General features: G+C 38.3%; 4 protein-coding genes across 4 annotated transcripts; 2 read left to right on the forward strand and 2 right to left on the reverse strand.

Moving 5' to 3' along the window:
• Positions 1 to 22,842: 22,842 nt before the first annotated feature.
• IQUB (IQ motif and ubiquitin domain containing) lies at positions 22,843 to 154,855 on the reverse strand. Its single transcript, XM_082846796.1, has 13 exons — positions 154,757 to 154,855; positions 149,543 to 149,967; positions 147,124 to 147,258; positions 143,814 to 143,975; positions 143,552 to 143,724; positions 143,182 to 143,337; positions 127,731 to 127,941; positions 111,799 to 111,974; positions 103,533 to 103,703; positions 100,994 to 101,170; positions 91,300 to 91,548; positions 90,412 to 90,597; positions 22,843 to 22,960 (listed from the first exon to the last, which is right to left on the reverse strand). Exons 2-13 carry the CDS (start codon positions 149,961 to 149,963, stop codon positions 22,952 to 22,954), a joined length of 2,226 nt encoding a protein of 741 aa, XP_082702922.1. The 5' UTR covers positions 149,964 to 149,967; positions 154,757 to 154,855; the 3' UTR covers positions 22,843 to 22,951.
• Positions 154,856 to 161,875: 7,020 nt separating this feature from the next.
• On the reverse strand, positions 161,876 to 175,878 carry NDUFA5 (NADH:ubiquinone oxidoreductase subunit A5). The gene is made up of 5 exons (XM_082846797.1): positions 175,782 to 175,878; positions 175,430 to 175,474; positions 171,181 to 171,297; positions 165,952 to 166,017; positions 161,876 to 162,835 (listed from the first exon to the last, which is right to left on the reverse strand). The coding sequence occupies exons 1-5, from the start codon at positions 175,800 to 175,802 to the stop codon at positions 162,734 to 162,736; spliced, it is 351 nt and encodes a 116-aa protein (XP_082702923.1). The 5' UTR covers positions 175,803 to 175,878; the 3' UTR covers positions 161,876 to 162,733.
• A 25,391-nt stretch (positions 175,879 to 201,269) lies between these two features.
• Positions 201,270 to 221,520, forward strand: ASB15 (ankyrin repeat and SOCS box containing 15; the record flags this gene model as incomplete). Its single annotated transcript, XM_082846144.1, has 9 exons — positions 201,270 to 201,376; positions 202,950 to 203,002; positions 203,089 to 203,220; positions 204,356 to 204,514; positions 210,483 to 210,728; positions 212,419 to 212,590; positions 214,172 to 214,742; positions 215,249 to 215,402; positions 221,348 to 221,520. The coding sequence occupies 9 exons, from the start codon at positions 201,270 to 201,272 to the stop codon at positions 221,518 to 221,520; spliced, it is 1,767 nt and encodes a 588-aa protein (XP_082702270.1).
• Positions 221,521 to 237,264: 15,744 nt separating this feature from the next.
• LMOD2 (leiomodin 2) lies at positions 237,265 to 243,979 on the forward strand (the record flags this gene model as incomplete). Its single annotated transcript, XM_082846234.1, has 2 exons — positions 237,265 to 237,537; positions 242,600 to 243,979. 2 exons carry the CDS (start codon positions 237,265 to 237,267, stop codon positions 243,977 to 243,979), a joined length of 1,653 nt encoding a protein of 550 aa, XP_082702360.1.
• Positions 243,980 to 249,498: the final 5,519 nt, after the last annotated feature.

Consider the following 249,498-nt stretch of genomic DNA (forward strand, 5'->3'; position numbering starts at 1 on the left):
CTGGATACATCAACCAGTCAAATGATGCAGGCTGACCTCAGGGCAAGGGTGTGGCCTTGGGCAGGGTGGTTCTCTTTGGTGAAGGGCATCTCCCAGAGAGGGACTCAACTGAGAGCCATTAAATGATAAATCTCTCAAGCCCCATTCCTGGAAGGGGAACCTGGGAAACACAATACAGCATCTACTATGGGTTCTTAATTAAACCAAAATCTAGAACAAGCAAAAGTTAAAAGGATGTCATTAAAGATGAAATCCAAACAAACGAAAATGCATCTGTATTTGTCTCTCTGTTGTCTTTGAAATAAATAGCAGACAGCAATAGTCTGAAAGTGAAATAACCTAGTGATTTTATTCATAAATATTTTACACTTGTTATCAAAGACAAGCCATTGAGGAGGCGTGTAAACTCCACATTCATCTGTCTGAATGAAGGATATCAGAGTTCAGGCAACTGCTTTCTAAAGAGTACCTTCACTGCTTTCATGTTCCTTGTGCGAGTTTTACTGAGAGGCTTAGTAAAATAATTGTATTGAAGTCAAAGGAACTAAAAAGCAGACATCATCTTCCAGTCCTGCATATCACTATTTTAAGAGCTGAGTAAATGTTCATTTTATCAGAACAGTCACTGTATAGTCAAAAAGGAATGATGGTATTTGACTTTAGCAATGACTGCAAGTATCCATTAATATATTTAATGAAAGGAATTAATGTTCTTCAGTAGAAGAACTATCACGTTAATAGCCTTATTGAATTAGTTTAAGAACATGATCTCTAAAACTGTCAAATTCCAAATTTTTTAAGACATAATTTAAAGGATCAATAAAGACAATTTTTATAATGTTATATTTATACACAATTCCAACTTTCTCAGTTTCAGCCAAATTGGAAGTTTTTATTGCCATCTTGAAATTCTAAAGAATATATCCTCTTAGTCCTTAAATTACCTTCAGCTGTGTGTGTGTGTGTGTGTGTGTGTGCGCGCGCGCGCGCACGCACACAGGTATTCTTAGAAGTCAAGTTGTACAGGCTATGTGTTTGAGGTCATTACATTCTTAGAGAGAATGGAGAAAAAATATTTCTATATGAGAACATCAAATAAGAAATTAAGGAGCAATGTGAAGAATGGGAAAATCTCTTACTAACTGTGACTCCTTTAACCGGCCTAAGAATGCTGATTTTTCACACCCAGTCTAATTTAAAAATAAAATTTGATGATTGGAGGACTAGAAAACCATCTGATTTTCTTGGGTTCTCAAAGTCTATAAGTCACAAAAGAACCCACATAAAATTAGCAGGTATATATGTATAGTGTGATTCAAGGAATATCTCAAAGCCATACCTGATTTTAGATGTCCTTCCCCGAATGAGCTCCCAAAGTTTTACCTTTTAATCTGTCCAGAAGTCCCCTCTATTGGAGGAACTAATGGGAATGCTGTCATCATTAAGCATGATACTTGGAAGGAAGCCCAGGCATTAGGGTAATTTTTATGCACTTAGTATCCTGCTTAGTATTTGATACTTAGACATTTTTTGTTGTTGTTAACACCGAGCAATTTGGCAAATTATCTATTGGAGAGCACTGAGGAGATAATAGAGCCAAGTGGGTACTGTTCAGTTAGGAAGGAAGGACTATGAAAAGACTGGCGGGGAGGGTGGTGGGCATTTGATGGAGAAAGCGTGAGTAAACATTGCCAGGAGATGAGAAGCACATAAAGACATACTTCATGGATTTCACAGTTCTCCCTGATGCCAACGCTATTAACTGGCCTCCTCTTTTCTACTGTTCTCTCCAGTGATAACTTTCTCTGACCTACACTGTGGGGTCCTTGAACCTTTTCTATCCTCTTATACCTCTTATATTTGAGAATGTTAACATGCTTCCAGTTCCTTTCTCTTCTTAGCACTGAAGACTTATTTATTCCCAAGCACAAACAAGGACCACAGGAAGAAGTAAAAGTTAAAATGTTGCCACTTATAAGCAAAGTATTTGCTACTTATGTTTCACTATCAGTGGAATAAGAAACAATATCAAGAGCAAAGAAGTAGCTTATTGTCTTCTGTTTTCAAGCTAAGTATGTATTCTTTCCTCATTCATTCCTAACATGGATCATTACGGACAAACCGATATGATTATACCTTGTAACTACTGCCACTTTTGTAGTACAATATTCTGTTGAACAGTTCTCTGATGATTCCAATAATTGCTCTTCTCATATTAAGATCCTCTGGTTCTAAATATTTGATAAACCCTGAGTCAAAGCTTTTATAACTTTTGGTGAAGAAATGGGAAAACATTTTCTGATGAACCAGTCTAAATGCTCAAAGATAGATTTTTAAGTCATAATGGCCTTCATAATTGTATTTTTGAAATGAAATCCATAATAAGTATCTCAGTTGTGGTACAGATGAGTTTCTGCTGTAGTTATAGTCTTCTTTTATGTGAGGGTTATTAATTTGTGAGCTGGTTATACAGAAGCGAATCTGAGCATTGATCTGACTAGATACATTTTATTTAAAATATTTCATGTGTATCATGTATAGTGATGGAATTAAAATTCTGGAAAAACAGTCTGTGTGTGTGTGTGTGTGTGTGTGTAAACTGATATATGTATGGGGAGAAACCTATTCATGTAAATACTGTAAAATAAGAAATTTTAATGAACATACCTCAGAAATTTGAATACTTATCTATAGACAGCAGCTAAACACAAATTTCTAACATGATTTTTCAAAGCCCATTACTGTTTAAATCCTAAAAATAAAAATGCACGTGGTCACATAGTACTGCTTCTTTTTAGGCTCTGGGTATTTGAGTAGAAAAGGCTACTATCTAAAGTTCTAAGAGCTAAACGTCACAGGCACAATAGAACTTTAAATGTTCTGAGATTTAATGTGAGCAGTTTTCTTGCTCTTTTGCCTAGCTGGTAAATCATTTACTCCAGTAGGCAAAATTTTTCCTTAAAAAATGCTTCTTTTAGAAAAAATACCTCAAAATAGAGTTGAAATAAAAGTACCGTGTACTTGCTCTGGATACAAACCTACCAAAATAGAAATGAGTGGTTGGCTTTTTAACTAAAAACCCAGTGGGAAAACAGGAGGAAGGAATTTTAAGTAAGAAAAATGTATCTAAAACTCCCTTCTACTAAGTAGAAGGAAAACTACAAGTTATTGGATAAAGAGAGTTTACACTTTGGCATTAGTGGAAGTAGAGAAGTATACATTCTGTTCCCCAAACACCTGGAGGGCAAAATATCTATTCTGGAGTTGAATATCTACACCTATTCATTCCCTGCCCCCAAGCTCCAGCAACAGAACAGTCCTACTGGGATCTGACAGTCCTGAGTGCAAGTTACAAGCATTCCAACAATACCTGTGTGTACTTCCTATACAGAACGGAGAGGAAAATAATTTTCAGAACCAAAATCGTAAGCGGAGAGAAGTGTTACATAAAAGAGGAAGCCAAACCTCTACCACAACTAGATGTTTCTCTTTGCGTCTCAAAGGAAAAGTTAGTCTATTTTCCTTGTCACCCTGTTAATTCATAGACTTGACATCACTCTGAATTTCATGTCACATGTGTTTACTCCTGCACAGACACACCTATATATCATGATATTTCCTTGGTTTGTGGACGCAGCACTCCAGTCTCTGCCTCTATCTTTCCGTGTCCCACAGCGATGCCTGCTGATGGGAGAGGCTGGCTTGGGACTGGATTCTGTCTCCAGCAGATGCCTTGGCTGTGGTAGTATCGTCAGACCTCACGACTTTACCAGCAGTCATCACCACGAGGACCACTTCGTAAGAGTTCCCTCCCCTCAGTGTCTGTGCTGGAGTTGGTCACTACGTCTCGCTTTAAGCCATCAGCCAGCATCATTATGTTTGGTGTTCATTGTGCAAACCCTCCAAACTCTTCAAATAAGAAGAGCTGTCTAATCCACAGATTCAACCAGGACACTTCTGAGCACTGACCCTCAAGTGCCATCCAAGGAGATTTTTAAAAGCTGTCACTGTTAGGATTGAAGTTTTAAATTTTGAAATGTGATGGAGACTTTATTGCCATATAACACGATTCTCAGGATTTCAACATTTACATCTGCAGAATACCCCATTTTATGCAATATTTTAATTCCTAATAAAACAAGAAATAATCCATTAATACAAAATGTAATGTGTACAACTACCCATGCCATTGATGACAAGAAAAGAGAAAAATAGACTGAAGTGTTCCCAAAATTGAAGAGGAAAGAAAGAAAAAGAAAAACAATAGGAAAATTCATTATCTTAGTTATTACAGCAAAATTATACTGGTAACTTCGAAAGATGTAAACAACACCAGAAATCATCCTTTCAGCAGAGACGTGAGTCATGAGTTTTCATCATTGATATGCTTGTCCAAAGCGGTAATTTAGAACTACTGCTACCAGCTCCGGCTGTATCCAGAATGCTAATTATGAATTAAGTGGTGAGCAGATGCTTGGAAATAAAAGTTTGCCCTGGGCTGCCAGGAGCCTAAGGACAAAGCTAACAGTCCCTATAAACCATTAGTTTAAAAATGGAATCGTCAATACAATTTTCTAAGCATCAATGACCGTGACATAAAAATATGGATTATTTTAAGAAAAGAAGCTGTCTCGATACATAATCCTTTTTGCTTTTCTTTCTGTGGATCTGTGCCTACTCTGAATATCTTAAAGCAGCAACTCAAGATTAATTCACAAGAAAAAGAGAAATAGGCTAGTGAAAACTGTATTTATTAGCTCACAGCAAGGACTATGTGCTTAAAATGGGATTTATTCTTTCTGATTGCTATGGAATGGACACTTAATTTTCTCCCTAAAATGAAATGAAACTTTTAGAAGATGTATGGCTGCTGAGAGAGCAGTTTCTCACATGCCAAGCTATGTTAGCAAAGTTAGGAATAAATCATCAAAGAAATCTGACTAGTACTACAGAGTTCACGCAAAATAATATTTTACTTTCTACCCACATGAAGCATCTGTAGGACAACTAGTGTTACTGAGTTCGCTGCATTCTATAAAATAATACCCTTGAATCACAGACAGTTAGTATTCTTCCTCTTTTCTTGGTGCTTACATTAGTCCTTTTGTACCTTCTCTTCTTTTCATCCTCTCTCCCTTGCTACTTCTCCAACAATACCTTCCTTATTCTGACACCGGAAGGTTTGCTCAGCTATCCTCACGCCCTCAGTTTTCTCCCCTCCTCATTTCCCCTCTTTCACTGGTATTACTGCTGCTTCCTTAGAAGCCCCTGTAGATGACAATGACCGTAATCACAGACGTGTCCTCCATCTTTCCAGACTGTTGTCACAGCATGTATCAAATGGTATTGTTCGTTTAGAATGAGAACAATGACTGATATTCTTTTTACAAATAGGCTTAGATTTCTACCCTTTTTGCCTGAATGTATATCGAGATTTTTAACCAAAGAAATTGAAGAAGTTTTGACTAACATAACGTAAAAGTTTTGGGTTGAAGGGCTGCCTTTGCTATTTTATGGCTTCTAATAAATATTTCACCATTGGTTGAGAAAAGAGATTCCTGGCCAATGGAATACACTATGAGTCCCTTTTATATTAAAAAACAACAACAGCAACTCAGTCAAGTAGGGTAAAATCCCATTATGACATAAGGAAAAAAGGTAGTAATAGCTGTTACTTGTCGAGGGCTTATATTACGTGTCAGAAACTTTGCTTTTGCTATTTAACACACACACAACCCTGTGACGTTGCTCTCCATTGTGCTATCTCTGTTCCAGCAATGAGCATACTCAGTCTCTGAGAAGTTACATTTGTCAAGTTCTACTCAGCCTCTCACAGCCTCAACATCTATTCCATTTTATTTGCTCCCCATGACTTAATGATATATCAGACTAATTTGAGAGACATGATTTTATTATGATAGAATAAAATCTATTATATAGGCAAATGCTTTATACCAGACTTTTACTATATTTTAATTTCTTTCCTATAATTCTTACTAGTAAATGGCTCTGGATCTGAGATCTTAAATCATAAGACTGGAATCTACACTTTTTTCCCTTTGTGCTGCTTAAAACTCTCTCTCTGCGCAAAGCTTACACATTTCAGGGAAAGCCAAACTTATCACCTTAGTACCAGGTTCTGCCACAAAGCTTTTGCTAACTCATGTTCTGTTTAATCCAAGGGGCAGGGAAATAGATTTTTCCTTAGTCATCAGAGTGGCAATTCTGATGGTGAGGAGGATGCTGTTGAGGGAAAAGCACAGCTGAGTGCCAGACAGCTTGCTCTTTGGAAGGAAAATGGCACACATTTTCACTCCGGGAATTCAGCTTGTCATGGGATAGTCATGACAATGAAATCAAGTTAATTATCTCTTCTTTCTATAAAAATGTGCTCTGGACATACTAGTTAAACATTAGGACTTGGAGGAATCAATTTTCTAAATGGCTACCTCTAAGAATTATTGCAGAGGGGGAAGAGTATATAGAAATTATTCGGAGGTGAAGTTGTATTAACAGAAACAGGGCCCTTGTGCTCACATGATGTATAGATCGCTTGAAGGAAAGGGTGTGTTGATTCTTCATACTCATTGTCTACAAGGCACAGAGAGTTGGTGATGATTGAGAGAGTTAAAGTCAATCAAGAGAGGCATGAAAGTGTTGTTTTCCTCAGTAGAACCCCAAACCCCTTAACACCACAGACCTTGTCTTATTAACCTTAGCATTGCCAGAGTCCAGCACAGAACCTAAGTAGTTGCTCAATTTGTGTTGATTGAACTGAAACAAAGTGAAAATCAAGTGAGATAATTAGAGTAAATGCATCTCTAATGAGAAATTTTATATATGGTATTATAATATTTAATACATAATTCTTATTATAACATATGCATTTAGTTAATTTTTACAACCATAAAATATGTACTATTTTATCCCCCATTTTATAGATGGGAAGACTGAGGCAAGGAGAGTTTCATGAACTTTCCCAAAGTCACATAGCTAGTAATGGGTTCACCTGGGATTTGACCCCAGGGTTCTCTTGCCCCAGAGTCCACATTCCTAAACATTTGGCAATACTTGCCCCTGATAAAGTCTCATAAGAGAATGTTTTCCTCAGGCCCTGTGTACTTGGTCATGCATGCAGTTGTTATATTTCTTACTATGCTGTGAACTCTTGAACTCTTCTAGGAAGGGTCCGAGGGCTACTCACCTTTGAATCTGGTCTTGCAGACCCTTGAACATACTGGTCTGTTTAGAGTTGAATAAATATATCAAAACAAAATCCTCACCTCAGAGGAAAAGATAACTGTAGTGGGAAACCTCAGAGGTAGCACAGTGATTATGCTTGAGTTCTGGATTCTCATTCACTCAAATATTTCATGACTAAGATCCCCTAAGAAAGGAAAAGTGGGGCAGTACCCAAACCAGGACCTAGACCAAACCAAGGAACCCTGAGCTCTTTGGGGAAAACCTGAAGCACACGGAAGGAAAGCACAGTTGTCTCAGAGTCAGGCTTAACCTGGCAACACTCCAAGCAGTTTGTTTGGAGACAAGAACAGTAACAGCTGGCTCAGAAATGTCTGCCAAGTGGTAACATACAGGCGGAATCTCTTCCTGTTGGGGCCTTTCAGCGTCTTCCGTGGGCAAATTGATTATTAGTTTACCAGATTAGTTAGCTGGCACCTGTGGAATAACATACGGAGTGGGGAAGTGTTAGTGGGCGAGTGAAGGACAAAATGTAAATGGCACACAAATAATGGCCTTCAGGTCCCAAAGAGCCCAATGGTGGGAGGCGGCCTCAGGGCTAAGCAGGCCTCTGATGATGGGGAGCCTGAAGAGACACCTGGCCATTATTTGTATTCGTAAGTGTGGGTTATAAAGGTGTTTTTGGTAATACACATAAGGGATAAAATACTTAACTAGGTGTAGGAAGACCTGACTTTTCTACAAATGGTGTAACATTGAGCAAGTGGCTACATTTCTTTGTGTCTCGGTTTCCTCATCTGTAAAATAGGATTAAATGATTCCTATGACTCCTTCCAGCTCTAACATGCTGGAGAATCTACTGCGAGTCATCAGGGCCAAAGTCAGCTTTAATCACTCAGCACTCAAAAAAACAAAACAACAAAAAAGAAGGAAAGGAAGGGAGGAAGGAGGAAAGAAGGAAAGAAAGAAAGAATTGGCCAAGAGTGTCTGTGTCTGAGAAGGCGGAAGGCCTAACCCAGCCCTCCCCCTGTACTGTCCACTACTCCCTTTGCCCTTCATGAAGTCCCCTGTTTCAACATCTTCAAAAGCTACCCAGAGCCATAAGCAAACAAAAATATACAATTAAATTCAAAATTAGTGAAAATCTTTTCAAAGGAGGAATTGAAAAAGGATATGAACGGTTACACTCATTTTAGAAATCCCTTCAACTATTAAAAATAAAACGTTGCAAAATCAAAAATAGCTCTGAATTGTACAACATTCCGCCATGCTGAGGTTCAGCACTGTATGAAATATGCAGACGCAGTGAATAACTATCTTCTGGGCTCTCTAAGGGTCCAAAGTTTTCGAAATTCAAGTCCATCTTTTCCTCTAAGAAACTGATAAATCTGAGATGAAAACAAGTTACCTACACAGAAGGACTCTCGAATCATACTCTATTTATTTACACATCTGTATTGTTCCTACAACATATGGTTTGAACAAAGACATCAAAAAGTGAAGTGAGCATCAGGTCTTTGGCAGAGCTGCCATAGAGCGAGCTCAGTTTCCAGGTCTGGGATGTTCTCAGAGAAGCATCCACTCCCAAGGCTGCTCAAGCACAGGCACTCCTGTTTTAAAAACACATCTACGGATCTCCACTTTCCCTTTCCCTTAAGGATAAATCAAATTCATGTTCTACACACCAGGTTAAAAAAAAAAGACCCTCCCCGTTCCAGTGGTCCTTCCTTTCAAGAATACTGTCTTGCATGGCTATTCCCATACTATCTGGAACGATAGATGGCAAGGCCCACCAGACATAATGACAGGAATGAGTGGTTTGTCTTCAGGCGCGTCCTGTCGCACATTTCTGATGCCTCTGATCTTCCTCATCGGAGTGACCCAATCTCAGACTCTCTGTTCCCTCCCTCCGCCTCCCAGTTGTTCAAAGCACCCTGGTTTGGTCTCGTCTTGCTCTCTCCCCGTCCCTGCTGCTGGGAGGATGTGGCACTGAAAGGGCTACTTGGCAGTTCACTCCAGCAGACTTCTAGGGTATTAACACTGGAGCACAGAAGTTTCATTAGAGGACCTCCAAATGTCAATATCTTTGCTAGATATCCTGTTTATGCACTGACCCCCCTCCCCCATTGTATCTTTTCTCCATTCTTCTCTGTCTTACTCTGGGTCCCAGGAGCTACCCTGGGCTCCCTAAAACAACTGCAGTCTGGTGGGCAGGTACTAGGAGGATGTGCGTGAGCGGAAGGCAAAGGTTAGGGTATCATCCCCGCACCAAATTCTCTCCCTACTCAGCAAGAGTCTCTAGCAGTGTATGTAACTCCCCACACTTCAGTTTCTGCTGTGAGGGCTTTGTTCCACTGGCCTGTATTTCCCTCCATTGTCCTTTCAGTCCTGGGGATACAATGTCTTCCTACCGATGCTGGTTGCTAGGTGACTCATCATCCCTCATTTGTTCATTTACAGACTGTAAGTAGTTCCTCCATTAATGTCTCTTCATCTGAATCATCTAGAGTGAATCTGCTTTCCTGCCAGGATAGTATCCATAGGTGTTTTCTTTGGAACACTTTGGTTTCTCCAGAGAAGGAATCTGTAATATTTATCCAGGGGATAGGGGAAGCATATACCTGACTCTGAATGCTCATACAGTAAGGAGCACTGGGGTAGGCATTCCATTTTCCATATTGTCTTTATTGCCTCTTTATCATTTATCATTTTATTACAGTAGCTCTTCCTTGTCTGCTGTTATCCCTGGTGTTTTTGAGATTTACCCCCTTCAAAGGAAGTTTCTGGGACTTCCCTGGCAGCACAGTGGTTAAGAATCCACCTGCCAATGCAGGGGACATGGGTTCGAGCCCTGGTCCAGGAAGATCCCACATGCCACGGAGCATCTAAGCCCGTGCGCCCCAACTACTAAGCCTGCACTCTAGAGCCCGCAAGCCACAACTGCTGAGCCCGTGTGCCACAACTACAGAAGACCGCACGCCTAGAGCCCGTGCTCTGCAACAAGAGAAGCTACTGCAATGAGAAGCCCGCGCACTGCAATGAAGAGTAGCCCTCGTTCGCCACAACTAGAGAAAGCCTGCATGCAGCAATGAAGACCAAATGCAGCCATAAATGAATAAATAAATTTATTTTTTAAAAAAAGGAAATTTCCAGTTTCTTGGTGGGGTTGGGATACAGGGGATGGAAGAAAGGATCATTAGGTCTGATTGCCTTTCAGAGATTTTTGACCAATTCTTGTTTTTTCAGCCCCTTGTCTCATCCCAGTCTTGTTGCAGCAATAGGTGCCTTTAAGTTCTGAATTTTTCCCAAGTTCCATGGTATGAACTAATCTGCCTCTTATTGGTATATGTATTCAATGCTATAAATTTCCCTCTAAGCACTGCTTTCTCTGCATCCCCAAATTCTGATGAGTTGTATGTTCATTTTCATTTAGTTCAAAATATTTTTAAACTTCTCTTGAGAGTTCTTCTTTGATCCATGTGTTGTTCAGAAGCGTGTTGTTTGACTGCCAAGCATTTTGAGAGTTTCCAGCTATTTTCTGTTTTCGATGTCTAGTTTAATTCCATTATGAGCTGTATGATTTCTATTCTTTTAAATTTGTTAAGGTATGTTTTATGGCACAGGATGTGGTCTGTCTTGGTGAATGTTACACGTGAGCTCGAGAAGAATGAGTATTCTGCTGCTGTTAGACAAAGTGCTCTATAGGATGTCCATTATATCCAGTTTATTGATGGTATTGTTGAGTGTAGCTATGTCCCAACTGATGTTCTGCCTGCTGGATCTGTCCATTTCTGATGGAGTGTTGAAGTCTCCAAGTAGAACAGTGGGTTAATCTACTTCTCCTTGCAGTTCTATCAGTTTTTACCTCATGTATTTTGAGGTTGTGTTGTCCTATCCATGTACATTATAGATAGTCATGTCTTCTGGGGGCAGAGGGGAAAAACAAAAAGGTCAAATAGGGACTTTTATGAAGTTTACCAAGTGTTTTGTGTTATAAAACCTCTCTTTCGTGTCCTCCAAAAATCTTCCAAACAACAATATAAAACTTGCTTTTTTTCACTTATGATTTCTGGCTTGGATAGGCTTTAAGGGAAAAGGGCTGAATCCCATTATGAGTTAATGCCACACATGGAGACAAGCAGCATTTGAGTTCTGTTGCTCTTTATTTCCTTCCTTTATTTCTTTTTCTTCCCTTTCTTCCATTTGACAGCTACTAACTATGGACTTAGGTACTATACTAGCAGCTATGGATTATAAATCTGTGCTTTCAGTATATTTACAATACAGTTGAAGACACTGAGGATAGCACTGACATTATGGAAAAGTGAGGAAAGTGTGTGAAGTGTGCAGCAGAGGAACAGAGAGAGTGCTTGGTGTAGAGATGAACACAGTCTCCGTCCACAAAGGGCCCACATTCTAGACAAGGGAGGGTAGAATATAGGATCAATAGAAGCATACAGCAGGAGACAATGGTCCAGACAGTGTAAAGGCAAGTGCAGGGACAGCAAACCTGAAGCTGGGTGACACATTCTGGGGTACCCATTCGGTATGGGTGCAGGCAAGTGTACAAGTGGGAAACTGTGCAAGGTGAGCCTAAGAGCAAACTGGAGGAACTAGTGTGGTTTGAACTTCATTCTGAAAACTGTGGAGAGATATTCAAGAATTTTAGGATGAGGGGTGGGATATAAACAGATTTAGATTATTAGAAGACCACTTGGCAGCACCATAGAGGATAATGAAGTGGGGCAAGATGGGAGGCAGGGAGAGCAGGAGAGAAGCGACTGCAGTGCAGTCATCATAACCACTATCCACGCTGATGAGGCTCTAAGAGTGGCAGGGGATCCAGCGATGAAGCAGAGAGGAGGGAGGATGTTGCAGTGGGTGGTTAAAATCTATAGAATCTGGTAATGGGTTGTCGGTGTGGGGGAGAAAGCAGAAGTGAGGCTGGAGATTTCGGAAGGGGTGTGAGGAAACCACTGGATCCCTCACTGAACATCCTGGGAAACCACCTACTGCACTGCTCAGTGTCCCACATGAGAGTAAGAGCAAATGCCATCAAGTGTGTTGTCTTGCAATCGCATATAAAATGCAGCTGAATAGGCAAATCTGTAGAGACTGAAAGTAGAATCCTGGTTGCAAGGGACTGGGAGGGAGGGGGAGAGGGAAATGAGGAGTGATTGCTAATGAATAATAGGGCTTCTTTTGTGGGTGATGAAAATGTTCTGGAATTCAATAGTGATGATGGTTCCACAACCTTGTGAATATATTAAATGCCACTAAATTGTAAACTTTAAAAAAGTTAATTTTATGGTGCATCAGTTATAGCTTAATTTAAGTCTCAGGGCCCAGATGCCACCAACTAGACCATGTCGGGCATCTCTTTTTTCCTAAAACCTTAGGACCAGTGCACTATCCTCTGAGCTGGGCTCAGCTCATCTCACTGGAGACCTTCTGTCTTCACCAGTAGAAACTCTGGGTAAGATAGTGGCCTTAATCATATATCCGGAGAAAACTCTCTAATTCAAAAAGACACATGCACCCTAATGTTCATAGCAGCACTATTTACAATAGCCAAGATGGGGAAGCAACCTATATGTGTGTGTCAGACAGAGAAAGACAAATATCATATGATATCACTTATATGTGGAATCTAAAGTATGATATGAATGAACTAATTTACAAAAGAGAAACAAGCTAACTCACAGACATAGAAAACAAACTTATGGCTACTAAAGAGGGAAGGGAGGAGGGATAAATTAGGAGTTTGAAACTAGCAGATACAAACTACTATATATAAAAAATATATATATATATAAAAAATATAAAATAGATATATTTTATGTATCTATTATATATATAAATATATGTAAATATATATAAAATAGATAATAAATAAATATATATAAATATTTATATAAATATATAAATAAATATATATAAATATATATAAAATAGATAAACAACAAGATCCTACTGTATAGCACAGGGAACTATATTCAATGTCTTGTAATAAACGATAATGGAAAAGAATCTGAAAAAATATATTGATATAGATACAGATATATAGATCTATAACTGAATCACTTTTCTGTACACCAGAAACTAACACAACTTTGTAAATCAACTATACTTCAATTTAAAATTAATCAATCAATTAATTAATTAGTTACTTTTTAAAAAGACAGTGGTCATCTACAGCTTCTCTTATCCTTAGAGGGGTAGCCTATTATCCATGGACAAAAATAGGGGGAACAGGGACAGAAGACAATCATTCCAACCAGCCCAGATAAAAAGTGTCTGCAGGGCTTCCCTGGTGGCGCAGTGGTTGGGAGTCCGCCTGCCGATGCAGGGGACACATGCCGCGGAGTGGCTGGGCCCGTGAGCCATGGCCGCTGAGCCTGTGCGTCCGGAGCCTGTGCTCCACAACGGGAGAGGCCACAGCAGTGAGAGGCCCGCGTACCGCAAAAAAAGAAAAGTGTCTGCAGATTCTAGCTGACAAGAGGCCATTTTCTGTAGGACACCGAAACTTAGTTTGTCAAAGAAATAAATGCACACACAAACAAACACCAAACATATATCTATCAAGGAACTGCAATCTTCATTGTTTAAAACCTAATCAACTTCTCAATTAGGTTAGAAAGTAATAATGGTATATTAAAATTTCATTTTAGTAAGATTGGAATGGGTTTCCTCTCCAAAAACTAAATACCACATGCCTTGGGCTAGCATGACACAGTGAAAGATCATGGGCTTCAAAGTCAATAAGATATGAGGCTCACCACTGGTAGCTTGTGGTCTTGGACAAGTTGTTTGGAACACCATAAGCCTCTGTTTCTTTAACTCTAAATTGAAGATAATACCTACCTCAAAAGTTTAAATGCCGTAAAACGTGCAAAGTGTCTACTGGCACTTGGCAAGATGTTTTCAATGAACATTATTCCATTCCCTGTTACGACAAAGAGGGTATAGTTCTCTGGGTTTTTTTCCTCTCTCTCTCACCTTCTCTCTCTCTCTCTCTCCCTCCCCCAGCCCATCTTTTCTCCCTCCCTTTCCCTCTCTTTTACATTCCTTTAAAAATCTGGATTGTCTGACTCTTGCACCAAAAAGGAGATATCAAAATCTAAGATTCTATGAGATTCTTTGAAGGTCTTTTTTAAAAAAGGAGAAAATACCATATTTTAATGTTTACTTGTTTCTATGAGTCGTATAAACCTAAAAAGAGGAAGATTCTGGTGGCTCAGTGTTTTTCCATTTCTCATGCATAATAATGTAGCTGATAAGTCTCTCTGGCCCTTTCATCATTACTTTCATCCAAGCCATGTTCAGTTAGGATATTATTTGCATGTTGGCAAGATGATTACTTTAATATGCAGTCATTAAAAAAAAAAAAAACCCAGACAGAAAAATAGAACACCTTTTTTTTTTTTTTTTTTTTTTTTTGCGGTACGCGGGCCTCTCACTGTTGTGGCCTCTCCCGTTGCGGAGCACAGGCTCCGGATGCGCAGGCTCAGCAGCCATGGCTCACGGGCCCAGCCACTCCACGGCACGTGGGATCCTCCTGGCCCGGGGCACGAACCCGCGTCCCCTGCATCAGCAGGCGGACTCTCAACCACTGTGCCACCAGGGAAGCCCTAGAACACCTTCTAATAACTGATGCATTAAATGGGGAACAGTTTTCTTTCATGAGAATATAGTACTTGACCTTCTGCAGAGACAAGTTCATTGAACCTAATTTTGAGAAACCGATTACATTTTTTCTAGCCAGAGATGGTTTGATTTGACTGAAGTCTGGTTAGGATGCAAAGAGGCTATTAAATGATTTTTAGCATTTTTTCCAAAGAGCGATCCATTCATTGCTTGTGAATATTCATCCCTCAACCCTCCTACTCTATTAGGCTCAAACCAGCGCTGTAAGATTATGATGTTTTTATTGATATAATTAATAATAAATGTTACTCGTTAACTTGGTTATCGCCAAATTGGACATTTAACAAATGTACTCCGGGCCTTACCCTAGTGAATTTAAGATAAATATGAGGCAACATACGACCTGAAAAGAGGAAATCAAGAGTGTTACTGTGGAAAGAAAAAAAAGTGGAGAAAGTGCTTTACCAAGTTTTGGAAAAGCTAAAAACAATGATTTTTAAAACTAATTCTCTTTAGGTTTCTCTGAACAACATGCTCAAATAATTTAAGACATCTGCTCAATATATAACGTCAATTGAAATGTTAAAAGATAGTTTAAAGTACCAGAAGCAAGAAGAACCCTACAAAAAGCAATAATATGCAAAATGCAGAGACTGGATTATGAAAAAACAAAAACCTACCACTTTACTTCACTCCTCATTCTACAACCAAGAATCCAGCTCCTGTATAATCAGAAAATCTAAGGAGTAACAGCAATGAAATATTTCTGCCCTACTGTAATGCTGCAAATTGGAACCTTGAAAATTGTACTCAGATGTGTACCAACGGATCTCAATTGCAAAACAGCATAAGGAACGAGATTTGCAAATGTAGTCTAAGGACCTAGAATAATATTTTAAATCAGGCTGCATTAACTTGGAATTTGTCCATGAGTTGACGTTTACCTTCACATTATTTGAAAGAAAAATCAGAATGTAGACAGAACTTTTATTTTATTTAAAAAAAAAAATAACAGCACCCATCGATAGCTCAGCTAGTAGCGCCAAAGACTGTAGACGTGATTTTTGAAAAAACAGATGCTTTTCCAGCTTTCCAGCTCTAAACAATAAATTCTACTGTGCTAATCCCTGCCCCACATGAACAGGTGGGGTGGGGATGGCAGGCAGGTGAGAAGCAGTAAAAGAGGTGGACACAAGTGTCAACTTGGCCAGACATAATCACTAGTAGGTAGAGAGGAGACTGGGTTCCACGAGGCCAGGGAAATTACTGTCTTATCCCATTTTACAGATCAGAAACTGAAGCTGAGAGGTTACTTGTGCAAAATCCCACAGCTGGGAATCAGTTCTAAGGGAGTTTTGCCCCTAAAGCCCCCACTTTTCCTATTCCACCATCTTCAGAGAGATAACAAAAGATTCTCGTAAAGTGGTTGATCAACAAAACACTTCTATGATTAGCCTTCCTCCAGCTGGAAGACTGACAGCAGGCCAGGTGGCTCAAGGTTCCCCACCCCCTATTCTTTTCGGTGCCCCTCTACCGAGGAGGCTGTGCTTTTTCCTTTTTCCTCGGTGCCCTTTGGATACACCAATGTGAATGGAGGTCTCAACAGCTAGAAATGAAAATGCCCCATCTTCCCTCACATGTCAAGGTCACCTGTAAGCATCACTGTTAGGCACTGTGCGAGGGTTCAGAGAAATAGGGTACCATTCTTGTTAACAAGCTGCTTCCAGGCTGATTAGAAGACAAGGCAGGATCATCCTTGCTTTTATCCCCCCAGAATAAACATAATGAGAATTTCAAGCAACTAGGGAGGAAAGTCAAAAGAGATATTTTTGGTCCACGACTTTCAGAGGTCCTACAATATTAAACCACGTGGGTAGGAGGCAAACTCCCAAATGCATGAGGACATGTGGATCTATGTAGGTATGAAAACATAATTCCTTTTCTGTGTCTCCTTTCTTGTTTTCAGTACTTTCACATCCAATGTCCTATTGCTCACCTGGTGTGTCCAACTGCCTAAGCCCTACCTCGACTGTGTAGGATAAGTTTATGCTCAAGTTTAAGATAAGTTAAACTTGTAAGATGTTTATGCGTAGATAAGTTATGCTTATCTTTTACTTTCATTCCTTTCTTTCAAAACTCACCAGTCCTATTTCCCCATTCTCAGTACTCTGCTCTCTCCTGGGAAAATTCAAACTTACCTGTGGGCTCCCCCAGACAAATATTATGTGTTTACAGTTACATACAGGGAGTTGCTTTTGCTGGCAGTATTAGCCATCAAGTTAGGCTATGCAGATATTTTCAAAAAGATCACAAAAGTCACTTCCAAAGGAGTGTTTATTTTATATTCTTGCTCAGACCATATCTAAGGACAATGGTTCCTAAACCAAACTATCTTAGGAAGTTTCTTTATCAATTTTATTTCACTTAAAAAAATGAAAACAATTAATCTTCTTAATGAGGCACCTACCTTGACCTTTGTTCAAGTTCTTTTTTTAAGTCAAAAAAAAAAAAAAAAGACCTGAGCTACCTTGCTTAAATTAGTTAAAAACAATTCATTTTAGACACTTCAAATGTTTCAATATTTTGTGTATGACCCAATCTGCTTAATTAAAAAGAAATTTACTTTGGCTGTATCTTCAAATTTTCACTGCATTTTACAATTACTGACCCTTAATAAATATTGAAAGCTGAGACCTCAATGTCTTTGAGGTCGCAGTATACCTGCACACATATAAAACAGACAAAGAGTCTTGTAGAAAAATCCTATCTTGAAGAAAATGTGAAAAAAATGGAAGACTAAACTAAGGTTGCCACTTAAATTGCGTACATCAAAATATGAAAGTAAAGCATTTTGAAATATAATTAACTTGAGAGAATTATGATCTTGGAAAATACTACATCTTTTAAGAGAAAGTACAATACTATAAGGGCTAAAACTTGATTCTAAATATAAAAATTTAATAGTAAAAATTTACCAGTGTGTTTCCATCACTGTCTAAGGGACTGGATAATTTTCCTTTAAAACTGAAGTCTTATAATGGAGATACGTGATAGTACTTCTCAGTTTTAATGATTATTTTAATTGTCCCAGGAGATTGTGTGACTCCCAACTCTATAGCACTATCGTTACTGAGAGGCCTTCTAGTATTGATTTTATTTTGTAAATAAATTTACCCATAGGAAACACAATTTACTGACCAGATCCATGGAATTCTAGTCTACTTCTCATTATTTTTGTTATAAATTAATAAACTGAAATTATTGTATATAAATAAAATCCTTCAGCATGACTCAATCTTCCAGATCTTACTTACCCATGACTAAAATGTGAAAATTGGGTTTCAGTATCTGCAAATTGCAGGATATGTGATCACCCCATCTCTAAGCAGACACTCTTTGAGACTCAGGCTCTGGAAAGCGTCTCTCTCTTTCACTTGGCACTTGCCTCATGACCACAGCAAATGTTATTTTTTAAGTTTAAGCATCATTACTTTCACCATTTTTGCATGCATGTTTAGGACTCATTTCTATTACCTTGTTCTCACTTTTGGAAAAATAAATCGCTCACAATATTTACACTGATGTCTTAAGAAAGCAAATTTGTAGTCCAGTAAATTTTAATAATCTGTGCCAGGCATCACTGTAGAAGGGGATAGTGCCCTGAAACCAATCAGTAAATGAAAGAGACTAACTCCCAAAACATTATGGGGCTTCCATTTCTGGACCGATAAGGACTGTCTGTGGGATAAAGAGATAACTGTTGCACTACTAACATTAGGGCATTTGGGGCGAAAAAGCTCAGGCTGAGGCTCTTGGGCAGGCAGAACATGCTTATTTCATAACCCACTTACTCACAACTACCAAAACCTATGGCCAGTTGCCTTTTTAAAAACTGTAGAAAATTGGAGGCAGATGATACTTTAATGGTGATTAAGACAAATGCTTAATATTTCTGAAGATAAAAAGGTTTGCGAGAAGTTTCGGGATTTGCCTGCCATCACACTGTCTCCCAGGAGTAAACTGGGAGCATCCCTGTCGATTTAGAGCTTTCTATGGCCCCATCCTTCTTTCCATTTTAACTTGCACTGATGTACACAACTCATGCCCTTTAATCCTCTGTGGTTTCATCACTTAGAAGCAATATATTGAGCAGAGGTAAATAATTATTTTATGTAGGTCTAATTAAGTTCAAACTGACTAGCGTTGGCCCCAGACTTTCTGCATTCCTCGGAGTCAGTCTAATATGAGCAGTTGAATCTACTCAGTTCGACGTGTATTTGGGGGGTATATGCACCTGCTCAGGGTAGGAGAGAAGGAACTACCACTCTGCTGAGCAGAACGTTTCGGCTGCTAAAAGAAAGTGGACCGGAACTAAGCCATCCCAGCTTGCAGGATAAAGGAAACACCCACAGCAAAGATAGTTGGAAATCAGGTTGACATGTACTCTGTCTTTACTTTTAGGTTAAAGAAAAAAGTCTCTGAAGAATTGCTATACTGTGGTAAGTGGAACATGTATTTCTTCATTTTAAACAGTCCCAAATGGTATGTAAAGAATCTTTTTCCACAATAGATAAACATTAAATGAAGAATAACTCTTATCTAGTATATAAGTATATAGTATCCCACCATATGTGAAAATAACTTATGAGGTGTAATAGTTTTCCAAATGTTTCTTTTAATATCTTTTAAATAATTAGCTATAGGTTATATTTTAAATGGCATCACGGAAATTTAGTTTTATTTGGGAGATAGGTTTGTCTACTATTTCTCCTTCCGCAGATCCAATTTAATTAACCCGTTCTCTTCCTCAAAAATACATCACAGAAGTATGAGAGAGATCAGATGGCTCAGGGCAATTTGCCTGTGGGGACAACTCAATGCCTAGGACCTGTGGAGTGTGTCATTAGGATCAACTAGTATGAAGGACAATGCCTTTACCTCAAGTTAAACTAATGTCTCAGGTTAAATGATGCTAGGCAACCTTGAAGTCACTACTAAGATTTCAGGGCTCTTCCTGGAATTAATGCATAACTTTTCTTCATATTCATTCACTCACAAAACATTTATCGATCAACTGTAAGCCAAGTGTTGTGCTAGGTGTTAAGAATACCAAGTCAAATGCAACAGGAGTCCTGCCCTTGAAGAGCTCATAGGCTGGTTCCAGGGTTCTTATTTAGCCCAACACAACAGTGTTATTTAAAGCTGGTTTCCGTTCTGATTGACCGACACCTATGTTCTACCGGTGTTTACATATTTTGAATATTCTCTACCACCTTGCTGTCTGTAACTGTAAATTTTAGGAGCATGGAAGAACTCAAAAACATGCCACTGAGTGAGATTTAACAGAGGTGCATACAAGGCCCAGTGCGAGAATCCAGCAAGGAGTGGTGAAAGTCACATGATGGCATTTGAGAAGTCTTCACAGAGAAGATGATATTAGAGCTGTAAATAATGAAGTTTGGGAGTGAGGGGAGGAATAGGGGAAGGGACTGAAGGGGTCAGAAAAGTCTGGGCATTACTGGAACTACCAGAGCATACTCTTTTTTACTGAATGATATTTGGAAGCAGCTCAAGTACTAATACCACATGACACATAATTAAATATAGCGATTTCATTTAGTTGTTAAAAAGACTACCTTGGGCTTCCCTGGTGGTGCAGTGGCTGAGAGTCCACCTGCCGATGCAGGGGACGCAGGTTCGTGCCCCGGTCTGGGAAGATTCCACATGCCGCGGAGCGGCTGGGCCCGTGAGCCATGGCTGCTGAGCCTGCGCGTCCGGAGCCTGTGCTCTGCAACGGGAGAGGCCACAACAGTGAGAGGCCCGCGTACCGCAAAAAAAAAAAAAAAAAAAAAAAAAAGACTACCTTTCACAGTTTCCCCAAATATTCAAGGACATCTGGGATCATTGTTTTAAAATAAATAAATAAGGTAAGAAAGCAGTAAATAACTGGAGAAGAGGAAAGACTGAAGCTCCAGAAATTGGTAAAGAGCTTCTTAGAAGGGCCTTCCTCTAATCTCCCCTTTCCTGGTCGCTGGCCTTCACTAGTCATTTAGCTCTGGCCGAGGATGCTCGGGAGGAACTGTGGAGATGTCTTTTGGCTGCATGCCAGCCTCTGAACTGCGCATGATAAAAACACTAAAGTACAATAATAATGGTAAATTATTCTGTCTTGTTCCAAATGATTTTAAACTGTTTTGGAGAGCTTTCAAATGCTTTTGAATTAAGAAAATAATTGCAATCCTAAATTTCAGGAACATGACAAAACTTATAATATCCTATTAATTTAAAGTTGAGGCACCTTTCATTCTTAATACATGTTATTTTACAAGTCCTTGCATATTTCAAGGTCTAAATAGATTTTTAAAAATGTTCTTAGAGCCTTAACTTCTTTATTTTAACAGAAATAACATAGACTCTTACTTAAATGTATAAACTTAATATATATTCAAATATCCAATAACAGAGAATGTTTCATATTAGCTTGTTAGTTAAATTACATTTTGTGAGTAAACAAATTTAGAGCTTATGAATGAAGCCAGATGGAGAACCAAAAGTATCAGTGTTTGCCATATTTTGACTGCAGACAGTGACTGAGGAATTTTAGCTATGCACCATGCCTCAACCCTGACCTCCAGAGGCCGTTCTAAGAATGACAGAAGGTTTCTAACATTTAAACCTTGACGGAACTTTGTTAAAGCTATCAAATTTGTCCACGTGCTTCAGTGAATCCGTCTCAGAGCACAGCAAACAAATGAGGAAATTATCCTGTCTTAATCCAGAGAACTATTCCAAACTATTACTTTAATTTCCAAAGCAATCCTTAATATTTTCCAACTGGCTGGAATTTCTAACCCATTCAAGTGTTACAAATAACTTTATTCACTCTCCCTTCCATTCTTTATGAAGAACGATAACTCACCAATATTCTCCTTACTTTCTATTATCAGCTAAATGAAGATTACCAGCAAAACGGTTCTCGGTTTCCCTGAATGATCCTTTAATCTTTTCCTACAAGGCTCATTTTCTAATCTCAACTTTTTTTTTTTTTTTTTTGTGGTACACGGGCCTCTCACTGTTGTGGCCTCTCTCATTGTGGAGCACAGGCTCCGGACGCGCAGGCTCAGCGGCCATGGCTCACAGGCCCAGCCACTCCGCAGCATGTGGGATCTTCCCGGACTGGGGCACGAACCCGTGTCCCCTGCATCGGCAGGCGGACTCAACCACTGTGCCACCGGGGAAGCCCTCTACTTATTTTTATGAGTCTACTCTAAGACTTTTATTAGCTACCCAGTTAACATTAAACGTCATACGTTAATGATGAAAGAGATGAATTTATTTATAATACTTTAGGGAAATTTCATATTTCCTTACACATAAGCTACCAAAAGACCATCCTGGAAAATTGCAGTTAATTAAATGAATTAGCTACTAATGAGATTTAAACAAACAAACAAAGCTACTGATGCAATTTAAATAACTTGAAGAAATGTTACTTAAAGCTCACTAATAATCATTACACCCTCAAAGTGTTACTTTGACATACAAATATGAACAAGATGGTGTCAGATGCTACCCAAGATCGTGTTTTCCAGGAGTTGGCTACTAAAGCTTATGCTGGGCACACGTGGCCCATATTTGAAGAATAGAGAACTTACAACCAACAGGATCAATGCTTCTCGAAAGACTTGATGATAAGACACCATTTTGGCAGAATCCCACATAACTACCACCACACCTCCACCACTACCCACCAAATTTCCACTTTCCCATTCCCAAGACATATAGAATCCCACAACCATGAACATGATCAGATTTGAGGACTTGCAGAGGGCAGGGTGGTATTATTATGACATATCACTTTGCTGAGAATGATACTGTGATTTATAAGAAATATATGTAGAACCAAAACTGAAGTGGAGTCACTTATGTTGGGGACAAAAAGGAGCTGGCGACACAGGTGCATTAAAGAAAAGCAAAGGTTAACCTTACCTAATATCAGTTGGGAGATTTTACAGCTCTTCTCAGAAATCAGCAGAGGACACCAGCAATCTGCCAAGGTCAAAAGTCAGTTCACACCACCTCTGGACTTTTTTGTTCCCCTAAGTCAGCTACCCTGATTCAAAAAGAAAGAAGACCATCATGCAACCGGTCAGCTGAAAAAGACAAATAATTTCCGCATTTACCCCATAAAAACCCTTTAGCCTATAAACAGCTGGGAACTCACTGCTCCCATAGCCTTGAGTTTCCCAGCTTGTCGGTCAAAACCCTTGCCATAAACTCATCTTTGGCTTTGTTTTACTTGGTGTGCAGAGTTTGGTTTTTCACATATATATCTGGCCATTCAGATGACCAAAATATATTTCTCATATGTATTTTGTCTTCCTCCATGGTTCCTGGCTCACAGCTCCCCAAACCTTTGGAATTTCCTGAGTGAGTGACAAGAACAATGGCAGCATCTTTTGTTATAATATTTGGTCTCTTGTCCTCAGTTTCTGGAAGCACTTTAGAGTCATAAAGGTGAAATGGGTGTCTTGTTATATATAACAAGCCCTCTATCACTACTGGATTTATGTTAGGGAGATGATTTTGGGATAGCACATAAGGATGGGGGCTGGTTGCCAGGGGAACCAAATATTCTTTCAAGGAGCAGTATTAGGCCTGGCTTAATTGAGAACCACTGATTTGATACTATTTTAAATTTCCGAAGTTAGTCCCACTTTCTTATATCTCCTCTACCAATTCCTCTACCAAGGAAATAAAACCAAACAAATTTATTTAAATATAGTCAAGCCAAAGATGACAAAGAATATTTTCTAAGCAGGGAAAGAAATTGAAATAAATGATTGACCAAATCATCAAAAAATTTATTTTTTTCAAAGGTGTTGCTAAACTCAAGCAGTCCCTCTAGTGCCTGGAGTTGGGGGCACCACTAAAGGGACGGCAAGGCTCAGAATTCCTTAAGAAGTCAATTCTGAAGGTGATGAACAAGAACAGAGTAAGAAACTTTTGCTTAAGAAGTCAAATGTGCACTCAAAGTATTTCCTGTGTCCTTGTCAGTGTGTTTTCTTAGAATTCACTGTGTTCACACCAGAATGAAAAGAGAGGATGGCATCCAAAACCCACACAAATCAGCTTCCCAGCCCAAGGTGGGCTCGAGTCGCAGCCCCCAGCAATGGGCGTGGATGTGAAGTTGGAGAAGAGCTCTTCCTGGCATATCAAGTCCTCTCTTTCTTTGGAAGAAAATAGCACACTTTGGCCATAATAGGAGAGATTGACAAACCTATTTTAAAGGATGTTTACTGAAGTGTTCCTATTGTATTAAAGCTATGCCTTTTAGTATAATAAAAGGAGTAAAATTTTTAATCTCCTCCTAAACGCCTTCTCAAAAATAACTCGAGAGATAAGAAAAGTTTTGTTAACTTCTTCTGCACCAGTAGAGGAGATTACTCTCTTGTCTCTTCCCACAAGAGACATCAGGGTCTTAAGGGTATGATTCACTGTGAGATTAATTTCCCATCTCTTCGGTTACAGTTTGCATCTCCCAACTGGGAGGAACGTTTCGATTTTTGGTAAACATTTTTAAAAAATCAGTTCATGTTTTGCCAAGTTTGTATGGATTACCCAATTAGTACTCAATATAATCATTATCTGGAAGCTGCTTTTGGGATAATCATCAATTAAATAGTTATTTTATTTTAATGAAGAGAGAAAAAACATTTTCCTAAGGAAGAATGTTTTTAAATTAATTGATGTGTTCTCCAAGTTGTAAGACGTTAGCATTCACATCTTGCCTCTGCTTTACAGCTAGACATCTCTTTTATCGTTAAGAGAAGGAAATTATGACTAGCACTCAACAGTAGGAATATCACCTGGAAAAAATGAGTCTTTATCTCATTAAGGCTTTCAGAATGACTTCTGAGATGATGATAAATTATTTTACATTCCAGGAAAAGGAGAGACAACTGTAACTATAGTTACCAAGCGTATCAGGGGCCCCTGCTTTCCAGAATAGCCTCCAGACTAAGTATTTATTCAAGTGAGTTGTCATGTAAACACACTGAGAGGCAGGAGGTTAGAGAAGGCTTTAAATGCACCTGTCACAAACATTTTAATATGCAACATTTCTTATCTTCACTTTTTTTTCCATAAAATACTATGTACTTTAGAAACGTTTTTTAAGAGATAGCCTCCCTTGAGTTGCCTAGGACAAAAACCATTAGATGGTCTTTGTTCTGGTACAACAGGTATTTATTTTCTAGACTTCACATGTCCAGGATGTAATGCTCATAGATGGCCTTGACTTGCTTAATACTTTTAACTGGAAAGAAGGAATTTCCTGTTGTTTTAGAAGACAGGAAGTAGAATGTCCAGCTCCCCTTGCCTCTAGAAAACACTCTCTGTACTTACTTCATGGGGATATAAAATTCCAGTGCTCTAGGTAACTTCTGAAATTAGAGATGTCTTTTCCCTGGGGCTGTGCTATAGGCTGTATTATTTATTCTACATATTGATACTCAATATATATTTGGCTTCTTCAGAGCATATAAGAACACAGGATCTAAAATCAGGTACCTGGATCTGAACACTAGATACTTCACTTACTAGATATATGAACATGACCAAGTTACTTAATCTCTTCAAACTCTATTTCCCCATCTGTAAAAAGGAGAAAATAGTAGTGTCTTCCTCTTAGGTCGGTTTTGAAGATTAAATGAGGTAACTCTCCAAGGCTTAGAATCTTCCAAGATTTCTCTACCAGTGTTAAGAAAAGAGAGGATAATCTTTCTCATTCTTCCAAGAGAATCAACAGGAAACTATTCTTTAAACACACACACACACACCTCTCCAAAGGAGAGGAGTGAAATTCAGAGTCAATATAATACCGAAGAAACTATTTCCCTAAAAAAAAAAAAAAAGTACAAAGTCCCTAAGCTACAAAGAAAATAGCCTGGGCTTCCCTGGTGGCGCAGTGGTTGAGAGTCCACCTGCTGATGCAGGGGACACGGGTTCGTGCCCCGGTCCGGGAAGATCCCACATGTCGCGGAGCGGCTGGGCCCGTGAGCCATGGCTGCTGAGCCTGCACGTCCGGAGCCTGTGCTCCGCAACAGGAGAGGCAACAACAGTGAGAGGCCTACGTACCGCAAAAAAAAAAAGGAATAGCCTGATATTACTATGCACAGTGGCATGAGTTTACTTTTGTTCATCTATTTGAGATATCTGGATTAAAGTCCTAACCTCAGGCTTTTCATCCTGGTAGGGTTTTAACTCCGTTTAGAGAACTTCAGTTATCCCTAGTGCCTTAACCAGAGTTGATGGGAACCAAGGAATATGCCTAGGGCTGCCCATGATCCTCTTCCAGGAGCCAATAGAAGTCTTAGTATAAAGGAAGAGTCTTGATTTTCTAGCCAAATTAGAATTATCTTACTGTTATTAGATGTAATAAATTTCAGTTCTTTTTAGATTTTCTAGGTATAAATAATAGCACTGTACATTATGATAATGCAGATGCTTCTTATCTAATATTTATTCATGACACATTCTTAGAGGGAGCAATTTTATATGTATACTTTAATTACTAATGTTGTTAAAAAATAAAGGTTCAAATATTGGTCAAAAATATTTTTGGGGGGGCTTCCCTGGTGGCACAGTGGTTAAGAATTCGCCTGCCAATGAAGGGGGACACGGGTTCCATCCCTGGTCTGGGAAGATCCCACATGCCGCGGAGCAACTAAACCCGTGCGCCACAACTACTGAGCCTGCACTCTAGAGCTCGTGAGCCACAACTACTGAAGCCTGTGGGCCACAGCTACTGAGCCTGCACTCTAGAGCCCATGTTCCGCAACAAAAGAAGCCACCACAATGCGAAGCGCCCCCCCACAGCTCACCACAACTAGAGAAAGCCTGCACGCAGCAACAAAGACCCAACATAACCAAAAATAAATAAATAAAATAAATTTTTTTTGAAAATGACCATTAGTGTAATAGAAATGGAATGTAGATTTCAAATCACAAAAAAAAGAGTAATAAAATAATTTTATTCAATCAAGCAAAAGTCAGGGCAAAAAAAAACAAGAAGAAGAATATAATGAAGACAGCATAGTAGGAATTAAATAAGACTTCCGCTTCTGGACTTGACAGAACGAGTGGTACAAGTATCGTTCCCTCTCACACTGTAAACAACTATTAAACTGGACAAAATATATGAGGTAACCATTGTCAGGGACTGAACAATAGGCAGCACAGGACTGTGATTCTCCGAGGAGGAAAACACACATGGTGAGCCTCATGATAGCCCTGGATTCTGCTTAGAGGTCACTTTTCTACCTTGGCTCAAGGAGGTGGACTCTAAGAGGAGTGACGGGCATTGAGGAGGCAGAGATTGAAGTTGCAAGTTGCTGAAGGGGTTGGCACTTAGAGAGAAGCTTCCAGAGCTCTACTGGTGGAGGACAGGCGGAAGTCTGCATAGAGATTGAAGGTGGGTCATTGGGCTAGGCTGAATATGCACAAGATCAGACTTCGGGAAACTTAGCAGAGATCGTCTGCTAAGTTTGGGGCTAACTTTTGGTTCAGCAAATTCTGAAAAGGCATTTTCCAAGTGGTTAACATTCATCTGAAGTTGAGCACAGGGGAGTTATTATTAAAAATTATCTTCATCCAACCTCATCAGAAAATGTAAATAAACATAGACGCTACTAGATGGAGAAACTAAATGAGAATGCAGTTAAATTGGCAAAATAACCCAGAGTGCACAACAATCAGGTCCAAGTGTAATATTACATGTGAAGAGCTTCAGTGAGTTTCTTTAAACTTGTTTCAAGATTCACCTCCTAGTAAGTCATATTCAAATTATAGATCTCAAGTTTAGATATCTGTAGCTAATCAATATCCTAGCACATTTGCGACTCATTTCTCATTTGCGTGGGTCAGTTCTGTTCTTAATTTTGCTGGACTATCAGAGCAAGAAAAACCAGAGACCAATACTTATGAGCCCTGGTTTCCTCACATGTAAACTATTGGCAGATATCTGTGGGATCCAAACACAAAAGCTACTGCATAAATACTTTTTGATTATTTAGACTTATACTGCCAAAGGGGGCTACAAATTGCATACAGACCATAGTTTTATTATATTTTCCTAATTAACTCATTCAACAAATTGTTTTTTAGTATTAATATATGGCAGGTATTGTTGGGCACAGGAATTAAACAGTGAATAAACCTAACAAAAATCTTAGCCTTATGGAGCTTATAGATAATCGTAGTGTAAATAAGTAAACATGACCTAGAGGATTGAGTTGGCTTATTTTCTTTTTTTCCTGGCTGATATTTTTAGGAGTAAGTTACCCTGGTTATTTTTTTCATGCTTTGGCTTTATTCCTTATCTTAACAATTTAGGCTGCTTATTTAAAAAAATTACATTTGATTTATTCATAATAGCCAAGTATCAATAAATAGTTTTAAACATGTATAATATACTTAAAAATTTGTACATACTGAGAATTTATTCTGAATTTAACTCAAAATGGATAAAAGTATCTCACCTGTTCATCACAGTTTTATTAGAGCAGGTTTTATTTTTTTGATTTTGTTTATACATATATTTAAATTTTTCTACAATGATTGTATGGTGCTTTCTGTTAGAAAAAGACATTATTTTTAAGTCTTTAAATATAGTTCCTTATACTGTCTATAAAAAATTAGGTCATGAATAAATAAACATAAAACTTGCTTTTAAAAAAAATAATTTTTGAACCTAGAAGTCTACTATAACCTAAGCAAATAACTATATTTATATATTTATATTTATAACTTTGCTTAGCTATAACCTAAGCAAATTCTGAAATTTGTTGAGGCCTCTTTGGCTGAAAAATTAGGACATTTCTTAAAGCAACAGACTGGAGAAAAACATTTTTGTGAAATATACCCTGGATAAACAAGGTTTAACTTAGTCTTTTCTGATGTGCGCTGCAATATATTTTTATATGAAGGAACACTAATCTGTATAAAACAAGTTTTCTGTTGCATAAATAGAAATGCCATTACATCAGTGACAACTGTCCTGAGTTTTAAGAATTGCCCTGGGGGCTTCCCTGGTGGTGCAGTGGTTAAGAATCTGCCTGCCAATGCGGAGGACACGGGTTCATGCCCTGATCCGGGAGGATCCCACATGCCGTGGAGCGGCTGGGCCCGTGCGCCACAACTACTGAGCCTGTGCTCCGCAACAAGAGAGGCCACTGCAGTGAGAAGCCCACGCACCGCAACGAAGAGTGGCCCCTGCTCGCCACAACTAGAGAAAGCCCGTGTGTACCAATGAAGACCCAGTGCAGCCCAAAATAAATAAATAAAATAAATAAATTAAAAAAAAAAAAAAAGAATTGCCCTGAATGAATAGTGAAATCCTCCACTGTTAACACTCTCCTGAAAGGGACTGCTAAGGAATTTTTCTTTTTTGGGGGGGGCTGCACTGGGTCTTCGTTGCTGCTGTGTGCGGGCTTTCTCTAGTTGCGGCAGTGGGGGTTACTCTTCATTGCGGTGAGCAGGCTCCTCATTGTGGTGGCTTCTCCTGTTGCAGAGCACGGGCTCTAGGCGTGAGGGCCTCAGCAGTTGCAGCGTGCAGGCACAGCAGTTCTGGTTCACAGGTTCCAGAGCGCAGGCTCAGTAGTTGTGGCGCATGGGCTTAGTTGCTCCACACCATGAGGGATCTCCCAGACCAGGGCTCAAACCCATGTCCCCTGCATTGACAGGTGGACTCTTAACCTGGAATATTACTCAGCCATAAAAAAGAATGAAATAATGCCATTTGTAGCAGTATGGATGGACCTAGAGATGATCATACTAAGCGAAGTCAGAAAGAGAAAGACAAATACCATATGATATCACTTATATGTGGAATCTAAAATATGACACAAATGAACATATCTACAAAACAGAAACAGACTCACAGACATAGAGAACAGACTTGTGGTTGCCAAGGGGGAGAGGGGTGGGGAAGGGAAGGATTAGGAGTTGGAGATTAGCAGATGCAAACTAGTCAAAAATACTGAATCACTATGCTGTACACCTGAAACTAATATTGTAAATCAACTATACTTCAATTTAAAAAAATCAAACATAGAGTGTGTTCTCCATGGATTTTGTGTTCAAAAAATATTTTCTGAACACCTATATGTCTGGGCACTGTGGTTGGCGCTTGGAATTTGAAAGGAAATAAGATAGACAAGATCCTTGTCCTCTGGGAGATAGATTAAGAATAAATTATGTACATATTTTGATAAGTGTTTTAGAGGAGATAAATGGAAAGCTGAGCAAGATGGATAATTTAGGCCAAAACTCTCCTCTGGTATAAAGAAACATCAACATAACATTTCACCAAGGAGTACAAGTCAAGGTGGACTTGCACTTCCAATGTGTCATCGTGGTGCTAGTGTAGGGTGAATCGTGCCCCTTCCCCAAAACTGGTATGTTGATGTCCCAATCCCAGTATCTGTGAATGTGACTTTATTTGGAAGTGGTGTCTTTGCAGATGTGATGAAGTTAAAATGTGGAAATAATGGACTAACATGGGTCCTAATCCAACGACGAGTATTCTTCTTAGAAAAGGAAAAATTGGACAAAAACACACACAGAGGAGAAAGTCATGTCAAAATGGAGGCAGAGATGGGAGTTATGTACCCACAAGGCAAGGAACACCAAGGATTGCTGGCAACCACCAGAAGCAGAGAGGAGTGTGGAACATACACTCTCTAAGAGCCTCCAGAAGAAACCAACCAAGGTGACACTTTGACTTTGGACTTCTGGCTTCCTCAACTATGAGAGAATACATTTTGTTTGAAGCCACCCTGCTTGTAGTACTTTATTATGGCAGGACCAGGAAACCAAAATAGGTGCCAATGGCTTTATACAAGGGATGACCACATAGGATGTTTTCTCGATTGTACTGTGCAGAATATCATTTTCAAAAGAGAGAACAAAAAATCAACAAAAAGGAAAGATTGATTTATATTGGGAAGACCAAAACTAGCTAAGAGTCCCTTCAGTTCTTGAAATTCTCTGATTCTTAAACCAGAAAAATTGTGTAGTCGAGCAATTATCCACTCAATTAGTCCTCACGAGATCAACTTACTAACACAGGAACCCACTGAAATGGGGCATGCTAGCCTCGCAGTCTGAGTTGGGATGGCTTCACTTGTGCTCCTTGGTGAAATATTATATTGATGTTTCTTTATACCAAAGGTGAGTTTTGGCCTAAGTTATCCATCCTGCCTATCAAAATCAACAAAACCACACGTGTTGCGTAAACATGACTTTAGTGTTCATATAATTGTGTTTTTTCAGAGTTTAAATACTTAAAATCCTTTAAACCAGGGAAACCTTCGTTTCTCTTCTGGGATACATATATTTCCAGTGTAAATTTTTTAAACAAAGAAAAATAGCATAAATCTTTTCAAAAACTATAATTTAAACTTGAACCAAATAAAAGCGATTTGGTATCTTCTTGGAGAGACATGCTCCTACGAAGCAGAAAAGGAAAAATAGAAATAGTTTTAAAACAAAGAACTTGATTTGTTTAAGACAAACATAAAGCAAAACAGAAAAGGTAGTGCCCCCAACCAAACACCACAGAAAATGTCAGCATAACAGAAAATGTCAAAAGAGAAAAAAATCTAACCTTTTTTAAATCCCATTCATTTCCCACAGACTTTAAGAATCTTTCCTTTTTAAATAAAAATTTTCTTCCTTTTTCTTATTGCAGGAAAGGATATAAATCAATCTGGCACTGCCCTATAAAACTCAGACTTATACTAAACAGAAGCAACAAAAGTGTGAACTGATCTTCCCTTTCCTGGTGCTGCCTTTCCTTCAAGGGCCTTAGCGCATCAATAACAGAGACCACTTAACAGTCCAAGGTCATGCAATAGAGAACAGAATGAGCCTTAAGTTTAAGTCCACCCTTCCCTTTGCCCAGGGCGATAGAGCAGTGTGGAAGGGCTGCCATTTGTACAGCCCCAGGGGTGCCCTTCCTATCACATAATCTAGTTTGCAGTCTATCAGCAGAACGGTTCAGAGCTAAGCTCTCCAGGGAATAGGTGGGAGCCTGTGTGGCTTCATTACTTATTAACCATGTACCTTGGCAAGTTTTAATAGTTAACCTCCTAAGCCTCAAATTCCTCATCTATTGAACAAGATAATAATATTCCCTCTTTCATAGGGTTGTCAAAGGGCATAAAATAATGCAAATACCTGGCATTATAAGAAGGAACTCAACAAATCACTTATGTATTGTTAATATATATAAGCTTAGGAGATGGAAAGTGAGAAAAGGTTAAACCTCCCTTCTGGGTCTCTCCTCTACAAGTATGTTCATATATTTGTTCCCACCCCACTTCCTGACATTCTCATCTATTTTGTCCTCACAACACTTAATTAAACAGCTAAAACAAAACAAAAGAACCCAAAAAACACAGCTAAAGCTCCAGTTATGAAAGTGATATATGCCCTTGATAGAAGACAGCTGTTGCCTAAGCTACTTATGCTGATAGAGATTCAGCTTCCAATTTCCAACAAGCCTTAAGAGGCATTCAAGCTTCTGCATTGATGTTCTATCAGTGGCCTGGAGAAGCGACCAACACGAGTGAGGAGAGAGTGAGTTAAAGACACACGTAAGCTGGAGGCTTCATGTATGCTCACCAATAGATAAACATTTGGGGAGTTAGTAACCATTTGAGTGTCCTGTCTGCCAAGACTGTGGTGATTTTTGACCAAAGAACCAAAAGTCTCAGGCAGTCTGCTGGTCCCTCAACCACTAAGCCTAAAGATGTGCACTGAATTGCAGCTACGTTAAATGTATCTCTTTACCCATGAACCAACACAAAAGAAGCAGGCTGATTCTGGGTACCTCCCTTAAATGCCAGCTGGTGTGTCAACAAGCTTGGAATGGAGCTGTTGAGCCAAGTATCAGTTTTCCTCAACAAATAGTCCTCTGGATATGTGCTCCATTAGATCTATGTGAAGGGATCAACTATGAAAGAGTTTGCTACATCACCATGTTATCAGTGTCGTCAGCATCATTGCTAATTACTTGAGTGCCCCCAAAAGTAGAGTTTGAGACAAAGACTTGGGTAATTTTTGTTTGGGAGGTGATGCCAGGGAGGCAGAGTAAGCAGTAAGGAGAGTAAGACAGAGCAGGGAAAAAACCTGGTAAAATAGGTATTGTACAGCTGGTTATTGCTGTGAGCAACTGGGATTTAACCTCATTGGGAACCCTTGGCAAACCACCTAGAACGCACCACAGGATTCGTATTTAAAATCACAGCCCAGCTGACATCACCAAGAGACAGATGGAGATGGGAGAGTGGGGAGATGGAGAGCAAGTTCTCCTGTGAAGTCAGATTATCAAAGGGAATGAGCTGGGCGGAGAGGAGGTGGTAGCCTCAAAAGCAGTGCTTGAAATTGAGATTATAGACAGTTTCACTGTAGTTCTTATGTTAGCTCCCTTATTGTAGGAGAGCTTCTTCTCTCCTGGTGAGAAAAGGAAGCTCAGAGTAACTACTGCCCCTCTCTGTGCCTTAACTCACTCTACCCCTGAGCAGGTGAATGGTTTATATGAATGTAAATTTGGAGGAATAACCCATGCTTCACTCAGCTCCACCCTTTTTCCTTTTGGAAGTACCTCCTTCCAGAGAGTACCAGCTCTCCCGTGCCCTCATACTGTAAGGATGCAGGGCTACCTCTGTCATGGGAGGGAGGGGAAGAAGAAAGGCCCGCTCCTGCCCAGTGCTGCTAGGGACAACATGCTTCCTAATTCTTGGGTTCAAAATTGGAAGTTCACTTGGCTTACGAACCTAAAATTCCCATGGAAGATGGGAAAGGGAATTGCTGCTGAGAATTTGAAACCCCAAGCTGATCCTACTCTAGGATATATGCCTCTTCCAGGTGGTAGAATCTTCAGCTTAAAAAAAAAAATTGGGGGGCTTCCCTGGTGGCGCAGTGGTTGAGAGTCTGCCTGCCGATGCAGGGGACACGGGTTCGTGCCCCAGTCCGGGAAGATCCCACATGCGGCGGAGCAGCTGGGCCCGTGAGCCATGGCCGCTGAGCCTGCGTGTCCAGAGCCTGTGCTCCGCAGCAGGAGAGGCCACAAGAGTGAGAGGCCCGCGTACCGCAAAAAAAAAAAAAAAAAAAAAAAATTTTTTTTTTTTGATTAAGAAGAACAAGTCTAAGAGTCACGTGTGAAGCTAGAACCCAAATAGGAAAGAGCCTTCTTCTCATAGAGGCTAATCTAAAGGGATAAACAGGACTGTTTTGAAGCCAAGAGTGGAAGAGGGTGTGCTATCAAAATAATCATAAACTCATCACTTAGGATCTAGTATGCTTGCAGGGAATACTAAAAAGAACATGGTTTTGGAGTAAAACAAAGCCATTTGCTTGTAAGCTTCTTTAAACTTTATTTTCTCATCTATAAAATGGGGCACTAACACCAAACTTGCCAGGATATTATGAAGATTAGAAATGTGTGTGTAAATGTATGACAGCATCTTACGTTTACAAGGTAATCACATAATAAATGGAATCTAGAAGAAGATGTCTCATTATAAAATGAGAAAAGTGATAGAGATGGACTGAAAATGACTGTGCCATGATTTAAACCTATGCCAAGAAAAGGAAGTACAGGAAACTTGCCTCAGTTGGATATAGTTTGCTTTCCCCAATTATTCATAACATAAGGAGGTTTAGTTCTATCCTAGAGACACGAGCCAGCCTCACATGGGCAATGTGGGGAAAGTGGGCCTCCTGAAAGAGAGGAAGCTGGTGACTGTGGACCTCAACAGATGTCTCAAGGAGTTAACCTGAGTCCTCAGGTTATAGCAGATCTGAGAATATACCTAGCATCAGTTTAAAATCTAAATATGACAAAATACGAACTCTGTCTAAACATTTCATTTTTGTTTTCTGAATCCTTATTAACAGATACCCCTAACTTAGACTCCACTGAAAAAATATTCACGAGCCTATAAACGTCTTTTGAAATGTACTCCGCTAAATCAAAATATGTTTAAGCAAATCTATTCCAATCTTTGGTAATTCCCACATACTAATATTTCTCTATTTTAAATAATTTAAATTAGAAATTTCACTAACATACTGAGATTAAATGTTAATCAATATGGTAACCGTGTGTAAAATGAATTTTGTCATAAAAACAAAAATATTTATTCGTTCACTAAATATTGACTGCATGCCGAATAAGTGTAACTGATCTTGGCACCAAAGATACAGCATGCATGCCCTTCTTTTGGTTTCTCCTTGATGCTACAAAGATTCAGCTGCAAACCAATTTGTTCAACTGTAATTCAAAAATGGTGAATCAGGGCTTCCCTTGTGGCGCAGTGGTTGAGAGTCCGCCTGCCGATGCAGGGGACACGGGTTCATGCCCCGGTCCGGGAAGATCCCACATGCGGCGGAGCAGCTGGGCCCGTGAGCCATGGCCGCTGAGCCTGCGCGTCCGGAGCCTGTGCTCCGCAACGGGAGATGCCACAACAGTGAGAGGCCCGCGTACCGCAAAAAAAAAAAAAAAAAAAAAAAATGGTGAATCAATCAAAGGGTGATTGGAGAATTGTGGCAGGTTTTGGAGTCCCATCAAGGAGACAGTCTGGTGTAACAAACAAAGGATGGACTCTCCTTCAGAGACTTAGACCCTAACTAACAGTTCCACATTTTAGGTTTTTTGGTAAGTTACGTACTGACTCTGTACCTCAGTCTTGGTCTGAAAGATGGATAGAATAAGCATCAGAGAAAATTTGTACAAAAAATAATTTTAACTAGATTGCAAAAGCAACCAATTATGAAAAAATTAACTAGTGAATGTGTTCGTCTCATGCCTTAAAGAAGACTTACGCTATGAAGATAATTGATTTAATTCACATTATCCGCATCTGCCGTTTAACACTTCAAAAGGCTTCTTCCTACTTTTGATGTTTTCTTGCCAAAGCATGTTTTTTTTCCAACCCTACTGCTATTATCTGGATGGCAGACATTTCTTTCCTACCAAACTAGAGAGAAAAATTCACTAGATTCATTTAGTTTTTCTCTAGGTATCTCTAAAAGTTACTAAAGTAAACTTTATCTCCACATTTATTTTAATTAATCCCTATTCAAGGATTTTCTCTGAGAACACAACCACAGCTTTTCCCAAGGATACCATCATTGACTGTCTGTCAGTTACAAAGCAAACCCTTTCGAGTTTGCTCAGGCTGCACACTTATATAACCATTTCATTCCAAGGATCACTGAGACCTTTGCTGGCATACACACCACTAAGCAAACACAACGTATGGAAATTCAGATTGACCCAAAAGATAAATGGAGAATATTTTTCTTTACAAAAGGAATTGCTATAGGCTTTGTTCTGCCTATGCTGATGCATATCATCAAACACATTTTAAAAACATTATTAAATGCTACCTGTAAGTCCACTCTGTCAGGTGCAGTGGAGAATGACTGACTGCCCCCAAGGAATTTACAATTAGAGCGGGGTAGAGCTATGTAAAAAACTAACTGTATCTCAAAAACTTTAAATCAATTAGAAATAAGGGTTCAACCAACATATTGTAAATGTGGAAAAAAGAGAATAATACATTCTGATTGAAATATTACTGAAGATTTAGTAATTATCATATCATAAGCATTAACATATCAGAAACATTCTGATAAACTGGTGCAACAGACTGTCTTGGTGGCCTGCTCGTATCTCCTACCATCCCTTTTACTGGTTTGGTTGATGTACCCAAACCCTAGTCGCTGTAGGGTGCTTCAGCTAACAGTTCACACCGCCAATCCTCCGTGGAGGCGTGCCTGTGGATGACTGAAGCTACCTTTTCTTGTTTGTTTTATTTTATTTTAACATCTTTATTGGAGTATAATTGCTTTACAATGGTGTGTTAGTTCCTGCTTTATAACAAAGTGAATATACATATACATATACACATATCCCCATATCTCCTCCCTCTTGCGACTCCCTCCCACCCTCCCTATCCCACCCCTCTAGGTGGTCACAAAACACCAAGCTGATCTCCCTGTACTATGTGGTTGCTTCCCACTAGCAATCTATTTTACATTTCATAGTGTAAAGATGTCCATGCCACTGTCTCACTTCGTCCCAGCTTACCCTTCCCCCTCCTCGTGTCCTCAAGTCCATTCTCTACATCTGCATCATTATTCCTGTCCTGCCCCTAGGTTCTTCAGAACCACTTTTTTTTTTTTTTTTAGATTCTATATATATGTGTTACCATACGGTATTTGTTTTTCTCTTTCTGACTTACTTCACTCTGTATGACAGTCTCTAGGTCCATCCACCTCACTACAAGTAACTCAATTTTGTTTCTTTATATGGCTCAGTAATATTCCATTGTATATATGTGCCGCATCTGCTTTATCCATTCATCTGTTGATGGACACTTAGGTTGCTTCCATGTATTGTAAACAGAGCTGCAATGAACATTGCGGTACATGACTTTTTTTGAATTATGGTTTTCTCAGGGCATATGCCTAGTAGTGGGATTTCTGGGTCGTATGGTAGTTCTATTTGTAGTTTGTTAAGGAACCTCCATACTGTTCTCCATAGTGGCTGTATCAATTTACACTCCCACCAACAGTGCAAGAGGGTTCCCTTTTCTCCACACCCTCTCCAGCATTTACTGTTTGTAGATTTTTTGACAATGGCCATTCTGACTGGTGTAAGGTGATACCTCATTGTGGTTTTGATTTGCATTTCTCTAATGACTAGTGATGTTGAACATCTTTTCATGTGTTTGTTGGCAATCTGTATATCTTCTTTGGAGAAATGTCTACTTAGGTCTTCTGACCATTTTTGGATTGGGTTGTTTGTTCTTTTGATATTGAGCTGCATGAGCTGCTTCTATATTTTGGAGATTAATCCTTTATCAGTTGCTTTGTTTGCAAATATTTTCTCCCACTCTGAAGGTTGTCTTTTCGTCTTGTTTATGGTTTCCATTGCTGTGCAAAAGCTTTTAAGCTTCATTAGGTCCCATTTGTTTGTTTTTATCTCCAGTACTCTAGGAGGTGGGCCAAAAAGGATCTTGCTGTGATTTATGTCATAGAGTGTTCTGCCTATGTTTTCTTCTAAGAGTTTTAGAGTGTCTGGCCTTACATTTAGGTCTTTAATCCATTTGGAGTTTATTTTTGTGTATGGTGTTAGGGAGTATTCTAATTTCATTCTTTTACATGTAGCTGTCCAGTTTCCCAGCACCACTTATTGAAGAGGCTGTCTTTTCTCCATTGTATATTCTTGCTTCCTTTATCAAAGATAAGGTGACCATATGTGTGTGGGTTTATCTCTGGGCTGTCTATCCTGTTCCATTCATCTATATTTCTGTTTTTGTGACAGTACCATACTGTCTTGATTACTGTAGTTTTTTAGTATAGTCTGAAGTCCAGAAGCCTGATTTCTCCAGCTCCATTTTTCTTTCTCAAGATTGCTTTGGCTATTCGGGGTCTTTTGTGTTTCCATATAAATTGTGATATTTTTGTTCTAGTTCTGTGAAAAATGCCATTGTTACTTTGATAGGGATTGCACTGAACCTGTAGATTGCTTGGGTAGTATAGTCATTTTCACAATGTTGATTCTTCTGATTCAAGAACATGGTGTATCTCTCCATCTGTTTGTAACATCTTTAATTTCTTTCATCAGTGTCTTATAGTTTCCTGCATGCAGGTCTTTTGTCTCCTTAGGTAGGTTTATTCCTAGGTATTTTATTCTTTTTGTTGCAATGGTAAATGGGAGTGTTTCTTTAATTTCTCTTTCAGATTCTTCATCATTAGTGTATAGGAATGCCAGAGATTTCTGTGTATTACTTTTGTATCCTGCTACTTTACCAAATTCATTGATTAGCTCTAGAAGTTTTCTGGTAGCATCTTTAGGATTCTCTATGTATAGTATCATGTCATCTGCAAACAGTGACAGTATTACTTCTTCGTATCTGATTTGGATTCCTTTTATTTCTTTTTCTTCTCTGATTGCTGTAGCTAAAACTTCCAAAACTATGTTGAATAATAGTGGTGAGAGTGGACAATCTTGTTTTGTTCCGGATCTTAGAGGAAATGGTTTCAGTTTTTCATCACTGAGAATGATGTTGGCTGTGGGTTTATCATATATGGCCTTTATTATGTTAAGGTAAGTTCTCTCTATGACTACTTTCTGGAGGGTTTTTATCATAAATGGGTGTTGAATTTTGTCAAAAGCTTTCTCTGTGTCTATTGAGATGATCATATGTTTTTTCTCCTTCAATTTGTTAATATGGTTTATCACATTGATTGATTTGCATATATTGAAGAATCCTTGCATCCCTGGGATAAATCCCACTTGATCATGTTGTATGATCCTTTTAACGTGCTGCTGGATTCTGTTTGCTAGTATTTTGTTGAGGATTTTTGCATCTATGTTCATCAGTGATATTGGCCTGTAGTTTTCATTTCTGTGACATCTTTGTCTTGTTTTGGTATCAGGGTGATGGTGGCCTCAGAGAATGAGTTTGGGAGTGTTCCTCCCTCTGCTATATTTTGGAAGATTTTGAAAAGGATAGGTGTTAGCTCTTCTCTAAATGTTTGACAGAATTCGCCTCTGAAGCCATCTGGTCCTGGGTTTTTGTTTGTTGGAAGATTCTTAATCACAGTCTCAACTGAAGCTATCTTGACGCCATTTGCCCCATTGCCAATGGCCAATTATTGACTAGACAGGAGTCTAAAAGCCTCTCTTCCTGTCTCAAGGTGGGACAGTGCTTGTGGTGCAATTTACATTCCAGCATTCCCCACTGTATCATGATGACGACTCTTCCTACAACTACCAGGGATTGGATTCTTCCACAGCTTCTTCCCCTCTATATTGTTTCCACCCCTCAGATTTTACCCTGAAGCAGCTACAAACCCTGAGCTTTATCAGCTGGAACCAGGAAAGTATGCCTGGGAAAGATGCTAAGGGTGCTGGACCAAGGCTGGCAAAATGTAAGACTGGATAAAGCAGAGTTTATCAATATGGGGGCCTCTCCACATTAGACAGATTTTAATGTCCTGGTAAGAGCCCCAGTCCTAAAGCACTGCGAGGAAGGCTCTTAGACACTTGGGAAAGTGTTAGCTCCCATTAAATGGGTAGCAATACCAGAACTGTCCTGGCAGAGTATGAAAAAGGATCAAAGGCTCAGAGGAGTGGGCTTGCTAGAATGGGTCTATTATATAAGTCCTCAAACTCCTAGTGGACTGTGTTTTTTGGAATTCTCAGAGGACTCTCCTTACTTGGCGGACTAGCTACTGGTCTCAGCCTCAAGGAACAGACCCTGAGGGCAGCAAGCCTTGTCCTGTAGGGTGGATCTCTCCAGAGTGTATTTTAAAGGGACCCCTGTTGAGTGTGGCCAAATGGACAGAGTCTGAATTCACAGATCAAGTTTCCTTTAAAAAATAAAAATATATGGGAAATAAGCAGAAAAAAATAGAAGGGAACTTAAATCCTTCCAAGAAATTCAGTGAGATTGGAAAAATGATTCTGAATTAATCAGAAATGCTCTCTCCTCCTTAGAGAAAGGCAGGAACAATGGACATTGATCAATTCCAAGGTTTTGTGTCAGGGCCAAGTCAGGACCTGCATCACCCACTCCTTTCACTGTTCAGCCTAGCATCTTGGAGTGGGAGATTAGGGACTTGCCATGTAAACATGAGACTCTGGAAGCAGCACAGAGCAAAACCTCTACATGCCCGTGAAAGCTCTTTCCCATCAGGAAGGAAAACACTGTAGATGGTACTGAGTGTACCATAACAAGAGCAATTACAGCGAGAGAGATTACAGCCTCAAGGATCAGTGCTTCTGTTATTCTGCCACAGAAGGAGCATTTGGAGTCATTGACACATGGTGTGCTGGGAAGGAACATAATGTTAGCCCCAGAGATAGGTGCTCCATAGCCATGAAAAGTATGGCCCTCCTCCTAGCAACATCTATCACCTTTGCTGTGCCCAAAGTGTTGTTACTGTAGCTTTTTTCAGAATATATTTTAGGCTTTCATTTTAGACAAGATATCACATGCACATCGCCATCGACCCCATTACAGCATTTGCTGAGACATATGGGAAGAAGAGTGAGGAGCAGGCTAGCACTGGAAAAAGTGAGAAAAGAGCAGAGCCAGGATTGGTTCTCATTGTTAACCCAGAGTTTACCCAGAATGGAATCCTAGAAGCAAGAATGTTTGCAAAACAGAAGATATGTTAGTTGTTTTTATAACATAAATCTCTTGAAATAAACTCTGTCCAAAAGCTGTCACACCTGTGTTTGAAGATCATATAAATCAGTACAACATATACAAAATAAGGTGCTCAGTGTTTGCACACACTGGCAGCTCCACTCCAAGCACCATGCATGATCTGTATGTCTTTGGTTACCGTTAAATCTTACATGTTAATAATTTCTATCTGAAATCAGCTGGGCACTGGAAAAAAAAAAGCAATCTGCTTTGATTTAACCTGTATTGTTCCTAGGTTTGCTTATTATAGCAAAGCAGCCACAAGACAGCACCACAATCCTTTGTGATCTTATGCCAACCATCTAGCCTCTTTGAGGTATAAATCTGTCATCTGAAAGTCTCTTCTTGGAGTTTCTAACTATAGACTTGCTGACTTTTGGACCCGAGATTCATGTGTAAGTTATTTGCAAGGTCATGAGAAACCTATGTCAACAAATTGAATTCAACTGGTCTACTGCAGGTTGGGTTCTCCAGAATCAGGGCTGAGGTAAGAGATTGAGGGAGTTGTTTATTAGGGATGAACGCCTGGAAAGGGAAGGAAGTGGGAGTAGGATGGGGCAGAGGGAGAAAATGAATAGTGATGCATGACAAAGCCTCAGCCAACCCAGCGAGGTTATATGGAGTGAGTATTGTCATTCAGGGTATCCGAATGGGGCAGGTATAGCCAGGCTGTTACACCTGCTTCATGACCTCAGGTGCTGTGGCTTCCTACAGCTGAGCAGAACCCAAGTGGCTAAAAATTAGAGGTTGTCTGTTTAGCACACTCTCTGCAGTGGGTCAGCAAGTTCTTTCTTTTTTTAAAAAAATAAATTTATTTACTTTATTTATGTCTTTTTGGCTGCGTTGGGTCTTCGTTGCTGCACGCGGGCTTTCTCTAGTTGCGATGAGTGGGTGCTACTCTTCATTGTGGTGCGCGGGCTTCTTACTGCAGTGGCTTCCCTTGTTGTGGAGCATGGGCTCTAGGCGCACGGGCTTCAGTAGTTGCAACATGCAGGCTCAGTAGTTGCAGCATGCAGGCTCTAGAGCACAGGCTCAGTAGTTGTGGTGCACAGGCTTAGTTGCTCCACGGCATGTGGGATCTTCCCAGACCAGGGCTCGAACCCATGTCCCCTACATTGGCAGGCAGATTCTTAACCACTGTGCCACCAGGGAAGCCCAGCAATTCTTTCTTGAAGAGGGATCTAGACGCTGCATTTCCGTGTCTGCCATATAGTTTCAAATTGATGGTGTCCTCTGGGTCCTAGCAGTAGAAAATACTTTCTGGGAAGAATTTTTCCTGATTCATGCCTCTTAGATTAAGTTCATCAAAGTATAAGTTCAAAATAATAAAGTATCAAACATGTAAGCAAATAAGCCAGTGTGAGAGAGAATCAGAAAAAAATAATAAAACATTTAGACACCACACAAGACTTGAATACTGACTATAAAATGTTAGCTTAAAATGAATTTTTAAAGTAAAGATATATTGAAAGTATGATTAAGAAACAAAAGGCCATCAGACTGACTGGGTAACTTCATATAATTCTATGGAACAAAATTTGAAATTCTAGTAGAAATTATTGATCTTCTAGGAAAATTAATTTGGCAGAATTGGCCCAATTGAGATTAAAAAGTCCAAATAGGCCATTTACCATAAAAGTATTAAGAAAATTATAAAATAACTTTCGGGCTAAAATGTACCAGGTCCAACTGGTTTCACAAGAGAATTTACTGGATTTTTCAAGATCAAGTAATCCTAAAGCTATTTAAACTATTCTAAACCCTAGAATAAAAGGAGAACTTAAAAATTGTTTTTATGAAGTAGATTAACATTTATGTCAAAATATATTAAAATTGCACAAAAATTGTAGACATCTCCTTTTAGAAAATTGGCATAAAAATCTTAAATGATTAGCGAGGACACTTGCAAAACACATTAAAAAACAATACATCATGACTAACTAGAGTTTATTACAGAAATCTAAGGTGATTCAGTGTTGGGACTCTGGTAATATATTCATCACATTAAAAGAAGTAAGGAGAAAAATCGTGATTTTTAATGAAAATTTGACAAAATTCAAACTCCATTTTAAAAACCCAATTAAATAGACAACTTACTGAATGGGAGAATATACTTGCAAATCATATATCTGATAAGGGGTTAATATCAAAAATATATAAACAACTCATACAACTCAGTAGCAAAAAAATCCCAAACAATTTGATTAAAGAAATAGAGAATATGAATAGACATTTTTCCAAAGAAGACATACAGATGGCCAACAGGTACATGAAAAGAGGCTCAACATCACTCATCATCAGAGAAATGCAAATTAAAACCACAATGAGATATCACCTCACACCTGTTAGAATAGCTATTATCAAAAAGACAAGAAAAACTAGTGTTGGCGAGAATGTGGAGAAAAAGGAATCCTCATGCACTGTTGGACTGTAAATTGGTGTAATCACTATAGAAAACATTATTCAGGTTCCTCAAAAAACTAAAAATAGAACTACCATATGACCCGGAAATTCCACTTTTGGATATTTATCTGAAAGAAACAAAAACGCTATTTCAAAAAGATATATGCACCCCTATGTTCATTGCCGCATTATTTTATAACAGCCAAGACATGGAAGCAACCTCAATGTCCATCGATAGATGAATGGATAAAGATGTGGTATATATCTATAGAATGGAATGTTATTCATCCATAAAAAAGAAGAAAATTTCGCCATTTGTGACATGGATAGACCCTGAGGGCACTACGCTATGTGAAATAAGTCGGAGAAAACAAATACCATATGATTTCACTTATATGTGGAATCTAAAACCAACAACAACAACCCAAACCTTGAAATCATAGAGAGAACAGAATGCTGGTTACCGGAGGCATGGGGTAAAACGTGGGAGAAATGGGTGACAGTGTTCAAAAGGTACAAACTTCCAGTTATAAGATAAATACTAGGAATGTAATGTACAACATGATGACTATAGTTAACACTGCTGTATGATACACAGGAAAGTTGTTAAGAGAAATCCTGAGTCCTCATCACAAGGAGAATATTTTTCCTTTATTTTTTTCTCCTTTCTTTTCTATTTATTGTTTCTATAAGAGAAGATGGATGTTAGCTGAATCTATTGTGGTAATCATTTCACAATATATGTAAATCAAGCCATCATGCTGAACTCCTTGAACTTATAAATTTTCCAGCCTAATACAAACCTGCTGTTGTCTTCCTACTTAGAAATGTAATTTGTTAACATAATTGCTTAACCTTGAATTTAGAGGATATAGACGATTCAGACACTAGGAGAAAATCTCTCAGCATTTCAGCAGACTTTTCTACCCTTTTGAAGTAAATCCTTCTTATTACCTCTTTTTGAATTTCATAAAATCTATCATCCTTGCTTTGAGCTTTGGCAGGTGGGAAACCTCCCTGCAACTGTGTGCAGTAGACTCCTGACAGTAAGTGAAGTGAGCTTGAATAAGCATGGAAGATCATGACTAACCAATCCAATAGCAGGTTGCTCTCTTACAAGAGAGAGAATTGTTAGAATTCACAGAAACTTGAAAATAGCAAAAGGCATTTCAGGCACTTAGTCCCAGTCCTCCTTCCTGCGCCCTTACAAGTCTATAAATTCCACTCCATTAATAAATCCAGGTTCTAACTAATAAGAACCTGCTGTATAAGAAAATAAATAAAATAAAATTCAAAAAAAAAAAAGGAAAAAGGAAGGAAGCAAGTATGTCATCAAGTTTTTTCAAGATTCAGTGACATTAAATGAATAGCGACCTTCTCCGTGATGAAAGGATCCAGGAAAAGGAGTATGTTTGTGAATAAAGGTGATGAATTTGCAAAAAAAAAAAAAAATAATAATAAATCCAGGTTCTTAGGTTTGAATCTTTAAGCTCATCTTTGACTCCTCCCCTTGCTCTCTCCACAACAGGTAGATCAACTGGTCTTACTGGCTCACGCTGTCTCCTAAACCCATCCCTCCATTTCTGTTTAGCACTGCTCTAATCCCATTCTGAGCCGATACTCCCCCTCTTCTCCCAAATATCCCATAAATTATAGCTGGTTGAAGATAAGAAGAAAAGTTGCAATGATGATCACCTTTTCCATCAAATCAGATGTTGACTCATCTGCAAAGTTCACAGTACACACCCTCCAGAGAATGACGTAAAGGAAACTGGGCACGCCAACTTTTTCTTTCAATCTTAAAATCTTGGTTGACGTTGGCAATCCTGGCTCCCCGGCTTTTTGGAAAGTGTCCCTGTTTTTGGCACTAAATTCAACCTTTTCATATTTACACCAAATTACTTACTGGTTATGTCCTCCCAGTGGGTATATGTTACCTATTTGGATTATTTACTTTTAAAAGAAAGGAAGAGAGAAAAAGAAAAGAATAAAAAAGTGAAAAGAAAAACCCAAGCGGGTAGAACCCAGAGTCAGCGGGTCACATTTAAAGCCCCCTCAACTCAGGCCGCACACTAAATACTGCTTTCATTATGTTCAAGTCCAAAGTCCTTTTCATTACACTCAAGGCTTTTACCGCTTCCCTCTCTCTTAATCCTGTATCCCATTACATATAAAATCACTTGGCCTGGAAGAATGCCTGCTTCACTAAGTCCTGCTTTATTATTTCCACAGCAATAAGAGAATTAGCTTTTGCACGTTGCCAAAGTAACTGAGTATTTCCCAAAGAACCCAAAAACTCCTTGAGTTCTATATCAACCCACTCACTCCCAGCCAGTGGTTTTATTATCAGAATTGCACTCATTAAAGAGGTGGTGGGACTTCCCTGGTGATGCAGTGGTTAAGAATCCGCCTGCCAATGCAGGGGACACGGGTTCGAGCCCTGGTCCAGGAAGATTCCCACATGCCGAGGAGCAGCTAAGCCCATGCACCACAACTACTGAGCCTGCACTCTAGAGCCCACGAGCCATGACTACTGGGCCCGCGTGCCACAACTACTGAAGCCCGCGTGCCACAACTACTGAAGCCCGCACGCCACAACTACTGAAGCCCACGCGCCTACAGCCCATGCTCCGCAACAAGAGAAGCCACCACAATGAGAGAAGCCCACACACCGCAACGAAGAGTAGCCCCCGCTTGCCGCAACTAGAGAAAGCCCACACGCAGCAACGAAGACCCAACGCAGCCAGATAGATTAATTAATTAATTTAAAAAAAAAAAAAGAGGTGGTGGGTCACTTCAGACTCTGTGGACATGGAGCTGGCTGAGTAGTCACTCACCCAGAAGTAGAACATTTATATAGGGAAAGTCTGCATGACATTTTGTGCCCTTCTAATAGGCAACAGATAACAGTAAAGCAGGAAAAGTCAAAGTTACCATGACTCTTTCTTAGGCCCCGACTTTCTGTATTGATCATGAAGACACACTTCAGAGTATTTATCCATATTTTATTAGCGTTGTGGCTCATAGCTTTTGTTGTATTTTAAATTAGCTTCAATTCAACAAGTATATTTTTGGACATGTGATTCTAACTCAGAACCATGCTGGGTTCTGTGGGGTAATGGAAGATTGTGTCCCTTTATAAGTTAAAAAAAAAAAAACCTGAAGAAAGCAGGAATGTTGTTTACCTTGAAAATGCATCATTTTGAATAATACTGGATAGAAGTATATACCTAGAAACTAAACTAAGGAGAAAAATGTGACTTCCAGGCTAGGTTTTGGTACCTATCTGAGAATGCAGAAATGTGTTTTACTCCTTTTCTTATCAGTCAGTATCCAGTGAAGAAAACAGAAACTGCTAGAGGTATTTCCAACAAAAAGCGCTTTAATTCAGGGAACTGGTGTTTTGGGAGGTCTGGCTGAGCAAAACAGATAGGGTGTTACCCAAAGACCAGGAAGCAGCTACTGCTGAGGGGCCAGAACCAGGACCCTAGACTCATCACGGACCCTGCTGGAGATTTGGCCACTGCAGTGGAGAAGGACATGTCCTTGCTACCTTTACCTGGGTCCCCCATGCTAACTCTGTGGGGCAGCTGTCACTGAGGCTGCTGGACCCAAGGCCACCACTGAGGAATGTGAAGTTGCCTGCCACTCCCAGAGACCGGAGGAGAAGAGTGCCTGCCTTCCTACTGCCTTCTCATTTTGCTTCCATTCCTCCTATTGGCAACACCTATCTGAAACCCAACCCCCAAAGGAGTCTAAGAAAATGGCTCCAGTCTTTCTGGAAACAGAAGAATGCATGGAAAAGAGGGGCTGTGATTGAGTGCTGGCAGACACTACCTGGTACACTTAGAGATTTTAAGAAGAAAATAACGAGGTAGAAATGATACCATTAAAATAGGCTTGTATCTTTACAGTTCTGGGTTAATACCAGTTTTAAAAAATGCCCATTAAAAGAACTGTACATAGTTTCAAGAAAAAAAGTTTTTCTTAGAGAATAATACATAATAAAACAGGCTATTAACTCTAGCTAGCTTTTAAACTCTGCTTACTAGAAAAATAAAGAAAAGCCAAGTTCATGTGGAATACCATTAAGCCAATCTTCAAAGTTAAAGAGATTTTCTAATGTGAAACTTTACTTCGCAGTGAAACAAGAAGCTGACACACAACATCATTCATTCATCCACTCAAGAGTCTGAGATGGACGACATGCATTGTTCTAATTTCTGTGGGTAGTGCACGAGAACACCCGTGGCTTTATCTGCACCTGCACAATTGAGATAGTCTGCCAATAAATAATTACAGCATACTGTAACAGATGTATGTACAAAATACAATGGAGGCATAGTGATGGAGTGAGAGAGAACATTAGAGGGCAGAAGAAGTAGTATATGCAAAGCTACAGATGCACGGAGAAATTCTGATGCATTTGGGAAGCGCTATTGAACCGTTTCACAGTATCAATTTCACCTTGTTACTTTTCGATATCTCAAACCCTCCAGTGGCCTCCTTCACACCAAAAAGAATCCCAAAGTCTTTACAAGGCCCTGTGTGATTCGCCCCCTGGCTACCACTTGGGCTTCAGCTCCTCCCACACTGGCTTTCTTGCTGTTCCCTCTGCCCAGAATTCTCCACCTCCAGGTCTCTGCCTGGCTCTGCCTTTGCCTCAATTGGCTTGCTGCTCCAATACACCTCATGAAAGAGCCTTTCCTGACCTCTGTTACTAATAGAGCTTCTCTCTTCTAACCTTGATTAACTTTTCTTAATGGCATTTATCTCTAGCTGACATGATATATTTATACTTGTATATTAAATACAGTCAGGGCCAACTATACTAGTTATTTTATGTAAGAGACTTAAGCATCTGCAGATTTTGGTATCCATGGGGGTCCTAGAACAATTCCCTGATGGATGCTAAAGGACGACTGTACTTATACACACTTATATACTTGTACATTATGTACATATAGATTGGCATTATATATCACTTATACATTATTTGTCTCCTCCCCCCCACACACATGGGGACAAGGACGTTGCTTTATTCACTGCTGTGCTGTACGTCAGCACCTAGAACAGCCAAGTACATACATGGTAGATAATCAATAATCACTTGCAAAATGAACTAATACATAACTGAATGAACAAATGAATCGACGGGTAGGAAAAAGGGTGAAGACCTGGACAGATCACCCTGGTGGGAAAACAGAACGTAGTATGAGGGACTCAGGCCTTGTATTTGATTGAGGTCAAAGAAGTGCCATCAAGGTGGGTGAATACATGGGAAAGGGAGCCCCATCAGTTTCTTCAGGTTCCGAATTTTGCCTAGCATTGGCCCTTTGGCAAATCATTGTGGCTTTTCTATTCAATAGGAAATGCTTTTGCTATACTTAGGAGACTTTCGAGGGGGAAACTCTGCATAGTCTCACTTCAAACTTTAGCCTAAAAAAAACCAAAACAAAACGGGGGAGTTATTTGCTTCTAAGCACGGTAGCCAGAATAAATTATGGAAAGATAAAAATATCACAGAACTCTGGTTGAATGACTAACTTGTAATAAATCCCCTGCCCAGCCTCCCTTCCCAATCCCTGTCTCCCACAATAATTGCAGGGAAATCTCTTGGAGATACATGTAGTGAAAAGTGATCAGTTCCAAAGAAAAAAATGGAGTGGGGAGTGAGGGGTGGGTGGTGGCGGGAGATTAAAATGAGAATGATGACATGGCAAGTAAAATTAACACCCGAAAGGGAAAAGAGCTTGAAATCCAAGTCAGCCTGGCAAACAGCACCACTCAAACAGCTGCTCCCCAGCTATACTGAGAGGGTTGGAGAGCGCTCTGCCTTTCTCTTTCCCAAGGAACCTCTCCCAGTTGACACCCTATGTATCGCTCCTCCCAAGTCCACCCCAGACACGCTCTCATTCTCTTCCACTGTCTCCCTGACCTCGGATCTGGGCTTGTTTTCCTTGGTGCCTTGCCAAGAAAAAGATGTAAATTCCACATAAATGTCAAGCAAGGCCCTGAAGCCCCTCCTTGACCTAAAAAGTTGGTTTTCCTCGCTGCTTAGTTAACTGGAGCACAAGCACAGAGATTTTCTAAATTTATTCAAACTGTAAGACACTGAACCACTGAACAGAGGACATCAGGGAATCTAGATTGGGAAGAAGGATACCTCCTGCTGCCCCAGTAGGGCTTTGTAAGTCGGTTAAAACACAATACAAACAGCATTATAATGACGTAAAGTATTTATATAGATGAGCACAGATAAAAGTGAAATTAAAACACCATTAATGAACTTCACCATGTTCTGTTCTGTTTTGTTTTGCTGCACTTTAAAGCTTTTGAGAAGGAAAAAGCATGTTGATGAGGATGAAGAAAGTTTACTAGAATAGATGCGTAATTAACAATTTTTCTGGTTTAGTGAAAGTTCTCTTCAATTCTCTGCCTTTTGCCAGATGAACAGGGGCACAGAAAGCCAGGGAATTACTGCTATAGCAGACTTGCCAGATTTAACACAACAAAAATATAGCAAATAAACATTCAAATTGAACTGAACATTCTGTGTTTTACCTGGCAACTCTGCCCTGTAAGGCTCTTGTCTTATTCTGTGTCACGATTAAATGCATGGCTTGGAGACCTACAGCTCTGTTATCTTAGTAAACAGTTTAACCTCATTAAGTCTTTGCTTCTTCAAATGCAGAATGAGTTAATAATAGAACGTACCTCATAGAATTGTTTTGAGAATTAAATAATTCAGTCCATGTAATACCACACAGAATGGTGTTTCACACATAGAAGATACTCAATTAACTTTTATTATTATTATCATTATTAAGGGATGGTGAATTTTTAATCAATTAATGCAATTAATTTATAGAGGATTATTTACAAGAAAAATTCAAGCAGGTTTCCATATTTTGATTTTGTTTTATTGTGTTTTTAACTTTAGGAATTGCTCTTGAAAGTAAGAACAAAGGGTATATAAAATTATTACATAAATATTTTAAAAATATATAGAACTACATTTCAGTTCTATATTGGGAGGTATGGGAAAGGAAAAGGAATAGGGGAAGATGGAAGAAAGAAAGACAAAGACAGGCCAATATGCTTGGTTTGGACTGCATGTTACCTTAAAATGTTTTAAGTTATTTTCCAACACTTAAAGACTGGGAGAGTTCACATAAATATACACAGTTCTGGCTCCTCTGCACAAATTCGAACTTCAGGCCCTCCAAGCCTTGAGTAGCAGTTGCCCTTATTAGATGGGGCATACGCATTCCAGTTCAGCCCCTACCATCTACCAGACTTTGAGGCTTACTGTCAGTCACCATGATTCAATGTACTTGCACTGTTTTCATTCTTAGACCTGGTCAGCTTCACTCATTCATGTCACCTGCCTGGCACAGTAGGGGGGTCCAGGTGTGGCTGCACTAAACCTCCAAAATAATCTCTAACAGCAACCCCAAGCTACCCAAGTAAACAAAACATCTAAGTAAATAACTGGTGAGCTTGGTGAGCTAAAATGACTTAAGACAAATCACCTAGACCCACAGACTTCGAACGTCTTTGCTCAAATACCTCCTAAAGGAACTTTGAAACCTTTGTACCTCTTGTACATTTTTACGTTGAAATCTAAAAAATTCTGTCTTATGGTTTAACAGTTGAAATGATATAATTTCTAGCATAATGTAAGTACTAAGTTTTAAATAAAACTCATATCATTCCTTTAAAGGCACCTGATGGACTCTAAATATGATTGTATATATTCAGCATTTTATACTGAAATTTTAGACTTTAAGAAAAGACTCAAAGATAGTACCGAGAGCTCTCTGTGCCCTTCCCCCAACTTCTCCTAATGTTCATATCTTACATAAGTGTGATATAATTATCAAAACTAAAAAATTAACATTGCTAAAAAAACTATTAACCAATACTAATAATGACAGACTTATTTGGATTGCCCCAGTTTTCCCACTAGTATCTCTTTTCCATTCTAGGGTTCTATCCAGGGTACCACATTGTATTTAATTGTCATGTCCCCTTAGCTCCTCCAATCTGTGACAGTTCCTTGGTCTTTCCTTATCTTTCAGCATCTTGATACTTTTGGGGAGTACTGGTCAGGTATTTTATAAAATGTTCCTCATGGCACTTCCCTGGTGGCACAGTAGTTAAGAATCCACCTGCCAATGCAGGGGACACAGGTTTGAGCCCTGGTCCAGGAAGATCCCACATGCCGTGGAGCAACTAAGCTCGTCTGCCACAACTACTGAGCCTGCTCTCTAGAGCCTGTGAGCCACAACTACTGAGTCCACGAGCCACAACTACTGAAGCCCGTGCGCCTAGAGCCCGTGCTCCGCAACAAGAGAAGCCACCGCAATGAAAAGCCTGCACACCACGAAGAAGAGTAGCCCCTGCTCGCCGCAACTAGAGAAAGCCCACGCACAGCAACAAACACCCAACACAGCCAAAAATAGATAAAATTAAATCTTTAAAAAAATAATAATAAAATAAAATGTCCCTCAATTTGGGTTGGTCTGATGTTTTCTCATGGTAAGACAGAGGTCATGGATTTGTGGGAGAATTCCACAGAGATGATGTGCCCTTCTCATTGCATCACATGAGGGGCTATATGATATCAATATGTCTTTATTATTGGTGATGGTACCCTTCATCATTTGGTTAAGGTGGTATTTGTCGGCTGTCAGCTTAAAGTTCCTAGACTTCAACTGTAATTAATAAATATATACTTTGAGGTAGACACTTTGAGACTACTTAAATAGCCTATTTCACTTGTTGAGTATCCATGGACAGGTCTTGCCCACAATTACTCTAGTGTTCTAAAGTGATTTTCTATTTCCCTTATCCCTTCTTCGTTTATTAACTGGAATTCGTTTGTAATGAATACTTACCCCTCCTCCCCCATTTATTTATTTAGTTATTTATATTAGCATGGACTCATGGATATTTATCTTATTCTTTAGGTTATTAGTCAAGAGTTCTCCAGAGAGACAGAATGAACAGGACATGTATATACATATATACAGGTTGTGTGTGTGTGTGTGTGTGTGTGTGTGTGTGTGTGTGTGTGTGTATACATGAAGAGAAAGTGAGAGAGGGGTTTTAAGAATGAACTCACACTAATGTGGAAGTGCAACTCTAAAATATACAGGGGAGGCCGACAGGCTGGAGACCCAGGGAAGAGTTGTAGTCCGAATCCTAAGGCAGTCAGCTTGCATAATTCCTTCTTGCTCAGGGGAAGTCAGTTTTTGTTCTATATTCAGGATTTCAACTGATTGGATGAAGCCCATCCACATTATGGAAAGTAATCTGCTTAATCTCATCTAAAGAACACCTTAACAGAAACGTCCAGAATAATGTTTGACCAAATATCTGGGCACCATGGTGGAGTCAAGTTGACACATAAAATTAACCATCTCAGGTTATAATCCAAATGACCATTATTTATTTTATTTCTCAAATTTTTCCAACATTACCTATTAGGAGTTCCTTCAGGTTGACTCCTATGTTCTCTTGACAAGCTTCTACCCTTTTGTACTTTTATACTTTCTGGAACTATGACATATTTCAGGCTCATCTTGTATTTTACTGGTCCCAGCCCTGGAACCAACCACTTCTCCAAGGAACGTTGTTCTTTTTATGGAGAAAGATATTTAGAAACAAAGATCTAGGCACTGAGTGTGCCCACTGCTACTGGGGTATCAAAGCTTGTAGGACCTCTCAGTGGACAGAGCTAAGAAATGTGTGTATGTACATTTATCTACACATATGCACAAATACATATTTATTTCTGTATCTATCTCTTTGCATATTTTAAAACATGAGTTTACATTGATACCTCTGAATCTAATTTAGTGCCACAGGGTTCAGTTCTAGCCTTCTCCCTTCCCTTATTTGTAATGTCTTTTTCCAACAGTGAGAAACCCTTTCTGACATTATGTACAACACATTAACTTGTTTGTTCCATTCTAGCTTATATATAGTTTCAGTATTGTTAGCCCATGCTGCTGCAGGAAACACATTTACCAACCAGTGTTCAGTGACTATGTTTAGTAATTTTGTCTTTAGTCTTACATTATCCAGTCAAAACTCTGCTTTTCAAAGTTACTTAAGTCAGTTCCTTTCATTCCCACCCCCTTCAGTGCAGTTATGCCATTCCTTTGAACTACGGTTAAAATCATTTGTCACAGTCTATCTTTCATCTTTAGTTCCTTCCACATCATAGTCAATCTCTTCTTTTTATTTACATACAGTAGAATTCTCTCTTCGTGGTGGACACTTCTGTGAGCTTTTACATAGTCATATAATACCATGATAAATGATCTTAACACTTTGCTGTTTATTAATCTTTTTTCTATGCCTATCTGTGTCAAAATTAACATTATAGTATTACTTCCATCCTATCTGGGAAAGAGTATGCCACTAGAATAAAAAGCCTAGTTTTACAGATCATGGCCACTGTTTAGACTTCATCTACTTCATATTGTCTTCCCAAGGATCAAACGAGATCATCATATAACTTTGTTTAGTAGGAGATAATTGGCTTCAAGCTTTTGTATTACCGTCCATTTCTTTCTCTTGTAGAAATATAGTTTTGGCTCTTGTGGATATTAAAATGTATAAATTCATCTTTAAAAATAAAGTGAAATAAAAATAAGCGATCTTTCATTATCCAAGCTTATTATAGGATCTCGTGATCCATATGCTGATTCTAAAGATACTTTTCAAAAGCCATATCCATACATAAATTTACACTGGCAACAGTCCTTTCTTCCTGCTGTAGTGCTTTAAAATTCAAATGCAAAGAGACCATCCTGAAATTTTCTTGCCTTGTGAGCGATATGCTCCATGAAGGCCTAAATTTATCTCCAGCCCACATAGATCCAGTCTTCACAGAGTTTGCTGCTATGAATTTTAATAGCTGGAGTGAAGAATAGTAAAATAGAGGTCTGAGAGATTACTTGTGCTGAAAAAACTCAGCCGCACATCAGTTTAGATATCCTTTCTGAACATTTAGTTTCAAAGAAGGAGACTTACAGAGGAACCGATTACAGACTTGGACTCAAGAAGAAATAGGAGGCATGAGTCAATACACCTACAGAGGGTAGCTTGTGTTTTGTCCCCTGAAATCAGGAATGGCCTTGAGGAAAACTGGCTTGTGGCACCTCCCAGACAGTAAAGCTGGAGTTAAAGGAAATGAGGTGAAAAAAGATTTTTGTAGTGTGTCCCTAAATAAAGAATTTCAAAATTTATGATATCTGGGGACATGAAGAAATATTGGGTAAAGAAGTTAACTGTGATATTTCTAGGTATCAAATGAGAGATTGTTATTTTTAAAATGGTAAAAATGGTTCTCCATCTTTGTTTGCAGTGGAACAGAGGACATAGGCCTGGTCTGTGACATGAAAAAGATTGGTTAGGTAATAGGAATTTCCCAGCAGGGAGGACTTTCAGACTGTGGAATGGTTAACAAGTGAAAGTGCTGGGTTTCATTAGCGAAACCATTTTGGAATCCATATTCGCTCTTACATTTGTTACTTCCTTTTTGGGGAGGGTGATAGGAAAATGCACTTGATCACTAGCCTATTTCCAGTGTTCTTCCCAGTAACTAACTCATTCCCCAGTTAAGGGACAGGTAACAAGAGTTCACCCCCATTGATTATGGAAAGAACAAGACTCACCATGGAAATAGAAAGCTAAGCAGACATAGATGGTGAATGTTATTGGAAAGAAATCTGAAATGAAAGGGGAAAATCGTGAGATGAGAAGTAGTGTCTGGGAGTGAGCAGTGGGCAGAAGAGAGAGAGACACTAGAAGCAGGGACTTGGGCAGGGCAGAGGGAGGGGTGGAGCCAGATGACCACTCTACTTCTCTCCAGGATGAGACTTAGAAAGATGAGAGGAAGAATCTTTAGGGCCATCTAGGTCCAGACATGTTTATGAAATGGATAAAGTTTTGCTAGCACAGTTCACCTCCCAGTCCCTCTCTCATTCGAACATTTCCAGACCCTTGTGCCCTGTCCCTGGTCAGCCAGTCCCTCTAGCACCCTAGCATGCCCATTTAATCCTTTCTCTTCTCTATCCTCTAAAACTCAGAAATTGAGGGAGGTCTGCATTCATATGGATCTCTTCTTTTTCTTTTCCTTAAATATGCCCACAAAAGCAAGCTCTATCATTATTTTCTCATTTTCTAACTCCTGAGGATTTTATTTCTTCCCCTTCTGTCATCCTCCCTCAACGTCCCCGCATTGTGTTTCAAGTTTCCTAGATCTTGAAGGTGTCTTGTGAGGATGCAATAATACATGTAAACAGTAGGTTGTTCAAGTGCCTCCAGATACTCCAGGATTCTACCCCAGAAATTCTGACTCACTAAGTCTAAAAAAGAACTGGGCTCCGGATTTTTTTAAAGCTCCCTTGGTGATTTCAATGGACTCTCTACTTAGGAACAACTGGATTAATAGATATGTCAAAGAGAAGGTAGATCTCACCCTAACATTCACATCAAAATGCAAAACAGTTATCTTGACCAAGTACTCTTCAAAGTACTAAGCATTATATCTATTTTCTGTTAGTTGATGCATCTTCTTCATCCTTGTGAGTATGTGTGTGTGCATATGTGTGTGTATAATCTCCTTCTCTCTACAGATAGATAGACTCATATTTGCATCTTTCCTCTTTCTAGTTTCGTCTTCTTTAATCCCTTTTTCTCCTTTTTTCTTTTTCTCCTACTTCCTCTGACCGTACTATAGATTTACACGCTCGAAGTTAGGCCAGGGATGCCCCCAGAACTTTTGCAACAGGGGAGCTAAAACCCAGCAATAGTGTGAGAAAGGAAGGCAAAGTTAGCAATTTTCAACCTAAAAAATGAGTGGCCCTGGGGCAAGGAGGGCACAACAAGACTTTTAAGGGATGTAAAGGCACCCATAGTTTTAAAGGAATTAATTTCTCAACATTCATTTGCACTCTTTCTTAACATCAGGTAAACTCTATTTTCCATCTCCTTTTTCACAATATCCCATTGGCTACCATAAGTCATACCCCTGGCCATTAGGAATCTCACTATGGTACATTGTTCCAAGGGGTGACAACTTCCAAGGTGACAAACTAAGGAGCCATTGCAAATACTATCTTGGGGAACCTCATTTAATGAGTAATCAAAGTAGATCAAACCTATCTTAATAAAAGCTTCCTGTCTTCCTGTGTCTTATATCAATTTGATGATAGTAAGAAGAAACTGGGTATTTGTTAAGATGATTTAAAATCAAATATATTGTAGAACGTGGTCATTGAGAGTGATGATTTTCCTTTTACAACTTTAACCTCTCCATCCTTAAACCATTATCAAAGAATTAGTTACTAAAGAAGGTACAAGCAAAGCAAATCAACAATATGAAAGAAAATATAAAGGCTGAAAATGGATTTTTTTTTTACTTAAGTGTGAGCATTGTGTTTCCATTTTTCTCAGTAGTCATCCACAGAATGAGTGATTAAGTGGAATAAAAAGTACCCATAAACAACCAAAGAAGAACGAGAAGTACCACATCATTCTAATTACAACAAATAAGACCTGAAGATGCAAAGTTAATGTGATATCACTTAAACTTGGGGAAATTAAAGCATACAATAAAGTAATACAATTAAGAACCTATTTTCAGAGATTGGTTCAAGATGGTAGAGTAGAAGGACGTGCGCTCACTCCCTCCTGCGAGAGCACCGGAATCACAACAAACTGCTGAACAAACATTGACAGGAAGACACTAGAACTCACCAAAAAAGATACCCCACATCCAAAGACAAAGGAGAAGCCACAATGAGATGGTAGGAGGGGTGCAATCACAATAAAATCAAGTCCCATAACTGCTGGGTGGGTGACACAGACTGGAGAACACTTATACCACAGAAGTCCACCGACTGGAGTGAAAGTTCTGAGCCCCACATCAGGCTTCCCAACCTGGGGGTCCGGCAACAGGAGGAAGAATTCCCAGAGAATCAGACTTTGAAGGCCACCGGGATTTGACTGCAGGATTTCGACAGGACTGGGGGAAACAGAGACTCCACTCTTGGAGGGCACACACAAAGTAGTGTGCACATCAGGACACAGGGGGAAGGAGCAGTGACCCCAAAGGAGACTGAACCAGACCTACCTACTGCTGTTGGGAGGGTCTCCAGCAGAGGCGTGAGGTAGATGTGGCTCACGGCGGGGATGGGGACCCTGGCAGCAGAAGTTCTGGGAAGTACTCCTTGGCATGAGCCCTCCCATAGTCCACCATTAGCCCCACCAAAGAGCCTGTAATCTCCAGTGCTGGGTCGCCTCAGGCCGAACAGCCAACAGGGAGGGAACTCAGCCCCACCCATCAGCTGACAAGAGGATTAAAGTTTTACTGAGCTCTGCCCACCAGAACAACACCAGTTCTACCCACCACCAGTTCCTCCAATCAGGAAGCTTGCACAAGCCTCTTAGATAGCCTCATCCACCAGAGGGCAGACAGCAGAAGCAAGAAGAACTACAGTCCTGCAGCCTGTGGAAAGCAAACCACATTCACAGAAAGAAAGACGAAATGAAAAGGCAGAGGGCTATGTACCAGATGAAGGAACAAGACAAAACCCCAGAAAAACAACTAAAGGAAGTGGGGATAGGCAACCTACCAGAAAAATAATTCAGAATAATGATAGTGAAGATGATCCAGGACCTCAGAAAAAGAATGGAGGCAAAGATCAAGAAGATGCAAGAAACGTTTAACAAAGACCTAGAAGAATTAAAGAACAAACAAACAGAGATGAACAATACAATAACTGAAGTGAAAAATATACTAGAAGGAATCAATAGCAGAATAACTGAGGCAGAGAACAGATAAGTGACCTGGAAGACAGAATGGTGGAAATCACTGCCGTGGAACAGAATAAAAAGAAAAGAATGAAAAGAAATGAAGACAGCCTAAGAGACCTCTGGAACAATATTAAATGCACCAACATTTGCATTATAGGAGTACCAGAAGGAGAAGAGTGACAGAAAGGACCTGAGAAAATATTTGAAGAGATTTTGTCGAAAACTTCTGGAACATGGGAAAGGAAATAGCCACCCAAGTCCAGGAAGTGCAGAGAGTCCCAGACAGGATAAACCCAAGGAGAAACATGCCAAGACACATAGTAATCAAACTGACAAGAATTAAAGACAAAGAAAACTTGTTAAAAGCAACAATGGAAGAACAACAAATAACATACAGGGGAACTCCCATAAGGTTAACAGATGATTTTTCAGCAGAAACTCTACAAGCCAGAAGGGAGCGATACTTAAAGTGATGAAAGGGAAGAACCTACAACCAAGATTACTCTACCCAGCAAGGATCTCATTCAGATATGACAGAGAAATCAAAAGCTTTACAGACAAGCAAAAGCTAAGAGAATTCAGCACCACCAAACTTCTCTAAGTGGGAAACACAAGAGAAGAAAAGGACCTACAAAACAAACCCAAAACAATTAAGAAAATGGTAATAGGAACATACATATCGATAATTACCTTAAATGTGAATGGATTAAATGCTCCAACCAAAAGACACAGGCTCACTGAATGGATACTAAAACAAGACCCATATATATGCTGTCTACAAGAGACCCACTTCAGACCTAGGGACACATACAGACTGAAAATGAGGGGTGGGAAAAAGATATTCCATGCAAATGGAAATCAAAAGAAAGCTGGAGTAGCAATACTCATAACAGATAAAATAGACTTTAAAATAAAGGATGTTACAAGAGACAAGGAGGGACACTACATAATGATCAAGGGTTCAATCCAAGAAGAAGACATAACAATTATAAATATATATGTACCCAACATAGGAGCACCTCAGTACATAAGGCAAATGCTAACAGCTGTGAAAGAGGAGATCGAGAGTAACACAATAATACTGGGGGACTTTAACACCTCACTTACACCAGATTATCCAGACAGAAAATTAATAAGGAAACACAAGCTTTAAATGACACAATAGATCAGACAGATTTAATTGATATTTATATGACATTAATCTGAACACATCAGATTACACTTTCTTCTCAAATGCACACAGAACATTCTCCAGGATAGACCATATCTTGGGTCACAAATCAAGCCTCAGTAAATTTAAGAAAATTGAAATCATATCAAGCATCTTTTCCAACCACAATGCTATGAGATTAGAAATAAATTATAGGGGAAAAAAACGTAAAAACCACAAACACATGGAAGCTAAACAGTACATTACTAAATACCCAAGAGATCACTGAAGAAATCAATGAGGAAATCAAAAAATACCTAGGGACAAATGACAATGGAAACACGACGATGCAAAACCTATGGGATGCAGCAAAAGCAGTTCTAAGAAGGAAGTTTATAGCAATACAATCCTACCTCAAGAAATAAGAAAAATCACAAATAAACAATCTAAACTTACACCTAAAGGAACTAGAGAAAGAAGAACAAACAAAACTCAAAGTTAGTAGAAGGAAAGAAATCATAAAGATCAGAGCAGAAATAAATGAAATAGAAACAAAGAAAACAATAGCAAAGATCAATAAAACTAAAAGCTGCTTCTTTGAGTAGATAAATAAATTTGACAAACCTTTAGTCAGACTCATCAAGAAAAGGAGAGAGAGGATCAAATCAATAAAATTAAAAATGAAAAAGAAGTGACAATGGACACCACAGAAATACAAAGCATCATAAAAACTACTACAAGCAACTCCATGCCAATAAAATGGACAACCTGGAAGAAATGGACAAATTCTTAGAGAGGTTAACCTTCCAAGACTGAACCAGGAAGAAATAAAAAATACGAAAAGACCAATCACAAGTAATGAAATTGAAACTGTGATTAAAAATCTTACAACAAACAAAAGTTCAGGACCAGGTGGCTTCACAGGTGAATTCTATCAAACATTTAGAGAAGAGCTAACACCCATCCTTCTCAAACTCTTCCAAAAAATTGCAGAGGAAGGAATACTCCCAAACTCATTCTATGAGGTCACCCTCACCCTGATACCAAAACCAGACAAAGATACCACAAAAAAAGAAAATTAGAGACCAATAGCACTGATGAATATAGTTGTAAAAATCCTCAACAAAATACTAGCAAACAGAATCCAACAACACATTAAAAGGATCACACACCATGATCAAGTGGGATTTATCCCAGGGATGCAAAGATTCTTCAATATATGCAAATCAATCAATGTGATACACCATATTAACAAACTGAAGAATAAAAACCGTATGATCATCTCAATAGATGCAGAAAAAGCTTTTGAAAAAATTCAACACCCATTTATAAAAACTCTTTATAACTCTGGGTAAAAACTCTCCAGAAAGTGGGCATAGAAAGAACTTACCTCAACATAATAAAGGCAATATATGACAAACCCACAGCAAACATCATTCTCAATGGTGAAAAACTGAAAGCATTTCCTCTAAGATCAGGAACAAGACAAGGATGTCCACTCTTACCACTATTATTCAACATAGCTTTGTAAGTCCGAGCCACAGCAATCAGAGAAGAAAAAGAAATAAAAGGAATACAAATTGGAAAAGAAGAAGTAAAACCATCACTGTTTGCAGGTGACATGAAACTATACATAGATAATCCTAAAGATGCCAGCAGAAAACTACTAGTGCTAATCAATGAATTTGGTAAAGTTGCAGGATGCAAAATTAATGCTCAGAAGTCTCTTTCATTCCTACACACTAATAACAAAAGATCAGAAAGAGAAACTAAGGAAACAATCCCATTCTCCACTGCAACAAAAAGAATAAAATACCTAGAAATAAACCTACCTAAGGAGGTAAAAGACCTTTACTCAGAAAACTATAAGACATTGATGAAAGAAATCAAGGATGACACAGACAGATGGAGTGATATACCACGTTCTTGGACTGGAAGAATCAATATTGTGAAAATGACTATACTACCCAAAACAATCTACGGATTCAATGCAATCCCTATCAAATTACCAATGGCATTTTTTACAGAACTAGAACAAAATATCTTAAAATTTGTATGGACACACAGAAGACCCCAAATAGCCAGAACAATCTTGAGGGAAAAAAGCAGAGCTGGAGGAATCAGACTCCCTGACTTCAGACTGTACTAAAAAGCTACAGTAATCAAGACAATATGGCACTGGCACAAAAACAGAAATATAGATCAATGGAACAGGATAGAAAGCCCAGAGGTAAAGCCACGCACCTATGGTCAACTAATCTATGACAAGGGAGGCAAGGATATACAATGGAGAAAAGACAGTCTCTTCAATAAGTGGTGCTGGGAAAACTGGACAGCTACATGTAAAAGAATGAAATTAGAACACTCCGTAACACCACACACAAAAATAAACTCAAAATGGATTAGAGACCTAAATGTAAGCCCGGACACCATGAAACTCTTAGAGGAAAACATAGGAAGAACGCTCTTTTACAAAAGTCACAGCAAGATCTTTTTGACCCACCTCCTAGAGTAATGGAAATAAAAACAAAAATAAACAACTGGGACCTAATGAAACTTAAAAGCTTTTGCAAAGCAAAGGAAACTATAAACAAGACAAAAAGACAACTCTCAGAATGGGAGAAAATATCTGCAAACGAATCAACAAAGGATTGATATCCAAAATATATAAACAGCTCATGCAGCTCAATATTAAAAAAACAAAAAACCTAATCAAAAAATGGGCAGAAGACCTAAGTAGACATATCTCCAAAGAAGACATACAGATGGCCAAGGAGCACATGAAAAGCTGCTCAACATCACTAATTATGAGAGAAATGCAAATCAAAACTGCAATGAGGTATCACCTCACACTGGTTAGAATGGGCATCATCAGAAAATCTACAAACAACAAATGCTGGAGAGGGTGTGGAGAAAGGGAACCCTCTTGCACTGTTGGTGGGAATGTAAATTGATACAACTACTATGGAGAACAGTAGGGCAGTTCCTCAAAAAACTAAAAATAGAATTACCATATGACCCAGCAATCCCACTACTGGGCATATACCCTGAGAAAACCATAATTCAAAAAGACACATGCCCCCCAGTGTTCATTGCAGCACTATTTACAGTAGCCAGGTCATGGCAGCAACCTAAATGCCCATCAACAGACAAATGGATAAAGGAGATGTGGTACATATATACAATGGAATATTACTCAGCCATAAAAAGGAACGAAATTGGGTCATTTGTAAAGACGTGGATGGACCTAGAGACTGTTATACAGAGTGAAGTAAGTCATAAAGAGAAAAACAAATATCGTATATTAACACATATATGTGGAATCTAGAGTAATGGCACAGATGAACCAGTCTGCAAGGTGGAAATGGAGACGCAGATGTAGAGAACAAATGTGTGGAAACCAAGGGGGGAAGTGGCAGGAGATGGTGGTGGTGGGATTAATTGGGAGATTGGGATTGACATATATACACTAATATGTATAAAATAGATAAGTAATAAGAACCTGCTGTATAAAAAAATAAAATTAAAAAAAATTTTTAAAGTTTAAAAAAAGAACCTATTTTGTCAAATTTTATAATAAAATGTATATAGATATACACACATGTCTCATGTATAAATATATTATATGTAGTATAAATAATAAAATCTTCATTCCATCCTTTTAATTTACCTTATAAAAATTTCATATTTACCATATTCTACATATTAAGAATACATAAAAATACAGAGTAGCTACTGGATAAACTAGTTTTTAGTAGTATATACTTCTTTCTTTTGTTAATACATAGGAAAAGCTTAATCTTAACACCTAAAGAAGTTAATGGAGTTATCTCTGACTTTTCATACATAATTCTTTTTTAATTATTCCCCAAAGCTGAACATCAGAGTCTAATATATGAATGTATACCCATTTATTCAAGGAATACTATCCCTCTTAGCATCCTCTTTGCTTCTTAAATAAATTATATTAGTTATTCATATAATGCATTAGTAAAATTAGTAATGAATAATTATATAAGTTTTTGTCTTTAAAACCTTCCAAAAACTTACAGTAGTTATATTAGCTACAGTAGTATTCATTACATTAGTTCTTATATAATTTTAATCTTGAATTGACTGCTTTTTATATTTTATGAGATTTATACCATAATTTATCTTAGACATTTTTATTATATCCTGAAAATACATTATTTTGTAATTGTTTATGTAAACTGAAAAAGGGAGCCAGACTTTCTGACAGAAAGGAAGTCTAATTTGACTGATTGTGTTGATTGTGAGGATTGGCTTTGTTAATTACATTAAATGGCAGATATTATACAGAAATTTATGTTACTCCAGGTCCTCCAGGAAGCACGTGCCAAGACAGAATTAGATAGGCAAGAGACTTACTAGGAAAAAATCCTATGGAGAAAAAGGAGAAAGGAGCTGGGGTTGGCAGGATAGCCTTTAGACTACAATGCAGTTCTGACACCTACAAAAAGAGAAATTGCTACTGTATCAGTTTCACCTTGGAAACTGGAAAGAGCATCATTCCCACTCTTGCAACAAAGAAAAAGCTAGAAAAATGTCAAATTAACAAGTTTCCTTTAACCAATCAGACAACTGAGGGCACAAGACGAACAAATGACCAGAAATCTGCGGACAGGGGCTTGCAGGGAGAAGCAGTTGCTTATCTATGGTGGATGCTGTCAGATACCACAGATACCAGTAAAGAGTCAGCTGAATAAAGTTAATAAATTACAAAGGGATGAGTGTAGGCCAGTATGACAGTGTGAAGCTCCTGAAGACCAGATATCCAGAGATAAAAGGTGTTCATATTTCTTGCACGCTTTTCCTCCAAAAACCTCACAAGGCACTCACTGAAATGACTGGGAAGAATCTAGAGAAAGTTCCCTTGTGGTACAGTTTTGGAGAGGAATCAACAACCACCTCTGAAGAACTCTGACTATACAGTTCAGATGTTACCCATCTCCTGAGCCTATCCAAATTCTGGTCTGGTTTGTGTTTATTGTAGACCTAAAATTCTGGAAATGCAAGCACCACAGAGATTATCTGGGCCAAATAGTTCACTGTAAAGTTGAAGAAATTAAGTTACCTATCCAAAGTTAAATACATAGCACAATGCAGCATCAGAACTAAAGCCCAAGTCTCCTCAAATGTCCCATAGTACCTTTCAATAACACTTTCTTATTCTTTAGCTGTGGTATGCATGCATATACATTCCAGCCTAAACGACACATATGGGAACACTATAAAATCTTGAGTTAGATTTCCTGTTCAACCTTCGGAATTAGCCACATTACTCTAGCTAAGGTGTGTGTAAATGAGACAAACATACTGTGGATAATATTAAAGTCAGAAATGCTAATTGGCATTTCTGCTTTGGACAGGTGAAGTGGGGCTGCATTTCTCTACCTGAGTAACGTTGGCAAATGAAAATACAGACCGTTGCACAGAGTGTATTATTTAGTTTCCTGATTGGCACCCCTTCCCAGGGATATGGTCAATCTCTTTCATTAAATATGAACTCACTTATAATGCATCATCAGAACAATTCAGAGAACAGAAAAAGAAAGCGAGAGAGGAAAGAGAAATCTCAGATTGATTTGATATTAACAGTTGAAAACATTCAACATCTGGATTTCATACATGAGTAAACTACTAAAATAAATTTAGTTTGAATGAACACTCATTTCTTAGATTGAGTAGTTTTAAAAACCTAATAAATTCAGTCGATCTGATATACTCATATATTATTTTAGAGGAAGTAATTTTTATGCCCAAAGTCAAATTATGGACTACACATATAATTGCATATGAATAAAAACCTGCCTCAAATTTTTCTTCTCAGAAATGTGCCTTTAGGTTATATGAATCTGAGTAACATTATATGCACAGTCAAATATATAAAAGACATGTGAATGAATATTTACCTTCAAAAATATACATTTTATTCAAAGAATAGCACTTGACTATTTTGCATTTCTATAAAGTAAAATTATATTGCAATTATAACATATTACATTTGTCGAATACAGCTAAAGCACTGCCTAGAGGGAAATTTATAGGATGAAATGTTTCTATGAGGAAAGAAAAGAGGTTTCAAATCAATTCACTAAGTTTCACTTGAAGATTAGGAAAAGATAAGTATTAACCCCCCCAAAAAATAGAAACTATGACTTAATAAAAGAGCAGGTATTAATGAAATATATAGCAATCAGTAGAGAAAATTAAAGTACCAATAAAAGAAGGCAGAAAAGATATTATTTTCAACAAATGGTACAAGAACAACTAGATATCCTCCATATTAAAAAAAAAGAAACTTTAGAACCAGAGTAATTTCCAGCTACTGGCCTATTGCATTTGAGTTACATCGTTCCAACTTTTGACATTATGCACAGGATCGTTGATCTTTATATACAGTTTGCAAGTGTTTTAAATAGAGTTTAAAAAGAAATTATGGAGAAAAACACCAGTTCATTAAGAGTTTTACCATGTGTTATTCAGGAGTGTTAATGTTCTGGGGAGGGGGCCTGAGGGGGGATAGAGAAAGTGAAGGAAGAGAGAAAAGTATTGCATATGTAGATTTAGTATTGAATAGAAATTGTTATGATTATTAAGTTGTATTACTATTTGAATATTTTTCATCACAGGCATGAGTTAATTTTATATAAAATAAATTTTCTTTGTAATTTCAAAAAAAAATTGAAAACCAGAAAAATTAAAAAGCTGATTCACTTTGTTATACAGCAGAAACACAAGGTTGTAGAGCAATTATACTCCAATAAAGATGTAAAAAAAATTTTTTTTAATTAAAAAAAGAAACTTTAATCAATCCTTATCTCACATAATGTACAGAAATTAATTCAAGATGGATCAAGGACTTAAATGTAAAGCTTAAACTACAAAGTAGAAGGAAATAATATCTGCTCAACTTTGTTGAAGGTAAACTCTTCTTAGAGAGGAAACAAAAAGCATAGACCACCAGAGAAACAATTGATTAATTGGACTTTAACAAGTTAAAAACTGTTACTCATGAAAAGACACCATTAATAAAATTAAACAGAGAGCCAGGGACTAGGAGAAAATATCTACCATACATGTATCTAACAAAGGACCTGTATCCAGAATTTATAAAAAACATTTACACCTAAATAATAAGAAAAACAATCCAATTAAAGAATGGGCAAAACACTTGAAAAAACATTCCAACAGAATGCATAAGAATGATCAATATGAACATGATAACTGCTCAACATCATTAGTCATCAGGAAAGTACAAATTAAAATTACAATGAGATGCCACTTATATCCACCAAAATGACAAAAAGGCCTACACCACCAACTGCTGGTGAGGATGCAGAGCAAAGAAAATTCTTGTACGCTGTTGGCGGGGTGGGGGTGGGGGGGCGGGGGGGTAAAAAATAATACAACCAATTCTGGAAAACAGTTTAGCATTTTCTGCTAAAGTCAGAGATATACCTAGCCTACAACCCAACAATTTCAGTTCTAGATATTTACTCAATAGCAATAAAAGCATGTCTGTTAAAAGGCTTGATAAAAGAAAGTTTATAGGAGCTTATTTATAATAGTCAAAAAAACTGGAAACAATCCAAATAAAATATCACTCAACAGTAAATATCAACAAACTGCTGAGACATCCAACAACATCAGTGAATCTTGAAAATGTTATATTGAGCAAAAGAAGCTAAGCACAAGAGTCCTTTATAAAACTCAAGAACTGGCAATGCTAATGTTTGATCATTGAATTCAGACTTGTGATTATCTATGGTGGGTAGGAACTGACTATAATGGGTCACAAAAGTACTTTCTAAGGTAATGTAAATGACTTATAACTTGATTGTCATGTTGGTTATACAGGTGTATACATTTTTTGAAATCCATTGAATTATACATTTAGGATCTACACATTTCACTATTTACAAATTTTACCTCAACAATAAAATGATGCAATAAAAAATTAATTCCTTATGTACACTTCAGTCACTGCAAATAAGAATTGTAAATAATTATAGGTATATTGGGGGATTTGGCATCCTTTTTATGAATCAGACATTGCCAGATTTATGTCTTATAAAATATAGTTTTTATTAAAAGAATAACTTGACTATTTTTGCTAGTTCTTATTCATAGCATTTTATTCACAGCATTCTGTATTGATGTTTTTAAAACAAAGCATTGTTATGATGTGTCAAATACCTAAGGCCACTTTCCTTCTCCACATTTCCATAACTCATGGAGGGAGACTGAACAGTATGTGGCATTTTGGCTTACACAATAAAGTTTATCCTTAAGAGCTTTTCACAGGGAAAAGATGGTTTAAAAGGCAGATCAAGATGAGCTAGGTCAAATAATACCATAATTAAAAAGCTGGAAAAAAAATAGCAGACTAAATTTGTGCTAAAAATAGTTAATATCACTGGAATTTTGTCCAAAGAAAACAATTACAAAAATATATTGTTAATATAAAACAGCTGGAGATTTTGTTTAGCAAATAAGAATTTTTTATTCTTTATTAGAAAGCAACTTAAAAATTTTTTTCAACTCAAGGGTCTTTTCCTGGCTACTTGCTGTACATAGTAGAAATTAGTTTCTTACTCACACTGGGAGACCAACTCCAGCTGGTTTTATTCATATCGATTTAAAAACAGGTAAGGAGAATAGAGCTATCACAATGCATAATTTTTTATCCTAATAATTGATATTTTTAAAACTTTCACATTGTTAGAGAGTATTTGTAAACTAATAAAGCCTAAAAAGTTTAAGACCACATACAGTTCTTTGTTTCAAAGCCTCCTGAAGTTTGAGAGAATTACTGGCTTTACAAATTAGAAAAGAGAGAATTAGTGAGTTGTCTTCCTAAAATTGCCCAGCTGCCTCTAATTTGGGAAAGATAAATGCAGGTTAGGAAGACCATTGGAAGCTGCCAAACACAAGCATTAGCAGGAAGCCAAGCTGAGTGGGAGGAGAGAGACAGCAATCCATCTGCAGATAAAGCTCTTGTGAAGTTGGGGAAGTTCTTTTCTGAGGAAGTGCCCCGGAAAGTTCATAATAATTTCTTGAACGCTTGTAAAATTCATAGCAGCAAGGTATCAGCAGTAGCTGTTCACACTTTATACACCTGAAACCTTCACCTCCAGAAAGTAGAGTTCTGTCTCTTTTGAATCGTTTTCATGTACATTAAAAGGAAACAGTGCGAATAAGGGATCACACTTGGACCAAATTAGGATACAACGGCTTTGGATGAATCCCCACAGTACGTGAATAACCACGTAGGGCACCAAGAAGATGACCGGTCATCGAAGGGTAAACCTAATTCTGTGTGTCTCCTATCAACATACTGCATATGAAATAATAAAAGAAAGATTATACTGGTTTATAAAACACTTAAAGCAAAGAAACACTAATCCTTCATTAAACATTTAACACTTCCTGTGTCCCATATATTTTATGTACACACTTTAATTTTTAACAATCCTGCAGCTGAAATAATGCCAACTTCACTTTACAGATGAGGAGACACAGAAAGACTGCAATTATTTGTCTGTCTGTCTACATGGGTTCCTTGAGGGCAGGAATAGTATTTTACTTGACATATGGCCCCAAGGCATAATAACTAGTCCATATTAAACTCAAGAAGTATGTGTTGAATAAATGAGTAAATGACTGAATGAGGTACAGTTGGGCTGACCTTGCAAAATACATAGGATTGGAATAAGCAGAAGCAGGGGAGTGAAGGTGGAAAAGAAAACCAGGAGGAATATCCGGCATGTGAACATGCATTTTATCAAAGAGGGATAGGCTTATAAGTACAGATGATAACAATTTCAAGAGCTATTAGGAAAGAATAACAGAATTTCCTTCTTTCAATTACTTGTTCTTGTACCTAAGTCAATTCACAAATCCCATACTGATGTAAAACACCAAACTTCAGTGTATCATTCTGTTGGAGTCAGAAAAAACACAGACTTCTGACTTGTATAAAACTTTATACTCTGTTCAAATCGATTTGTGCGTGCATCCCCTATATTCGTCTTCACGTCAAGTCACTTGAATCAGCAATGATTAAACACTGCTGAATTCTGTTTTGATACACTCTTAATTTCAGTTTCGACACGATGTAAAAATGTCAGCTCTCTAGAATCTGAGAACAATCACTCTTCGCATGTATTTGTTAAGATTATAATTCACTTCTGCATTGTGTATGGGAGAGAAGAAATTCAAATTCAGTTTACATTTCACAAACATCTTGCAACAGCTGTCCACAAGATCCTATGAAAAGCAGACTCTGACTCTCGGTCATTATCACAAACTGTTCATATTTGAAAGATTCATAGTTTAGTATGTACTTTCCTTTCCTGATTACATAAATATGCACATTTATGGGAACTTAATGGAAATATTTCCTCCTGAATCATTAAGGTTGAAAATTCAGTATAGGTATATGTTTTTTAATATTCATTGATAACATTTTAATCTATTTTTATGTGTATTAGATTTTGTTTACTGTAAGAAATGTTCTTTAAAATCTGCAGTGCATTAAATTTAAGTTGGTAAAAGGATTATCAGAGTTCTCTCCAAGTCAAGAGCATCCAGGGGACTTCTAGTTCCCAATCCAGCAAGTAAAAGCTTAGAAGTCACCACTTCGCCCTAACAAGTAAAAAGCTAAACAAACTGAAAAAGCAACAACTCTTCTTAGATCTGTAAGAGAAGTGAGGTCACAGGACGAACCTCTACCCCCAATATTGGAGAGAAAGACAGGCAAATACAGAGAATCACAACCTATTGGAGCAGAAACCTCCATGGGAACCAGTGCCAGGGTAGGGACCCTGAACTGTAATTGATGAATTGCTAGAGGCTCAGTGTGGACAAGTCTGAGAGAGAGAAAATCCAGGGGAAGCCAGGCATCAGAGATCTCCACATTTTGTAAGTTTTATTTCCTGGAGCTCTCTAAGATTCTCACAGTGAAGATTAGAGAAAAATCCCCTCATGCTTAGGGGGAATGGGGAAATTAATCATTTCAAAATATGCCAGATTATTCAGTTCTTTTGAACAAGCTCTGCCCTCAGGAGAAACTATTTAACCAGAGACAAACCTTCTGGGACTTTATCAGTGCCTAACGGACCCGGGAGAAGGGAAATCCCCAACTCCAGCTCACTCTAGCCCATCCTGTCCCACTAAGTGGGAAAGAAAAATGAGAACAAAAACCAAGAAGTATGTGTGAAGTTCACAATCCAGACTCACTAAAAGACCGACACTCACAGGACTACAGAACCCTTCCCCTCCCCCTACACCTTACCACCACTACTAAAGTCCTATATTACAGCAGTTCCTTTTACCCAGTTAATGACCCATTATTAAAAAAAAAAAAATTACAATATATACTGAAAGACAAACAACACAGTTTGAAGAGACAGAGCAAGCATCAAAGCCAGATCCAGATATGGCAGAGATACTGGAATTATCAGACCAGAAACTTAAAACAGCTATGATTAATATGCTAAGGGTTCTAATGGATAAAGTAGGCAAGGATACATGAACAGATGGGCAATGTAAGCAGAGAGATGGAAATCCTAAGAGAGAACCAAAAAGAAATGCTAGAGATCAAAAACACTGTAATAAGTGCAGATAAAGTGAAAACTTTTGTTTTTCTTATTCTTAATCTAAAAGATAAATTCATTCAAAATCATAGCAAAAATGTATTCGACTATATATACACTCATGAATACTTATATATAAGTGAAACAAATGACAGCAATGATACAAGGGATGGGAGGGAGGAATCAGGATTGTTTTGTTGTTATAAGGTACTGGTACTACCTGGGAAGTGGTATAGTGGTATTTGAAAGTGGACTCAGATTAGTTGTAAAGGTATGTTGCAAACTCTAGGGTAACCATTAAGTAACACTTAAAAAAAAAAAGGCATAACTGATGAGACCATGAGAAAATTAGAGTAAATATAATAAAGAGAGGAGAGACAATAGATTCACATAAAATACTCAGTTAAAACCAAAAAAGACAAAAAGAATGGAAGAAAAGAGTAGAAACAAAGAACATGGGTAACAAATATGAGAGATATTACTACAACTATATCAACAATCACTTTGAAAGTCACTGGTTTAAATGCACCAATTAAAACAGAGATTATCAAAGTGTATCATAAAACAATACGCACCTATATGTTGCCTACATAAAACTCACTTTAAATATAAAGACAATTTTTATACAGATTAAAAGTAAATGATTGGAAAGAGATATTCTATGCTAATACTAATCAAAAGAAAACATGAGTAGCTATATTAATTTTAAATCAAGCAGATATCAGAACAAGGAAAGTTACCAGGGATAAAGAGTGGCATTACATAATGATAAAGGGGTCAATGCTCCAAGAGGACATAACAATCCTTAATGTGTTATGCACCTAACAACAGAGGCTCAAACTGCATGAGGCAAAAACTGATAGAACTGCAAGGAGAAACAGATGAATCCACTTTTATAGTTGGAGACTTCAACATCCCTCTATTAGAAATAGATCCAGTAGGCAGAAAATCAGTAAGGACATTGTTGAATTCAACAACACTTTCAATTAACCGAATATAATGGATATCTACAGACTACATACTCCAACGTGATACACATTTTTCTCAAGCCAAGAGCATCCAGTACTTTATTTTTGACTAAACGTTTTTGGTTCTCCCTCAGAAAGTCTTTCTTTTAAATATATATTATGATTCTATAAAATATACTGTGTGATAGTTTTTAAAGTCCAAAGTGAAATTTCATAATGCCCGTTATGGAATGACACATTATTCCTATAAAGCAACATGGTGTATTGCATCTATAAGGGTACCATAGCATACTACCTGGAGTATAAGTTGGAGTGGCAAGGGAGTCTTATTGTGAGACCTAACAAGAATAAAATAATCTTATATCCAAAAAAATGTGGAAAATGTTTCTTCTCAACCAGGTATTGGTAGCTCTCAACCTGTGGAAAAGAAAAATTATGACCAGTTCACTTAGGACGACACACTAACTTAACCATTTGGGCTCTCTAAAGAATTGCTTTGTGAGTCTCAAAATCCAATTCACTGTGAATATTACTACGAATATTACTGTGTTCCCTGGAGAGATTCCTCCCTGTGCATAAAAGTCTACACACTCATTGAGTCCAAGGTTGAAGGGATGTGCATAGGTTATGTAGTATAATAGTGAAACAGGACACACTCAGCCTTATCCTTTTGTTCCTAGTCCTGTGCATTCTTAAGACAAGACAGCAGCATCCATTAACCAGCTCTACCCATTGTTTCCCAGTCTACGCATTCTGGCTGTGAGGGAGACACCACTTATGGGCCAAGGATTTAAAGCGTGTGCTGTATCCTGTAGGACAGCACTCCAACCTCTCAGGGTGTTGTCACCCAGATGGTGCCCTAACTGACCCTTTAGTAGGCCATGCCAGAGTTTTATCAAGTCAGGTATTTCTGGGTAATAGAGACATGGTAAGATTGGTGAATTCTGTGAGCATGACCCATTGTCTCACTTCTGCCTCTGTAAAGCAAGTTCCTTGATTGAAGGTGATATAATACATGATACCACAGATGTCACATCTGTAACCAGAGCTGCAATTGGCATCATCATCTGATTATCTTTTTTTTTTTTAATTTATTTATTTTTGGCTGTGTTGGGACTTTGCTGCTGCACACAGGCCTTCTCTAGTTGCAGTGAGTGGGGGCTACTCTTCGTTGTAGTGTGTGGGCTTCTCATTGCTGTGGCTTCTCATCGCGGAGCACAGGCTCTAGGCGCGCAGGCTTCAGTAGTTGCCGCATGCAGGCTCAGTAGTTGTGGCTCACGGGCTCTCGAGCACAGGCTCAGTAGTTGTGGCACACAGGCTTAGTTGCTCCTTGGCATGTGGGATCTTCCCAGACTAGGGATCAAACCCGTGTCCCCTGCACTGAGGGGGATTCTCAACCACTGCGTCACCAGGGAAGCCCCATCATCTGATTATCTTTATGATAATCCACAGCTTTTCTTTAAGATCTGGATAGGATTTGCACCAGCCCAAAGCATAATTAAATGGGACTGTGGTAGGAATCCTAACCTTCCAAGTATTTGGTGGCATCAATTCCCCCATCGATGCAGTATTGGTTTTGGTTTACTTTTTCTGGGGGGAAAGGAGAGATCTGGAGGACAGTTTCAGGGACTTTCACTTGGCCCTTTCTATTATAATAATCCTCACTGCACAAATGAGGAAACACGTGGGAGAATCCTGCTAGTTACTAAGCACATGCATTTCCACTTTATATTCTAACCTTGGGGAAATGAGCACAGGATGGTTCTGTGGTTGCCAGGCACTCATTGCTGAATTGATTTGGGTCAGGAACCAGCTTACCGCCTAGCCGTCACAGACTCCCAGTAAGCCACACTGATGTTTTGAATCTCTGGAGATCAGAGTCATCTCAGAGCCAGTATCTAAGAGCCTTAGAAGGTCTGGGTATTTGTTTCCTCCTGGGCACTGTCAATGAGATAGGTCCCACTGGAGAAGGCTTGGAGGAACATACACAGTAAACACACGTTTGTGGAAGAGTCATTCTTTAAAGAGAGCCAGTCTCTCCCCACATAAAGAGTCTGTGGGTCTGTGTTAAATTAATTAAACAAGAAAGCCATTAGACTGAGAGAGCTCTAATGCCATGGCAGCAGCGTACATAAGGAAACCAAAAATCTAAGCCTGTAAATGTCTCAGGGTTATGAAATCAAAATGCTAAGGACAACCAATCACAAAGACCCAACTAGGCTTTAAGTTATAGCCAATCAAATAATTTCTGTTCTCCAATTGGAAAAGAAGTAAAACTCTCACTGTCTGCAGATGACATGATACTATACATAGAGAATCCTAAAGATGCTACCAGAAAACTTCTAGAGCTAATCAATGAATTTGGTAAAGTAGCAGGATACAAAAGTAATGCACAGAAATCTCTTGCATTCCTATACACTAATGATGAAAAATTTGAAAGAGAAATTAAGGAAACACTCCCATTTACCATTGCAACAAAAAGAATAAAATACCTAGGAATAAACCTACCTAAGGAGACAAAAGACCTGTATACAGAAAACTACAAGACACTGATGACAGAAATTAAAGATGATACAAACAGATGGAGAGATATACCATGTTCTCGGATTGGAGGAATCAACATTGTGAAAATGACTATACTACCCAAAGCAATCTACAGATTCAATGCAATCCCTATCAAACTACCAATGGCATTTTTCACAGAATTAGAACAAAAAATTGCATAATTTGTATGGAAACACAAAAGACCCCGAATAGCCAAAGCAATCTTGAGAAAGAAAAATGGAGTTGGAGGAATCAGGCTCCCTGACTTCAGACTATACTACAAAGCTACAGTAATCAAGACAGTATGGTACTGGCACAAAAACAGAAATATAGATCAATGGAACAGGATAGAAAGCCCAGAGATAAACCCATGTACATATGGTCACCTTATCTTTGATAAAGGAGGCAAGAATATACAATGGAGAAAAAACAGCCTCTTCAATAAGTGGTGCTGGGAAAACTGGACAGCTACATGTAAAAGAATGAAATTAGAACACTCCCTAACACCATACACAGAAATAAACTCAAAATGGATTAAAGACCTAAATGTAAGGCCAGACACTATAAAACTCTCAGAGGAAAACATAGGAAGAACACTCCATGACATAAATCACAGCAAGATCCTTTTTGACCTCCTACAGAAATGGAAATAAAGACAAAAATAAAGAAATGGGACCTAATGAAACTTAAAATCTTTTTCACAGCAAAGGAAACCATAAACAAGACCAAAAGACAACCCTCAGAATGGGAGAAAATATTTGCAAATGAAGCAACTGACAAAGGAATAATCTCCAAAATATACAAGCAGCTCATGCAGCTCAATATCAAAAAAACAAACAACCCAATCCAAAAATGGGCAGAAGACCTAAATAGACATTTCTCCAAAGAAGATATACAGATTGCCAACAAACACATGAAAAGATGCTCAACATCACTAATCATTAGAGAAATGCAAATCAAAACTACAATGAGGTATCACTTCACACCAGTCAGAATGGCCATCGTCAAAAAATCTACAAACAGTAAATGCTGGAGAGGGTGTGGAGAAAAGGGAACCCCCTTGCACTGCTGGTGGGAATGTGAATTGGTTCAGCCACTATGGAGAACAGTATGGAGGTTCCTTAAAAAACTACAAATAGAACTACCATATGACCCAGCAATCCCACTACTGGTCATATACCCTGAGAAAACCAAAATCCAAAAAGAGTCATGTACCAAAATGTTCATTGCAGCTCTATTTACAATAGCCCGGAGATGGAAACAACCTAAGTGCCCATCATCGGATGAATGGATAAAGAAGATGTGGCACATATATACAATGGAATATTACTCAGCCATAAAAAGAAACGAAATTGAACTATTTGTAATGAGATAGATAGACCTAGAGTCTGTCATACAGAGTGAAGTAAGTCAGAAAGAGAAAGACAAATACCATATGCTAACACATATATATGGAATTTAAGAAGAAAAAAAAAATGTCATGAAGAACCCAGGGGTAAGACAGGAATAAAGACACAGACCTACTGGAGAACGGACTTGAGGATATAGGGAGGGGGAAGGGTGAGCTGTGACAGGGCGAAAGAGAGTCATGGACATATACACACTAACAAATGTAAGGTAGATAGCTAATGGGAAGCAGCCGCATGGCACAGGGATATTGGCTCGGTGCTTTGTGACCGCCTGGAGAGGTGGGATAGGGAGGGTGGGAGGGAGGGAGACACAAGAGGGAAGACATATGGGAACATATGTATATGTATAACTGATTCACTTTGTTATAAAGCAGAAACTAACACACCATTGTAAAGCAATTATACCCCAATAAAGATGTTAAAAAAAAAATCTACAAACAGTAAATGCTGGAGAGGGTGTGGAGAAAAGGGGACCCTCTTGCACTGTTGGTGGGAATGAAAATTGATACAGCCACCATGGAGAACAGTATTGAGCTTCCTTAAAAAACTAAAAATAGAACTACCATATGACCCAGCAATCCCACTACTGGGCATATACCCTGAGAAAACCATAATTCAAAGAGTCACGTACCACAATGTTCACTGCAGCTCTATTTACAATAGCCAGGACATGGAAGCAACCTAAGTGTCCACTGACAGATGAATGGATAAAGAAGATGTAGCACATATATACAATGGAATATTACTCAGCCATAAAAAGAAACGAAATTGAGTTATTTGTAGTGAGGTGGATGGACCTAGAGACTGTCATACAGAGTGAAGTAAGTCAGAAGGAGAAAAACAAATACCGTATGCTAACACATATATATGGAACCTAAAAAAATAATTTTAAAAACTGGTTCTGAAGAACCTAGGGCCAGGACCGGAATAAAGACGCAGACGTAGAGAATGGACTTGCGGACACGGAGAGGGGGCCAGGGTAAGCTAGGACAAAGTGAGAGAGTGGCATGGACACATATACACTACCAAATGTAAAACAGATAGCTAGTGGGAAGCAGCCACATAGCACAGGGAGATCAGCTCGGTGCTTTGTGACCACCTAGGGGGGTGGGACAGGGAGGGTGGGAGGGAGACGCATGAGGGAGGAGATATGGGGATATATGTATATGTATAGCTGATTCACTTTGTTATAAAGCAGAAACTAACACACCATTGTAAAGCAATTATACTCCAATAAAGATGTTAAAATAATAATTTCTGTTCTTTGTTTCCACACTTTCTCAATATAAATCTTTCCCCTGGTTCCTTTTGGCAGAACGCCCCTAACCACTTAAGGTTTGACATGGCCCAATTCAAAGAGATTGTACTCAAATAAACTCTTAAAATGTTTAATATGCCTCTATATTTTAACATCTGTGAAATAGCTTAAGTTTGAGAACTCTGGTAAAAGACCAAGATTCCTCACTACCATACTTTAATTATTTTTCTGACCTTCGGAACTGGAATTTTTCTGCTCATATAGAACCATACTGCTATAGTGGATTGAAAGGTGGCTCCTAAAAAGATATATCCATGTCCCAGTACATGGACCTGGTACATGTGACCTTATGTGAACAAAGAATATTTCCAGATGTGATTGCATGAAGGATCTCTAGATGAAATCATCCTGGATTACCCAGGTAGGCCCTTAACCCAATGACGAGTGTCGACATAGAGACAGAAGAAAAGACACAGACACACATAGAGGAGGAGGCCCAGTGACCACAGAGGCAGAAATTGGAGTGATGCAGCCAAAGCAGCCGAAGAATGCCTGGAGCCAGCAGAAGCTAGAAGAGCAATGAGGAATTCTCCCATAGGACATGCGGAGGGAATGAGGCTCCGCTGAACCTTGATTTTAGACTTCTGGCCTCCAGAACTGTGGGAGAAGAGATCCCTGTTGTTTTAAACCACGCAATCTGTGGTAATTTGTTACAGCCTCTAAAAAACTAATACAGCAGTCCATTTCATGCCCATGGATCTGATCATCAATTAACCATTGTTATAAATCCCTGCAGGAACAAACCACTCTGCCCCTAGGGTTCTTATTATAACTGCCCACTTTTTTTCTGATGCTTAAGTTTCAGCCTCACTTCTAGCACTGGGGATTGCATTATTCCCATTAAACCAGGCTGTCAAATTCCACTGCAGCCACCACTGTCATCTCCAGCTTACAGGGAATAGTCACCACAGAGTTTTTCAAGGATCATAATCCACTTACGATCGCATTTTTTTTTTTTTTTTTTTTTGCGGTACGCGGGCCTCTCACTGTTGCGGCCTCTCCCGCTGCGGAGCACAGGCTCCGGACGCGCAGGCTCAGCGGCCGTGGCTCACGGGCCCAGCCACTCCGCGGCATGTGGGATCCTCCCGGACCGGGGCACGAACCCTTGTCCCCTGCATCGGCAGGCGGACTCTCAACCACTGCGCCACCAGGGAAGCCCACGATCGCATTTTTTAATGTCCTGGTGAAGACCCTCTTGTGGAGTATAGACACCTTTAAGAGGCATCTGAGAATGTTGCACATAACAGATCCACTCCAACAACCCATCTTCCTAATATTTTCCAGGGGGAGTCCTGGCATTTCAAGCTCACTGATATAGGTCACTTTTGAGTTTAGGCTCCAGTTAACACATATAGCAATTCTCAGGGCCTCAAGCCAACACATTAAATCTTGAATTCTAGGCAACATCAATTTGGCTTGATATAATCTTTTGTTTTACCCTTTTTAGTCTAACATCCTTACAATAAATTCTTATATATACTCCCCTGAATCTAAGTAAAAATTGACACACTCCTGAAACTCTTTCAGTATATAGGCTAACTCATACCAGACCATACATTGTTCTTCCTCACCAGTATCCTTACCTAAGCATGAGATCTAACCTGGGTGCACATCTAATTGACAAGACAACTCTACACACATTACAATCAGGCTTCAGACTTAATCCTTAGCCACGTATTCCCTGTATATGCAGGAGATAATTTCTTTAGAGCTGTCTTAAGGGCTTTCTGAATTTCTGTCTGGGTCTGTATTGGACATTTAAGGCTTTCAACATATCCATTTCTTTATGGACTCCCTCTAGTGTAAGAATACCCATCTTATGCCACAATCTTTGTCATCAAACTGACTAATTGCATTTCATCTCCCTAAGCTTATCGGCCATCCTGCACCCCGTTCCATGCCTCCACTGGCGAAGTTTTGAGTAATCATGATGCTACCACACACTGCATATTACCAGTGTCCCATTTCCTATATGGAGGGTACCCACATGCTCTTCAAACATGTAAGCAGCCCGAGCCTAGGATTACATCTTAAAGTCCATTTACTGGGACCACTCTTGGTACCAATTACTGCTTTGTTCATGGTCCAGCAGAACCTGTTGGCAGATTCAAACTGGCTAATTTGAGAAGTATTTAGTAAAAGGACTGTTTACAAAGGAGATGACATTGTTTAAGGAAATCAAAAAGAAAAAGTGAAGCACCTTAACCCAGCTACAAAAGAAAGCCATTATCACCCATAAGCTGAAGAAGTAAAGAGAAGGAATGAGCCCCAAAACTCAAAGAGAGTTGAAGAGTAGGAGGGATGACCGTCCAACCACAGCTGTGGTCTTAGGCAGATAAAAGCAGTCACTTGACAACAGACCAAAAGGCAGATGGGAGAAGCCAGAGTAATAAATATCTCAACCTCTTTCTCTCAGACCTCAAATTTCCTGCTGATGCTTCCTATTGACCAAACCCAACTGAGGAATATTGTGCACTCATTGATGCACTGCATAAATATCAGCCTCCAAGGGCACAAAGATGAGAAGAGAAGGGGGGAAGGCAGAACTGAAGAAGCACATGAAGAATATCCGGGAAAAACCATATGCTTTTATCTTTTATTACACTTTTTGGATTTGGTTTGCAGTCAAATGCTCTACCACTGAGCTATCCCCCTTATTTGCTAATATTTTGTTTAGGATTTTTGCATCTATATTCATAGTGAAATTGGCCTATCATTTTCTTTCTTGTACTATCCTTGTCAAATTTTGATATCAAGGATATGCTGGCCTCATGAATTGGGGAGCATTCATTCTTTTTCTACTTATTAGAAGAAGAATATCTAGTTAGTAGAATCAGAATCTTTCATTCCTTTAATGCTCAAAAGTGACACAAGATCATTTTATTTGCATTACATTGGACAAAGCATGCTACATAATCCTGCCTCACTTCAAGAGGATGGAGAATTGCAATCAATCACTCAGTGTTCCTGGAAAGAGAAGAGAAACAGCATTTTGTACCTCTTGACTCATTTCCCTTTTTTTTGTTTTCCATTTCTAAGGTTATCTGTATCAAGAACTGTGAAGTATCTGAAATGCTGTCCTAATTGCAAGGTAACAAGTTTGGTGCCACAAGTTCATAAATGATAGTAAAAGACATGAGACTCCTGGGTCAGAGATAAAGCACAATTTATTTTTCACAGAAACAGCAGCAGCCAGAAGATCAGCATTTTGCCCTAAATCCCTCAGGGTGACACAAAGTCCAGATGACACATGCACACTGTGAGCTGCTTCATAGACTGGGAATGCTGGGCTTAGAGACTATGAATCTTTTACAGGGAACAGTGAACACTATATCTTCTAAGACTGCTTGCTTTACAAACATCCTTGAAAAAAGGAGAACTAAGTACCTCTGCTCAAAAGACGTGCAGAAATGTTAAAAACCTATGGAGAATTGTTTCCCAACTGACTTTTTGTTTTAAGCCTACTTGCATACCCAATGTAGAGATTAATTCTCCATTTATATTGTGAATAATAATTTATCAAAATAAAGTAACTTCTTTTGCTCTTTTTCTTCTTGATTTCATCCTCGATATTAATATTGCCACCAATTATTTTGTTGTCTATTTGTATATGACTGATATAGTTTTACTATATATCTTTAAATGTCATTTTATTGGGGGTACATATCTGGTACACAGCTTGTAGTTCACTCCTTTGATACCATATAAGAATAACTATCCTTGGGCTTCCCTGGTGGCGCAGTGGTTGAGAGTCCGCCTGCCGATGCAGGGGACGCAGGTTCGTGTCCCGGTCCGGGAGGATCCCACGTGCCACAGAGCGGCTGGGCCCGTGAGCCATGGCCACTGAGCCTGCGCGTCCGAAGCAGCGGGAGAGGCCACAACAGTGAGAGGCCCGCGTACCGTAAAAAAAAAACAAACAGAATAACTATCCTTTACTAGAATTTTAACCCATTCAAATTTATGCACTGTGATATTTTTAATCTTGTTTTTCTCTTATATATACTTCCTATTAACCTAAAAAAACAAACAAAACCCCTTTATTTCACAATAGTTCTCAAGTTTGTCGCTGTTCCCTTTTTCTCTCTAGAAATGTGGAGTTTATAATTCCATTTTCATTCTGCTAGCAGTTGCCTTTAAATTTTTTAACTAAATATTTGAATACCAACTTTCCTACCTATATATCCATTTACTCATCTCCCCTTGAAAAGATTTGGAACACTTTTATCCCTCTGAACCCTCCTACAGCAGACATTTAGTGACAATACTCAGGGTATTTTTTTGTTGTTGATTCATATTTTTGTTTTCTGCAGTATAGATTTTTATTTGAAAATTTATTTTTGTTCATTGCATTGTTTCATAACCATACAAATGATGATCATTTAGAAAGGATTGAAGTTGCAGTGCTCACTGCCATTTCTCATATACAGTATCATGCCCAGACCCTACCGCCGTAGTTTCGAGGTCAGCTGGAGGACAGAATGAGTACACATAGACTGATGACATGCTTCCTGCCTAACAATGTCTTCCTGTTGTCTTCACCAAAAAAAATTTGCCTGAAAGTAAAATTCTTAGGTCATTTTTTCACCCTCAGAATTCAAAAGTCTTCAACAGAAGTGTTCCTCCTTCACCTTCTGGCACTTAGTGTTGCAGAAGAGAAATCTATGCTGTTGTTATTGACTTTTTTCCTTGTGGCTTTTCCTCTTCAACTTGAATGCTTATAGAATTTGTCCAATATTTCTGAAATCCAGAAATGTCATGAGGTTGTGTCTATGTGTATCTCTATATTAATTTTCCCAGTACTTGGTAGATCCTTTATACAGCTATGGATATATGCCTTTTTAGCTTAGGGAAATTAGCTTTAAATCTCCCTTTGCTAATTGTTTCTCCTTCTCTACTCCATTTTAGGCTTATGTTATTTCTAGTGTAGACAAAGCAAAGCTGTTAGACTTATCATTTTTGCTCATCTTCCTCATTTCTTTGACTTTTCCTCTGAATTCAAGGGGACTATCTTTTTTTTTTGACCGCACCGTGTGGCATGCAGGATCTTAGTTCCTCGACCAGGGATCAAACTCATGCCCCCTGCATTGGGAATGCAGAGTCTTAACCACTGACTGGACTGCCAGGGAAATCTCTAGGGGACTATCTTGAGCTAATCACCCAATCCCTGTATTAGCTTTAGCTTTCAAGTACCAAATCTGCTCTTCATTGCCATTAGTGTGTTGTTTATTCTAATTCAGCAATTGTTTATTTTGTTGTATTTATTTATTTATTGTAATGATTTATGTAATAGCAATTTTTCCCAGTATTTTTTTTCCAAAAGATGAAAAATGCTATCAAATGTCCTTAATATAGTTGAGATCTGTTAAATGAATATTTGTTCTCATTCTTCAAAAGGATCCCTTTTTTGATTTTTGAATCTTTACATATACAGTGACCATCTTTTTTCAGCTTGTTTTTGCAATATTGGGATATAAAACTTTGTTCTGTTCTACTGTTCAGGCCTCTATCCATATAATATAGTCCTAAAGGAGAAAGAAGGAAACACCTTCTACAGTTTCATTTGTTAGTGGGCCAGGGGAGGTGTGCTCATCAGGTCATAAACTAGAGAAAAGCAGGTCCTTCTACAGCAGGGGAGTTTAACTTCTTAACTGGTTGCTGTCCAGTACCCTAGTGCCAGGATTCTAGTAGGCAGCAACTGGACTTTTTCCCTGCTGGCTGTTCTCTAGCCTCACACCATCTCTAGCCCCTTCTGCTGTGGATTTTTGGAGACCTGTGTAAAATGAGAGCTGTAGTTCCAATGGGATGGAAAAGAGTTTCCCAGAAGAGTTGACCTTATTAAGCAAAGTCTCTCTGTTGTTGAGCCTTTTTTTTTTTTTTTTTTTTTTGCTCTTTGTGGTTATTTTCCCAGCCCTAAATTAAGGTGCTGCCCCTTTTCATGTATGATTCAATAGCTCTGGTTGCCTGCCCTCGCTCTGCCCCCTACCAGTTGTACTCCACAAGTCTTCCATTACTATAAGCAAGTGCTTTACTCCTAGGGCAATAGAGGAACTCTCAAAGTCCTCTACCTGCCCCTATCTATTGCCCCCTCGCTGCCTGCTGCCCCAGCCCTTCCTGCTGCCTCCTCTGCTCTTCCTACTCTGACCTGGGGGTTTCTCCTGAACTGTCTTGTGAAAACCTGGTTATTTCCATTCCAGTGTAAACCCACTTTTGTCTGTGTTAAATTTTTACCTGTTTATTAGTGATCAGAATGGTCCCCAATCTAATCCTATCTGCAATTTATTGTTTAGAAAGTTCCCAGAACATCTGAATTGTCTATGAAAACTTGAAAATAACAACAGCTTTATAGTGCTTCCCTTTTCAATGTTTAGTTCCTTAAAGACAATAATCATGTGCCATGCTTTTGCTAAGTAAAAAAACTGTGGATATCCTAGAAAATATGTTGCTAAAATGTTGGTAAATATTTATGTAGAATAAATATTAATATTTAGATTGAATTCCTTGACTCCTTGATCACTAAACTTGAGAGAACAGCCTCATTAATTACTGATTGAAATTAAGAGAATTCTCTCTCTCTATATATATATATAATATACACATATGCACATATATACTTATATATAAGTATAATATATACAAATATATATGTTGTGTGTGTATGAAATATTGCTACTTGAATTATAGCTCTTCACTTTCACTTTTAATTCTTCTCTCTAGCTGGATGTCTTCTCTTTAGCCAGCCAAATGCACTCTCCCACTTGTCTCCTCTGATCTTTGCCCTGAAGCTATACGAATTATGTCCACAGACTTCTACTTTTTCTGCTTTCCTTTCGGGTTCTTCCAATGGGAAACCCAAGCAAGAGACTGGAGGAAGAGAGAAGTATGAGGTCTGATATTTATTTCTCTAGCTCATGAGATCACCTAGGGCCCTGAGAGTTGCTCACTGATCTCAGTTATCTCCTTTACACTCTCTTTCTGGGTTCCCAGACCGTTCCCTCCCCAGATCCATTTGAGATTAGGGTAGACACAGCTTATCTGATAGTGACCCTACATTCCTATACTATTCCCTTAGTTTCCCTACACACTGCTCACGCTTTATAAGAAGTCCCTTTGTAAATAAACTCTCCTTGAATTATCCTATTTTGAACGTATTTCCTGTTAAGATTGACTCATATACCGTTGTTCATCATTGTACGTCCCTGACATGCATGTGGTCAAGGTTATTCCTTTGGTTTATTAGGGAAAGGAATTGTTATAGTTTACTTGACCATTTTTATTGTTCTTACAGAGTTTCATCATTGCCCCACAGGGAGTTTTTCTACCATAGAATAAAATATAGTTCCACTGTTCACCCTGTTTTCCAGTATGGAATGAACTTTTTTGTTTGTTTATAGTTTGTTTTTTCATTGAAATTTTGAGAAGAATGGAAGATGAAAGTAGAAGATAAAATGTGAAGATTCAAATCCCTATATTAAAACATAGCATCTTTTATCCTATATGTAAAGATTTTCATGAAAGAGTATTCTATAATGTTTCCTCTCATCCGTATACTGACTATTCTCCTGTAACTACAATTTTTTCTAAAATAAATTTTTTGAGTTGAAAATTAAGCCTAGCTTTTGTTTGTCTGTTGATTTTAAGTATAATATAATGTAGTTGAAATTTTTAAAAATTTTAATCTAAAAATAAAATGTTCTCTTTAAAATATTAATTTCAGTAACACAATTATATTTAAATTTAACACTAACGATAAAGCATTTGTATAGGGATGTTTTCTCTTCATACAACTTATGACACTATGAAGAACAATTAAAATCAATAAAAGATAAAATTCTACTACCGTACTGTGTGACCTCTGTATTACTCTATTAGCAGTGGACAAAAATGCTGATCATCAAACAAATAGTCCTGGATCTTTTAAGGACTAGGCCTGTGGATATCTATAATCTTAGATGTTGGTTCTGATTGATGTTTCTTTCTGATCTCATCTACTTCACCATCACCAAGTAAAAATGAAGCCAGCACTGGAATTTGTGAAAAATAGTTCTTAGCCAGGAAATGTTTGTGTTTTATCTTGTGAATAAACAAGGGTTCATATCCCTGAAAAGAAAAGAAAATCAAATTCTATTAAATGTCACAAATATATTTTGCCAAGTAAAAACACTTTTATGCCTCAGTGCCTTTACTTCTCAGTTCTTTCAGCCCAGAAAACATTTATTCTCACTTTGTCCATCATCTTTCGGGGCTCAGCTTTTATGACGCTTTAACCTGGAAGCCTTTCTTGATTCTCCCTCTGACCTCTCTAAGTCTAAACTAACCCCTCCTTCTTATATACTTGCAAGCACTTTCATGTATTTTAATTGTAATATTTAGTTCATTCTGCCTTGAATTTCACTATTTACTTGCAAGTCTCTTCCATGATGATAAGAAAGGCTCCTTAAAGATTCAAACTGAGTCTTTTTTTTTTTAAATATTTATTTATTTATTTTGGCTGCGCTGGGTCTTAGTTGCAGCACGAGGGATCTTTTTTTAGTTGTGGCATGTGGGCTTCTTAGTTGCAGCACTAGTTCCCCGACCAGGGATTGAACCCGGGTCCCCTCCATTGGGAGTGTGGAGTCTGACCCACTGGACCACTAGGGAAGTCCCTCACACTGGGTCTTTTTCATACATGTGTGTCTTGGCACCATAAGGTAAAGAGTCAATCAATATTTTTGTGTGAATGCTCTTGTCACCTTAGTTCTCTTTAAATCTATTTCAATACTGATACAATTACCCACTTGAATTTTTTTTTCTAAAATTAGTCCTTCCCTCTATATCTCCAGAGTTCAAAATAAAGATCGCAATGGTGCTGTGACAATGTAAGCTTCTCTTTAGTCACCCTTTTTACTACCTTAGATATGAGTCCCTGCACTGTTTCTCTTGTGTTTCTCTTCTGTCTTCTAAATAGAAAATAACTTTCCTGCCTTTATCAAATCTTTGTGCCTTTCCATTTTTATTTGTTCATAATTAATTTTTAGGCTTCTTGTCTCTCCACAGCTATAGCAGCACTTTGAACTTTCTCTGTTATGTAGCTTTGCCACATTATAAGACAATCTGTTTTCTAATGAGAGGGGCACAATGCTAGTTGCCAACCCAATATTCATTCTCTCTTGCATTCATATTTAGAGGCCCAACTCTATATAGGGGCCTTATTTTGTATTTTGTGATGTGCTCAGCTTTCTTAGGCTTTATTATAGCTAGGCGTGGCCATATGACAAGTTTCTGACATATGTATGTGTGTGTATGTGTATATATATATACACACATATATATGGCAGAAATATATATATATTTATATATACACACATGTATATATGTACATTTTTTAAAAAGAAGTCATTGGATAAAGCTTACAGGGAAGCTTTTTAGGAGTGGGAAGTACCTTTAGGCTTTTGCCATATCTAGGAGGGGGATATAATGCAGAAGATGAAGTAGCTATCTGTCTCTAAGAGTACACAATCATTAGGGTTAAAGCCAAAGGTTAAATATAGCTGAGGAAGAAGTTAGAAGGCCTGGGTTTCTGAGAGCATTGTGGAGCTACCATACAAGTCTCCAGATGCCAAACTCTGGATCCCTATTATATAAGACAACTGACCCCATATTTGATTAAGTCATTATACTGCTTAGTCTGTTATTTGCAGCTAAACTCAAATGCAACTGAAACAATGAAGTATTGTATCCATTACATTTCCTTGCTTTTCCCCAAGCACTTATCACAATATCTGGCAGATTGAAAAGCAAATTCTGGTTGAATTAATAAATACTGTCTATTCTCTTTATTCTTTTTTGCTTTCTGTTTTTTTTTGGCTGCATTGGGTCTTTGTTGCTGTGTGCGGGTTTTCTCTAGTTGTGGCAAGCGGGAGCTGCTCTTCGTTGCGGTGCGTGGGCTTCTCACTGCGGTGGCTTCTCTTGTTGTGGAGCATGAGTGCTAGGGGCACAGGCTTCAGTAGTTGTGGCATGTAGGCTCAGTAGTTGTGGCTCGCGGGCTCTAGAGCGCAGGCTCAGTAGTTGTGGCACACAGGCTTAGTTGCTCTGCGGCATGTGGGATCTTCCCAGACCAGGGCTCGAACCTGTGTCCCCTGCATTGGCAGGCAGATTCTTAACCACTGAGCCACCAGGGAAGCCCCTCTTCATTAATCTTAATTGACTCTTCTTTTCAACCAAATCACAAATACTACCTGTACCTCCTCCTAAAATTTGTTTTCTGAAAGGTTAGGTATCTCTTTACTAAGATATTTCCTTACTAAAGATCCTTCCATAGTGTCAAGTCAAGATAAAGAAAGCCCTGGAGAAAAGGAGCCAAAGGATGTGGCATTCTTAAAGAAAGCATTATGTAGAAATATCCTGGGCTTATTTTAAAGTTTCCTCTCTATGGTATGTATATATACACAATGGAATATTATTCAGCCATAAAAAAGAATGAAATTCCACCATTAGCAACAATACAGATGACCTAGAGAGCATTATACTTAGGGAAATAAGTCAGAGAGAGAAAGACAAATACTCTATACTATCACTTACATGTACAATCTAAAAAATAAAACAAATGTATACACCAAAATAGAAACAGAGTCACAGATACAGAGAAAAAACTAGTGGCTGCCAGTGGGGAAAAGGAAGGCAAGATGGGAGTATGGATTAAGAGGCACAAGCTACTATGCATAAATAAATAAGCAACAAGAATATATTGTACAGCATAGGCAAATATGGCCATTGTTTTATAATAACTTTAGAGTATAATCTATACAAATATTGAATCACTGTGCTGTACACCTGAAACTAATATAATATTATAAATCAGCTACACTTCAATTTTTTAAAAAAAGTTTCCTCTCTACAGACAAATTCACCAGGTCAAAATACTCATTTAACCTTATTCCAACACTTCTTAGCCCATATTTCATTCAAGAAGTACTAACACATTTCTGTTATACAACATTAAACAAAACATGTAGAGAACTTTATAGGTTTTCAAAGTGCATAAAGGCAAAAAGTAATCATCAAAGATGAGAATAGCACATTATGGTACATACAATAAAAGGAACAATAAGTAACTCTTAAAGAGTAATATAATATGGAAAAATATCCATTATCCCCATTTTATAGATGAGAAAACCGGGGCATTGAGACATTAACAAACTTGCCCAACTTCTCCCATAAGTGATAGAGCCAGAATTCAAAGCTCTAATCTACTCTAATCCTTTATACCAATTTCATGTTTTTCGCTAACCTTTATAAAATTTTGCAAAGCAAAGAAGGAAGGTCTTAATGTCCTGCAGATCGTTAATGACAGAAATGGGGAAATACTGGGTCAGGTGTCTTGACTTTAAATCCACTATTGTCCTACTCTGGCCATTGCACACACCAGGAGAAACTGATCTGCCTCATATACAGTTCAAAGAACAGAAGTCTTTTTCCATGCTTTTCCTACAATTTGTATCATGATTACAGGAGTCAAGATTATTTTAAGTTTTGAGTAGTTTTTTACTCAATGAGATAGGAAATACCTCTGTGCATTTAGGAAATTCTGGAAATTACAACAGGACATAAACTATTCTTTAAGTAGGCTGAATATTAATACTTAAACGATTACACCAGCCCAAAACCATAAAAAGGCAAATTTTTTAGTTTGTCTGAAATGACAATTATATTTGAAGTCATTTCTTTATTTACACTAGGGTTGCTTGGCATAAACGGAGCTCTATTTACAGAAATTCAGTAAGATCCTGAAATTAGAAATGCATGTGAATAGAACATTTAATTTGATACTGCAGTAATTTGATTAAATACACAAAGGGAGTTGCGTGTATGAATTGAAGAAGCAGTGGAATATCAGCTTTGGGAGTGAACTTCAATCCCACTATGGGTCCTATATGAAACACTATTGCTAGTATTGGCTAGGCTTTCAGTGATTAAATATTTATGAGGCAGCTTAGTTTACTAAATATAATATTTAACATAGCTTCAGTTTCTTGTTACCCTTTCCTTCAGTCCCTAGAGTAAAATTTTTCTTAGCCTGACTCCTAATGGAAAATTATTCAAAAAAGTTAAAACTTTAACTAGTTTCTCCTCTTTACTCCTTCCCCCTCCCTAATAAAAACACAGGCAGGAAATAGCACGATTCAAAACGACTATTATATTTGAAGTCATTTCTGTATTTTCCCTTAGCTGACATCTTGCATGGAATTAAAGTACAGCAATTTAATTAGCAGAAGGCAGAGAATCAATATCAGATGTTGGGATCATAGGCTTGCTTAGTATAAACGGAGCTTTCGGGGAACTCATCAGGGACCCCTCAATTCTGTTCATCAAAATGTTTTACAGATTGCATCTTATAAATTACTGGAATTAAATGGTATTTAATTTTTACAGTGCTTTCCCCACTCCTAGTTAACTGGAAGCAAATGAAAAATGAAGCCTCAGAACTATACCCCATCAGTATGATTGTCATTTAGGGCACAAAATTATGAACAGAATTTATTTGAGAATCTACCGTGCTTTTAGGCAGACTTGTGATGATTAATCAAAGGACAGACTTTAGGTTTCAAAATACCTATCTGGTGATAATATTCATTTATTCATTCAACAAATACTTATTAATTCCCTAGTCTGTGACACTGTTGTAGGTATTAGAGATATAGACACAAATAAACTAAACAATATCCCTGTTCTTATGGAATTTACTGTGGAACTAATGTGCTTGAACTTGCTATTATTAGGAGGGTCTGGTTTCATGTTAGGTACTTGGAAGACTTTCAGATGTCTTATCTTTACCTTTTAAGTGTCTTAGCTTCCTTTCAATTTTAATCTCTGCCATACATACCATCCATGTATTTTGTTACTGTTATCCATGGGTTCTCTGTTTCTTAATCCAATGGAAGTATTTAACTTATGCATGGAATGTAGTAAAAGGCAGTCAAGTTACCTCTAATAATTCCAATGACCAAATTAAGGTCCCAAATAAAGTTTGACCTCCTTACCTCTTCAACACTCTTTAGCTTGAGATGAGCAGTGCCTTCATCTTTGGTAAGAAGAATGCAGTTCCAGGGTGACCACTCCAAGGACTTATCCCACCTGACCATGACCAGATCATTGAGATCGTTCCAGGTACTGAGCACTGACTGGGATGCCCAGATGTTCTCAGTCAGGTACTGAATATCTTGTAGCTGCATGTCAAAACATTTGTGAAAAACAATGTTTTCTTCTAAACATAAAATTTTAAATTATTCTATTACTTGAGAAAACAAATTATACTGAGTATATTTTTTAAAGGAAAACATTATTCATGAGGTTTTTTGCACACATGGCTTATTTCTCATCAAATCTCTGCTCATTCTGCCCAAACCATAATATGTTACCAATCTCACAGTCATGACTGCATCTTTAACCCAGAGTAAGCTGTGTATATTTCTTCCAATATGCTAATTTTACCTTACATTTATATGGTATTAAGTACTTTTCAAAATTCATTAGTAACTATCATCTTATCCTCAGAGTTACTGCAGATCATTTTATTCCCATTTTACAAATGAGGAAATTAAGATTTAATAAAGAATAAGCAATTCGCTTAGCGTTATTAAAAACTTTATTGTTTTAATGAAAAAAGAGGGAAAAGGGAAGAAATGAAATAACTGTTTTAAAACTTTTTTAAAAAATTTTAAACCATATTAGCTAAAGCTCTTGAAATGACTTTCTGTCACAAGGTCTGCATATATAAACTCAGAATTGCCAGAGAGGCAAGCTTCAAAAAGAATAAACATGGGAAAGAGAAACATTATTTTAATAGGTTTGGATGGGAAAGCAGAAATCTTTTCTGTAAAATCAATGGACAAATTTCATCCATGATTGGCAACATTTACTGATCATACCTGCATCAGGAAAGCAATTTTAGAATCATCTTCATAATCAGCTTCTGAATAGTAAAGTCGTTGAAGTAAACATTTGTACTTCAAACATGATTCTCGTTTTTGAGTCTCATTGTCAAGGTTAATGCAGTGGCGACAGCGGTAAATGTGGTGTGAGGTGGATGATACAGCAAACTCTGTAGAAGGCAAATAGAGCTGGCAACTGAGGCAAAAGTAAATCTTCTTATAAAACTTCAGTGGATCTTGAGGGACCTGAAAGAAAGAAAGAAAGAAAGAAAGAAAGGAGGGAGGGAGGAAGGAAAGGGAGGGAGAGAAGAAGGAAAGGAAAGGAAGGAAGGAAGGAAGGAAGGAAGAAAGAAAGAAAGAAAGAAGGAAAGAAAGAACAAGAAAGAAAAAGAGAAGGAAAGAAAGAAAGAAGGAAAGAAAGAGAAAGAAGGAAAGAAAGGAGGAAAGAAAGAAAGAAAGAAAGAAAGGAAAGAAAGAAGGAAAGAAGAAAAGGAAAGAAATAAAAAAGAAAAGAAACAAAAGAAAGAAGAAAAGAAAGAAAGAAAGAAAAAGAAAGAAAGAAGAAAAGGAAAGAAAGAAAAGAAACGAAAGAAAGAAGAAAAGAAAGAAGAAAAGGAAAGAAAGAAAAAAGAAAAGAAATGAAAGAAAGAAGAAAAGAAAGAAAGAAAGAAAAAGAAAGAAAGGAAGAAAGGAAGAAAGGAAGAAAGAAAGAAAGAAAGAAAGAAAGAAAGAAAGAAAGAAAGGAAGGAAGGAAGGAAGGAAGGAAGAAAGACAAACTATAACAGCCAGGCCAAATGCTAAGGGCTAATTTATCTTAGAATGAGATAACAAGTTGGTTAATTTTAAAGTCATATTTTTTCCTTAACTTCCTACTCTATACAAAATTTAAATTTCAAGTAGTATTCATTTACCCTACCAAAATATTAAAAATCTCTATTATTCATAAACTTTTAGATATACATGGTAAAATCACCTAGAAAATTAACTGACTGAAAAAAATGAGTCGGTAGAGGCTTTGAGTTGCAATAGTAAGAAAACTTCCCAAGAAGAAAAGAAAAGAAAGTGCTTTGGCACTTATTTTTAAGAATTTAGATTTTTGGTGCTATGCTGTGTTAATTATTTTTACAGGCAATAGCTAGATTCACACAGAAATTAAAGCCCACTAAACCAGGTGTTCTCATTTCATTTATCTTAACACTAAATTTAGATTGGCTCAATTATCAATATTCAAAATTTGAAATTCTGCATTATATGGTAGTTCTATTTTTAATTTTTTGAGGACCCTCCATAATGCTACATTTCCACTAACAGTGCACAAGGATTCCCTTTCTTCCACATCCTTGCCAACACTTGTTACCCTCTGTCTTTTGAGTAGACATTTTAACTTTGGTGAGATGATATTTCACTGAGCTTTTGATTTGCATTTCTTTGATTAGTGATAATGAGCACTTTTTCATGTACATGTTGGCCATTTGTATGTCTTCTTTGGGAAAATGTTTATTCAGGTCCTTTGTCCGTTTTTAAATTGGATTAAAATTATTTTGTTATTGAGTCGTACACGTTGTTTTTGATACTAACTCATCGGATAAATGGTTTGCAAATATTTTCTCCCATTCAATAGGTTGCTTTCATTTTGTTGAATTCTTTCCTTTGTTGTGCAAAAACTTTTTAGGTTGATAAAATCCCATTTGTCTATTTTTGCTGTTGTTGCCTTTGCCTTTGGTGTCACGAGCAAAAAATTGTTGCCAAAGCCAATGTCAAGAAACATTTCCCCTATGTTTTCTTCTAGTAGATTTACAGTTTCAGGTTTTACATTTAAATAATTAATCCATTTTGAGTCGATTTTTGTATGTGGTGTGAGATAAGGGCCCAATTTCATTTTTTTTTGCATGTGGCTGTCTAGTTTTCCCAACACCATTTATTGAAGAGACTGTCCTTTCCCCGTTGTGTATTCTTGGCTCCTTTGTTGTAAATTAATTGACCATATAAGTATGGGTTAATTTCTGGGCTCTCGATTCTGTTTCATTGACCTATGTGTCTGTTTTTATGCCAATAATATACTGTTTTGATTACTATAGCATTGTAATATAGTTTGAAATCAGGAAGCGTGATGCCTCCAGCTTTGCTCTTCTTTCTCAAGATTGCTTTGGTTACTCTGGGTCTTTTGTGTTTCCATACAAATTTTAGGATTTTTTTTTCCTATCTCTGTGAAAAATGCCATTGGAATTTTGATAGGGATTGATTGCACTGAAGCTGTAGATCACTTTGGGTAGTAAGAACATTTTAACAATATTAATTCTTCCAAAAATTTCTTAAATACAAAACAAACAATAAAAGCATGATCCATTTTAAAACTGAACAAATTGAACGTCATCAAAACAAAAACTTCTGCTCTGTTAGAGATACGGTTAAGAGAATAAAAAGACAAGCCACAGACTGAGAAAATATTTGCAAATCATGTGTCTTACAAAGGACTTATATGCAAAATATATTAAAAATTTCAATAACAAGAAAATAAGCAACTCAACTGAAAAAATGGCAGTGACAAAAGATGTTGAGACACTTCACCAAAAAGATATATGGATGTCAAAAACATGCATGAAACGATGCTTAATATTATTACTCATTGGGAAAATGCAGATTAAAACACTACACACCTATTAGAATTCCAAAAATGAAATAAAAACTGACAATACCAAGTGCTGACACGGATGCAAAGCAACTGGAACTCTCATACATTGCAGATGGAGTGCAACATGGTATAATCAGTTTGGAAAAATGTTTGGCAGTCTTTATAAAGGTAAATATGCATTTACCATATGACTCAACAATCCCACTTCCTAGGTATTTAACCCCAAACAACCAACTTACACAAAAACTCACAATTGAGTGTTCGTAGTGACTTTATTCACAAAAGCCCAAAACTCTAAACAATTTAATGTCCTGCAATTGTAAACAGATAAACTCTGGCACACCCAGACCATAAAAATATTATTCGGTTACAACAAAAAACTAATGATACACTAAAAAAAAATGGGTGAATATCAAATACAATATGCTAAATGAAGGAAGCCAGTCTTGAAAGACTACAGGCATACCTTGGAGATATTGCAGGTTCAGTTTCAGACCACTGAAATAAAACGGATAATAGCAATAAAGCAAGTCACACGAATTTTTTTGTTTCCCAGTGCATATAAAGCTATGTTTACACTATACTGTAGTCTGTTAAATGTGCAATAGCATTAAGTCTAAAAAAACAATGTACATAATTAAAAATACTTTATTACTTAAAGATGCTATCATCTGAGTCTTCTTTTTTCTGGTGAAGGGTCTTGCCCTCCTTAAGGGCTACTGATCGGTCAGGGTGATGATTGCTGAAGTTTGGGGTAGCTGTGGCAGCTTCTTAAAATAAGACAACAATCAAGTTTGCTGCACTGATTGACTCTTCCTTTCATTATGCTAATGGTTTCTCAGTAGCATGCAATACTGTTTGACAGCATTTTACCCACAGTAGAACTTCTTTCAAAATTGGATGACTCCTCTCAAACCTTGCCACTGCTTCATCAACTAAGTTTATGTAATATTCTAAATCATTTGTTGTGATTCCAACAATCTTCACGGCATCTTCACCAAAAGTAGATTCCATTCCAATAAACCACTTTCTTTGCTCAGCCATAAGAAGCAACTCCTCATTTATTAAAGTTTTATCATGATTTGGAGCAATTCAATTACATCTTCAGGCTCCACTTCTAATTCTAGTTCTCTTGCTATTCTCACCACATCTGCAGTTACTTCCTCCACTAAAGTCTTGAATCCATCAAAGTCATCCATGAGGGATGGAATAAACTTCTTCCAAACTCCTGTTAATGTTGATATTTTGACCTCTTCCCATGGGTCACAAATGCTCTTAATGGCATCTAGAATGATGAATCCTTTCCAGAAGGTTTTCAATTTACTTTGCCCACATCCATCAGAGGAGTCATTATCTATGGCAGCTATAGCCTTATGAAATGTATTTATTTATTTTAAAAAATTATTGAAATATAGTTGATGTACAATATTATGTTAGTTTCAGATGTTCTACATAATGATTTAACATTTGCATACAATATGAAATGATCATCTAGATAAGTCTAGTAACCACCTGTCCCAGTACAAAGTTATTACAATATTATTGACCATATTCCTTATGCTGTATATTACCTCCCTGTGACTTATTTACTACATAACTAGAGGTTTGTACCTCCTAATCCCCTTCAACTATTTTGCCCCCACCCCCGCCCCGACGCTCTTACTTCTGGCAATCACCTGTTTGTTCTCTGTATCTACAAGTCTCTTTTCGTTTTGCTTTGTTTGTTTTACTTTTTAGATTCTACTTATAAGTGAGGTTGTGCAGTATTTTTCTTTCTCTGTCTGACTTATTTCACTTAACATAATACCCTCTAGATCCATCCATGTTGTAGCCAATGGTAAGATCTCATCTTTATGGCTAATACTCCATTGTGTGTGTGTTGGTGTGTGTATATATATATATATATATATATATATATATATATATATATATATATATATACACACACATACCACATCTTCTTTATCCATTTGTCTATCAATAGATAATTAGCTTGCTTCCATATCTTGGCTATTATAAACAGTGCTGCAATGAATACTGGAATACATATATCTTTTCAAATTAGTCTTTTTGTTTTCTTTGGGTAAATACACAGAAGTGAAATTGCTGGGTTACATGGCAGTTCTATTTTTAATTTTTTGAGGAACCTCCACATTGTTTTCCATAGCGGCTGTACCAATATAAATTCTACCAACAGTGCACAAGGGTTCCCTGTTCTCCGTATCCTCACCAACCCTTGTTATTTGTTGTCTTTTTGATGATGGCTCTTCCACAGGTGTGAGGTGATATCTCATGGTGGTTTTGATTTGCATTTCCCCGATGATTAGTGATGTTGAGCAGATTTTCACACGTCTGTTGGCCGTCTGTATGTCTTCCTTGGAAAAAGGTCTATTCAGGTCCTATGCCCATTTTTAATCCTGTTGTTTGTTTTTGATGTTGGGTTGTATGCATTCTTTGTATATTTTGGATATTAACCTGTAATTAGACATTTCATTTGGAAATATCTTCTCCCATTCAGTATGCTGCCTTTTCACTTTATTGATAGTTTCATTCACTGTGCAAAAGATTTTTAGTTTGATGTACTCCCACTCACTTATTTTTAGCTTTGTTTCCCTTGCCTGAGGACACGTATCCAAAAAATACACTTAAGACCATGTCAAAGAGCATATTGCCTAGGTTTTCTTCTAAGAGTTTTAAGGTTTCAGGTTTTACATTTAAGTCTTTATTCCATTAAGTTGATTTTTGTATTTGGTGTGATAAAGTAGTCCAGTTTGATTCTTTTGCATGTGGCTGTCCAGTTTTCCCAACACCATTTATTGAAGAGACTGTCTTTTCCCCCAGTGTGTGTTCTTGCCTTCTTTGTCATAGATTAATTGTCCATATAAATGTAGGCTTGTTTCTGGGCTCTCTATTCTGTTTCACTGATCTATGGATCTGTTTTTGTGCCAGTACCATACTGTTTTGATTACTGTAGCTTTGTAGTACAGTCTGAAGTCAAGGAGCATGATACCTCCAGCTTTGTTCTTCTTTCTCAAGATTGTTTTGACTACTCAAAGTCTTTTGTGTTTCCATACACATTTTAGAGCTATTTGTTCTAGTTCTGTGGAAAATGCCCTTGGAATTTTGAAAGAGGCTGCATTAAATCTGTAGATTGCCTTGGATATTATGTGATTTTAACAATATTAATTCTTCCATTTGTTTATGTCATCTTCAATTTCTCTCATCAATGTCATAGTTTTCTGAGTACAAGTTTTACCTCGTTGGTTAGATTTATTCCTAGGTATTGTATTCTCTTTGATGTAATTATAAATGGGATTGTTTTCTTAATTTCTCTTTCTGAGAGTTTGTTATTAGTGTATAGATATGCAATAGATTTCTGTATATTAATTTTGTATTCTGCAACTTTACTGAATTCATTGATGAATTCTAACAGATTTTGGTGTTATCTTTAGGATTTTCTCTACATAGTGTCATGTCATCTGCAAATAGTGATAGTTTTACTTCCTTCTTTCCAATTTGAATTCCCTTCATTTCTTTCTCTTGTATGATTACTGTGGTTAGGATTGCCAATACTATGTTGAATAAAAGTGGCAAGAGTGGGCATCCTTGTCTTGTTCCTGATCTTAGAGGAAATGCTTTCACCTTTCCACTATTGAATATGATGTTGGTTGTAGGTTTGTCATATATGGCCTTTATTATGTTGAGGTATGTTCCCTCTATACACTTTGTTGAGAGTTTTTATCACAAATGAATGTTGAAGTTCGTCAAAGCTTTTTCTCCATCTATTGAATTGATCTTATAATTTTCATTCTTCAGTTTGTTAATGTGGTGTATCACACTGATTTGCAGCATTGAACCATTCTTGCATCCCAGAGATAAATCCCACTTGATCATGGTGTATGATCCTTCCAGTGTGTTACTGAATTCGGTTTGCTAACATTTTGCTGAGGACTTTTGCATCTATGTTCATCAGTGATATTGGCATGTAATTTTCTGTGATGTCTTTGTCTGGTTTCAGTATCAGGGTGATGCTGGCCTCATAGAATGAGTTTGGAAGTATTCCTTCCTCTTCAGTTTTTTGGAGTAGTTTGAGAAGGACAGATGTTAACTCTTTTTTAAATGTTTGGTAGAATTTCCTGTGAAGCAGTCTAGGCCTGAACTTTTATTTGTTGGGAGTTTTTGATTACTGATTCAATTTCATTACTGGTAATTGGTCTGTTCATATTTTCTATTTCTTCCAGGTTCAGTCTTGGGAGATTGTATGTTTCTAGGAATTTATCCAGTTCTTCTAGGTTGTCCACTTTATTGGTGTGTAACTGTTCATAAGAATCTCTTATGATCCTTTAATTTCTGTGGTGTTGGTTGTAACCTCTCTTTCATTTCTGATTTTATTAATTTGGCCCCTCGTTTTTTCTTGATGAGTCTGGCAAAAACTTTATCAATTTTGTTTATCTTTTCAAAGAACCAGCTCTTAGTTTCATTGATATTAGTCTCTTTATTTCTGCTCTGATCTGTATTATTTCTTTCCTTCTACTAACTTTAGGTTTTGTTTCTTCTTCTTTTTCTAGTTCCTTTAGGTGTAATGTTAGGTTGTTTGAGATTTTTCTTATTTCCTGATGTAGGCTTGTATCACTATCAGCTTCCCTCTTAGAACTGCTTCTGCTGAATCCCATTGATTTTGGATCATTGTCTTTCCATTTTTATTGTCTCCACGTATTTTTTTTATTTCCTCTTTGATTTATTCAGTGACCCATGTTTAGCAGCATATTATTTAACCTCCAAATGTTTTTACTTTTTGTAGTTTTTTTTTCTTGCAGTTAATTTCTAGTCTCATAGCATTGTGGTTGGAAAAGATGCTTGATATGATTTCAATATTCTTAAATTTATTGAGACTTGGTATTAACCTTCATAAAAATAAAGAGAGTTAGGGCTTTGCTCTGGAAGAGGCTTTGGCTTATGGAAATGTTACGGCTGGTTTGATCTTCTATCTAGACCACTCAAATTCTCTCCATATCAGCAATAGGGCTGTTTCATTTTCTTAGCACTCATGTGTTCACTGAAGTAGCACTTTTAATTTCCTTCAAGAACTTTTCCTTTGCATTTACAAGTTGACTAACTATTTAGTGCAAGAGGCTTAACTTCTGGCCTATTTCAGCTTTCGACAAGCCTTCCTCACTAAGTTTAATCATTTCTAGCTTTAAATTCTCCAATTTAAAGGGAGAGGTGTGCAACTCTTCCTTTCACTTGAACTCTTAGAGGCTGTTGTAGGGTTATTAATTGGCCTAATCTCAATAATGTTGTGTCTCAGGGGATAGGGAAACCTGAGGAGAGGGAGAGAGTTGGAAGTACCACCAGTTGGTGGAGCAGTCAGGACACACACACGTCAATTAAGTCCGTTGTTTTATGTGGGTGAGGTCCATGGTGCCCCAAAACAATTACAATAGTAACATCAAAGATCAGTGACCACAGATCACTGTAACAAATATAACAATAATGAAAAAGCCTGAAACATTACAAGAATTACCAAAATGTGACACAGAGACACAAAGGGAGCAAATACTCTTGGAAAAATTGTGCCAACAGACTTGCTCAATGCAGGGTTGTCACAACCTTCAATTTGTAAAAAAAAAAAAAAAAAAAGAAAGAAAAGAAAAAGAGAAAAGAAAAAGAACACATACACAGTATCTGCAAAGCTCAGTAAAGTGAAGTGCAATAAGACATGGTATACTTGCACATAGCATATCATTCCATTTATGTGACACTCTAGGTTAGGTATAACTATAGAAATAATATTCTGATCAGTGTTTGCCAAGGGTTAGGTAGCCAGGGGAAGGGCTGATTACAAAGTAGCAGCATGAGGGAATTTGGGGGAGGTGATAAGACTATTTTTTATTTTGATTGTGCTGTTGGCTGTTGATTATATGACTCTGAATTTGTCAAAACTCACCAAAAGGATTGAATTTTACCAAAGGTAAATTTAAAAAGTGAATAAAATGATACAATGTTATATGAATGTGTAGAATATTAAATTCTATTATACTACTGCAAGCATATAAAAACTGAGTAAGTCTATAGAAGACTAAAAGGTAGCTTGGAAAAATGAAACAACGATGTGAATAAGAAATAATTCAATGGTCAACTTTTCTCTTGAACTTTTGTTATATTTTGAAATTATCTTGCAATACAGTTAAGTTTCAAAACTTCATTAAAAAGAAAGAATATAAAAAATAAACAATTTTAATTTTTCTAAAAATTTTGACTAAATATTGAGATTTTGTTTATGTTAAAAAAGCAAAATACATGTTTAGTCAGCTTCTTAAATAGATTATTAGTCTAAACATAATCACTGGAACAAAACGCTGTTTCAAATTCTTTAGTAAACCACCCCCCCCAAAACTTTACTAAAGGTGTTTTAAATAGTTTTGCAAAGTAAGAAGGCAGTAAGGCACTTATCTTGGCTTTAGAGAGAAAAATCCCCAAAGGAGGCTAAACATGTTAGAGTTGGAAAAGGTAGTTTAATTCAAATACATGTTACATTTGAAGTTCTCGCAGGATATCTATGTGGATCTGTTCAGTAATAATTATAACTCCGTGATAAGTATTATAAAGGAACACAAACAGGTGCATGTAGAATCTCAGATATGAAGAGTTTAACTTTCTCTGAGGCCTAATGAAGTAGGGTACATGTGAATTGAGTCTTAGAAAATGAAGAGGAGTTGGCTGGGTAAAGTAGGGGACAGCACTCCAAGTGGAAGCAACAGTACATGGAAAAGCATGATGGTGTGAGAGATCATGATGTGTTCCACACACTGTAATATTCAACTGGACATTTAATCCAGAGAGTAGGAGAGAATTCAAGCTTGGAAATACAAACAGAAAAAGTTAAATGATTCATTTATCAACATAAAAAATATCGTTCAAAGGAGATTTCACCAATAAGATGGTCTTCCACATGGACCCCCTAGTAAAGTATTAAAGCAAAATCTGCATATACTTCGACTTACTATAGCACGTCTTAGAATTTTGATAAAGGAATACAGGGAAGAAAAGGTAGAGTACCTTAAGGTGTCTTGCAACTTCTGGATTAAACAGAGGTGTTTTGATGTACTGAAAAAAGAGTGTTGCAATCCTTTTTCTGAGTCCTTCAAGGTTCTCATGTTTGACTCCTCTCATCATAAGGTCAACCTCCCTGTCAATCAATTCTAGAATTTCTTGAGTCAGTTTACATTCATGTTCCTGTTAAAACACAACCATATTCAGTATAGAATTTTAAAAATCACTAGTTTTTAAAATTATCACCCAAACAAACTGAAAACTACATTCCAAAGGTAACAAAACATTGCTGACATAAATATAAGTTGGTGCCACTAATTTAGAAAAAATTTTGACATTATCTAGTAGATCTTAAGATATGCATAATCTACAACCCAGCAATTCTACTCTTAAGTGCTTTAAAAAATGTGCACGGAGTCATCGTTCACACCAGCTCAAAATGAGAAACAACTAAATATCCATAAATAAATTGATTACATAAATAATGACGGCTTATTCATACAGTAGAGTATTACGTGATATATGGACATGAATTAACTAGAGCTATATACAGTAACAAGTTTAAATCTTACAAATTAATGTTGAGCAAATGAAGCAAGGCACAAAATAATACATACAGTCTCATTCCATTTAAATAAAATCCAAAAATAAACAACACTACACCGTATTATTTAGAGATGTATACAGAGGTGGTAACTATGAAGAAAAATCAAGGAAATGACTACCATGAAAGGCTGTATGGTAATTACTTTTAGAGGACGAGAGGGTGAGTTGCAGATATGAAGAGAAAGGGGGACGTTGGCAATGTCCTGTTTTGGGGCCAGAGGGCAGTAACAAGATTGGTGGTTTTATATTTGCTAAAATATACACGTATATTTTATACATGTTTTCTGCATGTTTATATAATTCACAATAATCTTTAACAAAGTAATAGAAATGATGGTGACTGAATAAGAAAGCCCAAGTAAGAGTGAAGTGATTAAAGTAGAAGGATTTAGAAGTAATAAAATAGAAGTAAGTTCCTCCGACTGCCCTCCGACTACAAAAACCATAGTTTGAATGAAGGAGTCAGAGGGTAACGTCAGTAACTGTAAAATAATGCTCTTCTCTTCTTTTTAATATGTACTTGGTATGGCTAATACAAGAGTCTGCATCAGTGGTCTTTGACCCTGAGGGCACATTAGAATGACCTAGGGAAGATTTTAAAAGATTTTAACAGTGCCCTCACACTTGAGAATCTGATTTAACTGCTCTGAAATGGGGCCTAGATTTCATTCCTATTCATTTATTCTCAAACTCTCTCCCTTTCTCTGTGTATCTCTTTCTCTCTTTCAAGCTCTCCAGATGATTCTAACATACACCCAGGATCAAAATTCACTGGTCTATATTAGCAACTGTCATCAAAATAATACTTATTATTTATTGAGGGCTCCCTATTTGTAAGCATTGAGACACATAAATTATATATTTTATTTATATTCTATATACATACGTATGTATAAATATATACACACATATATATGTGTATCTTCAAAGCAACTAATTTTACAGATGATGAAACTGATTTTCAGAAATATTAAATAACTAATCTACGGTTGTGCAGCCACCATAAACACAGCCAGACATCGAGTCATGCTTAAAAGCCTTAATCCTCCATCAAATACTGTTAAATAAATGTATATGTGGATATATTAGGTTAAACATATTAAGACATGCACAACTTATCTTTTATGAGTCCATCCTTTGGTTTTTTTAATTAACCAGCTAATGGTCCTAATTATGTCAAGTAAGAATATTTCTACTGTACTCTCTACCTGCACTCTCCTTTTGCCAATTTGGTCTTTCTACTGCCCTCTACAGACACCATGCTTATTTCCCACCTCTGGACCTATGGCTTCTCCCTCTCTTCCTATCTCTAGCTTCAAAGGCATAGTCACTTGACAAACATCTCTGAAAAGGCTGTCCAGAAAAAAGGCAGTCAATGCCTTATTGAGTCCATGCCTCTGCTTTCAAGATGGGCAGAAATATGAGAGACCTATGGGGACTTACCTTCCAACAAGAACCATTTACTCAACTACTTAAAGTGCCTTAAATCAATAACTGATGAGGAAAAGGAGGTAAAAATACTTATACTAATGCTGCATTAAAATTGCTAAAAATAAAATTTTCATTAAAAAGTGTGAAAATATATAGCCAATAATTGCTGTTTTATTGAACTGAGTTGAGTACTAATCTCATGCTGTATATATCTACATTCATTGCAAAGGTAAGGATACATCTACATTTAGAATATTCATTGTGTTATATTTACTTTTGTATGTGTCATAATATATAGTTTGAGAACTTGTAGATAAATGTTAATGCATAAACCATATCCTCCCCCAATTATACCCAAACAATATAGTTGTTCACAAAATAAAATTCATATATATAGACATTTATTATCTTTATAATTACTTAATACAAACCATCTTGTTTATTTTAGTATTCAATTTTTTTATTGATAGTGGTAGTGATACCCAAAAACTAAGAGAAACTAACGTACCTTTACAGTATGTTTGAGTGTTAACAGCACATCCAGTCTCTCATCTTGAGAGAGATTTTTCAGCACAATGCAGTTATAGATGTTTTGCAGCTCTCTGGCTCTGATGGTGAATTGTGTATCCATCTCAATTATTTTGCCATCAAATCTTCTCCATAGCTTTGGAGCTGAACACTTAAAAATAATGTTTATAATTATCAGTTAATTAAAAGTTCAAAAATAATTTTGTTCCTTCTACTATAAGTTAACCTTATTATCATGTGCTTTATGGAATAAAACTATCACTAAAACTTAAGAAAATTATTTGAAGAATTTGTAGACCATGGGAAAGTAAAACAATTTAGGAAAAAAAATATGAGAGAGCTTTAGTCTGCAGAAGTACAAACACTTCCTCAGGATTCAGAATTTGCTACTAATTTGTACTAACTAGTATGATGGTTAGCTTGATGGATTTATGAAATAATCCCTGGGGAACAAAGCATGCTATTTAGAATGCTAAAAAAATTATCTACTTGGTTCAGTTATACTGAGTTGTATGAATGTGTCTTGATCATGCCTTGCCAATTGAGAACAACCCTTGTGGAACAATGATTACAATCCTCAAGGCATTAGACCTACAGATATAGCAATATGGGACTCAGTTACAGTTCTGTTTCCTATAAAAATAAATCTATAACAAGTTCACAGTTCTTCACAAAGCAGATGTCCATAGGGAAACAGCTGTATTTAGCTATTTTAGCAGTGCTGTGGCCCCTGCCTCCCTGACAATGGCTAAGATTCTCACATCCTACTTCCAAATCTAGCTTGGTGCCTCCCAACATAGCCCGTCTCCTGAACTGAGGGTCAAAGATGGAGCTAACTTGCCCTGAAGCTCATGTGAGGAGTCCCAGGCTAAGAATTCAGAGAGAGGAAATGGAGTGAGTCCTCCACTGACTCAGGACCACAACAAAATATTTAAAGACTATGTTTGCCAATGCTTTTGTTCCCTCCTACTCAAACTACTGAGACTTTAAGAGAAGATGCATTGACCTAGAAAGAGCACAGTGAAAATTCACTGACTCTTCTACTTTAAGGTATAAAGCTGCTCAGTTTCTTTCCCTGATTATAATCTATCAAAAAGGAGGCTATGTTGATCACAATTTCTAACTGTCCAAATGCTGCATTTTTGTAGACTGATTGGTAATTGCTTTGGAGACCTGTAGTCCAATTTATGCCATACTTGAAAGCATTTAAATCTTAGATTTGATATAATTTAAAGTTTAAATAGAAGCCCATGTATCAAAATAAATCATCAGGAATGTAGAATAGCCAAATAGAGAAACCATTTAAGGCTGTATTTAGTATGACAGTAGTATGAATTTTTAGTTACAGCCTCAATTTTATTTTATTTTTTTACATTTCATATTAATTTTTTACATTTCATATTAATTTTTTTACATTTCATATTAGCTAAATTACATTGAAAACTACAAAGCTACCATTTAACAACTATATTTGATATGTTTTCAAAGTAATGGCATCATTTTCTGATCAAAGGTAAAATGAATGTTGTGCAGAGCTAGGAATCTCCATCAGAAACTTTAGATTCTCAGTTCTAGTTTTAATCTAGCAAATGAGAAGCTGCAGCCCTATGATTAATTTCTATTTTTAAGCCATAAATCTAATATTAAATAATATACAGTTAATTAGCAGATTGATAAAATTAATAAAATTTATTAAGGATTACAAAAGGGAAATAGCTCAATAGGAAAATATTTTATGATTTAATTATTATCACTTAGAAATTTTAAAAATATATTGTTTTAAATGGTTACAGCCTTGTTTGGGGTAGGCCTCAGAGTGTTACTGAAATCTAATGTTTGCTGCAAAGCTCTTTTTAAAGCCTTTAAGGAATAAGCAATCTTAGGCTAAGTTTCATATAGCAATATTCTAAAGTCTAACGCCTTAATCTTTGCACACAGTTTTCCTCAGGGTGGCTCTATTAAATGTAATTTCCCTTCTTCCAGTAATGTGATCAATACCTTTAGCTCTTCAGGCTGATAAGTTATTTCATTTGTAATAATCCAAGTACAATAACCTTTTAATGAAATGCTTAGTCCATCTACTTTATTGTGGTTTTTTTCAGCTGCTGTATTGATTTAACTCTACCTTCCCTCCAAGTTTTTAGCCCCATCTAAGACACTGTGATATAGTAATACCTTGGATTTTTTCCAAATATATTTAACATCCAAATTGTTTCTACCCTTTGATTTTTAACTTAAATCCTAACTTTTCTATAAAGATTCCTAACTACTATGGTTTGAAACCACTGAAATCACTATTATCTGTCCTATTGTACATGTAAACACACACACACACACACACACACACACACACACACACAGTATGCAATGGGGCAATGCAATTTGTTCTATAATTACAACTCTATTTCTCCTTACAGGTTATAAGAAATAAATTTCTTATGTAGTTTTATATATTTCACAGGGCCTACAGTATTCATTCATTCATTCAATAAGTATTTATTGTGTTTACTATAAACTGGTCAGTGTACTAGGTAGCAAGTAGATGAATTCTGATTTCATGAACTCTTAAATCTAAGAGCATAGAAAGATTAATAAATAATTAAAAGTTGATTATGCTTGATGATGCAGGTAAACAGGTAACTACAGTTTGATATGAAGCACTTAACTGGTGAAAAGAAAATAATATCTAAGATAAAACCTGAAGAATAACTAGGAGTTAGCCAGATTAAAGGAAACTGAGTGATATAATCAAAGATTCCTAGATTTGAAGTTTGAGTTCCCTAGTGTAAGCACTGAAATGACATTTAAAAAATCTGTTTGGCAAAGTTGTTTTTATATTTGGATTTATTTCTGCCAACACTGATAACCTGGTCTTCAAGTCTAAGCTTCTCTGATTGCAGGCCTTAAGGTATTTCTTTTATTCTGATGCAGGAAAATGTCAACTTTGCTTATTTCTCTTTCTATGTCTTTTTTTCTTTGAATGCTTTGACTACAATAAGAGATGTACAACAATCATGTTCTTAAATTGCTTCAGAAAACAGGAGCATAATAAATTCCACTTAGCTGCCAACAAATGAAACAGCATAGACTCTGGAGGAGAGGAACAGAAGAACAGCAGGAAGACACATTTTGAGGAAGGGAAGGTGGAGAGATAAAAACCTTGAGAGCAGCAAGCTTCCACAAAAGAGAAGAAATGGCTGCACTGTGAGAGACGGTCTTTTCTTTCTCCTAAATTAATACTCTAGACCCTCAGGGGACAAATTAAGAATAACACTAACCCCCCAGAGCTACTAGGTAGTGATCAACTTTTCTTTTACACAGCAAAGTGGTTTTGTCCGTCCATAGAGGACACCCCTGTGTACTGTGGTACTCAGAGAGAGGCAAGAGCTGGTTGCATTTTTCTATCCCATTACCTGTTGGCCACCTGAGTAAGGAGAAAAAAAATTAAATGACACAGCTAAAGTAGATTGCAGTTTTTTAGCTTGTGATTGTGAGAAGTGGTGTGTAAATCAAAGAGAATCAAAGAAATAAATGGCCTTGACTCTAGGGAAAACCTCTTGCAGAAATTCAAATTGTCTCTTTACACAGTTTGGGTAAGCAGTACCCAAGATATATTAGAAACTGACTGATGATTTTTCATTCAAATTTCTTGACCTGAATTTCTTCACCTCTGTCAATTTGTGAGTTTTTAACATTTGACAACCTGTGGATGTCAATGTTTGATGTGATAAAATTACAAATTTTTTAACTAATGCTTCAAAAATCTTTAAACTTTTTATGGAGAATGAAGGCTTAGTATAGAGTCCCTAATAACTGATTAGTTCAGTGCTTTTATTGGACTAATTTAAAATAGTAATCATTCACTACTCAGAGAAATTCTGTGTCCAGGATAAGAAGATAAAAAATAAAATATTAGTTCAATACACTACATAATACTTAGACACACTGAAGTTAAACTAAAACCAAACCATAAAATTTTATTTTCCAGAGTTATTTCCAAATTATGGGAAAGTAAATATTCTCTTTACATATCTATATGTTATGGTGCTAAATGTGGATCTTAAAATCCGCATCATGGCCCTGGTTGTTAGTGTTAACATTTGAAAAAAGCTCTGACCTTATCTAGCCTCAGGGATTACTTATAAGCTGTTTTTTCTTAGCAATCAAAAAAACTGTAGAATAAGTTACTTCAAGTTTCATGAAATCAACACTGACTCCTCCTGAATATTTATTGGAGACAATGCTAGGCATGGGTAGGGTGGGATAGGCATAAAACGGAATAGAACTGGTATAACTATTTACAACAAAAGACTATAAAATCTACCTTAACTGTTTTCTATGATGTTTATCATGGCACCATATACAAAAAGGTGATTTAAATGACTTTGTATTAGAATAACAAAGATTTCACAATTTACTATAACAGGTTAAAAGCAGGTCAAAAGTCACCGTTGGTCAATATTTTTAAAGAATGGACTAATTAGGGTACGTAATGGACTGGGGATTGACCTCAAGTGCAGCTGTTCCATTCCGTGGTTGTGTTTTGTCTTGCCCTGTATAACACTTTGGTCAAAACTGAGGTAAAATTCTCTTGTATCAGCTAAAATGTCCATTTCCTCTAAGTCTTAGCCTGGGGATTGGTGAGATTAACTGGTTTATCAGCTGGGTGACCACAGGTTCAGAACCCCAATTCTAAAACCTATGACCCACACAAAAACCTATGACCCACAAAAAAGCCTTTCCCTTGATTTCTACAAGTTTTTGTGGCTAACTTTTCCATCCTTCCTGTCATCTTCTGATCCTGCATCTTTGTGTGCTGCCCTGAATCAGTCATTAAGGCCCAGTCATTTCTCTTGCTCCTTTTCCTCTTATGGAAAAAAAAAAAATCATCTTGCACTTAATATTTCAATTATTAGTGATATAATTAATGAAGTTACAAGAAGCCACATTGTGTCCCACTGCCTTCTAACTGTCCTCCCTCTACTCTCTCTCCTGGCAACACTCGAAAACCTCCGTTTTCCTGGGATAGAGCAATTCTTCCCATACTCAGGATCCTTTAGGGTCTCAGATTCTACCCCAAAACGTATCAAAGTATTTACCAAAAAAAAAAAAATCTTCCTTCCTCACAGGAATTCTCATGAACAAAATCTCCCCATCTCATCTTTTTTGGCGACATTTAAAGAACTTCTTACAAAGTTATACTTCATGACAGAGAGTAATCGTCATCAACTGGCTCCAGAGGCGCTTTTATATGTTGGGACTTGATCTACCTTTGGACTCTCTATAACTTAAAACATGTTTAGGGACAATGCTAGACATGAAGCTGGAGGTTGGGGGGTGGGGTGAGGGGTGTGCAGGCATAATGAAGAATAGACATTGTATAAGTATTTACAACAAGCATTTAAAATCGCTTACAGGAAACAAAGCAGCAGATGAAGCACAAGCAGGAAGTCCTGTACAAGGTTCAGCCTTAAATAAGGAAGGTAAGTACCACCCATCTTCCCTGTCCATTGGCACCTGAGAGGCCTCCAGCTCTTTCTTGTGCCCTGGGTCCATGTTGTCCTCTTAAGGTTAACAATCAGACACATAAGGAACACAGTTCCCAGTGATGAAGCTGGATTCAACATAGAGCAACTTGCTAAAGGAATAAGTTTAGTTCAAAATATGACTCTGGAGAAGTATGAATATTATGGCTTCCATACAGTAGAACTCAGCTATTCTAGAATGAAGATATTCAAGAATTTGAAATGATAGTATCTACACTGCATATTTTCTCATAGTACCTGAAATATAAAATTACAAATCATTGGGGCTTCCTTGGTGGGGCAGTGGTTAAGAATCCACCTGCCAATGCAGGGGATATGGGTTCATTCCCTGGTCCGGGAAGATCTCACATGCCACAGAGCAGCTAAGCCCGTGTGCCACAACTGCTGAGCCTGTGCTCTACAGCCCACGAGCCACAATTAGTGGAGCCCGCACATCACACTACTAAAGCCTGTGCTCCGCAACAAGAGAAGCCACTGCAATGAGAAGCCCGCGCACCGCAACGGAGAGTAGCCCCAGCTCGCCACCCGCGCACAGCAACAAAGACCCAATGCAACCAAAAATAAATAAATAAAATAAATTTTTTTAAAAAAATTACAAACCATTATTTATTTCCCTTATTTTTCCTCCCTACCTTCCTCCACAAGCACTTATTGATACTCTGTGATGAGCATTGAGTTAGGATATGAGGCTATGCAGATAAAAGATGGCTCTTGCCTTAAGAAACTCAGAATCTAGGAAGGATTCAGACATGTAAACAGATATAATAAAAACTGACCACAATGTACTAAGACAAAAATGAAACAGAGTCTTATGAAGGTATAGAGTACAGGCTAAAGTAGGAGGATCGGTGATCCTTCCCAGAAGAAGGGACATCTGAGCTTGTTTTGAAGGGTGACTACTTGGTTACTGAAGAAGGAAGGAAAGGATGTTCCATGTAAAGGCCACAGCAGATGCAAAGGCATTGAGAGCATGTGGTCTTTCTGTGAACGTGCAAGTAACTGAGCGTAGCTGAAACAGTATGGCTGTAGTGTGCAAGCAGAGATGATAAACAACTGTGGGATGGGTCAGGTGTGCCAAGAATCGACTATAAAAGTCCTTGTTCCTTGAGGGCAACAAGGAGGGCCAGGGGCAGAGTTGTGTTGAATGAGGTCCCTGTGGCAACAATACGGATGATGGAGGAGGGAATTAAGAAGTGAGACTGGAGGTCGAAAGCCTCATTTGGGGACATAAAGTAATCCAGATGGGAAGGAAATCCAGATCCAATTAAATCAGTGTCAAGCTTACACACACAAGGCAAGACCTGTCTCATGACAGCCTCTCAGAGGAGATAGGGAAGCAGGAGAGGGGAGCTGTTCCATAACATCTCAGAAGCTTCCCATCCTCTCCAGTGCCAGCAGGATCACAAGGCATTCCACCAAGACTCAGATTAGCTGTGGTTCAAGTCTTTGTTTACGTGGCGTATTTGGATACACGCAAGGTCATCAAGGTGCATGGCAGAGCCACTTCCCTGTAGGCAGTGGTAGTGAGTTTGGAAAGGAAGAAGTAAAGAACTGAGGAGATTATTAAAGTAATAGAACAGACAGTTTAGTGGCTAAGTGGGACGTCAAGAACAATGCCCAGGTTTCTGTCTGAAGCAACTTAAGTAGATGATGAAACATTCACAGAAGATAAATTATGCGAGTGTTACAGAAGAGGATCAGTTTGGGGGTGAGGGGTCAAGGAAAGGTAAGATGATATGACTCAGGGTTTGACATGTCAACTTGAGGTTTACTCTGGGGACATCCAAAGAGCAATGATAGTAGGCAATTCAGAATGTGATTTGGAAGATCCTAGGAGAGGTCTGGCCTGGAACTGTAGGGAGTTCCAGGATGCAGGCAGTAGTTAAAACCACAAGAAAAATTGAGATCAAACAGGAGAGCGTATAAGTAAGGTGAGTGGGGGGCATTTATAGTATCAAAAAATATGGTTTTTAAGAACAAATGTTCTCAAATAACAAGAATCATACAACCAGAATCACTACACGAGAATATCTTGAAGAACTCCATCCCTTTTCTTCTGGTGGCTGGATTGGCTTTTAATTGTTTGGAAAGATCAAGTTTATAAAAGGAAATTGGTCACTATGGAAACAGGCTATTCAATATCAAGCAGGCAGTTTCACCACAAAAGGGTAATTACTTTAGTTTTTCCCTTAATTGTATGTTTTCATGGTTTTCAATAATCATATATCCTTTGGGTCAGAAATTTCTAGTCACTTAATGAGCTGGTGAACAAAAGCAGAAACACTAGTCTATAGCTATTTCCCCCAGGTTGCTTACTATGGGGCACTGCAGATCCAGACATTTTGTGACTTCAATACTCTACATTTTATCAGGGTGTGCAATTCATCTAATTTCTATAGCCAGCCTAAGTCTAAATGAACAGAGTCACAAAGGTGGTGTCTCCATTTTTCCCTTCATAGCTCTTTTCTTAAGAACACGTTAATTTTATGTGACTTGTCAATCGTTATTCTAGGCTGCAGTGAAAATCTAAAGCTGTATAAGAAGAAAGAAAAATATATATAAAATTTAAATAAATATGTCACCAAAATACTAAACAAAATTCACACAAATTCTTACAATGTAAGTCTCTTCTTTAGTTCATTATTCTATGTTTTTAAATTCAGGATACATTCATATTTAAATAATTGTTACTTCAATAACCTTATCCAAAAAAGCTTGTATCGATGCTTCCTGGTTAGCCGTATAAGCGATGTATCTATGTCTCCCAATGGAAGCAATTATCTGGGTCTCTTTTTCCAGGAGTTCACACAAAGCAGCTTTCCTTTCAGCTCCAGTGAAAGACTGGTTAATGCGTGCAAGTTCTTCTTGCTTCCAGACTAGAGGAATAACATAAAAGACTCTTGAGTTTTTAAAATCCCACATCTTTACAGAACATTTTTTACTATCACCTCCAGACAAGTGTATTTTATTTTTATAACAATCTAAATAACATTATATTATGAATAGAATCATTCATATTGTACACCTGATATATGAAAAAAATAGGATGAAATGAAAGCTGAGAGACGTAAAGCAATAAAAGTAGAGTCAAACTAACAGAAGCTGTAAGACATCAGTACAGATCATGTCAAATTATGCCTCCAAGTAAGCATGCACACCCCCCAGTACTGGAACAAATATGGCTTGGATTTGTGGCAGCCATGAACGTGTCCTGCTCAGATCTCCCTCCAAGAAAGTACCTGTAGCTAGGAGTACAGGTGGCTGACGGTACCAGCTATAGCACTTCGGATCTGCCGCCATATTGGAGCAGAGGCCACACTTTTCCCACACTTACTCCCAGTCAATGAGTAAGAACCATGGGAGAAGCAGGGCCTGGCCATGTCTGCCCAATAGTGGTCTCTTCTGTGGTCAATCAGAGCTGACCGTCAGGCCGGCTCAGACTTCCTCAGAACTCTACCTGTTTGAAGATATCCATCCCTCGTCCTCATTCCTTCCCTCTCTGCTTTCACAGGTGTCAACCTACATCTCAATCTGAAGACTTTCTTTGCCTTTCCCTGCTCTCTCTTCCCTGTATCTTTCACTTCAAACTCCATCTTGGTGTCTGCTTTCCCCAGTACCCAAATTGACAGTTTTATGTAGAAATGTTGACTTCAATTGTTTTCTTCATTATTAGCACTTTTAGAACGATTTTCCATTTCTTTACAAAACCCTAATTATATCAGCAAATGTTATAAAGTAATTACATTTACACTTAAACCAATGAATTAAGTTAGAATAATATTTACAATATTTTAAAGTGTTGGTTACTATCAACAAAGACTGTGTTGCACATTACTATATATAAAACAGATAATCAACAAGGACCTACAGTATAGCACAGGGAACTCTACTCAGTACTCTGTAATAACTTATATGGGAAAAGAATCTGAAAAAGAATAGATATATGTATAACTAAATCACTTTGCTGTACACCTGAAACTAACACAACATTGTAAATCAACTATACTCCAATATAAAATAAAAATTAAAAATAGAATGTGTTGCATGAAATACATCCTAAAACCAAACCATAAAATGCCAAAGAATAGTACTTTTATAAACTCACTTTACCTAAAGATTACACCATATTCTCAAAATTAACCTCAGAAAATACAGAGTGAATGGACTTCCGGGAAGATGGCGGAAGAGTAAGACGCGGAGATCACCTTCCTCTCCACAGATACACCAGAAATACATCTACGCGTGGAACAACTCCTACGGAGCACCTACTGAACGCTGGCAGAAGACCTCAGACCTCCCAAAAGGCAAGGAACCCCCCACGTACCTGGTTAGGGCAAAAGAAAAAACTAAACAGAGACAAAAGGATAGGGACGGGTCCTGCACCAGCGGGAGAGAGCTGTGAAGGAGGAAAAGTGTCCACACACTAGGAAGCCCCTTCGCGGGTGGAGACTTCGGGAGGCGGAGTGGGGGAGCTTGGGAGCCGCGGAGGAGAGCACAGCAACAGGGGTGCGGAGGGCAAAGCAGAGAGATTCCAGCGCAGAGGATCGGGCCGACCGGCACTCAACAGCCGAGAGGCTTGTCTGCTCGCCCGCTGGGGCGGGCGGGACTGGGAGCTGAGGCTCCGGCTTTTGTCAGAGCGCCGGGAGAGGACTGAGGTTGGCGGCGTAAACACAGCCTGCAGGGCGTTGGTGCACCGCGGCTGGCCGGGAGAGAGTCCGGGGAGGGGTCTGGACCTGCCGAAGAAGCAAGAGACTTTTACGTCCCTCTTTGTTACCTGGTGCACGAGGAGAGGGGATTAAGAACGCTGCTTGAGAGAGCTCCAGGGACGGGCGCGAGCCGCGGCTAAGAGTGCGGAGCCCAGAGACGGACATGGGACGCTAAGGCCGCTGCTGCCGCCGCCAGGAGGCCTGTGTGCGAACACAGGTCACTAGCCACACGCCCTTCCGGGGAGCCTGTGCAGCCTGCCACTGGCAGGGTCCCGGGATCCAGGGACGGCTCCCCCAGGAGAACGCACGGCGCGCCTAGGCTGCAACGTCACGCCGACCTCTGCCGCTGCAGGCCCGCCCCGCACTCCGTGACCCTCCCTACCCCCCGGCCAGGGTGAGCCAGAGCCTCCGAATCAGCGGCTCCTTTAACCCCGTCCTGTCTGACCAAAGAACAGACGCCCTCCGACGACCTACACGCACAGGCGGGGCCAAATCCAAAGCTGAGCCCCTGGGAACTGTGAGAACAAAGAAGAGAAAGGGAAATCTCTCCCAGCAGCCTCAGAAGCAGCGGATTAAAGCTCCACAATCAACTTGATGTACCTGCATCTGTGGAATACGTGAATAGGCAACGAATCATCCCAAATTAAGGAGCCCTGTGGATGAAAGGCTCTGGGTGCTGCAGCCAGGAGTCAGTGCTGTGCCTCTGAGGTGGGAGAGCCAACTTCAGGACACTGGTCCACAAGAGGCCTCCCAGCTGCACATAATATCAAACAGCAAAAATCTCCGAGAGATCTCCATCTCAACGCCAGCACCCAGCTTCACTCAACGACCAGCAAGCTACAGTGCTGGACATCCTATGCCAAACAACTAGCAAGACAGGAACACAACCCCACCCATTAGCAGAGAGGCTGCCCAAAATCATAATAAGTCTACAGACACCCCAAAACACACCACCAAACGTGGACCTGCCCACCAGAAAGACAAGATCCAGCCTCATCCACCAGAACACAGGCACTAGTACCATCCACCAGGAAGCCTACACAACCCACTGAACCAACCTTAGCCACTGCGGACAGACACAAAAAACAACAGGAACTACGAACCTTCCGCCTGCAAAAAAGGAGACCCCAAACACAGTAAGATAAGCAAAATGAAAAGACAGAAAAACACACAGCAGATGAAGGAGCAAGATAAAAACCCACCAGACCTAACAAATGAAGAGGAAATAGGCAGTCTACCTGAAAAAGAATTCAGAATAATGATAGTAAGTTTGATCCGAAATCTTGGAGATAGAATGGACAATAGAATGGACAAATTGCAAGAATCAGTTAACAAGGACCTAGAAGAACTAAAGATGAAACAAGCAACGATGAACAACACAATAAATGAAATTAAAAGTACTCTAGATGGGATCAATAGCAGAATAACTGAGGCAGAAGAACGGATAAGTGACCTGGAAGATAAAATAGTGGAAATAACTACTGCAGAGCAGAATAAAGAAAAAAGAATGAAAAGAACTGAGGACAGTCTCAGAGACCTCTGGGACAACATTAAACGCACCAACATTCGAATTATAGGGGTTCCAGAAGAAGAAGAGAAAAAGAAAGGGACTGAGAAAATATTTGAAGAGATTATAGTTGAAAACTTCCCTAATATGGGAAAGGAAATAGTTAATCAAGTCCAGGAAGCACAGAGAGTCCCATACAGGATAAATCCAAGGAGAAATACGCCAAGACACATATTAATCAAACTGTCAAAAATTAAATACAAAGAAAACATATTAAAAGCAACAAGGGAAAAACAACAAATAACACACAAGGGAATCCCCATAAGGTTAACAGCTGATCTTTCAGCAGAAACTCTGCAAGCCAGAAGGGAGTGGCAGGACATATTGAAAGTGTTGAAGGAGAAAAACCTGCAACCAAGATTACTCTACCCAGCAAGGATCTCATTCAGATTTGATGGAGAAATTAAAACCTTTACAGACAAGCAAAAGCTGAGAGAGTTCAGCACCACCAAACCAGCTCTACAACAACTGCTAAAGGAACTTCTCTAGGCAAGAAACACAAAAGAAGGAAAGGACCTACAATAACGAACCCAAAACAATTAAGAAAATGGGAATAGGAACACACATATCGATAATTACCTTAAATGTAAATGGACTAAATGCTCCCACCAAAAGACACAGATTGGCTGAATGGATACAAAAACAAGACCCATATATTTGCTGTCTACAAGAGACCCACTTCAGACCTAGAGACACATACAGACTGAAAGTAAGGGGATGGAAAAAGGTATTTCATGCAAATGGAAACCAAAAGAAAGCTGGAGTAGCAATTCTCATATCAGACAAAATAGACTTTAAAACAAAGACTATTAGAAGAGACAAAGAAGGACACTACATAATGATCAAGGGATCGATCCAAGAGGAAGATATAACAATTGTAAATATTTATGCACCCAACATAGGTGCACCTCAATACATAAGGCAAATACAACCATAAAAGGGGAAATCGACAGTAACACATTCATAGTAGGGGACTTTAACACCCCACTTTCACCAATGGACAGATCATCCAAAATGAAAATAAATAAGGAAACACAAGCTTTAAATGATACATTAAATGAGATGGAGTTAACTGATACGTATAGGACATTCCATCCAAAAACAACAGAATACACATTTTTCTCAAGTGCTCATGGAACATTCTCCAGGATAGATCATATCTTGGGTCACAAATCAAGCCTTGGTAAATTTAAGAAAATTGAAATTGTATCAAGTATCTTTTCTGACCACAACGCCATGAGACTAGATATCAATTACAGGAAAAGATCTGTAAAAAATACAAACACATGGAGGCTAAACAATACACTACTTAATAATGAAGTGATCACTGAAGAAATCAAAGAGGAAATCAAAAAATACCTAGAAACAAATGACAATGGAGACACAACGACCCAAAACCTGTGGGATGCAGCAAAAGCAGTTCTAAGGGGGAAGTTTATAGCAATACAAGCCCACCTTAAGAAGCAGGAAACATCTCGAATAAACAACCTAACCTTGCACCTCAAGCAATTAGAGAAAGAAGAACAAAAAAACCCCAAAGCTAGCAGAAGGAAAGAAATCATAAAAATCAGATCAGAAATAAATGAAAAAGAAATGAAGGAAACAATAGCAAAGATCAATAAAACTAAAAGCTGGTTCTTTGAGAAGATAAACAAAATAGATAAACCACTAGCCAGACTGATCAAGAAAAAAAGGGAGAAGACTCAAATCAATAGAATTAGAAATGAAAAAGGAGAGGTAACAACTGACACTGCAGAAATAAAAGAGATCATGAGAGATTACTACAAGCAACTCTATGCCAATAAAATGGACAATCTGGAAGAAATGGACAAATTCTTAGAAATGCACAACCTGCCAAGACTGAATCAGGAAGAAATAGAAAATATGAACAGACCAATCACAAGCACTGAAATTGAAACTGTGATTAAAAATCTTCCAACAAAGAAAAGCCCAGGACCAGATGGCTTCACAGGCGAATTCTATCAAACATTTAGAGAAGAGCTAACACCTATCCTTCTCAAACTCTTCCAAAATATAGCAGAGGGAGGAACACTCCCAAACTCCTTCTACGAGGCCACCATCACCTTGATACCAAAACCAGACAAGGATGTCACAAAGAAAGAAAACTACAGGCCAATATCACTGATGAACATAGATGCAAAAATCCTCAACAAAATACTAGCAAACAGAATCCAACAGCACATTAAAAGGATCATACACCATGATCAAGTGGGGTTTATTCCAGGAATGCAAGGATTCTTCAATATACGCAAATCTATCAATGTGATAAACCATATTAACAAACTGAAGGAGAAAAACCATATGATCATCTCAATAGATGCAGAGAAAGCTTTTGACAAAATTCAACACCCATTTATGATAAAAACCCTGCAGAAAGTAGGCATAGAGGGAACTTTCCTCAACATAATAAAGGCCATATATGACAAGCCCACAGCACACATCATCCTCAATGGTGAAAAACTGAAAGCATTTCCACTAAGATCAGGAACAAGACAAGGTTGCCCACTCTCACCACTCTTATTCAACATAGTTTTGGAAGTTTTAGCCACAGCAATCAGAGAAGAAAAGGAAATAAAAGGAATCCAAATCGGAAAAGAAGAAGTAAAGCTGTCACTGTTTGCAAATGACATGATCCTATACATAGAGAACCCTAAAGATGCCACCAGAAAACTACTAGAGCTAATCAATGAATTTGGTAAAGTGGCAGGATACAAAATTAATGCACAGAAATCTCTGGCATTCCTATATACTAATGATGAAAAATCTGAAAGTGAAATCAAGAAAACACTCCCATTTACCATTGCAACAAAAAGAATAAAATATCTAGGAATAAACCTACCTAAGGAGACAAAAGATCTGTATGCAGAAAATTATAAGACACTGATGAAAGAAATTAAAGATGATACAAATAGATGGAGAGATATACCATGTTCTTGGATTGGAAGAATCAACATTGTGAAAATGACTCTACTACCCAAAGCAATCTATAGATTCAATGCAATCCCTATCAAACTACCACTGGCATTTTTCACAGAACTAGAACAAAAAATTTTGCAATTTGTATGGAAACACAAAAGACCCCGAATAGCCAAAGCAATCTTGAGAACGAAAGAAGGAACTGGAGGAATCAGGCTCCCTGACTTCAGACTATACTACAAAGCTACAGTTATCAAGACGGTATGGTACTGGCACAAAAACAGAAAGATAGATCAATGGAACAGGATAGAAAGCCCAGAGATAAACCCACGCACATATGGTCACCTTATCTTTGACAAAGGAGGCAGAAATGTACAGTGGAGAAAGGACAGCCTATTCAATAAGTGGTGCTGGGAAAACTGGACAGCTACATGTAAAAGTATGAGATTAGATCACTCCCTAACACCATACACAAAAATAAGCTCAAAATGGATTAAAGACCTAAATGTAAGGCCAGAAACTATCAAACTCTTAGAGGAAAACATAGGCAGAACACTCTATGACATAAATCACAGCAAGGTCCTTTTTGACCCACCTCCTAGAGAAATGGAAATAAAAACAAAAGTAAACAAATGGGACCTAATGAAACTTAAAAGCTTTTGTGCAGCAAAGGAAACCATAAAGAAGACCAAAAGACAACCCTCAGAATGGGAGAAAATATTTGCAAATGAAGCAACTGACAAAGGATTAATCTCCAAAATTTATAAGCAGCTCATGCAGCTTAATAACAGAAAAACAAACAACCCAATCCAAAAATGGGCAGAAGACCTAAATAGACATTTCTCCAAAGAAGATATACAGAGTGCCAACAAACACATGAAAGAATGCTCAACATCACTAATCATTAGAGAAATGCAAATCAAAACTACAATGAGATATCATCTCACACCAGTCAGAATGGCCATCATCAAAAAATCTAGAAACAGGGGTCTTCCCTGGTGGCGCAGTGGTTGAGAGTCCGCCTGCCGATGCAGGGCGCACGGGTTCGTGCCCCGGTCCGGGAAGATCCCACATGCCGCGGAGCGGCTGGGCCCGTGGGCCATGGCTGCTGAGCCTGCGCGTCCGGAGCCTGTGCTCGGCAACGGGAGAGGCCACAGCAGTGAGAGGCCCGCGTACCGCAAAAAAAAAAAAAAAAAAAAAAATCTAGAAACAATAAATGCTGGAGAGGGTGTGGAGAAAAGGGAACCCTCTTACACTGTTGGTGGGAATGTAAATTGATACAGCCACTGTGGAGAACAGTATGGAGGTTCCTTAAAAAGCTACAAATAGAACTACCATATGACCCAGCAATCCCACTACTGGGCATATACCCTGAGAAAACCATAATTCAAAAAGAGTCATGTACCAAAATGTTCATTGCAGCTCTATTTACAATAGCCCAGAGATGGAAACAACCTAAGTGTCCATCATCGGATGAATGGATAAAGAAGATGTGGCACATATATACAATGGAATATTACTCAGCCATAAAAAGAGACGAAATTGAGCTATTTGTAATGAGGTGGATAGACCTAGAGTCTGTCATACAGAGTGAAGTAAGTCAGAAAGAGAGAGACAAATACCGTATGCTAACACATATATATGGAATTTAAAAAAAAAAGTCATGAAAAACCTAGGGGTGAAACAGGAATAAAGACACAGACTTACTAGAGAATGGACTTGAGGCTTTGGGGAGGGGGAAGGATAAACGGTGACAAAGCGATAAAGAGGCATGGACATATATACACTACCAAACGTAAGGTAGATAGCTAGTGGGAAGCAGCCGCATAGCACAGGGAGATCAGCTCGGTGCTTTGTGACCGCCTGGAGGGGTGGGATAGGGAGGGTGGGAGGGAGGGAGACGCAAGCGGGAAGAGATATGGGAATATATGTATATATATAACTGATTCATTTTGTTGTGAAGCTGAAACTAACATACCATTGTAAAGCAATTATACTCCAATAAAGATGTTAAAAAAAAAAAAAAAAAAGAAAATACACAGTGCAAGATCCTATCCCAAACTTAAATAAATCAAAGTGGCTGGGCTCAGAACTTTTTATTTTAACAAGTGTTCCATTCAATTCTTATACATGTTAAATTTGGGGAAGAAAACTGTTTTATATCCCATATTTCAAAAGTGTCACACTTATTTATATTAAAGGAAAAATAATGTTGGAAAGAACCTTAGATTTTAAACAGTTCAACACCCCTCCCCATCTCCCAGCAGCTTGGACAGGTTTAATTTGCTCACCCTGGTCCTGGTCCTAGCCTGTGAGGCTAAACAGTCAGTCTATTCTTTGCACCACATGGCATCGAAGACAGCTGTCACAGTCCACTTAGGCTTTCTCTTTTCCAGACAAAAACACTTCCCTTTCTTAAATTGCATATTATTTGACATAATTTCATGTCCTATCCAGGCCTAGTTCCTCTTTGATATATGGCATACCAAATTTCTGACAAGATGGAGGTTTATATACAGCCTGTTAACTCCAACTCCTCTCTCCTAAGTTCTTCTAGAAATGATACAGGAAACATGAAATGGGGGAGGAGAGGGAGAGACCGGAAGCAGTACTGGAAATCAGAGAGAGGTGTGGTCCATGTGGTAAAAATCTCAGGGCAATTTCCGTAAGACACAGTGCAGATTCGACTGGAAGACACTCAAGGAGGCACAAATGTCGTCGCCCAAACTGCTGTTGTCTCATCTCAGAAAATGGACCCTCTAGCAGAAGGTAGTAAACCTTAACTCAGGACTCAGAACTAGAGAAAATGGTAGGCTATGAATCCATTTGATAGTTTACCTGTTTTAAGAACGTCTTTGAAAAACTTTAAGAAGGAATAAAAAAAGAATGCTTACATTTCAAATCATTGCAGAAAAGAGTAACAATCATGTTTGTGCAGAAAAAGACAAAAAAAATTAGAAATAAAAAGCATAAAGCAAGATGAGAGAAGCAAAATCAGGCATAATCGTTATATTGAAAAATATGAAATGGTTCGATTTTTTTGACTGAAAATAAAATATTATGGTTTTTTAAAAATTCAATGACATGATGTTTTTGGAAGGCACAAAGTGATGCCAAAGACTAAGGTTAAACATAAAAGGATGGTAAATATGAACAACAAAAAAGACAGATACAGGGCTTCCCGGGTGGCACAGTGGTTGAGAGTCCGCCTGCCGATGCAGGGGACACGGGTTCATGCACCGGTCCGGGAAGATCCCACATGCTACAGAGCGGCTGGGCCCGTGAGCCATGGCCGCTGAGCCTGCGCATCTGGAGCCTGTGCTCCGCAACGGGAGAGGCCACAACAGTGAGAGGCCTGCCTACTGCAAAAAAAAAAAAAAAAAAAAAAAAAGACAGATACAGCAATATTAATATACTGAAAATAGGGGGGAAAACACTCAAAATTCATCCCTTGGGATAGAAGATAATTTTATGATGAAAGGTATGACTCTCATGAATATTTACACTGAAAATCACATCCCATCAAGCTATAAAAAGCAAAACTTGTATCAGTTATAAACACTACTGTGGTGAGTATATTTTATATTATATAAACATAAATAAAATACAAATGAGTTAATCTATGACAGTCAAGTAAAGAAGAATTAAAAACAAAAAATATCTGACACAGTATGATTAACCAATTTAAATTAATTAATATACATCAAGCTCTGAACACCAAAGTCTGAAAATATATCTTATTTTCAAAGTTCTATGAAGCATTTATATAAAGTTATATAAATTCTAGGAGTAGGAATGGAAGAAAACATAAATCCCCCAAATCAGAAACATCGAAAACTGCATTTTTTGACACAGTACAATTCAACTACAATTAATAACAAAAGTTTAAAAAGAAATATATTCCCATCTGCTTGGAAATGTAAGCAATACTATCAAAAATAACATTTTAATCAAATAAGAAGTAAAAGGTATGAGTGTCAACAATTAAGGAAAGAAAAATAAAAGCACTACATATCAAAATGCATAGGATGAAACAAAAATTGCAGTAAGGTCAATTTGGGGGAATTTTACATAAGTAAGCCTCATATTTAAATCAGGCACCTGAAAAGTGTGTATTGGGGCAGGGAGCCGGGCAGAGTAATAAAAAGATGTAATGTATGTGACAGTTAATCACAAGCCTCCTCTGGAAGGTCATGTCTTCTGGGCACACCTCCCATTCTCCATGAATACTGAAAGGTAACAGTATGGCTTTGATCCCCTGGGACATACATTTGGACTGTGAACCTGAACTCATTTGAGCCATATTTGTTTTCTGCTCTTCACAGAACATGGAAGCAAAACAAAAGTAGAAACAGTGACCTACTGTTCTTTATTCTGAACAAACATTCCAAAAAGTCACTCTAGTCTTTGACATTCATCACAATTCTTTTCAATGTGAACTTATTAGGTGCTTTACTACTGGAAAGCCATATTTACTTCATTAGCCATGTAATTCTTTCCTTTTATGTAGAGACGATTTATTACTTTATTGTCAGAATGATGAAGCTTCAGAGTCTCATGAACTACACTCTGGCCATAGAATCAAGCCTATATTTTATCTGAACTTCAAAAATCCTAGTTCCCTGATCTGGTTATTATATCGATACTTGTCAAAATCCTATCACTTCTTCGCCAATTCAAAATACTCAACTACAATTTTTGAGCAATTGTTATCTGAAAGAACTCTATAAAGTTTGATGGTACATACAAAAGTGAGAAAGACATAATGCCTTCTTGAAGGAGCGAACGTGTCTCTGCCTCTCCCTAGTTGGATAGACTGTAAAATCCTTCCACTGGGACAGAATTTTTGTTTGTCATTACATTTATCTTTACCCAAAAGCCTGACATTTTTCACCATTAGTTTTAAAGACTTCCTTTGGGTAAATCAACTCTTGACATAAGATTACTTCCTCTTATCTTCTATTAGATATGATTCAATCAAGTAAAATGTATTCTTCTGTTGTTATATTCCAGGCATGATTACTCTCTCATCGTGTTGCAGGGATATTTCGGAATATATTACATTTATATATAATTTATATAATTAGAAATATTTTCCTTCTTCTATTAAAATTTCAAGTTTACTTTAATACTAGTCCCTGCATCGAAAGGTAAATATCTCAAGTCATGTTGTTTCTGGCCCTCCTCTGTTATAACCACTGCCTTTCATGATATCTAGTTTTATAATTTTATCATATTATTTCTTCCGCCTCTCAAATTTCAATTTGAAATCATCCTGATCAGGTCAAGGACTTGTCACTTGTGTTCTTTATAAGAATCCCATTCTGTCTCTTACCAGGAATACATTATTCAGATACTGTACAGTTTGGTCTATTCGAAAAGAGGATTTGTAAATTTAAAAGCTAAATTGTGTTCAGCAAAAGGATTGTAAATTTAAGGGCTAAATTATGTTATGAAAGTCCAGAAAATCCATGATTGATGAGCTTATCATTTAAGAGTAGTTTTACCAACCAAAAAGCTTTAAAACTTTGACAATATCCATATACTAAAAGGCAGTATATGAATAAAGAGGAAGATTGATTGCTTGTGGAAATAATAACTGAGAATATTTACCTCATGGGATTATATGGATGTCCCCAGAAAGCAAATAAATCTGAATGATATTAGTAAGCGTATTTTACTTCCCAGTTTTACATTAGAAACCTTTGGGACCAGTAATAAATTTAGGCCACTAGGATATTTAAGCTATTCTGCCAACCTCAAAAAGCAATATACTGATCTGCTAGATTAATCCTTAAGTCCTGGGTGAATCTGGAGCTATACATATGTGTATTCAAATACAGTTATATCCATATATATTCAGATTTTGTATTTTGCTTAAATTATTAGTATGACTTTTAAAAAGGAAACAACCCAATGAAGCTAATTAGAAATATGAAAATAATGGACCTTAAAAAAAAAAAAGAAAAAGAAAATAATGGACCTTAATTCCAATAAAATTCTCCATTAGATGAACAAACTCCCTGTAAATCTACAGTAAAGGATAGAACATGGCATCAGAAAAATACCATGACCCACTACTAATAAGGAATAGAAAAACACAGACACCAGGAACAGCTATATAAAACTGATTTTATAACTGATTTGACAGTTTCCAGAACTATACAGAGAAGACATTGAGAAAAATGAGAGATTCTTCCTGCTTTCATAAAATATATGCTCCCTGGGAATGATAATAAAAGCAAACAAAAAAAATTGGAATCCTACATTAGTTTGCTAGGGCTGTCATTGCAAAGTACCAGACTGGGAGGCTTAAATAACAGAAATTTATTTCCTCACAGTTCTGAAGGATGGAAGTTCAAGATCAAGGTGATAGCAGGATTAGTTTCTCCTGAGGGCCTCTCTCCTGGGCTTATAAAGAGCCACCTTCCTCCACTGTCTTCACATGACCTTCTCTCTGTGCATGTCTGTGTCCTAATCTCCTCTTCTTATAAGGATACCAGTCATACGGGACTAGGGTCCCATATGAGCTCACTTTTTCTTCATTAGTTCTTTAAAGGCCCTATCTCCAAATACAGTCACATTCTGAGGTACTGGATGTTAGAACTTCAACATCTGAATTTGGGCGGAACATAATTCAGCCCATAACAGATGTCAATAACCTCCAATATTTTTAAAGAAAAAGATATGAAAGCAACCGGTTCCTTTCAAAGAATACATTTATCTTATAACCTTAACTTACATTCTTGAACAAATTACCTAATTTCCAGGGTCTGAAGTTCAATTATAAAATGAAAGGATAGCACTAAAATATAAAGTCCATACACATTTTAAAATTTCTGAGATCTAATAAACTTGCTATTTCCAAACAAGAAACAGCAGAACATACAATATTTTGTCTGTCACTGGCAGTTTATACGCATCTGCTTTTTAAAATTCTTATCACAGACTGGAAGCCTGAATGGAAAAAAACCAAGAAAGATTCAGACTGAAAGCCCAGGGCCAGATCTGTCAAAGGACTGGGGCCAGCCAGTCGCCAGAAGCTAGAAGTCAAGGGACCTTGAGATCAAGAGGTAATAATTAGAGACGAGTCAGAAAACACCATTTCCACTAGTTAAAACAAGACAAAGGGTAGAAGATTCAATTCAACAAACATTTATTAGACATAATGAACAAGGTCCTATCTGGTGTCCTAGGTACAGACATGGACAGTTAAGAGAATGGTATGCACAGAGAATAATGGGGCAAGGAAAAGAGGCTCTGAGCCTAATCCATGTTGATAAGAGACATTTCCTCAAGATAATGACTCCTATACCGAGTCTGAGATAAGAGTGACCAGTCAGATCAATGAAAGAAGTTGCCCTCAACATACTGATATAAGGAAAAAAAAAAAAAAAAAAGACATAAAAATCAAACACTGTTGGGGCTTCCCTGGTGGTGCAGTGGTTGAAAGTCCGCCTGCCGATGCAGGGGACACGGGTTCGTGCCCCGGTCCGGGAAGATCCCACATGCCACGGAGCGGCTGGGCCCGTGAGCCATGGCCGCTGAGCCTGCGCATCCGGAGCCTGTGCTCCGCAATGGGAGGGGCCCCAACAGTGAGAGGCCCGAGTACCGCAAAAAAAAAAAAAAAAAAAAAAAATCAAACACTGTTGCCCAGAGATAGTCTTGTCTTTGATACAGCATATTATCTTATATAGTTAAATTCATTTTCCTAAATTGATATCATTTTGCTTTTATTACTAAGCAACAGGTTACCTGGAGGAAAAGTTAAACTTTATTAGGAGTTGTAATTCAAACTATGCAATTGTCACTATGAGCCACAAGGGGGCAACAGTTTCAAACACTGGAGTAAAGAATATGGAATGAAAACTATAGTAAATAGAAGAGCTATGTAAATTACTGAGCTTGTGAACCAGAATTTTAACTACAACAAAACAGAACTTTAAATTATTCTTAGAGTTCTAATTTAGAATTTTAGGCCTGGAAGAAAACTAAGAGATGTCTCTTTTATGTAAGAAATTTCATTTCCATTTTCTTCCATTTATCAAAGAGATAGATGTATTACTATTGCTTGTTAGACCTAGTGTTTAATTGTATCATCTTCAGTAAATAGCATATTATCATATAGCTATTTAAATAGACCTGATATTTGACACCTAAAATTGTATTCGATTAGAGAGGAAAGGATGACCTGAGTAACAGAGCACGTAGTAACGTCCACAAATAAACAGTATATAAAGAAACAACGTTATAGTAAGAAAATTTACTTAAAGTTAATATTATGAATAATCATAGAGAAGTCAAAGACTATTATTTCTTTGGATAAAAAGACCGTATTCAACTAAAAAAATAACTGAGGCTACTTTTAATTTTTTTAATTCTTCTATGTCATCACAAGAGCCCAACTTCACTTTCTGGTATCTAAGGTAACAAATAACTCTTCTGTTCTGGTTACTTCTACTTTAGAGGTACTCTTGGGAAAGCAGAAGCTAGAGACAGTTGCATGGCTACATCCTTGGGTTTCCCTTCATTCATTCACTTATTCATTCTACCAGTATTTGTTGGGCATGTGAGCTAAACACAGAAAAAGAGATCATCCAAAAAATAAATGAGTCATTCATTTACGGAGCTTACACTCCAGTAGTGAAATTAATGTTAAAAAAAACGTATTGTGGTGTTATAAATGAAAAGTTGGTATGCAGTGAGAACCATAAGATGGTAATAGGATGTCCCAGTTGCACTGTCAGTCACAAAAGGCTTTGAGTAGGTGATATCTAAGCTGAGATTAGAAGGTGGGTATTGGGGAAAAGCTTCAAGAAGAACAGTGTATATACTGCCCAAAGTAGGGAGTGATTGGCTTGTTCAAGTAACGGAAGTTTTTAACTGTGTCAATGACTAGCACACATCCTATGGAAGAAATAAGCCATAAAATCAAATGTGTAGAGAATATATATACATATACATATATATATATTTATAATCATTAGTAGAAGGGAATAAAAAGGTATCTCCTGTAAAGAGCGAATCAGAGACAGAATGCTGGACTGAGGGGTTCAAGACAGTTCAACTCTGAGTTCACAAATTCCCAAGACCATCAGAGAAACAGACTGGACAATACTTTCTCTTTTTATCTCATAGGGATGAGTAGCAAATGAGATAACATACTAAAACTGAATAATTCACAGAGCTGTAGTCACATTTTATTCATCCATTGTTAATATAAAAGCGTTTCCAATTTCACACCAGCCTTAATTCCTGTCCCAAATGTAAGACATTATTCATCTTTTAAAATTCTCTAGTCCAGATACCCAGACATCTTCCTAAAATAATAAGGTTCCCCTTTTGTCTTTAGTAAACCTGTTTTTCCTACTAATGAAAAATTATAAAATTAATATTTTATGCAAAGCCTATTTCAAACTTACGTTCCAGTGCATTGTAAAGAAGTTCAAAATCTTCTTTTGTTTGAGGATTATGCCTCCGGTAATAATCCAATTTCATCCACTCTTCTTTTTCTCTTATCTTCCTTAGTTCTTCCTGTGCTTCCCACTGCAACCTTAACATTTTCTGTCTTTTTAAATTGTCTACCACAGCTTTAGCATGCCATCGTCTGTAGTAAGTCTGTATCACAATTACCTATACTTAAAGAAAATAAAATATGGTCAACCTTATTACACAATGAAAGGCAACAATGACTATTTCTATTCCAATTCAATAAGTACTAAAAAATACTGAGAGTCTAGTTTCAGCTCTATGCCATGTATTCACACATACATTATAACAGAAAGGTCATAGATAATGCACATCAGCTATCTGACTTTGAAATCTAGTAGCAAGTATACCTTCACAGGAGGCAGTTAGTATGAAGTTAAGAGCACAAGGTCTGGAGTACAGCTTAGTTTAAATCTTCCCTCTGCTACACACTAGTTAGTTAATTTGGGTAAGTTACTTGCCATCTTTGTACTTTAGTACCCTCAGGTGCAAAACAGTGATAATAATACTATGCATATAAAGTGCTTACCTCAAGCCTGGTACACCACATGTCCTCAATAAATACTATTACTGTTATGAATACTATGTACTGTTACCTACTTTTTCTTAATTGTCATTAGCATAGGCTCATATCTTTTAAAAAATAGTATTTACTAACTACACAGTGGGTAGGTTATATGTGGAAACCACCGAAGCAAACATGTATTTATTAAATTGTAAGAAAAAAATATATGTCTGAAGGTATATAATACAGTACTAGAGTCACAAAAAGCTTGCGATATAACTGAGAGATTTTTTGTTTTTATTTAGTAAACTCATTTAAAAAAAGTAAAATATAGAGAGGCTAGATCAAGTTTGAGGGTAGAGAATACGCTGACACGTCCCTTCCCCTCATCCTAACCCCTGATGACTACAGAAAAATTATAGAAGCAGAAATCAATAAAGATATTGGATCATACTGAAGGAGTCCTCCAACAGAACAGAAACTTTAAAGAATTCCCTTCAAGAAAGGAGGCACGTGGAATAAATTGAAGAAGGAATTAGTGTTACAGCTCTTTTAAAATTTGTCTCAGGTTTTCTGGTCCACACCAGAAAACCCCCCACGGAGCAGGGGTGGAATTTGAAGGAATCTACAGCCTAATCATGCACTGGAGAGGCAAGCTAGAAAACACAGAAATGTCTCTAAGATGTTTCAACCCCAAAACTGGTGGATCCTGTGAGCAGAAGGGGTCTCAGGGAAACCAACAAGGTGACTGCTTGAAAAATGCAAAAGGAACAGGCTCCTCTAAAACAATTTAGGTAAAGAGCATCAGAGGTATTTGCCTCTAGGCAAGAGTGGTTGGTGTCCCAGAAAGCTGGTGACGCCCAGTATGAATAGAAGCCCCCTCTCCAGAAAACTAGCTGCCTCCCAGAATTAAGCCTTGTGCATCCCTGAAAGCCACTGAGGTAAGGCTACAGTAAACAAATATGTTGTAGCACTTTGGACATCAGAAATTTCAAATACTCTTGAGTACACACCCAAGAGTAACCAAAGATTTGACGACAGCCAACAGAATAAAAGGTTCCTCATTCAGTGTAGAAGAATTTACATTTGTGTGAAAGAGAGTTACTAGAACAGAGGTTCTCAAAGTATGGTGGCCAGCCCACCAGCAGCAGCAGCATCTGGAAAATTGTTAGAAATGCGTATTCTCAGGCCCACCCCAGAGTTAATGAATCAGAAATTCTGGGGTGGGCATGGATTCTGTATATTTACAAATTTTCCACATGTTCTGCTGCATGCCAAAGTTTTAGAACCACTCTTTTAGAGTAAAACAAAACAAAGCAAAACAAAAAACAAGATCAGACTAGATAGAGTTAACATTTTCAGAGAGAAAGGAAAGGCTGTTGAATCAATACAAAAGAAGGAACAAAAGACTGTGACAACATTTTTATCTTTGAAATTAAAAAAAAAATCAGTACAATGTGTTTATCTTGGGGGCTATTAAACTTGTTAAACTCATTAAGGATACTAAAACACAGTTGTTTAAACAACTTAGTTTTTCCCTTCTCGCATGATACTCCAGGGATTGGCCCAGGGATTGGCAAGCAGTTTAGGACTAGTAGGAAGCTCTGTGCTGTATTACAAATGGCTTCCTACTTGTGTTTCCTAGTGGCTGATCTTCTAGTCAGTAGAATGGGGGAAAAGACAAAAGAACTGCAATCCAGTCACTTTAAGAGCAATACCCAGAAGGGGCACACATCATTTCCCCTCACATTTCTTTCTTCCAGGCCTTAGTTCCTTGGCCTCACCAACATAGAAAAGAGGTTATAAAATGCAGTTTTCAGTGTTGCAGCCTCATGCCCAGGTTAAGCTTTACTACAATGGGAAGAATAGGTTCCTATAATCTATTCTGCTGATCTACAGAACATGCAGAGTCTAAGAGGGAATTAGTAAGCAAGAAACTTAGACAAGAAAATCTTTTAGAATGCAGGTTGAAAGGTCGTAAAAATTAGAAAGAATGGAGGAATATTAAGAGCCATGGAAGATAAATGTAGACACTCCAAAATATGTCTGATACAAGTTCCAGACAGAATGAAGAAAGTTGGATTAGAGAAATTGCTCAAAATATAATAGAAGAGCATTTCCCCAAACTAAAGACATGAGCTCTCAGATAGAAAGGATCCATCACCAAGTCTCAAGCACATCACAGTAAGATGACTAAGGATTAAGTGAAAATTCTAAAATCTTCCAGAAAGAGGAAACAAAGAACTGAGAATCCCATTAACATCAGACTTTTAATCAAAAACAGCTTCAAAGTTATAAAATAAAATAATTTTGAAAATAAGTTTGAATCTAACCTTCTACACCCACTCAGACTAAAACCCAAAATGAGGTTCATTCAATAGGACTTAGATGGTTCACCTCCCATGTGTAATATCTGAAATAATTACTAGAGAATATGTTCCAACAAGAACAATAAAGAGGGGGAGGCCTTCAAGACGGCAGAGGGAGTAAGTCATGGAGATCACCTTCCTCCCCACAAATACATCAAAAATGCATCTACACATGGGACAACTCCTACAGAATACCTACTGAACACTGGCAGACCTCGGACTTCCCAAAAGGCAAGAAACTCCCCATGTACCTGGGTAGGGCAAAAGAAAAAAGAAAAAACAGAGACAAAAGAATAGGGATGGGACCTGCACCTCTGGGAGGGAGCTGTGAAGGAGGAAAGGTTTCCACACACTAGGAAGCCCCTTCACTGGTGGAGATGGGGGGTGGGCGGGGGGGAGCTTCAGAGCCATGGAAGAAAGCACAGGAACAGGGGTGAGGAGGGCAAAGCGGAGAGATTCTCGCACAGAGGATAGGTGCCGACCGGCACTCACCAGCCTGAGAGGCTTGTCTGCTCCCCGGCCTGGGCGGGCGGGGGCTGGGAGTTGAGGCTTGGGCTTTGAAGGTTGGATCCCAGGGAGAGGACTGGTGTTGGCTGCATGAACACAGCCTGAAGGGGGCTAATGCCCCACAGCTAGACGAGAGGGAGTCCGGGAAAATGTCTGGACTTGCCTAACAGGCAAGAGACCATTGTTTCGGGGTGTGCGAGGAGAGGGGATTCAGAGCACCACCTAAATGAGCTCCAGAGATGGGCGGAAGCTGCAGCTATCAGGTCGGACACCAGAGACGGGCATGAAATGCTAACACTGCTGCTGCAGCCACCAAGAATCCTGTGTGCAAGCACAGGTCACTATCCACACTGCCCCCCTGGGAGCCCGTGCAGCCCGCCACTGCCAGGGTCCCATGGTCCAGGGACAGCTTCCCTGGGAGAACACACGGCACACCTCAGGCTGTTGCAATGACACGCTGGCCTGTGCAGCCGCAGGCTCGCCCAGTATTCCAATTATAACTAACGTACCCATCCCTCCCCCAGGCCTGAGTGAGCCAGAGCCCCCTAATCAGCCGTTGCTTTAACCCCCTCCTGTCTGGGAGGGAACAGATGCCCTCAGGCGACTTACACGCAGAGGCAGGGCCAAATCCAAAGCTGAGCCCCTGGGAGCTGTGCAAACAAAGAGGACAAAGGGAAATTTCTCCCAGCAGCCTTAGGAGCAGCAGAGTAAATCTCCACAATCAACTTGATGTACCCTGCATCTGTGGAATACCTTAATAGATAACAAATCATCCCAAATTGAGGAGGTGGACTTTGGGAGCAACTGTGGACTTGGGGTTTGCTGTCTGTGACTGACTTGTTTCTGATTTTTATGTTTATCTTAGTACAGTTTTTAGTGCTTGTTATCAATGGTAGATTTGTTTATTGGTTTGGTTGCTCTCTTCTTTTTTTTTCTTTTATTATTACTTTTTTATTTTAATAATTTTCTTTTTTAACTTTTTATTTATTTATTTTTTCTATCTTTCTTTTCTTCTCCCTTTTATTCTGAGCTGTGTAGCTGACAGGCTCTTGTTGCGCCAATCTGGTGTCAGGCCTGAGCCTCTGAGGTGGGAGAGCCAAGTTCAGGATATTGGATCACCAGAGACCTCCTGGCCACACATAATATCAATCGGCTAGAGCTCTCCCAGAGATCTCCGTGTAAACACTAAGACCCAGCTCCACCCAACGGCCAGCAAGCTCCAGTGCTGGACGCCCCATGCCAAACAACTAGAAAGACAGAAACACAACCTCACCCATTAGCAGAGACGCTACCTAAAATCATACTAAGTTCATAGACACCACAAAATACACCAACGGACGTGGTCCTACCCACCAGAAAGACAAGATCCAGCCCCACCCACCAGAACACAAGCACCAGTCCCCCCAACCAGAAAGCCTACACAAGCCACTGAACCAACCTTACCCACTGGGGACAGACACCAAAAACAATGGGAACTATGAACCTGCAGCCTGTGGAAAGGAGACCCCAAACAGAGTAAGTTAAGCAAAATTAGAAGACAGAGAAATATGCAGCAGATGAAGGAGCAAGGTAAAGACCCAACAGACCAAACAAATGAAGAAGAAATAGGCAGTCTACCTGAAAAAGAATTCAGAGTAATGATAGTAAAGATGATCCAAAATCTTGGAAATAGAATGGAGAAAATACAAGAAACGTTTAACAAGGACCTAGAAAAACTAAAGAGCAAACAAAAATTAATAAACAACATAATAAATGAAATTTAAAATTCTCTAGAAGGAATCAATAGCAGAATAACTGAGGCAGAAGAACGGATAAGTGACCTGGAAGATAAAATAGCAGAAATAACTATCACAGAGCAGAATAAAGAAAAAAGAATGAAAAGAAATGAGGATAGTCTCAGAGACCCCTGGGACAATATTAAATGAACTAACATTAGAATTATAGGGGTCCCAGAAGAAGAAGAGAAAAAGAAAGGGTCTGAGAAAATATTTGAAGAGATTATAGTTGAAAACTTCCTTAACATGGGAAAGGAAATAGTCAGTCAAGTCCAGGAAGCACACACAGTCCCAAACAGGATAAATCCAAGGAGAAACATGCCAAGACGTGTATTAATCAAACTATCAAAAGTTAAATACAAAGAAAAAATATTGAGAGCAGCAAGGGAAAAGCAACAAGCAACATGCAAGGGAATCCCCATAAGGTTAACAGCTGATCTTTCAGCAGAAACTCTGCAAGCCAGAAGGGAGTGGCAGGACATATTTAAAGTAATGAAAGAGGAAAACCTACAACCAAGATTGCTCTACCCAGCAAGGATCTCATTCACATTTGACAGAAAAAGTAAAACCTTTACAAACAAGCAAAAGCTAAGAGAATTCACCACCACCAAACCAGCTTTACCACAAATGCTAAAGGAACTTCTCTAGGCAGGAAACACAAGAGAAGGGAAAGACCGACAATAACAAACCCAAAACACTTAAGAAAATGGTAATAGGAACATACATATCGATAATTACCTTAAATGTAAGTGGATTAAATGCTCCACCCAAACACCTAGACTGGCTGAATGGATAAAGAAACAAGACCCATATATATGCTGTCTACAAGAGACCCACTTCAGACCTAGGAACACATACAGACTGAAAGTGAGGGGATGGAAAAAGATATTCCATGCAAATGGAAATCAACAGAAAGTAGCAATTCTAATATCAAACAAAATAAACTTTAAAACAAAGACTATTACAAGAGACAAAGAAGGACACTACATAATGATCAAGGGATCAATCCAAGAAGAAGATATAACAATTGTAAATATTTGTGCACCCAACATAGGAACACCTCAATACATAATGCGAACGCTAACAGCCTTAAAGGGGAAATCGACAGTAACACAATCAGAGTAGGGGACTTTAACACCCCACTTTCACCAATGGACATATCACCAAAAATGAAAATAAAAAAGGAAACAAAAGCTTTAAATGACACATTAAACAAGACAGACTTAACTGATACGTATAGGACATTCCATCCAAAAACAACAGAATACACTTTCTTCTCACGTGCTCATGGAACATTCTCCAGGATATACCATATCTTGGGTCACAAAACAAGCCTTAGTAAACTTAATAAAATTGAAATAGTATCAAGTATCTTTTCCGACCACAACACTATGAGACTAGATATCAGTTACAGGAAAGAAAACTGTAAAAACTGCAAACACATGGAGGCTAAACAGTGTGCTTCCAAATAACCAAGAGATCACTGAAGAAATCAAAGAGGAAATCAAAAACTACCTAGAAACAAATGACAATGAAAACACAACAACCCAAAACCTATGGGATGCAACAAAAGCAGTTCTAAGAGGGGAGTTTATAGCAATATAATCCTACCTCAAGAAACAAGAAAAATCTCAAAATAAACAACCTAAACTTACACCTAAAGCAATTAGAGAAAGAAGAAGGAAAAAAACCCAAAGTTAGCAGAAGGAAAGAAATCATAAAGATCAGATCAGAAATGACTGAAAAAGAAATGAAGGAAACAATAGCAAAGATCAATAAAACTAAAAGCTGGTTCTTTGAGAAGATAAACAAAATTGATAAACCATTAGCCAGACTCATCAAGAAAAAATGGAGAAGACTCAAATCAACAGAATTAGAAAGGAAAAAGGAGAAGTAACAACTGACACTGCAGAAATACAGAGCATCGTGAGAGATTGATTACTACAAGCAACTATATGCCAATAAAATGGACAACCTGGAAGAAATGAACAAATTCTTAGAAAAGCACAACCTTCCGAGACTGAACCAGGAAGAAATAGAAAATATAAACAGACCAATCACAAGCACTGAAATTGAAACTGTGATTAAAAATCTTCCAACAAACAAAAGCCCAGGACCAGTGAGCTCCACAGGCAAATTCTATCAAACATTTAAAGAGCTAACACCTATCTTTCTCAAACTTTCCAAAATATAGCAGAGCGAGGACCACCCCCAAACTCATTCTACGAGGCAACCATCACCAATACCAAAACCAGACAAAGATATCGCAAAAAAAGAAAACTACGGGCCAATATCACTGATGAACATAGATGCAAAAATCCTCAACAAAATACTAGCAAACAGAATCCAACAGGACATTAAAAGGATCATACACCATGATCAAGTGGGGTTTATCCCAGGAATGCAAGGATTCTTCAATATATGCAAATCAATCGATGTGATACACCATATTAACAAACTGAAGGATAAAAACCATATGATAATCTCAAAAGATGCAGAAAAAGCTTTCAACAAAATTCAATACTCATTTATAATAAACTCTCCAGAAAGTAGGCAGAGAGGGAACTTACCTCAACATAATAAAGGCCATATATGACAAACCCATAGCCAACATCGTTCCCAATGGTGAAAAACTGAAGCCATTTCCTCTAAAATCAGGAACAAGACAAGGTTGCCCACTCTCACCACTATTATTCAACGTAGTTTTGGAAGTCCTAGCCACAGCAATAAAAGAAGAAAAAAAATTAAAGGAATCCAAATTGGAAAAGAAGAAGTAAAACTGTCACTGTTTGCAGATGACATGATACTATACACAGAGAATGCTAAAGATGCTACCAGAAAACTACTAGAGCTAATCAAAAGTAGCAGAATAAAAAAATTAAGGCACAGAAATCTCTTGCATTCCTATACACTAATGATGAAAAATCTGAAAATGAAATGAAGGAAACACTCCCATTTACCACTGCAACAGAAAAATAAAATACCTAGGAATAAACCTACCTAAGGAGACAAAAGACCTGTATGCAGAAAACTATAAGACACTGATGAAAGAAATTAAAGATGATACAAACAGATGGAGAGATATACCATGTTCTTGGATCAGAAGAATCAACATTGTGAAAATGACTATACTACCCAAAGCAATCTGCAGATTCAATGCAATCCCTATCAAACTACCAATGGCATTTTTCACAGAACTAGAACAAAAAATTTCACAATTTGTATGAAAACACAAAAGACCCCGAATAGCCAAAGCAATCCTGAGAAAGAAAAATGGAGCTGGAGGAATCAGGCTCACTGACTTCAGACTACACTACAAAGCTACAGTAATCAAGACAGTATGGTACTGGCACAAAAACAGAAAGACAGATCAATGGAACAGGACAGAAAACCCAGAGATAAACCTATGCACATATGGTCACCTTATTTTTGATTAAAGAGGCAAGAATATACAATGGAGAAAAGACAGGCTCTTCAATAAGTGTTGCTTGGAAAATTGGAGAGCTACATGTAAGAGAATGAAATTAGAACACTCCCTAACACCATACACAAAAATAAACTCAAAGTGGATTAAAGACCTAAATGGAAGGCCAGACACTATCAAACTCTTAGAGGAAAACATAGGCTGAACACTCTATGACATAAATCCCAGCAAGATCCTTTTTGACTCACCTCCTAGAGAAATGGAAATAAAAACAAAAATAAACAAGTGGGACCTAATGAAACTTAAAAGCTTTTGCATAGCAGAGGAAACCATAAACAAGACAAAAAGGCAACCCTGAAAATGGGAGAAAATATTTGCAAACAAAGCAACTGACAAAGGATTAATCTCCAAAATATATAAGCAGCTCATGCAGCTCAATATCAAAAAAACAAACAAACCAATCCAAAAATGGGCAGAAGACCTAAATAGACATTTCTCCAAAGAAGATATACAGATTTCCAACAAACACATGAAAGGATGATCAACATCACTAATCATTAGAGAAATGCAAATCAAAACCACAATGAGGTATCACCTCACACCAGTCAGAATGGCCATCATCAAAAAATCTACAAACAATAAATGCTGTAGAGGATGTGGAGAAAAGGGAACCCTCTTGCACTGTTGGTGGGAATGTAAATTGATACAGCCACTATAGAGAACAGTATGGAGGTTGCTTAAAAAACTAAAAATAGAACCACCATATGACCCAACAATGGTAGCAATGACCCAACAATCCCCCTACTGGGCATATACCCTGAGTAAACCATAATTCAAAACGAGTCATGTACCACCATGTTCATTGCAGCACTATTTACAATAGCCAGAACATGGAAGCAACCTCAGTGTCCATCAACAGATGAATGGATAAGGAAGATGTGGCACATATATACAATGGACTATGACTCAGCCATAAAAAGAAACGAAATTGAGTTGTTTGTAGTGAGGTGGATGGACCAAGAGTCTGTCATACAGAGTGAAGTAAGTCAGAAAGAGAAAAATAAATACCATATGCTAACACATAAATATGGAATTGAAAGAAAAAAAAAGGTTATGAAGAACTTAGGGGTAGGACCAGAATAAAGACGCAGACGTAGAGAATAGACTTGAGGACACGGGGAGGGGAAAGTGTAAGCTGGGACGACGTGAGAGAGTGGCATGTACATATATACACTACCAAATGTAAAATAGATAGCTAGTGGGAAGCAGCCGCATAGCACAGGGAGATCAGCTCGGTGCTTTGTGACCACCTAGAGGGGTGGGATAGGGAGGGTGGGAGGGAGATGCAAGAGGGAGGAGATATGGGGATATATGTATACGTATAGCTGATGCACTTTGTTATGCAGCAGAAACTAACACACCATTGTAAAGCAATTATACTCCAATAAAGATGTTCGAAAAAAATCAAAAAAACAAAATAAAATAAAATTAAAAAATAAAGAGAACAACAACAAAAGAATAAAGAGGAAAAATTAAAGAAGTAAGCAAAAACTTCCAAAAAAGGTTTTAAGCTAAATATAACACATTTGAAAAAATTTATATATTACATTGATGTAAATATATAAAAACAATAGGAAGTTATAATTATATAGTAAATTATAATGATGTAATATACATACAATTGTAATTCCAGATCAAGTTCTCACTGAACAGGAGGAGTGAGTGAGGAGGAAGAAGAAATGAAGAAAAGCCTGCTAGGGTCCTTGACTTGTTCATGGACAATATACAGAGCCTGATTAAATATGCATTTGGTATTAAAAAATTAAGTCCATTAAAATTTTTTTATGAGTAACCACTAGAAAAATAGAAACAAAGTACCTACTTCTGACCTATGAAAGAACAAAAAAAATGGAAAAGAAAACTTTAGTCAAACCAAAAAAAAAAAAGTTAGTAAAAATAACAAACAAGAATAAATAATAAATCAAAAACAAAATGAGATGGCAGTAATGAGTACAAAAATATCAGTAGTCACACATAATATAATCTTGCTTACAACAAGAAAGATATAAATACCAAGCACTGAACTCAAGAAGTTCAAGAATAAAATAAACATGATACAAATAAAAAGGTATCTATCAAGATAGAAGAACGTATTAAATTGAAATTTACTCCTTTTACTGTCTTTTAACCAATCCCTCTGTTTACAGTTCACATCTCACTTCCATCTTCCACAGAACCTCCAATTCACTTTCCGAGATTCTGTGGGGCAAACTGATTTGGTTCTTGACGCCAGCCCCCTTGGCAGGCATTTAGATTTTCACTTCCTCTGCTCAAGTAAGTCAATGCTTCCCCATCTGCTTTACAACTTTAAAAAATCGACTGACATTTACTCTTCTCTCTTCCCATATATTCTTTGTTCCTGTATGTTTATGCTTTTCTTATTCCCTTAATATCATTTTATCCGAGTTTGGAAAGTGTTGTAGTGTAGTGTAGTGTTGTTCATTTCCCCACCTAATAGCCTTTCTCTCCGACTTCCTTACTAACAAAATCTCAGTCTTACTGAGGAGCAACAATATGAAACTTTAAAAATGTAATTATCACATAGTCCCAGCAGAGACAGTGAAGTCACATGACCCAGTTCAGGTCAATGAGATGCAAGTTGAATCACTGGCAGGGGCTTTCAGGGAAAATTCTTGAATGGCATCCATGGGACATGCTCCCTTGATGTCTCCCTTCTTGCAGAATGCAGACATTATGCTGAAGGTTCATTAACCATTTTATCATCATATAGTAACAAGTTCATGATAGTAAGATTAATTATTAGAGTGGAAGGGTAAAAGGAATTCAGGTTCCTGATAACATCACAGAGCCACCAGCCAGGCCCCGTACAGTAAGAAATTAAAAATTCATTTGGAGTGAGAAAATAAGAATCCATCAGGCTTGAATACCAGGCACGAATAAAGTCAGCTACAAAATTAATAGGAAGCAATATTTTTCCCAAGGACACTATGCAGGTTGTTATGACATTAGTAAAATGTCATAACAACCCCTTCTTTGAGTGACTACTATTTTCTTTCTCTCTGAGAAACTTTGTTCTCTAAAATCATAATCTATCATAAACTTTGCTGTCTGAAATTAGATCACTAAGAATGAAACATCCCACTCTTGCCTGAAGGATCTGTGTTATTTTGACAGAGAGAAGCAGCCTTGATTTACAACGAACGTGCTGAACTTCAGAGAAGAAACACATCCACATCTCTCTCCTAACTTTGTTACCAAAGGAACAGGACTCTTTGGTCCATGTCTCAGTCCAGACTTGATGCTGACCCATCTACACGCAACCTTGTTGGACAGAGACAATCAAAATACTGTAACACTTAAATTTCACCAAAACTTCACTCCTCCCCAAAAGTCTATAATAACTCCCCCTTTTCCTTTTGTGTAAATTAGTTTGGACTGAAAACGTAAACATTTTCAGGCTGGAATAATTGCAGGCACTGATAAAGTCAACTACAAAGTTAGCCGCGTGGTTCCCCTGCTGAGCAGTCTCCTTCAGTGCAATGAGTCAACAGACGGAGACTACAGGCTCCTCTCTCAACGTCCTAAGCTGATTGGGCTAGAGCAGCAGTCTAGCTCCAGGTTTCTTGTCACGCAAAAAACAAAATCACTGCTTTCAATTCTTTTTATTCAAGCAAAATGATGCTAGGAAGTAGCAGAGATAAAATGCATATGCTTTGTATGTCATGTTTAACTGATATCCCAAATGTTTAACAGGGTAAAGGTGTCCACTCTTCCCCAAGTGATCTGAGCAAGACCTGCAATTTTTCATGAAAATTGCAAACTTACTCTAAAATTCATATGGAAGAAAAACTTGCGTTAATAGTCAAGACAGTCTTGAAAAGGAAGAACAATGAGGTAGAACCTAATGGACCAGGCCTCAAAATATATTACAAATCAGTAGTAATTAAAGCAATACATTACTGACATAGAAAAAAACGTATACATTAATGAAAGAATGCAGAAGTCAGAAACAGATGCATATATATATGAAAATTTAGTATACATTACTGTGGAGAGAATAAACTTGAATATTCATGGTACTGAGCAGTTGGCATTACATTTGGAAAAAATAAAATTTAACTCTTCTTCATATCATTTTTAAAAATCCAGATAAAGTTGTACACACACACCAACTATAAAAGAAAGTTATACTTATGACTGTGGGATGAAACAGCCTTTTATAACAATACATAAAATGCAAAAACCATAAAAGGGAATACTAATAAGTTTGACTATAATGAAAGACATCATAAACTAAGTATGAGTGATAGATGGAGAGAAAATATAAAAATATATTTAACATCTATAAGGAGACAACAATTTTTTCAAATAATATGTACTACTGGTGAAGTCAGCATGGAATGGGCTCTTATAAATGGTTTATGCATACATCATTTGGTACAAGATTTCTGAAAAACACTTGGTAATATCTAAAACTTTTAAAAAGTCATCATTTTTTCCCCTAGTAATTCAACTTCTAACATCTTCTCTAAGTATTTTTTAAATGCACACTACAATTTATATAGCATTAAGATTTTGATGAAAACATGTCTAAATGTCCTAAAAAAGAAAGTAATTAAATTATAGTGTTAACATTGTGGAATAAAATAATGCCGTTAAATTGTTTATAATAAATACTAAAAGGTAGAGAAATGATTGTGATATAATGTTAGGTGTACAAGAAACTTCTTTAAAGTTCCATGTATAATTATCTCCCAATGGAAAGAAAAAGAAAAATCTGGGTGAGGAATTTTTTGCAAATTTTTTTTATGATTAATGTCATTTGGAAAAAAAGAAGGAAAATACTATATTGACTATATTTAGGGTTAGATATTGAATAAATTTTTGTTTAAAATGTATGGTGACAGAATATCAACAAAGAGACAGAAATTTTTAAAAAAAGAACCAAGTGGAAATTTAGGAGTTTAATAGTAAAATAATTGAAATGAAAACACAAAAAACAGGCTCAACAGCAGATCTTAACTGGCAAAAGAAAGAATAAGGAATTTGATGATAGATCATTAGAAACTATCCACTCTGAAGAAGAGGGGGAAAAAAGGTAAAGGAACAGAGACTCAGAGATCTTTAGGACACCATCAAGTATACAAGCATACACAAGTACTAAAGGGAATTCTCCAAACTGAAAGAAAATGATATTAGATGTTAATTTTAACTCAAATGAAGAAATAAATAGCACCAGAAAAAGTAATTATGTAGGTAAAATATAAAAGACTATATAAATATATTTTCCTCTTTTCTACTCTTATTTAAAAGTCAATTGCACAAAAACAATAATTATAAAAGGAATTACAGGGCTTAGAACATAAACAGAATGTACATGTTTGTATGATAATAGCACAAAGAAGAAGGGGTAAACTTGGAGTTCTATTGGAGCAAGGTTTCAATACTTTATTAAATTTTAGTTAGTATTAATACAAAGTATGTTGCTATAAATTGAGATGTATATTCTAATCCCTAAATTACACTTGGAGCAACCACTTAGCAAACAACTAAAATAATTTTTTAAACAATAAAGCAATAATAAAAAAGACGACCTCATTAAAATTGGACAAAGTATCTGAATGTACATTTCTCCTAAGAATATATATAAATTGTTAATAAGCACATGAAAAATATTCAGTATAATTAGCCATCAGGGTATGCAAATCAAAACCACAATGAGACACCACTTCACACTCACTAGGATGGCAATAATCCAAAAGTGCTGATAAGGATATGGAGAAATTGGAATCCTCACACACTTCTGGTGGGACATAAAATGGTGCAGCTGCTTTGGAAAACAGTCTGACAGTTCCTCAAAAAGGTTAAACAGAATTACCATATGAGGGCTCCCCTGGTGGCACAGTGGTTAAGAATCCGCCTGCCAATGCAGGGGCAAGGGTTCAAGCCCTGGTCCGGGAAGATCCCACATGCCACGGAGCAATTGGGCCTGTGCGCCACAACTGCTGAGCCTGCGCTCTGGAGCCCACGAGCCACAACTACTGAAGCCCGCGTGCCTAGAGTCCGTGCTCCGCAACAAGAGAAGCCATCGCGATGAGAAGCCCATGCACTGCAACAAAGAGTAGTCCCTGCTCGCCACAACTAGAGAAAGCCCACGCGCAGCAACAAAGACCCAACTCAGCCAAAAATAAATAAGTAAATAAATAAATAAATTACCATATGATCTAGCAATTACATTCCTAGGCAGATACCAAGAGAAATGAAAATACATATCCACATAAAAACTTGTACGTGAATGTTTATAGCAGCCTTATTCCTAATAGCCAACAAGTAGAAACAAATCAAATGTCTATCAACTGATAAATGGGCAAACAAATTGTGGTATATATATTGACCTACCTACAGCAGGTATATACAATTGGGTACATACAATGGAATATTATTTTGCAATATAGATTGCAATATATTGATACATGTTGCAACATGGATAAGTCTTGAAAACATTATGCTAAGTAAAAGAAACCAGTCACAAAAGACTCCACATTGTATGATTACATGTATATGAAATGCCCAGAATAAGCAAATCAATAGAGGCAAAAAGTAGATTAGTGGTTGCCTAAAGCAGAAAGGAGTGGAGGGAAATAGGGGCTGGCTGCTATTGGATGTAGGATTTATTTCTGGGATGATGAGAATGTTCTAAAATTGACTGTGGTAATGGTTGCATAACTCTGGTTACACAGTAAAAAGTCATTTAGTATTCGCCTATAATAAAAGTTATCTTACCGCCTTTAATCTTTTAGCATGGTATTCTGCTGCTGAAAAATATTTTCCTGGTGCTACCAGTTTATCAGTCATATTTGATACATACACACCAATTTTAGTCATCTGTGTGGATGTTGTATTTGTAGTTTGCTGGAGCTTTCTTCTCTGAAAAACTGTCTAAAATAAAAACATTTAAAAATTTAAATAAATATCCACTATATACACATAAAGTGAGTAAAGAACATATTTTCCTACACATTTAAGTTAATATCTTTTATTATTTTAATTACCATATAATTCCCTAGAAGATTTTAATTTTAGAGAGCTACACAATAAAACATTTTTTGATTCTGTAGCTTCAAAATCCTACATGGAAAAATAAAAATATTACCTGTGTATCCCTACAAAATGCATTCAGTTTTTCAGGAATCTTTTTAGGTACAGTTTGTGTTCCAGCATTGTGATATTCCATTCCTGTTACTTTATGTCTGAATCCACCAAGAAATGGTTTGTGAAAATCAGATTTTATAATCTCAACACCTACTTCCTGGTACTGATCAATGCCTGAGGAGATAAAACCAAGATTAAATGAAAGTTCAACTACAAAGGGACTCTAAAAAAATACTTTATCTAAAAGATATCAAATAACTAACCAGTTTGTACTCTGACAGTTATGATTTGAGAGGCATCACGTGATCTATCTAGTCTTTTGATTGGATATAGAAATGGATGTAAAGAAAAGATTTCAACTTGGACAATATCCTGGGGCTTAACTCCATGTTGTAGTAGCGTCTCATGGTCTTTAATAATCATTCCTAAAAATGAGATAAAATTATAAAAAGTGTTATGGCAAAGAAATGATTATATGTACTCATTTTAAGGGATGGGAAACATCAATGGTGCTTATATGAACACATATTGTTTAATTACCAAATAGCGTATTGATGATGTCCACCTCTTGCTGTATTATTAGTATCAAAAACTCCACAATGGAAAAAATTAAGGTGGTACTCCTGAGCAAGAATTCAGCATTATAAGTAAAGTAAAAATACAACTCTCAACTAATCAGAAATACAAATATACAATAACCATGCAATTATAAACATTTAAAAATAAAAAACACATTCTATAATATAAGCAAAATCATATTCTAAACATCGATTCTCTAAAAAAATCACAATGTTTTATACATAAGCATAGGACATATCCATATCAGGGAAAGCCTGATTATTTTAATACACACTCCTAATGTATACACTCAGAGTTCTAAAGAATCCCTTCCTTTCTGTTTCTATAATCAGAAATTCATATAAATTAATTCATGCCAAGGTAGAGCTAAGACTCAGTTTTTTGCTGAAAAAAGTGTACATCATCACCTTACTTTTATGTTTTATTGCTTCAACTTATACCCCCAACCCCACTGGTTTATTTCATAAACTGACTATAAATTTCTTTCTGTATTTTAAGGCATACATAAATACGTACAATGTTACTGGCTGCTGCTTTGTATAATGATAGAAACTATAACAGTTTTCCAATGTATGTTCTTTCTAAATTACAATTAGGAATTTAACATAGCAAAGGTTTGTTTTACTCATTCTTAGAAATATGTCAGATACCACTAGTCTATTTTAGCTATGTTCAAGAAAGCACATTCAAAAATCTTTGAGTTTTGGGCTTCCCTGGTGGCGCAGTGGTTGGGAGTCTACCTGCCGATGTGGCGGACGCGGGTTCGTGCCCCGGTCCAGGGGTATAAGTTGGGCCGTGGCCGTGGCCGCTGAGCCTGCGCGTCCGGAGCCTGTGCTCCGCAGCAGGAGAGGCCACAGCAGTGAGAGGCCCGCGTACCGCAAAAAAAAAAAAAAAAGAAATTAACGTTATATGGATTTTGCAATAGGTTGAATAACGGCCCTAAAATATATCCATGTACATTCCTAGAGTCTATGGATGCTACCTTATATGGAAAAAGTGACTGCAGATTTTATTAAGTTAAGGATTTTGAGATGGGTAGATTATCCTGGATTATTCACATAAGCCTTAAATGTAATCATAAGTGCCTTTTAAGGGGAAGGAGGAGGGAGATTTGACTACAGAGAAAATGATATGACAGAAGCAGAGAGAGATTTAAAGATGCTATGCTGCCGACTTTGAAGATGAGGAAGCCCAAGAATGCAAGAAATGCAACTCTAGAAGCTGGAAAAGGCAAGGAAGCAGACTCTCCCCAGAGCCTCCGGAGAACAGCCCTGCTGACACCTTGATGTTATCCAACTGAAATTGATTTAGGATTTTTGGCCTCCAAAACCATAAGCAAAATAAGCCACTAAATTTGTTAATTGTTACAACAGTCATAGGAAATAACAGAGATTCCTCTTCCAACTAACACAGAGCCCTCTTCAGCCCTCTAATTGTTTCTATTGTAGGCTTAGTCCCACCAAACTTGGACTCCAGTTCTAGTACTAGAAGAAAGTACCTGTCTTAGAGAGTGGTTGGCACAGAATCAAGCTCTTTTTTTATTGCTGCTGACATAAGCCAGTGGTGATGCATGGTATTTACACATAAAGAAGAAAAGTCATGAAGTGCAAAGAAATAGATTCTTAGGTACCACTGGCCAGGTGCTCAGTCTCAAAGTGCTCTCTCTTCTCCAGTTTTGAACTTCACCCTATAGTTAATGCCAAGCAGTTCCAAATTCCCTTTTTGGAGTCATACCTATATTTAAGTTCAGACTCTGCCACTCATAAGCTTTGGGAATTTGCAGAAGTTCCTCAAGCTTTAGTTTCCATCTCTCAAAAAAAATTAATAGTAATACCTACCTCAAAGGATTTTTGTGTAGATTGAATGATAATGTGATAATGTAGGCAGAATATTCTGTAGAAGGACTAGCACATAGTAAGTGCTCATTGAATTAGCCATCATCATCAACATGATCATTATCATCATCAGTATCATTATTGTTACAATAACTATTTAAATTTTAGCTTTGTTTCCTCAATCAAGCTTTAGTAACCTGTTGTTTGAATACATGAACATCTTACTATTGGAGCACATTCATTACAATAGTTTTCTAAAAATAATTTTGAAACAGAACTGATTGTTTTTCTCTGATTTGGCAAGGAGGAAGAACTTCATAGGTATGGCTTATTCCTTTTTAGCACTTCGGATTTTCCCACCAAAAAAATGTTCTTATTGCCCTAGAAACTTGTGGCATCTTTATAAGTTAATATCAAACTTTTTAAAATAAAATATTATGATCTGTGCAGGCATATTCTACAGAAACATTTCCTGAGCTATTCTAGTCTGCTTAATTCTATCACAGTTACTAAGACCTCAGCCTCTCATGACACAAGGCTAATATAAGGTGGGCTACTCAATATTGCCCACAAAATATAAATAAAGTTGAACATCATCAGAATGTGAACTGATCTTAATGTACAGAAGACTGATAAACCATTTTCAGTCCTCTTCTTTTTCTATATATACATGCTCATTCATCATCTATCTTTTTAACCTCATTTCCTCCTACTTCCCATATATAATTTACTTCTATTCCCTCTAAATTCCTTACTACTTCCCAAAAGTCCCAGGTTTTCTCACCTCTTTGGGACTTAGCAAAAGTATTATCACTTTTATCAGATGAAGCTTTCTAGAATCTCCCAGTTTCCTTCCTCGCTATTCTCACAGTTTTTTGAACATATCTCCATCAAAACATTTACACACTGTGTGGTAACCACAGCATACATCTTCTTCCTTCCTAGTCTGTAAACAACTTGAAAACAGGGATTTTGTTTCATGTTTCTTTATATCTTTGGCTCTTAGCAAAATATTTGGAACAAAGTATGTCCTCAATAATAATGTGTTGAATGAATGAATATATAACCACAGTATAATGTTCAAACAGTAAACATGAAGATATTTAGTTTAACAAATCAAAGAGAAGTCTTGATAAGTTTTATTAGCCTCCAAGCTTACCTGCACATCTTATCTGCAGGACATAAGATGGAACATCTAATAGAGATGAAAAATGATCCTTGAGGCATTTTAGAACAGTGTCAACTTTAAAGGGCATTATAATTTCCTGGCCCACAGGAAGAAGTACAACTTTTACTGTAGAAAAAATAAGAGAAAAAAAGAATCACAGTTAAAAGCAAGGGTCAGCATCATAGAATCCACAGGCAGAGAAATATGGGACAATTTGTAATCACATAGAATGCAGGTTGTCTCTGCCATGTTCTCCCACCACACCTCCGTAATAAGAGCTACTGTTCATTTTCTAAGAGGAGAAGTGACAAACATTCAGTTGCAGCATTTTGCTTTGAAAATCAATGCATAATCTCAAGAATTAGCATCAATGGTCAATGCCTGCTCCCCCAACTCCAGCTCAAAGTTCAGATCTCTCTTGCATTGCCTTATATGAGGATCAGTGCACGTTCGAGATTACCTCCTTGCCCAGAATACCGTGAGAAGGAGGAAATGAAACTAAAGTGCTTTTAAAGATTCTTTTAAAATCATTTAAAATTTTTAAAGATTCCCAATATCTGGTATATATAATTCAGATATAAACATAGGAAACATCTCAGAACATCAAGTGTTTTTGTGTAGTATTACAAAGGGAGACCCTGAGACCTGAACTTAGAAACATACATGCTTTGATTAGATATTTATACCATGCATCAGGAAATCAGTGTGTACTCATGAAGTTAAGAAAAACCAATAGGGAAATTTTCAAAGAAAATTTTCCTTGACCTTGCGATGACAAAAGATTATCTAAGTCCATTCTTCTTCCCATAATTGATTTATATCTATAGCTGGCAAAATGCAAAACAGAAAATCATTGTTTTTTACAAATATCCGGAATAACTATGCACAAATCTACTTTTCACAAAAATGGACATTATGTAGCTCACTCCCAACTCTATAAAATAAAAATCAAGACACATGTTAAAAATAGAGAAAAACTGTTATTATAAAATGATTATCTGTTCAGAAATTATAGGGAGGGTATATAATACTTAAAAACTAATTATGATGGGGTAAACTTTTTACTTTTATATCTACAGACTTTAAATTTTAATGGAGAAGATATAATATAAGTAAGATGGAGTGGAGAGTACACATGTAGACCAAAAAGTTTCATATATTTCTAGATGCCTGACATGACAGTTTTCATAAAGCTCTATGAGACATTCATCACTAGTCCCAGCATGAAATGTAACAACGCATTATTGATGCTAAGGTTCTTTAAGCTTGTTAAATATTATTTTCACAGTTCTCTCTTAGTAAGAGAACACTCTCACAGATGCTACATTATCAGAAGGCTGTTTTAATTGTTTACTGGATTCAACATTCTATGATTAATGTATTTTAAATTTTCCATAGCAGTGACTTCCTAAGCTTTGGGAAGGGAAAGTTTGTTCAGGAATCTGTGAGCCTCAGGAAGTACAGGACCAAGACCACATTTTTTTTTAAATCATCATATATTTGGTAAAAGCTATAATCACAGAATTATCAAAAAATGGAGCCCAAATTCACAATGAATAATGTAATTGAGGGATAACAACTTCAATTAGGCATAAATGGGCTTGATTACTTTTCCTCCTCCTTTTTATTCTTACTTGCAAGAGCTAACTACTCCACTAGATTCAAAAGCTACATTGTACCAGCCAGACTAAGCTGCTGTTATTGTTAAATGATGACCCATGTTCTCCACTCTATGGATGGAAACTCTCTCAAAAGTTACGGACAAGGGAGGAAGGAGCAGTCAGTTAACCACCCAGGTAGAATTCTCCATGTAACCACCTTCTTGCTGCTCCCCTTCTGCTTTGTTATCAAGAATGTAGTAATAACTTCCACATGCCATGGGATCAACATTATGTCTTTAAAATTAACCCATAATGAAAGACAACAATGATTTTTCTGAAGCTTAATATAAAGTTAACACTAAGCAGAAATATGGAAATATGTAAAAGCAACGAGATATGTAGAATGAGTACTGTATATGAAACTAGAAAAATATGGTGTCAAGTTCCCATCCCCCTACTTGCTAGCTATGTACAATTAATTCCAAAATGGCATGCAAAAGAATTACAATTATACTCAAAAATTTCTCCCTAAACATTTTAAGAACCTATTTTATTTTGGAAAAACAGAGAGACAACACTTTAAAATTTATTGATGCTCCTTTATTTAGGGAAGTAGATACTGCAGAATAAAGGAGAGGCTTCACACATAATTAAGAGATTCAAGTGGCATAGCCACAGAGGTTTGGTGGATAAGAGAGTGGGAAAGTAATATCAAATATAAAATAAATCTTCAAGCAAAAGCAAACAAGAAAAAACAACCATTCTTCAAAATGAGGCGGAAAAAATACCCTATCATCCCTAGGTAATACCTGTTGCTGACGAATCTTTCATTGATGTTTTCAGAGATTCCTCTACAGCCTTTATTTTTTCCAGAAATGCCAGAGAATCTTTTGAATATTGTTCAGCTGACTGCACTGCATTATCAGATTTAGCTAGAGACTCTCCACCGTCTCCTGGAGAATATGAAACTTGTTCATCTGCCGTAACGTCTTCCATGAGTTGCTTGACATCATTTAGTTCCAGGTTTAAAACGCTCTGGTCACTCGGCTCCTCAACACGTTTTTCACGGCCCCCACTAGATGGTTCTAGTTCAGATTCACAGTCTTCAGTTTGATCTGACTCTGGAACCTCTTCTGAGGGAACTGGAATATTCGTAGTCCCAAAAGCATCCTCTCTTTCTTTTGATGAATCAACATTCTGAGCATCAGATCCTTCCTCCTGGTCAGACATTGTCCTGAATTAAAAATAAATAAATAAATAAATAAATAATACATATATATATATATATATATATATATATTTACTACACTTAAAACTTCTACACCAAATATCAAATTCATTGCTGGCATACAGCAATGTTCACAGTATACTATAATGTGGCTCATTTTTTTTTTAATATTATCTTAGTAATGGCATTAGGCAAAAAACATTGGTGAATTTTTAATAAAAACACCACAGAAAGTAAAAATGTGTACCAAAAAAAGAACCTCAAAACACAATAAATTTGAGAGAAATATTCTATGAAGAATATATTTAAAAAATTCTAAAATATATTGTCATCTCTTATTCAATGAACAATGCCTTGTGAAAGAAAAATTTTTTTCAATAGGCTTTTTTCTAAAAAAGTCTATTTATGCTTCTGACATTGCAACTGAATAGAAGCTCCAAGGAACCTGACATCTCCACAGCAACTATATGCCGGAAAGTACACACTGTAGTAGCTTTGCTCTCACAAATTGTAGCAGAGGTGTCCAGTGACCTCTGTCCCCCAAAACAAACATATCAACAAACAAATGTGGGTTGATCTTGGAGCTAACTAGGGCCTAAGCTACAGCAACCAAGAGTTTTAGGTTGGGAAACAGTACGACAGCATACAGGAGCTTGGGCCAGGGTGGGCCAGAGCAGCCCAGAGCCAGGCATCAGAGGCAGGAGCTGGATCACAGCAGTGAGAAGCCAGTATAGCCAGGAGCCTACCTATAGAGGTTGGCAGCCAGGGAAAGGGGATAGGGGAAGTGACCCTGAGGCTGATTTCTGAGGCAAAAGCACAGGGAAGACTAAAACTTGAAATAGTAGTGCGATGGAAAAGCTGTGTTTGGAACTTTCACTTAAGCATAGATCCTTATGGAGAAAAAAATTAACCTTAGTGAAGTTCTCTGGCTACCAGATGACAAATTAAAAATAATTAATAATAACAATATCCTGAATAAAAATGTATACTTGTTGAATTCAATGAATACAGCATTAAAGCTGAAGAGAGCACTAGTGAACTGGAAGATAAATCAAAAGATTGTATATAGACTGCTGCAAAGAGATAAGGATATGAAAAATATGAGAGATTAAGAGCCATGGAGAAAAGAATCTCCCTGCCAACTCAAGGGGACATGGGTTTGAGCCCTGGTCCGGGAAGATCCTACATGTGCGCAGCAACAAAGACCCAACACAGCCATAAATAAATAAAAGAAAATTTTTTAAAAATATATTAAAAAAACAACAAAGAGTGTGCAACAGAGACTGCACGTAGCCTGTGAAGCCCTTTTCAGAAAAAGTCTGCCAGCCCCTGATCTGGCATGTGCCAAATTGGAGTCCTAGAAGAAAACAAAGATGGAAGGGAGAAAATATCATAAAAGGTAATGGCTGAAAAATTTTCAAAACCGATTAAAAATATGAATCTACAGGTCCAGGAAGCACAATATAAAAATATACTTAACAGGATAAATAGAAATAATTCATAGCCATTTATATTGTAATTAAATTACAGAATAACAGAAAATCCGAAAAGCAAACAGTGATCAAGGACATATCATCCACTGTTTTGAATCATATTTGCTGGCATTAATGCAAAGGAAAGAAAGTAAAATCACTGCAATTTCTCATCAGAAAAATAGAAGCCAAGGCAATAATAGACTAATTAAAGGAAGGTTAGCACATGACTAATTAAATTAGCACATGACTAATTAAAATAATAGACTAATTAAAGCTATCAACCCAGAATTGTACACCCAGCAAAACTATCTTTCAAGAAGAAAAACAGAAACATTTACAGACAAGTTATCACCAAGATATCTGCTCTAAAGGAACTTCTAAAGGATACAATTGAAGAGGAATAAAATAGGCCCAATGTAAGTCTGAAGCGCAAGAAGGAAAGGCTAACAAATAAATCATAAACATATGGGTAAACCCAAATAAATATTGTCAACACAAAATAATAGCAGAAAATTAAAATATGAGACAATAAGAATATGTAACTGGGAAGGGAAAGATGACAATAAACTATTATCAATTCCTTATACTGTTTACAAAATTGAGAGCTATGATATTCTTAACTCTAGACATTGTTAAATTAAATATGCATAGTTAAACTTCAAGAACAACCAATAAAAGAACTGAAATAAAGTTTTAAAATTCTGGAACAATAAAGAGAAAAAAAATGAGACAAAACTGAACAAAACTTCAACTTTTAAGAAGTTCGAGAAACTTCTTTAGGCTCTCACCCACACACAAAAATCTTCCTTTTGGTTATTTTCTCCTATAACAAAGTTTAGTGGCCTGATTAGAAAGAGAGCACCATAAAGAAGCCTTAACTCCTAGCAACATAATTATCTACCCTTTTTGGAGAATCTGAGATAATGCTTTTGTTTCTATCTGGTGGGTCAGCCTCCCCCCAAAATGGCCAAGACAGCATCTTCTAAAACAGCAACAGCAACAAAATCAAAAACTTCTGCTCTTCAAAAAAGACAACTAGAAGAATCAAAAGGCAAACCATACACTGGGATGTAGTTTTTTGCAAAACTCTTAATCTGATAAAGGACTTGTACACAGAATATACAGAGAACTTGCAAAACTCAATAATAAGAAAAAAAACAGTGAAAAAAATGAGGAAAAGATTTAAACAGATCCATCACCAAAGAATACACACAAGAAAGCAAATAAGCAGAGCCAGGACAAGATTGAGGCAAGCGTGGCACCTGCGCTACCTTATACACGCACTTGCACCTGAGAATAAATGCCTCCTAAAATTTTAGACCTAGTTGCCTCACTCTAACCTTGGCCCTGAGTACAAGCACATGAAAAATGCACAATATCATTAGTCATTAGAGAAATGAAACTTCAAATCACAATGAGATTTCACTACACATCTATTAGCATAGTTTTTAAAAAATTTTAGCCCAACAATAGCCAGTGAGTATGAATACAAGTGGAGCTCTTTCTTATACCTTGAGGCAAAAATGAAAACTGATATAGCATTTGAGATAACTGTTCGTCAGGTTTCTTGTAAAATTAAACACATTTATCATATGACCCAGCAATCTGTATCCTTTACCCATGTGGAATGAAAAACTACATTCACTCAAAATCTTCACACAAAAGTTAATAAAGGCTTTATTTTTAATCACCAAAAACAGGAAACAACACAAACGTTCCTTAGCTGAGGAATGGATACACATACTATGATGCATTCATAAAATGGAATACCAAGCATAAATAAAAAGGAATAAACTATTGATACACACGTGTGAATCTCAAATAAATTATGATAAATGAAGAAGCCAATTCTAAACGCTACATACTGTATTGTTCAATTAAGTGAAAAAGCAAAGCTCTTGGTTCACAACCTCCAGAATTCCCTGGGTAAAACAGAAATTGAACCTGGTACACAGAGGGCAAGGACAATCGAAGAAAGAGGCAGACCGCTCCAGATTGCAGGTGGCAGGTTTAATAAGCAAGGACACTTACAAAGGAGGGTTGTCTTGGGCAGCCTAAAGACAGTAAGTCTCAACATCTACCCGCCAAAATCCTGAGTTTATGAGATCTTAACTGGGTTCAGTCAGGTATACAGTTCCGATGGTCTCAATAGCACATCTCCTAGTCCAGGAACAATGGGCAGAAGGTACAGTCCAAGGACAGGAGAGGGGGAAAGAGCCTCCGATTGCCCCCCTGGGTAGTGGGTAAACCGGAGGTCATGTCCTTTCAATGACCTCTCCTCCACCAAAAGCACATACCAGTATGTACAATGTTACAGATACGACTACTTTTGTATATGTGTAGAATACCTCTGGAAGGTGAACTGGAGGACAGGGAGTTGGGGAACATGGGTGCAAGACAGATTTTCACTGTTCATTCTTTTTACTGTTTGAACTTTTAATTATGTATTATGTATTCAAGGGTAAATGTTATAATCTTTAAAAAGTTGTTTAAAAAGAAAAAAAAACACTCTACTATGATTGCATACAAAAACGTCCCCCTTTCACCTACAATGCATAATTTCGTTGGTATATCCAGAATATTAGTGTAAGTAGTAAGGCAGAGATACAGTTTTCCCTTCTACCAAATAGACTTGTTGAGCTTTTAAGTTTCTTAAGAGGGCACAGCAAAGACCGTGGGTGGAGAGGAGTGAAAGAGGAATGTCTGAAAGCGCTCTATTTACTAAAGACGAAAAATGGTCACCATGGATGGCTAAACATTTTCTAATGCCAGACTGGGTTGCACACACGTCTTGCTTCTATATTATTAACCGTGATAAACACTCGAGGTGGGAGGTGAGGTACACCTCCTGGCTTGATGCCGCTACTTCCGAATCCCAAATTAGAGATAAGAGCCAGAAAAGGAGCCAAGAAAGATGGGATGCTTTGCGCAGTTTTTGGGTTTTGGTTTTTTTTGCGGTACGCGGACCTCTCACTGTTGTGGCCTCTCCCGTTGCGGAGCACAGGCTCCGGACGCGCAGGCTCAGCGGCCATGGCTCACGGGCCCAGCCGCTCCGCGGCATGTGGGATCTTCCCGGACCGGGGCACGAACCCGTGTCCCCTGCATCGGCAGGCGGACTCTCAACCACTGCACCACCAGGGAAGCCCATTGCACAGTTTTTTAGGCAAAGGTGAAACATTCCCGAGTGGCCATACAGTCCCCAGAGCCCAAGTTGCATCAACGCCCCGCACAGAGCCCTCGGAGTCCAGCGCCTTAGTCACCCGCTCAAGGTCGGCCTAGGGGTCGGGCCAGTCTATGTCAGCCAGAACCTGTCCTCCTACCTAAGAAACGCAGTTAGTCGGGTAGAAGCGGTTTCCCGGGCTCCTAGAAAGCCAACACCACACGCCGAATTCTGTTTCCGGTTGTATCCTAGCAACCTCCCCGGCACCACTCCCGCGAGAAGAGGCTGTGCCCGCGCTTAGAAAAAAAGGGTCGAGTGATGGAGCCGGGGAGGGGGCGGGGCCAGGGGAGGGGCAGAGAGAAGGAATGAAGCAGAGGTTGGGGCGGGGTGAGGGAGAGAGCGGATTTGTTACCTACTCGCTACCTAGGTCCGAAAGTGGTTCTGATGGTAACCACTCTCTAAGCTGTCTTTCACACTTGTGAAATGGCACAGTTCTCCGAACCAAATACTGACAGCGATTCGCGCTATGGATATAAAAAAATCAGGGTTAGAGAAAATGTAGATATGAAGTGAGAGTGAGGACTTAAGCAAAGGAGAACACAGGTGTACAACAGGTGCCTACTTGTTTTTCTTAAATTTGGAACTTGGCTCTTAGCTCCCTTGCAGCCAAACAGAAAAGGGAGATAGGAGCTATTAAATAATTCCGCTTTTAAGTCAGGAGAAGCAAAGTTATTGTTAATCACTGAATTATAAACGCTTTTTTTTCCTATGACTATAAATTCTTTAAATTGAGAAGGTTTTTAAAGAAGCACGTATTATTGCGGGAAAAGATCAATTGTGTTCCTATTGTATATGTAGTAACAAACTTCATGTGGCTTCATAATAGCTAACATTTATTATTATTTGTTACTAAGCACTTACATATACTTCTAATTTAAATTTTACAATGAAGGAAGAACTGTGATCAGCTTCCTCTTACTAATGAGGAAACTAAGGCTCAGAGAGGTTTGGTGGGGGAACCAGAAATAAACCCAAGCAGTGTGACTCCAGAACCTCCATTTTTAACCACTATTCTATGCTGCCTTTGACCTAAAACCGTTTGATAGTTAAAAAGGATGTAAGATTAATTAATAAAATTAAAATTTGTGTTATATATAGTACAGGTCCATTCTTCCTTCATAATGTTCAATGTCTTCATTCCTTTATGCCATTCTGTTGAAATTGCATTCACCTCTCCCCAATAACTTCCTAATGGCCAATGTGATTTTTTTCCGTCTTTATCTCATTTTAAAATAGATATTTCTTACTAGAACAATATAAAATGTGTTATATTCTCAGATGAAATTGGCTTTGCTAATGGTTTTAGATTAAAATGTTCTTGTTTTTGTTTTTGTCTGCACCCGGTCTTAGTTTCAGCAGGATCTTTAGTTGCAGCACGCGGGATCTTTTTTTAGTTGCGGCATGCCAGATTTAGTTCTCTGACCAAGGAGGGAACCTGGGCCGTCTTCATTGGGAGGTTGGAGTCTAAACCACTGGACCACCAGAAAAGTCCCAAAGCATATGCATTTAAATCATTTCATGAATCCACATATTCATGAAGAGCAAAGGGCATTTTGATAACCACTAGTGTTAGTCTCTCATGAATAAACCAGATGTTGCTGGAGATATGCAGACAAATTCTTCCCAGTGATCCCCTACTCCCATCTTCAAAATCATAATGTATCTTAAATTTTACTAGTAATGAGAATTTAATTGGTTTTAAACACTCACCTTTCTGGGTTTCCTGTTTAAAATGTATCATTCACTGCCCTCCCTGTTAGGGACAGTATGAAAAGCTAGATATAGTCATAGAGGCAGGAGATGGAGGCATGAAAACCTGGTGGTAGATAACTTAAGTACTTCACCATCTTAAATGTGACTTGATACCCTCTGTATGTTCATATTTTATTTATAGTTTGCTGTGGAGGTGATTTTATACAACTCAGTTTTACAATATAAGCCTAACTTAATTGGTAGGCTTCCCAGGTAGTCTATACAAGTTGGAAAGCACATCAAAATCACATACATACATATGTGTATATACACACACACAGAGATATACGGTTGTTTGGTTATATAAAATAAATGTAAATGCAAGCTGAAAATAACCAATCAGAAAAAGACCCTCAATTCTAAAGGTGGAAAAGTAATTTAAAATACCATTTTACTTTTCACAATAAACCTTTGCATTTTTCTCAGGATTTATTGCCCAAAATGACTTACCTTTATTTCTCATGAAATAAGAATCCACCTTTATTTATCTCAGCTTTTATTTATACATTTCTTTTAAAGTATTTTTATTTTTACAAAGACGCCATCTAGTGGCTTTATGAAATCAAGCATTTCAAAGTATTTCCCATTGTTACTTCATGCTAAAATGCAAATGAATGAATCAGAAAAAAATATTAGAATAATTTAGACCAAGGACCTGAAAATTATTCTTTAGAAATTATCTGTAAGAACTGAATTTGGATCATAATACCTTTATGAGCTTGTTAAGAGACTGGAAATACAGATCCATAGTCCCTTTTCTGAAAACTTAAGGGACAGATGTGTTTGAAATTCAGGTTTTTTTCAGATTTTTGAAAGGTAATATGGACAAATACTGTATATTCTGTAACACCTTCAGTGGGTCTGGGGAAGTACTCCAGAAGCAAATACATTAATACTTCTGTAACAAAATATATTCATAATCACATTAAAGTGGGATAAAGACCATAAACAGTCTTTTCTCAATTCAGGTCAGGGTTTGCTTCCAAATGAATTATTAAAACACTTCCCGTTTTCAAACATTTTTGGAGTTTATAATTTAGATATGGAATTGTGGACAATATTTTACCCTAAGAAAAAGAACCAACCCTCCAGTCACAGAAAAAGAGAGTTAAGTGAAATATTATCATAAAATAGTAATGTTTACCTTTAGAAATGCCTAAAATGTTCACCTGAAAAAGAAACCAACATATTTGAAGATTATGAGAAATCTCAAAAAAGAATCTCTGCAATGCTTTTCATTTAGTCATGTATAGAAAGAAGCGAATTGACCATTCATATCATGTACGCACACAACAAAAAATAAGCAACTAATATAAAACGAAAGACCACTTTGAAAACTCTATGTTAGCAATGTGTGGCAAGTTAAATTTGAGTTCTATAGTACATTCCAAAAAAAATTTTTTTTAACTTTGGTTTTCTATTTCTTGTTTCTATATATGATTTGCCATGTTCCCTTTCCCCTGCCTCTGTTTATGAAACCACGTGTTGAAATGTCATCATTCTCAGCCCAGATCCATTGTGTGACTCTTTTGAGCACTGTCGACCCTCATTAGACATGTAATATGAATAAGAAACAAACTTTTGTTGTATTAAGACACTGGGATTTAGGGGTAGCCTATTCTAATTCACTATTTTTCTCATATTTTCCTTCACTAAGGAGAGTTTTGGCTAATTACCTCTAAATGAAAACATTCGAATAAATTTCTTCAGTCCCCATAAATAATTCAATTTCTGTATCACATTCCCACTTTGATTTTGTTGGGGAAGAAGAAATTTTCCTCTACCCTTCCAGAGTCTTCTGCCTGGTCAAAGAATTAGGTTGACATGAGACAGATTAACAAGAGAAAATCACACAAATTTTAATAACACATAACATGGGAGAGACCCAGGAAGACTGAGTAACTCACCAAAATGGCTGAAACCCTCACATTAAATACCATCTTTAGCTAAAGACAAGAGGATGTTGTGAGTAGTGGTTTGGGACTTCAGAGGGGAGGAAGGCATTTCACAAGGATATAGAAGAGCGAATGTTTGGTAAATAAATGTTTGCTGGGCCATGCAGAGACAATAGAACACGGAAGTTTTAACAGACTTTGCTAGGTTCCTCCCTGTCTATACACCTAGTTCATACTATAGTTATGTATGGTGATAGCTTCCTTCAAAATTTCTTCCTGAATCTTTTAGGCCTTGATTGTTTTCAGCTCAAAATAATCTGCATACCACAGACATATTGGGGTGGCAAGTTTTGCTCCCCTACAATTTCTTGTGAATTCTATTGAAAATAAACCTCTTCATTCTCCTCTAAACCAAACTCCTATCTTCTCATTTACTTTTTTCTCCATTGTAATTGTAGTATAGACTGCCATCCCACCAAGTACTGAGTTTCAAAGGAAATTCTGAACTAAGATGCAAAATACTACTCATGGTATGTTTGGTGATTCGTTGCTTTACCCTAGACCCCAGAACACACTTGCATAGGCAGTTTCTTTAACTTCCATTTGTCTATATAGCCCTTGAGAGTGGGAGTAAAAAGAAAAGGCTGATATTAACCTATATGTGGGAATTTTCTTCGATGGAGCACTGTTGATTTTCTCCCTTTGAAGAAAAAATGTGAGGGTAGCAAACTGCCCTCCAGTGATTAAGAAGCCTGATATAGCTAACTGGGGACATGGCAAGGGTTCAAGCTCTAGTCAGTCCTCTCTTCAGTTGGAGAACACGGTAGGCAAGGTCCTGCAAGACCTGAAGATCTTGGCTTTTTGAGAAAAATGAAAGTGATCTTCAATTTCATGGGAGAGTTCCTGGGTAAACAGTAGAACACAGACTCTGGAATACTGTCTTGGCTGTTAGAAGGAATTAGAAGAGCTGGCCCAGTGGGAAGGCCCATTTGAAAAGCCCGATGAAGCATCAGGTAAAGAGACTTAACTTCTGAAGGCAACACAGCAAGTCTTCCCATTGTAGTAGGTCCTAAATCCAGCTACTTAAGAATCTGGTGACAAGAGTCATGTGGATTTGAGGAAGCTCTCACCTGGACCCAAGTGAGAGGCAGGCAAACCGGCTAGGTTGACCAGCTGGGTTGACCTGGGGAGAAGTTGCCCGGCACTCCACTTTGCAAATGTGGACGAGGCAGCCCTCAGGGACCCTTGCACTTAAGAGAGCTGGCCTCAGGGCCTCTGGGGCCCCTCCAGCTCAGAAATGGAGGCTGACAGGTTGCTCACCCCTGCACCCACCAGCATCACAAGAATAATGTAAGCTGCCTGATCTTCTCCATTTGATAGATTTGACAGAAGATTGCTTTCCTTTTTATCTAGTATCCTAATCTTCATGGCTATACTCAAAAATAAATCTGCTTTGCCTTGTAACCACAAAAAAGCTCAATTAGCTTCACTTCTCTAACTATACTTTAGGATTAGAAAAGGAAATTAAAACAGAGATAAGCTTCCTTACTTCCATCCTTAATTCTGAGGGAAAGGAGTCAGGGAGTGGAATAATGGGGAAGAGGCAAAATGACACCTGAGGTCTGGCAGCACATGATGGCTGCCACTGCTGGCATGATATCCTTTCTATTCAGAAAGGCAGACAACTTCCCAGCTTCTCCTGATCAGAAAGGATGGCAACCCTCAAGGCTGAGCCATATCCTGTGTGCCCAGGTTAGCCATGGCTTATACCTATTACTCTTATCACACTTCCTTTCACTCTCACAATCATTACACAATGAATGAAAAATTATATGCTTATCCTAGATATAAGCCATTTTCATCCCAAAGGAAAGAATGCCAGAAATTTGAATATTCTGCACTCAGTCCATAGACTGGAAAAAGGGGGCATCACTTTGCTGCTACTTTCTTCTTTGTCTGCAAAGCTCAAACTGATTAGCTTCTTTTTCTTGAGGTGCCTGGATTAGGGTGATTTACTTGAATGAGACCTATGAGGAGCCCAGGGAGACTGAAATGGGCCACTCGGAAAACTACTCAAATTAGTCTAGAAGCCACTCAACAACAACTGAAGATCTTTAAATAGAAGAATCAGCTGCAACAGATCAGGAAATGTTAATCTGGAAGTTTATAAAAAGCACCTGGAAAACATCTGCAGCCATAAAAACAATCAGGTGTAAGATTATAGGGGCAGTTGGAATGGCAGCTAGGAAGTGTTAAAGAGTGGACCACACAGTGATGTCTTTAAGATACCTATCCCATTAACATTATCTGCCTATGATCCATATGAAGATTTCTGTACAAAAATGAAATCCAGTTTATTACTTTAGTTTTTTACAGGTACTTTGACAGAAAAAGTTAAGAAAGCAGATCTACATTCTTTTTTTTTTAGATCTACATTCTTTTGGTGCAGTCCAACCAGTACAGGCAGGAGGGACAGCATCCCAAGAATATTCATAAAAAAATATAATGTTTAGGAGCATGAGTTCTGGAGCAAGACTGTCTAGGTTCAAAAGTTAGCTCCACATCTTACTATGTAACCTTGGGTATGTTATTACACTGTCTCTTTGCCTCAGTTTCTCCAGGGTTCCCATGTTGCCTAATTGCAGGGGAGCACTACTTGCAACTGAATTCTGGTTTCTTTTTCTGGAAAAATTTGCAGCATCTGACTCTTAAGAGTTGTAATGCAGATCTAATGAGTAACATTAGTCAAGTACTTAGAAAATTGCCTTTTCTATTAACAAACATTAGTCATTATTATTATTACTATGACTACTACTGCTATTCTACAACTAGCATTCTAATTTCTGATGTAAACATCGTATAAGGTCCCCTTTTATTAACAGCCACAGGAGCTCTGCTGGTGAAATATATAAGATGCCAAGGATCATGGGAGAAATGGAGCTGGAAGTATGTATCAAGTCACCTTTCTGTTTTCATGTACCCAAAGGACCTGAAAAAATTGTTGGCCAGAAAAATAGCTTGAAAGCACCTATGCAAACATGCTTTAAGATCATATATTTTGACCTCAGTAAAATTATATATTAAAGCAAATGGTTAGAACTGAAAAGGAAGATATAAATCATAAATTCTACTTCTTTTACAGAGAAGGAAATAAATAGGTTCTTTTGAGAAACTGACCACGTGCCTCGACTTAGTCACTGAGTTCACGGTAGTGGCTAGAGCCTGGGAATGAGAGCCCCTGGACTCGTCCCCAAACGCTTTTCCCACTTCCCACATAGAAGCGTCCTCTTGCAGTCTGACTGCTAAAAATTAACTCAATCCACTTTAAATATTCCTTTAGCATTCAATTTGCATCTATATAAGGGGAGAAATATTGTAAAAAAAGAAAAATACATTTTTTTCCCTCATTCCAAAAATTCTAAAAGGTTCTGTTTGGCCACAAGAGATAGCAAAACACATATATACATGCACACATACACACACAAGAAACAAAAGTACTTTGTTCTTATCTTTGAAGGTAAGAACTACCAAATTTAAATACTTAGAAATGATAGGAGGCTAGGTAGAAAAGGTGAGGACATATGAAAAGTAATTTTATTTTTGTTTAACCTTAAACTTACCAAACTACTTCTTTCTTTGAACAGCATTTATCTTGTCTGATACCCAGCTGCACTCATATTGGAAATTAGTGAAAACTACGTAATGATTCCACTTTGAAGTTATAACCATACAACTAAGATGTTTTGAATATAAGCCTATCTGTAAGTCAGATAAACTTTAAGAACTCTTAGTGTCTCTTCTTTTACAGAAATTCTATCTCTATCCTACTGTACTTCAGTTGATCAAGAAAACTAAAGGCAAAGGGCCAGAAAGCTAACTTCCTTAAAAATGAGACAAAAGGAAAAGTTTTTCCAACTACCACTATAAAGAAAAATTTTTCTTTCAAATACCAAATCAATTTTCTCAAGTGTACAATGAATTCTAATTTGATAGGTATTTTTCTTACTACTTCACTTCAAACAGTGACCTATAAATTTGTTTAAACAATAATAATAATTAGGTACCTTTTATGTTTTTTCAGAATAATAAAAGTTAAATGATGTGTTGAAGATACTACTAAAAATACTTCACCTTTTGAATATGGCCCCTGCATTGGAGATCTATAGGAATTTTTCCAATTAACTTTCAAATCTTCCCACAACATTTCTGTTTTAAAAAATATTTTTGAAATAATTCGAATGAATGCTCTACAAATCAAAAACCGATTCACAAGTCCCTATTACATAATCAACGATTTTATCAAGTTTCCTATATATGTTCTGTATCAGTTTTCTTGACTGTAAGATGTCAATAATATGGAAATATTTTTAATAGAACAGAATATTTAATTACATCAGTTTCCCATAAACACACAAGTCATTTAATGATGTTTATATTGGCCATTTCCACTGGTTGGCAAGAGGCTCTTCCACTAAAGGCTCCCATGGTCTCCATTGCACCATTTTTCTTGCCAGACTTAGTTCATTTTCAGCCTGTTAATAAGAAATTTTTAAAAGATCGTTTGATTATATTGTCTAATAGATATTTATCACAGCTAATAACTGAAATATAAACTAGTAGAGCTACTTCTTTCATATTAATACGTAATAAGCTGTTCCACCATCACATGTTGAACATCATTAATTAAATTACCTTAATTCTCACAGCTACACAATCATCATGAGTAAGAAAGGATGGCTTTTGATTTCTTCTATTTGATTAAAATTTGCTTTTATAGTGTTCAAAAGTTTAGTTGGTGAGTTTTTGATCTTAATTGTCTGTTTCACCATTTAGACTACAAATTCTCTGAAGAAGTATGTCTCTTAATCTATGTTAATGGCTTTCAAACTTTATTTTACCATGGCCCACTGCTTAAAAACATTTTTTTTTTAACTAAGGGATCCACAAGATACACATACAACTAAAACAAAACTAAAAATATCATCACCTTTACTAGCTGTCATACACTCTATTTTCTATTGAATGTAAAAAAAAAAAATACTAGTCACAATCCACCTAAACTGATTTCATGATCCATAATCCTTTAGACACACAATCTGTAAAATTGTGATCTGTGAAGTGTAAGAGAATACAATAGTTGTATTTTTATTGATCAATCAAATCAATTTCCTTAATCAGATTATGTTACATTTAATTTTTCCTCTCAAACACAATTTACAACACATTTAACAAATATATTTTAGCTATCTTTTTTTTTTAAACATCTTTATTGGAGTATAATTGCTTTACAATGGTGTGTTAGTTTCTGCTGTATGACAAAGTAAATCAGCTATACATATACATACATCTCCATATCTCCTCCCTCTTGCATCTCCCTTCCATCCTCCCTATCCCACCCCTCTAGGTGGACACAAAGCACCAAGCTGATCTCCCTGTTTAGCTATCTTCTTATTTCACATTTTTTCCACAGCAAAAAGACCTATGACAACTCTGGCCAACTTAGAAGAAGAACACTGTTGAACACTTGTCAGGACATCAGAGAAAGAATTCAAACACAGAATGAATGCTTAGTTTCTATCAGAGGCTATAATTCTCCAGTTAAAAGGCAATGCCTCGGGACTTTCCTGGTAGTGTAGTGGTTAAGACTCTGAGCTGCTAATGCAGGGGGCCTGGGTTCGATCCCTGGTCCAGGAACTAGATCCCGCATGCATGCTGCAACTAAGAGTTCGCATGCCACATCTAAGGAGCCGGCAAGCCACAACTAAGGAGCCCGCAAGCCACGACTAAGGAAAAAAAAAAGGCAATGCCTCATTTATGCCAGTGGTGCGAAACAGCCAATCTATGTTTAGCAGCAACAGTCTAAATGTATATAAACAATGAGTTAAAAAGAGTAGATAAACAGAAATCTGGGGGTAGAGGTATTTCCTAATGCTGAAATGAGAATATACTGATTAAAACAATCCCTAAGGATGACTCTCTCTCTGAATGCCCTTTGACTTTTGTCTCTTGAACATTCATGCCTTCTCTATGCCCCCAAAAAGTCACTGCATGCTGAGGAGGGTTCCTACCCCTGAACACCACTTAAGTCAGCCCTACTTCAGGGAGCTGGACTCAGCTGGCATGTGGTGCCTGTAACCACTCCCTCCCTCTTCTCTGGCTTCCGACACACTACCCTTTCCTCATTCCTCTCATATGTCCCTCTAGAAATGGGCTGTCCAGTACGGTAGCCACTATCTACCTGTGACTACTGAGTGAGCACTTGACATGTAGCTAGTTCAAATTCAGATGTGCTGAGAGTATAAAATACACACCAGATTTTAAAGACTTAGTATTAAAAAAAAGTAAAATGTCTTAATTTTTTACATTGATGATATGTTTCAATGATATTATTTTAGATCTACTGGGTTAAATAAAGCATTATTAAAATTTAACCTTAGCATAGCACATGAAAATTTGAGAACTGCACAGATAACGTAAAAGTACTTAATGTACCCTAAGACTATAACTGCATGATAAATTAATGTACTAGCTAAACTAAAGTTATGATCAAAGTGAAATCAGGTAAAGAAAGAGGAACAGAAGGAAGACAATAATAAGAAGTTTGCATTAAATTCCCATAACACTTTATCTAGTACCATATCCAACCTGGCAAATGAATAGGAAGGCCAAGAAAATAGGCCTCTGAATGACTGAAACAGTCTACATTTATAGAAAGCTGTCTGAATACTCCATTCTTCTTTTAACAGAGCCATCTAACAATTCTTTCAAATTTATATATTATGTCTATTGGTAAGAGATTTTGATAAAATCAAGCAAGAAAATGTAAGAAAAAAATGTTTACTTTTTTTTAAATATGAAAAACGTAAAAATTACATGAAACAGAATTAAACATTTATCAGACCTTATAAGGGGAAGACATTCTAAACCTATATATAATATTGGGAAGGAGGGGAGATTAAAAGGGGAGTGGACAGAGGGAGAGTGATTTGACCAAGTAAAAAATTTTAAAACCTCTACATATGGGAGAGAATAGTTAAAGTCAAAAGGCAAAGAACAGACTAAAAAAAGAAAAAAATATATATAGCAAAAATTTAAGGTTAATATCTTTTATTTGAAAAAAACCTCAAAGAAATATATAAGAAAAACACTAAAAACAAATGACAGAGTAAAAACCTTAATATAAATTACAAAACACGAAATACAAAAACATATTTTAAGAATTTAACCTTCAAGAGTCAAAACTACATTTTAATTTTATGACTCAAAAGATCTGTATTTTTCCATATTAAAAATATAGTAACCCTTTAAAATGTAAAAATATATGTATCTAAAAAGATAATTATTCAAATAGCAATAATACTGTGTTACTAATTTGCACTAAGGGAAGGCTAACAAGAACATGCTAATTAAATTCTAAACTTCCAACAAAAGCCTCATAAATTCAAATTATAATCAATGATAAATATTTAACTGACATACATATGTCAGAGTATGCATTTTCTTATGTGGTTAGTCTTCTATTGGATGAATTGATATAAATTAAAAAGTTTAGTTTTCCTTTCTTTCTGGAATGTGAGTTTTGTACCTCTATAACATTGTGCCTTTGAACATTTGAAGCTAAACATCTGAATATTCAACTTTTCTTTACCTGAAGAATCACCTCTTCTATTTGGCCTCCCTGAAGTTGCTCTTCTAATTTTTTAACATTTGGTTCCTATAATTTAAGGGAAAAAAAGAAAAAAATAGTTAAAGAAGCACAAAAAGCACTTAATATGACAAATATAATTAATTTTTCTTTCATTGTACCCTTGCTAATTTTTACCAAATATCTGGTTAAGAGCCATTTCATCTCTCTACTATTTTATTGCTTTTCTGTCTTAATATTAAAAGTGTTAAACGTTTATTGATGTGCTTATCAAGGGTAAGAATATGATGTTTAATTCAGTTTTTCTAAAATATGGATTTTAAAATAATACTTTATTTTCTTAGTACTTCCTATATTTCCTCTTAAGCATTAGCATTAAAAATAAATGCTACCCTATGACCCAGAACTCTACTCCTAGGTATATGCCAAACAGAAATGCATAATACATTAACCAAATGACATGTTCAACAATGTTCACAGCAGCATAAATTACATCCCCAAACCAGAAACAATCCAAATGACCATATATAAGAGAATAAATGAATAACTGTAGTATTTGAATATAATAGAATATTATAGAGCAATGAGAATGAACAAATTACAACTATATGCAACAACATAGATGATTCTCTCGAACATATTATTAAGCAAAAGAAACCAGACAAATACATATTGATGATTCCACTTATAAAAAGTTCAAAACCAGGCAAAATGAATCTGTGGTGTTAGAGGTCAGAAGAATAGTTATCTTCAGGAGGGTAGTAACCTTGAGAAGAACAAGAAAGGGTTTTGGCATTCTGGAAATGTCCTCTTTTTTGATTTAGTGTTGACATGTGTGATTACTTTGTGAAAATACATCAAGTTCTATGCTTATAATGTCTGCACATTTCTTTATGCACATTATTCTTCAATAAAAGGTTACCTGAAACTATCACAACATTGTTAATCGGTTATACTCCAATATAAAATAAGAAGTTAAAAAAAATAATTAAAAATAAAATAGCCACTGTGCTTCCCCACTTTGACTCCAAAAAAAAAAAAATGTTAACATAGTAACTAGAACATTCAAAGACATATATTTATTTTCTAGTAGACCAAGCTTTTTGAGAGCCAGAAACCATGATCTATATATACACATGCATATGTAAATAAGGTGTAAATAGGGTAGCTTCTTGGCCTATAAATGGAGTGAAAAGAGGGAGAAAAAAAAAGTTACTTTCTACAGGAATTGGCATCTGTCTCAGGGCATCTGCTGGCTGACCCAAGATATCTCTATGGCTTGCTCCTCCACTTCCAACCAAGTCTTTGCTCATACATCTTCTTAGTGAGAACCATTCTGATAATTTATACTGTGGTAGGCTGGAATAATGCCTCACAAACTGTACATGAACTAATCCCTGGAATCTATGAATGTTACTTTATATGGCAAATATTTCGCAGATGTGATTAAGGATCTTGGAATGGGAAGATTATCCTAGATTATCTGAGTGAGCCCTAAATACAATTATAGGTGTCCTTATAAGAGAGAGGCAGAGGGAAATTACACATGGAAGAAGAAAAAGTAAAGACTGGAGTGACTCAGCCACAAGCCAAGGAATAACAAAAGCCACCACAGCTGGAAAAGGCAAGGAATGAATTCTATCCTAAAGCCTCCAAAGGGAGTACAGGCCTGCCGACACCTTGATTTTGGCCCCTGATACTAATTTTAGCTTCCAGAAATATAAGACAATAAATTTCTATTATTTTAACTCACCAAGGTTGTTGTAATTTGTTACAGCAATCATAGAAAACTAATACATATTGTAACACCCCTCATCACCCTCATACACACCATTCTTCCTTCTTTAATTTCCTTCACTGCACTTACTATGTTCTAACACACTATGGAATGTACTTTTTTTTTTTTTTTTTGCGGTACGCGGGCCTCTCACAGTTGTGGCCTCTCCCGTTGCGGAGCACAGGCTCCGGACGCGCAGGCTCAGCGGCCACAGCTCACGGGCCCAGCTGCTCCGCAGCATGTGGGATCTTCCCGTACTGGGGCATGAACCTGTGTCCCCTGCATCGGCAGGCGGACTCTCAACCACTGCGCCACAGGGAAGCCCTGGAATGTACTTCTTTATTCACTTATTTTTCCTATTTATTTCTTTGGCTCCCATCATTAATGTATAATCTCCAAGGCAGGGATTTTTATGTTTTGTTCATTGCCATGTAGGCACTAGCTTCCATGCCCAGAACCATACGTAGCATATGATAGACATGCATTAAGTGTTTCTTGAATAAATACAAAGTAGTTAGAAAAGAGAGGGAAACAAAGCAGATGAACATGTTTGAGAAAGACTGTTTAACTCAAAATGACTGAGCTATGAAGCCAAAAATTAATAACAAAACAGGGAAGCTGGTCACTGTCACGATACCCAGGAGGGAGAATGCAGAGAAGGCAAGGAATATTCAACATTATTTTCAACTCAGGAAAAGCCTGTGTTGGGAAAACAACTCAAAATTTGTCTTACTTAAGTTGGGTCAATAATGTGAGTTTTATTTACTAATGGCATAATGCCACCAAGCTTAATAAGGTACCATGTACTGAATGCTCACTATATGCTTGCACCTATGTTAAGCACTGTACATATATAACCCATTCAGTCCTAACAACAAGTGTTCAAGGCAGGTATTATTATATCCAAGTTATAGATGAGGGAATTGAGACAGAGAAAATGGGCAGTATGCCAACTCACAAAGTAAGTATTAGAGCTGAGATGAAAATTTTGGAAAGACCACAAACCAATGCTTTTCACCACTATGCTATTACTATCTCCCTAGTATAATCTGAAAAAAATATTTACTTTTATTTCCATTTTAGACTTAGACCCTTTATAATCATTACAATATTCCCTGAAGATTCCATGGCTCTATGGGCGGGATTAAAAATCTGTGTTAATTTTATCAAACAGCATTCAGCAATACAGCTATTACATAGCGCTTGGTGTTTTTAAAAATTATTTGTATACAGCCTTTTGGATAAACAAATATTTCTAAGGACCTTATTAAGTGTCAGGCACTAAGCTAGATTCTTGGGATAAAAAGATGAATGCAATTCACAAGTAGTTTATGGACTAGTACAGAAGACATAAAAGGCTTCACAGAGGAAGTGATGGATCTTGAGGACTGAGTAAGAACTGCCTGGCATACAAGGTAAGGGTATTCCAGGAAGAGGGAAGAGAAAATACAAAGAAACCAAAAATAAAATTGCATGGAACTCACATAACTGTCAGGAGTCTGGTATTACTGAAGTATAGTGTACAAAACAAGAAATGACAAGATAAGACTGAGAAGATAACTTAGAGCCAGATCTTGGGGGGGCTTCCATACCATGCTAAAGACTTCATCCTATAAGCCAGTGGCTCCCAAACCTGGCTATACGTCAAAATCATGCAGATAAAGGTAGCTAGATGAGTTTCACACAATCAGCCCAGCATAAATCCTTAAATTCAGCCTTTGAGAAACACTGAACAGGAAACCACAGTAAGGTTTTAAGCAGGAAGATCTCATGATCAGATTTACATATTGAAAAAAAAACTCTATTGGCAGTGTGGGGCATATAATGAAATATGATAGAACTAAACACAGACCAATTTAGTTATAAGGCAACTGAACAGCCTAGGTCAGAGAAAAGAATTTTAGAACTATTAAGTGAAAGCAATGACAGTGAACTCTTCTTTGGGTGACATTGGCAAAAGTAAAGGAAAATATAAGGATAAGTTTCCTTTTTCTTTTAAGGTAGGAAAAAGCTAAACACATTTTGAGGCTAACTGAAAGATGATAATAAAATGGAAGGCTAAAAGAAAAACAGAGAAGAAATGATTAAAGGGGAAGACGGTTATGGAGAAGGAAAGCAGAGAATAAAAGACAGTTGAAGAGACTGACCTCATGAAAAGAAAAAGAAATTTCTTACTATGAGATGGGAAAAAATGCATAAGCCCATTTTCCTTAAAGAAAGATGAATTCAAAAGAAATGTTAATTTCCCCTTTAGAGACCTGTAATCTGTGAATTACTTCCAGAATTGCCAAGATAAGAATAAAAGCTCCAAATCGAATTGCACTGTTTTGCCATATACCTGCAGAAAATGTAAGAATTCTCTCTGGACTACAGAGTTTGTTGATCTAATAATAAGAAAACTATATTAGGGCCACTTATTACATGTATAAGTGGTCCTAAACTTTTGGAGTTTATGAACACTATTTTGGATAATTACAAAAGTCCATGAAATAACTGCTAGTGTGGAAATTTAACAACAGTGCAATATAGTTTGGTATAAAAGAAGTAGCAGCAGTCTATTGTGTGCCTGTCTAGGGCCTTTGATTCAGAAGCTGTAAAATGTTTGTATTAGTCTTCCTGGGCTGCCATAACAAAATACCATACATAGACTGGATGGCTCAAAGATGAAAAATTTATTTTCTCACAATTCTGGATACTGGAAGTCCAAGGTCAAGGTACGACAGAGTCCGTTTCTGGTGGGAGCTCTCTTCCTGGCTTGCACACAGCGACCTTATTGCTGTGTCCTTACATCGCAGAGAATGCAAACTCTCTGGTATCTCTTCTTAGAAGGACACTAATCCTACTGGATCAGTGTACCACTCTTATGAGCTCATTAACCTTAATTACTCCACACTGCAGGGTTAGGGCTTCAACATATGAATTTGGGAAGACACAAACTTTCTGTCCATAACAAAGCTCAATATAATTTTTGGTAGTTAAGAGACTAACTTGGTCCTCTTCTTTTTATAACAAAGCACTTTTTAAAACAGTTATTCCTGACAGTTGTTAAACACAATATACATATTTTTTTCGGTTTTGTTTTCATTCTTCTCTATTCTAAAACTAGAAAAATGAAATAAGATTGATATATCTATAGATAAGAAGTAAAAGATCAATAAAGGATTAGACAGGTAAGAGAGATAAATGAAAGCTATAATGTTAACTTAAGGAAGGGACTTGATCTTATTCTTTCACTCCTGTATTTATAGTGACTGTCATATAAAAAGTACTCAATAAACAGGAGTTTGATGAATGAAAGGGAGAAAGGATGGAAGAAACGCACGAAGGGAAGGAGAATAGAAAGGAGAGTCTGCAGAATATGCAAAAAGTAATCAACTGAATTTTTTATTTTTTTTTGTTAAATGTTGCATTGGATACCATACATCCAAGAAAACAAAATCAAGTTAGCTACTTACCGCTTTAACCATACTCAGCCTCTCATTTGTAATCTGTTCTGTATACTTTCTATATGCTGCATTTTTAGGGATTTGTCCAAGAACATCAAGAATCTTTGTATACAATATTTTTAGCCTCTGAAAAGACAAAAAATACAAATTTCCAGTTTAAAATGTCACCAAAGATTTAAAAAGTCTCACCGATTATTAAAAAAAAAAATTCACAACTATTTTTTAAAAAAGCATTTAACTTTTCCTTGCTGCAACTTCTTCATGTCTATGCCTATCGATCCCTTTACAGCTTAGGAAAAATGTGAATATAAAGATGGAAACTTTTCATATTTGTATGTATGACAAAAGTTGTACAGAAGTTAAAGGTATGATAACAAAAATAAAACTGCATTCTAACTTATTGCTAACAATCTTTTTGGTAAATTAAATCACTTACTAAATCAGTATGTCTCAAATTGAGGTCCTAAGCACCGCAAATTCTGATTTTTAAAAAATTTTTTATTTGGATTTCTATAGAAATAGAAAAATATATAAGCAGTATATTATCAGTATGATCAAATTTAACGGAATGTAGTGATGATACTTCAGTGCTTATGCTTAGTGACTATGATCAAGTTGGTACGACGTGAAGATTTCACCACAGGCTCAACAGAAAAAAGCAGCAAGAAAACTGAGTCACTGCACATATTAAAGCAGCACATATTAAAGCACACTGAACTTAAAGGTCAATACAGCAGCCAGCAGTAAAGTCATACGATAAAAAGTTGTTATAGTAGACCCTAATTCACAGTTCATAAATATTAAGTATAATCATAAATATACATATGTGATGAGAATTTTTCATTATTTCTTTGAAATTTGTTTTAGTTTAATTGTATGAAACCGGAGATGCTAATACCTAATTTCATTCATATATGTTCACCATATATATGAATAAACAAAACCAACCTTAAGGGCCTCTAAGAATCATTTTTCTTAAAAAGTACTCTGCATATTTAGACATTACTTCTATATTTGAATATGATGTTCTGTAATAGAGGGTATTTTACTATACTAATGTAGAGCTTGTTAGATAACATATAATCTAAATTGTGTGTGTGTGTGTGTGTGTGTGTGTGTGTGTGTGTGTGTGTGTGAGAGTGTGAGTTAGGGGTGGTTTAGCCTCATTTCTTCTCAATTTTAGCAAAGGGCATGACAATAGAAAGGCCTGGTAAGAGACATGGATTCTAAAATGGGGATGTTAATAATATCAGCTTCATAGGATTTTGTATAACTTAGAACAGTACCTGGCGCACATAAGTTTCAATAAATGTTAGCATTATTATTCTATTGGGGAAAGAAGAGTCACATCAGCAGATGTCAGAGAAGGTTTCATAGAAAAGGCAGCATCTGGGATAGACCTAGAGGGATGGTAGGACTTAGACATTTGAAAATGTTAGAAAAGGCAATCTTACACATAGAATATATACAGAGGACTGAATGGCAGAAAATACAGGTAATGTAAAGTAATTATTATATAGTTCTATTTCCCTTGAACTGTGTTGTCTAATATAGTAGCCACTAGCCAAATTTGACCATTGAGCACTTGAAATGTGACAAATCTGAACTAAGATGTGCTGTTAAGTGTAACTACACACTGGATTTTGAACATTTAGTATGAAAAAAAGACTATAAAATATCATTAATTTTTTATATTGATTATATATTGAAATGGTAATATTTTGGATATGTTAGGTAAAATAAAATATATTAACTTTTTCCTTATTAAAAAAAAGTGACTCCTAGAAAATTTTGTACTACAAGCATGGTTTATATTTATGACTTGCATTATATTTTTATTGGACAGCACATGGCTAGAATATAGGACACAGAGAAAATGCTTTGGAGATAAGGTTGGAGAAAAAGCAAATCAGACTGTATATGGTTCTGCATGGCAAGTTAAAGCATTTGGGCTTTATTATGTGGGCAATTAAAAGATTTAGGGAAATTGTGATTAGATGTGTGCTTCAGAAAAATTAATCTGGCAGTAGTGAATTAAAAGAATAGGATAAAGGAGCAACAGAGAAGAAGGCCAGTAACAAGGTTGTTGCAATTCTCTACACAAGAACAAGGGACTAAACTGTGGTAATAATAGTAGGACAAAAAAAGAGAGGTCATAATGGAGAGTTGTTATAGAAAAGGATCAACAAAATTCATCGCTGGAGTGAACATGAAGATAAAAGAGTGTAAGAGAAGTATCAACTATGATGTCCAATTCCCAGCCTGCAGAGTAGAAAGACTTTGATATCATCAAGAAAAATACTCCACAGTGGAAGAAACAGATTTAGAAAGGGAAAACCATGAGTTCAGTTTTAGACAATGAGTCTAAAGGCATTATGAACTCATAACGAGTACAAGACATTAACTCAACAAACATTAGTTACTGAGCACATACCATGTGCTAGCATAGTTCTAGCAGTGAACAAAAGAATAAAAAATTCCTGTCTTGATGATAACCTTACAGTCCAGTAGAGAGAGACAACATACAAGATAAATCAGTAGAATACAGTCCGTTGAATAGTGATCTGGAGAACCACTGTAAGCACTTTTGTATTTAGAGTGAAATGGAAAAGCAGTGGTGAATTCTGAGGAAAGGAGTCACATGACTTGACTCACATTTTAGCAGGCTGACTTTTGTTGAAAAAAGATCAAACTGAGGCAGTGAAAAGCATGGAGAGGCAGTTAGGAAGCAAATGCAATTATCCACAGCCATGATGATGGCGGCTGAGAATACGGTGGTAGAGGAGGTGGTGAGAAGTAATCAAAATTTGGATATAGGGCTTCCCTGGTGGTGCAGTGGTTGGGGGTCCGCCTGCCGATGCAGGGGACACGGGTTCGTGCCCCGGTCCGGGAGGATCCCGTGTGCCGCGGAGCGGCTGGGCCCGTGAGCCATGGCTGCTGAGCCTGCGCGTCTGGAGCCTGTGCTCCACAACGGGAGAGGCCACAACAGTGAGAGGCCCGCGTACCGCAAAAAAAAAAAAGGATATAATTTGAAGGTAGAACCCAGAGGATTTACTGAAGTACCCAATGTGGGATGTGAGAGAAAGAAAAGAATGAAAGATGATTTCAAGGTTTTTGACTGAGTGAATAGAAAAATGGAACTGCTGTTCACTGAGATGAGCAAACCTGAGAGAAGAGCAGGTTTTAGGGAGAAGATCAGGAACCCAATTTGGGGCATGTTAAGTTTAGGTTGCCTGCCTGACATCCAAGTGGAGATGTCCACTAAGTAATGAAATATACAAGACTTCCATAAAGGGAGAGGCCAGTGTGCTTGCCACGGAAACCCAAGAGTTATCAGTGTGTAGGTGGTATTTAAAACCATCGGAATGGGTCCAGACACCAACAGAGAGCAAATACAAATAGAGAAAAGACCCAAGAACAAAGTCTTAGAACTCCACCATTTAGAAGTAGGGATATGAGGGATAAGCAGAAAAGGAGAAGGCCAAAAGAAGTAGGGGAAAAAAAACACACCAGGAGATTGAGGTGTCTTGAAGCACAGAAAAGTGTTTGATGGACAGTGCCAGATAAGTCAAATGCTGCTATTGGGTTAATAAAGATGAGAAACGTGAGCTGACCATCGGATTTAGCAGCATGGTGACCTTGAAAAGAACAGTTCTGGCCAAGCCTGACTGGAGTGCCTTCAAAATGGATAAGAGAAATAGGAGACCGTTAAGTACAGATAACTTTTGAGTTACCTGTAAAAGGGAAGGAAGGAGAGAAATGGCGCGATTATAGGAGGGAGGAGAACGATCCAGGGAGGTCTTTTTTTTTTTTTTGATGGAAGAATGTCTGAATACTGACGGGAAAGACCTACTAGAAGGGAAAACTGATGACAAAAGGCGGCAACTGCTAGGCCGCTATCTTTGGTAATCGAAACTGTACAGAATCTAAGGCACCTAAGAAAAGGTGAGGCGGGGGAAAAGGTGGGAAATGGCGATACAGATCTGGGAAGACACTCGCAAAAGTACCAGTGAGCCACTAGAATGCCACGGAAAAACTCAACAAGAAAATGGTTTGAGAAAGAGATCATGGCAAAACAACCAAACAAAAACGTGGTACCAGATAAACCAAGTACTGAATACCGCTGTTGACTCCAGAGCTCACGCTGAGTTGTAATCTGGGGCTTGCAATATCCGTATCCCGTTAACCATTGAAGAAACAAGGTCGCAGGGTTCTAGGCTTCCTTGGAAACTCAGGAAGGAAGAAAAGAGGTACATACCTCGTGTGGACTCTCACATACAGCCAATCCCACAAGGCCAGTGGTCTGTTCAAAAAACAAAACACGATTCATGCTGTTTACTACAATTCCCCGCGTACCCACGCTAAGACAAGCAAAACCACTACTGTTCTGGCTTAAACCGGCCTAAAACCAGCTACCGGTCTCTCAAAGCCGCTGGTTCGGAGTTTTCTTCTCCCTCTCCGATCGGAGCCGCTAAACTGGTCACCCCTAAGGGCAGAGCAAAATGAGTCCCCCAGAAGCACCGCCAAGCCCGTGACAGTTCCGGCCACCACCCGCGGGCTGACTCCATCCCCACAGTCTAAATTCCGTCAGTGACCTCCACCCGCCTCACCTTCTTCAGCAAGCCCGCCATGACAGCGCCGAGCAACCAGGACGCGCAGCCCTCTGGGAACTCGCCCAGACCCGCTCAATCCACCACAGAGGCCGCCATTCCGTCACCTTGGAAACAGCTTGGCCCCGCCCCCTAAGGCTCTTTACCGGCGCAAAGGCTCTGCACCGCCCATTCCTAAAAGAAAAAGTGACGCATGCGCAATGAGTGCACAAAGCCTCTAAACCAGGAGGGTGGGGCAAAGGTTACGTTAGGTGTCTTATGTCTCAGTTCTTGTCCCTCTCACGCTGCCTGCCTACCCAAAGGTTGGGGGAAACCCTCCAAGCTACAAAAACACACCAGGAGATTGAGGTCATAGTCGCTCTAGGAGCCTGCATTAGTCTTAACCTTTGGTGAATTCCTCTCTTCTACAGCGTAGTGTGCAGTAAAATGAGGGTGGTCGTGGAGCTATCGTCTAAGTGATCTCTTAGGTGCAAAGGTTAGTTCAGTATCCTCAGTCTTATGAGGCAAAGCAGAGCCAGAGGACACTTCCCATCGCAAGCCTTTTCTCTTTCATTTTACTCGCTGAAGTACAACATCCATTTTCTCATTTTCCCAGGTGAAGTGATACCGGACCATACCCCTTTTTTTCACTTACCTCTACAAACATGTACTGAACACCCGTTATGTGTTAGTTGCTGGGACATAGTTTGTAAAACAGCATCTCACATCGCGAGATTTACAGAACAATGACGAAGACATGCATTAATAAGTAATTTGTTAAGTGTTCCAAAAGAGGTTTGTGCCAAGTGCAATGGTAGCAGGGAAGAAGAAATAACTGAAAATTGTGGGATGACTGGAGTTAAAAAGGGCATTTGCTTAAAAAGTCAATGGGAGAAGAGCACAACAAATTGAGAATATATATAACTTAAATGTTAAAACAACCCACAGAATGGGAGAAGATTTTTGCAACCACATATAATCACCAAAAGATAAGTGGTGCCTAGAACATGTAAGGAACTTAACATAAATCAGTAAGAAAAGAACTATGAATTGGGAGATTGGGCTTGACATATATACACTACTATGTATAAAATAGATAACTAATGAGAACCTAATGTATAGCACAGAGAGCTCCATTCAGTGCTCTGTGGTGACCTAAATGGGAAGGAAATCTAAAAATGAGGGGATATATGTATATGTATACTGATTCACTTTGCTGAACAGCAGAAACTAACACAACATTGTAAAGCAACTATACTCCAATAAAAATTAATTTAAAAAAAAAAGAACTAATAACCAGAACAGGTCTTCCTGCTTCCATTCTTGCCTACCTCTCTGGAATATATTAAATGAGTTAATATATGTAAAGTGCCTGACTCAGTGCATGGAACACAGAACCACACAAGTGATTTTGTTATTTTTTATTTTGCTGTTATCATTCTCAACCCAGTAGCTAGAATAATCCTTTTAGAAAATACTTCGTTCAAAATTCTTCCATGATTTTTCACTCAAGCTGTAAAAACCACAGTTCTTGCATCGCCTACAATGTCTCACATGACTGTCCCCTCTGCCCCTCACCTCTCAGACCTAACCTTCTAGCCCCCTTCTCTATACTCAGGTAGCTGCTCTTCTAACCCTTTCTTTGGAAAGCCCTTCCACCACCACCAGATGGGTGCATGACTCACTCTCTCACCCCTTTCAAATCTTTGCACAGTTTTACCTTCCCAGTGTGGCCCGCCCTGGCCATGAGATTTAAAATTGCGGATTGCCACGAAGACACTCCTTACCCTCTTCTCTGCTTCAGTTTTCTTCATAGCCCTTAGCAACTTCTAATATGCTATCTAATTATCTTACTTATATTGTTTTTGGGTATCATCCTTTCTAGAATATAAGCCATATGTGAATGGAAATTATTTTCTACCATATCGCATGTGCCTGAAATAGTACCTGGTACATAATAGGCACCCAACTAATATATTTTTAGTGAATGCAGTAGAAAAATAAACAAAAAAATGACTAGATAATTGACAGTAATGGAAACAGGATGAGTCAACAGACATGAAAAGGACTCAACCTCCCTGTTAAACAAGGAAATGCAAATTAATTATAATTTTACTGCCATCTTATGGACAAAAATTAAGGACTTACAATACCAAGTGTTAGCAAGGATGTGAAGCAACAGGAATACTCATACACTGCTGATGGGAGTGAATTGGTATAATCACTTTGGGGAATAATTTTACAGTAGTTAGTTGAAGATGTGCAAAACCTATGACTGAAAGCCATGGGTGGATTTGAATTTTGTCCCCTTGGGCACAAACTGACACTGAGTAATAGATTAGCTTGATCATATGCTCCTCTCTTCTCTTAGAATAGCTGCCCCTAGAAACATGAGCTATGGGGATATAATCTTTCCAGTTCAGATTACCCAAGAATTAGGCTTTACCATAACTTGCATCATAATTTCCAACTTCTAGTATTTAAATCATCCACTATTACAATTCAGGACAGAGTAAATATACAGTAATGAATATGCATGTGTCAATGGCATTTTAAAGATACACATGTGCATGGATGTAAACACATACATAAAGTAACTATTGATTTGGAACAAATCATCTGATGTACCCATTTACTTCTACAAAGGTGACATATATATTTGGACACACTAGATTAGATTCAGAAAACCACATTAGGACTAGGAAGAAATGCCCCTCTTTTTCAAACCAGACAATGCTGAAATAGTCACTGGAACTTAGATGAATGGAAGTTTATGAGGTCACAGTCTTTGTTCCCTGTCTCTCCAGATTCTTAGAATTTTTGCCGTTGTGGGATGTGTTCTAGAATGTAGAATCATGGGATTATAAAAGATGCATGTGTTTTCATTGGTTGTAACTTTGGGTTCAGGCTTCTGCTGTACGACATTTGCTGAAGACACCACTGCTAAACAGACCTAGCTGATCCTGGCTAAGGTACTGCATAGATAACCAGTTCTATGTGGTGGGAAATTGTGTTAAGTTTTCTGAGCTAATCCCTTTGCAGAGGTGCGGGGCTATGTATGGAAGGGGCTTGATAGTGGTGTCCTATGGCTGGTGGCAGTAGAATTAGCTACAAAGGGAAATCAACCCTGGCATCTGTGATATCAGAAGGGGATTTGGGAATGTCTTAATGTGAGTAGCAAGGGCACCAAATGCACTATATTCTGAGGTAAGAGTTCCCAGATAAATGTTGGAATCCTCGTCAGGAAGGAGACAGATGTTCAAAAGTTCTTCTGCAAATAAAGTTAGCAGGCCAGGTAACTTAGAGTTAAAATCTGTAACACAATTTTCTCTGCAGGACCTCTAGCCTACCCAACAAGGGAGTTCTTGTTTCTCCAAAATTAATTAACTGGAAGGGTTAGGACCTCCTACACTGCTTCTTAATGACACAGACTCTTTTGTGAAGGGCCAGATCTTACCCAAAGATAAACAGTTAGAGTATTTGCCTAGAATATCTTCTCAGGAAGATTTTACCTGAGAGAGGGATGAGAAAAGGAAGAAAACATCTCAGTTTTCAGGGCAGGAGGAGCTCATTCCTGAAAATCTAGAGGGGATGAGTACTGCCTTGGTCACTTTCCCCTTAGTTTTCATGTCAGGGGGCAGAAGTGAAAATAATCTCGACTCAGGGAGTGTTCTTTCCTCTCCCAACTTGGTAACCAAAAAAATTCATTTTTCTGAAGTTAGTTCTTAGAACAGACCTGACATATTAAAATGCTAATAGTTTGGATATTATCCATCTCTTACGCCTCCATTCATATCAGGCGTGTTGAAAACGATTTGGATTTTTTTCCTGGATTCTTCTTTATCTACGCTATGGATACTTCTAAAGAGTGTTCGTACCAGATAACTGGGTGTTTCCAATATGGTAGTTTTTAGAACTTCATTCTAAATTGGGCTGTAAGTCAGATAAAATCCATTACCCAGTTTTATCTGAGTGGCTATTGGCTTCCAGGTGTTTGACTTGTCTAATGTGTAAAAATGGAGCTAACCAACACTCCCACCCAGATTTGAATTAAGTTTAACAATTGAAATTAAACATAGGCTATTGAAAAATAGAGAGAACCTATGGGATGATGGAATAATAAAGATGTCTGTGGGGACATATCTAGCCCCATTTCTATGTACGAAATGCTGCCACTTCTTATTTAAAAGCAAGAAGGAGGGACTTCCGTGGTGGCACAGTGGTTAAGAAGCCGTCTGCCAATGCAGGAGACACGGGTTCGAGTCCTGATCTGGGAAGATTCCACATGCTGCGGAGCAACTGAGCCTGTGCGCCACAATTACTGAGCCTGCGCTCTAGAGCCTGCAAGCCACAACTGGACCTGAGCACCACAACTACTGAAGCCCATGTCCCTGGAGCCCATGCTCCGCAACAAGAGAAGCCACTGCAAGGAGAAGCCTGTGCACTGCAACAAAGAGTAGCCCCCGCTCGCCACAACTAGAGAAAGCCGGCACGCAACAACGAAGACCCAACGCAGCCAAAAATAAATGAATAAATTAATTAATAAAAGCAAGAAGGAAAAAAAGTGATGAAAGGCAGGAAGTTGTTTGAGGAAATAAAAACTATTTTATGAGACTAAAATAAATATTTATTAACATAAGAATATACTAATAAAATGGTAATAAAACAATAATTATTTAAAAAATAAATATTTTAACAGAATTTAGAAATAGGAAGATAAAATTAGGTATAAGAAAAAAGTTGAAAATGATGAAAAGATATAATAAATGTCAATATTGTATTTTTAACTAGTCTCTTCCAAAGTAAAAGGACAAATTAAGTGAAATAAAATAACGAAGATAAAATGGGAGGAGGGGGAGACAACAGCTAAAGTAGAGAAGGGACTTCAGAAATATGAGAGGAAGCATATGACTATTTTTAAAAACTGGATAAGCAGCAGAAAAACTAAATAATCTTTCATTAAACAAATGTATATTGATTGCTTACTTTGTATCAGAAGCTGCAATGGGTCCTAGGGTTCTGTCAGTGAGCCAGACTGACAGGTCTCAGTCATCAGGGAGCTTTGTTCTAGTGGCTGGACACGCAGTAAAAGCATAAATCAATTAATAAATTAAATTACCAAATGAGATTATTTTCAAAAGGGAATGAATTAACTGTGTTAGGACACATGGATACCTAGCGCAAGAAAACCTTTCTGAGAAGGTGACATTTATTCTGAGGCATGAAGGAAAGGATCCAGTCATAAAATGTGAGTTAAAGAGTGTCCAGGCAGGGCTTCCCTGGTGGCGCGGTGGTTGAGAGTCCGCCTGCCGATGCAGGGGATACGGGTTCGTGCCCCGGTCCGGGAAGATCCCACATGCCGCGCAGCGGCTGGGCCCGTGAGCCATGGCCGCTGAGCCTGCGCGTCCGGAGCCGGTGCTCCTCAACGAGGAGAAGCCACAACAGTGAGAGGCCTGCAAAAAAAAGAGTGTCCAGGCAGAGGGAGTAGTAAGGGCAAAAGTGTGAGGAGGGAGAGTGCCGTGACTGGAGTGTGACTAGGGTAGAAGGGTGAACAGTAGAGTGGCAAGGACCAGGTTGAAAAGATCGTGCAATGGGAATGGTTTAAACATGGTATTTTACTGTCTAATTTACACTTTTAAAAGACAACTCCAATTAATATTGGGAGAATGGATTGCAGCAGGGAAGGAATAGAACAAAGAAATGGTTAGGAGACTATGCAGTAATCTGGGCAAGAATGATAATGGTTTGAACAATCTTGTAATACGATTGGCAGTGGAAGAGGGCAGATTCATTGTTTAATTTGAAAATGAAACCAACAAAAGCTACAGCTAGATTGGATATGAGAGGGGAAGGAAAGGACAAATGAAAGAAGAGCTCCTAGGTCTTTGGCTTTAGCAATAAGGCAGGTAAAAATTCATACCAAAGAATTTTTTTTTTAAGGAAAAGAATGAGTTTCAAAAGTTTAAACAGATAAATATTAGCCAAATTATAGACTAGAGAAATCAAATAGCAAAACCAAAAGATGAGGGTTTCAAAAAGGAATATTGGAACTCATCAGACCCAATATTTAACACCCTCACACAAAGTGAAGCAAAGATCTTTGGCTAAAGCAGCTACCAGCACCCAATGGATATTCCACTTCCTGCCTCCTCAAAGATAGGGCTCCCTATATTAAGACGCATGGGAGCCTAAGGTGCTTGGGTCATTTCAGGACCAAAAAGAAAAAACTGACTGGAGGGGACCCTTTTAAAAAATAATTATAAAGCCAAATACCGTTAGGTTGTTCTAGTTGCTTTTCCCTTCTACCCTCAAATGCATCAAAGCCCACTTACTCTGAAGAGTCCCACAGAGGAAAGCAAACTGGGAAAAAAGTCATGTTTTACTGGAAGCATTGAGCAAGACTCTCAGAGAGTAATGAAAGAATAAATTTAAAGAGTTGCTCACACTAGGGACTGGCACAAGGAAAAATGGACATGAAACCCAGAGTGATGACAAAAGAGAAAGGAAATCGTCAGCGGCCTCCAAAACTTCTCATTAAAACGATAGAAATTATTATAAAGGTATCACAGTGGAGTTTTAAAAATATCTTTTAGTTTATAAATTTCAAACCTCCTTTTAATATTCTTTTAGGGTCCTGAATATGAATCCATATGCTTTAAAACTTTTTGGAAATTTTATCTAAATTTCATGGTCAACATAGCTTTAATTCCCAAGAGCTCCTTTATTTCCCATATATAATATTATATAACATATATATACTGTAGTAAAAAATAGTCTCAGGGAGATTATACACCCAGGCAACTTGGCCTTTCTCTATTACAACTGAATCCTGTAATATAGAGATATAAAGTATCCAAAATTACCTTTGTTCCCCATAGAAAGCCAGTTAAGTTGACTTCATAAGCCATGTAGTAAGTTCGCCAGGAGATGGTGATAAAGAGACAGATGTTAATGGCAATCTTGGTAACCTTATACTGTTGACGGGATGAAGAACTTATTTCTTTTAGATGCTCTGGCAAATTCATTTGCTAAGAAACCTAATAAGCAGTACAGCATAAAGGACTTTGGTCTAAAAAGTCTCAGATACATGTAGACAGCAGGAAAAAAAAATCCAGTCCAGGAATTGCTAGGACCCAAAAGAATTAACCTGTCATTTCAAAAGTCATTACTAACAACAGTAAATAGCAGGATAAGGCGGCCTTGACTGTGTGGCCTTCTCTGACATTCAAATGTTATTGCATGCATTTTTAATAGTTGGAGGATGTATGAGGTTGACTTCAGGGGCAGTAAAAGAAGGAAGGAGGTGGGGAGTCGGTATGGCACTGTCAGCGCCTGGAGGAAGGAAGGCAGTAGGGAAAAGGAACAGGCTGAAGAAAGGTGAGCACAGGTATTAAAAATCCAGCCGTAAGAAGTGGAACCTGCATACCCAGCTTAAGGCCAATCAACAAGGTGGAAAAGGGAAGCTAAATGGAATTCAAATAATATCCTACAAGCACGGTATAGCCGTGATGGTTGTAGGGGACATGGTGGTGAGACTCTCTTTTTAAAATATTTATTTATATGTTTATGTATTTATTTATTTGGCTGCATCGGGTCTTAGTTGCGGCACACGGGGTCTTCAATGCCAATCTTCATTCGGAATCTTTACTTGGGAGCTCGGAGTCAGCCGCTGGACCACCAGGGAAGTCCCAGGTGGTGAGACTCTTGAGGAAACTGAGAGGCAAGCATATATATATTTTTTTTTTTTCTTTTTTTTCGGTACGCGGGCCTCTCACTGTTGTGGCCTCTCCCGTTGTGGAGCACAGGCTCCGGACGCGCAGGCTCAGCGGCCATGGCTCAGGGCCCAGCCGCTCCGCGGCATGTGGGATCTTCCCGGACCGGGGCACGAACCCATGCCCGCTGCATCGGCAGGCAGACTCTCAACCACTACGCCACCAGGGAAGCCCCGGATTTATTTTTAGTCATTTCACTCCCAGCTACACCAGATGAAGCAATCAATGCCACTACCTTCTTTTCCTTTTTGTCCCAAATTTATGTTAATTATCTCATATCTGTGTTGTCAGGGCATATAACATCAACACTCTGTTCTGTAACCTTAATTCTTACATTTCTTTTATTATTAGTTCTACAGTAAATATATTTTTTCAATATTCTCTGCTGTTGAGGATGGGAAATTTTTCCCCTACCCCTCTTGGTTATTTTGGCTGGTCTAGTAATTAAATTGACACAAGGCAGATTAACAGGGGAAAACAATTAATTTTGCATGTACAGGACTCCATAGAAATATGAGACTCAAAGAAGTCACCGGAGCAGGCAGCTTTTATACCTTTTAGACAAAGAAACAATACATTTGACAAGACAAAGAAGTTTGGGCTTGAGGTAGTAAATTGGTAAACAAGTACAAGTTTTGTTTATACACGTTTCTTGGCCCTGCACTTCATATCCCTGGAGATAGGGATGTCTCTTTGCCTTCTGGTACAGGGAAGATGCCTTTCACACGAGAGATTTATTTCCTCCTTTCAGGGGAGCAAGAAAGGGTCAGAGTGTCCTTCTCAGGCCAGCCGTTTCTTACATAACTTTAATTCAAAATAATTAATATGCCAAAGTGGCATATTTTGGGGCATCCTGCCCTGACCTCCATCACTGTTAATGATGTCCATACATCATAGTTACCCATCATTTATTGTTTGGCTGAATTAATCCCTTAGCCGTTTGTTTTTTTTTTTTCCTACAGGTGATGATCAAATCTCATCTGAATTTATGCTGATTTGTTATACATGTCAGCAATTTCTGATTACAGCAAAGTGATTCAGTTATATATATGCCAAGCATAGTACCTTGCACATAGAAATTACTTTTAAAATATATTTTTTTGTTTGTACGCGGTACGCCCGGTACCCGGTACGCGGGCCCGGTACGCGGGCCTCTCACTGTCATGGTATCTCCCGTTGTGGAGCAGAGGCTCCGGACGCACAGGCTCAGAGGCCATGGCTCACGGGCCCAGCCGCTCTGCGGCATGTGGGATCTTCCTGGACTGGGACACGAACCCGTGTCCCCTGCATCGGCAGGCGGACTCTTAGCCACTGCGCCACCAGGGAAGCCCAAAAGAACTGATTTTTATATTAATGGACCTTTTTCATAAAATGAGATAAAAATGAGCTGAGAGAGATTTTTTTCAGAGAGAAAAGGAGTAGGAAAAGGAAGTAACGTTCCTAAATTTAGGGGCATTGTATGTGCGTCTTATGAGCCCCTAAACGTAAAAACACTGTGTCTTTCTTCTTCATACTGAGAAGCAGGGCAGAGGGGGAGAAAGATGGGAAATCTCTGAAATGAAGCCTGGACAGTTAGTGAGATGATTCTGGAGCAGAAGACAAACCGAAAGGTTGCTAAGTCCCGTGGTCAGTTCTTAGTCTTCATCTTACTTAACCTAGCAGCAGAATTTGATACAGTTGATTGCTCTCTCCTGCTGCAAATGTGTTTCTTTCCTTAGCTTGCATTCTGTCTTGTGGCTTTGGTTAGCCACAGGGCTCATCCCTTGAATGCCTTTATTTTTATGTCTTTGGGTATTCATTTGGTGAGCTCATCTAGCCTCATGGCTTCGTGTATCACTAATTTGTTTTTCCAGCTCAGACTCCCCCCACAAATGTGGACTCACGTTCACCTGCCTTGTTAACCTTTCCTCTTGGACTTTAACAGTATTTCAAGCTGTACGTGATCCAAGCTGAGGTCCCATTCCTCCCCTCTAAACCTGCTCCTTCTGGGACCTTTTCGATCTCAGTTTATGGCAACTCTATCCTTCCAGTTGCTTAGACTCGATCCTGGTCTCCCCTCTCACAAACCCAACATCAAATCTAAGACAAATTCTGTTAATTTTACCTTCAAACAGGGCAAAATACCTGCATGTTAGATGGTGAAATGTTGTGCTCATTACTGTATCCCGAGTGCCCAGAAAAGAAAGCCCCATTGAAAGTACTCATTTACACTGACACTGGGTGGTCCAGACCTTCAGGATTGTAGCCAGACTTTCTAAGCTGCATCAAAACACTTTAACAAAACCTCAAAACTCAACTTGATTTTAGTATTTTTGAATTATAGTATTCGAATTCAATATTTTTGAATTAATACTTTGAACTATTTAATATTTTTGAATTATAGGAAATGTGAAAAATTGTCTTATTTGTACGGTAATTGCATATGAAATCCTCAAATCAAGCTACAACTAAGCTGCATATAATGTATGATAGTAGAAATTCCATTTTGGAAAAATCAGAGTGTTTTGTCCCAGGACTGACACTATTTACTAGAGGTAAATCTAAGTCTAGCAGAAATAATTACATTTTTCTAGTTTCCTGACAGAATCACTAAGCTTAACTTTTATACTGGAATTGTTTGAACAAAATGGTGAATCAATTTTGAAATGTAAAAAATAAAGATCTGAATGCAAGTGGGGGGCAATACCAGGATCTCTTAATGGTAATGAATTTACACTGAGATTTTAAAATTTTAGCATGGTAAATTTTCCTCATCAAATTCGTAAAATTTTTCTGAAACAGGTAAGGTCAAAATGCTCTTTTTCATAATTAACTACTAATTGATGGAATATCATGCATGAGCAACTTCAAAAAATCAAAACGTAACGACAGGTGCACATGAAAAGATCAATTCTTTTCAGAAAGAACAGAAGAGAATACTGGATTTTCAGTAATTCAAATTTTACTTTGGTTGTCAATATAAAGCTCTATTATACAGTGTTGATTATGATGATGTTTAGTTTATATAAAACAAGATACTAAGATTAGTGAGAGTCCCCTTGCCTTAGCACTATCAATTTAGGATATGTAAGAGGTTAGAAATGGGAAAGATTAGAAGAAAAAGACTCAAAATACTTTGAGTATCCATTAATGTAAAACCAATCTCTCTCTCTTTAAAACTCAAATGTGTGTGCGTGTGTGTCTTTTATTCTCTGACCCTCTCCTCCATGGCCTACTTATGTCTTATCTCTCTTACCAAATTTGGGCTTCTTTTCTACTTATTCTCTCTGCACAAATGGTAAACTTCTTCAGGACTAGAATAGTGTGTCCCACTGTCCCACCCCATCTTGGCATGCATGCCTTGAGCGGTCTAGCACCACATTCTGCATATACTAAAATGTCTGCATGTATAGAATAGACAACTGAATGAGATAGTTGCTTTAATGTCCATTTTATGTCCCAGGAGTATGATACTGTTAGTAAGCCCTGTGTCTGTAGAGTGATTACTATTTTTTCAAAGAACTTCTGTAATTATGCTCTTATTTTATTCTCATAATGATATGAAGTAATGAGAGCAGTATTATTACACAGGGGGGAACTAAGGCCCAGGCATTTCAATGGTTTGCCTTAATTCACAAAGACATGGACAAATCTGAGACTAAAATACAGATTCCCTGTTTTCTTTTAATTCAGGGTTCTTTCTCTTGATGCCCTTGAAATGTCTCTCACAGTATTGAAAATTAAGAGCTTTGTTCTAAAAAAAGAAAAAAAGAAAGGTCGACCTGCTTTCTTAAAATTCACTTTGCGTCAGTTTTGATTTAATTGAATCAACCTTTAGCTAAGTTAGACAGGATATAACTGCTAACCTACATGAACAAGTCACCAGTGTTCGGCAAACCATTTAGCACATATTTGATGCGTGCTTTCTATGTGGCAAGGTCTTTACCAGACACTGGTGATGAGGTGGGAAATGTAACTGGGGGCCAGTACAGAATACTCCCCACTTTTTGCCCATTATTGGTTTAGTGTGCTTCTACAGCACTACCTTGCTAAAAACTACCCTCGCATCACTTGCCTTTATGCTGCTGTGTGGAAGCAAAATGACGGAGTGATGTCAGCAATGCAGTTTCTCCCAGGGGCCTGTGACGTCAGTGCTCCTGATAGAAGGCGGTGCTAATACATTTGACTCACAGTTTCAGTTGTGTTCCAGTCTGAAAAAAACAAAAACAAACAAAACAAAACAGTAGAAATCACAGCAAGAACAAACAACCAATTATCAAAGTACTGGTAAGCATACTAAAATAAACGATTGCTTTTCTCATGATTTTCTACTCTGTTTTATACACAGCTGAAATAAAATATGCATTTTTTAAAAAAACAATAGCCCCCAAGACCAAAATAATGAACAAGTGCAGAAGGAAGGAAGGAGGAGGAGAAAATCTGAAATATACCAAAGTGTAAAAATGAAGCCAAATGAGACATACACAGTACTGCTCTCTAAACTACAAAATAATAGGGCAGAACAAAGTAGGTTCTCCAACATGTGTGAATGACACCGTTTTGCCCAAGAGTCAAGATAAAGCTGCAGTCTGATAAGGCTTTTATGGAGAATGGGCTGTATCAGAAGGGAATACGGGGTGCCAAATGGCTTTGTGGGGTGGATGGGATAGTAGGGCTCATGGTAACAAGAGCTGTATTTTAAATTCTCAGTCAAAGGCCTGCAAGCCCCATACCTGTTTTCAGGAACACAGAGTACCTGTGGGCAGGTGAGAAGTGTGGTGGCAGTGGGTGCCTTAAATGTGAAGACTGGGAAGCCGCATGGCTCCCTGGAAGTTCACGTACAGCGCTGCCCAAGTCTCCTGTTCCCAAAATACAAGTGGGTGGTTCTAGGGACAGGCCCTTTAACACTTTGCTGCAACCATTTCAACCTAAGGTTCCTCGTATCAGTTGCTAAAATTATCAACTTGACACAGGACATGCATTTCTTGCTATATATATATATATATATATATATAGAAGGGACACCTATTTGGATGTCGGTAACGTTATAGGTACCTTCCTCAGAACAGCGGTAGTATTCAGGAGTCGTTCACTGCTTGATCACATCCTCACTGAAACTCACCCTCACCTATAAACCACGGGTACACTGTTCAAAAATCTAATTCACTTTGTTTCCATTTGAGAAAACCAGCAGAAAAAGCCAATTTCCAAAACAGGCAAATGTGGAAGTGATTATTAGCATTACGAATAGGTCATTCTCTTAAATGTTTGAATGACTCAAAGCCTGCTTTACTGTGTGTGTATAGATGATTAGCTACTTGAGGAATAGATCTCATTGAAATGGTGAGTGCCATGGTTATTGTATTATTATTTTTATTGTGGTTATTATATTATTACTCCCATATTACAGATGAATAAACTGAGTCTCAGAAATTTTAAATAGCAAATCTAAGGTGACAGAGAGAGTAAGTGGTGAGGCAAGACTTTTTCATAGGTCTGTCATCAGTAGCATATTTTCATTTATTTACCACGCGTTTCTCTTTTTTGTTCTTTCTATTATTTTAAATATTGTACGATATAAGTAGATCTATAATAACTGTTATATAAATGGATAAAACAGGCATAACTTTATTCACATAAGAGCAGAAATGTCCCTGAAATGTACCAAACTACATTTTTAAATGTCAGGTATAGGTTTTTTTTCATAAATTGAATTATACTCTAAGCCTTCATACGAATTTTTAACATTATAAGTTACAAAGCTATAAAAATTAGTTTCACAATGTTGCTTGCTTTTTATAAGAATTCTTTATTGAAAACTTCCAAATCGGATTAATAATTATAAAATGTGCACAATGTTCTAGCCTTCAACCTTAACTATTTCAAGACACAGTTAATGGTGGTATAAATACAAAATATTTCTTGGGGTTTGCTCCAAGGATGACAGAAATACAGCCTCTTTTATCACAAAGAGGAGGTAGAACCTCTGAATTCACATTTATGGTTTCCACATTTTGAAATAAAACCGGTAAATTCACTACAATCCGTGTGTTTATTCATTAACACTAAGTACAGAGAATGAATCAGAGAGATAAGAAGAAAAATAAAAAAAAACAAAAACAAAAGCACACACGAAGCCTAGGGAGTAGAGAGTTCCAGGAAAAAAGGGAGGGATCAATGGCAGCAAATCCAACAGAGGGGCTGAAAAATAAGAAGTAAAAGTGTCCATCAACCTTAGACACTAGGAGGTCAGTGAGACCCTTGAGAAGAGTTATTTTAAGGGAACGGTGGGGATGGAAGCCAGATGGCTTTGTGAATGCTGACAGTGGCCGAGTTAATCCAGGGATACCCATGTCAAAACAAACTTAAGGCAGATTATTTTCATTAGAAAATCAGTAAGACACTAAACTTTATTTTTTAAAAGAAAACAAACAACCCTTCCCAATTAAAATACTAATTTTCTGCTTGCTTTATCTCTGCTACTCACTTTAGACTCTATGTTTTATAACTTGAGCTAAAAAGTCTTGATCAGATTACATATCACTGAATGTCATATCCCCATCTGTGTGTCAGACTGGCGGGTATGAAATGCAAATCAAATGAAAAACAGTAAATTCCTACAACAAGAAGATCATATTTAATGAGATTTGACATGAGTCTAAAAGACGAAGAATGAGAAAGAGTGTGTGTTAAAATTGACTAAAAGTGGATTTGGATCTGCAGATGCAGAGACTCACAGATTTGTCTCTTGAACAACTGATTTTAAAATAGTTTTAAATTCTACTTAAGTGGTTTTGCTTTGTTCCTTCAGCAAGGACCCTCATAGCAGCTGGGTTGGCAGATCATTTGTTTTCATGAGAGCTCTTTGAACCAATCAGGACCCAGATAATCTTATTATACCTCTGTGGCCATGTGTTTCTTGTGATGAGGGTCCAGAGAAATCTCACTTTACTATGTGCCAGGAATCGTTCATATTTCAGTTGTACAAGGTCAGATCTTAATTTAGCCACCAACTGGGTACTTAATTTTAGATACACAGAGGAACACGTTGGCTCCAAGACACTTCCTCTGATTTAGGAAGGCAAGGTCCTGGATAAGAATGACAAGATGATAATTCCAAAAGGTGAGAGATTATGAAATATTTTACCTGTTCCTCACCAACTAGCTTCAGTAGTCTAGTACTGGGAATATTTTGAAGAGATGGAAACACGTATTGTGATAGCTTCTCATTACTTTCTTTACCATTGATCACCTGTCTAGGGCCTTTTTAATTACAGAATAAAGCCAGGGTTGTTTCATTCATTTACAGAATATTAACTCAATTGCATAGTTATTAAGCTTAGTAAAAAATAGTATCATGAGAAAAAGAGATCAAGAATGAATATGCTCATAGAAAGTGTCAGCATAGACACTGTGGAATGTCTTAGCTAGCCCTGGTTTCTGAGAAAAAAATTAAATGATTTTTGTGAATAAAATTTTTATCAAGGTGTTTTTAAGTCACTTATAACAGAAGATGGATGCTTATTATTCAGATTGAAAGAATTCCTTTAAATTCTTTTAAGTCAGATGGAAAAAAAATGATCTCAGTAGAAATGGAAATTAGCTTCTGGAAATTAAATCATAGTCTTGAGGTTGGAAAGTCCTTAGAATTTATTTGAGACCATCACCCATCTGGCTCTTACATGAATAGATAATTCTAAGGAACATTCTACGTCTAAAATGAAATGATTTCTATGAAATAGCAGTAATGTGGGCGAGGAAATCCTAACACTGCTTTGTGCTGAGAATGTTATATTATTGTCATAAAATATCATAATTCTACACTTTGTTGTTTTTATGGGAATACTTTGTTTTGAAATGAAAATCTACCTAAAATATTTATATTTCCACTAGAGTTGTTTGATAGGTTTTCTAGTTATTTGCTTAAACTCTTTTAAAAAATTTTTTCTGAGGCTTATGAATATTTGGATTATAAAATGAGACACTTTTGTATTAATTCCATCAAAGTAGCTGAGTCATGAGTTATAGTACAGGGGTCAAGCTGTGTGACCTCTATTGTCAAATGACTGGGTTTGTATCTACATCTCTTCCACTCACTAGATGTACAGGCTTGGACAAATAACCTAACGATTGTGTTCCTCAGTTTCCTCATCTGTAAAATGGGGGGGAAGTGTGTCATAGAAATTGCATGACATAAAATATTTAACATGCTTAGCTTAATGCATGTCACAGGTAGGCACTTAATAGATATTGCTTATAATAAGTATTAAATTCAATAAGACAAATATTTATTGAGGACCTGCTGTGTGCTTGACTCTCTGCTAAACCTTTGAAGGGAGGGGAGTTATTGGTGTTGTTTCTTGGGAAAAGTCTAGAATGCATTATTTAAAGACAGTAAACTCTTTGGTGCATGGATCCTATTGCCTTGTGTCTAGCAATGTGCCTGGAATATAGCAGACACTGAATACATATTTTTGAATGAACGAATAGGATGGTCTGAAAATCCTCAGGAAAAATAATAATAATTACTGAGAACTGGTGAGTCAATTCTCCTCCTTTGTCTTTTTGACTTAGTAGAGAAGAGGAATGTAGTAGATACTATGCGTCTGTATTTCAACAAGATATTTGACAGTATCTCTTGACGACGGTCTTGTTATCATAAAGGAGACATTAATAGTAGATGGTGGTGTCTTTGGGAGGATTTGTAACTGGATAAACAGCTTTTCTCAAAGGTTGCTAAATAATAGATCAATGTCAAGCTGAAGGCCTCTTTCCTGCGCCAATTTCTCTTCAACATTTCCATTATTAATGGAGCAGGTAGACATATAGAAGACATGCAAATAGAACAATATCTGGAAGGATAGAAAATGCATTATCTCTTAGCAGACTGAAATAAAATTCAAATCTAAAAGAAAGAAAGAAACACAATAGGATTAAATAAAGAGTCCTGCACAGAATTGTACAGCAATAATGTGGGGGGGAAATATGACTTGTAGAATTTAGGGGAACAGAGGTCCAAATCAAGTCTGTAAATATAATAGCCCCAAATTCGTCTGAACTTGGGCTAAATTAACAGATCTTCAGTTTCTAGCAAAAGGGAGGTGGTCACACCTGCTTACTGTTGTGTTGGTCTGACTACAGCTGTCGTACTGCCATCAGAGCCCATGGTCCAGAGCCACTTTTAGAAAGAGATGGATAAACGAGTGTGTTTACAAGAAAGCAATCAACATGGTGGAGGAAGGTGAACCCACATCATAGGAAGAACAGTTGTCCAGGTCTGGGCGGAGAAGCCTCAGTGGAGACCTGACAGCCTTCCTGAGAGATGTTTTTTTTTTTTTTTGCGGTACGCGGGCCTCTCACTGTTGTGGCCTCTCCCGTTGCGGAGCACAGGCTCCGGACACGCAGGCCCAGCGGCCATGGCTCACGGGCCCAGCCGCTCTGCGGCATGTGGGATCTTCCCGGACCAGGGCACGAACCCATGTCCGCTGCATCGGTAGGCGGACTCTCAACCACTGCGCCACCAGGGAAGCCCGTGAAAGATGTTTAAAGGGCTCTCATGTGGCAGAGGAGCACATTTTCTCAACATGGTCCTGAGAACTAGAACTAGGATTATAGAATACTTATTCGAGGAGATGGATTCAACTTAAATGTATTTCCTAATTGTTAAAGCTGGCCAAAGATGAAGGGCTGTGTGGGATATAGTAAACTTCCTGTCACTTTGCTGTTCAAGCTGAGGCTGGATAATTACGTGTTGGGCATCTTGGAAATGGAATTTACAAGTGGGGCTACCTAATGCTCTTCAGCTCTGAAATCAGGTGATTCTAGAGAAAAGGAAGGAGAAGGTAATAAGGAGTGTGTCAGCATACCTGTTCAAGAGCGAGGACAGCTGAAACCACCAGACAACCCCTAGACTTCTACTTCCCCGTTCCAGAGGGGTTCAGTCACAGAACAATAACAGGTAATGTTTGTTGACTACTTGCAACACGTCAGACACAGCTAATAAGGCAGCTAAGCTGGGAGGGCAAATTCAACTACTGTCTCCAGCAGAAAAAAAATCACTGGCCTGTATATAATTTCAGAATAATGTATGAAGAAATGCAATGGCTCATTATTGAGTTTTTAATGGAAAAAGATTTGACAAGCGCCGAACAGGAACTTCTGCCCTGTTCAGATGAAACAAATATTTCAGGAACAAATATTTTTAGAGGGAGAATATATGTATATCTATATATGTATTTGTATATGTATATATGTACAAATACACATAAACATATGTATATGAACAATACTTTTTATTAAGGTCTAGAGATATTTAATTTTTATTGTTATTGTAGCTAATTAATGTAGTCAGAACTTTTTTACTCACCCTACAATTCAACTGTGTAAATAAAGGCAGCTATTTTATAATCTATAACGGGCTTCATCTTCCTCAGGAGCTGCCACTCACTAATTAGTGGAAAATAAGTTTGGTCTCATGCAGACAGGCACAATAACTTAGGTAAGGAAGCCTTTGCTTGGATCAGGTAAACAGATCAGTCTTTCATATTTCTGCTCCTCCCCAAGCCAAGACACTCTCTCCACCAGGGTTCACCTGCTTTACTATAAATGTGGGTACTTTCCTCTCTTCTCAATGTCACCAAGGTCTGGCCTGCCAGGAAGTGACCTATCTCACCACCTGTAAGGCTCAGTCTGTGAACCAGATACCAGGCCAGTTTTCTGGAAGACTTTGTAAACTTTGGCTCTATAAAATCAACCTTAGTTCCCTCAAAGTGTCTGGTCATATCTGATTAAATGAACCTCATTCTCGTATATGACACTTATCTATGGCATTATTCTTCAAGGATATGAATTTTAATAACTATATAGTTTTCCATAGCTTGGGTGCACAATAATATCTTCTACAAATTCCCTCTTGTTGGACATTTGATAGTGTTTCTAATGTTTTGGCAGTTTACATATGGCAGAGGTGAACATTTTCACATACAAATCTTTTTCCACATCTCTGAATTTCTATATGATAGATTCCTACATTTAGAATTACAGACAAAAGGATAAGTCTTTAAAAGAATCATGTCATCATACCAGCTTGTGATAAGGGCATGTCTGTGAATAATTTGCCTTTTCACGGGCCATGTCTGCTCTATTCTTTTCCATTCTCTTGTTTATATTCCTCTAGAAATCCACATAATTGTGAACCTAAAGCTCCTTCCTATTCTATGTGAGTGTCATTTTCAAAAACTAGCATACATCTTCAGCCATCTCTGTCACAATTGAAATTGCCTTGGAAATCAATAGGAGGGAGTAAAAATGTCTAATTTTGTAATATAAAACTAGAGATAAGCAAAACTAGTATGACAGGTTTTATCACTAATGTTTTTACTTAGAAATTAAGCCTCAGTTAGTGCAGCCCCAAAATTGGATGTGAACTTGGCAAAAACATACATATGACGTGGAGGAAAAATACAAGGTTAATCTATTCTTTTGCTAATTTTAAGAGTAGAATATATTTGATCATTCAATTATTTATTTATTCAGCAAATACTTAATGAATTCTTATTACATACCAGATATCATACTTAGTGTCTAGAGAACAATATGTCCACTTCACCTTTTTATATCCTTTCTAAAATGTTGAGTTGTAACTTTTTGAGGCAACATAAAAGTAGCATTCATTTTCTGGACTAACATTGTGTGTGTGTGTGTGGGGGGGGGGGGGGGGGTTTATCAGAACTAGTTGTGCCGTTAAGGAAGATGCTATTTCAACTGGTCTAGTTCTCCTTGTCATTCATAGGATTTCTCTCTAATAGAAAAGGCAAATACCACGAAGAGGGAATTGCTGGAACTTATTACTTGTAAATAGAAGTTACCTTTGTCTGTGCGTTGGAACCCAATTCAGACAGTTTCACGTCCCTCTGAAATATCTTGGGGACTAGTTGACTCTGTTGCTGAAATCAGCCTAATAAAGCCATTTATCTGATTTGTCACTTTGTGCTACAGGATTCTGAAAAAGCAAAAGTGTGTAGCCACCAAATAAAAAACAAAGCTGTAACAACATTTTATTTATTTTGATTTCCATATGTCTTCAGTATTACATAGATGAAGGTCAAAATGAAGAAAAATGAGAATGAATATTGTTTTGTGTATGAAAACTGTCTTTTTCTAATAAAACCAAAATGTAAAAATGCCTTTTAACTAAAGCTACTCCTCTCATGGGACAAATCCTTAGGATTCCCTCTGGGACCTCTAATAGATGAGCTCCTTGCTCCAGAACCATTGCACTTTCAACATAAAAGAAAATTTCCTCAGAATATCAGTGTCCCCAGTTCCACACAGCAGAACCTGCACCTCTTTCAGAACCTCAGAGTGTTTATTTTGGGGCTGGCCCTGTATAAAGAACACCAAATATTACTGTATTGCCCTTTTCTTATCCCCTCCTGTCACCTTCCACTAGATTCAGTCTTAGACCCTTTACCGTCTTCCCCACCCCATGTCACCCTCAGCAAATATTCCAAGAGATCCTGGTCCTCCATGGGGGGCCAGTATGGTGTTACTGGCATTTTAAAAGGGACACTGGAAGATGGAACAATAAGCCCCAAGGGACAGACTCTCACTGATGTAACAGAATTACACTGATGTGACAGGTGCTGAGGTAGGGTGATATTTATAAACACAAAGTCCTTCCTTGCAACATGGAAGCATCTGTCCACTCTGGGAACTCTTAAGACCAGCCTGTTTAGAACCCACAGAGACGGTTTCAATTTTTTATGCCTAAGACAGAGCATGTGAGTGAGTGATGTAAGCAGACTTGGATGTAATTGAAAGCAAGCCAACCAAGCAATTCACGGGGAACAAAGTTATGCTGGGCCCGGTCCAGGGGGAAGGAGGACCTTGGTCCCACGCTTTAGGAGCTCACAGGTTTCAAGGGAAGGTCTGAGGGGCCTCACAAACTCATCAACAGTATTGTGGCAGCCGGATTGTGGATTGAGGGGAGTTTAGAGAATTCAGCGCCGAGAGGCATCATATACCCATGTTCACCCCTGCATCATACCTGCAACATCGTCCCAACCCCTTGGCCACTTCAGTCAGGCACAAACTGGAATGTTGATCCAATTTTTTAGGCAGTAATGTTTAGATTCCAGGACAAAAAGTATAGAATAAAAGCAAGTTTACGATACCTCCGACCACCGTAAGCAACACAAATCTCCATTGCACAGAGCTGACGATAAAGATTGATGTGTCCCTGGAAGCTATTTTTTATTTTTGGAAGTTATTGTCATCAAGAGCTGACTGTTAAGAGCAAGATCAGAATGTTTTCTTTTAAGTACAACAGACTGTGGGTTGTTTTCCTGCAGCTTTGGAAAGACATTAAAAATGAAGTTACCGTACTCTATCCAGACCCTACTTAGCAGTTCTGTGACATTGGGTGGGTCTCTCAACCTCTTGAAGCCTAAGTTTCCACTTATGTACAATAAATCTCTAATACCTACAAAGTAGAATTGGAGGATTTAAAGCAAGGCAGTGTACGCAAAGTGCTTTGCGTGGTGCTTGAAACAAAGCAAGCACTCAATAACTTACGGCTATTATCATAATCACCATTTTTATTATTACCAAAGTTATTCTAAAACTTACAGGATAACCAAATCCTTTCCCCACCATCTTACTCTAGGATTTTACTCAGCCCATCTGACAGTAAGCTAAAAATTCTTGATATCTGAATAATACATTTAGCATTTGGAAATCCTTTATTTAGTGGTTCTTTTCCTGGGGTACATGAAAGGGCTTCAGAGGATCCATGAATTCCCTAAAATTTTATGCAGAATTTTGAGTGGGCATGCATCCCTCCAGAGAGAGAATCCATTGCTTTCATCAAACGTGTTCCTGACTCTAAACAAGGTTAACCAGTGCCTGAACTGAAAGGCTAACTTTCCAATGATAGTCCCAATTATTTTGTAAATCAGCTACTTATGGAGAATAAATAAATCTCACTAATGGGCTTATCCAGAAAAAGACTGACAAATGATTATCTAGAAAAGATCAATTAATTATCTAGACTGAGAAGTGGGGTTTTTGTGAATAGGTCTTAAAAGATGTCAAAATATTATTTGGCCTTTCCTCAGACTCCTGGTTGGTGCTTTATTTAAATAATTTTAAATAAAGGCTGGCAGTAGACAGATATATCTCCTTTTGCTCTTCTCATTGCATCTTGATGTCTCTGGTTCTGTTCCAATGATGCTCCCTTGATTGTCTGTCTGACACCTTAGAGTACCTGCGCACAGGTCTTCAGTTCATCCCAAGCTTTCAGGAAAATGTTGGAGACAGTTTATTTTAGATGGGAGATGTTCCATGTAGTAGCAAGACTTTCCTCACCATTTAGATCCTGCTGTTGTTAGGGATACAAAATAGTTAAGAGTCTTAGATAACATCCTTCTGGATGGTAGTTAAAAGGACATTAAAAAAAAAAAAAAACTTTCCACAGAGCAACTCAGTTCTCTAAGGAGTCTGTGGTGTCTCACGTACTGGAAGCCCAAATTTCAAACAGGTTTAGAGTTAAGCTGGTGATTTAAATAGGCGAAAGTCTCTGGATCCCATTACTAATCCCAGAGCCATGCAATCTCCTCATCTCCACAGTGACATTAGTGAGACAGGCGACGGGTGATGCCACACTGCTAACTTCATCGTCTAATCATGCTGCCAGAAGGGACTCAGGACTTGTCTGCCAGTAATGAGTCAACAACTTTTTCCCAGTGGCCACTGAGAATGGCACTTTCCTATAGTTGATTAGGAGGTGGAATTAGAGAGAAAAGACATAAAGGACAAAGAAAGTAAGGTGTTGTTTTTTTTTTCCCTCAGAAACCTAATAGTCCAAGTGAGAATACAAAACATGAAAATGTGAAGAACTTGCAAAGCTAATACAAAATGAGTGTAAATCCAGATGTTGGAAAAATACTATATAAGAGGAGATATTCATGGATGAAGAGGTCCAGAGAGGAGCTGAAGAATTTCAGCAAGGGCTTCCTTCCAAAGGAGGAATGGCTGGAGCCGGGCTTGAGGCCATGGGGACCATGAGTTGGAACAGCTGGGAGGGCCTTGTGAATGAAGGGGAATCAGATATAAAAGCACAGATGGGAGAAAAATGAAGCCAGACAGAGGGTGGGCAATCAAATTCATTTAGTTAGAAGATTCCATACTTGAGGAAAATGGTCAACTCTAAGAATAAAGCAGAACTTAGATTATGTTAGGTTCACTTATTAGCTCATTCAACACCCATTTATAGTCCACATACCTTAAGATGGTACTTCTCTTGGCTCTGAAAGCAGACTAATTCTCTGCTCTTATTGGGTCATATTCTCGGAGAAGGTAGACAATGAACAGAGAAACAGTAGATTTTTTTTTTTTTTTTGCTGTACACGGACCTCCCACTGCCGTGGCCTCTTCCGTTGCGGAGCACAGGCTCCGGACGCACAGGCTCAGCGGCCATGGCTCACGGGCCCAGCCGCTCCGCGGCACGTGGGATCCTCCCGGACCGGGGCACGAACCCGTGTCCCCTGCATCGGCAGGCGGACTCTCAACCACTGCGCCACCAGGGAAGCCCCCAATAGATTTTTTTAAATACCACTTGAGTCTGTTTGGTGAATAAGGTCCCTCGGGTACGTGTCAGACCTTTGAGATTGCTGAGATACCATGGCTTTCTTTCTGAAGGAGAGTAACCAAATCCTGAGGCCCTTCCACTTTGGGAAAAGATTGGAAGACTGGATGGTAAAAGGTGTCATGTCTATCTCTCCTCATTTATTATCCAAAACACTAAATAATCCGGCCTCTTTTTGTTTAACTTTCTGGTGTTAAAAAATTTTCAGCTGAGTTCAGGAATCCCACAAGCTATAAGCACTTTGGTGCAGATGAAGAAAAGATGCTGCTTCCTCGGAGAAGCACCCTCTCAGCGTGCACAACTCGAGTAGGGGAGATTTGGCTGGATTTCGTCAACCAGGAACACTTGGGTAGCGCACATCCTGCACAACCGTTCATGGTGGCTCTGGTTTGGTTGAAACAAGTGGATTAGGGAGAACTGAACTAGCCATCAATAAATGACGTAAGTCAGTCCAGAAGCCTCTCTGTTTTCGACTCTTTTCTTCAAAAGCAGGAGTCCATTTTAACCCTGCTTATTGTTTAACAGTTCCCACAATTAAGCCTCACTTAATAAAGCTGGTCCTTACCACACCCATCCTTATATTAGCAGTTCCAGCCTCCCTAACTGCATTAAGGATGCCCTTCTGTCAAGGTGTGAGAAAGGATCTTTCCATGGCCAGGAATGCATGTAGCACAAGTCCATAAAGGTGGATATCCTGGAGCACCCAGAGAGCCATGTGGTCTATCAAACCCATCTAAACTGGTCAGTAAAGAAGTCCTCCAAGTGCCTAAGGCTGTTTTTGGCAGGTTAACGCTCTCCTGTTTTATTTTATTTTTATTATTATTATTTTTTGCGGTACGCGGGCCTCTTACTGTTGTGGCCTCTCCCGTCGCGGAGCACAGGCTCCGGACGCGCAGGCTCAGCGGCCATGGCTCACGAGCCCAGCCGCTCCGCGGCATGTGGGATCTTCCCAGACCGGGGCACGAACCCATGTCCCCTGCATCGGCAGGCGGACTCTCAACCACTGCGCCACCAGGGAAGCCCTCTCTTGTTTTATTTTAAAGTTCTGGACTTCTGAAAGCTGTTCACTTCATTGTGAGACTAGACAGTCTTTTCTCAAGAAGAACAGTGCTTAAAAGTTCTCAGTTCCTTCTATTTGAAGTTTCCTTCCTGTCTTCTCCACTTGCTCTATCAAATTTCCTGACGGTAGGGCTAAGTTACTACATTTGTGACATCCTGTTCTCTCCAACTGTAATTCAACATATGTTCATTGGGAAGCTTCCCCATGCCAGGCACCTTTTAGAGTTGCAGGCGATGCAGAGATAAGTGAGGTAGAGCCCTTCACCTCAAAGAACGTAGATTTTGGTAGAAGGAGTTGAACCCAAATACAGAAATAACTGCAATTCAAGGCAGCCAACTCAAACCATGGGTGTGAAGAAAGGACTAAATCAGCAAAAAAAAAAAAAACCCCACACACACATGGCTTCCCTGGTGGCGCAGTGGTTGGGAGTCCACCTGCCGATGCAGGGGACACGGGTTCGTGCCCCAGGCCGGGAGGATCCCACATGCCGCAGAGCGGCTGGGCCCGTGAGCCATGGCCGCTGAGCCTGCACGTCTGGAGCCTGTGCTCCGCAACGGGAGAGGCCACAGCGGTGAGAGGCCCGCGTACCACAAAAAAAGCAAACAAAAAAACCACACACAACAGACAGAGAATAAAGAAAAAGTAAAGAATGTGAAAGGCTCACTGTTCTTTATTCCTAACCCTGTCTGTCTTCTCAGAGTTTTGAACTTCTAATGTGCTGTGTAGAACAGTGTCTTGAGAAAAAACATGGGCCAAATTAGCATAAGTCAGAAGTGTGGAAAAGTAATTCTTGTAAGCCCAACTATAGTCATTACTCAAAAGAAAGTCAAAAATTAGAAAATGTAGACACCCAAAGGGCAGGTAATTAAGGTTTCAAAAGTTAGAATGGGTGTTATATATACAATATGGATTAAAGTATTCACTGCATTGTGTTTGTTAAATGAGGAAAAGTGAATGCATTTTCATTTTGCGTCTTTCAGGTAAACTCTATATGCGGTTCTGTGGCATTTGCTGATAATAAGAATTTGCCTCTTTCAAAATTATATTCCGTCATGGATGCTAATGATGACCCCGATGAAGATCATCTTACAAGTTATGATGTTCAGCTCAGTATTCAAGAATCCATTGAAGCCAGCAAGACTGTGTTATATCCTGAAAGGTAACATTCAAATTGACTATCCTCACCCAGACTTTTTCATGGCCTTCATTTTGTTGTAAAATGAAATGAACGACATTTCCGGAGCCCTCCTCCAGGAAAATGCTTCCCTTTCTTTTCTGGCGAGGAATTAAATACCGTACAGGAGCTCCTGTGCACAGATTTAGCTATTTGATCTGCTACACATCCCCATCTCCTGTGGAATATGGAGATTACCTAGATGGGAAATTCCCAGTTGACTTTGGTTGTATATGATTGCCTACTTCCTAAATTCCTGTGGAATCAAACAGGACAATAAATAATGTGAACCAATTTGCAAGCACTGTTTATACGACTAACGTATAGCTAAGTATACAGAATCTGTTCTGCTACTGACTCAGGCACCCTTTATAAGAAATGGTGCACCTTTAAAATACGAAGAATAATGCTAACTCACCTAGCCTCTAAGTTTAACGAATGGGAAAAGAGTTGAACGATTTCATTATATACGACAAAGTAATATATAAACCAGAGCCTATTTAATTATCTACTATTCAAGTGACAGCAGTTAACAAATTTCACATAAAATTGGTGCTTTGTGTTGGCAAGAGTCTAAAACCGCCAAAGTAAATTTTTGTCTTGAATAGCATACATTATACTTCTGACAAAAACAAACTTTAGTTTACCTTTACATTCTATTATAGTATTTAGAATCCTGTATTCTGAAATTCTGAAGTGCTTTTGAAAAGGTTCAGTGCTATAAAATTATTGCTTTTGAGCTTTTAAAAAATGGACATATTACATTTAAATTTCTGGTCTCGTTCATTTTTCCCTCATCTGCAACAGATTTTAAAACTTCAGAGCTCCCAGGAAGGCATTCACAGTCCTAGAATACCAGTGGATGCTTCTGCTTTAATAGAATTAAATCAATTTCTTATGAAATACCTTGTTGCCTCTGAATAAACACACACTCCAGAGAACTTCCTTGAGGGCTGACAATGACCTGCTGGGCCAGTGATTGGGAGTTTGTTTGGTAAATGCTCAGCCTATTTTTCACTTGTGGATCAGTTGCTTAAAGACTCTGACATGCAGTGTAGAGCATACGCTCCCAAGTAAGCAATCATTCATTAGCAATTCTTAAGTTCAAAGCAACAAACCTTTATTGAGCATAGTGTTTTTAAAGTTGGGAGAAGCCTTAGAGATGTTCCTATTTAATCCCCTCATTCTACCAATGTAGGAACCACCATCCAGAGAGGTTACTGGCCTCCCCAGGATCACAAAACCACAAAACCTGAACCCAGCTCTTCTGACTCTGACTCCAGTTGTTTACCCCTTTTTCATTGCCTACAACTAATTTCAGAGACGATATTATAATCTTCTGTTTCTCCATCGTCACTAGTGTTCTTAGGTCCAATGTATCATAAATACACTCTGTATCTGACTTTTAGACATTTATGTTTTTAAAGTAGATAAAATCAGTTGTGTGCATTTCTTTTAGATCTTGATTATTAAAAGTATGTGCAGAAACTAAATAAATGTTTTGGGTCCTTGAAGTATACCATGAATACAAATATGGCTTGTTTTTCTTTCTCTGTAGATTTGTACCACTAAGTGATCAAAAGAGAAAGCTGGTGGAAGCCATAAAGCAAGGTAAGTGGGTGTATCACCTACAGTAGGATGGATTGGAGATTCTACTTGGCCAAGAGATTTGTTATCAGGCCATGTGTTTATTTTAGGTCACATTCTAGAGCTCCAGGAGTATGTGAAATATAAATATGCATTGGATGAGGCTGATGAAAAAGGATGGTTTCCATTGCATGAAGCTGTTGTTCAACCCATTCGACAAATACTTGAGGTTGTCCTGGATGGTAAGAGAACATAAAATCCCCTTGACCAGACTGAAGCCATAATGTAGATGTTATGGAGTAATCCCAATGAACATAACAAGCGAAAAGAAAAATTAGAATAAAAGATGATTTGCAGTTTGGAAAAGGCAGTACTCATGCTTTAAACTGAGTACAAAGATCAGTACATTTTGTGGGGTTCAGGGCTCACCCTTTGCATCCTCCTAAAAGTATGGTACAGGTTGGTGGGAAGATGTTTGGTGATTATCACTTAAAAGTTTGTCTGCAGCATGAATTAATTTATTTAAAATAAAGCTTTTTGCTTTTAGAAGTCAGTTTTAAATTTTCGTCTTGAATTGTCTCCTGAGTTAGTGGTATCCAAAAGAGTATTATTTAGTACAACAAGTAGTACTTACAATATCTATCCTTATATTACATTAATTTTTTCATAATGCAAACATTTATAATTATTGCGGTAAGCCTACCTAGGGTTAAATATTAATCATAATTCTGATGTTCTAACATAGCATTTTTCACATCTCAGCATCTTATAAAACAATTTGAAAGTGTTCTACTTTTCAACCTTCAATGTTGCTCCCTGATTCTGCTGTAGGAGATAATGATAGCTACTGGATAATTAGCTATCCAGCTAGCCAGCCAGCTAAAAAAATGTTAAAAACAGATAATTAGACAGGTAGACAGATAGTCAGACAGACAGAAATAGATGATGTTAAGCATGGTATTTCTTTTCTGACATATTCTGACTGGATACATTTATTCAAATACTTCTCATTCCCACATTCACAGACTTCATTTGATAAAAAGCAATTTCAGATGCAGTTTAAATAATAATACAAAGGATTGGGGATTGTTTTACAATTTATTCAGAAATGAGAATTCACAACACTTTATCATTTTTTTAAAAGGCACCTTGAGACATAGATGTTGGTTTGCTAGATGTCAACTTGATTAGCAAGACCACGCTCATCTACTTCTACTCACTGTCATTTGCTAGACTTTAATCATATCTCCTTTTAGTCTCCCCTTTTTCATCAGTTGACTTTGTTCAATCTACTGTAGATAATATTGCATCATTCTGATCTATATGATATCCTTTAAGTAAAGATTTTTAACTTTACACAATGCTTTCATATCTCAGCATCCTGTAAGACGCTCTGGGAGTTCAAGACCTCTGATGGAGAAACACCCTTGACTTTGGCAGTCAAAGCTGGTCTGGTGGAAAATGTAAGAACTTTACTAGAGAAAGGAGTGTGGCCAAACACCAAAAATGACAAAGGAGAGACACCCCTTCTGCTTGGTAAATGACCTTTCTTTCTAGAACTTTTATAATTTGAGATAAATAATATTTAATAAGTATTTATTGGAAACCACTGTGTATTGATTGGCTAAAGTTGTGTGACCTCATCTCCTTCCGTTCCCTGAGGTCTTCCCCTAACCCCCATCTCACCTGTCCTATGATTTTGTTTTTCTATCCCACAAAGAGGTCAAATGTGAAAGCTCTTTCAGCAACAATTAATCAGGAGGGATCCGAATGAGGAGTTTTATGAGGCCAGGAGTGCCAATTCTAAAGGAATATTCTCTAACTGGGGTCCAGCTATAAGGAAGGTTGCATGTGTGATGTAGCCTGAATAAAGAAGCAGAAAGGGAATTCCAAAGAGAGATGTCAGGTCCACAGCAGGACAAGGAAGAACTGTAAGGCAGGAGATCCAGCAGATTCTGAGCACACAGGTGCAGCCCTGGGCACTACTAGGGGGTTGCCACTGTGACACGACACAGGAATGCTTGTAAGCCTGAAGGTGTCGATTATCTATCAGCTTCTTCTCAGGCTTGTGTATCCTGCTGCTTGCTGACAGATAAGAATTAGCAGGTCTGTTTGTAGAAGTAGAGAGAGATGAGATTAACTACAAATGACTAAAGATAACCTTTCCTTCTCTTAGGGACAGAGGTGTGGAGTAAGAGTTTCCTTCTCTTAGGGACATAGATGTGGAGTAAGAGTTTCGGCTTTGGCACCTGAGATCCTTGGATTTATTTTGCCCCCCATTTTATTGAGATATAATTGACATATAACATGGTATTAGTTTAAGGTATACAACATGATTTGATATATGTCTATATCACGAAATGATTACTACAAAAGCTTAGTTAACATACTTCACTTCACATAGTTACACATTGTTTTTTCTTGTGTTGAGAACTTTTTCTTTTTTAATTTATTTATTTTATTTTTGGCTGCGTTGGGTCTTCGTTGCTGCTCACGGGCTTTCTCTAGTTGCAGCGAGCGGGGGCTGCTCTTCGTTGCGGTACGCGGGCTTCTCATTGCGGTGGCTTCTCTTGCTGTGGAGCACAGGCTCTAGGCGCGTGGGCTTCAGTAGATGTGGTGCTCGGGCTCAGAAGTTGTGGCTTGCAAGCTCTAGAGCACAGGCTCAGTAGTTGTGGTGCACGGGCTTAGTTGCTCCGTGACATGTGGGATCTTCCAGGACCAGGGCTCGAACCCGTGTCCCCAGTGTTGACAGGTGAATTCTTAACCACTGTGCCACCAGGGAAACCCCAAGAACTTTTAAGATCTACTCTCTTAGCAACTTTCCAATATACAATACAGTATTGTTATGTGAATGTTAATTCTAGCTGTGAGATTGTAGTCATGGACCGCAGTTTCCTCCAGTATAAAATGGAAATACAACACCACCATGCAGAATTGTTATAAAAGATTAGAGAAAAATATAAATATGTAAAACTCTTGCCACATGGTGGATGCTCAGGAGAAGAGAGACGTTATGAAATAGTGTAGGCGTGGCAGGAAGAGAGGGAGAAGCCTTGAGATTGTGCACCAGCAGTCACAGAGGAAGCAAATACAGCATCACGAGCTGTGGGCACAGTGAGAAAACAATACCACAGCTCCTGTCCACACTAAAAATCACTAAAATTTTTATTTATTTATTTTTTTGCGGTACGCGGGCCTCTCACTGTTGTGGCCTCTCCCATTGCGGAGCACAGGCTCCGGACGCGCAGGCCAGGCGGCCATGGCTCACGGGCCCAGCCGCTCTGCGGCATGTGGGATCTTCCTGGACCAGGGCACGAACCCGTGTCCCCTGCATCGGCAGGCAGACTCTCAACCACTGTGCCACCAGGGAAGCCCTGAAAATCACTAAAATTTTTAAAACAACCTGAATATCAGTAACAACCCGAATATCAGTAACAGAAAACTTAGACAAGTTGAACATCAGTAAAGTATTTACATTTGACAACATTAACTCAACAACATCAGTGCAACCAATGTTTACTGAAAAGTCCCAGTAAGCCAGCAGGTGCTGGACAGCATGGATAGAAAGATGAATGTTATGATCGTCTTCCTCTCAAACAGTCTAGCAGGAGAGCCTACATATGATTGAAATAGAGTATTAGTGTATTAATTAATTATTAATAGTATTAATACATGCTATAACAAAGGTGTATATTCAACGTAAATTGGGGAAATATGAAAGCAGTGAATCTGTGAAGTTTCCAAAGAGAAAGTTGCTCTTGAGTTGTGACTCGGGGGGATGTAAAGGGGATCGTCGGCAGACAGGGGAGGGAAAATCTCCTAGGCAAGCCTTCGCCCCCGGACAAAATTGTTACATGAACAGTGTCACCACAGCGTGGGCGCATTCTGATCTGATTCCTTACTTACTCTTGCCCTGTGTCAGAGCTTTCAGCCTTCCCCAATTCCGATTAAGTTGGACAAACTTATTATTACAGTTAGGGTAGAGCTAAAGCTTCCATAACAAAACAAACAAACACAGACACACAACACAAACAAACAGCAATGACTTCAAAAGAAAGAATTTCGTTCCTCTCTCACACAACATTTCAGAAGTGAGTGGCCTAGGGCTGGCAGGGTGGATATGCCTCCTTTACACAAGACTTTCAGATGTTACCTTTTCCAGCCAGCAGGGGGGAGGAAAGAGGCAGCCTTGGGAAAGCATGTTGGCCTCTAAGAAGATGACCTAGACATTGTACACAGCACTTCTGTTCATACCATGTTGTTCAGATTTTGTCACATAGCCACACTTAGGTGCCAGGGAAGCCGGGATATTTAGTCTCTACCTGGATAGACTGTGAACAGCTAAAACTTGGGAGATTCTCTTGCTCGAGGAAAAGGGGAAACACAAGTACTGAGGAAGAGATGATTTTTCTCTGCATACATGTTACCAGCCTTTATGTCACAGTAACATGGTGCTTTTCATGAATGAACGGAACTGTTTTCCTGAGCAAGGACAGATACTAAATGGAATATCACCTCTGGTTGTTTCACCACTATTAGTGTGATCTATTATTTTTGTAAAGGCATATACCATGCAGTATTTGCATGTATTTGTTGGTGTTTCTACAGTCTTTGATTTCTGCAAAAAAGCTACACTTTTCCAGAGTTTGTATACTATCTCACTTTGCAAATATACAATTATATTATTATATTATTCTCTACATGCTATTCTCAATCCACTCATGTTCTTAAGGGACAACTAAGTCATGATTATCACTCATTTGTTTTCTTTGGGCTTCATTTAAATTTTTCTTTACTGCTTAATGCCCACAACAGAGCATTAAGCATTTATATGCATTTCAAAGTCCCCATTGTTGATCTCTCTACTCTAGCAATAACTAAAGTATGGGAAAGGGACTTGATCGTTGAGTTATCAGAGTCAAAATAGAATTAACATTTGGAAATAATATTTTTAAAAACCAACTGGTAACATCAAAGGTAAAACCAAAGTCTCATGAAGGAAACATTATGGAGCTGTTCACTTACGTCCCTATCATCCACATTTCTGGAGAATAGGGACTCTCCTTGGGTTACCTTCTTCAGGACATTCGTTGTGGGATCTATGTCAAGTCTTTTTAAGTTCATAGGAAAATGGATCATCCATGGCACTTTCTCAGTTTTTTCTTGAATTTTGGGCCTACTTTTGGCTACTCACAGCCCATTAACATATAAAGGAGAGATAAGAGAAAAAAGTGCTCTTTTTTAAAAAAAATTTTGATGCGCAATGCCATTTTTATTTGTCTTAACCTGTCACCATTATCTTTGTCTTTATTTATGGAATACTCCTTAGATGGAAAAAAAAAATCACTTTTGGTCCCTTCAGGGCCCTTTTTCCCCATCAGCCACCTGGCCCTTACTTATGGTACTTAGATGTATTACAGTCATGATGGCCTCTCCCGTCGCGGAGCACAGGCTCCAGACGCGCAGGCTCAGCGGCCATGGCTCACGGGCCCAGCCGCTCCGCGGCATGTGGGATCTTCCCGGACCGGGGCACGAACCCGTGTCCCCTGCATCGGCAGGCGGACTCTCAACCACTGTGCCACCAGGGAAGCCCCGAAATTTTTTTTAAAAAAGAAAAGTGCCAGCAGAGTATAAAGTGTTCAATACTGCCTGTAACCAATGCAAAATTCTCTAATTCCCTAACTCTTCAACTGAGGCTTGTTTCCTCTAAGCATATAAAGATACATATATGTGAAATATATTTTTTACTTCATATATTATTTAATTTGTATTTTGCTTAGCTACATTACACAAGTTCTGTACCTTGTTAGTTTTCATTATTTTAGCCAATTATTTGTTAAGAATGTCTTCATGGGTTAGCTTGGGAGGGGTTCCCCATGATTTTGATTATTATTTCTATGAGAAATAAAATGTATTCTTAGTTCCAAAACTTAAACTGCAAGCAAAGTTTTAATTATTTTAAGTTGAATATGGCATATATACGCTGTTATTTTCTTGACAAAAGACTAATATCTCTAATCAACATGTTCCCTGAGTCAGACAAAAGGAAAACAGATCATGAGGGAAGAGGTTCATTATTTTAATACATTTTTTCTAAGTAGAAAAAATGGAATAGGAGCAGGAAGATAAATGAGGACACATTATCTCTTAGTTTGTTTAACTTATTGATGTTTGCAAGAGCACCAGCCAGGATGAGGTAATTCACTGTAATTAGAGCTGCCAGTGGCAGGTGGGTGATTCAGAGAAAGGCATTTGTCAGCAGACTCTGCTTCAGACAGTAAGCAGAAGAAAAACTGAAATCTCACTGCCTGATGGCTTGCCTGCCTCCAAATGAAATAGGCCAAGTTTGTCTTCATCCTCCTTTTATGCCTTTTGGAGCCCTTTCCCTTGCCTTGGCCTCAGAGCCTTTCTGGATTCTGCCTCCTAGCTGCCCGGGATGTTCTATGTGGCCCTACATGTCCTCCTGCCTTTCCCAGCAAAGGCCCAGACTCTGAGTCCCTCTTCAAACAGAAGACAGTGTAGGTTTCTTCCCCAGGCTGTAAATTCCACGAGGGAGAACTACGTCTGTCTTTTTCCTGTTGTCCACAGTGCCTAACTCAGTGCCTTTCATATAGCCAGTGCGTATTAACTGCATGAAAGGATGAATGAACGAATGAATGACTGTTAGAGAGTGGCACTCGTCCTGCTCTGTTTCTTACTAAGATTTTACTTGACTGATAAGAGGAAAATGCATTACCTCTTTGAGAAGTATTTATATCTAAACTGGGACAATCCATTAACAATCCGAAGGGGGGAAAAGCTTTTAACAGTGTAATTTCAGCTATTAGAAAAAAACAGAGAGGGAGAGAGACATCCGATTTAGTGAACCTTGGAAAACGTAGTACATTAGCTGTCACTTACTTCACCTATAAAAAAGAACAACTGACCTATCTGGATTCTAGACATTCCTATTGCTAACCTCTCATAAGAGTATGGGAAAGAGAAGTTTATTTAATATTTACTGCTGGATTTGGTGGGGAAAAAACTCATTCTAGAGGGAGAAAAATTTGATAAACATTATTTACACATGTGGCTCCATGATCCTAGAAGTGATGAAATTATAGTAATAATAATGGTTATCATTTATTGAGCTCCTAGTATATACTAAGCATTTTACATACATACATTATTTAACTTATACAAAAGTTGATGTTATTTTCGTTTTGTTGATGAAGCAACAGAAGTTTACAAAGAGTACCCACAGCTTCCTTAGTGATAGGCATCCTGTTTTCCATGAAACTCTTACCCAACCTCAGGTCTGTCTTAAAGAAAAGGCAGTATCATCTTGCACGCTAACACTTCACAATAGGAATTTGGTATGAGAAATAGAAGGGGTGTGAAAAATACAAGAAAAGAAATCACTAATATCTCTTTTGATATTAAACCTGGTCATTAGTTTAATGCCATGTAAGGTATTCATGTTATATGCCTACCATTGACTATTCTTTCTAAAATCATCTTCAAGCTGTGAAAATGGGCTCCTATGACATGGTGTCTGCCCTGCTTAAACACCACACCAGCCTTGACCAGCCCTGTGTCAAGCAATGGTCAGCAATGCATGAAGCAGCCAAACAAGGCCACAAAGATATAATAGCTCTACTACTAAACCACAGAGGCAATGTCCACCTAAGAGACGGATTTGGAGTCACCCCGTTAGGTGTTGCGGCCGAGTACGGTCACTGTGATGTGTTGGAACACCTGATCCACAAAGGTACGTAGAAAAGGAATTGCATGTTGCTGACTTTTCTCCTGCCTCTTGGATCTCCTTTTCTCCACTTCTCACTGGCTCCTCTTCCTCTCCTGAATGTATCTGGGCATCAAGCTTTTGTCCCATCCCTCGATAGCCCCCTCAATAGACCCTTATTGCACAACTCACTTGAACCCTATGCACGGGAACCTACCAATCTGAGTGCCTGGCCCTGACTGCCCCCAGTTTTCCCATAGATGGCTCACCAAGGTCTCACACTCATCTTCTCCTAAATTGAATTCCTCTTCTTTCACACTTAATAATTTCTCTCAGCCAAGACTGAGAGCTTAGATTTATCTCTGATTCCCCCATCACCTTCTGTTTCAAATATGGTCAGTTGCCGTGTGCTACAGCAACCCTCTCTCTCACCAGTTCTCACCTTGGCAGACCCTCTCGTCTGCATCCTCCCATCTTCCCTGGATCAGTGTAATTGGTTCCTAACCACTTTCCTGGTTTCCAGTCTCTCCATCTGCGAATCCATACTGTATACTACAACCCAGCTCCTCTCCTTAAAGGTCAGCTACAGTAGAATAAACGATTCAGAAAATCCTCAGTGGCTCCCCACTGCCCACTGAATCATGCTCAGGTCCCCACTGCACCATCCTGAATTGTTTTTCCAGGTTTATCTCTCACTACTCCTAATATGTATCCTGCACTCCAGTTAAATAGCCTAGCAATATTCCCAAACATACCTTGCATTCATTCTTTCTGGGTTTGGGTCAGGTCCTTGCCCTCATCTGGAATACCCTCCAACACAATTCAAAGTTAGTGTCTTGAGACACCTCCTCCCCGAAGACTAATTCTTCCCAACAGAGTGCGATGTTGTCCTCCTTTGAAACCTCCAAGTGCTTTATACAACAACGGAACCAGGAATTAAGATTCCGACTTCTTAAACTGGTTTCTGCCACCTACCTGTTGTCTGACTCTTGCCTAGTTACTTAAGCACCTGGGTCTCAGTTTCCTCATCTGTAACTAAAGGCTAGGACAACATTATCCTATGTGGGGAAAAGACTAACATTTTTGAGGCGCCCCCCCAAATGCAACTTCATTTAGTTATCAAATCAGCCCTATGAAATAAGCTGTATTACTCTAGTTTACAGATGAGGAGTTGGAAGTTCATAGAAGTAAATAGCTTGCCCCAAGCTCTCACAGTCAGCAACAAAACCACAATGCAAACAGACCACTTTCCCCTACATCAAGCCTTCTGGTCTTGATGTCACTTGAATATTATACAGTTTGTGTTCTTTGATGATATTTTGTCTCATTTCCCCTCAGAGCCACTTAAGAGAGTCAGATTTATTTATCTTAGCATCTTCTGCTGGGTCACACATGGTGTTTGCACACAGAAGACAGTTAATAAATATTTTTTTAAATCGAGTGTTAACTACTGCCTTTAAAAGTCTAACTGTACCTTTTTGGGGGAGCCTTTGTTTATCGTGGAAATTGACTTGAGTTCTCAGATGTTCTTATGACAGAAAGATTTTCTAATAGAATGAAACACGCTGCATGATTGTTTATTGAAAAGACTGAGAACACAGGTGTTCTTAATTCTATACTTTTAAGTCCTAACCAGAAAGGAAAACCACAGGCTATTTTTAAGATTATCTTGACAGTCTGTCCAGCTATCACTATGCCGCATGTTTTATACTGCCAGGAGGGGATGTGTTTGCTTTGGCGGATGATGGGGCATCAGTGTTGTTTGAGGCAGCAGGAGGGGGCAATCCTGACTGCATCTCCCTCCTGCTGGAATATGGAGGAAGTGGAAACATACCTAACAAAGCAGGGCATCTTCCTATACACCGAGCTGCCTACGAGGGACATTATCTGTGAGTAATAAATCATAGCATGATCATTTCAAGTGGAAAAACACAAGCTTGTATATATGGTATAATCCCAAATCTATCTATACACCTCCCAAAATCTAAAAAGAAAAAGGCAAAATGTTCACAAGTTTTGTATATCTATATATTTGTTTGATTTTTCCCATTCTTTTTGTATTCTTTTACTTTAAAAAATTTCCACATTGAATTTATACTACTTTTAAAAATGAAAAGATATTTTCTTTTAGAAGAAGGTAAGTTATAAGTGAGAATTCTGCACAAGCCGCCCAAATGTGCCTTTTTGGTTTTTTTAATACGTTTAACAGATGGCTACAGGTTTCTAAAAATTTTGCCCTTGGCCAAGGGTTAAAATTTGTGTTACTCTAATCTTTATCAACACCAACAGATATTATAATATAATGTCAAATTTATTCTTGAATAGAAAAGTTTTATTATAAATTTAGGTTTCTTTATTCCCCAAAATAAAAAGGTCAGATATACTTTTAAATCACAAAAATGTGCCACAACCAACATATCAATAGAAATCTGTAATCATTATATTAAACTACCCACCATGAAAGGATGGTTTTAGGTAATTAAGTATATTTCATAAGTTCAAAAATTTTGAAATCATTAGGCTTTATCACAATTTCAGTGGTGACATTGGTTAAGTTAAGTAGCCAATGACACGTAATTGACACTAAGTGACACGTTGTTAAAGTTCATAAATTCACATATGGTAGCTCTGAATTAGGCACAAGAGATCAACTTATCCTTGCCTGTGGCTCTCATACCTCTCTAGTTCATCAGTCAAGTGTGAAATTCACAGCTATTTGTCACAGGTTCTTTAAAACATAAGCTGTGGTTAGTTGTCTCGGTTGAACAGATGTAAGGCTGATGGAACAACAAAGACTCTTCTTGTTGCCAATAATTCAATTTCAAGTAAGCAGACAGGATGTACATGGCCAATATTCAAGCATACATTGCTCAGGAAGCAGTGAAAGGGGAGTAACAAACGAGAATTCAAGAGGCCTAAATTGTAGTCATTGCCCTACATCTATGTGACCTTGGACAAGTCATTTCACTTCTCAAGACTTCATATGGCTCTGCTGGTATTAAAGGGGTTGAACTCAGTGATACTCAGGGTTACTTCCATCTCTAACTTCCTGTGACTCCATGTTATAATGGTCAAGAGTGTGAAGCATTCTTCTATGGCATCAAATGGACTTACTTTCCTATTATATTTTTTTCGTTACATAGCATTGGTTGATTATAGATATTATGCTGTTCAGAGAAGAACTGAAAGATGGGGAGGGTTCCTGAATAATTACAATTCTAGGACCAAATATATAAGATCCAGTATTTTCCCCAGGAATATTTAGCCTGGGAAGCTAAATCAAAACTAAACTAAATTACACTAAACTGAAAAGTAGTAAGTCAATGGACAAATATTAAATGTTTTTGTGTAAGGTTATCTAGAGAAAATACGGGAAACTAAGTGAATTGCATTCACTTGTCTAGTGAGGAAGCTGGTTTATTTAATTTCTTGATTTTCTTCATGCCGTGTGGATATTTGATTTCTTTTAGTGCACTGAAATATCTTATTCCAGTAACATCCAAACATGCAATTCAGAAAAGTGGGCTAACGCCAATTCACTCAGCAGCAGATGGACAAAATGCACAGTGCCTAGAACTGCTTATTGAAAATGGCTTTGATGTCAATACCCTGCTTGCTGACCACATTTCCAAGAGCTACGATGATGAACGGAAGACTGCTCTCTATTTTGCCGTTTGCAATAATGATATCCACTGCACAGAAGTCCTCCTGGCTGCAGGTGCAGACCCAAACTTAGATCCCCTCAACTGTCTTCTTGTGGCGGTGAGGGCCAATAATCATGAAATTGTCAGGCTGCTTCTCGCCCATGGAGCTAATGTCAATTGTTATTTCATGCATGTGAATGACACTCATTTCCCCAGTGCCATTCAGTATGCCCTAAATGACGAGGTAATGCTCAGGCTGTTGCTGAATAACGGCTATCAAGTGGAGATGTGCTTTGACTGCATGCACGGGGACATCTTTGGAAATTCGTTTGTATGGTCAGAGATAGAGGAAGAGATACTGCCGGGATGGACGTCTTGTGTCGTAAAAGATAACCCGGTGAGTTACATCCTTCTCTTCTTCATATTGGGTCATCATCCTAACGTTTGCTCATCAGGGATGTTAGAAGAAAAGAAAAATCAACTCCAACTTTTATATTTTTCTTGTTCTTGAGTTTTTGTTTGCAATGATATGGGGAAATAAGCATAAAACTAGGCCAAAAACAAAGTGTATTTTTCTTGAATTCGAAACCGAATGTTGAAGAATGTGGGAAAATATATCAATAATTTATGCTTATTTGGTGGAATGTTGGGGCTAGAAGCATGGAAAGAAGCATGATTCTTCCACATCGTGCTGAATACAATCACATCAGAGCCACGCGTGCTTCAGGGCTCCTAGTTTCACAGAAACAAGCAAACCGTTTATTTTTCTTTTTTTGTTCATTACAAGGAGGGAACTTTCACTTCCTGTAAAATGACAGATAATAATTTTTCAGAACAAAATTAAGTGTTTTTGTATATAGTGTATTAAAGTACTACTAAGTTAAATTTCATCACTTCTCTCAGTTCTGTGAGTTTATTACAGTTCCTTGGATGAAACACTTGGTAGGCAGAGTTATTCGTGTGTTAATGGATTACATGGATTATATCCCTCTGTGTGCTAAACTGAAATCTGCACTAGAAGTACAGAGAGAATGGCCAGAAATCCGTCAAATACTAGGTAAAAGCAAAAGTTTTTCCTACAAAATTTTTTATGGAGAATGTATATAGGGGATATTTTTTTTTAACATCTTTTTTTTTTTAACATCTTTATTGGGGTATAATTGCTTTACAATGGTGTGTTAGTTTCTGCTTTATAACAAAGTGAATCAGTTATACATATGGGGGATATTTCTTAATGTAATTTTGGATACATTTTCATAGCTACTTTGTTTTCAGAATTATCTGTTTTTTCAAATCATCCTTAATACTTCTTCTGATAGAAGATACTAATTTTTTGCTTTCCTTGATAATTTCCAACTTTTTAATTGTATAATGAGTAATCCTATTACTATATTATATTCTGACTAGAACTCACTTTTTAAAAGTTAACTGCTATATATCATAAAGTATATAGACTGTAATCTCCATGTGGGCAGGGATCTGTTTTGTTTATTTTTGTATTCTCAAGGCTTAGCATAATGCCTAATAAGCAGTAAATACTCAATAAATATTGAGTAAATGAATGAATGGAATGAATTGGAATTATCCTTTTTGATATGCTCTCTTCTGGGTCTTGATTGACAAATTCCTACCATCAAAAGTATGTATGACAAGCAGGCCATTTTGTATTCTCTAGGTTAAAGTTTACTTATAATCATAAAAGTGAATCATATTGCAAAAGTTTCAATTAAAGTACATCTAAAATTACTCCAAATTCAAATAGAAACTAGAAAAAAAATCATAAGCTGGAAAGGTTTTCTCTTTCAAAATACGGGTTTGGAAAAATGAACTTTCAAAACCTACATGGACATCACTTTATAGAGCTTGAAGAAGCATCATAGAACTTGGCATTACATTTAAATATTCTGGCACTCTTAATACACCTAAATCAAGTTTAAATGTGAAAAACCGTGACAGCCTAGCCTTTAGGATCTGCCAAATTTTATGCAACTTAGTAGATTATATTTTATAGGCAAGAAGATGAAACTGAAACGTTGAGCTGATTCACATACCATATTTGTTAGGTATAAAGTTCTATAAAAAGAAACGGGCAATATAGTGGTTTTCATCTAAGCACTTTGTTTCCATCAGAGTCTCATACATTAAAGTATATAATCTGAATTTGGACCATTTTGACTATGGTAGCAAGAGACGTAAATTGGAGGAAGGATGGAGACTTTGATGGGCTAGAAAGAGTGATAGTTCAACTGAAAGCAGATTTGGAGGGAAGCTTGGATTTTCCTCACATGGCGCTTCCACTGGAATGAGTTGGACGGTACAAGAGACTTTGTGGCAACTGAAACAGGAACCTTAGAGAATCTGATGAATCATATAGTATCGTGAGCCTAGAAATCAACCTCTGGGGTCAGATAGACCTAGAATGGGATGGAACTCTGGCCTTGCCTAGGTTAGGATGGCTGGGTCATATAGTGCATATGTCATTCAGGGCTGAGATTTTCATGGAAATAAACAATAATTTATTGCATCATTTTTGTTTCATTGAGGGGAGGGGAATTTTTTATTTCCTGTAAAAAGACCAAGATAGTCATACTAGTTGTGTAACTTTGAGCAAGTTACTTATCCTTTTTATGAGAAGGTTTTCCCACTGCAAAATGGGGCTAGCATAGTATTCACCTCATAAGGTTGTTGTGGGGATTTAAAGAGATGATGCACGTGAGGTGTTTAGCGTAAAGCCTACAGCATTAAAAACACTTATAAATTTAGCTATTTTAAAAACTAAATTATTAGCATTTTATGTTATTTTTATTATGGTAAGGTTACATGAAGTATCTGAAATGTATATGTAAAGTATGTCATGAATCCCCACAACTTGTAGAGTTAAGTGTTATTGTTGCTAATTTTTATAAATAAAAAACTAAGGCTAGGGCTTCCCTGGTGGCGCAGTGGTTGAGAGTCCGCCTGCCGATGCAGGGGACATGGGTTCGTGCCCCGATCCAGGAGGATGCCACATGCCACGGAGCGGCTGGGCCCGTGAGCCATGGCCGCTGAGCCTGCACGTCCGGAGCCTGTGCTCCGCAATGGGAGAGGCCACAACAGTGAGAGGCCCACATACAGCAAAAAAAAAAAAAAAAAAAAAAAATTATTATAAGAAAAAATAGAAAGAGGAACAGAATAACATCCCCACAGACAACAAAAGCACCAGAAAAACATGCCCTCAGAACAGATTAAAACTGAAACCCTCTGTTTCAAAACAAGCTAAAAAGCATAAGGAAAGTGACACAAGACATGAAAGAACAACACAAGTCAGTATTAGAAAAATTCAGAAATGAGGTAACAGTACTGAGGAAGGAATTAGAAAGAAAAACAAAAAATTAATTTCTAATATAAAGACTGAACTGGAATGAAAGCAAGAACTAATAATGCAATAGATAATGACTTAGGACAAATAGAAGATGAAATTAAAGAAAATTTGAAAAATAAAGTGGAAATAAAGGGATATATAAAAGACTTTGAAAGACAGGGACAGTTTTGAAGACAGCTAAAGAAAAAGAAAACCAAATCAAAGGAACAGAACAAATACAAAAATGTGTACTGCGAAAAACTTTCTGTAATAAAAAGAGATTTGAAACTGAACATTACAAATTGCTCTACTCTTTGGTCATGTAGGTAAAAAGAACAAGTGACTTATAAGGGAAAATTCAGATTATCTTAAACAATATTACTCTTCTGATGACGTTCTCAAGAATCTCCTAAAAAATAAGCTTCAGACAAACCAAAATAACTAAAGAGATAATGACATAGGACCAGTAACGAGCATTAAACAGAAAACCAAGACTAAGCGCCAGTTAAAAGGGAGAAGATATATAATGGTTATACTGTCAGATGATGTAGATATGACACAACTGTTTTTAGTGGGAGAAAAATGGAAAGAGCACACACAAAGACATTTTTTTTTTTTTTTTTTTTGAGGTGTGCGGGCCTCTCACTGTTGTGGCCTCTCCCGTTGCGGAGCACAGGCTCCGGACGCGCAGGCTCAGCGGCCATGGCCCACGGGCCCAGCCGCTCCGCGGCACGTGGGATCTTCCCGGACCGGGGCACGAACCTGTGTCCCCTGCATCGGCAGGCGGACTCTCAACCACTGCGCCACCAGGGAAGCCCCACAAAGACATTTTTAACAGAGCTCAGAAATTATATTGGTTGGTAGCATGATATTAATATTGGTATGCTGAGAATGACAGATGTAGTCAGTACCTAGGCTATTCTAATTCTATTATTCTTTGTATCCTTGAGAACCAGCATTGCCAGTGTGGAAGAAAGGGAATACAGATGTAATACGGAAGAGCTTAAAGAAAAATTCTGTAGCTCTGAATTTGAATTGGTACTACTAGTATGAACCCATAAACTATTTTACCTTGAATGTGTGTGTGTGTGTCTATCTGTCTACAGAAGAGTCTTAGAAATAACGACAAGCCCAGTAGCAGTGCATATCCCTAGCACCCAGACTGTGTGGGTGAAATAGCATTTCCTGGAAAAAGAAACCAGAGTTTCTTGGAGAAATGGATGATTTCAGGTTTGGGGAAGGAAATACGCAAGATGAGTCAGGTATATCTGGTCATGCCAGAAAAACTCTCACAGACTCATGTCCAAAGAATTCAGGAGCCATCTTGAGGCTCCCACTGGCCAAATATGGGACAATTTAAGCTTCAAAAGGATAATTATTTCAATGAATTGAAACCAATTAAAATATTTAAATATAATATTTAAAAAATTGGTCAGCTCCAAAGGATAAGAAAATCAATTCATCATCTTGAAAATTAATGAAGGAAAAGATGCAAGCATTTATTCCACCTTACCTGTATGATTTGTGCCACCAGTAACCAAAGAATACATGAGCAAACGTATCCTTTTATAAAAGTATTCCAAATAATAAATTAAAAAGAAATGATATAATTAGATATCACCATCTTGCAGCCCTCAGTAAGCTGCTAATACCCCGTAATGTGGTTCTCGGTGCAAGAACACGGCACCAGCTATAGTTTTGCCAAAGAGATCAAACCTGAGTCTGATCAAGCCTCTGGATCCAGCTAATAATCTGCAAGAAATAGAGAAGGCAGTAGGGCACAGAAGTGCACCATGAAAATGCAGTCTCAAAATTCAGGCTGTGGGAAATACGGCATTTTGGATATTCAAAGATTAATTGAAAGGAAGAAAGGGATAGAGAGAAGACCCTGCAGATTAAAAAAGCCTTAAAGAGCACATCAAATTCAAAAAAATATTGTCAATACTATAGGGTAGGGATAGCACACTGAGATGATGAAGCTCTGAAGGAAGTGATTACTATAAAAATCAGAACAGTAGTTCCTTATAGGGGAGGAAGGAATGAAGTTTGGGATGGATTGTGGAGAGAATTCTGTTATGGCTGGGGAAGTTCTTCTGTTCATGACCTGAGAAATGATTAAAGATGTTCACCCGATAATGACTTATAATAACTTAAGAAACTGTATGTTTGTGCAGTGGCTTTATCTATATTTTATTTTACAATAGACGAGTTAAAATATTTTGGAAATTGTAAAGGAAAAAACCCTAAGACTTAGATAAATTCATTTCCCAAAGTTATAGACAGAAAATAATAAAGCAAGGATTTGAACTCTTAGGTCTGTCTCACGTCAAAACACAGGCTCTTTCTCCAATACCACTGTGCTTCCTGTCATAGAACAGATTCTGCTTCTAATTGGTAATTCATTGTCCATGTGTTTGTGTTGCAAAAGAATGACCAATTCTTATGACTTTAGAAAAGCAATCCAAGTAAGACTAAGACCAGGAAGTTTTTTTGTTTCAGTCACACATCATTGCAACTAGAGCTTAAGTCAGTTGATTGCTATGAGTATGGTTAACCACTGGATGTCAGGATTCCTCCAGGTATACGTAGGGCAGAGGCTTTGTAAGGGAAAAAAAATAAAATGGTAATTTTTTAAAAACGATGGGTTTATTCTGCCTATTTTGGTAACAATAACTTTGCCTCAATGGTTTTTCAAAAACACTGTTTTAATTTTTTCAAGATAATTTGAATGTTTATAATCTCAAATAGAACAGAAATGTGATCTCTTTGATTACTGAATTGAGTGATCGTTCACATTATTGAATGATTACAATGTACCAAGCACTTTTCTAATACTTTACATGAATTAATTTGTTCGATCTTCAAACAACCCTGTAAGGTAGGGTTATCCACATTTCCCAGGTGAGAATACTGAGACCACAGAGGTTAAATAACTTGTCCAAGATCACACAAATACGAAGCGGCAGAGCCAGGATTTTAATCCAAGCCGACTGAGTCCAGAGCCCACAACTAAGTCCATGTGCAATGCTGCCTTTTCACTAGCTCATGTTGCTGGGATAATATATCGGTACTGTAATTATACTATAGATAAAGGTACTAAGAGATAAAGTAAGAGTAAAATAAAGGTTAACATCAGCTATTTGAATAACATTAGTAGATTTTTTGGAAAATATAAAATGTTTAGGTATCAGACACTGAAACAAACCTAAGACTGAATAATGGATATATGGAAACATTTGTGTCAGATGTTTCACAGATAACTATTCATCAGAAAGATTGGTAGGAGAGAGCGGAAGTAAAGAAATATATCTTTCAAATACTCAATTCTAAAAAATAAATAGAAGGAGATGTGAGCCTTTGCTTTGTTTAATCAAGTCCATTCATTCATTTAACATACTGTAGTTGAACACCCTGTAGGAGCCAGACTCTCTTTCTGACACAGAGGCAGACTAAACGTCTGCTTCATGGAGCTTACATTCTAGAGGAATGGTCTGGAAGGCTTAATTGCAATTTGAATTTTACTTAAAGTCACCAGTTGCTAACGTGTGCATCCCTGTTTTTTAGAATGACACTATTAATGTTATTCTAAAACAGTCTGTATCTTACAGGTTAATCCATTAATATTGTTTTTATTTTTTGCTTGTTTTTCCCATTCACTTTAGAGAATCCCTGCTCCTTAAAGCATTTATGTAGGTTAAGAATTCGAAGACTTATGGGACTCCAGCGACTCTGCCAGCCAGCCTTAATGGAGAAGCTCTCTCTGCCACCAACTATTCAAAGATATATATTATTTAAAGAGTATGATCTCTATGGACAGGAGCTAAAATTGCCATAATTTAAAATAATATTTTTAAATGTGATTTAAAAAATGTGTTTAAATGAGATTCCTTCAGAGAATTTCTTGGAACCATTTTATATCCTTATGTGTATTTAAATCCATTGACAATTTTATAACTGGATCCTGGGTTCTTTTGGGAGCACCATATTTTACATCTCTAAGGACCTTTTACATTGTGATTTTTTAAAGCTAGTCAATATTTTGCATTTGAATTTCTATTGATTGTCTTCACTTGCAGTAAGTCTTCAAACTCTCCTTATCAAGTGACCCCTACAATATCCATGAGCAAGTCTCTCCTATGTTTATAAAACAAAGAACCACTTTCTCAAACCCACATCTCCAGCCAGTTGCTGCCCCATTCTCTCCTTTCTTTTATCGCCACACGGCGTAGAAGAGCTCTTTCCTGTCCGCAGATTCACTCACTGTAATCTGGCTTCTGCTCCTTCCACGGCCCTTCCCAAGGTCCTTAACAACTTGCTTGTTGCTACTTTCAATGAGCATCCTTCAGTCCTTTCAAGTGATTCCTGCAGCAACTGACTGATTGCCTGCTCCCTCCAGGAAACAGTTCTCCGGATACTTTGCTCTCTTGGCTCTCTTCCCACCTCTCTGGCCTCCTTGTCTCTGGCTTCTTTCTGCATTGCTTATCTCCTGCCAACTCTTTAGTAACACGTCTTAAGTCCCCTTTTTTTATGCTAAGTTCTCTGGGAAATTTCATCCATGTCCATGGTTTCGTTTACTATCTACATGCTGTCGAATGTAAAATTAATATCCGAAGTTCAGCTTTCTCTCACGTGCTTGAGACCTGTGTAGACAATTGGCCTAAGGGACCTTTGAATACAAAGATACCTCAAATGCAGCATGTCCCCAAATGAACTCACTGTCTTCCTCCACAAAAAGGCTCCTTTTCTTACCATCTCTAGCTCAATAGTTAACCCAATTATCAATTCAGTTTCCCAAGTCAAAAGCCTGGACATCAACCTTGACCATCTCATTTTCTTTACCCAATAGAACAAATCACCAAGTCCTGGTAAGTTTATTTCATGAAGTCATCTTCTACTCAGTCTCAGTAATTCAGCCCAAATACCAGCTATTATCTCCTTTCTTCCTGGGACACTGTAGTGCTACCCAGCTGGTCCTTTTCCCTGCTATCTTGCCTCATCTAACACACAGTCTACACATAACATCCCAGAGTAATCTTTTACAAATGTAAGCAAGTTTCACTCCCCTGCTTAAAATCATTCCCATTGCTCTTAGGTAAAGTCCAAAATTCTTCCATGGCCCTTCATGATTTAACTGCCTGCCTTAGCCTTATCTCCTGATATCTCCCTTACCCGTCCTCTTTAACCATGTTAAACACCTTTTTGAAGTTTATTCTTTGAACAGTGATTCCCAGATTTTTCGATTTCATATGTTAGTAGTTTTTAGTAATTTTAAAAATAGGGTCATCTATTTATCACTGTCATTTCATAAGAGAGGGGCCATTTTAATGCCAGAAAATGGGGCTGCCTTAAACTCAGTTATTAAAATTGAATGACTTTAGGGGAATTCCCTGGCAATCCAGTGGTTAGGACTCCGAGCTTCCACTGCAGGGGTCACGGGTTCATTCCCTGGTTGGGGAACTAAGAACTCTGTATGCCGCACAGCACAGCCAGTAAATAAATACATACATACATAAAATGTTTTAAAAATCTAAAAAAAACTAATTGAAGGACTTTAGCTTTGAAAAGACTTACAGTTTGGTCTTCATTTTCCCATTGATGAGTGAAAATTTCATTCTGTCCCGACAAGTCTCTGAGGTCTTTTATTTGGGAACCACTGTTATAGAAGAAACCATACTCTCTTGTACCTCAGGGTTTTTGCATGTTCTACTTCTTCTGCCTGGAATCTTTTTTCCATCTCCTTCTTCCCTGCTCCATCCTTTATCCTACAGGTTTCAGTTTAAATGTTCTTTCCTCTAGGATGGGAGGCCCCAGAACTGCCCTTCTCATGCTGTATTACAGGAGCCTATGTTCCCCATCTGTCTGCCCTACTAGACTGTAAGCTCTATGAGGGCAGATTTGTTTTGCAGTGTTTTCTTAGGGCCAAACACATTCCCTAAGAGCATAGAGAAAGTGCAAAAATTACTTGTTGAATATACTGAAGGAGCGAATGTCATATGAGAGCCAGACAAAAGTAATCAGTGACCTCATGGTAAAATGATAGTTTTGAGTCTCTGAGTTGGTTATATAGCTTTATAATGTAATTACTTAGACTCATTCTTCTCAGATTTTTCTTATTTTTATCTTAAGGGTTATTGTATTCTTTCAATAGTAATACCTCACTGGTTTATGAACTTTTCAAATTGTATTTAGCTCTAGTTATAGGTATGAAAAAAACTGTATAATTAGAGCTATAGTTTTAACAGCTTTTATTCCCTAAAGAGTATATTTTCCTATAGATTAAGCTCTAATGTATTTAAATAGAACTATAATGTTTTGTGTATGGGATTTCATGATTCCTCTGTTGCTCTCCTACTTGTGGCTAAAATACATTGTTACCTATAAATATTGCTCTACATAAATTTTAAAAATAAGGATGTAAGTGTGCCATAAGATACTTCAGATATTAAATAAACTAAAACTTTGATATTTAACGTATTATTGTATAAATACGTTCAGGATACTTCAGATATTAAATAAACTCTAGTATGCAAAAGTTTGACATTGGCTTTAATGTGTTTTATGTAAATATATTCAAGAAACACTTGAAGGTAAGGATATGAATTCACTGCACAGGCTATGGGTTGAAAGTGGCTCTTTTGGTATTTGTGAAGCAGGAGAAAAATATATCCTATGAAACTGAGGCAATCACTATATCCAAAATGGATTGGGTCTTTTTCTTATCACATTTTGAAATTTTCTAGCAGTGTTTTTGTTTTGGGGTGGGCTGGATGGTAAGAGAAGTAATTTACAGCTAATTAGGACTCTGTTTCTCCTAGAATATGTCACTTTATCTGGGAGAGGGCAACAGCTGCTCCCCCCAGTGAGCCTCAGGAGAAGCTAAACATTCTACAGTGGTGCCTGTTTAACCACTATCATGTTTAATCAACATGATAGAGTTTTGATGACATCTTCCCAGGCTGCCAAGATGATCATGGCTGTTTTGGTGACTGTGGATTTTGTTTGTATCATACAGGGTCTCTGGTTGGAAACAAGCAGATACGGCTTCTCATTTGTGTGTGTTTTATTTAGTTTTTCAGTAGGCGATCTTTAAATAGTATTTCCATTTCTGACTCACAATAATTTCATAAGCACATTGAAAACAAGTGCCCCCTGGAGAATATGGTTTAATCATTTTAGATAATCACAGGACATGTTTCCATGCACAAGATGGCAACGCAGATGATGTGAAAACAGTTGTGTAAATGTGGTACAGCAAATATTCATAGGTAACACTCCCTTTGATGCAGGTTTTTGAAAAGTCAGTACATAGGGGTGAGACAGCATGGAAACTACCCAAGAAAGGTGGAGTCTTTTATGACATAGAGAACACACTTAAACCTTGACCTTTTATTAGACGTTCCTACCGAAATTTTAGGTTCAAGTCATATTACTCTTATGTATATAGGCACCTTCCAATCAGAAATTATTTAGAATGCAAAAAAAACTCTAATCTGCTTCAAGTTATTTACGAGACAAAATCAGACACCACATGCATATATCCATACTTTCAGACACACATGTATGCACATATATATATGACATATCCGCATCTAGTATACATACATACATGCATGCATTATAGTGTGGCATATTACTACAGTCGTATATAATGTAGTAGGTAAGGACATATACTTTGTAGTCAAACAGACCTTTCTGGCCTTAGTTTGAACCAGGCTCCACTAATTATTGACTGCTTGATTTTGAACGAGACATGATAAGTGTAAAAACACCAAATCCAGCACAGAGTAAGTGCATGTGAAACTCAAGCTCTCATTATTATTGTTACATAGTGGCCATGCCAGTGCGAGTTGCAAGCCTCAAGAACCTTGGTCTTATGGCAGAAGTCTGAAGATTGTCATGCTTAAATGGGAAAATATGAAAAAATAATAATGTTAGAGATATAGATGGCATCTCACTATCATCTGTAAATACCTTGAGAAAATGCACAGAATGAAAACAGCAGAGAATTGCCCCTAGCACATAAAACCCAACATCTGCTGTTGCTTAGTAAAGCCCCAATCATCAATCGTTAAAAGGGAAGAAAGGGCTTCTCGGGGGAGAAGATGTGTGGAAGGAACAGACTTATTTGACCTCAATGGCCTGTGTTGTGTAATCTCAGGGAATGCTAAAAATGTCTGGGGATTTGCTGTTTTTGGAAGGAGACAGTCTAGTAATCTGAATCTGGGCACTGGGAACGCCTGAGTTCTAATGTCGTATTGACCAAGGAATTCCACCAGAGACACTGGATGGGTGCTCATGTTCTGTTGCTTTCAGATTCTAGTAAATGACAGACAGCCATTTCTCTTGCCTTGGAAGTCTTTCATCCCAGGATGTCCCAATGAGATTTAAGATAAAACTTCTTGGAAGCAGTCCATAGTGTTGGATAAGGTAGAAAGTGTGGAGGGTGATAGATGTGATACTTACTTGGGGATTGAGTGGGTGTGAGATACCAGTATCCGGTTCTTTCTGTTTGAAGCAAAGTCTGAACTGGCTTCTCAGAGAAACTCTTTTTCATGTTTTGTGGAAGTCAAATAACTAGATGTGACATTTAGTAGTCAACAGTCTATGTTCCTGAATGTTTGAATAGCCCTCACAATCTAGTTACACCAATTGGTTTAATATTGTTTCAATGAAGTGACAATTTTAATCACCTTTGACTGGAGGATGGAAACATTTGCTTAGACTTTAAGTCATTGGAAGTCCCTCAGCTGGACTCAACTCTGTCCCCAACTCCCTTATTGGGGGCCTGACCTTCACAATCACCTGAGGTACCCAAGAGGCAAAATTGAATCTACGGGTTGGAGGTTGACCTGATTAAATTTGAACTGCAACTGTACAGAGTCCAACTTCCTATAGTGATTCTAGGAAATCTGAAGATCCTCTCTTCAACAGGAAAAAAAGACTTTTATTTGACAATCAAAAATAGAGTTTAAAATACAAGTAACTTTAAGAGAGGTAGAATAATTTTAAAACCTTTCTAAATGACAGGGTTTGGTAAGGGAAAGATGGTGAGAACCCCAAATCTATAGAAGGAAAAGGGTAGTTATTTCCTACAGATCATTTGTTCTATGAATGTGGAAAGAATCTTGAGAGAAATCTAGTTCATTTTAATACGTTCTAGCAAGAGTACTTCAATAACAATACCTTTCATATGTCCTGTGTTTTACAGCTCACAAAGCATTTCACATACATCATCCCACTTGATTCTTACAATTGCTGTAGGAGAGGACAGGAAAGGAGTTCATGAACTCTACTCTATAGATAAGGAAATCATTTTTTACAGTTAACCAAGGTAGTAAATGCCAGAGTTAGGATGCAGTCTGGGACTCCTGACTCCAAATCCCAAGTCTTTTCCACCCCATCATTTTTAGTACAGATTAGGAGAGCATTGTTCAGAATAGTCAAAAAGTAGAAACAACGCAAACGCCCATCAACTGTGAATGGCTAAACACAGTATGGCCAATCTACACAATGGATTACTATTCAGCAACATGCTACAACATGGACAAATCTCAAAAGCATTAGGTTGAGTGAAAGAAGCCAGACACAAAAGAACACTATTTCGAGATTCCATTTATATAAAATGTCCAGCCAAGGCAAGTACATAGAGACAGAAAACAGATGAGCAGTTGCCTGGTGCTCGGGGGGTAGGAACAAAGGGTGACTGCAAGTGGGCACAGGGATCTTTGGGGGTACTGGAAATGTTCTAAAATTCTATGGTGGCGATGATTGCACAACTTGGTAAATGTACTGAAAATAATCATTGAACTTTACACTTAAAGTTGAGTGAATTTTATGATATGTGAACTACATCTGAATACATCACTTAAAAAAAACAAAAACACAATAAGAAGAGCATGCCTCTCACTGACAGGTGGTACCATGGTTACAACCTCGCTGAGGTCGCCCAGCTAAACAGTGGAATCATCTGGCTCAGAGGAAAGCACTTGGTTCTTGTGCTGGCAGCACATGATTTATTAGTTTTGCTCTGCTGATAAGACCATTAAAAGCAGATGAGGACACAGCATTCAAGGGCAGCACCGTGCTTGCCGCGTGCACCAATCTCACTGGCTCTCAAACACAAACAAACGCAGGCTGCTCTGCCGACCTCTGACATTTTCGTGCTGGTTGTAATATCACTTCCCCACCTTTTATTATTACCATTACTATTATTATTGTTTACAAAACACACAAAAACATACAGATTGGAGAGCTAAAAATGAAGCTTTCCTGTCCCATTGAGGGCGTACCTTGACAAGAATCATGTTATCGTGGGATGGGTCCTTTGTAACACTCATGAAAACTAGCTCTGATTCCCTGGGCGTTCAGTGGAAAGGAAAACAAGCAGAAATGGGGGGAGGGACGGCATTCCAGGGGAAATCAGAGAAGGTAAACTTTCAAAAGGCTGTGGATCTCAAGAACACAGGGGAACTGTGGAAGGAAAGGTCAGTGAGGAACTGTGAGTCTGTGCGAAAAGACAGTGCCTTTGATTTTCTGGATAAATTTGCCAATGAAAAAGCTCAGTAACCAGACACCAGCTCTCAAGCACTGACTGTCCCAACACTGGGCGCACCGAGTCCCCATATTCCTGGACTTTGACACTGAATTTACCTTCCTGGCCCCTTTTCACAGTGGGATCTCAGCTGTTCTGCCCTTTCAGTTACCACTTCCCTTCCGGACTGGAGTGGTAGTTATTTACGAGACAAAATCAGACACCACATGCATATATCCATACTTTCAGACACACATGTATGCACATATATATATATGACATATCCGCATATATGCATGCATGCATTATAGTGTGGCGTATTACTTCAGTCGTATATAATGTAGTAGGTAAGAACATATACTTTGTAGTCAAACAGACCTTTCTGGCCTTAGTTTGAACCAGGCTCCACTAATTATTGGCTGCTTGATTTTGAACGAGACATGATAAGTGTAAAAACACCAAATCCGACACAGAGTAAGTGCATGTGAAACTCAAGCTCTCATTATTATTGTTACATAGTGGCCATGCCAGTGCCAGAGTTGCAAGCCTCAAGAACCTTGGTCTTATGGCAGAAGGCTGAAGATTGTCATGCTTAAATGGGAAAATGTCATGCTTAGAGGAGGGAGCCCTCCCGGGGCACAGATCCAAGTCTTGGGTGGTCTTGGGTGCCGACCCTCCACATCATTCTTCCTAATACACAGTGAGCAAACCTTCTAAAACTGTCATATCACCACCCAGGGTTACAACTAAACTAGTTGATGAAATGAATGAAAGCCTCAGAACTTCCAGCACGCCCCAAGTAAAATTCCCTTTATTAGGACATCATATAATATATATCAGATCTGCTCCCGGTTCCATAAGTGGAATTCCATTTTTATGACCTGTGTTATAAGCTGGAAAACCTGATTGAGGAAATTCAGCTTTTCTTTCCTCACTATTGTATTTTTCTGCAAACCATTTTTTTGTCTTTACAATTTTAACATTATCAGTTTACCTTTCCATTTACTTGCATGGGGCTCATTTTCACATGTTTGAATTAGTTCAGCAAAAGATACTTGAACCTACTCCACGCGAGGGAAAGCATTATCTGTGCTGTTAACAAATTTCTGTCTTTCATCCCATCTGTCTTCTATGATGGTACATTTGGAAATGACAAACTAGCAAATCTCAGTATGAGAAGCAGCTTGGACTTACAGAACATAACACTAATTATCACTTCCTAGCTGAGTATGCTTAAAGGGAATTTTTAACCTCTCAGAACTTCAGAACCCATTTTCACCCTTTGTAAAATGAAAGGCATAGTGTCTCTTTCATCGAGTGTTGCCTCGCACGCAGTAAGTGTCAGCTACACACAATTTTTTAAAAGGAGATCAGATTGCTATGTTAGACTACCTGCCACATTGAATTTTGTAAACTATAAATTATACAGTTGCAAGATATTATTGTTATAAATAGCTCTAATAATTTTAAATTTGACTCACGCTCATGACCACAGGCTGGCATTGCTGGGAGACTGGCTTGGCGGCCAAGCCCGAGAGAGAGAAGACTTGATAAGGGTATTGCCAGCTCTCATCTGATCCCCATGGCCTGCCTTGTTGTTGTCTGTGCTGAGGCTGACCTTTGCCTGACATTCCCCCGGGAGCCTGTCTCCAGCTAATCTGAGAAGCTCCCAGCAGACTGAGTGAAGTCGGAAGCTTAACTTCCTTAGGGGTCATTGCATGGGTACAGCAGCTTTAGGACCAACCATCTGCAGGAAATGTTGAAAACCCAAATGCTTCTGCCTAAGTGAGAAACAGGTTAGATCTGGTTCGGGAAGCAACCTGGCACCTGTACAATGAGAGAGACGAGCTAAGCCTTAAAGAAAGAAAGAAAGAAAGAAAAAGTTAGGAATGACTGTTAACAGTGGATAGACAGTTGACATTTGTGAAAATAAGAGAATTTCCAGTTTCCCAATCTTGCAAGTGACCCTGTGGCATAGATTTTTGTGCTTCCTCATCAGCCAGTTGAGGACAATTTAAATAAGAAAGGCATCCATGAAATGAACAAAAATGGCTTCACGAGATATGAACACATAGTGACCAGTTGGGCTAATTTGTCAGTCTGGGGGCCACACTCAGAGGCAGACTGATCATGAAGCAGGAGCTTCTGGGCCCTTGTGGCTGTTGGTGGTCCCAGGAGTAGTGGAGTGTTGGGAGCAGGGTGGGACAGCCGAGAAGCCAGGTTATAATTAGGTAGCATTTCTCCATAAGCACTTCATGAGCTGCTTCAGAAGCAGAAAGCTCGAATCACCTAAGATCTAGTAGTTTGTCGTGATTCTATCAGTGTGTTACATACAGCCTCGTAACTAATCTTGTATTTAAATGTTTTTATTATTATTCTTAAAGAGGCATCCCACACTGTAAAATCTCCAGGCTCTGTAAGACCCGGGTCTCCCCCTGCCTACACTGCAAACCCTCTGGGCTTTGTATTTTTTTAAACGTACTTCCTGAACACCTGAGAACTATGCTAGGCCTTGGGGACGGTGAATGCGCAGACATGGTTCCTTCCTTGGGAGAAAACGCCTTTCCTGTGAAGACGATTTCATATGAAGCAATCCCAAGTGGGATGCTGTATGGAATGGAGTTTTTTTTGTTTTGTTTTGTTTTTATAAGAATGGGTAACTTTTTTTTCTTTTTTTTTAGATGTTGGCAGTAGGAGTTTATTAATTAATTAATTTATTTTTGCTGTGTTGGGTCTTCGTTTCTGTGCGAGGGCTTTCTCTAGTTGTGGCAAGCGGGGGCCACTCTTCATCACGGTGTGCGGGCCTCTCACTGTCGCGGCCTCTCTTGTTGCGGAGCACAGGCTCCAGACGCGCAGGCTCAGTAGTTGTGGCTCACGGGCCTAGATGCTCCGCGGCATGTGGGATCTTCCCAGACCAGGGCTCGAACCCATGTCCCCTGCATTAGCAGGCAGATTCTCAACCACTGCGCCACCAGGGAAGCCCCTGGAATAGAGTTCTGTGGCAGTTGGGAGAACTAAGCTGGCCTCGGGCATCAGGAGAGGCCTCCTCTCGGGAGTGTTACTTAAGAGCAAGGAGGAAGACGCGTCGGCCTTGCAGGAGAGGGGAGGGCATGCGCAGTGGCTTGGAGAAGGAGCCAGCCTGGAGTTCAGAAGCCCAGCTTGGCTGAGGGTGAGGGTTGGAGGAAGCAACCCAAGTTGAGGCTGGAGAGGTGAGCAGGGCCTGATCCTGGAGCGGCCAGAGGGCACCGTGAAAGATTCTCTCTGAAGGACAATGGAAGCCATGCAAGGGTCTTCGGCCGAGAATGACCTGTTGAGATTTGTGTCTTCAAAAAATTACTCTGGCTATATTGTGGCAAAGGGAAAACTTTCAGTCATCAGAGAAAATGAGGACAGGAGCTTAGACTCAAGTTGGGACCAGGGGAGTGGTCACACACGAAGTAGGATTCAAGAGCTTGGGACCGAATATGACAATGTTGGTGAGAGAAGGTGACACACAGGCTCCACAGCTGGATGGATGAGGATACCGTTTTCAGAAATGTGAAAGCCTTCGGGGTGGGCGGGGGGAAGGTGGAAAGAGAGAAATCAAGTTCGGAGCAAGTCGAGTTTTTGGTGCCGGTGACACCCCCAGATGACGTTTATCTTGGTAGTTTCATAAATCATTCTTGAACTTGAGGACACAGATTTTAGCTCAGTAAAATTACATGTCATTATAAATCTTGGCCCTTTGGGATACTTTCAAATCACTGAAACTACATATATTAAATCTGTGAGTGACAAGTGCCTACGGCAGAACAAAGCCGAGGACCAGGGGAAATGAAAGTTTTATAAATGTGCTCCTGCAGTACATTCATTTAACTCTGCTTTGTGGTTATAGATAAGAAACGCCTGTACAATTTTTTTTCTTTTCCATTAGGCTTTGTTATAGGACATTGAATATAGCTCCCTGTGCGATACAGTAGGACCTTGTTGTTTATCCATCCTATATATACTAGTTTGCCCAAAACATTTTGAAATACGAATAATTCCTGAAATTACCAAATTCTTCCTGAAATGTGGGGATTATTAAAGAAAACGTATTGATAGGAACGTTCAGCATTTCTGAACATTAAGAGCCAAAAGTACAAGCCAAGAAACTCACCTTTAGGGAGAGGGTCTCCCGCCTTGCCGAGCATTAGGCTGAAGTAGTTATTACTTACAAGTGGAGTTAGGAGGTCTCTGATCGCTGCCTACAAATATTATTTATTGAAATACCAGGTGTGCTGGCAGGGCTGGCAGTGCTGATTTTTGGAGATGCTGATGAGTTTTGCTGTTGTTGAGTCTTCGTTAACACGAAGACACTTGCTGATGAACAGTTGCCTGTATTTAAGAAGGCAAATTCTGGCTATGGGATAATGTTAGAGATTTTTTCCACTTAACTTTAGATGATAATAAAGTCCCAAACTCGTTGACCTGGCCCTTCAAACAAAAAATATTCAACATCGATATGCATCTACCAGGTGCCAGACGTGACGGTGGTGGCTACAAAAAAAAAAAAAAAGAGTTGCAGGGGAGGTGAGTTTCTGCCTAGCTCTATACCTCCTCCCCACCTCTATACCAAAGAATGCCCTGTTTTTGTTACGTTTTTGTTTTCATACTCCTGTGCGTTTGGTCCGGAGGCTGCTCTCTCTGCCAGGAAATCTCTTTAGGGCTCCTGTGCCTTCTCTGACTGCACCCACGCGGGCTGCCTTGCTTCTCCATCTGTATTTATTCCACGGCTCTTGTCTTGCTAGCACCTTGGCGAAGCTGTCACTGCACTGTGTTACTGTCAGCTGTCTGCCTCTCTCCCGGGAGTATGAGCTCCTGAGGGCAGGGACTAGATCAATTTCTATTTATCTGTTTAGAATCCTAGCTTCCAGCACAGTACCTAGCCACACAGCAGGTATTTGGTAAATGGGTGTTGAGTAAAGAAACAAATAATAGCATTTTTGAGAGGAAACTAAAGGGAAAAAAAGTTGAAAGAAAAAAAAAAAAACTGTTTTCACCAAAAAGGGAATTGCTGATGTCCTGGGAAATAGTGTGTATCAGATTGACAATCAAGAAGCATGAAAAGAATTCTCTCCAAGATAGAGAATTTTTTAAAGAGAAAATGCAAATCTTCAGATGGTTTATAGTATTGTGGACTCTAAAAAGCAATTCTACTCAAAAACACAGTGTGATCAGGTAAAAATCCCAAAACAGAAAATGCTGGTGCTAGGAACACACATGAATGGGAATTTTTTCCCTCAGTGTAGACAAGGTTGCAAAGAAATCTAAATTATTCATCATGCTTAGGTCTGGCCAGGGTTAGGCAGTGATGTTTAATTACTCAGCAGAATTTTATCCAATGGATTTAAAGTTTCTGGAGAAAACGTAAAGAGGGATCCAGTGAACTAAGCTCATCCAGGAGTTGTGATTATTATCGTAATCAGAGCGATTTGTAACATATATATTAGAATATCTGAATGACCATTGTTCTTAAGGTAGTGTCTTGAGAGGCCATAATTCTTTTCAGTGATGCTGGCACAGAGAAGAACACTTTAATGTCTCCTCTTCCAGAGCTATTTTCAGAGTCATTCATGGGCCACCCAAGATTTGGAAGAAGAAACTCACATGAGACCATATTTATTCTGGGTTGTTCCAATGAGAAAACTAAAATATATGTGTAGTGATTTTTCAAGATATCAGTTTCGACACAATAGAAAAAAGAATTTTCTAATGATTTGAGCCATCCTACAGTGGAGTGAATTTTTGGTAATGTACAATTTTCACTGAAAGTGTTCAAGCAAACACTAGATGACCATTTATAGAAGTGATAGGGGATTGATGTGTTCCAAAGTCCCTTAAAAAGCTGAGAATCTGTGATTCCAAGGATATCTGAGTCATTAGTTTATAGTCACGTTAGTTGTGTATTATAATCTGCATCAAGCCCTCACTTCTCCAGGTCTGTGCTCATATGTCACCGTATTAAAACAGAGATCTTTCCTACATGAAATATTACTCTCACAGTCTTCTTCCTTCCCATTTACCCTGATTTATTTCTCTCCATTGAGCTTCTGTCTGATATGTTCTGTATTTACTTGTTTATTTACATATTGTCTGTCTCCCCCAACAAGACTATAAACTCCACAAAGGAAGGGACTTTGCTGTTTTTCTTCAGTGCTCTAACTCCAGCTCTTAAATTAGAATCTGACACACAGTGTATGTTCAATAAGTTGTCGAATAAAAATAATACTGAAATATTACAGAAAAGTTATAAACACGAGAGAAAGAATAAAACACAATTTCATTTTTGGGTACATAATTGCATCTCTCTAAATTTGTATACTGGTCAACATAGCATATGGGCCTAATACAAAATTGTTGAAGAAATGAACCTGTACTATTATTTTAATGTATTTTTTCATCTTTTTTTCCAAAAAACACATAGGTTTTTACATAGTTGTAATCATCATTTTTTAACCTAAAATGTCATTATTCAGCCAAATAACTCATCTTATTCACCAGATTTGGATGTAATAATTTGATGTCATTTCCAAAAATCAAACCCATTTTCACATTAAAAAGATGTGTCACCACAAAGGCTACACAAAGGTATATGCTAGAAGCCACAAAAGAAACAATGAACTCATCATTTCTAATATGATAATCATCTCTCTCACTAGTATCATTGAAAAGAGTCATAGTTATTTTGGGAGGCAGACTGCCACAATGAGTTAAGGTCATAAATAGTTAGCCAAAACATTCTTGCAAAAAAAAAAAAAAGTTGGAGGACTTCCACTTTCTGGTTTCAATACACACTACAAAGCTATAGTAATTATGCCTAGGTGGTATTGTCATAAGAAAATAGACTTACAGATCTATAGAACATAATTGACTGACCAGAAATAAACCCTTACATTTGTGGCCAATTAATTTTCCACAAAGGCACCAGTGCAATTCAATAGGAGAAGGCCTAGTCCTCAAAAAAAACAAAAAACAAACAAACAAACAAAAAAAAACGAAGACAATTGGACATCTGTATACACAAAGATGAATTTAGACCATCACCTTACACATATGCAAATATTAAGTCAAAATGAGTAATAGACTTAAATATAAAAATCAAAAACTATGAAACTTAGAAGAAAACATAAGAGTTAGTCTCTCAGACCTTGTGTTAGGAAAAGATTCCTTAGTTATAATACCGAAAGCTCAAGCAATAGAAGAAGAAATTGAGAAACTAGACTTCATCAAAATTAAAAACATTTGCTTTTCAAAAGACCAACAGACAATTCACAGAATGGGAGAAAAATCTGCAAATCATATATCTGATAAAGTAGAGAATATACAAAGAACTCTTATAACTCAGTAATAAGAAGATAACCCAATTTAAAACTGAGCATAAGATTTGAATGAATATTTTACCAAAGTAGATATAAGATGACCAATAAACACATGAAATGGTGCTCAGTGCCATTAGTTATTTGAGGAACGAAATTTAAAACTATAATGAGCTACCATTTCACAGGCACTAAAATAGCTATAATCAGAAAGAAGAGCAATGACAAATTAGAATGTGGAGAAACTGGAACTCTCATCATTGCTGGTGGGAAAGTAAATTGGTGCAGCGGTTTTGGAAAATAATTAGTTTCATGAAAAGTTAAACGTAAATTTACCGTATAACTCAGCAGCTCCACTACTGCATACCTACCCAAGAGAAATGAAAACACATGTCTACACAAAGACTTTCACATTAAGTGTTCATAGCAACATTATTTATAACTACCCAAACCTGGAAACAACCCAAATATTCACCGACTGCTGAACGCATAAACAAAATAACATAATTATACTTGTGTTGATAAATGTATATTTCTGTGCATATACATTTTAACCGATGTTTATATATCTCTATGCTAAAATGATATATTTATGAAGCCCTGTAAACTATGTATATATTTCATCACATTCATAAGAATATGGGCACATATATAATTTCAAATTAGCATCTCTTCAGTTTTCAACCCAGATGCAAATCTAGTTGCAAATTTCTAGCTCCACCACTTCTTAGCTCTGTGGTCATGGGCTAGTTACTTAACCTCTCTGAATCTGTACTAGTAAAATATGGGTAATAGTGTACACCTTCCAGGACTGTGGGATTAAATGAGGTAAAATGTATAAAATGCTCAGCACTAGGCTGGCACGGTGTCAGTCCTTAATAAATCACACCCAGTATTATTATTTGTCTTTTTGGAGTTTTAGTTGCAAATCTAGTTGTTTCCTAATATTCAGGGGTGAGAAGAAGGAAGCCATTTGTGCAGAGGAGAGAGCTGCATCTCTTCTTCTAGCTGTCCAACTTTTTTGCTTAATTTCTCAGAGCCTCAGTTGCCAAAATCTGTAAAGGAGGATAATGTAAGTCATCTCACAGGACTTATGATCAGGAAAATTACATTCAAGTGCTTTGCAAACTGCAAAATGCAAGGTAAATAGGAAAGTGCTATATTATTATAGCCTTCTGTTCCCATCAACGCCACCCACAATATGTTTTTAGGAGAACCAGAATAACTAGAGGGATGTGCAGTCATTTCTTAACCTGGGAGATTATAAGGAAAGAATCTTTTTATGACAGTGGTAGTGGTAGCGAGGCATTTTCAAAATAAATGTTACCCCCTTGTTGTCTGAATACAAAGCAAGAACTGGGCTACTCCCTATCTGAAGCACTGTCTGCCTGTCCTCATGAGCTATCAGGCTCAGCTAAATATGTCCCTGGCCAGTATGTGAATAATCCCCACTGGTTCCGAGACCTCCATCCACCACCGATGTGACATTCTTTGTGTTCAAATGTCTAGCTGACGTCTGATGCTTAAAACAGCCTATGTCTTCACCCCTCTCTGCATTGTCACAGCCTGTACCACCACTCTTAAAAGGCTATCGCAGGCACTCCAGGCACCAGTTGCTAACCAGCCTACCCACTTGTTTCCCCTGCCTGCTGCTGGCTGCCTTGAATGCCTCGTGCTCCGAGCTCCTTGTGGGTCTGACAGAGCAGGGACCATGTCTACCTTCGGCTACAGGAGAGGACTTAGCAAATACGAATCCATCGATGAGGATGAACTCCTGGCTTCCCTGACAGCCGAGGAGCTGAAGGAGCTAGAGAGGGAGCTGGAAGATATTGAACCTGATCGCAGCCTTCCCGTGGGGATGAGGCAAAAGAGCCTGACCGAGAAAACACCCACGGGGACATTCAGCAGAGAGGCACTGATGGCCTACTGGGAAAAGGAGTCCCAGAAACTCTTGGAGCAGGAGAGGCTGGGGGAGTGTGGAAAGGTAGGCTCTCAGATTTTTTTTTCTTTAGCTGCTCCCACAGCCCTACCCCGAACCCAGGAAGCTGTTTTTTCTAACTTTTCAGCCCTCCTCACTTTACTTTTCTTATAACCCACTTGTAGCTGCTATTGAAAATCTTCTCACGCTGAAATAGTCATCTAACTTTTATGGCCACCCAATGGATTATATGTAAAATTCTTAGTTGGGGTCCCATGATTGACAAGGATGGGATCTTCAAGAAGAAAATAATTCACAAGCAAAGCATGGGTTTAAATATTTTGCCAAACCTAAGTCTAATTTGAGTTATAAGTTGGGGATGCGGCATAATAGAAATGTAGATGTATTTATATATGTGTATAGATATGTGTGTGTGTGTATAGATAGTGGTTAACTAAATTTATTTTCTTCTATAAAGATGAAAGGGTGTACTCTGGTTGCTTGGACTGTGATGGTGACTATAGTAAAAATAATTCTTTTTTTTCCAACAACAGGAAGTGTGGGGTGGTGAGAAGTATATGGGGCAGAGAGTCAGGGAACCTTATTTCTACTCCCTGCTCTGTGCCTAACTTTTAAGATCTTAAACAGATAGTCGCTTCTGCAGGGTTCTTTTTCCCATCTGTCGATGGAGGACATTGGATCCAGTGTTTCTTTTGTGAATCAAACACCCTTTTGAGATTTTGATAACTTAAGGACCTTCTAAAGAAAATGAACGTGTGCTTGTGTAAACATACACAAATTTTACATAGAATTTCAAAATGATGACACACATCCTGAAACCCACCTAAGGACCCAAGTTAAGCATGCCTGCGTAGATGATCTCTAAGATTCTGTTCTATTTTATAATGGTGATTCTAAGGCCAGGAAATGTGCTTATATTAGAGGTCAGACTTATTAAGCTCTTGTTCTCTGACCTGTAAACAGTTACTTTGAATTTGCCAAATGAATCATTCACAGAAGGAAGTTCAAAAAACTAGGCTCTGGGAAAATATTGTAGTAATGACAATAAGAATGTCAAAATAACAAATTCCTGAATTTGTGGAAGAACACTGGTCAGGAGCGACAGTTTAATACCTCTGTGCTCCACTGGAATCATCTCAAATCAAAATGGCCCAAAGCCAATAGCGAGACTTCCATGGTACTAATCTAGGCGCTGTTAGATGATCTTGATGATAGGGTGTGTTGGCCACATTTTTAGCAAGATATGTGTGAGTCTTGTCCATGTCAATCATCGCAGGAAGGGCCACTGGGATCAGGCCAGGAGCTGCCAAGGCCACGGTGGCCACCTGCAATGAGGGGCTGAAGGAGTGGGGTGGTGGTGAGAAGGAAGGATACACATGATGGGCCAGGATTGGGGTTGGTCAGTTCTTCCACAACCATGATTTTCAGAGGTCTTCTTTTTTTTTTTTTCTGATGTGGAAATGTGTCCAAAATCTGATCAAATATAAGTATGACATTTTCCTAACAGTTCTTAAAGATGTTCCTTAATAAAAAGATTAAAATTGCCTCATAATGTCCAGGACAGATAGCCATTGGAGCAATAACAAAACAAAGGCATTTTAATGGCATAATGTCTTGAGATCAGTGGAAAACAAAGGGCAAAGCCTGTTGTCAGCTGTTGATGAAACCCACTAGCTCCCGCCAAAGGTTTTGCTGATCCCTGATCCCTGCCAATAGCTTATCAGCTCAATTAGAGAGGCTTTATGTTGATGAACTTTGATTCCTTTCTCAGCTAGTTAACTCTTCTCCCGCTACCCTTTCCCTGCTGGCTAGTTGTCTCTGGAGTCACAAGGAGCGCTGAGCAGAAGCTTGCCAGTGGAGGGTGTCAATCCATTTCCACTCCAGGAAAAAGCTCAAAGCAGCTGACTGGTGGGTAGGAGGGGGAGGGGGACGGCAGCGTAAGTGAAGAGCAGCCCAGTACGGACCCTGAGAAGGAGACAATTATTAGGCTCCTCCTGGCTCTGTAAACGCTTATGAAAATCCTGTTCAACCCCTAGGGAATGACAGCCTCTGCCCAGCTGGACTCACACTAACTTATCCTGCATTAAACAGCTCCAAGGGGCCTTGCCGACCCAAAGGTGTAGCTCCCCTAGCTTGAGTGTCTGCCGGGCTTCAGGCATAGGTGCCAATGAGTACATTCATTTTATTTCACTGAATTCTTACCTTCTGGACATGAGAACTGAGACTAGGAGAGGTGAAGAAACTCATTTGAGATAAACAGCGTCTAGCTGAAATTCAAACCAAGTTCTGTTGGCACAAAGACTGTGATTCTCAGAATGTGGGTATATCAGCATCACCTGGGATCTTCTCAGAACTACTAATTCTAGGACTCCCCCAGACCTGCTGAATGAGCAGCTCTGGGAATGGGGCCCAGCACTGTGGCCTCACAAGCCCTCTGGGTGGTTATGACACACACTGGTTCGAGAACCACTCAACTCTACTGCAGTTTCTTTGAGACTCCTCTCCACAGAGGTTTAATGATTTGTCTAAGATCAACCCTCTCTTTATGCGTAGAACCAGAACCAGAACGGAACCAAGCCTCCTTTTTCATGTAATGGTGCCAGGGAGGTAATGAGGAGAAATGGTTAGACACCCTCTTCTTTTTGCCTAATTTATGCCCTAAGTGTACCAACATCGCCCCCCAGCACCTCATGCCCCCCCCTCCATCTTCCCACCCCTATATTCCTGCAAGGATCTGGGTTAACTACAGAGCAGTGGCAGATAGGTGATCTGGAACAGTGCAGTCAGTACAAATGCCAGAATAATTTTGAGACTAGGCAATGATTGTTTTTATATCCTCCTTCCTCCCCCTCTAGACACCTTTCTCCCTTCTGCTGTTCTTCTCTTAGATGTCCCCCACCCAGGATGACTAACCATCTCAGATTGTCTGGGACTATCTAGATTTTAGAACTAAAAACGCTGCTTCCTGGGATACCTTTCAGTCCTGGGCAAACCAGGACGGTCGGTCACCTTCCCCCGACCCCAGCCCCATCAGTACTTTTCTCCTAGGCCTTGTCCCTTCTCTCAGCGGCTGTTAAGACCAATGTCAATTTAGAGCCATTCCGTTAACAAATGTTATTGAGTCCCTACTACGTGCTGAGCGCTGTGCAAGGTGAACAAAACAGACATGATCCTTCTCCTTTCCCCACAAGCAGTCTTTTGAGAAAAATGACAAATCATTAAATAGGTACTTTATTGGAGGAAGTACAACACTGTGGGAACACGTCACAAGGATAATTTAAGGAGGTGTCAAAGACATTTCTGGAGGAAATGTCATTTAGATGTTACAGGACAACTCATTTCTGGATAACAGTTTCGCATATGACCTCTCCAGATACATTTAAGGGGAAAACATCTCTTGCAGATAAAGCCTAAAGTTCTTTTAAAAACTAGAGGTTATAATTTAATGGTGGTATGACAGGCAGTATACCTTGAATTTTGTGACAGGTCCCTTTCTTCCAAATACTGAAACAGCTAAAAACATATACTTACAACACACACACACACGCACATGCACACGCACACACACACTGTATCACTCTCCCTCCTCCTCCTGAATAAGTGAGTAAAAAATCAAGACTGGAGGAGGCAACCGAGGAGCGGCCCCTTCCCCAGGCCATCGCGTGGTGCCTGCCACTCCAAGCAAGTGGATAACTGGAGGCTCTTTTGTGATAGCAACTGGGCAAGCAAACCTGGAGACCAGCACAGTGTTTTCCAAAGCTCATTCCATACGCCTCGGCCTGGAGTCAAAAACATTTCCAGTGTGGAGGGAAGAATCAAGGCTTTGGGGACAGGAAAGCGACTCAGGACTTTAGAGAAAATAACGGACTAAAAAGATCGCATTACAGAAAATCGGACTCTGTCAGCAAGTTCGAGATTTTTATTTTATCAGAAAAGGTGGCAAGAAAAAGAGAGATGGGGTCACCTGAGCTTCTCAGTACAAAGAGTCTTGTAAACAGGAAAGACAAAGATGGAATGAAATTGTGTTTGCCTGAAAGTCTCTCAGAATTAACACCTGGTAACTAATTTAAGACCATCAGGCTGAGGCAGTGGCTTGCTTCAAGATTTTCTACTGTTCTCTGCTGTTCCACATTACGGTTGGAATCTAGCTGGTGCCAAGGGCGATTATCTTTCCCATCTCGTGTCTCCTGCAGTCCTGTCTCATTTAACCCTGTGATAACGGGAGATTTCAAGCTGATTTGCTGAAAAGGGTGACCTGATTGAGTTTCTGCAGAGAACTGGGTTTTGACCTGCTGCTGCCCTGAACAAGCAGCCCTGCCCCCTCGGCTTCTTTCCCCAGAGAAAGGACAGAGACAGCCTCAGCTTTCAGGCGCTGTGGAGTCTCTGAGTCCCTGTGCCAGGCTCTACCCCAGAGGAAAGTGCCCCGCCTCTGTCTACACTGAGACAGGACAGGGCAGAGGGCTCTGGGCTCCTGTCACATAGGCTATAGGAGGCAAATTGGGGGAAGAATTTTTGAACATTGAGAAAGGGAACCCATGCATCTGTTGTATATTTTCGTTGTCACTCGTATGTTTGGGATGGAGAAATGAGGAAGGACAGAGGGGTGATTCCCTAAGGGACAGTTGAATTTGCTAAACTGTAACAGACTAGGAGTCAAGTAGTTCAGAAGAGGTAGTCAAGAGAATAAAAACTTTATCAAGGGCTTTCCAGAGCAGAAGTTCCGACACATCTGTTCCAACTGGTAAGATGATAGCAAACTTTTATTCAATAAACTGAATTCCGCATATTTATTTTGCAGAAAACAAAAGAAACGTTTGTAGAAAAAGCTGTTGGGCTATGCAAGGAAATATTAACCTTGGTCACCCAAACTAGAGAGCTCAGAAGGTGGAGATGAACTTTTTTGTCTTATATACTTCCGTGTTACTTGCTGTGTGTTACTTTTTAAAAAGTTTATTGAGATGTAACTGACATATCACATTGTATGAGCTTTAGACGGACAACATGATGATTTGATCCATGTATGTATTGCAAAACCATGTGTTACTTTCGTAAATTTTAAAAATGTGCTTAGAAATGACAAACTTAATGAGGATACCATGCTCTTTAGGTTGCAGAAGAAGACAAAGAGGAGAGTGAGGAAGAGCTTATCTTTACTGAAAGTAACAGTGAGGTTTCTGAAGAGGTGTATACGGAAGAGGAGGCCGAGGATGAGGACGAGGACGAGGATGAGGAGGAAGAGGACCGCGAAGGAGAGGAAAGAACAATTGAAAATGAGAAAGGGATGAATGGATCTGTACATTACAGTAGTGTCAATTCTGACAACTCGAGGCCAGAGACATTTAAAAGCCAAATTGAAAACATACATCTGACCAACGGCCACAGCGGAAGGAACACAGAGTCCCCGGCTGCCATCCACCCCTGTGGAAACCCTACGGTGATCGAGGATGCTCTGGAAAAGATGAAAAACAACGACCCTGACACCACGGAAGTCAATCTGAACAATATCGAGAACATCACGTCGCAGACCCTCATCCGTTTCGCGGAGGCCCTCAAGGCCAACACGGTGGTGAAGACCTTCAGTCTGGCCAACACACGCGCCGACGACAGCGTGGCCACCGCCATTGCGGAAATGCTGCGAGTCAACCGCCACATCACCAGCGTCAACATCGAGTCCAACTTCATCACGGGCAAGGGCATCCTGGCCATCATGAGGGCTCTGCAGCACAACACCGTGCTCACCGAGCTGCGCTTCCACAACCAAAGGCACATCATGGGCAGCCAGGTGGAGATGGAGATCGTCAAGCTGCTGAGGGAGAACACCACGCTGCTGAGGCTGGGTTACCATTTCGAGCTCCCAGGACCAAGAATGAGCATGACCAGCCTCTTGACCAGAAACATGGATAAACAGCGGCAGAAGCGGATGCAGGAGCAAAAGCAGCAGGAGGGGTACGATGGGGGAGCCAACCTTAGGACCAAAGTCTGGCGAAGAGGGACGCCCGGCTCTTCACCGCACGCATCCCCCAGGCACTCTCCCCGCTCATCCCCCAAACTCCCCAGGCAAGTCCAAAGCGTGAGGAGCCGTCCTCCATCGCCGGTGGCCCCGCCCCCTCCACCGCCCCCTCTTCCTCCCCAAAGGCTGCCGCCCCCCCCTCCTCCACCGCCACCCCCTCCGCCCCCAGAGAAGAAGCTCATCACGCGGAACATTGCAGAAGTCATCAAACAGCAGGAGAGTGCCCAGCGGGCCTTACAAAATGGACAGAAAAAGAAAAAAGGGAAAAAGGCTAAGAAACAGCCAAACAGTAGCCTAAAGGAAATTAGAAATTCCCTGAGGTCAGTGCAGGAGAAGAAAATGGAAGACACTTCCCGACCTTCTACCCCACAGAGATCAGCTCATGAGAATCTCATGGAAGCTATTCGGGGCAGCAGCATGAGACAGCTAAGGCGCGTAAGTAACCCGAGGGCAGCCCCTGGGGCACAGACCTCGTAAAGGAGCCGGCCTCCACCGCACAAGGGTACCAAAGTCGCCTCTCAAATACTTAATCAATATTTTAAATGTTTTAGTATGCCAGAGCAGGCTACCAAATTCGGAGCTTCAGAAGCAGGTCACCAGATAGCACATTTCCATTTGAGAGATGTGCCTGGTCCACCTTCTTGGCATCTCAGTCTTTTAAGGGCCAGGCTCATCTTAAGATACTTCAATCTAAAAAAAATCCCGATTTCCTTAATAAGAAAATCAGGGCATTATCATCTACATTCCAGAACAGATTCATCACTTGTCAAAAATTTTACCACAGAGTTGCAAGTGATTTAAAACCTACTTTATAATATAAAATTTGAGTACCAGCGGGCAATAATCTATATCTGAGTTCTTCCTGGAGAATACTGCTAAAGACATACTCTACAGATATTTTTTTCACTTTATCATTTGTACTGTTTTTATTGAAAGAAAATCCCCTATTTTTGTAGGTGGAAGTTCCAGAAGCTCTGCGATAAAAACCCGATCTTTAGAAGAGGATGCAGAATTATTCAGTGGTATTAGATAAAATGCATTGTGAAATGTTTCTAAAATACCTTCTTTAATTTGAAATGTTCTCTGATTTTAAAAGTAGCCTCACCCATTAATTCCAAAGAGAATTTGAAGAAGCTATCACCATGTTTCTTCTGTAAATATGAAAATAAACTTCTTTTTTATGTCATGAGATTTGTATTGGCAAGAAGCAGTTTATTTAAACATGCTCTGGCTGTGTTGGTAATTCTGAGCTGTAATGAGTTAATGAAATGTGCTGTTATTTTTGTAATCCCAATAAATTTGGATTGAAGTTTTTCTTTTTTTTTTAAACAAACTAATTTTTTTTTTGTAAATTGATATTCACATCTGTCAGGTGTGTTTGTAACCTTGCTAAATATTAAAAATATTACATTCTCAGCCCCCCCAAAAGGTTTGGGTCCTTAGCATTTGCCTTTGTTTTCTCATGTCTAAGAAAATCTGATCAGAGCTCTCTCTAAAGGTCTGGAATCAAGAACCTTCTTAAAAGTCTTTTTGGTAGTGAGATAAAAGCTTGGGAAATGACCCCAAAGTGACCATTATCATCTTAGATGCATGGATGTTGGACCCAGGATGGCAGCTGACACTCCCATATTTCCATAAGGCTGATAGGTACCCAGAAGTCATTCAATCATTTATAATTAAAACCAACTATTTCTGGAAGAAAAAAAAAAAAAACAGTTGAAAGTTAGAAATCTCTTGGTAGGGCTTCCCTGCTGGCGCAGTGGTTCAGAGTCCGCCTGCCGATGCAGGGGACATGGGTTCGTGCCCCGCTCCGGGAAGATCACACATGCCGCAGAGCGACTGGGCCCGTGAGCCATGGCCGCTGAGCCTGCGCGTCCGGAGCCTGTGCTCCACAACGGGAGAGGCCACAACAGTGAGAGGCTCGCGTACCTTAAAAAAAAAAAAAAAAAAAAAAGAAAGAAAAAAAAAAAGAAATCTCTTGGTAGAGAGGAACTAAGTGCTAAGGGAACGTCTGGAAGATAGGGGCTCCCCTGAATTCAGAGCTATCTTGAGGCTGATGCTAAAGGTTCACCTTCAAGTCTCCTTTAAGCTCTCCCTGGATGAGCTTTAGTTTAATGGGTCTCAGGCTTTTTGTGCTCTGAATACATAGTGATGATGTCAGAGTCCACCACACACATCACACATCCAGGGACAAGGGTACATGTATCTGCAATCATTCTACCCCCCCTCCCTCTCACTCAAGAAAGATCTGAATTCAGATAAGAGAAAGGCCTATCAGAGATTCCCTTCATTCCACCCTAGTGTTCCTCTCCAATTTATGAAAGCTATAAATCTCCTCTGAAGTCCTTTGTATTATCTATGATTAGCGATGTTTCCCTTGTGTCCTACAGAGTATGACAGTGGTCCTGGCGAGCTCCCTGGGCCACCCGTTTAATAACTGTTTCCTGACTTTGTGTAGGGAGTGACTGACACTTTCAGAACTAAGTTGTGTAGTTCTCACAGCAACATTAAAAGGTGCTCTCCCCAGTTAGTCCATGAGGAAACCCAGGCTCAGGGGGGCTGGGGTTGCCTGGGAGCCCGGGTGTTTCAGAAGCCCGTGCTCCTTCTGCATCGCTGCCCGTCTCTGCTTGCATCGGGGCTCAAACGCCCCACCCCACGAAGGCTCCCTGTTCTTAGAATAACAGTGGGGATTTCAGTTTCCCTTAGTAGTGACTTCACTACTTTACCCCTTTCCACTAGTGTTTACAATCATGTTCCTTATTGTTGCACAAAGAAATAAAAGCTAAAATGTAGGTTTTTAAAAGGTGTGCATGGGTGTGTATGGTGTGTGTGTGTGTGTGTAGTGAATTTAGGACAGAAAGCCAAGACTGACCTTCCTTTCCCCTGACCTTTGTGTGTGCATGAGGACGGGGGTCTTCTGAACGCCAACAGCTTTCAGCTCCATCATGATGAGGCAGAGGGGCAAATGGTTGCTGATAAAAGGGTCCTTTGATAAAACCATGTAGGTCATGTAGGCGGACTCCCAACCACTGCGCCATCAGGGAAGCCCATCTCCTTCACATTTTAAAAGACTGCTTTGCTGGAAATTTTTGGGCTTCGGGAGAGAGCAGCGTGCACTTACGAGGCACTTCACAAAATGTAAATAAAGATATCCTTACAGTCAACCCACAAAACAAAATATGAGAAAGCCCATAATAAGACAAGTATGATATGGTCAGGCACTAAGTTGGCACATTTTTCATTCAGGAAAAGCGTTTCTCGAATGTGATTTCAGAATACAGCACTGTAAACAGGCAAGGTGTCACGACTCCTCAGCACAGAACAGGGATCCTTAGTTCATCCTTCCTGCAAACTCACAGAGCTGGTATGAAGGCCAGTTAGTTCATCGTCTCTAAAGAGCGTTCAGCTCACTGGGAGAGAGGCTGTCCAAGACCAGATGAAGCGTTTAGACCATGATTTATATCTGCACATTAATCTCTTAAAGTACGCCTCATCCTGATTGAAACAGGGCCAGGATGCCGAGTCTCGCCCTGCTTCTTGAGCCCTGCTGCCAGAGGCATTCAATTACTCAGTGTTTTAATCCCTGCCCTGATGTAGTTGCTCCAAGTGAGTGAGAGGGAAGAGGTCATAACAGACTGCAGTGGCCAGTATTGAGAGGCACGGAAGACTGGGGTAAATCGATACATCCTTGAAAAGACCTCTTAACTACTTCATTTCCAGACAAGTTCACACTGTCTTTTCTTTGTTTCTCTGAGGTTTGGAAGGTGGGGGTTTGTCTCCATCAGTCGTCAAATAGCGGATGTAAAAGACAAAGAACTGAGGTAAGAATTACAAAACTCAGAAATATGGTACCAATACGGACGCACCCAACTTCCACAACTATTTTCTGAGCGTCTGCCATGTTCCAGATACTTCTGGATACTGAGGATACACAGTGAATGAAGGAGATAAGACGCCTGTCCTCGTGTCACTTACAGTCTAGGAGAGGGAGCTGACACCATTCTTTTCACGCATCGTGCGTCTGTGTATCAGGTGCCTCCCGTGGATGAGGCACTCTCCTCGATGCTGGGGAGACCAAGTTGAATTAGAAAGTGTCCTCCAATGCCAAGCAGGGAGGATCCTCATTCCTTCCAGAATACGCAGTAAGAACTGAGCCAGAGGCTGGTGTAGGGTCCTATATGAGCACTGAGGCAGCTTAATTACCTCAAGCTGGGCTTAGCATACTTTTTCTGTAAAGAGCCAGAGATATTTAAAATGGCATATAAAATATTTAAATATTTTAGACTTTGTGGGCCATTTGGTGTTTGTCACAGCTATTCAGCTCTGCCGTTGTAGGGTGAAAACAGCCACAGACAAAACGTAAGTGAATGAGTGTGTTGGTGTTCTAATACAACTTTATTTATGGACACTAAAATTTAAATTCCGTATAATTTTCATGTGTTGTTAATTTTCTTCTTTGATTCTTTTCAGCCATTAAAACATGTTAAAACTCTCCTTAGTCTGCAGACTGGACAAAAACAAATGTTGAATGCATCTGACTTGTGAGCCACAGTTTACCACAGACCCTTGACCAAAAGCAGATAAGGGTCAAGAGAAGCTTCTCAGGGAAGGTGACACTAGTTTTGGATTTTTAAAGAATAGAGAAGATGCCAGGCTAAAAAAGGAATCAGATGGTAGGGGTGATGAATGAAGAGAGATATTTAAGTTTGAGAAAACAGGGTATTATAGAACATGGTAGAAAATCATAGGGTTAATGTAATTCTATAAAAACAAGAATTTGGCAGGTTTAATATTTTAGTTTTTCTTTTCTGGTATTGATAATTTTGGTGGATTAAGAATAGTACTAGTATGTAGTTTCAGTATGGTCTTTTCTTTTTACAAAAATAGTATGTGATCATTAAGAAAAACTAGAATATATAGATAAGGCAAAAAACATAAAGAATCCCCAAAGTCTCACCCACACAGAACTACTGATAACCTTTTAGTGTATATCCTTTTAGATCCTTCTTAATGCATACTTAAACACACATATAACTTTTTTCTACAAAAAGGGGAAAATAACACACATGCCATTACGTAGCCTAGCATATTTTATTTAAGCAATTTCAATAGCTTGAATATTCAGCTTATTCTGATTAGACCGCTGATGTTGGAATTTAGTTTGTTCCAACTTATCTTTTTGAGTTATTCTAACTTTTAACTTTTCCAAAAAGCCCTTGGAAGAAAGGATTGACTGAAAAATCACAGCTAAGAAGCCATCTCCCAGTTAGACAAGAGTTGCGAGTACATCATCATTGTGGTATACCAAAACTGGAAATTAGGTTTCAACTAAATTGTCATGTTTACCAGTTTCCTCTCAGTCAAATTATACGCCTATCTGAACCACAGAGGCATGCGTTGGTAAGACGCATTTCAAAAAGTCCATTCAATTTTCTATGTCTGAATAAAAAGCCTGGGAGGGGCTGAGAGTCACAGAAGTCCGTCCTGAACAACTCAGTGTGGGCTAAGGAATGTGGATTCATTATGAGAGTCACGGAGAGCACAGAGGATTTCAAGAGGAGGAGTGACATGATGTTTATACAGCTTTACAAAAATATGGCTTGCGTAACCGAGAGAAGGATGGGCTCAGTGAGGCCCAGGCTGGCGACAGGAACACCAGTTAGGAGACCATTGCAATGATCTAGAAACAAAGTAATGCAGACAAACTGACCGCTGTGTAGGTATGAAGAGGTCAGAACAGAGCAGAGACTGAGAAAGAGCACGCTCCACAGAATTTAGTTACTGGTTAGACGTAGGGGGCGGGAGGCAACAAAAGAGAGAAGTCTAGGTGGATCCGATCCTGGCTGGGCCACCTGGGTGGGTAGTGGTGCCGCAAAACGGGACAATGGCACACAGCAGGAGCAGGCTTGGAGGAAGAAGGTGAGCGCAGTTTTGAATAGTATCGTGTCTGAGGTGCCTGTCCATTTGAAAGTAGGGGTCTAGAATCATGGGGTGGG

The sequence above is a fragment of the Leucopleurus acutus genome, assembly GCF_964270905.1.
Source record: "Leucopleurus acutus genome assembly, chromosome: 9".
Lineage (NCBI taxonomy): Eukaryota > Metazoa > Chordata > Mammalia > Artiodactyla > Delphinidae > Leucopleurus > Leucopleurus acutus.

Excerpts from the sequence above, each read along its gene's own strand:
- NDUFA5 (XM_082846797.1), bottom strand. The coding sequence starts at position 175,802 with ATGGCGGGCTTGCTGAAGAAG. Across the intron at positions 175,475-175,781 it reads TGGCGGGCTTGCTGAAGAAG|ACCACTGGCCTTGTGGGATT; the intron begins GTGAGGCGGGTG and ends TTTTTTGAACAG. Across the intron at positions 162,836-165,951 it reads TAGAAGAGGTGATTCTTCAG|GCTGAAAATGAACTAAGTCT; the intron begins GTAAAGAAAAGT and ends TCTTATTAACAG.
- IQUB (XM_082846796.1), bottom strand. The coding sequence starts at position 149,963 with ATGTCTGACCAGGAGGAAGGATCTGATGCTCAGAATGTTGATTCATCA. Across the intron at positions 143,976-147,123 it reads CCTGCAGATAAGATGTGCAG|GAATGATTATTAAAGACCAT; the intron begins GTAAGCTTGGAG and ends TCTCATTTTTAG. Across the intron at positions 103,704-111,798 it reads TACAAGCTTTTTTGGATAAG|TGTTCAGCTCCAAAGCTATG; the intron begins GTTATTGAAGTA and ends ATTATTTTTAAG.